The sequence below is a fragment of the Strix uralensis genome, chromosome 6 (assembly GCF_047716275.1).
Source record: "Strix uralensis isolate ZFMK-TIS-50842 chromosome 6, bStrUra1, whole genome shotgun sequence".
Taxonomy (NCBI): Eukaryota; Metazoa; Chordata; class Aves; order Strigiformes; family Strigidae; genus Strix; species Strix uralensis.
This window is the reverse complement of record NC_133977.1, coordinates 16,413,464-16,664,928: the sequence shown is the minus strand read 5'-3', so window position 1 is coordinate 16,664,928 and position 251,465 is coordinate 16,413,464. Positions and strand designations below refer to the sequence as shown.

At 44.6% G+C, this 251,465-nt stretch overlaps 6 protein-coding genes and 2 non-coding genes across 26 annotated transcripts; 5 read left to right on the top strand and 3 right to left on the bottom strand.

Moving 5' to 3' along the window:
- The first annotated feature begins 471 nt into the window (after positions 1 to 471).
- Positions 472 to 90,547, top strand: NRP2 (neuropilin 2). Of its 6 annotated transcripts, none has more exons than XM_074872988.1 (17): positions 472 to 842; positions 12,680 to 12,857; positions 29,777 to 29,958; positions 34,213 to 34,443; positions 35,013 to 35,168; positions 37,035 to 37,204; positions 38,261 to 38,416; positions 46,881 to 47,025; positions 47,311 to 47,660; positions 48,761 to 48,905; positions 52,589 to 52,705; positions 55,256 to 55,408; positions 65,178 to 65,440; positions 67,313 to 67,409; positions 69,861 to 69,881; positions 86,387 to 86,455; positions 87,124 to 90,547. In XM_074872988.1, the coding sequence occupies exons 1-17, from the start codon at positions 770 to 772 to the stop codon at positions 87,375 to 87,377; spliced, it is 2,760 nt and encodes a 919-aa protein (XP_074729089.1). In that variant the 5' UTR covers positions 472 to 769; the 3' UTR covers positions 87,378 to 90,547. The 6 variants fall into 6 exon arrangements, with proteins under 6 accessions (XP_074729089.1, XP_074729087.1, XP_074729088.1 ...); XM_074872986.1 differs by having other exon boundaries at positions 87,073 to 90,547; XM_074872987.1 differs by having other exon boundaries at positions 69,861 to 69,902.
- A 33,195-nt stretch (positions 90,548 to 123,742) lies between these two features.
- INO80D (INO80 complex subunit D) lies at positions 123,743 to 173,406 on the bottom strand. Of its 8 annotated transcripts, XM_074872973.1 has the most exons (14): positions 172,880 to 173,406; positions 171,465 to 171,534; positions 167,913 to 167,974; positions 166,042 to 166,584; positions 163,602 to 163,697; positions 163,249 to 163,495; positions 156,908 to 157,656; positions 154,176 to 154,284; positions 147,430 to 147,654; positions 145,296 to 145,405; positions 143,277 to 143,410; positions 141,632 to 141,849; positions 141,073 to 141,230; positions 126,851 to 140,087 (listed from the first exon to the last, which is right to left on the bottom strand). In XM_074872973.1, the coding sequence occupies exons 6-14, from the start codon at positions 163,464 to 163,466 to the stop codon at positions 138,919 to 138,921; spliced, it is 3,090 nt and encodes a 1,029-aa protein (XP_074729074.1). In that variant the 5' UTR covers positions 163,467 to 163,495; positions 163,602 to 163,697; positions 166,042 to 166,584; positions 167,913 to 167,974; positions 171,465 to 171,534; positions 172,880 to 173,406; the 3' UTR covers positions 126,851 to 138,918. The 8 variants fall into 8 exon arrangements, with proteins under 8 accessions (XP_074729080.1, XP_074729074.1, XP_074729076.1 ...); XM_074872979.1 differs by lacking the exons at positions 166,042 to 166,584; positions 167,913 to 167,974 and adding an exon at positions 123,743 to 123,810 and having other exon boundaries at positions 138,895 to 140,087; XM_074872975.1 differs by lacking the exons at positions 166,042 to 166,584; positions 167,913 to 167,974 and adding an exon at positions 170,171 to 170,371.
- An 8,378-nt stretch (positions 173,407 to 181,784) lies between these two features.
- NDUFS1 (NADH:ubiquinone oxidoreductase core subunit S1) lies at positions 181,785 to 197,807 on the bottom strand. 3 transcript variants are annotated; one of them, XM_074872982.1, is made up of 19 exons: positions 197,755 to 197,807; positions 196,609 to 196,676; positions 196,281 to 196,372; positions 194,679 to 194,786; positions 193,755 to 193,831; positions 193,586 to 193,667; positions 193,348 to 193,478; positions 192,439 to 192,624; positions 191,793 to 191,927; positions 191,263 to 191,377; positions 190,154 to 190,299; positions 189,418 to 189,546; positions 188,095 to 188,224; positions 187,456 to 187,616; positions 185,758 to 185,912; positions 185,047 to 185,222; positions 184,183 to 184,317; positions 183,909 to 183,981; positions 181,785 to 183,595 (listed from the first exon to the last, which is right to left on the bottom strand). In XM_074872982.1, the coding sequence occupies exons 2-19, from the start codon at positions 196,670 to 196,672 to the stop codon at positions 183,504 to 183,506; spliced, it is 2,187 nt and encodes a 728-aa protein (XP_074729083.1). In that variant the 5' UTR covers positions 196,673 to 196,676; positions 197,755 to 197,807; the 3' UTR covers positions 181,785 to 183,503. The 3 variants fall into 3 exon arrangements, with proteins under 3 accessions (XP_074729083.1, XP_074729081.1, XP_074729082.1); XM_074872980.1 differs by lacking the exon at positions 197,755 to 197,807 and adding an exon at positions 197,328 to 197,624; XM_074872981.1 differs by lacking the exon at positions 197,755 to 197,807 and adding an exon at positions 196,878 to 197,011.
- Positions 197,787 to 202,033, top strand: EEF1B2 (eukaryotic translation elongation factor 1 beta 2). 2 transcript variants are annotated; one of them, XM_074872984.1, is made up of 6 exons: positions 197,787 to 197,875; positions 198,488 to 198,610; positions 199,979 to 200,102; positions 200,472 to 200,538; positions 201,219 to 201,344; positions 201,840 to 202,033. In XM_074872984.1, exons 1-6 carry the CDS (start codon positions 197,799 to 197,801, stop codon positions 201,992 to 201,994), a joined length of 672 nt encoding a protein of 223 aa, XP_074729085.1. In that variant the 5' UTR covers positions 197,787 to 197,798; the 3' UTR covers positions 201,995 to 202,033. The 2 variants fall into 2 exon arrangements, with proteins under 2 accessions (XP_074729085.1, XP_074729084.1); XM_074872983.1 differs by lacking the exon at positions 197,787 to 197,875 and adding an exon at positions 197,922 to 198,078.
- On the top strand, positions 200,320 to 200,399 carry LOC141945567 (small nucleolar RNA SNORD51). The gene has a single exon (XR_012629557.1). It is a non-coding gene; the product is annotated as a small nucleolar RNA SNORD51 (small nucleolar RNA).
- Positions 200,839 to 200,972, top strand: LOC141945568 (small nucleolar RNA SNORA41). Its single transcript, XR_012629558.1, has one exon. It is a non-coding gene; the product is annotated as a small nucleolar RNA SNORA41 (small nucleolar RNA).
- Positions 202,034 to 205,032: 2,999 nt separating the features above from the next.
- Positions 205,033 to 222,601, bottom strand: CMKLR2 (chemerin chemokine-like receptor 2). Of its 2 annotated transcripts, none has more exons than XM_074872262.1 (2): positions 222,546 to 222,601; positions 205,033 to 207,758 (listed from the first exon to the last, which is right to left on the bottom strand). In XM_074872262.1, the coding sequence occupies exon 2, from the start codon at positions 207,740 to 207,742 to the stop codon at positions 206,690 to 206,692; it is 1,053 nt and encodes a 350-aa protein (XP_074728363.1). In that variant the 5' UTR covers positions 207,743 to 207,758; positions 222,546 to 222,601; the 3' UTR covers positions 205,033 to 206,689. The 2 variants fall into 2 exon arrangements, with proteins under 2 accessions (XP_074728363.1, XP_074728362.1); XM_074872261.1 differs by lacking the exon at positions 222,546 to 222,601 and adding an exon at positions 219,213 to 219,332.
- Positions 222,602 to 232,335: 9,734 nt separating this feature from the next.
- Positions 232,336 to 251,239, top strand: ZDBF2 (zinc finger DBF-type containing 2). Of its 3 annotated transcripts, XM_074872970.1 has the most exons (8): positions 232,336 to 232,467; positions 235,470 to 235,579; positions 236,193 to 236,244; positions 236,759 to 236,810; positions 238,359 to 238,464; positions 239,276 to 239,403; positions 244,740 to 247,230; positions 247,513 to 251,239. In XM_074872970.1, the coding sequence occupies exons 3-8, from the start codon at positions 236,193 to 236,195 to the stop codon at positions 247,564 to 247,566; spliced, it is 2,883 nt and encodes a 960-aa protein (XP_074729071.1). In that variant the 5' UTR covers positions 232,336 to 232,467; positions 235,470 to 235,579; the 3' UTR covers positions 247,567 to 251,239. The 3 variants fall into 3 exon arrangements, with proteins under 3 accessions (XP_074729071.1, XP_074729070.1, XP_074729072.1); XM_074872969.1 differs by having other exon boundaries at positions 244,740 to 251,239; XM_074872971.1 differs by lacking the exons at positions 232,336 to 232,467; positions 235,470 to 235,579; positions 236,193 to 236,244; positions 236,759 to 236,810; positions 238,359 to 238,464 and adding an exon at positions 242,202 to 242,261 and having other exon boundaries at positions 239,333 to 239,403; positions 244,740 to 251,239.
- The last annotated feature ends 226 nt before the right edge of the window (positions 251,240 to 251,465 follow it).

The window sequence follows — 251,465 nt, the reverse complement described above, 5'->3', positions numbered from 1 at the left end:
CCGCGAGCAGGGACAATCCTTGTCCTGATGCTCCCCCATCCGACAATTTCTGGGTGTCTCCCCTCGCATGGCCCCGCTGTTCTGCAGCGATCGCACCCGGGGGGGGTGCTGGTGCTGTGTGACTCCCGCCCGCGCGGCGAGTCCTCGGGGAAGGACCCGGCCGCACCCGCGGCAGGACACCGCGCACCGTCCCGCGCCCCGCGCTGCGCCCCGCTCGCGCCGCCGCGGGAGTCCTCCGCGCCCGGCCGCGGGGGGGGCGGGGTGGCGCGGGGCGGTGCGCGGCCCGGCGGGGCGGGGCGGTGCGCGGGCGCGGGGCGGCGCGCGGGCGCGGGCGCCCCGAGGGGGCGGTGCGCGGGCGGGAGGGGGGGGGGGGGGCGCGGGGGGCGGTGCCGGCGCGCGGCGCTGACAGCCACATGCCGCCCTGCCTGAAAAGGCTGCGAGGCGCCGGCGGGGAGGGAGAGGAGGCGCAGACGGCGCCCCAGCCCGCACCGCCGCCGCGCCCCGGGGGATGCCGAGGCGCCGGCCCCGCGGGCCGCCCTAGGGGAGAGGCGCTCCGCCGGCACCGCCCGCCCCGCAGCCCCGGCCTGGGGGAGGCCGCCGCCGCCGCCGCCCCCCGCTGAGCCCTGCCGGAACCGCTCACGAGTGGGGCGCCCACGCGGGGCGCGGCGCGCCCGGGGTAGGGAGGCGAAGCTCGGCCCCACAGCCTCGGGTGTTCTGGGGTTTTTGTTTTGTTTTTGGTTTTTTTTTTTTTTTAAATTTCTTCCGAAGGATGGATACGTTTCTTCTCGCGTGGGGATTTCTAGGGCTGTGCTTGCCCGGCTCCGGAGGCACGGCGGAGACAGGTAAGGCGCCTCCTGGGGCGGGGGATGCCCCCAGCCGCGCGTGGGCGAGGGAGCCGTCCCCTCCCGCCCAACTTTGGGGTGCCCGGGCGCACGCACAGAGGCTTTTCCCGGCCTCGGGCATCGCGTGGGTAGTAAACGAGAGATCGGCGGCGCCTCGCAGCCCTCGCAGTACGGGTTTCGTGGGGGAGTGTCGTGCGGGGCGGGGATGGCGCAGCCCCCGCGGCAAGGCGCGCAGCGGGTGTAGCCGCGCAGCTCCCATCGCCCAGCGTGAAGGGGCGAGGGGACAGAGCGGCATTGGAAAGTTGCGTGCTGGTTTTTGGGGGAAGGACGGGGAAGGGAGGGGAAGCGGTATGGACCGGCCGCATCCCGGACACCCTCATCCGGACGCCCGCGGCCCCGTGCCCGGTTGCAACCTCAGGAAACTTTAGGTGCGACATGAAATCATCTGGCAGGGAGCAGGCAGGCGGGAGCCGTGCAGGGCGGCGCGGGGAGCAGGCGAGGCTCAACGGCGGTGGTGGCCCCCGCCCGTCGGAGGCACCCACCGGGCAGCCTCCCGGGAAAGCCCGCCCGCGGTGTGTGCGGGGCTCTGCAAACGCAGGGGCGTCCCGGGACCTGGCGGCTCCGTGGCAGGTTTTGGGCCGCGAGGGTGTTTTCCTGGTTTTCTCTTAAGCGCTAGGCTGGGCTGTCAGGAGGCGCTGGGATGAAGCCCCGGTGCTTGCGTTGGCTTTGGCTCGGGGACAGGAGAGGGGCGAGGGCGGGCTGAGGCTGGGCCATGTGCTCCCCGGCCATCGGCTTTGGGTCTGGCTGACGGGGGCAGCAGGGTCCCCACCTGGAGCAGCCACCGGAGGAAAAAGATATGCCTCACCAGCCGTCCACCGCTCTCCCGGGGCTCCTCCTGCGGTCAGCAGCCCAGGAGCTGCCTGGCAGGACGGTGGTGCCAAGCCAGCAGCTGCTGAGCTGGAGGTTTCCCTTCCCGGTAGTCGGGGCCTCGGGACGTGCCTCGAGCGGCCCGCGGGGTACTGAGCCGGCGGCTGGGCCGGGCGGCGTTAAACGGCGAGGCGCGGGTGCGGCGGCGGTGCCTGCCCTTCCCCTGCCCCGGGGCGGCGTGGCCGCCGGCTCCCCGGGAAAAGGGGAAGGGGAGACTCGGCTGCCTCAAAGTCCCTCTTTTTTGCACAGGCGTTCCCGGCAAACACGCTGCGTGTACATTCGGTTGCTGGGTGGCATCACCTCCTTCCTTATGGTTGTAACAGAAAAAAAAAAAAAATCCCATCTTTTGTTCAAATGGGAAAACAAATGAATAGGCACTCGATGGGGTGAAGAGAAAGGGCAAAGTCCTGGGAGGCCCCCGCTAAGTGCAACAGTCTGTTCAGATGGTCCCTGTGACAGAGGTAGTGTCTGCTCTCCTGGATGGGTATTGTGCGGAGGCAGATCGGGCTCTAACCTGAGGCTCGCTCCTGAGGATGCCCTGGCCAGCCTGGCTGCGATCCCTGCGGCTGCTGAGCCTGTGTCCGTGTGTGTACCCCCTTCTATCCTTGAGTGGGCTCGGGATCAGGACTTCTAGCTGGGAAGGGGTTTGTGAGCCAACCGTGTTTCTGAGGCCATCCAGTCACTGCAAGAAATGTTTATTTGAACGCGGGGTTTTCCCGGCTAAGCAGAGCATCACATGGGGATGGAGCCAGCAAGGAAGTTGTTTCCCTGCGGCTGACACCAGCGGCTGTTTGTTGAGACGTTGTTGTGGTGCTGCAAACCCGGTCAAATGACTTTATTGCTAGCCCAGTGAGCAAAGGTATGGGGTAACAGGACGTGAACCTCGATCAGGCTATGCTCAGCTCCAGTAAATTAGCCAGCCTAGTAAGAAAAACACGCCAGAGGTAGATGGATTTATGTTTCAGTCTGGTGTATCTGAAAGCCTTACCCCATTATGAAAGTCCCTCTTAAGATTCCCTAAGGGAGGTTAGTAGAGAGGGGAGATGTTTTTAATAGACAATAATATGATAATCCACATGGAAAAAAACCCTCGTGCAATATTTCTACAGTAAGAGATAAACAGTGCAGCTGCCAATTTGTATGTAGCCAAGCAAACCCTGAGATAACCGTGGAGGGGAGTGGGTGGGAGACCCTGGAAGATAAATCTGAAGGCTGGACGGCTGTGTGTTTTTCATCTTCCCGTAAAAAGCAATCGAGTAAGAAAGTAACAGATTTGAGTGACCCAAGTACTGAGCTGTTCAGATGATGTTTATGCAGCTCAGAGCAAAGCTCACTCTTGAAGCCTTCCAAATAGTTTCCTTAAAAGCTAGTATTTTTAGTCATGACTTGGGAGATGTAGCAAGGTGGGGAGGGGGACTGAAACAAATTGCTGCCAAGCAGGCACACGGCTGCACACACACACACACCACACCACCCCCCCCCCCCCCCCCCCGGCCCCCTGCAAGCCTTGACTGTAATGCTTTTTGCCGGTGGTGCTGTTAACTCGGCTCTTACTGGGAACAAAAGCTTTTTTAGCCTAGGAATCAGACAGTTGTCAGGAGCATCACTGAAAACGACTGATACAAGCTCAGTGGGGGGCTCTGACCCAGGTTAGGATGCTGCATTTTGTTTTCCTAACTTTCCTGCCGCAGAAAAATCATGGTGTGTGGTGTCTGGAGTGACAGGCAGGGATACTGGTCCCAGGGGGCTCTGTGGAGGCGCTTCCCATCTCCCTGCCCTGCTCCTTCTCCCCTCCCAGCCCTCTTCCCAGTATTTACTCTGAGTTTGGTACCTCGTGCGTGGCTTAGAAGGTTAAAATGAGAAAGCAACCCACTTTGCTGAGCCGGAGAAGGCAGCGCTCCCTGTCCCAGCAGCGTGCCGCTCCACGCAGGCGGGTGTGTTGACATCCTAGCAGAAACCTCCAGTGCCGCTGGGCTCCAGGACATGGTGGCCTTGTATCTCAGATAGCCTGAGAGGAGAAAGCATCCTTCATGGGGTTTAGGAAGCTGTCAGGTTCAGATAAGGCTGGGATCCTATCCTGTGGGACCCCCAGTTGTATTAATAAGGAAAAATTAATTTTTAAGCACTGGGATTGCTGCCAAATTATATGACCTCTGACAGACCAGCTGTGCTAGGAAAATAAATTGTCTATATCTGAGACCCGTGATCCTATCTGAAATCGAAATAGAAAAAGTCGGCATTTAGCCACGATGGTGGGGGCAGATCGCAGCAGCCTGAGAGCAAACTGGAAGCCGCTAAACTTGCTCTCCATTGTGCGGTGAAGTCACCGCCACCGCGTCCTCATGGGGTCTCGGGAATACAGTCGTCTAATTCGGGAAGTGTGGAGAGCTGATGTGCCTGCGCACACCCAAGCTGGGGCTGACGGTGTCGGCACGGAGCTGCGGGCAGAAGCGGGGTGTGAACGTTTCCATCTCTACCCTCACTCTCTAACAGCCCTTTGACACATTTCTAATTATAATACACACACAGACAAAGAGGTAGCTGGGCTATTTTCGAAATCCCTGTCTACACCCTGGTGGAAACCGCAATACTAGCAACAACATAAATCAGGGCTGTTGCTAGCAGTGTTGCACACGGCTTAGCGCTACAGTAGCATGGTTTTAATCATACTGAGAATCAAAGGGTCAGCCTTCTCCCTGCCTGAGCCAAATCGCAATCTCAGAAGGCCAGATCCTGAGCCAGGCTTGATGCCTGTGCAGTGAAAAGACACAAGCGCAGACACGGAGGAGAGGTTTGTCAGCACGAGGTCGTCAGGCACAGGGCCAAACACTCGAAATCACAACTCAGATCTGTAACCCTTTCTATGTGCAAGCAGTGCCCATGGATCACAAGGCGGGGACAGCTAGGGTAACACTTCGGGGCTGGGGCCCCAGCGGCAGCCTTGGTGAGGCAACCTCTTCCCAACACATTTGGGAAAGGGGTACAAGCAGTGAGTTGGCATGCAGAATAGCCCGATGTATTACTTGTAGGGATGGATGGCTGCAGAGACTTTCTGTCTGAATGCTTCTCCCCCTCTCTTCATACTTGATGAATCAAAGAAAATGGGATCTAGAGATGAAGTGCTGGGCTGCGGGTCTTTGAAACCTGCCCTAATTTCTCCCTCTGCATTTGAGACAAAAGCAAGACATCTGCCCCAGCTGTTTCTGGTGGGTCACCCCTAGCTGTGAAGTGCTGTCTGTGTGGGGCTTGAATGCCTGCCTTTCTGTACATCCCTCCTAAGAAGATGGTGAAGCCAAAAGGACACTCTCATTCTGCTTACGTTTTGTTGAAAGGCTTCTTTGGACCCTGGATTTTAGGGGATGCCTGTGGGGAGAAGAGGGAGGAAAACCCCAATCCCTTGTGCATGTAGACACATATACACACTCTTACTATCTCCCTGGTTCCTCCTCTCTCTTCACAAGCACACAAATCTCTACCTTGTCTCTTATGCACAGAACCCCTCTGGTCCCCCCCACCTTGCTGCCTGACACACACACAATCCTGCATCTTTCCCTTGCACACCCAAAGCCCCTCGGCTTGCTCCTGCTTTCCTCTCTGTCTGTTCAACCACTGAATATGTGCTCAGCAGGAAACAATGTGTTTAAGACACTCGCCAGAATGTGTAATAACTTCGGCGCTAGTAGTGAGGCTCAGCAGTAGCTGGCTTTGAGCAAGCCGTCGTAAAGGCTGAAGCTGCTACTCCTCGGCTGTGTGCAAGGAGGAAGCTGCAGCAGGGCTTCTGCCCAGGTGGCTCGGGAGGTGCTGCTTCCCGTCCTGTCCCATCCATGGGTCTGCCTGCTGCCAGGGCGCTGGGTTTTGCTCCGCAGCTCCAACAGGGCCCCTGGGAGGGAGGGCTGAGTGCGATTTGGAGAGGCTCTGCCAGTCGCTTTGGAAAGAGGCAGGAATAAACTGCCATTGCCCGGTGGGGAAAGACGGGATTCAGTTTCAGAATGGACCCTGACAGATGGGCTCAGAAGGTGTGAGGAAGCTGGGAGGGTGCAGGGGGGAGATGAAGGACCAGATAGGCTTTTTTGTCTTCCTGGAATTGTCGTAACAATACTAATTAGTATTTCAGAGGCATTGAACACCTTTCATCAAGCCTGAAGCTCTTTAGAGAGGAATCCTAGGTGAATCTTCTCTTTCTTCAATGTGTGGAATTAGCAGTGTCTCTTGCTTTTCGTCCATGGCCCTCAAACCGCCCTGTTACTGATAACATTCACGGGGGTGGCTCAGCAAATTGTTTCATCCTCATATTATTTCTTAGTGTAGCCTATAGGTAGGGTGGCAAGCTGCCATGCAGGAAGCCTCCGCTTTATTTCTGCCTCTGCTCTGAGCCTTCAATCTTCCCTGACTCTCCATTTCCCTGCCTGTGGTACCAGGGAGATTTCCTCAGAAACTGCCCATTCTGCAGCCTGAAGGTCTCCTGAAGCTGCCACCTATTCCTGGGAGATGGCAGTGTGTTTCCATGAGACTTCAAACCCTTGGGAGCCTAACACAGAGGCAGGATAAACAGGCATGATTCCTGCAAGTTCAATATGCAATTATCACCCTCCCGTGCACGTGCATGCACCCCCTCACCCACTCTCTCGAATGATTACCAGAGTAGCCATGACTTGTAATTTCAGACCCACCGATTACATTTGCAGGCAAGCTGGAAGAATTGTGTGCACATGTATCTATATAAAGGCTAACGCTGGTAAGCTGGTTGCCCAGTTGGAATTGCATTTGCCTGTGATATGACAAATAACAAAGCGGAGGTGGCACCATGTAAAACCAGGACATAAAAACTCATCAAAGACAGTTTGGGGTTTGGGGTGAGGTGGGACATCCACCAAAACTACAAAGTGGCAACATTTAAAGGTCAAGGTTGCCACTGACTCAAAGTGATGCCAGCCCCTGGAAGGCAGCTATCCAGAACCACAAGGGTGGAAATCAGCTGAACTCCAGTGATTTCAAAGCAAATTAGCTGGATTTGCATGAAGGATTTGGCCCTCTCATTTTCCACAGTGAAGTTTGAGTAGGTCTCTATTTCAGGCTTCCACTTAATTCTTCTGTGGATTAACATGGGAAAGAAAGTGCAGGTATCAGAAATCTCCAAATCTCCGTCACCCTCTTCCTCCCTCCAACACTCCCTTCTTATTTAAAAATAATTTTAAATGATCTGTTTTTGCAAAGGCTCACAGCTAAAATGTTCCATTTGCTGAGCTTTCCGGCGTTCCCCTCTCACTGCTGTCCAGCGCTATAAAGTGAATATATTGCATCCCTCCCCAGTTGCCTTAGGAAGTGGTCAAACGGCTGCATTCCTCAACTGATGGATTGGCGCGTTCCTTTCTTGCCTGAGCCCAGACAGTGTTTTTATGAGCCTGTCTCGTGACAGGCTTGAGACACTTTGAATCAAACAATATCCTAGTTCAGATCACAAAAGTAGTCTTTAAGTTCTGCTTTGCTGTGACTCTACTTCTAATTGAAATTTTAGTTAAACTGGTAAAGGCACTCAATGAAATGTTCAGGGGACTGTCCCTGGTTGTGTGAAATCCCAAGACGTGGATGTGGGTGCTGCTCTGGGATAAAATGTGCGTGTAAGTGCTTTGTGTTGTTTGGGTGTGTTTGTCCATTAATTTGTTCAGGAAGCCTTTGAAGCTTTATCTCACAATCCAAAGCAAACACATTTCTGCTAAAATGATCTATGCTACTGGGGATAAAGTACCTAATCTTATTAGCTTCCTCCGCACTATGTCTCTCTCCTCGGCCAATGGCTAAGCTGTATCATTTAAATCGAAGAGTTTGCATTTGTGTTCCTGCCTGATGAGAAAGTTGTGCCGTACGGTTTGGGGTGAGAGCCCCTGCTAAGTTAGTCATGCCAGACTCTCCCTCAGTGCCAGAGCCCGGGGAATGAGGTAGGATGAACATTAATGGTAACGAATCCTCAGCAGAACAGATCTGTTTGTCCCCTCCGTACCAGGGTTTGGCAAAGTGCTTGTACACACATGGACCTTGAAAAACTTTGCTTCTTGAAGAGCTGTTTGACTCTAACAGGACTGAAACACAGGGTTTGCTGCACAAGGGCTTATGCCAAGTTCAGCAGCTCTGAGAGCAGTAGGTTGTGTGTGCGAGGACCCGTATTTTGCTGTGCTGTCAGAGGATGGGCAGGGCGAATCTCCTCTACGCCGAGCTGAATCTCGGGATGTAGAAATCTTCTGCAGTGGTTGGATGAAAGTGTGAAGCTGGGCTGTGAGGCTGTGAGAAATAAGTGACGAGGCTAGGCAGTGTATCCCTCTGCTGTGGAACTCCTGGGATCTCTCTCCCTTGCTCCTTTGCTGCCCTTGAAGGCTGCTCTTTCTGACCAGCACAGACAGAGATGATGCTGCTTGCTTCTAAGGCAACAACAACACCTTAAATGTTGTGCACAGCCCTGAATTACATCCCCAAAGTAAACTGAACCCAGTAGATCAAAACACGTGATAGTTTTCTGCTGGACGCTACAAGCTCCGAGAGGCTGTAGTATGTGTGTTTGTTGTGAAACGGGCCTCTCTGGTGATGATTATTTTTGTTACAGGCAGAGTTGGCTTTAGTTTCTGTGTTGAAGGTCCAACAATAACAGTGAGCTCTGCTCTCCTGGGGTGAGGGAAATCCAGAGGGGTTTAATGGGCAGGAAATTCAAGTAGGAGAACACTCTGCTCCCGGCCTAAGGTTTCAGTGTGCACTGATGGGCTGCAGAGTTGAAAAACCCCAAGTGTGGGTGGAGGTTCCTGAGGCCTGACTGTTATTTTTGGGTCCCCTGAGTGATGATTGCTTGTTGCAGCCTGGGGGAGGCAGGGGGAAACTTCACCAGCCTGGATGTCTCCAGCAGGTCAGGGCAGGGAAAGAGCGGTCTGCCCCTCACAAAGGGTGAGGAGCTTAGCTGCTGATACCTGTCTCCATGGGAAACTTTGGAGTTGCCCGCTGTATGTTGCAGTGTTTGCAGGAGTCTGCCCTTGTGAGCTTCTCCGGGTCTTCCTTTCCCATCCCTATGGCTTGGTGGTTGTCCTCTAGTGTAGTTCTGCTGTTGGAGTGGTCTTGCAAGGAGAGGGTTGCTGCGATAATGTAAGTCATGTGGTGGGCCTTAATGAAGAAGGGGATCTAGGGATTTTCCATCCTGAACACAGCCTGCTCCGACACTGCCGGGGACTGCTGACCTCCATAGCCTCCACTGAGCAGCCCGGCTGCTCTCCCATGGCCTCACCATCAGCACCACGCACCATGGCCCTTCCACCATGTGGGCAGGTGCCCCAACAGTTTGCTTTCAATGCCTGCATTTCACTTACTGAGCAATGGGATGTCCCATGCACCTGGCAGACTTGGCTTATACTTCCAAATTTAAATTTAATTGTATTAAGTGAATTCAGGGGTGGCAAAAGCTGCCAGAGCCCATTAGCTGTGGAGTACGTCTTGCTTTCAAAGCATACAGCCTGGGCAATAGCCATGCTACTCACCTTTTTTCTATTTTTTTTATTTTTGCGTGGATTCAATGCATCAGTTTGGAAGGACACATTTATGTAGAAGCTTGACCCTCTACTGTGTACAAAACAGACTTGATTTTATACAGAAAGCCAGAGGCTGGCATGTCTGCCTGTCAGTGGGCACAGTGATAGATTTTTTTGTTGTCGTTGCAGGTGTTTATCTTCTAGATACCAGTGAATCAAAAGAGAAAAAGCCCAACAGAACAATTACAAAGATGGTATTTTGCCTCTTCAGATAACTCTAAGAAGCCCTGGTTTTCCTATTGCCCACCACGTGGCCTGGTGCTGTGCGTGGACAAGGCAGCACTGTACTGAAGTAGCCCCCTTCATTTCTCTGGGTCTTCTTGGGGAGGCATGAATGAGAAGGGCAAAATCTGTTCCTCTGAGACACATGGGTAAGCTTTCCTGCAGATGGAAAGCTTTCCCTGCTGCAGAAAGATGGTGAAATTTTCCTGGTGCTCCTCTCCACTCAGTGGTTTCGCCTGCTTGCCCCATTTTACTGCAGAGACCACAGTCGCAGAGAGCTGGGCTCCAGCCCCTCACTCTGGCTGTCCCCACTGGCACCAGAAGTTTAACTTGGGCACCAAGCTGACCTGAAATTAGAATCAAGCCCAGGGATTTCCTTAGCTTGGTCCTGCTGACCTTCAACGGCCTCGCAGGGCAAGGGAGAAGTTTTAAGATCAGGGTAAACCTGGGTTTCTGCTCCTGAGCTCATTTGTCAGAGAAGAGCTGGTGCAAGCTGGAGCCTGACACCCCTGTTCACGTTGCGGTTCCCCTCCAACTGGTCGAGTTGCAATGGCTCACAGAGTATTCATAGTATCCAGCGTGAGTAAGGGGCTAGCAACTTCTGAGTGGTGGGTGATGTTGGTGGTATCAGCCTAGCGGGTAGCATGTGTGTGAAAGCTGGAGAGACGGGGACGGGATGATGAGGTGTGGAAGGATTGACTGTATTTTCATTGCTTCGAGACTTTGCCCTTTCCAAGAAAAATAATCTGCAGCTTGAATATTTCTCTTTGCTGGAGGGGGTGGACATGTGTGCAAACGAGGTGTGGATTTTTATGAGAAGGTGTGAAAGTGCGTACATGAGTGAAGTGTGAATTACACGTCTATTTGTACATTGATGTCAACAAGTCCATGAATTTCTTCCTTCCACGTGAATGTCTCTTTCTCTTTCTCTCCCCCCAAACCCACATAGACACGTGTGTGGGCAAATATGTCTTGCTGAGAGAAGAGATTTGTGCAAGAACGTAGGTTTGTAAATGTTTGTGTGTTGAGCAAGCTCTTCTGTGGAACGAAACCAGATGTTTTTTGGTATTCTCAGCTCTTCCGTGGCAGTGTTGCGATTTTTCCCCTTGTATTTTTCAGGATACTTACAGGATTATTTTAAGAAAAAAGGCAAGGCTGCAGAGCTGCCTTTGGGTGTGTGAGAAGAAAGTTATTTTGAAGAATGAATGTGTTAGAGGGCATGAAAAACATGGGGGAAACCGAGACAGTGCTTTTTAATGGTGAAAGAAGCCACGCTCCCCCACGAAGGGCCCTCCTGTTGCCCTTGTTCCCACTCAGGCAGCGTGCAGGCAGTGTGCAGGCAGCAGGTTGTTTATTCAAAGTGCTTCTTTCCAGGAAGCATTACTGCTGAGGGGTCCTGCCTCAGTCCTGCTGCTTGCATTGGTTCCAGCAAGAGGGCAGTTTGAAGGCAGGCTGGGATGTCCCCACCGAGAGTGGGCAGACTTGTGGCAGCTTGTCAGGGGACACTTCTGAGGCCTGGCAGGCCCCATGGCAGAGGGACAGAGCGAGACCTGCAGTGTAGGGTTGAGGCCACAGGAGTCTGCGCTGCTTTGCTTCTCCCGGGTGGTCCCAGGTTTTGCAGTGAGTGCTGCTGTGGGAGGGACAGGAACAGCCCTCATATCTCTCGGCCCACAGAGCTGATGGGGTGTGGGATGTCTGGTTACTCTCCTACACCAAGAGTCATGCTCCTGTGCCTCAGCTCCCCCATGGGCATGAGATGTGCCTCAGGCCCCATCACAAGGTGTGCACATGTGGGCCCTGGGAAAGCCCACCCACACCATCCTGTGGCCCTCCAGGGCTGTGGGAGACTGTGGGGACAGCCTTGCAGTGGGGACAACCCACAGAGGTTTACGTCCCATGTGGTACCCCATTGCTTATTGTCAGGGAGGGGAAAGCCTTTCTGCAACAGGAGATTGGGGTCACCCTGTAAGCCTGCCAGCCTGCCCTGTGGAGGGGCTTGTGGTTTTGCTGGGTATTGCCCATTTTGCTGGTTTTTGTCTGTTTTGCTGGGTGTGAAGAGGCAATGCTGTCTTCTGGGGGCAGCTGGGGCAGCCTGTGGGGTCGTGGCGCTGGGGCAGGGTGGTGGTGGGGTGGGGGGGCTGTGAGAGGCATGTGGTAGGGGCCCTGTGGAGAAAGGGACTTTGTTGGGATTTGTAGTGCCTTATCAATTGACCCTGTGATGCAGATTTTCCTCCCAGCAAGTAATGCAATAATAAATTTGATTTGCAGTGTTCATGAGATTAAATGTGTTTTTTGAAGATGAAATCACCCTCTAGGGCCTGTTCTAACCCAAAGCTGAGAGTGCTTCCTCCACTCACCATGCAGCCGTTGCCAGTCATTTGCAGGCTAGCCCCACAAAACCGCCACTGCTGATTATCCGCATCTGCAATTCCAATGGCTGGGTTAGCTTGAAAGGTTCTGGGAGGTGGGAGGCCAATCTGCCGAGATGGGGTCATGGGGGCAAGCAGGGTTGGGGAGGGAGAGCACAGCAAGTGGAGAAGGGCCATCATGGGGCTACAGGCCAGGGCCAGGAGGGGCAGATGCTGTCCTCAGCTCTGCTGCTGGCCATGCGGATAGGCCTGGGCTTGCCATCAGCCTTGCCATGCCTCAGTTTCCTTCCTTGGGAACAGCAAAGCTTTCTGCGCTCCTGCGGCTGTATCAAATTTGTATCATCCAAATCTTGGTGTCTCCCGAGGCAGCTGTGGGAGACTGCCACAGAGCAGCTTGCAAAGGAGGCAAAAGAAGGGATAAAATGAGGCAGCTCCAGATGATCTGATATCAATCTGTCTCTTACTTTATGACTCTATAATTGCCTTGGCAAGAACATTTATTTCTCTTTTCTGGTCTGTGTGAAATGTGGTATGTAAGTGTGGCAAGAGTTGGAGGGGAAGAGGAGTAGGTTTGTTGTGTAGAATAATTGCCCTTGCCCAGAGATTAATATGAAATATTAGAGTACCAAACGGATGACAACAGCCTGGAGAATGGCCTTTATCAGACCACCCCTAGCAGTGGCCCAGAGGGACCGGCTGTGTGCAGCCGATGCCCAGAGCCCGTTTCAATGCCTTGTTCCTTTCTGTGTCTCTGCAGCTCAGCCGTGCGGGGGCCGCCTGAACTCCAAGGACGCTGGGTACATCACCTCCCCGGGGTACCCCAATGACTACCCCTCCCACCAGAACTGCGAGTGGGTCATCTATGCCCCTGAATCCAACCAGAAGATTATCCTCAACTTCAACCCTCACTTTGAAATCGAAAAGCATGACTGCAAGTAAGAGCCTTCCTCTTTCTCTCTAGTACATACTTCCTCTTCCCACTTTTGCCTAGCTGTATGGGCCTCATGCTTCCTTGTGCATGAGAACAAGCATCATCCAGAGCCCCCATAGCACTTCATCTCATTGCCTTTCAGGGGCAAGTGTGCTTCTACCAATTGGGTGGTTATAAGATGCTGCTTTGGACACATAGAATGAGACTACTCTGCATTGAACTGATGGTTCTTAACTCAGCCTGGTATCACCTGAAAGCAAGAGCTAACTGGTTTTCAACCTGAATTTGACTTTGTTTAAAAGGCAGCTTGTTTTTCTCAGTGTCGAAGTTGCCTCACTGTCCTTTTAATCCATGCTGGGAGAGCAGAGCAATTTCCTGGCATGTAACTAGGCAGAGGTATGGCATAGAGAGCCCTAGGGCTGGAGACCAAGGCTTGGGCCATGTGAGGCTGGGGCCTTGGCAGTCTGAGATGTTTGGGCTGGATCTGACTTTCCACAGTGCTTTTTCTGCTTTGTTTGGTAAACTGGGGGTTTGATTTTGTTCGTTTTTTTTCTTTTTTCTTTTAAGAAGGGACTCAGAAACTAGATGTCCGGGAAAAACAATTAACAACTAGTAAAGAATAATCAATGGCATCAAAGGGCACCATAAAAGGCTGACTTAATAACATGGTCTCAGCAGACGTATAAACCTGTGTGTTTAATCTGGAATTCACAGCCAGCTACAGGGGTGCCTGAGCTGTGAAGGAGCTTGGGGTCTCCTAAAATGGGCCTGACACAGCAGTCTTGCCAGACACGCTGGTCCTGTTGATTAAAAGAGGGTTATATATGGAGAGGGGAACTCTGTTTGCAAAAAGGACAGAGGGACAGGGGAAACATTTATGGGGCTGTAGAATCAGTCCTGTGGAGAACAAAGAATTCAGCATGGGTTTGATGATGTACTGAAGGTTATGAAGTGTAGAGCTGGATTCTCAGCTACCATAAATCAGTGTAGCTCCTCTAACTCTAATGAAAGTGTGCTGATTGATGTCACTGGGGATCCCATCACCCCCTACAGATAAAGCCTGGGCTAATAAGGCTTCGAGCACCATGAACTCTCCCTGAAGTCACGGTTTGTGCAAGGCATTTAGCACTTTGCAGGATCAGGCTTGTGTTTAGAGAGGGGAGAAGATAGAGAAAGGCTTAATGTGGGCATAGATGAACACAACAAGGCCTTGACAGTGCATGTGAGAATGATGGTTGCTATCAGATTTTATTATTGCTTGCGCAGGCTGAACTGTATAGCCTTCTCATAGCTAATGCAGTTGCCCCAAATTCACAGTAATAAAAGCTTTGTAGGCCTATATTTGCAGTCTGCAGAGTATGCGATATGTACGCAGGGCAGTGTTGTGTGCAGGGCAGGGGTTGGACTGGGCAGGAGAGACTCCAGCTTCTGCCTCTCAAAGGTCTCAGGCAAGCAAAGCCCGGTTGGTCAGGGAAGCAGAAACCCCCATGTGTAGGAAGCTGTCAGTTTTAGCTCTGAGCACCTTGGACAACTTTTGCCATGTTTTGCTGCCTGTGAGCGAGCAAGGTCTGTCTGGTCCCAAGCTGTAGGTGGTGTGTGCTGGAGGAGCTGCATGAGTGCTGGAGATGTTGTCTCTTTGCTGCTTTCTACTTTACCATAGCAGATCTGAGTGGCTGCTACATGATCTTGCCCTTTCACTTTCTGAGTATATGTACATGAGGGAGCCTGTAGTTAAAGCAGAAAGGTTTGAGTTGGAGGGTTTTGGTCCCCTGTATGGGACATGAATGGTGGAGGGTTTCTCAGGGTCTCTGATTCAGTTCAGCTCCTGCAGCAACATTGCTCTCTAGAAACCAAGTAACCTAACATCGAACCTCTCCTGAAAGTGGAGTTTGCCTGCACCTCTATCCGCTCAGCTGCTACCTGTGTGCAAGTGAAACAGGGTTCATAGACAGGGCACTTGGGCTTCTGCTGGCTACAGGTGTGAGCTGGCAGCCAAGCTGACTTTGGGTGCCTGCTCCCCAGAGCCAGCACTGCAAAGGAGTGGATTTAAAGAACTTCATGAACAGTGTTTGATAGGAAGCATAACAAAACAAATGAAAACAGTGCACAATAAACACTGCCTGAAAGAAATTGATTGAAGGGAGATTTTTAACTTTCTTTGTGACCTAACAGAAGGAGACAAGTATTAACACTGTGTAATACTTGGGCATTAAGCAGTACTAATAGGTGACCATCTAGTAATAAATCTTATCCAAGTGTCAGAGGCTATTTTATGAAGAAGCAAAGGCCTCATTGCAGCTGCAGGTGGGAACCTTAACAGGAACAGGAGTTCAGCATCAGAGAAACAGTCTTAGGGCAGAGCCCTTCTTTTGATATCTGGTCATTAATATAGAGCACATTCTCACAAAGATGACAGGCTCAAAGATGAACCCCATTGTGGGTTCATCTGTCTCTGGGCAGACAAGGTTCCCCCTACTCTGCTATTGCTACCTGGCAGCTATTGAAGCAGGAACTGGGCTGGTCTGTGCTTCCAGCTGCCAGAGGTAAACACCGTAACCCCTTCCTCTATTGCTGCTTCTTTCCATGTTTCATTTTACCTTATTAGGCTAAAGTTTCTCCCTCAAAAAGCATAACATTTACATTCCTAAAACCCGTTCTAAGGCCTACAAAAATATCTGCAAAAGTCTTTTTAGTTTTACTGTGTCCTTTCTGGCCTTCCTTATATCTGCTTCAGATTTCCCTCTGGGATGGGAGGCATTTCCTCCTGTGTTTTGTACAGTGCCTGGCACCCTGGGGACATCTGCGGAAAGGTCAGTGGTTTCCCCACGCCCGGCAGCTGGCCGGAAAAGGCCTGCGTACCTGGTGCTACCAGGATGCCAGAGCAAGGGCTGCCTGTGGAGAGCAGCTTAGGCAGCCAGCCCTCCCTGCCTGGAGGGTGGGAGCATCAGCCAGGGATGGACACCGGGAGGTGGCAGCCAGGGGCGGTTGCTCTGTGCTGGTTGTTGCTATTGTTTTTCTGGAGGCACATCTGGGCTTTTATTTTTTGTCTGTGTCCAGCTGCATTAAGAAGTAACTGCACCCCCACTACCACCATCATGAAAGGAGTAATTTGGTGTAATTGAAGCCCCAGAACATATTTATCTCTCTCTCTCTCTCTCTCTCTTTCTCTCTTTCATCCATGCTCCGAGGAAGCGCTTTACTTTGGGAAGGCACTTCAGGTTAGGAAAATTGGCCTCCTCCTGCTGTTGTGGCTCTCATGTGCCAGCACAGCAGGGATGCCTGTTGTGGGAGGGTGGGCACGCTGTGGCAGGGAGTATGGGACCCAGGCCATTGTTCACGTTGTCCTGCAGCTGTGGGGCCACAGTAGTAATGGCAGAGCCAAAAGGGAAGTTTGATGCTATGATAAAAGACCTGCCAAACTATTCGGAAATAATTGTAATAGTCTGTCTGCTCGCCATTTCTTCCTCTCTGTGCTGCGAGCGCAGCTGTTGCTCAGGCACTGCGGCCCCGTGCCATTGGTATCTGCTCTCTAAACAGGGAAGTGGCATCCAGTGGAAAAGAGCACGCTACTGCTGCTGTGGCAAAATGTTTCCACTCCCTGCATGGCATGGCGGGAGCTGGGCAGCCTCGTGCATGTCAGGGTTTATTTGTGATCCCAGGAGCGACCTAAACCCTTTGCAATAGGTGTGCCACAGGGGTAGCTGTCCCCCAGTTTGTGCAGTCACGTAGCCGAGCTTCCTGCTCCTTCCTAATTGCCGTTTTGCTGTTCTGTCTGTACTGCTTGCTTGGAAAATCCAAGTCAGAAACCTCAGCTCTGAGTGAATCACTGCATTTATAACCAATCACCTTTTCCATTTGTGCCTCCCCCCTACTGCTGGACTTCTCTTTGGACCATTAAAAGGTCCCTCCCGAGATTGGCTACTGACTCTGCCATCCCTGGCCGTACTTGGCTGACTCTGCCAGAGGATTAGGCTGGGCAGAGCTGCTGTCAAGTGCCCGGACACTGTTGTACACACACGGCAGAGGCGCGCTCCCTCCAGACTGCAGTGCATCGGCTCATGCTCCCCCCGCAAGCGGAAGACCTTTCAGCTGAGTCATAACATCTGCACCAGAAGAATGCTGCTTTTAAAAAAAAAAAAAGTGCAACCCATAATCAGACCATGCCAGTGGGTTTTTCTGTAGCCCTTTCCAACACATGCTGCAACTGGGTTGCTATCGGTGGTGCCCCTGCCTGGGCAGGATCTGGGGGACTGCTGCCGTGGCTCGCAGCCCCCTCTGGTGGCATACGCCAAGTGCTGGCAAAGGTTCCTGGAGACGGGGCCCAGGGCTCCAAAAACAGGCAGGAGCTGGCAGACTGGAGACAGCCTGGAGCTGCACAGTCAGGCTCTTCCTCCTGACTTTGGCTCCCCATGTCAAGCCCTGGGGGTTTCCAAAAACAGAAACTGGAGCTACCGTAATGAGGAAATTTATGCAGTTGTCACTGTGACCTCGTAAGTGCCGTGGTGGTGCCAAAAGACTTGAACCAAGTTCAGCATCCTGGTGTGTGCTAGATACTGGGCAGGCATGGCAGGAGATGCCCCTGCTCCCAGCCTGAAGGGCAGAGGAGGACAAAGGTTTGGCAAGGGTCACCTTGGCACCACGTTCCCAGTGCCCACCTCTTGGAGCACTGCCTGCCAGGGGACACTGGCAGTAACATGCTGGTGTTTCCAGGCCACAGTACAAAGGGTGAGGCATGCGGGCTTGGCTAGCCAGTGAAGGCCTCTCATGGCAGCATGGCCATCTCCTCTGCTTCCAGGAGGTTGGGCACTGGAACAAAACAGCTCTGCATCCTTCCTAGAGAGCAGCAGAGATGCTGGCCCAGATCCTTTGCTCAGGTGGTGGTGGGAGCTGCAGCCAGCCCCAGTGCCCACAGACAGGCAGGCAGCTGGTGCCTGCAGTATTCAGCCTGGCTCTCTTGAACATCTTCAAACAAGAGAATAGTATTTCAAGAAGCTGTCTTTCCATCAGCGAAGGTTAAGAGTAGACAAGGCAGCAATTATGGACAGCTAATTAGTAAATGTTTTGAAAAGTATGCATAACTAGCTTGTTAATAAACATTTTAGAAACAATAGTTCATCTTGAGATTGGGAAAATGCTTAGAAAAGAGAAATACATGTGGAGCACTACGGAATACCAGGGCTCGTGGAGGTTCTTCACTGGGATGCAAAGGGAAGTGACTGCATCTCCTGCAACACAGGGGAAACTGAGCTTTAACTCTGCAGAGAGGGGAAGTCAAAGATGAGATGTTAAGGAAGGCATTTGCTTGCTCATACATTTGTGGCACGGGTAGCCAGAAGCAACATTTCTAACGTACAGGAAATAGTTCAGTCTGGGTAACATGACACTGCAGCTCAACTTGTCTTCAAATGAGCTTCTACTGTTTTTTAACTCTGTCTGGCATCCGCTGTACGGTTCATAATTCCCATCAAGCCTAGGTCATTTTCCAAAATGAAACATCGATGAATGGGTTAGCTGTGACAGCGTTAGACCAGCGCATGAGTTAACAGCTCAAGGTTGTTCACATCTCTCTTCTCTGCTGCTCATCCGCAGGGCTGTGAGAGCACGGCTGTGCTTCCCTGTGCCCCAGAGCCTCTCCCTGGAGGGCCAGACCAAGTCCAGGCTTTGCAGAAGGTGATGGCCTCAAAGGCACTCTCATGGGGTCTCCTATGTCCCATCAGCTCACCAACATCCGGTGCATAGGAGTCAGATCTGCTTTTGCACCTTGTTTCCTGTTGGCCTGATGACAAAGTGAGGGCCAGCTGGTGACACTGGGAACAATAGGGTTAGAGATAGAGACCTCTCCCCCTCCTTCCTGCTAGCCAGGAGGAAGAGGTGGTGGTGGACTCACTTCTTACTCAGACTCTCTGACCAGCGAGGGTCCCCCACAGCGTCTGGGGAGGGAGTGAGCACAGGGCTGGCTGTGGTGACTCCTTTACTAACTGGGTTCAGGATCCAGCTAAAAGTGTCGGAAACTGTGTACCTTTTGTGTGCGTGAGTGCAAGCCATGCTCCTGCTCCAAGCCCCCTGTGTCTTTGCTGACACCTCTTAGCGCAGATGCCATAGGACAGTAGTAGAGCAATCCCACTGAAATGGCCTGTTGATAACCATAGCATTGAGATCCTTTCATCAAAGAACCCAAGGCCGTTGGCTGTCTCTGCAACAGTGCTCCGACGCACTGGGTGACACCATTCAGAGAGGCTCATCCCAAAGAGGTTGGTCTCAGGAGCCTAAATATCTGTGGGGATATGAGTCTCGGTCACTTTTTCTGCATCACACTGTGGGGTTAGCAGTGCTCTTCCATGTCATGTGTTTGCTGTCTGGATGTAGGAGTTAGAAGGTTTAGTGAATGTAAGGAAAGTGCCAGAATGACATTTTAAAAATTACCCCTTTTTTGTTAAGGACCAGACACAAAGCCCAGTAAAAGCAGTGGGAGGTTTTACCTTGATTTCCATAGGAACTGGCTTAGGCTTTTAATGAGCAACTGTTTGCCTTACCTACATGCAGCCTTTTTAATGGATATCATCTATTGTCAGGCTTTAACAGGGGAGTGACAGACTTGCCAGCAATATCGAGTCTAGGAGTTGTGAGATTTGGGTTCTTCCCCTTCCCTGCTATTGATTTACTGTTCCTGCTTTGGCAAATCACTTTAAATTCCCAGCCTTATAAAGAAGAGAAGACCTGGGCATCTGCAGGCATAAAACTCAGACTAGATAGCAACAGTCCATTGCACACTCCCCTCCAAAGGCTGCTGCATAGCAGCATCACATAGGAGCAGGTCAGAGAGCTGCAGATGACGACTGGTTCATTCCCAGCCTTTTCTGGCCGGGTGTGAATTCTGCAATTAAATATGAATGCGAAATAAAAAGAACAGACTGCAAAGAGCAGACTGAAAACAGAAGAAATTTCTGGTTGCTTTTGGCCAGAGCTCAGCACAGAGCTTATTTGAAAGAATTGGGGGAGGTTAGTTTTGAGTCTAAGACTAGTCTCCGTTTTCTTTAAATCAAGCGACTGCACACCACTATTGAATGGCAATGTAATAATATGTTGCAAACCACAGTCTGGTGATCCTGGAATTCCTTATAAGTTAATAGCAGTCATGGTCCACTAATCACAGCTAGGATGTTTTATGCAACTGTCTTTGATATATCGGTTCAAACACACCATAGAAAGCCTTCCTTATGCTGGCTTAGCAAGTAGATCAGTAGATCATTAGAAAAAGTGAATAACCCAGGGTTTTTTTGCTGTTTTTTTTCCCCTCTGAATCCTAAGGAATTCTTGGGATCTATGTACAGCATTGCGGAGTGATCACAGTCCAGTAGTATGGTGGTGGTTTTAAAGTAGCACTGGGTCAGACATGGAGATATTAAGAGTTTAATAATTTGCTAGAAGCAGAGCCTGAAACACTGGGGTCTGACAGCAGGAATCCTATGCCAAAGACTTAGTCCTGTTACAAACGGCATAGAAACTGGCAGGGCAGCTGCTCTGTGTGTATGCTGTGGCTGCCCCAAATGTCACTTCTTGCAGAGGTAGAGAAGACATTGTGGTCGGTGTTGAGGAAGGGTGCACCCCTGTTTTTGAGGTGGGGTCCCCCTTTGTTGAGCCAGGCAGCACTCGCCCACTGATGGTGGGAGAGCACCTGCGCTCAGCCCCATGCCTGCTGAGGCTGTGCCACATGCAGGGTGTTTGCACGGGAAGTGCTCAACGTATTAGAAACCTCCAGGGAACCCTCGGAGCTGGGGTTGTTGACGGATGTCCAATAAGTAGCAGGACCCCCCCACCAGCAGCATGAGAGTTTGAGGCATGTGCTCAGCTTCCTTCCTCTTTATGCAGTGTTGGTGTGAGGTTTCATTTACGTTGTTATTTTGCAGTGAAAAGGGAAGATGTAATGCCTGGCTCTCACATGTTGTGCCTTTGGTAATACTGATGTTTGGCTGATAATCATGGGCAGGAACAAGGTCTGGGATCTCCATCAGCAGAGGGGACTGACTCACCATTGATCTATGTTCACTGCATCTTGTTGAAGTTTTTTGACCCATTTGATTTCTTAGGTTTTCTTTTGTGAAAACCCTCTGATTTTTCTGCCGTTCAGGAGCAAACATCTCTCTGTGTCTTTAAGTATGGCAGATGGGGATTTCTTCAGATGTCCAACAACTCAATTGAAGGAGACCTCAGGAGACCTCTCCCCTTCCCTGTCCCCCTTCTCAGCCTGTCTTTTCATCTGCAATCTGGAGATGTAAGGGCTATAGTAATAGAGTGTCAGAGGAAGTAATTGATTCATCACACGCCGAGAGAGGAGTCTGTTGCCTTCAGTGTCAATGGAGCTGAACCACAGCCTGGAAGGGTGAGGGAGGCTTGTAAACACTACATGGCTGAGCTGGCAGGACAAAGCAGATGCACTGTCGCAGCTGAGTGAGAGGGTGACACAAAGAGTTGCTTCAAAGAAAATCTTCCTGAACAAAGCAGTGGCAGGACCCTTGTTTGTGGGAGAAAGAGGGATGCTCCCATCCCCCTGTTCACAGAGCGTATTAAGGAGAGAAGGTACCAACCAGCTTCATGCAGCAGCCCACTCCCTCATCTCTGTCTCGGCCTGACTGCCTCTCCAACCTGCTGTCCCAGGCAGGGCTGAGCTCACCTCAAGGGTACCAATTAGCCCCTGCAAGTGGCTAATTCCTCCCACTCCCCCAGATAGATACTGCTGCCTCCAGGACCCAGCTGGGAGGCCACCGCTGCTGCAAACATGCAGCAAGGCGTGATGTGTGCGTGGCAGAGCGCTCGCTCTTGTCCAGGCATTGATCAGGTGTGCTCAGACCCTTGGAGAGACTTGGTTCAGATGGCTGTTGAGCTGCAAGTGCCCGTATTTTGGTGGGAGAAGGGGATAGGAGAGGCTATGCTACCTACATAGCATGCAAGGAGGGATCAGGCAGGTTTGGTGTGCTGTTTGCCCCAGAAACCGCTCTTACTACAAGCTGGCACGGTTGAGTTGTTGTGGAAGTGCACAAATAGCAGAGGTTGCAGGCCAGCCTTGGCAGCAAAGCTTTGCTTACTTGTGTATCAGCTAACGCAAGAGCTGGACTGTGAACAGGCTGTGTCTGAGAAATGGTGGGGTCAGAAAGCTGTCCCATGGTGGGCTGGTCCCCGGGTGACCATCCGTCATTAATGAGGGATGTAGACAGCCAGGAGCGCAAGGGTGGGCTGGTCATGGCTCTGTTCTTGCAACCTCTTTTATACAATTGGTGCTTAATGAGGTGTTTGTTTCAGTTTTGTGCTGAAAGAAGCCAGTGCAAATGAGTGATATGTGGAAAGCTGAGCTGCAAAGCTCCCATCTGATCTCAGTTATTACCAGCTCTTTCATTCTTCACAGCAAGTTGTGTCTAAGGCCATGACTGATACTGTGCCTGTGAGGTGCGATGGGACATCACTTGCAACAGCTCTGTGGAGGGTGTTTTCCTCTGGGAACAGGGCTGGCACAGCAGAGTGTGCGAGTGTCCCCTAATCCTCATCAGCAAGTGCCAGCCAGTCCCCAGACCTTCAGCCACCAGAGCCAGCCTGGCCCAAGCTGGACTCCATCTATTGCCTGGGCTGTCAGGCACCAGATCCCATCTGGAGATAGGAGCCTGTTCACCTGTTCCTCCCACTGCAAAGCAAACAAAGTGAGCATTTGCCCCCTACCTTCTGCCTGCTTCACTGCTTTCTGGCAATAAATTTTCCTCTTGTTGTTGTTATCTTTTATTATATATATTTTTTTTCTTTCTGTTAGTGATCAAGAGCCTGTGAGTGGTGGCAGTGAAATGACATAGAAACCAAAGTCTAATTTTTTCCACAGATGGATTGTGGCAGAAGGAGGAAAGTGCAAATGCAGTTTCTCAAGTGTCCTGCATTTTGGGGTATGAAAGGGTTGTGAGTTGTTTCAGTTCCCTTAGAGCCACAACAGAAGGCAGAATGCCATGGAAAGGGGGCTTATTCTTAACATGTTTTATATATTTGATTCCTGGTTTAACCATGATTTTTTCCCCCCAAAGAATACCAAAGACATTTTGCAACAAAAGACCCCTGTAGCTAAAGATAGAAGGGTGAGGAATTTATAGAGATGGTTTTGGAGACAGAAATAAAATTAAACAGCCATGTGTAACTCCTGAACAACAGCCTGCAGAAAACCCCTAAAGTGCACATTAGCACATCTTGTTTTCTTATATAATGAACGGTTTTCCAGACATGCCCCAGATGAGAGCACTTCTCTACTCCAACGCGACTTTCTGCAGTGATCTGGCAACACAGCTTGAGGAAGGCAGCCTGAGGATGAACGGCAAAGCTCAGGGGAGACTTTGCTCTCCTGTCTCAGGGGGTGCAGCAGCATGCAGCATGCTAGGAGCTGAAATTCCCTCCTGAATCAGAACTTGCCACAGGAGCAGTTTGCAGCTATGTTTTATTCTTCCCTTTGCAAGATGTATTTTGGCTACCTTATTTTTTTTTTTTCCACATAAGTTAGCAGTAACTGCTGAAAGACTTCCCATCAGTGCTGCTTGTACGGGGGTGAAAACAACCAAAGGAGTATAAATAGAGGCTATTTGTAGTTTCCAATTTTTGTCTTCAAGGCATTTTTGAAGAAGTTTTCCAATCTGTTAGGGTTATTTTCTCTCCCTCTGTGTCTCTTTTTTTTTTTTCTTTGACTGGATGACTGGATTTTTCTCATTTCTCAGAAATTCTGGTCAGATTTTTGTGGAGATAAGAAAATAATCCAAAGCACAGTGAAATGATTACAAAATCCCACAGTACTGTGATTACACAAGATGTAATCGGATGCAACAAATTCAAAACAAACTTCCGAGAAATCCTAAGAAATTATGCCCCCCTCACCCCTAGGCCTGGCTCTCCCCTGCTGCCATCAGATTTTGGTCATTTTAGTCAGTGAAATCCCTTCAGATTCAGAGCAATGGTAGCCTACTTCTCTCTGCTGTTGCCAGGGGCAGTTATTTCCATCAGAGCAAAACAAGGGCAAGCTCTGCCTGTTTTCTGAGTGTGTTTTGCCGCAGCATGGGCAAAAGCGGTTCCGCAAGCTGCAGACTGAGACCAGATTCATCTCTCTGATGTTCAGCCACTCAAAGTCCAGGTTCAGTCAGTGAGAGGGATTTAAACTACCTCTGTCGTCAGCATAGAAGAATGATTAATCCCATCCCAAGCTGGGTGTGAGGAGTCTGCTTCCACTGGGAACGGAGGACATTTAGTTGGCTAAAGCTAGGTATGATACAAGCTTTTTAGGTCTGTGCACAAATCTATATCAGGATCTGTGTCTATGAGGACTGATTCTCTTCTCACCCCAGGATAAATTAGGAGTGATTACCCTTAAAATGATGAGTTACACATGTGTAAACTCAGTTCAAGTCAGAGGAGAATCCAATTCATCTGCTGTATTTATAATTAATTACTCTGATTAAGGGCTGGCAGCTAAGATCAAACTTCATTGCTCCTGTTTCATTAGACAGTAGTGGTGCTTGCCTCTGCCATCATGGCTATAAAAAAAAACGTTTGGAAGTCCCCAGTAGCTTCTGCAGCAATTTAACCTTTGAAGGGTATGTTCTGCAGTTGCTCAAGATTGCATAAACATCACAGAAAAGTTTTCTTGTCTTTCATAATGTGACCACCCATGAAATAAGGATTTGGTTTCAAGGTGGCATATGAAAGAGCGTGAAGATGGGTGGTGACACAGAAAAATTGACTAAGCTAGCTAGCATGTAATGGACATTAATTCTAGCCGCTGCTTGATTGCAAAACAAGCACAGAGATGCTGGTTCACCATTTCTTAACTATCTCTATACTGCAGCTGCTATTTCATTTTTAAGAAACAGCCTTTTCTTAGAGGATGTTTATAAAACCTTAGGCTTTTTATGACAGTTTCTGAGAAACAAACCACCTGCCACCTTTTCAGAGGGAACAATTGAATTTACTAGCTGCTGTGGCTAAGCAGGTTCCCCACGCCTTCCCCCAGCTACCTGCAGAGAGTATTAATGTCTACTGAATTTCACTAGAATTGTAGTTTCTCTTCCTATTCTCAGCAGATGCATTCGAGACACTGTGACACATGATTCAAGCAGACCAGGGGTCTTGAAGGCTCAAGTCAACACTGGGCACTCCCAAATTTGGGGCTCTTGGCACGCAGTCAGTACCTATTTGTCTCTCTGTCTATCTAGGCCAGACTCCTCCAATATAATATAATCTATCTAATCAAGGCTGGCTTCTATTCTTGGCTGTGCTGCAAACTTCCTGTGTGACTTGGGCCAGCCACTGCTCGTCACTGCCTTCCTACCTCCCAGGGTCTCTGAGGATCCCATCATTACTGTTTGCCAGGTGCAGTCATGAGCCCCGTGGAAATGCCTATAAATAACAGCTCCAAATTAAACGTTGGGGAAGTTCAGGTTAGAGCCTTGTGACTCTCTCAGGCCCTGACAAGCAATGGAAACTGGGCTTAGCTGCATGTGAGCCCTCACCTACTTCAAATCATAGCTCCAGGAAGAGACTGAGAAAGCTGACAGCTAGGTCAGAGCTTGGTCTGGGGAGCCAGCCCTCCTCAGGCTTTGAAGCAAGGCTTGCACAAGTTTACGTATTGGGAGGACTCACGTTATGGCTGTGAACATACAAATGATTTATTGTTTATGTTTCTCTCCATCCTAAGCTAATGTCCCTGTAATGTCCTTGAAGCATGTTTCAGTGGGGAAGGAGTCAACATCTCTTAGGACCTGGGGCTGAGGGGCAATAGGCTTGTTGATTGTGTGGAGTCCCAAAACTGTGCTTTGTGCTGAGTTGTATGCCTCAGGAGAGGAGCATCCAGAGGAATGGTGCAGGCTTTCTGGTGCTGCTCCCCAGGTGGGTCATAGGTTTTCTGGAGCTCACCAGTGCCTGGGTGGGCACCTGGGCGGTCTGGGCTGGCCTCAGGGGACGATGGAGCACATCTCAGTGGCCAGGGACCAGATTAGCTATTTCACAACAGAAAAGGACTGAAAAGGTGGAGGTCTTCTCCTATCACTGCAACTGGGGGTTGTTTGCCTTTATTGTGCCTTGTAGACTTGTTTGGGAAGCCATCAGCAAAGTCATTTAGGGAAACAAGGAGAGAAAGGAAAGACTGGGAAGCAGAGAGGGTTGACTGGAGGAAAAAGCAAGCAAGCAAGCATGAGTAATGCAGGCATTAGAAGTGCTTTATAATCAGTTTATAAAAGCTCTCTTAACATCAGCAAAGCACTTTCTATTAAAAATCTTTAATAAAAACGCAGCAATATTTGTAAGCATTGAACATTTTCTGTTTAATTCTGTTAAACAGCTCCAAGAAGAGTGTCTAAGCAATTCATTTCCCTCCTTTCTCAACCCCCCATTGTCTGGGCAGTTAACAGCACTTCAGCTTTGCCTCTCTGCCTTAAAACTCCCTGGTGGAAACCTCTGAGGCGGTTTCAAACCAACTGGCTGGCCTTCCCACTCAAGCAGCAGCTGAAAATATCCTGCCGCTGGAGGAGCAGCCAACTGCGGTCACCTTCCCTGCAAGAAGAGTTGGTTAATCCATTGACTATACTTGTGGGTTACAAATGCTGCACCCTCTCCTCACATATTTATGGCTGGTTCATTGGAGCAATGTCTAGATGGGGAGAAGTGGCCATGAAATATACTTGGAGATGTCAGCTTGCCCAGTGGAGGTAAAGCTGGAGTGGTCAGCCCACAAGGATGTTGGTGCACATTGACTGAAACAATGGATTTGGTTATATGAGTGAAATGCAAATTGCTGGATGCTTGTCAAGACAGTCTGGATACCATCACTGCATAAATGTGTCCCACCCAGCTGTGCCCTAGTCTGTAATTATCTGGAAATTAAATTGTTAGAGTGGAAAGCATCCCCAGGGTTGGGGTTTCTTCCTTCCAATTTTTCTTCTTGTTTTTCACACGGGAAGAAAAAAGTCTGGAAACCATGCTTAAGCTTAACAGAAGCAAAGATCTGGCCAGACTAGATTTTAACATGGCCTGTGACCCAACATGAGGAGAATGGGGTTTATCAACTTGTTTGATTGTGGGCCAAGGCATGGACATGACTGAAGCACATGATGCCAAAAGAGTCTGTGGTGGGGATAAGTCAGTGTTCTTGCTGAAGTTTGCAAGTTTCATGGTTTGGACCAGACATCTTTGCTGTTTCATTTTGAAAGCTTGCTATGTTGGAGAGCAAGTAGGTGCTCCTGCTTATCTGGGCAGCAGTTACCTCCTGAGTGTAATACTCTTCCAATTCACACTCTGTTTATATGACCTGAAGAAAGAGAGTTTTGCCTCATGAGGAGCAGAGGGCTTGGGCCAACATTTTTTAACTAGGGAAGAAAACTCTTATGCATTTATATTCATTTTACATTTGGCAAAAATGATTCCCTGACCTTCTCCTAGGGGCTTTTTTTAGTTGTTTGTAACATTTGATTTATTAAGGATTAGCTCTAGTAGGAGAAAGCTCAGTTAGATGCTTGGATGAAGCCAAACAGGGTTTAATTCAAAGAGGCAAATATTTCCTGATGATTTACTTACTAGATTCATTCTTTTAATTTTCCATTTGCAGATTGCCCATGAGCAGATTGCAATATTCCCAAATTGTATGTATTATTGGAAGTTATTCACCCATTCAGTAAGCAAATATTTCTTGGTCCAGAATTTGCTTCTGAAATTGCCAGGGCTCCTAGAGCAGAGTGGTTTGAGGCACCATGTGGACGACACTAGGATGTGTGGTGTGTTGGCTACAGCAGAACCTGTGATCATTACAGTCAAGTTGTTGAAGTCATGTACTGTGTTGGCGAGTTATAACCCCACGAGTACACAAACAGATGTGATTCCCTGGGATGCAGCTAACCTCTGCCTGTGCCATGCAAATGGTAGCTTTTACAGTCCGCTCAGTTAGCTGTGTTTTGCCAACATTCATGTTTTCGCCAAATTATTTTTTTGCCACATATTCACAATTTCACTAGTAGCCAGTAGTCTTGAGGCACAGATGTGTACTTCTGGTGTGGAAGGGCTGCAAGGACACTGAAAGCAAGTAGTTATTTAGAGAACAAAATGTCCTTGCTGTTTGCTCAGCACTACTTTAAACAAATAGACAAACAAAGAGGAAAAAATTCTACTTAAAAGAAGCACTAACACTGTGCTCTATGTTCCTCCTCCCTGGGGAGACAAGGGGATCAAGCCACACATGATGGACATTAGTGGGGTCATACAGGGTGCTGCTGGACGGTGTCAGGGTAATAAGGGGTCACAAGGTGATAGGAAGCTACACAGAGCTGAAGAGAGAGCAGAGGGAACAGATCTTCATTGACATTGCTCAGTGTCCACTAAAGCTAAGCCAAATGTTATTCCTGTGTGAGTCCCTCTTCTCAAGACCGCTTGGATTTCACCTTGGCCAAGCCAATTGAGTCTGTAATGAAGTTAAAGACTGGGTGATTGCAGCTAGCTGAGTGCTTGGTCTGGTGTAGACAGGGCTTCATCTGCAGGCATTTTGCTTCTGGCTCTCAGCCTGATTTAGTCCCAGAAAGGAGTGAAACCAAAGCCATCCGGGCCATCTTTCTTTGTGGAGGAGCACATGGAGTCCCTTTAAGTTTGTTTTGAGATTGTTGCCTGCCGATGTGTGCTTTGCAGAACAGGAATGAGTCACATGAGGATCATTCTGTATCCAGCAAGCTACTTCTCCTTTCAACTCTCCATTCCCAAACAGGAGATCTTGTGACAAAGAAGAAAGGCAGATTCCTGGCAGCCTGGAAGTGCTTTTTCCCTCCCTGGCCCCGTGAGAAGAGCTGTAGCATGTTGTTCAAACAGGTTGATACAAAGTGAATAAACAGTCAAAGAGAGATGGGCAGTTTCTGTAAATAGCGAGCTGGCCAGAGAGGAGGAGAAGAGGGGCGGGAGAGCGTGGGTGTTAGAAAGCAGCCGAAGAACAAGATGTTCACGTAAAAGCTGTTTGTTTCTTCACAGCAAGACAGAGCCTGATACTACCTTGCCATTAGTCATGGCCTAGAAAATACGAAGGAATCTGTGGGAGTTTCCCCTTCCAGCCAGAATTTGCAACAAGCTTTTGTCTCTGTACCAGGAGGCAATTCCTCCAACTCTACACATTCCTCCCCCAGACCATTCAGATGCCCAGGAGCCATGCCAGTGGGCAGGTGGGACATCTCCAGGTAGGGCTTAGCAAAGGCAGGTTGCAGTTACTGAGTGTACAAGGATCAGGCAATAGTGAATGTGGTTACCTAGCTCTTACACAGCACTTCTCATCCACAGGATATCTTTGTTAGCACTTAATAGATCTGCATTACTGGCCAAGTGCTAAGTAAGTGTACTGGCCATGCTTGTTAGAGGACCAATGTGGTGTTAGTGCACAAAATAGCTACCTGCTCACATGGATTGAACACTGATTATTTGTTTCATGCTTGGTGTGTGCTTGGCCAAATCTCTCCCAAACAGTGGAATAAACTGAGCTGTGCTAAGTAGCACAGTGGCACTTAAGGAGAGAGGTAAAGGAAGGAGAGCTGCCCCAGAAGAGTTGTATCTGAGCTTCTCCCATGCCAAAGAAGTCTTGTGGAAATGGGGGAAAATTGTGTCCTAAATATTGCATGTTGGCTGTGAAGTTGAAGTGGATGTGGGTGCAATAAATTAATGATGTGAGGAGCAATAGAGGAAAGGACTTAAATGTAGCCAGACAGACAAAAGGGAAAAAATGTATTGGGGGATGTGTATTGTGGTGTGGTGTGAGTGACAGAGTCCCAGGTACCTGTCTGGAAGATGTTCTGTGAAATATACAGATATAAAGAAATGTTTAGTGTTTGTTCCTGGCATCCTGAAGCGTCTCCCTGACAGATGGTTTTACTGCCATTTCACCTGCCTCCACAGGTATGACTACATCGAGATCCGAGATGGGGACAGTGAAGTGGCAGACCTGCTGGGCAAGCACTGTGGGAACATAGCACCTCCTACCATCATCTCTTCTGGCCCCTCTCTCTATATCAGGTTCACCTCGGACTATGCACGGCAAGGTGCCGGCTTCTCCCTGCGCTATGAGATCTACAAGACAGGTGAGTGTCTTGAGTCAGTGCCTATCTCCCAGGCTGTTTGCCATAATGATATTCACAGGGAGATGTCTTTGGCCACCTTTTCAATATGATTTTTAGCATGTTCTCCAGAGATAAAGGGCTCCTTTGTTTTTGTTCTGTTTTAATTTAAGCAAGTCTGTTTCATCGCATTTCCAAGAAGATGTTAGTGGCACATGATAGTGCTTTTTTGGATCACAGTGTGGCATCAAAAGCAGGGTTCCTCCATAAATGTGCTCTTGTATTTGAGGACTAGAAACATGTATCTCTTCTCCCTGGCATGTGTGAAGCTTGTTAGGGCTAAGAGGGGATTGTCCCTCTGTTAGGAGCGCATGGAGCTCCCCCTCCTGTGGAGTTTCGATTCAGGGCTGATCAATGACACTGTGTTTTCTCTCCCTGGAAGCGGGGTTTTGTAACTGGGGAGCTCTGGTTTTCAAGGGACTGCTGTCAGCAGTGCTGTCAAGGGTTGAGGCAACACCTTTCCAGGGAGGTATAAGAGGAACTGTTCATAATTCTGTTTAATACTGAACCATTGTTGAGGAAAGGAGAAGCTGCTCAGAGGCATTTTAATAGTGTATCTGTCTAAATATTTGCCAGAATTGTGTGTCTGGGAAGAAGGAGGCTTGAGAAAATAAAACCTGCTCAGTGTGTGCGGGTGAGAGAGGTGTGCCTGCACGCTGAGGGAACAAGAGTGTGTTTTGCATGGGGACGTGGGCGCCTGCCCTGTGCCCACATTCCTTCGGTGGTGCGTTGGAAGAAAACACACATGCGGCTTTCACGTCATCGCATCCAGCATGAAAAAATTGCCCACGCCTGGTGAAGAACCAGAAAGGAGCACAACAGTGTCGCTCACCCAGCCTCTTCAAAGGGAAAGCAGGGAGCACAGGCACCAGTGCTGGGGGCCCTGGCCCAGCTGTGCAGCAGGCAGAGGTGCGCAGACAGCCTGCAACCCAGTCACAGGTAGATGTGAATGCGGAGACTCTGCTGCAAGAAGATGGGAATGGGACTCCCCAAATTCACTGTGAAATGGTGAGGGCGGGAGGTGTCTGGACGTTCAGGTAGATGAGGAAAGTGCTGTGGCTGGTGGTTGCCTGGGCTATATAACTGGCCATTGATCTGTTGTGGTGCAGCCAGCTCACCACTGCTGTTTCTTAATGGTTAGGATGCAGATTAGTCCTGAAAGAGTTTAGTGGTTCATCTCGCTGTTGCAGTTTGCTGAGGCCAGTTGCCAGCTTGGAGAATGGCAAAGAATCCCTGTGTTCAGGTGGGAAGACTGCCGACCTACCCCAACCTTCCTTGCCTTTCACTCCCTGTACACTGAGCCCAGCAGACTGTGCTGGGTTGTGCCTGTCCTCACATGGGGTCCATGCCGTGAGTCAGGGCATGGGGCAATGTGGAGTGGTCCAGCTGGCTGAGGTGGCCAGGCCAGGCTTAGTGTGGCTGTGGGAAGGAATGGCAGGCCAGAACCCTCTCTGCCTGGGTGGGAGCCAGCAAGGTGCCAAATTCAATGGGAAAAGGAGATTTTTGTTACTGCTCGTAGGGAGGGAGAGGAAGTAAGGGCTGGTCTGGGAGAGAGCAGATGTTGAATGGAGGCTGGAGCTGAGTTTGTGTCTCTTGATGTAGGTCCCTACAGAGCTGCCCTCAGGTCTGAAGTGTTGGAGCTCCTTTCACCACCACCACTCCCTGCAGAGAAATACCCTCTCCAGAAATAGACATGCTTTCTTCCAGCCACAGCCCACAAAATCCAGCCTGGCAAGGCAGATTTTGGCACAGGAGCAGGGATGAGCCTGTGATCCAGGAGCACCGCCAGCCCACCTCGTCTGCCTGGCCCCTGTCCCCACTCCAGGGTTCCCAGGGAGAGCAGTGGGCAGTGCCGGGTTTCTGTCTGAGCTGTCAGAGTAGCCAGCAAGGGTGTCACCAGCTTTAAAGGTCATTGGATTGCAATTGTCCACATCAGTAAAGGCAACGTGGCTACAGCTTTTTTCTTTTTTAAAGGTGACCTAAAAAACTAACTCTTTTAAACTGAGCATTTATTTCCATACCTTGTGCTAAATTTCCCTTATCACAGTGTGAGAGAAGAGCAATATGCATACAAACAACTGCATACTAGTCTTTGAATCCCCTGATGGGTATCAGTCAGCGGTCCGTGGGCTGACAAAAGAGCCGCCTGCCCTAGCTGGTCCAGCCACCCTGCTGCTCACTTTGTGAGTCAGTTTGGCAGGGCTGGCCTGAGCTCTCCATTGCTGGGCATCAAAGTCTCCTCTCAGGCTGGTCCATGCTGCCGAAGCCAGCATGACTCCCGTTGATTATCTGCAGCTTCCTTATAAAAAGCTGATCATTGTGTTTGCTGCTATCAGCCAAACTGTAGGCAAAGATGCCAAATGCAATAAGAGCCTCACATGAGGAAACTTGTCTAATGCAGTGACATGTCTAATGCAGTGACATAGTTATGTCTCTCCTGTCTCTAGAGGACAGTCCCTGACTCTGGGTTTAGTCTTTGATTTTCTCCCTAGCTCAGAGCTTATGTTATTTTTCCTATTTATCTATTTCACAATGTTTGGAACGAAGTACACCCTTATCCCTGTTCGTGGCATTATGCTGTGATTTGTGTTTGGCCTTATTTTTTGCCTCTGTGTTTTACCCCACAGGTTCACACCAGAAAAGCTGGCTGCTTCATTAGGTAGTCAATTAAGAGCCTCTCCTGAGTAGCTCTCCAGCTAGGCACTGCATAATGCAGTGCCGGATCCTGCTATTACTGCGGGCTGCTGGCCTGACTCCTGTAGGTTAATGCTGAATTGAATAACAAGTCTCCTATTAGTCCCAGGAAGGCTTGTGTGCTGCCTGGAAGAACCGGAGCAGAAGGATTTGTAGAGGAGAAGGAGGGTGTCCCAGTAAAACTGAAGCAGAAACCTTTGCAAATGCTAATGCCGGGTTGCAGTGATGGCAGCCTCTCCAACATCCCCTTTTGCCTCTGATAGCTCCAGGCTGCAGATTTCTGTTGCCTATTGTCCTGTCTCCACAGTGCAGCAGTTTCAAAGTCACCGTGGTATGAATTCCCCTTTCCCCAGCCACCCCGAGGCACCTTGGCTGTATGAGAGGGGGCACCGAGCTGGCCCGGCTGCTGCCGAGGCCAGTGCTGAGGTCAGCAATAAATAAGAGGCAACATTGTCTGCCCTCCTCACCACGCAAAGGTCTTCCTTAAGCATAGAAATAACTTGCATTTCTGGTGCGGATGGTTCAGTCTGTGAGAAAGAGGCCTCTGTTTCTCCTCTCAGCAGAGATCCCCCTGCCATGGCCCCTGTTACGCTGGCTCTTGCTGTAGCCATGTTGTGGGGACATATGCTGGAGCTGGCCCTTGCGTGGGTCTCAGGAGGCCACAGGCTAACTGCGCACTTCCCGAGGGTTTCCAGCTAACAGTGGAGACATTGGTACCCTCCCCGGGGCCCTTTCACTGTGTAAATATTTGTGCTTCCTGATTTTCTTGAGAGGAAACTGAGGCACAGATGTCTGTGCTGGAGGGGTGAAGGTTGCAGGAGACCAGCCCCTGGGGACAGCTTTTCCAAAGAGATGACATCCCCATTACTCCTCTCTGCCCTTTCCCAGGCAGCCCCCTCCCCAAACAGGGGCTTCTCCATCAGACGTGGAGCTGCTGCGACGTGTGGCAGCCGCGGCAGTGAGGACTGCCTACGGCAGCCCCCTGTATGCTGGCTGACCCCTCCGCAGGCTTTGGGGCAACGGACATGGGCCTCCTGGCAAGTTGTTGTTTGGGGGCCAGCTTACAGTGGATAGGGCTGAAGCCTAGCCCAGCTCGGTATGGTCTCCCTTCCCCACCTGAGCCACCACCACCAGTGTGGGGGACATGGCAGGGTGCTGGCCTGCCAAATCACAGCCGTGACTTTGGGTGGCTTTGGATAGGATAACTCTCCTAGTCCTGTTTTTGGAGTAATTGGCAGGAGGATCACCGGTGGTGTACAGGATACGTTTGCAGAGCTGTCTGAGGAATTTAGAACCATGCTGTCCACTCCAGTGAACACATGGATCTTGTCTCGCCACCTGTGGAAAGCTGTGAAAATCACCCTGTGGGTCCTTGCAGGAATTCACACAGGTCATGGGCTACAGGACCTTTCCGGAAGTGCATACACAACCCCTCTAAGCTCAAAATGGGGCTTCCGCAGTGTCAAGATGTTGGCATTAAGCTGCACTGTTGCTAAGGCTCTGGGTTTTTTCCTGCCACTACAGGCTCTGAGGACTGCTCCAGAAACTTCACTGCCTCCAACGGCACTATTGAGTCTCCAGGTTTCCCTGACAAGTATCCACACAACCTGGACTGTGTCTTCACCATCATAGCCAAGCCAAAGACAGAAATCCTCCTCCACTTTCTGCTCTTCGATCTCGAGCATGACCCACTGCAGGCAGGGGAAGGAGACTGCAAGTACGACTGGCTGGATATCTGGGATGGCATCCCTCAGGGTAAGCCATGGAGTGCTGCACTGCTGTCCTCAGTCTCTCTTGGTGTCTCACAAAGCTTCAAAACTGTGCAGTCTGTGTCTGAATGCCAAAGATGTCTAACCTCAGACATGGCTGCAGCATGCAGCCTGCCATCGGGGTGCTCGGTGGCCAGCTATGGGGACAGTACGCTTGCAGAAGGCTGCATGCATTAAGCCCCAAACTACTGCTCTCTTGTAACCACTGATCTGAAAAGCCCCATGGGACACTTCAAGATACCACCAGTCCTCCCTCAGGAAAGGGCAGCAGGTTCATGCAGTGCTGGGAGGACCTCCCTACCCTATACCAACACTGAGAAACAGAGCAGTTTGGAGCATTTCCTGGCAATTGCAGAGCAATGCCTGCTGCAGTGGATATTTCTGCATGGCGTACTGCATGGCACCAGGCCAGCGGATGTGAAAAATAGCCCATCCCCAAAGCCTTTCTTTTATGCCAATCAGTCTTGCTCTCCCTGCTGAGTGATGCCAATCTGCTGGTGACCCAGAAGGCCAGTGGAAAACCAAGCGTTATCTTTGCTGCTCTTTCTTTTGCAGTTGGCCCCTTGATAGGCAGGTACTGTGGCACTAAGATGCCGTCAGACATCCGCTCAACCACCGGCGTCCTCTCACTCACCTTCCACACGGACCTGGCAGTGGCTAAAGACGGTTTCTCTGCTCAGTACTACTTGATCCAGCAAGAAGTCCCAGAAAGTAAGTTGGTAATGTCTGCATATGATTTAGGCAGTCGTGTCACCTGTTTTGCCCAAGTCTTTCACTTGGCACATGCAAGAGTGAGGCAGGCAGGAGTGTGTCCAGGGGCTGGTCCTCTACCAGCAATGCAGACAGCAGTTACACTAGGTGTGTTCTCTGTTTCTGATAGAAGTGAGATTTCAGTAAGAATCACACTTTCTGACCTTTCTTTGACTTTTCACTTGCTTGTGAAGTCTTCTCAATACCTTTTGGGATAGAATCCTTCATGTATGTGCTCAGCCCAAAGGATTTAGCAGACTTCAGCCCAGCGGGTGCAGCAGATTCATTAAGGCACAGGGGAAAATACTCTCCCCCTCTCTCTCTCTGGTTTTCCAAAAATTCATAGCCCCAAACTACAAATTGGAATTTCTTGACTGTCTAATTAAAAAATGCCTAAAGCTCTAAGAATTTCCAAACAAAATTTGTTTTAGATCCCTTGTTAAGGGAGGTAAATTGATGTGGGGTGAGGAAGTAAGTTGTGTGTTTTGAGAATGAAGAGCATTTTGATTCTTTGTGATAACACTTGCAGGCGAGGAAAGATTCAAGATTATTTTCCCATGGTATTTTTACATCAGAGCTACAGTTCTTGACCTCTGTTCACAGTAAACCTGTGATACAACAGAAGAAGCCTTCAGGACACCCCTCAGTCCCAGAGAAAGAGAGGGGGCCCCTGACCTGACACTGAAAGCTCATGACAGAGAGCAGGGTAAAGTAGGGGTTGTGCAGCGCTAGGGCAGCTGGGTTATAGGATCTTGCTCTGTGACTGAGTTAGGGATGTTCTGCTGAGGCTGTGAGAGTTACAGACAAGCATGAGCTCTTCACCATTACCTATCTCCACACTCAGTTGATCTGTTCTTTAATCTTCTTTCTATTCTGTTCTTTAAAAGGATTAAGAAATAAAATGTTAATGACACACAAAGCTTAAGAAACCAAGCACAAGAGCTTTTTAAAGGGCCAGGCCTGAAACTTTAATAATACTGCTGAGATCTTAGCTTGGCCCATCATTTCTACCCAGGGTTGACTTGGCCACATTAAAAACAGGCAGTTTGGTGGAGACCCATTGGTTTACAGCAGCAGCATGCTTGGGCCCATGTGGTATTTCCTATCAATGTTTTATTTGCTATTGTGTTTACAGGACAGCTGCCGTAAAATATGAGAGATGTGCAGTAAGATTGAGCTAATTATGACTTTTAAAGCTTTAGAAGTGAGGAAGCCCAAATGAAAGCATACCAGAGAGTTTTTCATATTCTTGGCTGGTTAATTCCTATGGGCCTGATATCACATATAGTGCATGCACATATACACAGACACATCCACACATGTATCCATACTCTCACATGCACACAAAACCTTTACACCTGCCTGTTCCAGGCCTTGACATTCCTGCGGGCGGCACAGCAGTAAGCACCCTCCTGTTGTGCCTGCCCATACTCCTTGCCTTGTCAATGCTTAGATTTCACCTCCTGCCTTCAAGAAGATGGGGAACTTTGTGGCAAGGGGACTTGGGACATCTTGGTGGAGATAGAGGGAGGGAAGGGACAGAATTATGTCAAAACTGCAAAGGTAAAGAAGATAGAGAAAGGGAGAAAGATCTAGACTGTATTAGTTTTCAGAGGGCCACACAAACATAAAGCTGCCTCATCTTTAATTTCTCAGTGCCATCTGTGAGCACACACAACCTGCAAGATGGTGCAGATCTGTTCATCTTTCCAGGCAGGCAGCTTTGCTTGGGGTTAGCTGTGGGGAGGATAGTTCAGGGCTGCCTTCCACTTGGGAGTGAAATACAGAGACTGTAGGCTGATCTCTGTGTGTGTATGTCTGCTTCAGACTTCCAGTGCAATGTGCCGCTGGGGATGGAGTCTGGCAGGATCTCCAACATGCAGATCAGTGCCTCCTCCACCTACTCAGATGGGCGATGGACCCCTCAACAGAGCCGGCTCAACAGTGATGACAACGGCTGGACCCCCAATGTGGACAGCAACAAAGAGTACCTCCAGGTACGCAAGCTTTCCAGCCCCCTCACTTCTTCCAAATGGAGCGTCATGCTGTTAAACTGATCCTTGACCATAAGGCTTGTTGAATTTTTTATTGCCTCTGTGGCTCATGGGGAGCAAGCAGTAGGGGAGCTGCAGTGCCTCCATGAAATGCAATGGGCTGGCTCTCCCATTAGCATGCCTGCACGAGGGCTGACTCAACTCATTGTCCCTCTCCCACCCCGTCCTTCCTGCCCAAAACCTTGATGAACCTCCCAGCATATTGACAGAGGCTGAGGAGCCCTCTGCCACTTACAAAGGCCACTGACTCTGCCACTGGCCTGAGGACTGAAGTCTCCAGGGGTGCTTGGAAAAACAACTAGAATAATATTTATCTCATCAGTGATGCAGGGAGCATGAGGCTAATGTCAGGTAGGGAGATGACAGAGCAAAGGCTTTCCCTGGAAGCTGGTTATAAGCCACAGACTCTGCACGGGACTTCTGGCTGTGTCACATTGCCATGAGACCCTGCTTGCTAGAGAGCAATAGGAACAGGAGGTGGTGCATGTCATTGCCTCTAGCAGACATCTCATTCTTCATTCATGGCAGTGCTACCAAGCCAGCTCTGCTGACCTTTTTCAACCCACATTGTAAAAAAAAACCCAAAAAAACCCAAAAAACCAAACAACCAAGGGAAAACCAAGAACTGCAGTACTTGCTAATTGGACATCATGCTTTTATTTTACATGGAAGAAGTCAACCTCAGTCCTGTTTTAATGGACGTGAGCTTCTGTGCAGATCGTGTTGCTTGGTCTAAGGCAGAAAGAAGGCTTTGTGATGGTCCCATATGGACAGACATCAAGATCCTTAGTTACTCTTGTCCTGTGGTCCTATCTGCAAGCATCCTGCTGAAGTCAGCCTGGGTGGGTTGTACCTGTTGAAATGTGGGCCCCCAGATGTAGTGAGACAGACTGAATTTGCACCTTTTCATTTTTCAGAGACTGAGGGAGGAACTAACTAGCCAGCTTAGACTCTCAGGTGGTCACCTCTCTCTCTCCTGTCCCTTTTTCCCCTGGAAAGGTGGACCTCCACTTCCTGACTGTGCTCACAGCCATTGCCACACAGGGTGCCATCTCCAGAGAAACCCAGAATGGCTACTATGTCCGTACCTACAAGCTGGAGGTCAGCACCAATGGGGAGGACTGGATGATGTACCGACACGGGAAAAACCACAAGGTAAAAGCCTTTTTGTCTCTTTTGCATGTGGCTTGGTGAGTCTTGCAGCCAACGGAAGGGAAGAGAACAGAGAGATTTTACAGGCCTGGAGGGTTTAATCTGCGAGGGATCCTTTTTCTGATGAGGGCTAAAAGATTACTCTGAGCAGTAATAGTCCTTTCTCCTCTGCACAGCAATAAGGAAACACTGTTCCTTGGAAAACCTGGCTGCTGTTGCATCTTTCGTGGTGGTGAGAGTATGTTCTTTGACTGCAAATGAAGGAGAAAATGCTTTCACAGCCTGTCTTTTGCCCTACAAGATTCATTGAGCTTTTATGGCCGTAGCCCCGTCTGCATGCTGGGTTAACAATCACAAAACCGCATGAAACTGTAGTTCAGGAGTTACTGAGGCCTGGAAATGAAAGGGCACAAATCCTAAGAGGGGATCGCACCATTCCAGAGAACGAAATGAACAATAAATAATGAGGAGCAATTCAGGCTGCCAGAGCTGTGGGATCTGCACTAGCAGATGCGGTCGGCAAGGATGCCTTGAGCCCTGGGAGCTGCTGCATGTTCTTGCCATGTTTCTGGGAGGCACACAGAGATGGGAGTGAGCAGGAGGGAGGGTACATATGGGTGTTTAGCCCTTCTAAGCCTTGCGGGTGCTGTTGCGTGGCCAGGTGAGGCAAGCTTGAGGTGGTTCACATGAGAGCTTTGGCGTATGGGGAGAGGGGGGTTAAAGAAGCCATGGTGCTGGGCTGGTCCTGCTCTGTCACTTGCCTTGGTCGTGTGGTTGTCCCCAGGTTAAGGGCACCTTGGGAAAGCCCTTTCCTGCTCTTCTGTGGTGCCCACCAGCACTGCTGCTGCGGTTCAGGTCCTCCCCGTTGATCTGCCATAATGTCTGTGTGAACTCAGTGACTGGGGTCCCACACACCTCCCCCCACACTCATGTCCCAGCAATTTCTGCTTGCTCAGCACTTCTGTTAAATTAGCTGTCCCCTCCATTTGCTGGCACAGGCACTGCTGGCATGAAATGCAGTAGCGAGCCTTGTCCAGGATTCATTCAGACATTTCCTTCCCTTCCGGGCCATGTGATTTCCCCTTCCCCACAAGTGTGTCTCACAGTTCAAATTCACTCTGCTTCCCAGAATGAGTCCTCTCTGTGCAGAGGCCCCTAGCAGGGTCTCATACCTCCAATATTTGGAGTATTTAAGCTCCTTGCGTGCCAGTGGGGTGGTGTTAGTCCTATTTTAGAGGTAAGGAAATGGAGGCACAGGGCAGCCCAGCACCCCATAGGAGAGTCAGCTGCCGGGTTCCCCCAGACCTCAGGTGGGCTGGCTCTGGGGCTGCAGCTCATGGCAGTACTCGTGTATAACCCTAACACAGTGGCCGTGTGCTGGTGTGGAGGCTCTGTGCTTTCCCAGGACTTGCTGCAGCAGACCTTTCTGTGAACCAGGGCCATCTCTCCTCACCCTGGGCACCTCGTGGAAACGGATGAGTTTGAAGTCTCGCTGGGACTGTTTCTCCAAGCTGAGGCAGATGGGAGATTGGCAACACATCGGGCAGAGAGATGGGCTAAATACACAGTTCAGCATTTCAAATAGCCACTGGCAATAAGTTTACCTTTTAGAGTTTAACTGGGATGGGAATATGGCCTGGAGGGTGGTTTTAGTCGCCAGGGAGAGAAGATGTCCCATCCTTGCAGTCTCAGACATTGGACACTGGATCCTCAGAGAGGGTGGAGCAGACAGCACAGCTGGTTTCAGTGCTGCTGGGCCCATTTACATTGCTCCAGCAAGACCCTGAAGCCTGGCTTTGAGTGTCAACCCAAAGCAGTCCCATAGCCATGTGAATTGCCACCATTTCAGGATTTGGCCCTTGAGTTCTATCAGCTTTTTTCTGCTCTGTTTTCTCTCTTCATGTAAAAGAGGAAAAATCAAACCTCTCCTTTTTTACTCCTTTATTCCAGTCTCACTTTGTTCCCATGTTCTGGCCTCAATTTAGCAGACGCCTCCCGAGGCTGGAGGATAAATAATTGCTTTTTGGTGGCTCACCTACCCCTTGCATCTGGGTGTCTGCTTTCCCTCCTCACCGAACAACTGGCTGCCAGCCACTGAGCCACAGCAGGGCCAGGGCAAAGCCCCTTGCTCATGGGCCTGGTGCTGGGGACTCTGGCCCCACATCCCCCACCCGCATTAATCCCTGCCGTTCCTGCATTAGGCAAGCTCCCAGATGTCTGTATTCAAGGTGCAGATTCCTCCCTTCGTCAGTGCAGCGCTCTGCACGGTTCAGGCTGCAACAGTGGAGCGAACCATGCCAAATAGATTTGTCAAGTCTGCCGCAGCTTGATTTGGTGCCATGAGGAGCGGGGAGGGAGGGGAGGGGGTGGACAGACAGGGACTCTCTATTCCTCTATATACATGCAGATATATACATATATATATACACATCTAAATATATATATACACATCCATATATATATGCACATGCACACATAGGCATATGGGGTGTATCAGACACTGGTCTGGATTTGTGCCGGCTGTGTGGGCCAAAAGCAAAGCACTGCCATGTTACAGGCAGGTCAGCTAACGTCTACGTCTTCATCAGGGAACTAAAGCAAGAGGAAACCAGTGAGTGCAAGAGGGGTGGGGAGGGGATGATGCTCTCTGCAGAGGATGGGGAGGGAGCTCTGACCTCCTCTCTTTCGCCCTCCCGCTTCCCCTCCCTCTGGTGTTTCGGAGGAGAGTGGGGCCAGGGTGTTTCCCCGTGAAATGTGATGGTTCACCTTTGAGTCCCCAGCTGCTGGCACTCACGGCGAGGGAAATGGGAAAGGCAGGATGAAGCAAAGGAAAACAAGATTAATACGTGCTCGCAGCAGACAGGGCTGGCTGGGCTGTTTCCGTGCTGAGCACTGCTGCATTTCTGGGATGGGGAGGCAGTGGGAAGGCAGTGGCAGGTCTGCAGCCAGCAGGAGAGAAGCCTCACACTCAGACTTTCCCCTTCCCACCCCATCGCTGCCAGTCTTTCCCCCTGCCTGGAAGCCCGCTCCTCACAGAGCCCTGCCCAGCACAGCCCAGACATCCCCCTGTCCAGGGAGTGATGTTCTGTCCTGCCCCAGGAGATGGGACCAGGGGGAGAGGCTAGCCCAGCGACCTGGCTGAAGGTGCAGAGCTGTCTTCCCGTGTGTCCCCCAAGAGAGGAGATGGGGAGGAGAGCAGCCACCACCATGTGTTGCCCCACACTCCCCCCTTACTACCCACCAGCACATCCTTATAGTACAGGGCTAAACAACCCCTGCCCCAGAAAGTCTGCTCTGGCTCTTGCCCTCCCCGTTGCATCCCCCTCTGTGTCATCCAGGGTCAATGGCCCCAGAGGTTATCTTCCAGGCACCAACCCTGGTGTGCACGCAGAGATCTTATCTAGCAGTTTGCAAATGTCATTAGAAAACAACAACTCATTCTTGAACCCAAGGAAGGAAAAGAGCACCTGGCAGGATTTGACCTCTTGTTTCTGGCCGTTTTCTTCGGGCAGAGTCAACTATGAAGATTTTATCAGAAAACAAAGTGCTCATCCATTCTGATCCACTTCCTTCTTTGCACAGTCTTGTGTTCCAGCTCCCATGTGGTCTGAGCTGTCTCCATCTTAGTAACTGCAGAGATCCACTCATGGACATCATCTAGTGTGGCAAGGGCCTGGAGGACGGGCTGGGTTTCAGGATTTGGAGTGGGTTGGGACTGTGATGGGTGCTCTCACTGCCTCCATTGCTCTATGTGTAAAATGGGAGGATGCAACTGAAACATTTGCTTTGAGAATCTGTAGAAGTCAATAGACGAGAAATGGCAGCAAGATCCAACTGATGTGCATTTTCCATTTCCTACTCATTTTGATGGCTTTGTGCTTGTTATCAGCTAACCTTCCTGAGAGGTATTTCAGGTAGATGCAAGAAGGCAGGTTAAATTGCTGCAAAGAGCCGAGTATCTCAGCTGTGCATGGAGCTGGGGACGTCAGGGGTGTTTGGTGCTGGCAGAGAATATTGAGGATGACTCCTTGGAGACTCTTGTGCCTTCCCTTAGGAGCATTCCTCTCTCAGTTCTTAATGAGGTCTCCTGTGTTCATTCACCTGAGGAGGGAGAGAAAAGCTTTCAGTCCTGTGGCTTCTTTATCTGGAAAACTCAGGAAAAGCCTGCATGATCATCCAGTAGGCCACAAGTGCTTCTGCACAGAGACATCAAGGTGCAGTGTTTGCCCAGAAGCATCCCCAGGTCCCAGTCTGCTTCTGCTGCTTTTGCAGGCAGGACAAAGACATCAGGCTTTGGGAAAGGCAGCCCCGCACATTCACCCTTGGTACAGTACCAGGGGAGAATTACAGCCCTGGCTTTCCTAGTAAGGCTGCAGCTTTGTACTTCTGGGCCTGATATCTCCTTTGCAGGCTAACAGAGTGCCATCCTCGTGTCCCTGGTGACTCCTAGATCAGAGTGGAGCCTCTCAAAGACACAGCACTGGCAAGCCCAGCCCAGCACGCTGTGCCTTGCCCAGACGGCTGTGCTTCATCAAGTGTTGCCAAGTATCATTTTTCTTTTACCTCCTTGTTCCTGGATTTAATAAATCCAGAACTATCCACCCTCCACTCGAGCCAGAATCCTCCCACCATCAAACATGCCCCATTTTATGCCTTCCCTATCTGACAGGGAAAATAATCTCCCCTACTTTTCTCCTTCATGCTTCTCTGTCTAAATCCTGAAGCCCTAATCCTGTTAGCATACTCTGTTCCAGGGCTCTGTCTCCACGGGAGTAACATAATCCTGCAGTAAATCTAGTGGGTCCAGAGAGACACATACATATGGACAAAAGCAGGGCTGCTGCCATCCTTGGCCTTCTCCTCTGCCTCCCCCAGCTGCTTTCTTTAGCTCCCCAAGAAATTGCATAGTGGCCCAGCAGCACAATAAATAAAGCGGGAGAGAGGTTACCTCCCGCCCCCTCCCTGACTCGCTGTTGCTTCGACTTCACGGCAATTTTGTCTCCCTGTCCTTCACTCCCTTCACTCCAAACTGCTGTTGGCACAATTCCCATACCCACTGGAACTAATGTAGCTTCAGGAATCCCCCCCATCACCCTGCGGCAGTTCCAACACGTCAGAAATACAACTTGTAAGTGTTGGTGTGGAGCTTGCATGTGTGTGCACATGGCAAACTTGCTCACTTCTCCTCTAGCCTAGCCATCATCTCCCACCACTTGCTTTGTGCAGCAAATTAATTAGGCAGGTCAGCTCTCATTGATTATCAATTTAATTTTACATGTAGACCTGCCGACTGGACTAAACCGGAAGTAAACATAAAGTATATGGGGAGGGGATGGGCAGCTTTTTGATGTAGCAGTGAAAAGGAGTTCCCTGACTGCTTCTTGGAAGGTACTTTTAATTTGTTAATGGTTTTCCCATTTGTCTTCTGGCTCCATCACCCTCAGTGCGTGTGCATGCGCATGTGTGCTCTCTGCTGAGGGTGTATCTATCTAACTCCCTAGATCACAGCCAGATTTTTTTTTTTCTGCTGGTGTAAATTACTGTGACTTCTTATACTTCGATGGCGATATGTTGATTTACACCATTCGAAGACTTGGCTCAAAATATGTGCTGAGTGGGATGGGAAGCAGATAGGATGGGAGGAATAGCAATGTTCTATTTTGGTAAGGGGGAAGAAATCTTTGCTTTCTTGGCGCTCCCAATTTCACACATTTTCCTGCTAGTTCTTCCCATGCCGTGAGTGCTAATTTGAGGCAGCATGTAGAACCTGTTCAAGTCAATGGGACTCTCCACAGTGCGCTCGGGCCCTGGGGTCAGCATTTTCAGTGCAGAGAAACCATACACTCAGGGTCAGACCCTGGTCAGCAGCATTGGGACCTGCGGGCTCATGACGCATTTCCACTTGGGAAGGAGTCTGAAAGGCCAGGCATGAGGGAGGACCCCACTTCTCTAACAGCATTAAGCATCTGCCCTCTGAAAATGGCCCCTTTCTGTTATGCTGAAAAGGTGTGAAGCAATGACTTGCTACGATCAGTTGGGGCTTTTCAGAAACAAGGTTTGCTGGGGCAGATCCTGCCAATGCTGCTGATACTAGAGCTGGAAGACAGGTGCCATTTCTGCCCTCATAAACTGGCAGACTGGAGTGTCAAGGCCCCAGAGCTGCGTAGCTTGTGGAATGTGATCTAGTCTGAGGAAATTACCGAGCCCCAAATCTAAAGCAGAATTGAGGTTGCTCTCGTTGGAAGCAGGTGGTTAGGACTAAGGTCGTGTAAGAGATTCTTTCAGCAATGCATGTGGTAGTGATAAAGTTTTTGGGCTCAGTCCTGCTTCTGCTTTCTGTCAAGCTTGACTTTGCAGAAGTCAGCAACAAATTACACTGGTGTAAATTTGGATTCTGGCCCCTGATGCTTGTATGTGTGAAGTGAGCTAAAAAAGAACAAAACTGGAAATATGTTAAACCAAAAAGAGCAGCAAACCTCGTCAGTGACTGTTAAACATGCTGGTCCATATGCAACCTTTGGCTCGTGGAGTCTTCAAACTGCTGATTGTGGGAAGCAAAGAGAGGTTGCCAGGAGAAGACTCCCCCAGGCTTGCTGCCCCCGGGCATCTGCTGGGACCACCATCAGGAGCCACCCCCTGGGACAGAGTGACCTTTGGGCTGACCTGACATGCTGCTCCTTATACTAAAATAGTTGCACCGGCTCAGATAAACATTTCCTGTCATTCAGTGTTAGGTTCGGAGGTAAGGTGTTGCATGTCAGCTTCTGTGTTGACATAAAGCTGGAGGCTTTGTTGTAGTGTGGAAATGTATCCTTTCAGCCTGTGTGTGTGTGTTCCCACAGGTTTACAAGACACACACACACACACACGCATGCCTGGAGAGTGTTGCACAGTAACCACTCTTCTTACAGCCCTCCTGCTGGAAAATAGGGTATTTGGTGTCTGCTGAGCAAGGAAAAGGATGGGAAGTGGGGTCAGACAGGATAAGATAGGATATTAAAAACACATAAACCATGCTGTGTTGCTAAACGGTAGCAGCATGATATATACTCTCCAGATTAGCATTTCTGCTCAAATTCACATCAACCCCAAATCCCAATTACCAGCCAGATTTGCAACCAAGGCCCCCTGTGAGGTGGCTGCTCCCTGCCCTGGCAGGAGTGCCACCGTCCCGGGCTGGACAGTGATGTGCAGGGGCAGCCCAGAGCTGGTTGTGGTGCTGCAAACAGCCACTGCCCTCTCCGCAGACACCCTCTGCACACCCTGGTGTGCTGGGTCCTGGCAGAAGAGCAGTAACATGTGCCTCCTGCAGGCCTAGAGTGGTGGGAGGCTTATAAAATTCTTAACGGCTATTCAAGGTGAGAGACCAGGATACAGCCTCACCTGTTTTTCTGTCCCGGATCACAGGGATCTGCAGCTGAATTGTTTGACTCTTGCCTCTGACAGAAGGAGATCAGTGCCAGAGATTACACTCTCCTGCTTCACTCTGAGATAAACTTAGCGGGAGCTCCTGTGCTTAACACGGCATATGCAGGGTAGGAGCCTGCAGAAGAGCCCAGCCAACATCTCAGTGCGGATGCAGTTCCTGGCTGAGATCGGAGGATACTCTAGTCCTGTCCTGAGAGCCTGCGTGCTTGGAGGGGAAGCAGGCAGTGCCCACAGCCTTGATCTGTGATCTTTAGTGCTTTATGCTAGAGGCAGGGAAAGGGTTGAAAATTACCCTCACGTTGGGCATTTCCTCTTTCCTCCCTTTTCTTCCCCAGTATGGCTCCACAGCCTGAAACAAAAACACAAGTATCCAGTCCTTGTCCGGCCTGTTAAAAGGAGGGGTGTAACGTCCATCTGGTAGTTATTGATTATGGCCATCTGGTAAGGCAGCAGCCTTTTCCTATCATGTCAGATCATAAACTGTCATGAAAAGCTGTCTCTGTGTGGCAGGCTGCATGTGCACTGGAGAGGCAGGGGCGAGGGGCTGTCTGGGACGGCAGCTTGCCACCCCAGGCAGAGGCGGCATCCTCCCTGCTTGTGCCGCTCCTTGCACATGACGCTTCCCCGTGGAGCTGGGTGCGAAGATGTGTCAGGATGTCACCCCATTTACCTGTGGAGGGGAGGCAAGATCTCACACAGTGTTCAGGGACATCTGGCCTTTTGCATTGGAGCAGCTCTAGGTTTGGGGGCGAGCTCAAAGCAGCTGTGGCCTGATAGTCTGAGGTGCCTCAGGGTGCTGTGAGAGGCAGCGGGACAGCAAGCTCCTGGATCTCCTACCTGATGGGCGAGTCCATCCACTGCACTGTCCTGTCAGCGGCTCAGCTCTCCCTGCCTGCCCCTGGGTGCTTGCCCTGGCTGGAGGCTGGCCCTGCCCAGAAAGCCTCTCCTCGGTTTTCCCTGCTGAGATTATTTCAACTGCTGGTTATTTCTTCCTGCCTGGAGAGGACATAACCATATTTGTGCTCCCTCTCCCTTGCAGACATTTCAGGCCAACGAGGACGCCACGGAGGTGGTTCTCAACAAGATCCACAGCCCGGTGCTCACACGTTTTGTGCGCATCCGTCCCCAGAGCTGGCACAACGGCATTGCCCTGAGGCTGGAGCTGTATGGCTGCCGCATCACTGGTAAGGGTCCCCTCCTCCCCTCGGCCTCAGCCCTCTTCCCTGTCCCTCTGACAGCCTGTCCCGCGGTGCTGTCCCCCACAGCTGTCATGGCTGCTTGGGGTGGGAACAGTGACACTGTGAGCAGCATGGAGACACCCATCTCAAGGGATCCGCTGTGGGGGGAGGCACCCAGGCCCCAGAGGCAAGGGGAAAGCGGCCAGTGCTGGTGCTGGTTTAGTGTCCAGAGCTTAAACCAGCAGGGAAAACCACAAGCGCTCCCTTCAACAGCCCTTTCCTTCCCTGCAGATTCACCCTGCTCCAACTTGCTGGGAATGCTTTCTGGCCTCATTCCTGACTCGCAGATCTCAGCCTCTTCCATCAGAGGCTATGACTGGTCTCCCAGCATGGCCCGCCTGGTGAGCAGCCGCTCAGGCTGGTTTCCCCGCATCCCCCAAGCCCAGCCTGGGGAGGAGTGGCTGCAGGTGGACCTTGGCATCCCGAAGAATATCAGAGGCGTCATTATCCAGGGGGCTCGCGGAGGGGACAGCATGACCACCACTGAGTCCCGCTCCTTTGTGAAGAAGTTTAAGGTGGCCTATAGCATGAATGGAAAGGACTGGGACTTCATCCAGGACCCCAAAACAATGCAAGCCAAGGTAGGCACTGCCTGGAGCAGCTGCAAAACAAGATATGTTTCTGGCTATCTTCAGTCTGCCTGATGGGGTCTTGGGAAATTAGCTGTCTCGCCCCACAGAGACCGTGGGAGTTTGGGTTGTCACCATGAAATCCCACGTTGGGTCCCCTGGTGCTGCTCCTAAGCTTGTACTAGAGGCTGTAGGTTCCACCTTGCCCCAGGAATGGCAGTTTTCCTCCATTTCTTATTGTGGACCAGGGCTGGGGATGTGGACATTCTGGTCCTCCCAGCTCCTGCAGGTCAGGGCCCACAAGATGGTGTGTTCAATTATGTTTGACACAGGCTAATTACGTATTTTAAGGGGAAAGGTGCTGTTGTGGCTTGCACCTCTGGAAGAGGAAGATGAATCACAACTTCTCTTTGGGAAATTTGCTATATATGAAGTCCGTTTTGCAACGTTGGTGTGACCCTGAAATTCCCCATGTTTTTCCTGGATTGTTGGAGTTCCCCATAATCTTTCTGCTTAGCACTATGGGAGTGGCAGAGGGCTTGAGGAATAAACGAATTATCAGCTACTGCCTGTGCTGTTTTTATGCAAACTCATCTGCTTCTGAAAATTTGAATAAGTTTTATTTTTTCCTGATCCTACAAATGAGTCTTAGAAGGCCTAATGCTATCAATAGCCCTCTGTTTATTCTCCACAGACTTGAGTTCGTGCATGTAAGCTGAAAAGCAGCAGTTCTTGGACTGTGAGGAAAACTGAGAGTTTACACTATCCTAGAACATGCAGTAGCTTCTTTATTTGCCAAAGGACAAGTCTGATCTTATTTATATGTGAAGTTAGTGGATATTCCCCAGGCTTCCCCTGCATGGCTTGGATCAGAATCTGACCCCTGGATATAAAGCAGAGGCCAAGAGAGATTGTGCAAGTTTCTTAGAAACAGCCTGTCTGGTCCTCTTGAAGCTGAGGAGGAACAGCCCCATTTCTGCTCAGCTGGACGTTATGGCCCAGAGTCAGACAGCTAAACTATTTCAAACTATGACAGTGGCCTGCCAGACCCAAATTATCAAGTCTGGTGGAGGGATGCACACATCACTTGCCTTTTCTCTCTCTCTCTCTAGCTTTTTGAAGGCAACATCCACTACGATATCCCTGAAGTCCGGAGGTTTGACCCTGTTCCTGCCCAGTACGTCCGAGTGCACCCGGAGAGGTGGTCCCCAGCAGGAATAGGAATGCGCCTGGAGGTGCTGGGCTGTGACTGGACAGGTAGGAGCCCCTGCGCCTCTGCCCACTAGCTCCCTCAGGGCCACAGCAGGCACTAAACCAGCAAGGTGCAAGTGTAAGGTTTTATTTCTCCTCCTGATGTCCCACCTCAAGGCCATGCCATGTCAGGGAGGCTGCAGCCATGAAGGCAGGACCTGCAGTGTGGCCTGGCCCCATCTTTTTACTTAGACCTTAAAAAGAACTGTCCTTGATGCACAATGTAGCAGCAATGTTTGGACCCCAATACAAGCTTTCACACAGAGCCCCATGCAGGATGTTGTGCAGACTTTCCCAGTCTGAATGTTAGATAACATTTAGGCTTTTTAATCCAAATCAACAAGATAAAAAGTAGGAAGAGAAGCAGAAGAGGGGTGCAGTGACCAGTACAGGTATCTTGACCTGCCAGAATAAGGCTTTGCTGTAAAAACAACTGTCCCTCTCTCATTGAACCCCATGTGGAAATCCTTTTGCAGACAAGGTTGGGGATTTAACTCTACAAAGTCTCTACAACATTCCTAAGACCAGAGAAGTTTGTTCACTTTTTTTGCCCACCTGTTTTTCACAAGTGGTATGCCTTGCAGCCACCATTGTTTTTAATACAGAGGTGAAAACTGTCTAACATGCTCACTGGGATCAGTAGAGGTTGTGCCTCTGACCCTCTGAGGCTCAAGGTGATTGAGTGCTACATAGTTTCATCCCCAAAAGCCAGAAATGCACCCAACAGCTCATTGGGTCTGATGCTAGCTTTTCAGTGCCGGAGGCTAGTTGTCCCTTTTTTTAATGTATTTTATTTTTTAATAATCTGCTTCAATCTGAATCTGGTGTCCAGATGTCCGTGATAAAGAGGTATGATTTCCATTTTATAAACACATCTGTAGAAGGCGTTTTCTTGTAAGAATTCCCATTCTAAGAAGCTTAAAAGACACAGAGCTTTTTTCCACCCTTTTGTGGAGTCTTTGCTGTGATGTGCTGTGAGATGCATTACAAACACTTAACAGCAAATCACACAACTGACGTACACACAATTAATAATGATCATTTGTCACCTTTGAAGTCAATGGCAAATCTCCTCTTGGACTGGGAATCCGTTGTAAATGATCTAAACTTTAAATCAAGATTAGATCTTAATTTAAATCTTACAAGATCTTTGGGGTGTTGCAGGAGAAGCAGACACCGTGTCTTTCACGCAAGCAGTGGGAGCTGAGGCTCCATGCAGAAGTCAGGCAGCTCCCACATCGCTGCTTCCTGCAGCTCCTGGGAGTCTCCAGCTGCCAGATCTCTGCAGCCCATTGCTGGCTGGTGCATCACAGCGCTGCGTCACTGCTGCAAAGGGAGGCAGTCACACAAGACGCCCAACCATGTACCTGACAGCCCCTCCATTGCACTCCTTCAAATTAGAGAATGAGGGGTTTGGCATCCTCAACTTCTTGCTATTTTTGGTCCAAATTTTCTTTTACAGCTATGTCCATGCTCGGTTTCAACATCAGCAGCAACAGCCCGTGTTTTTTCCAGGCAGGGTGCTCTATGGTCATTTCCCAGTGTGGCTGTCTAATCATTTACACATTGTAATGTTTAAAACTCAACTGCCAAGTCATAAATATTCGTAGCTTTATTGATCTACAGGCATTCAGCTTTGTAATCAGAGCAAGGCTTGTAATCTTGCAGATTCACCATGTTATAAAAAGCATTTGTATCCCTGATGCAACCTGGGGAGCAGAGATAGCCCATGGCATTATCTGCATGCTAAATCCAGTCTGGCCACATGCAGCAGTCCTTAACTATGCCAAGATACAGCTCTCCTTTGCTGGGAGGACCCAGGCACGTTACAGAACTGGCTGTGAAAACCCCGGCAATTGCACTTGCTTGGGAACAAGATTAAGAGGTGGATTAAAACAAGCTGATTGAAAATATTTTCAAGTGAGGGCCTAAGCCCATGTGTACCCTGTCCAGCTATTTCTATTTCTTATCAGCAACAGGTATCTTAATTACTGAGTCAAACTGGTAACTTAACAGCAACTGGGCTCACAAACTGGTTGGCTAGTAACTCAAAAATTGGGAAGCAGGCAGTCAGCAATTGGCTTCTTTCAAAGACCTGCCAAAATTTTTCCTCTGAAGAGTGGAGATTGATGAACGTTCACTTGCAGCTGGTCTTCTCTCCTTTGAAGTTCCAAACATCTGGTTTCAATTGCTCAGTGACTTTGCATTTTGATCGGCAGTTACCACCAGTTGCACAGACACTTGCTGGGCCAGGGAGAGAGAAAGCGAGCAAGCAAGACCTCTCTTTTTCACTTTCCATTTCACACATCACGTTATCCTCCCTGCTATTTTCATTATCTCTTGTAACCATCATGTTGCGGCTCTGCCATGGTAACTGATTTTTCAAGATATATTTCTGCGGCTTGTCCAGGGCAATGCAACACTGTTGATTTACATCCGCTCAGCATCTGTGTCCCGTATGGGACTTGGCTTTCAAGGTCCTTCGACATTGTCACATTTCAGCTATAAATCTCAATATACAAGAACAACAACCTAAAAAAATGTATCAGCTCTAAATAACTTGCAGCTTTTGATATGTTGCCTTCACCTGCTGCTTTTTTTTTCTTTTCTTTTTAATGATATATTTCTGTGCCTGGCTGCTTGCAATTTGCTTCTTGGTTGCGTTTGGACTTTTATGGGGTTGTAACAAATTTGAACTTACAAATTAAAAGACTTTGAGGTTGTTTGGTATTTTATCCTGAACAAAAGACAACCACTGGAAAAAAAAAGAAAAGGAAAAAAACCCTGAGAGTTTATGTGCAACATGTTTAATAACAGGAAAATAAAAGGGCAGAAAGGAGCCTATGGAAAATATTCAATGTATTTAGCCATTTCCTCCTGTTTCTGGCTTTATTAAATGATATCCTGAAGGGTGCCGACAAAGAAACACAATCACACATAACTGAGCAAAGCAACCTCTTTTTAAAAGTGGAAAGAGTCAAGCCTGCTGTACTCCAGTTAACGCACCCATAAAAGGAGAGACTGCTGGAACCTAATGTCGTTTACTGTTGCTCTTAATATCCTTCCCTTTCTTGCTTAAATTTCCCCTGACACCTGCTTGGAGGTTGTTTCACACGGGCCATGTTGGAGAGAGGGAAATTGGACAGAGACACTTTGAAAGGCTAGTCAGGAGCCTGGAGTGTGAAACCAGATGCTTTCTGCAGTGAGCCAGAGCACACCAGGGGATCCTCTGGGTCCGTTTGCGGTTACGTCATTTGTGGGTTGAGTGACTTGTTTTATAAATTGGCACAATTGGTGGGAATGTTGTGTGTGTTTTTTTAATGTGTTATGTGCCTTTATGAAAGAAAAAGACATTCTGTCTGTGATCTCTCTTATCTAGTAATGACAGCTAAGCAGATTGCCAACACAATTGTAGATTAAAAAATTAAGAGAAAAAGTAGCCTATATGCCTAGAGGAGAGCCTTGTCCAAGGGCAACTCTAAATCAAAGGAACTCCCATATGGAAACAGCCAGTTCACTTGAAGTTCAAACCATGCTGACACTTGTAGCACATGGAAATTTCATGGTATTCTTGTTCTATCTCTTCCTGCCATTATAGAACATGAGAAAAAGATTTTTTGCTTAGTTTCCTCCTACCTGGGCTTTTTGTACTGTCTATTGCAAATAGCATCTCTACTCCATTTTTTCAGATGTAAAGCCCACTGCAGAGACGCTGGTGCCCACTTTGAAGAGCGAAGAGACCACTACCCCGTACCCAACTGATGAAGAGGCAACCGAGTGTGGTGATAACTGTGGAGAAGAGGAGGGTATGTATCAGAGCAGCACATCTCTATCTCAATAAATGATTGGTTAAGAGCTAAGTAAATACTCTTATCTTCCCATTAGCTCCTATACATGGGGCTGATTCCTGGAAATCTTAGAGTAATATTGTTAGTGATAGGCCAAGATTTAAAAAAAAAAAAAAAAAAACCACCAAACAAAACCTCCCAAAATCTGATAAGTTATATCAAGAAAGGATGCAAGAGCAAGAGATAGCAGCTAATTCAGTCCCTAGGGTATGAGACTTGAAGAGCTGCTCTCCCAGCTTCCTTACATGACCTGAAGAAACTCATTTAGTGCCCTGTTTAGAGCCACCTCTGTTCCAGATCCCCTTGGCTGGGTGTCATGAATTCAGAAGGTGATTCAGGGGAGCAATTCAGACTGCCTCCTGTGCAGGGTTCCTTTTGCAGAGGTCATAACTGTGGAAGTAAATCACGACATGTAGAGAAGCCTGATGACCTGAACACCTGTCTGTTAAGGATCATCTTCCCTAATATCAGCTGCTTAAAATTTAGGAGGACAGTCTGGGCTCCTTGTGCAGCCAGTAGAGAGAGGGAAACACTAACTCCAGGCAGGAGTTTGTCCTCCCAGCCTTAGATTTGCTGTCAGATGTACAGGGAATGCTTTGGTATCTGTGGCGCTTGCTTGCCTCTTCTGACTGTAGAAGAGGCTGAATGTTAGTTTAGACTACATGCTGTGGTTGTTAAGAGACAGTGCTGGGGGAGGACTAATCATCTCTGCCTCAGATCCCTACCTGTAAAAGCAGATGCCATATTCTTCTGCTCCTTGCAAGGGGGGTGTGAGCATCTAAAGCTTGTGAAATGTCCAGATTAAGGGGAGAGGTCTTGACAGAGCTGTGCAGGGCACAATGTGCAGGAGATGCACACCCCTAGGCACGACAGCAGACCCTGGGCCTCAGCGCTGGGGCATTTGCACAAGGACTTCAATGAAAAATCTCATGAGGAAAAGCTATCCTTTGAGATAGCTCCTAGAACTTCTATCACGTCAGCTTCCAGTCCCAGAGAAAAAATTAATGGGTTTTAAAATAAATAAATTAAAAAAGGAACATTAATTGGCTTTTTCACACCTCCCATCAGGAATCTGCCGTAGTTCAGTTCTGGAAGTGCAAGTTGCAAGAGTAGCTCAAAGAGCTTGATTCTCATTGCTTTGCCTCAGTAATAAGCCTGTGCAACCCTGCTACCATTGAGGCACTTGGGAAACTGCCGAGAGGAAATTTAGGCCAGTAATAGTCTCTGCAACAACACTATTCCTGGGTGCAGTCCAGGGTGAGAGAGCGAGCAGAGTATGCTGTGGAACCAGCCTCCCTGTCAGCTTCCCTCAGATTTAGCAGCAATTTTAATTCTCATACTCCATAAACAATGACTGTGTTTCTCTGGACAATCAGATTTATGACAGCCAAACAGAAACAATGCTGCTCTGCAGGGTATGAGATCAGATTGGAATAAAAGGATCCATGATCTGCATTGTTTTATTTCGGAGAGGGAGCACGTAAAGAAAGCCCTCTGCCCCTCACAGCAAAGTTCCCCTGATTCCTATCGCTTGAGTCACTCACCTCTTTCTGACTATCACTCACTTTGTGGGCACTGTGATTTAAAACTTCCTCTTTGCTCAGGAAAAACCCGGCCTATAATTGGACTCTGACGTGCATGTCTGCTGAGTGCTTGGGATGGTCTCAGACCATTTCTGCAGCCTCCGTGTCTTATGGCTGCCTCCCAGACCAAAGGAGCCAGCAGCTGCCTCACTGCTACATGCAGCCCCTGGCATGTGCCCTCCTGCCCACAGACCTGTCTCTGCAGGAAGGCTCTCCAGAGCTTTTAAAGCTGTTGACACAGGAGAATTAGCTCTGCTCCTGTTTCACAGATGAAAAGTTAAATGACTCTTCCAAAGACCATGTGGTGAGTCCATAGCGGAGTTAGAAATAGAGGCTGGCTCCTTTCACTCAGAAACCAAAAGCTTGAGCTCATGGTGGCCCCACGTTTCCCCTGGTAGCATTTCCATGAGAAGGTAGGAAGCAGTGAGTGACAGCTCGCCACATTGACAGACAGCTCCCGTCTGGTGCAAGTGGCTAGATCTGTCACTCAGGAGCTGGGTTTCTGGAGCACTTGAGATTCTCCTTTTGGAGCCAGAGCAGGAACTGATGAGCACAGGGCACTCAGGAAGTGCTCTTCCCTGACATTTAAGAAGGCATTTAATATTTGTCCACTCTAGGGGATGAAGAGAAGGTGCTGATTAGAGTCTGGAAGCATTTGGTACTTGCTTTTATATTTGCTTAGTTTGGTGGATTAGCCTCAGGACGTGGTGTGAGCATTTTGATGATGCAGAACTTAAGGCTGATCCCTGGAGCTGACGAAATCTGAGATAAGTTAAAAGCATCAGTGTGAGTGAGATTTCATGCTTTGTTCAGTACTTATGGCTTGCCAGCTATTTTAGGTTTTGGGTTGTTTTTTAATAGCAACCCTTCATGGGTAGGTCACTTTTTAATCCAACTTTATTTTGCTTCTGTTTCTTTTTATAAGATTTTCACCTCCCTGTGAACTTCAACTGCAACTTTGATCTCCCTGAAGACCTATGTGGTTGGTCACATGACTTGGCAACAGGTTATACATGGTCTTTTCAGCCTACAAGCACCTGGATTGGCAACTCTGAACCAAGCCCTGAGACTGTGCCTGGTAAGATGGTTAATACCACACTGAATCAGGGAAGAGGGTGGGGATGGGTCTTTCTCCATGTGAGCAGTATGACTGATTATTGCACAGCTGTCGAGAGTTGTGAAGGCTGTGCAGAGCTGAACATTTTCTTTTGTGGAAGCTTTCAGATGCTTTGCTGTATGGTTCATGACTTATTTATAGGAGTGTGACCGCTGGCACTGAATTATACTAACTATCCTCTTGAGATAGTCTTCAATCAGACAGTAGGCTTTGAATCCCCTGTGACCATGAAGGTTAGCCCAGGCTTTGTTCCACATCCTGAGCCAAATGTCTTCTATAGGACCCAATGCTTTTTCCCCTGAATGCATTTCCTCTTTTGTTAGAGATGCATTTCTTCCTCCCATATGTTGCTCGGATTGTCTATAGCCTTCACCTATTCTGCACTATGGACTTTCATAGGCTGGATTTCAGCCTCCTCCAGGTGAAGGATGAGTTAAGCCCTAAGAATGCTGAAATATGCCAGCTTCTGGCTTTTGACTTTTGCTCTTTTTCTCTTGTGTGCTTTGGAAGCAAAAGATTTGCATGAGCATGGCAGAGCCTAATTTATGGAGGATCTCACTGAGATGTGCTGGCATGGGTTGGAAGGTAGCCTGCCTCTGGCAGTGCGGTTGATCAAGTTCTTCAGCTTCATATCTTGGAACTCACCCCAGGACTGGTGCCCTTTCCTTACCCTCATTGACTTTGTGGCACGGGTGGCATGAAGAACATTTGCCAGTTTCCTTATAACAGTAGACTGCGTCACCATAGCATCACTTCTCTTCACTATCAGTCATTGCTTATGAAACTCTAGGCTCCCCCAGGGAGAGCTGGCTGATCCTACCTGTCTTCAGCTCTGCCCTGATGCCCAGTGACTTCAGTGTCTGCATGCCATGCGCCCAGGGAGCCGTGCATGCTGTGGGCTCTTCCCTGCCCTCCCTCTGGGAAGGTTGAGTCTCAAGATGCAAACATTCAGGCGAACCTGTTAGCCACCTGGCAGAGGCGCTGGCCAGATTGGCAGTGCCGCCAGCCAGTTGGAAAGCCGTGCAGCCAACACCTGGTAGGCAGTGCTAAAGAGGAAAATATGTATTCCAGAAACATATGGGAAGAGGAGAATCTGCTACATCTCCACACACAAATCACCCCCACACAAATGCACACATCATTTCTCTTCAGCTCCTGAGGTGCTCGGCATTTTTCTAAGAGACACAGTAATGCTGTAAACGCAGCCTATATGGACATCTGACAAATTCTTTGGCGTGACATAGGGTCACAGTGCCTGCTATGGAGAAAAACATTTTCATATTTCAAGTGTTTATCTCTTCAGCATTTGAGTGCTTTAGAAGATTAATATCTGGAGCTCAGTGGAGCCTCAGGCAACAGGAGAGAACACTTACAGCCAGCCCCAGACTTAATAACCCTCCCCATCTCATTCACTGTAATAATGTTTAATTAATATAAGCCTCCTGCAAGTAGGATAAAAATTACTTATTTTTATAACTCAGACTCAATTTTTCATTTCATTTCCTCTCCCCCGAGTCTCCCTACAATTAGTTGTCCATAGTTTCTTAGAAGGCTCTGCTGTATGTGCGCATGTGTGTGTGCACAGCCTGGGAGAGGCTGGTGCTGCCTCAGATGGCTCAGCACGCAGTTTTTACCCTTCTTCTACCCTTTCTTCTCTTTCTAGTCAGTTATGAATTGCAAAACCTTATTGCTGCGGCCGGGGGATTGTTTTCCTGTTGTGTTCATTGATCTGGTTTTGTGCCAGTGTGGAGAGCTCTCCCTTTAGGATGTTGTGCTGAGCCAAGCATCGACAAAGGTGCAGGCAGGCACTCAGGCCCTGCCCACACGGGCTGTACAAGCAGAGGAAGACGAGGAGGTAGCAGCTCCCGGGGGCTGAAGTGTCTTGCCCACGGCAGTGGAGGAAGTCGGTAGCAGATGCCAGGCACAGGCTGAGGGATGGTTGTTGGCCCTGCCATGGGATCAGCCTCCTGGCTGGGTCAGGCAGGGATGGGCCCTCCCGGCGGCCATGGCGCTGCCATGCCCACGCAGTGCAGGGCTGCAGAGGGGCTGGCATGCAAAGGCATTGCAGCCATGCCTCGCTTTGGTCCTACTCTTAGAAATTAAGAAGACATGACACAAAAGGAAACAACTATTTGCTTTTTTCCTCCCTGCACAGCTTTTAAAAGCAACTCAAGAAACATGAAAAAGAGTCGATGCCGGCCCCTCATCAGGGACAGAATCGAAGCATTGTTTGGTTCACACTCCCCCATTCTTCCCCTGCCTTTCCCTCGTGCTCCCTCCAGCACTTTGTTTCTACTTAGAAAATTCATCCTCAGACTCCAGGGAGCGAGGAATGAAAAGCCCTTGTTCGGGGTGGTCTTTTCTTGTGAATTCCCCACCCTGGGGTGAGCAGTTGGGTGAAGGAGAGCAGCTGTGCTTGGTTTAGGGGCAGGGCAAAAGCTAATGGGAACTCAAAGCTGCTGGAGCCCAATTTACTCTGATTTAAAGGTACTGGTCTGGGTTAGAGTCTGTGGCTGCTCCACAGTAGCAAGGAAATATGCTGTGCCTTTAAGAGCCATGTGAGATGTGTTTCTATTTCTTCTGAAAATGGCAAAACAAAAATTAAAATAGAAGGGAAAAAAATAATAATGAAAGGAGGAGCCCTGGCTCAGTCTGCATGAGAGAGAGAGGGAAGGAAATGACCATGGTGAAATATCCTCTGTGAGGCACTTGATTAGAAAAGTCTGCTGAGAGACAGGCCTGAATTCCTCAGATATCTCCCGATTTCATTCTATGCGCTGCATGCAATTCCTCCTCATCTTTGGCGCGGAGAACTTCTCGAGACTGACAAGACACCCACTGCTCTGATTCCACTATTTTTATTTCCAAGATACTCTTTCAGGCAGCTCTGCATTTCTTTTTTTAGCCCTGTGTTCCTTGGGCTCTTCGCACCATGGATTAGCTCCACGTCCTCTCCTGCAGGCTCCCGTTACGCGTCTGGGGACCCCGTTGGTGAAAGTGGACCCAAAGTGCCCAACTCAGCAGAAACCCAGCATGGTTCCAGCTGTTACCCTGCCCTTTGCAAGCCTAGAACGCTCCCTTTTTCATGCCCCGACAAGAGATTGCCAGGATTTTTCCCTCTATGGGTTTTCAGATGCTTCCCATCTGTAGAAAGATTCCCCTTAGCTGTACCTAGCAAGCTTTGAGGAGCAACAAGTTCAGGTTTCAATGAGGTTTCATCCCCTCTCCTGCTGCACACAATGGCAATGTGCCATTGGTGTCAAGATAGAGGTCTTAAGACGTGAAAATAAATCTAGGTTGGTAAGTTGGGCACCTCAGCTCTTCACCATCTTTGAATTTCACCGGGATCTTGATCCTGAAGGGTGTGAAGATCCTCAGTCTTATCCTTAGCTGGTAAATGCAGTTGCGTTGCTCTCAGTGATGCTACACTAATAAGACTGCACTGAAAAGCTGGAATTGGTGTGTTTTGCCCATTATTTTTCCCCTCTCCTTTTCTTGCAGTCATTAGGTAAATACCTTGTGGTCCTAGAAGAGCACTGTGGGGTCTGCACCTTTACTACACACTGCTTCTCATTTGGGTGAGCACAATGTCAGGGTCAGAGCCCTGGCAGCACTGTAAACCCTGTGTTGTTTGGATGTTGGCAGCTGTACATGCATGCAGAAAAGGATGCAATTTTAACCCTGCAGCTCTCCTGACCGCATAGCTCTTGGGCTGGGCTGCAAAAACCCACCGAGAGCTTCTGTTGTGGGCCATGGTCTGGCTGGCTTTGAGGGTCAGGAATGCTGCTCATTCGGGTTGCAGGCGCTGCAGGGAAAGGTTTATTTGTTTCAAAGCATTTCCAGCAGAGGAATGTTTGTAGTGCTCTGAAGTTTCATAAGAGCTTATTTTTTAAGGAAAACAAACGTTGAGCTGTTTTAAAGCTGATGGTGACCCTTTATCATTCCTGTGTTTTTCCCATGGGATCTTTAAAAGGGAAAGTTTCATATTTTTCCTGCAATCCATGAGAACTTCTGCCTGAAGGCCTTGATCCTACTCTGTCCAAACCAGCAGAAAGGTTTTCATGGTGTTAATAGAGCAGGGCTGGACTGAACTGGTTCTGCACTTAACTCTCTTGAGACTTACTCGCAGGGCTTGTGCCTTGGAGACATATTTTGACCTCTAGGGTCAATCCTGTCCCCTTTGAAGTAGGACGATTTTTGCACACGGGGTGGTGTGAACGTCAAACACTTCTGTGCAATGAGTGAGCAGCTGCACACTGTGGGAAGAACACGTACCTGGCTCTCTCTGCTCACTCCCCCCATGTGTGGTGCAGATTGCCTCTCAGCAAAGCTGTATGCGGCTCTCCTGACCGTTGTTTGCAGTGAGGATAGCAAACCCTAAAAAGTCATTTGTGCCTTGGCTGCCTGCAGCATGGTGGAGCTGGTACATCCTGGCACCCAGATCACAGGAGGTTTGCTGAGCATCGGCTGGGCTGTGCAAGTGCCCTGACTGCAGGCTAGGGCCAGGCTGTGGCTGATCTGTGGCTGTCCTCATGCCCATACTGAGAGAAGGGGCTTGGCCACAGTCTGTCGTTGCATTTCCAGCAAAGCTCCTGCTCTCCTGGGCTAGGCCAGAGGCAGAGGAGAAGAAACCATTCCTCTGGGTCTCACCCATTTCTTTGCTGCTTGGCTGTCTGAGTCCTTAGTCACTTTTTGGACCCAAACACCAGTGACACACACTGCCTATAAAACTGTGCTGGAATGCTCTCTGGAAATCAAGACAGTGTCTCTCAAACCCTAGTGCATGCATCACTCCATCACTTCGCAGCAGTGACTTAGCAGCCTGTGAGTCACAGAGCCCCATTCGGGAAAGCATCTGCACGCACGAGCGAGCCGCAGTGTGCAGCCTGTGTGGTGGAAGCACCGGCTCGGTTAATGCCTTTAATTGTGCATGCACGAACGTGGGGCGTGGGTGGGTGTGTGCACACCCTTTCATGTAGGGGCATGCAGGGTGCCTGCCAGGCTGGCGGTGGGTGCGACACAGTGGTAAGCAGCTCACTTAGCATAAATGTCAGGCTCTAATTGGCATTTGGTTTGTCAGGGACACTGTGCCCTCCCTGCGCTCCCAGGGAGGGGGCAGTAGGACTCACAATTGCACAGTGCTGTTGAGGATGTGAGGCTTAATTAAGAGAGAGGATGTAATGGCCTGTCCATTAGAAAGGCTCTGGAGAGCAGGCAGAGGGCTTGGTTCTGGGCAGGTATGGGGTTTTATGCCTTTTCACGGACTGATTTAGAGACTGAAATGGCAAGGACTTGGCAAGCTAATTAACACATAATCAAAATTGAGGGGATTTTCCAGCAGATGCAGTGATCTAGTTAATATAAATATTAGTTTTATGGAGGATTGATTTCCCTTCATAAATGAAAGACTGTCATTGAGGAGAGGCCTGTCACTGAAATTACAGCATCAGTCTTTTGAGGTGAATTTGCATGATTTGCCAAAAAATAATAAAAATATAATAACTATCCAATTTCAATCTGCATATTCATGCAGCTGCCATCCCCCTGCTACTGGAGCACCCTGCAGTTGTGAGGGGATTTGAGCTGATCCGCTCCCCGGGAAAGGCAAGGGCTGATGCAACCTCCACCTCACATGCCCTGGAAGAACAGCAGGATCAGGCCCCGCTGGGACATCCCCTTGGCTCTGACACAGCATGGTTGTGGCATTTGGGGCTGTGCAGGCAGTAGACGGGGGCTGGAGCAGAGGTGTCACCTATGGGATTTGGCAAACAACAGGTGACTGCTGGTGGGCTGTGGTGCTGCCACTAAAAAACACTGTGAACCAAGCTCTTCAGTGAAGAGTGCAGTGACCTTTGGAGGGACATAAGTGAAGGCAATTCAGCGTTGGTCCTCCGTAGGAGCAGCAGCTGTAACTCAACGATACCCAGTGAGGGGGAAATGTGGAGGGAATGTGAAATCTCAGTAATTGCTTGTGTACATCCTGCCCAACATGTTTTGCTGGAAAACCTCCAGATGTGCTGCTGAGACCGATGAGGGAAGATGCTTTTCCTGGGAGGGCGGGTGAGACATGCAGGACCCAGGCACAGGCAGGCTGACCTTGCAGAGGGGGCAGCTGCCATGGTTCGTGCTTGCAGCCTGACCCAAACCGCGAGGCTGCATCCTCTGCTGCCCCTAATGTCCTCTCAGATGGCTTGCTAGCAGGAGGGAACGGGTGTGCCAAGAGGAAACTGCGTTGGCCAGATGGTTTGTTTGCAGGGCCCGGCTGGTGATTTATCCGGGACTCACTGCCGTGCACATACAAGCGACTCTGCCATCGTCTGGCTGGGGATGGTTGCGTGTTCACACTCCAGTGGCTCCCCTACATCCAGATGATCCCATAAATCTTCCATGAGATTTATGCCGTAGCATCAGTTGCAAAAACAGCGGTAGGTTAAAATGCCTGAGCAGGTTTGTCCTGCCTTTTTTGAGCCGGTGCTTTGAACTACCAGTGCCAGTTAGGTGGGGGATGTAGCTGCTGTGTTAGCTGGAATAGAGGCTGCAAAGCAAAGTTCTGGGAAAGAGATTAAAATGCATTTCTGATCCTGGAAGAATTGATCAGCTCATTGTTGCAAGGCTCCCTTCAAGTGTTTTAGCAGGGGAAATCAGCCTTTCAGGTGCTTTCTGTGCCAAAGGCTTCCATTTACTGTATCAAACAGAGCTACTGCTGGAACCACCGGGCTCCCACATGCTGTTCCAACAATTAGCTCCACAGTGCCCTTTTTCAGTCAGTCTCAGCAAATTCACAGGGCTTTTCAGAAGGTCCAACTAGCCATTAGAGTGATCCAGCCATTTCATCTTCAGATGACACAGAAAGTTGTGTCTGCTCGCACTCAGCTCTCCACTCCAGAAACCAGGAGTGGGAGTGTATGGTACCCAAACCCACTGCTACTTGCAGGAGAGCAGATGGGTTTAGCACCTGAAGACTGTGCCTCCCCCAGTCCTTTGGTCCGGGATTGCTCTGTGGGTCCCAGCAAGTGCTGGGCAGGGAGCACAGGAGATGCAGGGCGTGGGAGGGCTCCTGTGGTTCTGGAAGAGCCTGTGTGGTTGAGGGGGACATTGGTTTTGGCTGCAGTTTAGGAGTTTCTTTGATTTAACAGCTTGATAGGAATGGGAACAAACAGGAGGTTGGTGTCATGCCTGGTGGGAGGGATGTGACTCAGAGGCACACAGGCTCTTTTGCTGAAGCAGTGGAAGCAGCAATGCTGGGTACCACCGGCTCCCAGTGAGGGATGCAGATCATGGCGGGTGTCCAGCTGCACAATTAACATAGTCCCCCGTGGTCAGCTGTGGGCTTTGGATGGATCCGAGGATGGCTTGCATCCCTGCACTCAATCAGGCTGCCTAGATACTGGCATCAAAGGTTGGTCCTGAACTTTGAGGATCTGGATTTGATCATTTGTGAGTCTGGCTGGTGCTTTTATTAAAGATTTGCCTGTGAGACCATTTCAGCTGTGAGATAATTGTATGATCACAGTCTGATTTGCTCTTCCACCTTGTTTGTTGTTGCTGCTTTTTTCTTGTTGTTGCTTTTTTCTTTGAAGAGGCTTGTAGTGAATTACAAAAAGAGGATTTTAATTCAGGAGACCTTGATGACTTATTATGCCTTATCGCTCCTTAGGCATGGAGTACAGCTTGTTCTTTTTTTTTTTCTTCCTCCACTTGTTTATCTCCCACATCTCCTCCTCCACCACTACCACTCTGAGGTAAATCATAAGAACGCTCCTCCATTAGAGAACGGCATGGTACTTTTTCAAGTGATTCACTCAAGCAGGAGTGGGCAAACATGCTTTCATCTTTTTTTATGCTACTGTTTGTTAGCATAAAGTGCAAAGTGGCCCAAGTACATTTCATAGGTGCTAGAAAATATTGCTGGAAAATGTTGCTCTTTCTTTGTGTGACTGGTCAGGGACAGATTTGTCCTTCACGCAGCAAAATCAGTGAAAGTTCATATGGAGTGGATACGCTTTTGAAATATTTTGATCATACATCCCAGGAGTAGAGTGATGGCAAATCTCTCTGCTGTCTTGCCCTAAATTTATTTTAGAAAGCTGCGTAGCTCATGGTGGTTGGTTTCAGGCCAGCTCTCTGGCAGTAACAAACTTGAAGCAGGGCCAGTGGCTGTGCAACCACTGATACATCTCCCTTGGGCTGGGTTGTCACTGGATTGCTGAGCGGCAGCAAGGTCAGCTGCTGTTTTCTGTGTGGGACCTGTCTTTCAGTGCTTGGGAACTGGGTTCTAAGTTCAGGTCTCTCTGGTTTAAGTTTTGGAGGTGTTTTGGGTGTACTTTGCAAGCATTCTAAGGGCAGACGCTGGTCTTCTGCCATTGCTGTGGGCACCAAAGTCACAGAGGGAACAGGGCAAGCAGGAGCCAAGCTGCTGCTCAGAGCTTTGCCCATCAAGTGCAGCAGGTTAAGATGTGGGGAAAGAAAGTGACAGACCCTTAGGTGTGGTCCCGGGTCAGAGGTAACCCCCTCTGGGCTGCAGGAGGACTCCCAAGTGCTGGCACGAAGCACCAGTGACACTTGTTCACTGTGTAGCAAGAGCAAGCATGTTCATCCCTCAGTTGAGTGAAACATGAAATACAGCAATATCTGTCATTGGCCTGTCTGTGTCACCTCGTACTGCAGGAACTGCAGTCAGAGCAACCCAAGGGACTCTGTCCTGCCATTGGTCATGATGAGGGGGCAGGGAAGATCAGCTACACACTTGGCTTTCAGTCTGTGCTAAGGGACTTCAGGCATCCAAGCTGCAAATGGGAAACTCCTTGAGGAGGCTTCTCATCAGAGAGGGCTGGAAACCACTGATTCCAGACCAAATCGGCCATGCCCAGGGATTTGTATCCATGGGCTTTTGCTGCTATTGGTATTCAGATCAAGTATCTCCAATTCCAGTCTCAGCCTTGAACTTCTCCTGGGATGTCAAACGTACCGAATCTCCTCTCTGAGGACTGACAAAAAGCATGGCACAATTTAAATGTAATATTAAAGCAAGTGAATCCCCTGCTGTATATATTTTCACTACCTTCAGGTTTGCAACTACCCAGTTGTCACCTGTGCATACTTCACTCACTGGATCACATCCTTCCTTGGTGCTGTGCTTTAGGGACTGTTTTGCTGCACTACAGAAAAACTGAGAGCCAGGCTTTCATTTTGTCATGCATATCCTCAAAACAAAATTGTCAGCTAGATCCTGGTTGTGGAATATTTACCGCTGGGGATGAAAAGAGGCAGGCTGAACACAGCTTGAGATCCCCATCCCAAGATGAGTTTTCAGCACCGGCCGTTAGAAAACCCACCTCAGGCTTGTTCACTGAGCAAGCTCCCAGCAGAATAAGCACACCTCCCTGCCAATGTCATTACCATGGCGTTGCTTCTTCTGACAGTCACTGCTCTTTAACTTCTCCTAATTATGTCGATTCTTGGCTTACCACTTTCTGCTTTTGCTGTCGGTCTCCTACTAGACGGTGGTGGCTGGTGAGGGAAGTGTGCTCCTCGATGCCTGCCCAAGTGGCACAGGACGCAGCAGTGGCATGGCTTGCTTGCACACAGAGGGTGCTGGTGCGAGACCCCACTCCTGCAGGCTTGGGTGTGAGATCCTGCCCAGCACTGCCAAAGCAACCTTGTAGGAGGTGAGACACTTGTTGCGAGTCGTCACAGAAAATAATACAATGGTGTTTTCCTCTTTGAACAGACAGCAAGAATTACCTGCAGCTGCAGAGCAATGGAAAGAGAGAAGGCCAGCGAGCCCGGCTCATCAGCCCCACCATCTATCTACCCCGGAGCGCTGTCTGCATGGTCTTCCAGTACCAGGCATGGGGCAGCAACGGGGTGATGCTGCGGGTCTGGCGGGAAGCCAGCCAGGAGCACAAGGCGCTGTGGGTCATCATGGAGGACCAAGGAAAGGAGTGGAGGGAAGGCCGCATCATCTTGCCAAGCTACGACATGGAGTACCGGGTAAGATGCTCAGGGAAGGTGTGCTGGACCAGGCAGGCATCTCCAGCATCTTTATTTCAGTGTTTCTGAGCCAGGGCCCATTCATCATTAGGGAATGTGACTGTTTTCATTGTGTTTCTTGAGTTACCATAGTAACTAAACGACACTGTTTGTTATTCAGAGAGTGCCTGTCTTCTGCACAGACTTGGGCCTTTGTTCAGCCTGTTGCCTTTTATATTCCTCAAATCTCCCACTTTGCAAATATTTTCCCTTCTTTTTTTTTTCATTTTATTTTGTGGATTTACCCCCAAAACTGATGGTCATCATAGTCTGACCAGAGGCAGGCACGCAGCTCCAGGGAGCAAACCCAAACCCTGCAGCCAGGAGAAGTGAGAGGCTGGGAGGGGGCATGGCCAGCTCTTAAGGGTAGGCAGCAAATAGTCCTTCTCCAGCTCCAGCTGCAAGTGCTGACATGGGAGAAGGAAGAAGATTCGTTTGTGAATCCGCTTCTTGGATACCTTAGATCAGATCAGGGGGCTGGGTGCAGCGCTGTGGGATCAAGGCCCTGTCCCACTGTCAGGAGATCAGTGGAAGAGGAGGGATGAGCTGGAGGGAGCTGTGCTGCTCGCTGCAGCCGCCTGAGCCCCTCTGGCGTGGCCGTGCCTGCACCCCACGGAGAGGCTGCTGCTTCCAGAAGTGCCTTTGGCGTGATTAGACCTTCTGGGCAGCGTGCCGTTTGCCAGGGAGCCAGGGCTACTGTTGTCATTTGTTAATGAGCATCAGCATGGCATCCAGCACCCTCCAAAACAGAAGAAAACATGTACTTGCAGGCTTGAGGCGACACATTGATGACCACCCCATCAAGGAGCCTTGCTCCAGCTGGTTCCCAGCCCCAACCCTGACCCAGGGCGCTGCTGCTCTCAGGCCACTGACCCCTCGAAACTGCTGCCTCCCACATGGGTTGATGTCCCGAGCTTGGGACCAACAGCTCTGACACTGTCCTCTGAACTGCCCAGGCACCCCAGATGAAAGGGGGCATCTAAAATGGGGAGAGGAGGTTTGTTGAAATACATAACCCTAGGAAATGATTTGGACCCCTCAAGAGTAGGCAGGGAGATATAAAGCAAAAGCTTTGCACTGGAGCTGCGTGACTAGTTTGCTTGTGTGTGTTTGGCTTTTTAATAAAATACCAGTAAACACAATATGCCTACAGATAAGAATGATGGGCACTGGCTGACTACTTTGTTCGTTAAACGTGAATATACCCACATTAGCTAAATAACTACATCATTATGTAAATAATGCAAGTCTCTCCACTCAGCAGTTCTTAGAGCTAACGACTCTATTTATTTTTGTAAATATATTTTGCCTGTGATTAAGAAGGAATAAATTGACCCTTCTCCTCTAACATTTCAATATTTCTTATGTAATGTTGATGGGAACAGCACTTTACAGTTAATGTAGCTGTGCATTTTGTGTCCTTCCTTTCCTTCTTCTGATCGTAGCCCAGTTAATACCATGGGCCAAATCTGCTGCTGCTCTTAAGTCAGTGTTACGCCACTTGCATCGTTTGTGCAAGGGCCAGGGGGTGGCCTGCAATGCAGAACGTTGATTCACTGAGTCTTTATTCCATGCAAGAGGCATTTAATTGAACAAATTGCAAGCTGAGTGCTGCCAGGCAAGGTAATGATCTCTCTGCCAAACCCATCCCTGCAGAGCAGCTTTCCCGGGGCAAGGGGTGGCAGAGACAGGGCAAGGAAGCAGGACTAGTCTCAGGTCATCTGCGGGTGTGCAGGGAAAGCCAGGAGCAGATTTTCTGCCCTTTCCTTGGGAGCAGCAACCACTCTCTGTCTCCCAGTTTAGCACTGACATTTCTGTCCCGATTTCTCACAGATTGTGTTTGAGGGATTTATACGCAATGGCCGCTCGGGAAAGGTCGCCCTTGATGACATCCGGCTAGGCACTGACATCCCGCTGGAGAACTGCATGGGTAGGTGCCGTGTACAGCCGCGGGGGCCAGGGGTGGCGGGGGCACAGTTGGGGCTGGAGAGCATTTGCTCACAAACTGGCGGTGGGCTGCTTCTCCCCTGCTTGAGTTACTGGGAGTTTCTGGATCTCAGCTGGGACTTCCCTTGTCCATGAAAGAAATGAGGGGGACTCAGTCTCTGGGGGACAGGGGCTCTGGCTGTGTTGGTGTGAGAGGCAGGAAGCACATGTCTCTGCTGCGCAAAGCTGAAAGAGCAGCTGAGGGTTACCGAGGACTATTCTATGTGATAAGGACATACACCAAATTTAAAAGGAAAGTGCTGGACAAAAGAAACCAGCTGTCAGTCAGTATTACACGCTTAGAGGGGCCAATGAGTTCAAAAGGAGTCTTCTCTAATAAGAAATAAAATAGCAGAGGGGTTTTACAGCAATGTTAACAGAATAACAAAAGAAATTTTTGTCCTAGAATTCACCGTTCCCCAAACCAGGCCAAAAGCCAGGTGGATTCATTCAATGTGAAAGACAGAGAGGACTTTAAAAAAAAAAAAAAAGAGAGCAGAAAAAGTGTGTTTTAGCAGTTTGCTGGTGGAGCTGTTGCCCTGCCCTGTTCCTCTGGCTGGCGCATCCACACTCTGATGGCTCTGGTCACCATCTAGCTTGGATGTGGATTTAGAGCCATCCCAGTTGAGCACGGGACCAGCAGCATTCAATTAGTGGGGTGTGTGCTGAGAGCTGCTCACAGTAGTAAGGCCTTGCTCTTCTGTGTGAGCTGGGGGAGGTGTGTTTCACTGTTAAACACCTGCAAAGTCTCCGACCCATCCTGAAGTCAGTGGAGGAAGTCAGGTGGAGCAGAGCCTCTCTCCCCTTTGGGCTTTCAAAGGCCCAATTCAGTGAAGCTCTCCCCCACCAAGGGAGGGGATGATCCCGGTGCTTTCTAACCCAAGCGGGACAGATGCTCTCTTCTAAGGGGTGTATCTCAGGGTAAGAGGCATGGGACAAATTGTGCTTCAGAAGGGCTGGTCACGTTGCTTGCTGACCTGTGCAGGCAGGCGATGGTGAAGATGGTGCAGGAACTAGCATTAATAATAGAACAGAGGACCGGGACTGCCCCAGAGATGCTCTTGAGCGCCATCAGTCCCGGTTTCTTTGATGCTTTGAACTCTGCTGGTCTCCCATCTGCCAAAGAAGCTAATACTCCATATGTCAAATTCCCTGTATTTAAGGCTTGACAGTGGTGTTTTAATCCCTTGCCTTCTATGGCATTAAAGAGAAGCAAGACTGATGATTAACACTAATAGCATTTCCTATCTAACTCTTTTGAGCTCGGCAATTCACCTAGCTCCAGTGTTATCACATTTTGGGCCTCATGGATCTAAAGCTTAGTATTTTAAAACAAAAGCGTTAATAAATTATAAAGTTGCAAGCATTGCCAGCCCTAAAAATAACACCAAACTGTTACACAAAATTATTTGTCCCATTCTAGGAAGTTGAATGGGAATCTTAAAACCGATAAGGATAGTTTGTTTCAGTTCATTTCTAACAAAGAGCTTCCACTGCAAACTTTAACATAATTCATGGTTCATTTCCGATGTCACCAAAATAATAATGAAACAGTAGAGATACAGTGTTGCTCTCTCTCTGTCAGAACCATGAGAATAGCTGACTCCAGCACAGGCTACTGTTTTTTCAAATGTAATCCTGGGAAGTAATCTGATTCCTTTTTAGCGTGAAAGAACGCTAATAAGTCACAATAATTTTTTCCTTTGACAAATGTGTCATTCGCATTCTGAACTTCAGTGATGATTTCATAGCACTCAGTAGAGCCAGAGTCTGCTTCAGTGACTCACAGGGATAATGGACAAGTAATCTAAAAATAATCAGAAGTCTATTACTTCTGTGAGAAAGTAATCAGTAGTAAGTACCGATTATTGCTTTTCAGATCCAGTAATTTGTAATAGATTACTTCTTCAAAGTATCTTGAAAGAAGAAAAAAATCACTTGCCTTTGTTTCTTGTCACTGTGAGATGGAGAGGAGCATGGCATCAGTGCCCAGAAGTAACACAGTTCCCATCTGAATAACGATGCCAGAGTTGAGCCAGAAACCAAACCGCTTTTGGAAATTCTAGGGGATTTCAGGATTTCATCACTGTGCCAGGTGGGGATTTGTCTTTGGATGACTCAGGCCAGCCAGCTGAATCCAAATGACCCTCAACCTCAGAGATATTTTTCTCTGAAGTCAAAGCTTGTTGTGTCTGGTCAATCCCCAGCTGAGACAGGGTTTCTCCCCATCCTGATGAGGCTGGCTAGCACCCTGCGCTGTTCCCAGTGACTGGCTTCTGTGGGGCACAGACGCATGCCTGCTCCCTTGGCCACTGCACATCAACAGAGATATGAACTATGGCCTTGTGTGTAATATTCCCCTCTCTAATACTAGGGTTTTTTTTTTCCTTTGCAGAACCCATCACAGCTTTCCCAGGTGAGAACTTCTACTTTCCAGGTAAAACTGCACTTCTCTTAATGGTTTCTTTCTGCTGGCATGGGCTTTTACATCGAAGGAAAGCAATGTGCGTGCTTGTACAAACAGCAAATGTTCTGCGCAGTGAAATGGCAAGTGTGTGCTAAACCTCCCCTGCCGCAGCAGCAGGAGGTAGCACCCTCTGACTCCTGCTAGGTGACAGGGAGCAGGCAAGCCGATGAGTCCCACTGTCTTGGGGCTGAATGGCATTAGGAAACCTGCCATCATGAGGCACCCAGCCTCCTGAGGAGTAAAGGGTAGTTATCAACTAACTTAAAGGAAAGACCAGTAGCCAATTAAAAGTGAGATGAGGTGGCAATGACTTACAATAAGTGTGGGGAAAGGCTGTTCTCTAGATTATAGATGCTCTGGCAGTGGTCGTGTTTGAGCTGCTGGCGAAGGAGGGTGGGGCTGGTCTGCTTGGAAGGGGAAGGTGGTTGGGAGGTAGAAGTGGGAGAGCAAACTGCCATGAGTAGCTCTGAAGGTGACAGTCAATGAAAGGAAAACAAGGTGAAATGGTGCATTTAATAGCTTAATACTAGCCTGGAGGGTAGAAACCAGCATTTCTCTGATCAAGCCTACAGAGTAAGAGAAAAGGTGAGGAACTCAGAAAAACTGCCTCGCTCTTTGATCAGTCAGTGGGGATGCTGTATGTCTTGCTCTGGGATGGGAAAAGCTGTCTGCTTTTGGGGGGAAGATCAGTTTAGTCTGTTTGAGGTTTTTTCCCTGTGGTTTGATTTTGGATTTTGTTTTCCTGCCTGCCTCTTCAGGAACGTGTCTTGGGGTTGTTGTGATGAAGAACAAACTTGGGGCTCCCCTTAACTTTGGAAGTTGTTTTGTCAGTTCAATCCACACGCCCCTTGCTTTCATTTGGACATGATGTCCAGACTCTTCCCATCCCCTACTTTGCTGCTGGGCTGTAAGATATGGCTGGGCTCTACCCTAGAAGCAGCTGCATTTCTGTGTGGGGCAAAGCTGTCTCTGGTGGGTACATGTCATGGGAACTGTGGCAGTAAAGGAAAAGTAGACACTGAGACTGAAATCACATGTGCGACTCCGTCCCTGGGGTGTGACACGGGCTGTGGAGCGTTACCAACGGGAGGGACATGTGCAGGGTGTAACACCGTATTTTACAGTCATACCCGTAGTGTAACAATGAGGAATTCGGCTTTGCTTGTTTGTAGGCTGCTTATTTACCTGCTACTCAGGCTTATGGTCTTACTGAAAAGCTGCTGCAATATTCTCAACTGACAGTTAAAGCCTCACAACCCTTCCTGACTTACGCCATTGTTCTATGTTCTCCTGGGCCTGATCCAGTACCTATTTTGTGGACACCATCCTTGTCTTTTGGGGCTTGTAACATGTGTGTCATCTTCAGTTTGAACATCCCTCTGGGTCCTCACATTGAGTCTATCCTAAAGTCCTGATAACTCATGTTGTTTCTTTTCCTCTTCAACCCATGCCCTGCTGCCTGTATGCCTGCATTTCACCACTGTATTCCCCAGGGCGCACTGGCTGGGTAGGGACAGCATTTGCTGTGCCCAGCACAGTGAGGTCCCTGAGCACCACAGGCAGATGCTGTTGCAGGCACACCTCCCCTTCACACAGGAGCTTGCCAGCTGTGCCAGGGGGCTCCTGCCCATTGCTAGCTCCCTTGGGGACATCCTAGCACTGCTCACAACAGGGGAGCAATTGCAGCAAAAGGTTGAAAAGGTTTCCCTGGCTGACGGACAGGAATAGGTGGGACGGAGGGATGGAGTGACCAGGAAAAGAGCAAAATGCAGAGGGAAAAGATGAAGAAGTGAAGATTGGTGACTGCAAGATAGTAATTAAAATGAGGGAAAGACAGAGAAGCACAACAGAAGGAGAGGGTAAAAAGAGAGGAAGAAGTCCCTGGCCGGAGGAAAAAAGGGAGTTGGAGAGGAAAAGAGGAAGTCTTGAGATGTTCTGTAGTCCCCACTCCAATTACATGATGAGCTGAAATAGTCAGATGCCATTAAAAATAATAGCAAATCCTTCCTCTACTGGCTTGGGAGCAAAGCTGAAAATATGGTACGTATTCCAGGCTCCAGGATCACAAGGCAAATAATAAGAAGCAAATTGTGTGGGTGGAATATCTTTCAGCTAGTGGGTCGGGATCTTACAAGACCAGTCAAGTGTGCTTAAACTGTGCTGCATTTGAGAGTTGATACATCTCACCCTTAAAGAAAAGATATAACAAGTGGCTGGAAGCAAGTAGTTAGATAAATACCAGGTTAAAAATAAGAGACATATTCCAAAGAGTGTGGAGATAAACCATGGGGAGAGGTTGCCTTTGGGACTGGTGGATTCTCCCACACTGGGTATTCTGAAATCAAGACAGGGATATCTTCCTGGAGAAATGACAGGTAGCAATTAAGGGGTTGAGGCTGACACTGCTTTTGTGGCATTCAGATTAGATGAGTGTAATACTTGCTTTCATCTGTGCCATCTATGAAATGTCCAGCTGTGCTGCTTGTCCACAGCAGTTAATGTCAGTGATTTCAGAGAGGAATACGAGCTGTGACACAACAGTGGCAGAGCAAGGCAGGCAGCCCTCTAGGAGGCTCTCTGGAAAGGATTTTCTCTTTTTTTTTTTTCCCCAGATGACTTTTGCTCTTGCTTCTTGGGTTTTGATTTCTGCTGCACAGCTCTAAAACTGAAGGAGGGGTCTGTACCTGGCCAGGTGGGAGGTGTGAGCAGAGCAGCACACTCACATAAAATTGTCCACCCTGTATGCACCCACAAACTTGACAGCAACAGCAGGAGGCATTTCATTAAGATGAGAGTCCTAGCGAATAAAAGAGGAAGGGCAACTGTGTGTGTGTGTGTGTGGCGGAAGGCAAAGGGGAGTGGAAAAATTATTAAGTTAAGAAGATGGATTTTTTTTTTCCATCTCCCTGAGCAGAGAACTTTTCCACTGATATAAGAGAAAACTTCCAGAGAGCAGCAGAGCCAGTAAAAACAGAGCAGATAACATCAACGCTGTGTGCTGAGTGGATGGGCAGCTATATTTAGGGGCTGACAGTGTAAGGAAGAACAATCATTAATGTTGGGAATTGGCTTCGTTAGGGCTTAGAGACAACGGAGTGTGATTCCTTAATGACTTCAGTTGCTAAATGAACTCTCCAGACTTCTGCTATCTCCTCAGCAGGGCTGCGAGGTGCGGAAACGGGGGCTGAGGAGGGGCTCTGCACCACCCCTCATGCTTGCAGCCCCAGTTGCTGCACGGGGACATCTGGGGCAGGTCAGAGCCAAGCAGAGGTTGTCCTGAACCCGCAGCCACCTTGAGATCCCTCAGGGATCCTTCCCACAAGCAGGATCATCTGGGGTGCACTGCGCTGCCTCCCTCCATCCCCAGGCAGGCATAGGACAGAGGTGTGTGGGGAAGGGGCAAGGAGTGCAGCCTGGTCACCATCGCACATGCCCCTCTATGGCCAGACCCACCCTTTGGACTCCCAGCCCTGCACCGGGCAATGTACAGCCATCCGGAGGCCATGGAAACCTTCCTCCCCTCTGTTTTTCAGAGGGGAGCACTGTGCCACTGCAGGCTCAGGAGCCATCGGCATCCCTGACACCTCCTCCCCTCTCCCCACCCCAGTTTCCACCGGCAGGCCCTGGTGCATATCAGTGGTGTGAGAGGCTGTTCGCCTGTAAATCTCTCGCTGGAGCAAAGCACTGTGTAAGCAGAGACCGTCACTGAGTGTAAACACAAGTGGTCTCTGTACAGCAAGCAGGCCCACGATCTTCCCGGGGGTCAGCCCTGCACCCCAGTGCTGTCAGGTGCAGCGAGGTGTTGCTGATCCATCAGGGATGGTGGTAGGTCGCGTACAGGTCTGGGGCAGCTCCAACGGCTGGATCTATGGTGGGAGACAGCAGCAGGTTATCAGTGAAGCTCAGGGCGGTGTTGAACATGCTCGCCCCAGCGGGGGCTGGCGCTGGCCCCCCATGGGGTGTCCCTCACCACCACCCCTTGTGCAGCTGGGTGAGGGGCAACAGCTGCTCAGGGAGGTGTGGGGAGGTGGAGGGATGTGCCGCTTTCGTTCCCCCACACCAGGGTGGCTGCTGGTGGAGGTAGAGAAGGAGGTCAGAGGGCTGCCTTCTCCCTGCTTTTGCCACCCCCAACACACAGCCCAGCTTGTACCCCTGGCACTGTCAGGGGGCAGGAGGGACAGGGCTCACCCCCTATTCCTGGCAGTGAGGGGTGGCTGGGGGGAGACAGGATGAGAGTGGCATATCTGGCAGGTAGGCTTCTCCTGAGACATCTGAATTTCTTGCCTACAATGACAAATATGTGGGTGGTTCCCAGCCTCCTGCTCTGTAAAAGCAGAATTTGTCTTGCCTGTGTGGGTTTTTTCTTGGTTTTGAGGGGTTTTTTGTTGTAGTTATGCATCTGGGTGCAGTGTTCATTCTGATTTTTACTCCCTGTGTCTGGGTTATGGGGGATGGGGAGGGGAGGAAAGCCTTGTGACTGACAGAAGAACCATAATTTTGCCACCAGCAGCAGAAAACCTGTTGCAATCCCAAATTTGCCAGCCAGTGGCTCTGCTGGTAGGGCGGTGTTTGGAGGGGAGGGTGGAGGCTGTGCTGCAAGATGCCCTTGCTGCTAGCAAACCTGGGTGCATCCTCCACTGTTTGGTTTTCTCCTCTTGGCATCCTCTGAGCCTGCTCAGGAAACCAAGCTGGAGTTTGGTTAACGAAGAGCTCAACAATGTGCTGACGCCAAACTGCGGGAGCCCCCAAAATTCTGCTTGCTGGTACCTAGCCAGGGGGCTGCCCCCTGCCAGTGGGCCAGGGCAGGAAGAGAGGGCAAGCAGAGAGAACGAACTCTTCAGGGAGTCTCCCCAGGGACTTTGGCCCCCTTGAAGTAGCCAGTAAATAAATGCGGTGCAAAAAGGCATCTCTCCCGAGTTCTTTACAGCTCGCCCCACAAGCAGGGCTGGGGAGGTGGGAGCAGCGTGTGCAGGAGCAATAGCACAGAGCTGGGCTCGGGCCACGGACATGAGCACGGACACTGGCGCTCAGTGCCTGCCGGAGGCGTGTGTGCGTGCGTGCTTCTGCAGACTGGCAGTGAGGCCCTGTGCGCGTCTGATCACCAGATGTGTGCAGAGCTGTCCCGGGATGACCTGGGAAGGGAGAGCAGCGCCTTGCAGCCGTGCCCTGCAACAGGCTGCAGCTGCAAGACTAGGAAGGGTTAACCATCACTGGGCTGAGCCTGGGAGCTGCTTGCCCTTGAATTCAAGGGAGGCAGGTATTTTTCAGCCCTCCCTAGGTGTGTTTGCTTTATTAGCATGAATTCATAGTCCTAGCTTGCTTAAGCTGCAGAGAGCATGAGTTTCTTACATTTAATTTCACAGCCTGTGCCGTGTAAATAATCGTCACCATCCTTTCTCGCTTTAAAAAATAATAAGTAAATCTTTAAGTCTGTGAATGGGGCACCTAGTGAGGCCAGATCTGTGTGCAGAACACTTCCAGACAGACATGCTCTTCTCTGTCTTTTCCATAAGAACGACAAATGTTTCTCCCTGTAATTTCTTTCCCAGTCTCCTGTGGTAACTTCCTTGGCCATCTGAGATTACGCTCTTCCTCCAGTTAGGAACGTGATGTGTTTTGTCACTGCTTAACAACATCTGCCATGTAGAGACAAAACCAGGCGGCTGATCTGGAGAAGGCCAAAAAAAGAGGAGAAAAAAACATTTGTTGATGCCAGAAATAACAGTAATAATAGCGTGCATATGGAATTTGTACTGCGATCCAGGCAGCCTGATTAATTAAAAGGGAAGAAAAAGGCCCTTCAATATGCGGGCTTATCAAACACCAGGCTGTGCTCCCCCCAGGAGCACGCTCCGTATCCGGAGGCGGCCCTGGGACCTCGTGTTTCTCCGTGCTGTACTCTTGAAAGCATGTGTGTTTCTTTTTGTGCATCTGCATGCCTCCCACCTAGCAACCCTGTTCTGTGTCTCCTCCCCAGGGCCAACCCTCCTGCCAGGGACCGAGCCCACAGTGGACACGGTGTCAGTGCAGCCCATCCCAGCCTACTGGTATTACGTTATTGCCGCCGGAGGTGCTGTTGTGGTGCTGGTCTCCGTCGCACTGGCCCTTGTGCTCCACTACCACCGGTTCCGCTATGCGGCCAAGAAGAGCGATCACTCCATCACCTACAAAACCTCCCACTATGCCAACGGGGCCCCCGTGGCCGTGGAGCCCACCCTAACCATAAAACTAGAGCAAGACCCCAGCTCACGCTGCTGAAAGCCGAACAGGAACGAGACAGCAAACAAAACACAAAACAGACAGACAGACAGAAACTAAGACTTCAAATACGTTGCCTCAGTTTTGCACTTTTTTCCTTACCTAGCATACGTGTGAACTCTTAGACATCTCCGTCCCTTCTCCATCCCCCCAGCCCTTCCTGAATCTTTTAGAAACTCTAAACTAATGCTGCATCTTGGATTGCCAGAAGAGACACACCGCCCCTTCACTTCAGAAGTGAACGCTCCCTTTCGATTACTTTTCGAGGACTCTTGGGGTGTCGGGTGGGGTTTTTTTGTTTCGTTGTGTTCGTTTGTTTGGGGAATATTTTTTTGTTGGTAGGCTTGTTTGGTTTGTTTTTTTCTCCTACCCTTAGGCAACCGGCAAGGAAACTTGGTGGCGCGCCTGGAAGCTTGTGTGTGTGGCTCGTGCACGTGTGTGCTAAATCTGTGTATGCAAGTGTGCATGGGAGTGTGCGCGTCTGACTGACTGAATGTATATTTAGAAACAGTCCCTTCTTAATTTGCTTGTTGCTTCTACTTGCACAGGGAATGCTTTTTTTCCCCCCCACTTCCCGCCTCCCCTCTGGAAGGTCTGGGACATGTTTATGGTAAATACCCTGATTTGTTTACTTGGGGAAGAGAGCAATGCTTTTTTGTTGCCTTATCTAGCTTTGGCTGGGTTTCTTGTTTGATAGCGTTAATGTCTCGGGTGCAAAATGAGAAGAAGAGGCCAGGCTGGACAGTAGGAGTGTCCACCTCAGATGGCTAGAAGAATCCAGAGGGGTTCATAGACGTCCAAAAAGTAAGATCTCTCCATCTTATTCTTTCTGCAGCCAATGTGATAACACAGCCATTGTTTGGAAGTGGGGGGGAAACCCTCTTCTTCCCCCACCCACAAGTGAATCTATTTAAAGTTGCCTTATATCAGAGAAGCTCATAATGAATGTTTTGTTTGTATCTGTTAAAGCCAGCCTTAGGGTAACACATAGACTTCAGCAGGTCTAAGGTGGATGCTAAATACTGTAGTTTCTTGAGAATTGAAGGTTTATTTATTTTGTAAGTATTCTCACTCTGGGTGCTGATGGTTTTGCTTTTACACAGGAAAGGGGGAGAGGGCTCCTCCTTGTCTTTCTGCTAGAAATGTTCAAGGGACAAGTATAATTCCGCTTTCTGAGTTTTGGGTTTGATTTTTTCCTCTGCCCAATTCATAGCTGCTGAATCATAAAAATTGCCAGTTGACTTTCTAGAATGTCAATTAGTTTTTCATTTGCTAACGTTCTGCTTCTTAAAGCATCAGTAATATCTAGCAAGCAAAGCCTAGCAGGCGCACCTGGGGGCCCCAGCCATTGCTGCTGCTTTAACCAGGGAGGCAAGATGGAGCCTCCAACATGCCTCCGACTGTTGAACAGCCCAGTGTATTATAGTGGAAATGCCTTATATAAATTACTGAATGACACGCGAAAGTGGTTGGAATCATTGACTCTAATCTGTTTGCAGGCAAAACAAGTACCTCCAGTGAGTAAGGTTCTCCATCTTATTTGTGTTCATTTGTGATGAGTGATCAGATTCCCTCCCCACTCCTAGACTTGCTAGTGCTCCCCACCCCTCCTTTGCCCAAGAATATTGCCTAAAATGAATCGAGACAGCAGCTCTGTTAACTTCCCTGCAGTCTTGAGCTTCCTTTTGGTCTGGGGAAAAAGTGGGAACACAAACAGTTCTGTGCATACATGGTATTGGCCCCTATTGCAGTGAAGCCCTCTCCCCAGGGGATCTCTGTCCATGAGGCTGTTACTCTCCCCTCCCTGCCTTTATTCATGCAGCCTCTTTCAGCTCCTCATGCTGTTGACTCAACAGATTTCAGCAGGACCCCCTCAGCTGCAGCAGCAAGTGTCTAAAACATGCAAGGGGCGCAGTAAAACCCAGGGTGCTTTGGCATGGTGAGCACATTAAGGTGGTGAGTGCCCGGGGCAGCATCCCACCAGGACCTGGCTCCCACCAGCTTTTCAAGGATAGCAGGGACATGCCTGTCCCAGCAGAGCCTGAAGGGACCCAGGGGAGCTCCTGTCACCTTGCAGGTGGTGCTGCCTAGAGGTCCCCAGAGAGGGTCTTCCAGGGCCAGGGTGCTTTCTCTGTGAGCCTCCTCAGTACACAGCACTGGTGTTGCGGTGCATATGGTTTGTGATGTGAAATCCCACCCCACCCCTCAGCCAGCTGTGGATTAAAACAGATGTGAAATACTGGCATGCGCTTCCTGCATTTTCAGGTCAGCCCAAGCCATGTCAGCAGATGATACTATCAAGTTTCCAAAGTCAGTTCGATCTCCCTAGGTCAGACGATCCCCTCGCTTCGATCAGGTTCACCCCCATGGACTTAGCAAGCATGCATCGGTGTGTCAAGAGAGGAGAATGTGGCACCCTGTCTTTCAAACCAAAATCACCAAAGACAAAACAGAAGGTCACTTCGAGATTTTTATTCCCAGTTCTCCCCCTCTCCTTGAGCCCTGACATCCCCAGCATTGCCCAGTTGCCTGTGTGTGAAAAATATCTTGTGGAAATTTGAAACTCTTTGAAGATGTATTGTGTGGAATGTAATAAAATGATGATATTTTTATACAAATATCTGGGGTTTTTCTTCCTTCTTCTTTCTTTGCTAACAAGAATGCTGTCAGTTGAAGCGAAGTGGTGTTTCAAAACTCCATGTTTTCTTTTGGAGCATCAGGGTTATTCCTTTAAGCAAAGTGAAGCTCCTGTTCCTGCTGCGTGCAGACCCAGCTCCTGGCAGCGCAGCTGGTGTGCGCACCCGGCCTTGCTGCACTCAGGATCGGGCCATTAATAGCGGCTTTTAGATCCATTACATTTGTAGCAGTCCTTAGTGGGAGTTTTGGTTGGCTGGACTGACACTTGGGATTGTTTGGGGATTTTGCTAAGGTTGCTTAAGTGCTAAATAGCTCAATGTGATTATGCAGAATTTCTCCAGCCAGGGCCCCTGGAGACAGGACATCCGACTTCCCAGGCCCCCGGGGGCCAGCTCGGCTGCCAGCTCAGCTGAGCTGCACGCTCCGTCCCTGAGTACACTGAAAATCGGGTAAGCTATTACGAAAATTAATAATGAAAACAGCAATGCATTCCTTTTCTGTGGAATCCTTGCTGGGTCTCTGCATGTTGGAGAGCTGCATAGGAGCAGCCCAGTGCTGGGGCACCAAGGGTGTGGAGAGGTGTGCATCCCCTGCCTTCCTTCCACCCAAGTCCTCCCAGCGTGTTACAGGGACCTCTGCTGCAGCATTTCTCCTTCCCATCTTCTCTAGGCACACCTTTCAACCCTTCAGAGGAGTCAGCAGCATCACATTTCGTGTCAAATACATTTTGCTGCTGGTTTGAGAGGTTTTCTTTCCTTCCAGCATTTATTTTCCTTCTATCATACTCTTTACCCTGGCATACAGCTCAGGTTTGCAATGAAACTTCCTGACTTTACTAGGAATGCAGGCCATCAAAGAAAAAATAATTCAAATGTGATCCCTCTCTTTGGCTGGTCAAACACAAGGAAAGCTGAGGACCCGTGCTGCTTTTTGGGAGGGGGGAGCTTTTTTTTTTCTCTAATTGTACAGCAAAGCCCATACACTTGTAATTTGCATTTTGTACACTTCAGTGACTGTCCAAGCAAAATTCAAAACAAATATGCACATGTGAAAAACTGGGAGGGAGAGATTGGCTGATGGCTTCCCAACAAGGAAGAAAAAAATTCTGTTAAGTAAACAGATGAAAAGGGAGAAATCGTACAGGGTTTAATTATTCTGTATGTGTACTGCAGCCAGATTGACCAGGGAGTTGGGTGCTGCTCAGGCTGCAGCACATCATAGTGAAGAAAGCAGCTAAAATTAGCACACTTTAAGAAAATAAATACAACTTGGTGCGATTTTGATGCAACCTCCTCTGCAGGTAACTTCAGGTGTTTTAAGACTCTACTTTAAAACAAAGGGGTAAACTTTATGGCGTAGCAGTAGGGACTCCACATTTCAGGGAGTGGCATTAGGGGTGGAAGCCTGATGTCTCCTGTGCCACGGGGAGGGTCTGGCTGTGGCTCCCCCAGTTGTAAGTGGGGTGATGGTGTCTTGTCTTTTTCTCTGCAGTTGTTGCCATGTTGTAGGGAAAGCAACTCCATGAGGCTGGTGGGAGAGGGCCCCCCATCTCTCTCTGTAAGCAATGAGGCAAAGCCCGTGGTAAACAGGGGTGTGAAAGAGGGAGTGATGGCCTGGCAAAGCAAAGGGCGCCGCAGGAGGGGCTGTGCTGTGCCTTGCCTGGGAAATGTCAGTGTTCCTGAGGTGGATGATCACTCAGGAGCAGGCTGCAATCGTTCACTCAAGCCAGAGACTTGACACACAGCCGGGTCAGCCTCCTGCCTGCAAGATGACACTTGGCACAGGGAGCCCAGAGCTGCTTTCCCCTGGGCTGTAAGGATGAGGTTGGCTTTTTCCTGGGCAGGGTTGAAATGCCTCTGCTGGTGGATGCAAGGGAGTAAGGTCGAAACCAGATTGTGCACAGGACTGTGTTGGGATTTTTGCCCCTGTGAAAACCTACTGACTTGATTGGGGCCAGCCCCTGCGTACCTCGTGTCAGGGCAGCAGAGTGAGGTGCACAGACACGAGGCAAGGGGCCCGAGGCAAGCTTGGACAGCCTCTTGGCTTTCTGCCACAGCTCCTCCATCAGTGGCTTTGGCAGCTCTTAGCAACGATTGCAGGCGTGACTGCCAGTTTGAGGAATAGTGTCGTTAGCCATTGCCACTGTAAAAACAAACAGCAACAACGGGGAGGGCGATAAACATATCAGGATGCCGCAGAGCTGCCAGCTTCTCCCCCGGCTCCAAGCCCTTGCACAGTGGCGGTGGACTGGCAGCACTGCCCTTGCACCGAGGAGCTGCTCAGTTTGGGACTGGTGAGCTCCATCATGGAGCGCCAAACCCGAACAAGGGCTCCTTAACTCGGGTAGTCCAGCGCTAAGAGGGAGGGAGAGGAAACCCACACTGTACAATGCCGCTGTAATGCCGTACACATGCACACCATCACCACTGTTCTCCTAGCCTGGTGTCAGTGCTGAGGAGAGTTGCAAAAGCAGGACATGCCGGGGAGGTGCCAGGGAAAGGGTCTGGCTGCAATGGGGGACGTAGCTGCTGCAGGGAGGGTTTGGCAGGGTCCCCATTTTGGGCAGCCGCCTTGGCCATCTGCCATGCGTGCAGCAAGGGCAGGGTGCCACGCGTCAGAGGGCAGCGCCAGAGCTGGAAATAGCTGCCTGCTCGCGTTCGCCTCCACACCAAGCACCCAGCCTGGCTTCACGTCTCTGAGGGCTTTCGATGAGCATCTTCACCGGCCCAGCCATGCTTCTCCATCTTCTCTGCATATGGGAAGCCAAGGAATGCAAGAGGCTCCTTGGTGCCCTGGTTTGAAGATGGTGCCAGGGCAACCCTAAGGCAATCTGAGGATAAGGTCCAGGGGTTCCTGCGCTTCAGAGGGTGGCTGGGCCAGGGGAGAGGCTGCTTGTTTGCTTTCTTTAATGCTCAGCTGTAGCCAAAGCACTGTTTTAATTTGAAATTTGGCAGGCATTTAGCCTTTTTGTAAGCTAAAGTCATTCTGTGTTTCTGGAGGAGCAGGGAAGAGAGAAGTGAGGTGGATTTTCGGCTGGAAATAAGCAATGGGGGATTCAGAGGGAGTGTTTCTGCCGGGTGCCTGTGCTGCTGCTTTGAGAAGCACTTCCCCATTCCCTGAGGGTGGGAGGTGTCGCTCCCCCAGCCCCCCGGGCTCCCAGTTGAAGGAGCAGCCAGTGCCTTGCCACCGCCAAACAGAGCGGTGTCACGGTGAGGCCACAGCAGCTGCTCCACTGTGTCAAAACAAAATGATGTGTGTTGGAGTCACGCTATTGCTGCGGAGAGACAAGGGCTGGGAATGAGCAAAGGCAGAAAAGCAAGGATGGGAGCAGAGCTGGAGCTCTGCCTCTCTCTCTGACAAGGCTGGGGAGTGGTAGTTTCTGACCCTGTTTTCCTGGGCTTAGCTGGATTTAATGTTTCAGGCCCTCGTGGGTGCTGTTTGGCAGCAGAGCAGCTGTGCACCTCTGATGCTCCCCTTCCCAGGCAGGATAGCACTGGCCAAGATGGATGTTGTAGCAGCAGGAGAGAGAGGTGAGCACATAGGAGGGCACTTGCTGTTTTTGGGGAAGTGAGCAGCACACGGTTGTTTCCTCACTGTGGAAATGACCAGAGTGCAGCCAGCTACCCCTCTGTTGTACCAGGAGGCACGGCTGCAGATATTACTGGGGAGTGAAAGATGGTAGGTAGCAGAGCCTGCAAGCCACCACCGCCTGGTGCATCGCCTTCAGCCCTAGAGCCTGCAGGAAGCAGGGAGCAGGAGCATGGGGATGGTGGGAGTGCATCCCGGGCACTCCAGGCCAGGGTTCCCTGTGCCAGAGAGGCTGCAGGCAGGCAACAGAAAGAGTTGGAAATTTCTGCAAGTTTGATATGTCATTTGGGAAAGGCACCTTCTGCTGAGAGGCTCATTTTGTTCACCTAGAAAGAGCCCGAGAGGCGTTACAGCCACAAATGCCTGTGCATAGAGAGATGGTTCGTGATAGACAAAGCTCTGCCCTGGGATGGAGGAGCCCAGCAAGAGGGAGAGCTTGGTGCCTGGACTTAAACCAGACAGTCAGTCTAGAAAGAAACAGCAATTCTTTTCTTGATGGTGGTCATTTGCCATGAAGGAATGTGTCTTAAGTTCCAGCAGTTGGGTCTGGGTGTTCTCTCTAAAGCAATAGCTCTTGGCTTGGTGCAAAGGTGTCTCTCTGCCTGAGGCGGTGGGAGCTGCTGGTAAGGCGGTGCAGGCAGGCTGGCACTGAGTGTGTGTGGAGGTGGGAAGTACATGCCAGTCCATATGATGTGCTGATGTCTGCTTCACAGAGGTGAGCTGCCTTGGGCAGGTTTGGAGAGCTTTCCTGCAAGAGGTACATGTATGTCTGTGGTGGGACACCGGAGAACCTCATCTGCTCTTGTGCCTCCCCCGTCTGTCCTGGTGAGGCTTATCACCCCCCTTCCAGTAGCCCCCTCCTTGGCCTAATCCCTCCCGCCCCTGCTACTATTTTAAAACAGATGTACATTAAAGCTCCTTAATCTCTGGAAATACTAATTTTCTCCTGCTCTCCCTCCATCTGAGTTCATATGAACGTGGTACTTAAGTCACTCCTCGTCTTTGATTAGGATCTCATCTTTCTTTTTTCAGGTCCCATAAATTAGCCTTTTAGCTGGCAGTGCTCTCAGATCCAACAGATAACAGCCTTTTCTCGGCATCCGGCTGTTTCCAGCAGCATCACTAACATCATCTTTTGGGCATGACCGGCTAGGCGCTCACAGCCATCATTCAGCACACACGCTTTAAAAAGGGCCTTTCACTCAGGAGAAAGCATTCCTCATGTTTAAATACAGTTTCCCCTAACTTTCTTGCCTACCGTTCTCCTTTTCTCTCTAAAAAAAGTAGACTTTTTTTCCTCTTAAAATGCAAAGTAAATTGCAGCTGAAAGCTGCCCTTTAAGGAAGCAGCTCTCCACAGCACAGGACAATGCATGTTTCTCCCATTCCGCCCAGCAGCTTGCAGGACTTTTCTGGGTACCGCTTTCCAAGGGGGTCACTTGCCATGGTCTGGTCCACTTGTGACAATATTGCTAAGACTTATCACAAAGGAGCCTAACTGGTGACAAATAGCAGGCTACTTTCTGTGACAGGAAACCATCTCCAGGAGGAACTGAACTGAGACCACCAGCTTCAGTTCCCACAGACAACCACACAGCCAGAGCTGATTTTGTTAATGACTCAAGAAACCCCAGTGTGGAAAAAGGAATGTTGAGTTATATTTTTCCAAAGCCAATGTAGAACCCTGCATGACAACATACAATCTGATAACAATGATATGGTGTGCGAGGAACAGAAGAATGAGGGCCTACCACGGGCCTGAGGAGGAAGGAGAATGGGTGAGGAGGAAGATATCATTTAAGCAGGACTTGGAGTCATATTAGCATGGGGAATTGAGAAAATTGCTAGAAGAGTAAATAGATTTTGGGCTGAGATTTTTGTATAAACGTTCTTGCTTTTCAAGTTTTCCCAGCACTCCTTCTTTTCAGGCTGGAAGAACTGGTGTTCTTTTGAAAGTGTTGATTAACCAATACTTTGTTTTTTCTGGATTTTCCCTCAAGGCTACCCTGGGAAATAAAAAAGCACCAAATTGCTAGCTTGTTGTCACATAAAATTTAGAGGAGCTGCAATATGGAGAGGCAAAGGACTTCCAACGGCCTTTCCCTGCACATGGGCTCCTTGGGCAGACCATGGTCCAGTTTTGACCTTTGCTCATGTCTGAGCAACCTACAATTTCATAGGGTTGTGTGGGTGACACGGATGGCAAATTTCACTGCTTGTCTTCCAATGGAGGACTAGCAAAACAGACATCTCTGTGTGTGAACTGCTTTGCGAGATATTTTTCCACATGTTCAGCTCTAAATGTTTGCAAGAGGCCCTCAGGCAGTTCTTCTAGCCCTAAGATGTTGCCATCTGGGCCTGTCAGTTCTGGAAGTGTTGAGAAATCGTATGAACTCTCTGCTAAAGTGAGCATTTACAGAAGCTGGTGTGCACCTATGTTTCTTCAATGAGCTACCAGCAGCCTCGAGTCAGCTTAATTACCTGGCTCACTAGACGCAGAGCTCATTGTCAGGAGGGGCAAGTGTTGGGTTCTGTGGGTTCCTGTTGTCAGGTTCACTAGAAAATTCAAAGAAATCACTTAATCTTTTGAGTGCGGAGAGCAGAAGACAATTCTGCTCAAAGGATGGGTATTTGGGAAGGTATCATTAGTACCAGCACAGAGGATCATTGCAGTCAGGTGTAAGGTGGCACTGGGGCAGCGTGACGTTCGGCAGAGCCCCCTGCTCTGGAAGTGAAGCCTGAAATGTTTCTGGTGGGGATTGCCTGATAACCATTGCCTGGGATAGCAAAAATATGGATTCAACAGTTCAGGAGGCCTTTTGAAGTCCTAAATCTCTGTGCAAATATGCACAAATATTTTTTTATGAGGTTTTGAATAATTTCTTTGCACATGGCTTTTTAGGTGCAAGTTACAATCTTTGGGTTTGGTTGTTTATAAGTAACCTCTTTAAACTCTTCTTGCCATTTTTGCACACAATGCGAAGTAGCCTTGGTTTTCAACCACAACTATTTCAAGGATGTGACTTCTACCGTTTTCTAGTAGTCCCTGATTTTCTGCATTCTTGATCATTTTGAGGTGCCTTCCCAGTTGAGCACCCCAAGTTACAGTCAGCTTTGAAAAATCTAAGCAGATTGAAATTTTCTTTTGGAAAAGAAAAGCATTTTCTTTTGGAAAACTGAAAAAGGGCCATGGTAACTATACATAGAGATAATGCTAGGAAGACTACACAGGAAAATAACTTCTCTCAGATTACAGCATGTGCATTTGGTTACTAGTGCTTGATCTGTGCTGAACAATAAAAAGAAATGTCACCACTAAAAGGAATTTGGATCAGAGAAATGTTAACATAAATGCCTAGTTATGGACACCCATTTGCTGCTCTCCCCATTTTCAACCAGCTTTTGCATTAAAACATATAATGATGATACATGACTTCCTCAAATTACTATGAATTTATCTGAAACCCAAAGAGAAACTGGGTCATTGAAGCTCTGTGTCCAGTAAGATGTATGGGAAAAAATGAAAAGTAGTGTGCTAAATGGATCTAGCATTAGTGGCAAGTAATGATAGGCGCTAAGATCCTCTTCAAAGTTGTAAGGATAATACCCATGGGCATGTTAATAGTGAATTATGGCCATTATGCAGGCACCAATGACAATATTTTAGTGCTATTCAAGTTATCTGGTTTCTTTGCTTTTTGCTCACTCTCTTTTCTTCTTAAAAGCTGGTCATTTGGTGGTCATGAAGTGTGATGTAGTGGGAGGATCCTGTTCTCTCAAGTGTGCAAGAGTCTTCATTGACTTTGGCCAAAGGAAGAAGAGGAAGAGTTCTTCCTCTTTTCATGAGGAAGAGCCTTGCAGTAGTTTAGCTATTGCTTTCCTCTGGCTGGTCTTGCAACCCAGTGACCAGTGGCAATAATGCCCCTGAAAGGCCTCTTTAAACAAACTGTGCTTCCCATTTTGTTGTTCTAGTGAACTTCCCAAGAATGGAGGATGACTTTCCAATCTCTGAGCAAGACTTTGAAGACAACAGTGATCCAGGTTGGTACCCAAATTCCACATGGGCAATTTATGTGGTGGAGCTTGTGTTTCAGTATCAGGTGCTACAATTACTCACAAACCTCAGCTTTAGTGGGGGTTAGGAGCCAGAACACTCTTGAGAATGTACACTGAAGTGGTGGCTTAGTCTGGGTAAAGACATTAGTTTTCTTTTCTTGTTTTCCTTTTTCAACAACCAGCAACCTTGCGAAGTCAATATACTGCGTCTGTGTTAGGACAAGTGGAACTGATCTTTCAAGCATTAATTGCTGCTTGCATGGCATTTTGACTTGTAAATGGAGAAAATTAAGTCTGGGAGCTGTGACAGATTGTTTCCATAGTTTTGAACCCAATGGCACTTGAAGGGCCAGAGTTTCAATGGGTGTAAAACGCTAGCGTGCTATTTCCATAGCCTGAGATGTAAAAGTGAATTAGGGCACCTTTTCTTGGTGGTTCGGTGCTTCGCATTACGTCTAGACCTGGGTTAGTGAATCCTGCTGAGATATACCCATGGTGGGGACTTATACTCTTGTAAGGTCATCAGAACTCCAAGTAAGTAGTGCATAAAGGTGGGGGGAAAAAAGGTGATCCCTGGATAATAAGTGCCCATTCCACTGCAGATTACTTTGGATCGGATAGGAACGACACACTGTTCTCTACTAACTCTCCAGGAACCCCAAAACTGGACAAAGAAAAAAGCTGGCTCTACACCCTGGATCCCATCCTGGTGACCATCATAGCAATGAGCTCCCTCGGCGTCCTCCTCGGGGCCATCTGCGCTGGTCTGCTCCTCTACTGCACATGCTCATACGCTGGGCTGTCCTCACGGAGCTCCACCACACTGGAGAACTACAACTTTGAGCTGTATGATGGCATCAAGCACAAGGTCAAGATGAACCACCAGAAGTGCTGCTCAGAGGCCTGATGGGTGCCCTGGGGATCACCCTTGGTGTTGCACCCGGTGAGGTGGGCTGGCAGGGGGGTACTTTTTTTGCTGTTTTCTATGGGAACTGAATGCCATAATGGGGAAGGAGGGGTGCGGGAGGAGCGAGGGGAGGCGCTGCTCCTGCCGCCAGGTCCCCACCGGCAGGTCGCACTCTGCCAGGACTGAGTGGGCTTTCCCGCAAACTGGACTGTGCTGGACGAGGGGGGACCGAGACCCTTGTTTGTTGGTTCATCTTCATTTTCTGCTGATGCGAGTGGCTGGGACATGGCAAGGGAGACTGGTTTACCTTTTGGATGTGAGAAACTAAATGTTGATTGTTATCTCCTTTCTCTGGTGAGTTGCTGAGAAGGCTGAGGGATTTCTTCAGCCACCCTGTCTTTAGAAATAACACACACACACAGAGACCCTGTCCATTTTAGACCCCATCCAGATACTGTTTTGGCTGTAGGATTTGTGCACTTCACACTAAGTCCAGGAAGCTGCAGTTTCCAGTCCTGAAAATGGAAGCATGTTGTTAATCTTCAACTTTCCTTCTCCTGGTAGGGGCGAAAGGTGGGATGTTGGCTTTAGTGTCAATGGTAACAACAGCGCTTTCTAAAATCATTAAGAAATAAAATAGAAAGGAAACCCTATGTGTAGAAGCACCTCTTTGAGAGAAGCTGAAGAGCCTTAAAGTGATTTGTGAATAAGAGCCATTTATTAAATCCAGATCTTGGATTGCAACAGCTGAGGCCTTCATCAGGAAGGCCTTTCTTTGAATCTCCCACCCCTCTTGACCCTGGCCTTTTTCTTTTTCTTTTTGCTATAATGAGAAAATTGCAGCAAACAAAAGATAGAGCGTGTCAGGCTGCCGGCGCTCAGGTGACAGCTTTGGAAAGGGGGCTTCACTTGGGGTTTGACTTGAGACACAGTGCCAAGGCCTCTCCAAAGTGCCAGGGAGGGAAAATGAACAGGGAAGGAGGCTGGAGCTGTCCCCACAGCCCCAGCATCCTGGCCACGGTGCCCACCAACCCCCCTCACCTTCCTGTTGCTCCCCTTCTCCCTGGAGCTGGGGGGCATGAGCTGGCTCCATCATCACCACTGGACCAAATGGCTGCCACCGTATCCCCTTTGGAGCAAAGCTGCACTGCTCCTGATCAGTAGCAAAACCCCGAAGTTTTATTTATGAGCTGTGTTTTGTTTTACTTTGAACAAGTGCCTTAGAAGAAGTATTTTTCCTCCATCTGATGATCAGTGCTGTATCAAACAACAAGTGAGGCCTTCATCCTTCCCCAGCAAAACACGCTTCTTCACTGCTCTCTACTGGGTAGAGGCCAGCTGAAGAAGACTGGTCCTTCTACTTTCAAGTGGTCTGGCTACATTGTTTGGCAGCTGATATCTCTTCACTTACCACTGTGCCATGGGAGAGGAATGTTATGAAAACAATTTAATGGAGAAAAAGAATTCAAATGCTGGGCCCCAAACCAATGCCTTCATTTCCAATTCAGTCCAATTCACCCCTATCAGCTTGCACATATATAAGTGAGAAACCTTTCCAGCACCTTGGATTTGCTTTTACAGGGGCTCTTTGGAAATACCTGACATGTCCTGATTTTACGTTTTGCCTAGCAAATAGTTTGGGTTGGGGATGGATTTTTCTTCCTCACTAACCACAGAGCACCAAAGGTGTGATGTGCTGTGAAGCTCAGTTTGCACAGCCCCTGCAAACACATCCTGCTGGAGGGCAGGTGTTTGGGGAGATGAGCAACATCTGGAGAGGAGATGAGCACGGACAGTGCCACAGCTGCTCCTCAGTGCAGTGGGAATAGGAACATTTGTCTAGTGTTTCATGAAGAGCTCCATCAGACAGTAAGTTTTTAGGGGAAAAAAAAAGACTTCTCCACTGTAAGAAAGACGCATATGTTACTGGGGAAGCAGATACCAGCGGCTGTGTCATCAAAACATCCACGGTTCATACACGCAGACGCAGAGACGCACACACACAAAGGCCTTCATTTCTTAATTCATGCTGTGTGCCCAACAGAAACAGCAGTAAATGTATCTCAGATTCTCCTTTCAAATCACCTTATTTCTTTTGGCGTTCTTCATGGACAAATTCCACAGGGGTGTTATTTTACTGTACAAAAGAAACAGAGGCAGTAAGAGGAAATGTACCAGACCATTTCGAAGCTGGATCGCTGCTGCTGCTCGATGATTTTATCCCCTTCAAATCACAGGAGAGGGGAAGGATGAATGGAAAAGGACCATACAGTAGAAAAGTTGACTTAGGCAAACCATAGGTGAAATATATAATTAAAAAGGTGATGTTATGGTGTCTAGTAGGCGTACAGAGAGAAGAGTTCGTATATACATATATTCAGAAATAGTGTGTTTGCACACGCACGTGAATTCTCTGTATGTATCGTGTATGTGACTTATTCCGTGGGACTGACTCGTGTTAATATATCTCTTGATCTGGGGCAGGAGAGTACTGCTGATCTTGGCACTAACTTGGCATGGGCCCAGCAAAGCGTCTGCCCTGCATGTCCCACTTTCCCCTTCCAGAGGGGGCAGGGCCCACACGCTTGCGCTTGCCGGGCGGGAGCAGGCCAATAATGCTGCAAAGCCGATACCTCACTTACCTCTGCTGGGTGCTTTACTGTTCTTCTACAGAAAACTGTGTTTGATTGTAACTTCAACAGGGAAAAAAAAAAGTCGTCAGTGCATTCAATTCATTGCATCCTCCTCTGCAAATAGATTAGGTTTGTTGATCGCAATTCCCTCTGTGAAATGCAGAAAAGAAAAAAAAAAATCGGTGTTAATGCCTTTGCTGAGACAGGCTGTTGCCTCCACAATCTTCCCATGGTGAGGATGTGTTGCTAACAGGCAGGCTGTAGTGCTGGGTGATTTCATTTTGTGGGAAGGTGCTGGGGTGAGCATGGAAATTAAACCATTAAGAAATTATATGCAGAAATGGAACTTCTCCAAGGTTTGCAGTTCAAGGTATTTGACCGTTCACTGGCTGAGCCAGGACTTATGGACTTAAAGAGCTTTTACTGTGATTCTTCGGTGTAAAAAAACCACAAAAACAAAAAAAAAATCAAACTGTGTTTATATGATTTGTATAAAAACCTTTTAAAATTACTATTTAATAAACATTATGTTAGAGATTATGTTTCAGTGGCTTTTTTATTTATGAAAGTGTAGCGCCAAGGAAACCAAACTGAGAGGGCTATGGGTAGCCAGAAACCCCAGGGAGACCAAGGCATGGCTGGAGGTGTGCAGGACCATGCCCACCACCCTCCTTTGCTACATGCTGCCTGTCCCCTTGGGTCACGCTGGGCTGCCTGTCACCCCAAGGTGACGTGGGGCTTTAACGCAGCCCCCATGCACACAAACATCCTCCTGCTCGGACACAGCCTCTCCTCCCAGAGCCAGGAACAGCTGGAAGCTGCTCTGGCCCAAGAGCAGCACTTGAGTGCAAACCCAAGAGCAGACACAGGTCCATCCCTTCCTGCCACCCTGCGCCACTACCCAGTGCTGCCAGCGATCCCAGAGAGGAGTGTGGTTTTAGGCTAAGAAAAACATCATTTAGGACTAAAATGGCTCGGTGCTGAGCAGAAGGTGCAATCAAGGCTTTGCAGTGCAACCACCTAGCGCGGTAATGGCCAGCCCGGGAGATGAGGGTTTGGGGGAGGAGGACACTGGCTGCACGTGGGCCTGGGGGTGACTCAGAGCAGGGGGCACAAGCACCACGCAGGCACCGGCCTGCGCCCTCTTTGCCTCCTTCCAGGCAGCATCGGGGGCATGCAGGGGGCCAGACTGTCCCAACTTGGCCACCTCACCGGGGTACAGGTGCTGGGTGCTGACATATCTCTGTCCTGGTCCCCCCACCCTGCGATGGCAGGCGGTGACCAGGATGGTGTTGTCCTCTGAGGTTTGGCTTCAGCCCCATCCTTGGGGGTCACAAGAGGCATCCGGCAGCGGAGACTCCCAGCAAACCCCAAAGCTAAGCCTGCCCCATGCACTTGTCTTCTCCACCCTCTCTCCACTCTGTCCCACCGCTCTGATGGTGGCTTTGGCCCGGGGGAGTCTCATGTCTCACAGGGGTCCCAGCACCCTGCAGCTGTCCCTGAACCGGGTGTCTGGGAGCCAGCGCAGGGCTGCAGGGAGCCAGCTGGAGAAGCAGTGGGGCTGAACCTACAGCATGGAAACTTGTTTATTTACGGGCACCCTGACAAACAAGAGCCAATCTATCAAGCCCCAGGCACCTTGAGAGCAAATGAAATTTTGCTGCCATCTCCTTACCTCCAACATGGTGGCCCCCTCCCAAAGCACACGGGTGTTAAAGAGGGTCTTTAAGCGATGAAGGGCAGCTGGCAGCTTAGATGAAGATGACAGTGTAGCTGCAACCTTGACAGCTCTTCCCTCACCCAGGAATAAAGAACTGATGTGCAGATTGATACCTGGGGGAGAGGCTGTCAGAGAGCAGGACGGAGACAGCAGATAAGCGACTCAATCAGTGTCAGACCTGTCCTGCCGTAACACCGCCTGTAAATCACTGCGGTTAAAGAGGCGCCTCCGCTAAAGCGAGGAGCAGAAAGCAGGTAATAGAAAAACGGGTGGCAAAGCGGATGTGTGCACTGGCTGGGTTAAAAGCCTGAGAGTTGGGCTGCAGCTGCTGCCTGGGCACAAAGAGGAGGCAGGCACCCACTTCAGGAAATGGAAACCTTCAGGGTTGGTTTTTTTTAGCACGAGCTGGGGTTGCATTTGGGTGGGCTACTTTGCAGACAGCAGGATGGGGTGGGACCCAGGGGTGCCTGTGTGGATTTGCCATGTACACATGGGTACCCATCACCAGCAGAGGCTGGAGTGTGGGGGGCCATGGCGATGTTTCATGTGGCACAAGAGTAATCAGTGGCTGAGCGGGCTAATGAAATCGATTTCACCAGTCTCAGGCTGCTCCAAGATGGGGATCCAGCTGCTTCAGCACGCCCTCGAGAGCTGATTGCAATCGTGCACGCACCCTCGCTGTCTCTCTTGCCCCTTCTTCTTTGAAATATTCCTTTGCTTTCGGTTTTAATAGAAAATCTTTTCAAATAATGACTTGCTCTCTGGACAGCTGGGGGCTTGGCAGTGAGGGGGAGCCATGGGGTTGAGTTAATGAGTGGATTCGTAATTAATTAATTGCAGGCAGGTGCAAGTGGAGCCTCCAGTCGCCTCTCTCCTCTGTCTGAAGAGCTCCTCTGTCTCCCAGAGCCTGGCACTATCAACAACTGTCCAAGGGGATTGAGCGAAACCTGGTGCCAGCTTTGCTGTGGACTGTGACTTTGGCAGGCAGGACGGAGGCTGGTGCTCCCATCCTCTCCCCACGGGGACCACAGGGAGCCTGCCCATTGCAGTATGTTGTCTTTACATTTCCATATCTGTCAGGCTCCCTACATTCAGACCATGATGACTAGCACCCATAAAGGCACCTTCTCTCCACCAGAAAGCTCCCTGCTGCCCCTCCCCGGGGAAGTTTGTTTGCTCTGTTTACTGTAACTGCGCTGAAATAGTTCACACCTTCCCACTTTACACCCCAGATGGGCCAAACCCACCTGGACATGAGAGGTGTTGATGAACCCCCAACTGACTGACTACCTGCTGACTCCCGGTGAGCTGAGCACTGAGGACGCTGCTGTGCAGGGCTGCAGCCAGTGCCAGCATTGCTGTGTCCACACTGTGTCCTTTCAGTCTTTGGCTGCTCCAGTGGGCACTCATCAGAGCCCTGTGGATGTAAGTACAGAGGGTGACACTGAGTTTTGGGCTGTACCTGTCCATAGGAAAATTTGCATTGAATTCAATAGGTCCCTTTTGCCACTCACACTGATCAGGTAGGATTAGGCTTTCCCATCAATGCCTGTTACATGCAGCAACCTATTTAAGGCAACAAACTCACCATGACTAAAGCAGTTTAATAGGAAAATAACTAATCCTTATTGTGTTGAGAGGGAATGACTCTTTGCTAGGCTCCTGTATCATAACTCAGTTGCACCACTAATATCCAAAATGGAAAGCACTGAATTAAACACTCAGCAGTTCTACCCCCGCCTTGGCCCAGGTGCCAAAAAAATCAAGGGAAGAAATATAGCCCTGCTTCCTTGTGCTGCTGTGGTGGGCGGAGAGCAGTGGGATGAGCCAGCCTGGGCTGGTGGCTCAGGACTGCTGTAAAAGGATTTGCTAACATTTCCTTGGTTAAATGTTTACAAACCCGGAGGAAATAGCTGTCCCAGATGTTGCTGATAATTTCCTATCAGGTCCCTCCTGGTGTGGTGCTGGGCTGCTTTGTGACCCTTCGGATCAGCTACCAATCTCATGCTTAGTAACAGCGTTGACTAACTTCTTTACAAACACTGTCAAAATCTCTAGTGCTATTTTTGCCCTGCTGGTGTCTCGGGTATATACAGAGAGTAACTCCGCCCTGGCTTCAAGCCCAGCTTTCTTTGCAGCCCTTGAAGCACACTCCCAAGTAGAGTGGCCTTCAGCAGAGGCACAGGGCAGCTCTTCCATAGCCTCACCACCTTGACGATGGACTGGGTGGGACAAAGCAGAGGCAGCCCTGGGCCCCTTAGGAAGCGCTTTCCCCGAGGTGTCTTTCTCCGCCACACCAGAGAAGGGGGTGAGCTCTTCCAGCAGCCTTCAGGGACAGCCATTGCCAAATGAATTTCAACCTCATGTTTTAAGAAGACATTCAATGTGCTTACCAGAGCTGGGGAGCCCTTTACACTGCAGCAGTAATCCAGCGCTCAGTCATGAAATCCTCAGCACAGTGTCACATCCATCCCTTTCAGCAGAGAAGTTTTATTAACTTAGGGTGTGAAAAGTTTCGGAGAGCAAAAAGTGTCTCTCCCTGCAAGAGAAATAAGGATGATTTAAGCAGTCTGGGTGTATTTGAGATGGAGAGCAAGTCCCCCAGCTGACACATCAGAGGGAAAAACTGTAAGCCGAGGCTGCATTTATTAAAGAAGGAAGCTGGGGCTGTGTAAAGCCAACCTTTTTAAGTACTCCACGAGAGCATTTTAATAAAAAGCACAACAAACCCACAACAAATCACGGCTTGGAAGGCAAAAAAAATGTCAATTCCTGTCAAGTTTTGAAGAATCGTCTGAGCTTAAGGAAAAGTGAATTCCTGCTACACTCCCCTCCCCTGCCTTTCGCGCTCGAGCAAAGCCACCCCAAACACTGCCTGTGACATGCTGCAAATCACGCCAGGGAGTGAAGGGGGGGGCAGCACCAACCCAGCCGCAGGAAGGCCCGCAGGAGGATTGAAGCTTAAAGAAAATGAAATTTATAGTCAGAGCATTAAAATATTAAAGGGCCTTAAAGAACAGCCATGAATCTGATTTTGGAGGGGGGGAAAGGCAAGTCTGTCATCAGGCAGAGACAAACGGCTGCTGGACTTGACAACTCACATAAATCTGGCAGAGGAGAAGAAATAAAGTCCAATCAGACCCAAAAAGATAACAAAAAAAAAAAGGAGATGAAAAGATTTTAGGGCATAAAGAGTGAAAAGGAGAGGGAAAGCTGAAGAAGATAAGGAGTTGAAAGCAGAGAAGTGATTATAAAAATAGCAGCAGAAATACAGATGGAGGTAGAGAAGAGAAATTATTAAAACTGTCCAGAAGTGCCCTGGTGTAACAGGTATGTTTAACCATCTTGCCTGAGACCACTTGTTTTTCTTGCATAGCAAGAATTCATTGGGTGGGCTTCAGCAACTTAGAACCTGCATGGACATAAGGAGGAGCAGCCCCTACCACGCAGAGCACCAGCTTTAAACCATCTGTCAAGGAGGGGTGGGCACAGGGAGCCTCATACAATCCCAGTGTCCTTGGGCACGCCGGAGCAAAAACCCCTCTATTTCCAGAGGCAGATCAGCACTCACCACACATGCTGCAAATCCACGCATGCTGCTCCCCATGAGCAGCACAACCCACTCCTGAACTGGGGATCGGCTCCCCTGTGACGTGGCTGTGGGATGACCCCAGAGCTCCGAGAGCAGTGGCTGGTTGCACAACATGGCCAGGCTGCAGATGCCCTGTGGTGCAAGAAGTCAGTGGGATGGACCCACACCTTTCTCCCCCTTCCTGTGGGGGTCTCACCTGGTGACAGCCATGCCCTGCTGAGACCAGGACAGCTGGGGATCAGCCTTGTGCTGCCACTCTGTAGAGGAGAGACTGCAAATCCAACTGGGAGCCACAGTCAGAGCCTGCCGTAAATTGGGAAACAGGGTGCAGCAAGGGCTGGATTTACGAAATGCTGTCTGTAAGCCAGCCCTCCCTCTGAAACACTAAACAAAAAACAACATTCAGATACATTTCAGAGGAAAACACGAAGCATCTGGTTCCCTTCGCTGGTGTTCATAGCAAGAGAAAAGTTGGCAGTACATTTGATTACCATAAAAGAGAGAGCTATGCAGAAAAAAAGCCACATTAGAGTAACATTGCCCAAAACAAAGTTAAATGTCTGCCTTGTTTTGAACGTGCTCGTGGTGGAAATGTGAGCAAAGGTCAGCCCAAATTAATGAGAACTGCAAATGAATTGGCTGGGCTGGGACTGGCACCCTGCCACCACATCTCACCCGGCAATTCTTATTTATCAATTTATTTATTTTGCTGGATGAGGAGACATCCTGCAAACACATAGCAAACCAGGCCTGGCGCTTCCTATGGGTGAGGCATGCTGTTTCATCCATGGTGACTGGGAGCCATCGGCTTGCACGCACCCATCCCCATCACATCCCTCTCCTGCACCTGCACAGGGGGGTGATGGGAGCCCAGCCCAGCCGGGGGGGCTTCCCCAGGTACGGGGGGCCCTGCCTACACACCTCCTGCTCTGTGCCGAGGCTGAGCCAAGCACCACACTGGGGCCACCCATCCCTCACAGCCTGGGCAAGGATGAGGATGGGACAGGCACAGGAGCCATGCCACCTCCAGCCGCCGGCTGCCCTGTCACCTCTGCCCATTGCTGTCACTGCAAGAAAATCCCAGTGCCTGGAAGGTGTCAACGCCCTGCCAACACATGTCAGGAAAGCTGTGTTGAGGAGGGTGACAGATGTGTCTGCTTGGGTTTATGGAGCAAAGGGGTGTCTTCCATGGTTCTTTCTGACACACAGGCAGTGATGACCTGCTGAGGCAGCTAAAAACTTGGTTTTGTTTTGGTTAAGGGGGAAGGAAGAGGAAGAAAAGTCCAGCCCTGGCTCTGGCCTTCCTCCTGGAAAGGAAAAGCCATCTCGGCAACTCTCATTTTTCTGACTTCAAATACACAAACACCTCAGTGCAGTCAGCAACACACATTGGAGTGCTGGGGGAAACATGGAGGGAAACGTGGTGAAGGAGCCAAAAACAAAGGTGGCAGCACTGTTAACCCTTCCCACGGCACCCCAGTGGGGCTGTGTGCCTTGGGAGCTGGGGGAGAGGGGGAGGATGCAAAGCACATTAGTGCATCCCCCTGGGGCAGGGAGCCCCAGCCTGGGCCCCGACAGCTCTGTGGCAGCCAGATGCAAAGACAGGTACCAGCAAGGAGCATCCCCATCTGAACTCAGCGGCATTACGGAGTGAGTCACAGAGTCCCACTTGGACACTGTTTCAAAAATAGGGTTTTTTGGGTCTTTTTTCCAAAGGAAGAAGTTAGACTTTGAGATTAGAAACAGTGTTAGCATTAATTTAAGGGGGAGAGCTGGGTAAGAATAGGCCCCTTTAAGCACACTCTCTAAGGCAGTTTCACATCTCAGCTGCAGCCCAACCACGCTATCGGCATTGCCCCAGCCGGGGCCGCAGGCAGGCACAGGGCTCTGGGCGCACACCAGATTAATTAGCCTCGTTGACCGCCATCAAACAGCCGGGTCCATGCTGCCGATGCAATCTCCAAAGCTCATTAAAACAGAGCAGTGCCACACTCGGGAATGAGCTGGTGTAATGCTTTGGGTGTCACGATAAAACCATTAAAATAGTGATCTGCAGTCCCTGGCAGGCCCTGCTGCACAGCGATGCCAGCCCGTGGCATGAGAGGAGGGGGCTGTAATGTGACCTGCAGCCAAGCTGCTCTAACCCAGGATCTATTTCAAGGGCTAAGCAGGACGGTGAAGCTGGGTCAAACGGTGGAGGGTTCAGCACGTGATCTGAGAGGATGGAAAGGGCTGCTGTATCTTGTATTTCTGGATATCCACGGTGTCACAAACAGGACATTGCTCAATGACTTAAAAAATGAACACCTCTGCCTGAGGTTATCAGCCTCGGGATAATGACAAGGTTGTGAACGTAGCAATGTTGCTGGAATTGAAGAGATTCAGCACCCTGACTTGGGAATAAGTGATGATGATTCTCCCAGATACTGGAGATGAAGGGGAGATAATACTGATGAAGCACAGGGACAGAGCAACGGCGCAGCCACAGTGACTCATCGCAGCTGACCAGGTGACTTGGCAGGCTAGGAAAGTATTTGCACAAGTTTTAACAAGCCCCATCCAAGATCTTCCTTGATGCCCAAGAGATGCCCTGAAGAATTCGAATGGCAGCAGCAGGGTTCCAGGCTCCTCCGACCAGACAAGCAGGGCGCAGAAGTCTCCTCTGGGCACACAGGGATTTCCACATCCTAAAAGCCTCTCTGGTCAGGCAACCCAAGCTGCACCATAACACTGTCTTTGACAAAACCAAACACTTCTTTTTCAGATGAGGAAGCTAATTATAAAACACTGTCTCTTGATGCCCCTGTCTAGCTTAGGCAGGATACACTTCGGCTCAGTCTGCAAATGTGGGCAGCACTGCCAGCCCTGTGTCTGCACCAGGCTCCTCCCTGAGCACAGGTAACTGGGATTTGAGCCACTACAGGACAAGATCTGGGAGACACACTCCTCTGGCTGTCCCTCTCCCCACAGTCCCCACGTGGAGGGGGCCCTACATGCATGCAGGGGCTTTGGAGGCACAACTTGGAACACCCACTTGCATCTATGTGAGGAAGTTGCAACCTGGTCATAAGCATCCTCGCATGGAGAAGTGGGCTCCTGGCACTTGGTGCATCCTTCACTGTGAACAGATGGTGAGGCTGGAGTTGATGTTTGCTGGAGCTGCTGCCCAATGTGGGTCAGAAATGTTAGCCAGGGTCTTAAACACGAACTTTTGTTTGCACTTCCAGAGGAAAAAAATACACCCAGAAACCATAACTTAAAAAAAATGAAAGCATGGAGATAAATATAATTCATTAACAAAATAAACTCAATAAAATCAAGGCTGGAGCTGTGCTTTGGTGGCACTGAGCAGCAAAGTCTTTGCTGGGGATGTGCCACAAGTGCTGGAGCACTGCACGGGCTCTCCCTCTACAGCTGGCAGGGATGGGTGTGATTAGCCATGGCAGCGCCAGCTGCAGGCTGAACAAAAAATACCCATGCAAGAGAAGGGAAGAGCTGGAGACCTGGCCCCTTCCCAGGTGCCCTGTGTCAAGTGACTACAGACTGCCTGTGGTGCTATAACAGCCCGGGTGTTGCCAGGTGCCATCGCAGCCAGTGAGGCTCTGCAGGCGGCCCGCAGTGGGCTGCACATGTGGTGAATGGGTCACATATATGCCCCCAGCCAGCACTGTGCTCCAAGGGGACACGTAGCAGCAGTAGGAACATCGTGGTCTCCCTGTGAGGGTTTTTGACGAGCTGCTGGCACTCCTGCACGCCTGGCTCAATGTGGGGAGAACTCACTGGGATGCAGACATGGGGTGCGGGAGCAGAACAGAGCAGAGCAGGCTGCGTGCCCAGAGGCATCCAGCGTGCCATGTCATGCCGTGGTGTGCCGTGGCAGCCATGCAGAGCGAGTGTGACAAATTGCCGCACAGGTGCATGGGCTGCTGTTGGCTGTGCCAGACTCACACACACGTGTCTAACCCACAGCCTGGCCTTTCCCCTCCCTGTGCCGCCGCTGCAGCTCCATAGCCCTGCCTTTAACTCACATCCACATCAGCGGATCCCTGTGCCGGGTGTAATCCCACACAACCTCGCTCTGCAGAGGGCTTTCGGCCTGGCTGAGGCGGGCTGCAGCCCTGCTCACCATGAGGCTGTCCCCTTCCCCTTACTAGTCCGTGCCTGATTTTTCTGACTGGTTCTTGCAAGAGCTCCATGCTCCAGCCTCAGAGGGCACTGGCGAGGCAGGATGCCGTCTTTATACTGCTCCTTTGTTGCTCTGCTTTACAGTGGAGATTAATTTAGGAAAAAAAAGCATTATTTAAAAAAAACCCTCACCCCTCTCTCTCCTCCTCTGCCCTCCCCAAGCAGTGATGGGGGATAATGAACTGCTGGGACTGTCATCCAAAGAGCACTTAATGACAGTATTCGCTCTGTGTGTGTGTAGCATTGGCTGTTCTCAGAGCTCTCATTATGAATAGTTTTCAAGCTGTTTTGACTATTATCTGTTACAAAGAGGAACTCACTGTTAGCTGCCTATTTCCATTGCTGAAGCTGGCCAACGTAATCCGCACGGAGCTGTGACACCGCTGCCGATGGCTAATGCACCTTTATGTCAGTGGGGAAGGGCCAGGCTCCCCTTCCCTGACCCTTGCCTCCTTCCCACCACCAGGCTCCTTTTTCGGGTTCATGCTTCAGTTTTGCAGATGATGCTTCTCTAAACTGGCCAGTTGCAGCATCCCAAGTCGCATCCCCCCTCAGCGCTGGACCCACAGGTGTTCATGACACTGCCGAGCCTGTGCCTCTGACTGTCCACTTTTGGGGGCTGGGAGACACCACTGCAGGCTTGGCAAGGGGAAGAGGACCCAGCCTGCGCTTCATCTGTGCCGCAGAGACACCGTGAAGATGCACTAAAACAGTCTGTTCTCCCATCTTTTCCCGGACCCTTTGCCGTGAGACACAATATTTTGGAGGGGCAGCTGAAATCTTGCTGGTGTTAATTTAGTTTCGGTCTGCTCACTGTTAACTTTGGGCTTGCTGTGCTTTTTGTGGCTCCTTTTCCTTAAAGAAAGCTTATTTTCTCTTAAAACAGGGCGAGAAGCAGCTTGGCACCACAGACACTTTAAAGATGTTTGAACATTTGCAAGAGGAAGCAAACACATTTTTTAAATATTATGAAAAGCACCTTGAACAACAACTTCTCAGCAAGAGCCCTCCTAAGGCTCCATCCTTTGCTGAAGGAGCCCGTCACTCAGCCCGGGGGCATCTGAGGCTCCCTGCATCCCTCCACACTTTTGTGCTGCATCTCAAAATCCTGCTCCTGGCATGCCAACAGGGCAGTGACTCCGGGCACCAAGTGGGAGATGAGCTTTGCTGAATAACAGTGTTATTAAAAATGACAAGGGGCAACCCAAGGCAGCGCCTCGCTGTAGCCATACTCACCTGACAGCCCTCAGGAGTGGCTTGTAAAAATAAAGAGGAAAGTAAGTTCACAATGTACTTCAGCACTGTCAAGTGAGCAGGGGTTCCTGAGCCGCTCCTGGGTCTCACTGATGTTTTCAGGTATTGTTTCACCACACCCTTCTCACATGAAATTGGGATAAGGTTTGTCTTTTTCTTTCCCCAAATGAGGTTTTCCTATTGAAACCTTGATTTTCTGGTCAATATATAACTTGAGAGGTGGTTTTATTTTCAAGGAATTGTGAGAAAAGTCAGGGGTGGCTATGCACAAAAAATTTACATGTCTGATAACATCCACAGAGTTAATCTGTTTTTTTATGAAAAGCCATGTTCTGGCTAGAAGCCTTTCTTTTCTAATATTTTGACTCTCCCCACATGCCTGTCAGTCTTTGACTGTCGTCTTCTTGTCCCTGCTGACACAGTGCCACGTTCCTGGTGTTTTCCCACTGATTTTTCTTGGTAGAACCACATCCCTGTCAGTCGGCCAGCTGCAGGCACACAAATCACAGCCTCCAGGCGCGGGAGGACCGATGGCCAGCAGAGACCATTAGATCATCTCGCCTGACCTCTCACTGGTGCAGGGCCGAGTCCGGCATCCAATTACTCCTCTACCAAGCTCAGTAACCCCTGCTTGGTTAAGTGTATGGTGCAGAAATGTCTGGGTCTAAATATATCAAAGGCAAGGAAATGCACTGCTCTCCTGAGTAGTTTAATCTTTATTAACACTCACTTTTTAAAAGGTCTGTTTGATTCCCAGTTTGAATTTGTCTGGCTTCAGCTTCCAGGCGTGGGCTCACGCGATGCCTTTCTCCTCTAGATTAAACAGCCCTTTAATACCTGCTTTTCTCTCCCCATGAAGGTACCTCACACAGCACAATTAAGTCACCTCTTGATCTTCTTTTTAATAAGCTAAACAGGCTGAGCTCCTCCGGTTTCGCACTGTAAGACATTTTCCCCAGCACCTCCCAAGGATCAAGTCTCTAATACCACCTGATCCCATGCGGGAGGATGCGTGGTGAAGCAGCCCTGTGCAGCTGAAGAAATTAAGCAGCTCGCTGGGAGACTTTCCCCGCCACCCACTCCTCCTGCCAGCCCGTATTTTTGGGGAGGCTGCTTAGGGGTGTCCGATGAAGTGTCACACCTCTCTGGGCACCTCTGTGCCCCACATTTCCCCAGTCACTGAGCGACGGGGAGGCAGTACCACAGCTGTCCACACTTACACATATGAGATGCCAGATGAGAAACAAAATGTAGGGATATTTCCTAGTGCGGGGGACTTGGGTGCGCCCAGAGCCACCACAGCTAGGGTGGGAGAGGAACCATGGTGACACACTGAGCCATCCCTGTCAACTTTAGCCATCCCTAAAATTCACAACTTCCTGTGGTTTTAAGTGGCATCAGTCCCATCACTCACCCCTTCTCTGGGAGGGGGTTCAGGACACGCAGGTCCCACATGGCAAGCGTCAGTGCCCCCCACCCAGGGCACCCGCTGCTTTTACCAACCGAAACAAGCAACTGGACAAGGCCCTTCCTCATTCAGCATTTACCTGGAGGAACAATAAATCTCAGCATTGGCCAAAAAATGATAGTCAAATGATTGCACATGCAATGCTGCACACACATTATTGGCAAGAGTCATCACTTTTGATCTGTTTTTTAATGCGTTTCCTTCTGAACTGGAGCCTGGGTGCCCCAGCCAATGCGTGCAGGGATAGGCATATTTTGAACTATGTGGTTTTTACAGCCAGCCAGCCCACAAGCTGGATTTTAGCCACAGGCTTCAGCAATACCTTTTCACACACCATTATAACGGTTTAGCCAGGAGAGTACGCAGAGCCCCTTGCACTCTCCGCCGGGTATTTGTCCTGCCTGCGAATCAATTACAGCAGAGACACCACGTGCATTAGGATTGCTGCTTGGCGTGTATTTCAGCCGTGATATATGTTGCTCTGCTGCACAACAAACAACTTAGATAAACCTCCAGGAGGTCGTGTCTGTCAGCGAGGTTTTTATTAGGTGAGCCATGCCCATTCTCACAACGGTAAGGGCTACCTGGCAGAAAATTGTAAGCCATTTCCCTCGGAGGGGGCGAGCCCTAAATGAGTTTCCCAGTCTCACTTTGGGAACACGCTCGGATATTAAAGGGACCAGAGAGTATCATTACTGCCAGGTGATAAAAACAACCACTATTTGGGAAGACTGATGGCCTTCGTAAAAACTCCCAACAGAAGCTTCATTCTGCACAGTGGATAATAACAGCCGTCTTGGGCTGAAATCCCAAAGCAGCTGCATTTTCCAAGGCTACAAAAATGACTTCAGGATTCCTGGCGCCACGTTGCTCAAGCATCACTTTTTGGCAGTCACAAAGCCCAAGATCGGTTAATAGTCTTCAATGATCACAGCTTAAAGATGTCGTCTGCTCTCTCCCCACTTGCAGCTCTGCTTTCTGGAGTGCCTCCCTGGCTCAGCAAGAAAGGGTCAGGTGTCAGCAAGAGCAGAGGCTACTTTGGGCAGGAAAGGCAGCAAGCAAAGCTCCTCCTTTTATCTTCCCACTTCTGATGGCAAGAGGAAGGCTTAAGCCTCACTCTCTGTCACTAAAACAACTGCCAGCTTGCGTTATGACATCGTGAAGACATCATTGCATCACACTGCAGGCATGACCTTGCCTGACAGCTCCTTGTGCTCAGGGAGCAAGCTGCACTCTCCAGCCCATTTTCGCCCCATCTGGCAATCGCAGCACCCTGAAAGCACTGGGACTGGCCCCAGGGTGAGGCATGGGCTGGGACATCCTCATTTACCTGCTGTTTCTTGGCCACAGCTGCATGGAGCAGGTACCTTTCCCAGCTGACAAATGGCTACCCTGCTCAGGAGTCACTGGGATCTTTCCAGGGTTTTGCCAGTCCCTGGGCCAGGGCTCCACACCAAGCACAGATCTTCTACTAGCTCACCTGGGAACCAGTCAGATCCCCACTCATTTACTGACCACCCTAAAAAATAGTTATTTTCTGTGCCCATTTCCTGCACCCCTCCCCATTCCCGTGTCACGCACCCACTGGTGACCTTGTGAGAGCCCAGAGGGACGGTGGGGCAGCGTGGGGATATGGCAAGGCTGTGATGTGCCATCACCCCACCCTTGGGGCTGTCCACTGCGGTGGACCCAGCAGCCCAGAGCAGAGTCTGACTCCTGGGGCTGCCTCTCCCCAGTCTCTCTGCCCCAGAGACTGCCACTGCTTGTGGCCCCCCCTCGCCAGCACAGGGGCTTCGGGTGTGTGAGGGCAGGGGTGCTGGCCAGCCCCTTGCACACCCGGTGCTGGGGGTGAGGGCTGTGCATGGCAGCCACAGGCCGGCTCCTGCACCAGAGCTGCCCACGCAGGGGACTGGCTTCAGCTCGCTTTCACAGCAAGGTGCCCCGCTGCCAGTGTCACTCGCATTCAGCCCTGACACCTTTTCATGCAACTCAAGTGCTTTTTTCTACACAGGTTTTCTTGGCTGTTTTCTCTAGATGAAGATTTTCTGAAGGCCGCTGGTTCCCTTTGTAACCTTTCAAGAGTCCTCTCTGTATGAAGTTCTCTTCACATCATCTCCAACAGATGCAGGTAATAAAGTCACAGCAGATTTACGACTTTGAGAATCTCATTATATCTATCTATCCATCAGGTAAAGGAGCCGTTTTTTAAAAAGGCAGGAGATGGATTTTGCTGTTATTTATTGTTTAAGAAGGGGAAGAAAAAGAAAACCTCTTCAATCCTTCCCAGCCTCAATTGTGTAAAAAATCTCTGAACTCACCAAGCACCATGCTGGCTCATGCCAACATCAGGACACGGCACCATGGCTCCTTGGAGAGGCGAGAGCACCCAGCTCCACATCTGTGCACCTCTGCCGAAGCGCCTCAGCTGACACCAATTTCAGGCCCAGCCATAGAGTGGCTGTGGATGACAATCACTCCAGGAGGGCTGTGCTCTTAGACAGCCATTAGAGCCAAGTTAGGATGGCTCCTGAAGGACTATGGCAGCTCACTGATGCTGCCTGCCCATGAAGGTGAACATACTCAGCAAGCAGCGGGGTTGGACAGGATGCTCTCCAAGTGGTGCTCGTGCCCTTGAGGGTATCCAAAGCCATGCTGCCATGCCCAGAAAGCACAGGTTTTGGCTGTGGAGCCCAAATGCAACCTTCATCCTACCTCCATCCATCCCAGCATAGACCCCACAAGACCCCACACCACAGCCCACTCACCCTGGCAATGGTTTGCCATGAAAGACAAAGGCTACAAGTGAAGGATTAGGCAGGAGAAAAAGAGCCAGGGGTGACTGACAGCCTTCAGAAGCATCACGTGTCAGGAAGAGGTGACAATCCCCTGCCCTACCCCAAGGAGCATCAGTACTACCGCCCTGGTGAGCCCTCACACCAAGCAGTCACTCTCGGGCTCTCCATGGGAGCAGCACAGTCAGCTCCTCGCCCGTTCCCATGCTCTCCACTGCTGCTTTCCCAGCAGCCGGGCCCCCTCTCCTCCAGAGAGCTCCCATATGCCCATGCCTGCAGGGATGAGATGGGGGGTTTTACACCAGGAAGGGCTGACACTGGTGGCACTCAGAGACAGAAGCTTCTGGGTGGTGTCAGAGAGGGTTAAACAAGCACATTAGCAGGATCCAGCCTGGCGGATCATGGTAACGGGTCATGTGTTTGCCATGTCCTTCGACCACATCAGTCAGGGACTTGTAACTGCTGAAGTCCCCGCTTGGGAAATACATTTTCCAGGCATGGTTCCAGCCAAAAGGCGGCTCTGCAGGCCTATTGTCAGCATGATTTTGCAGCTTGTTTGCAAATGGTCGGAGAGCTGTCTAGCATCTCTCCCAGCCTAGCTCATTCCCAAATCACCCAGCAGCCCCTGCTCTGCTCAGCCTTGGAGCAGGAGCAGCCCTTGGGCTCATCCTGCAGGAGAAGGGCCCAGAGCTGTGCTGAGTTATGTTGTCTGGGGCAGGTCAGAGACTGGGACTGAGAGGGGGGACTGGGACATGACAGACACCCAGCACAAAATCCTGGCTTCTGCAACATCAACTTTGGTCACCAGGTTACAGCCACAATTTCAGCTCGAAAATGCTGGTGTCTGGGGCCTTCAGTCACTCCCTGATCTGTTTTGTGGATATGGAGCTTCTTTCTCTGCAAACATAACAAATCAGTTTTGATCTTTCCCGTCAGCCTCTTTTGCAAACACACATCCCGTGCGACATCTCTGCTCATACATCAAAACACTTGGCGAAACAAAGCAGAAACCTGTTCTCCCTGTCAACTAAAAAATTAATTAGGACAGAACCCTGATTCTGAACAAATAAAAACCCCACCTCCCTCCAGCTCTTTAAGCAAAAATCTCTATGCAAGGATTAACTGCTGGTGAGCAGTCACAGCCATTTCATTTGAAAGGTGACTGGTCTGTAGCTGAAATGTCAGACTTTACTTTGCAAACACTTCCTGTTTTTTTACAAAAGATCAGGTAAAAAACACACCCTCAGCCATTACTGTTACAAATCATCACTGTTGTCTGAAGCAAAATGCTGCGTCCCATCTGAAAATGTTTGTTCATGATAGTAATTATTTTGTCTCATGCTGATCTAATTTGTGAGCCGTGGTGAGGCATGGCCTGTTTGCAAAGAGTTTAATAAGTCACTGTAAGTGTGGCACTAAATTAAGGCCCTGATCGGATGGGACCCCCACCATCCCCAGCACCCCTGGCCTTGGTTTGCTGGACCCTGCGCTGGGCTGGGAGTGAAGCCCTGCTTTTGCATCAGCCCAACCCTACAGCCCAGTGCACCTGTCGACTTTTGGGCTGCGTGCATGTACAGCAGCTGAGGGGCTGCCCCTTTGCAGGGGCTTTTACCCCTGCAAACATCTTGTTAACAACAGCAGCTCAGGGAAGCAGCATTTCCATGAGCTGTGCCGGAGGAGGAGGGATGGGCTTTGGAAGGGAGCAGCTGGTGGGCGCCTGGCCGAAAGGCAGGTGAACAGCAGTGGTGTTGGTGCTCCACAAAAGCAATTGGTTTGTCCAAACCCAAGTGCATCACAGCCCAAGTGCTCCCACGCCACCATGCCAGCAAAGGGCCCGATGCCAGGGTGTGGGGCTCCATGATGTCCCTTTAGTTCTGGTGGGATGGGGCAGCAGTGGCATCGATGGAGCATCTCACCAGCTTCGAACTGGAAGAAGACAGAGTGCTCTGGCTCCACTGCAGGCTGACCACCATCAGCACACCAGTTCTTGCCTCCTCCCACAGCACAGCATAAAATACCGCTGATTGAGGACTTTTGGTGCAATTTACAGACAGATTTCAGTGCAAGAGTCAGCAAAAATCTCTTCTGCTTGAAAAAAAAGCCAGTCAGGAGCAGAGACAAAGTCTGATTTAGAAGTGGGGGGAACCAATCCACAGAGAAAAGAGACAACAGCTTTGGCCAACATGCCATGGTCTCCATTAAATAAAACAACCTGTCATTTGCATTCACTTAGCAAGTGACTAGACCTGAACTTGGCTGCACACTTGATGATCCACCATTACTTTCCAGGGAGGAGGCTGAAATATTCTTATTCCTATTCATTAGGCCAAAGTAATTCTCTTAATGCCACCGAACGAGCCATGGACAAGATCCTGCACATAATGTCATTGGCAGTGTTGCTAAATGAAATCCCTCTGCAAGCAGCCAGGGGAATCAATACTCACGGTAATTTGTCCTTCCAAGTTTTCCTCCCACGCCACCTTATTTGTGGCGCCAGTCTGCACCAGCTCCATCTACCTCAGCCGTGCACAGGGCAAGGAGGGTCCTGGGTCCAGGTAGGTGCCCTAGTGCAGTGCTCTACCTCTGCTGCCCTCCTCCATTTGGGAGCTGTCTCCTGGCCCCATGGGCAGCACCTCTGTACAGCCCGGCATGTTGCTGCGGGTCAGACAGGCTTTGCTGCAGGACCGATTAAGAGCTCAAAGAGAGGGATGAGATGGTCTCCCACTCTCCGTGGAGTATGAAGGGCTGATTTTATAACACGTAGCAAAAAAGAATCATGGCTTTTTCCAGTAATTGGAAATACAGCAAAGCCTTCATTAAATTATTAGCCAGAAATTCAGCTTCTGTTAGGCGAGGCTGCCACACCACGGCAAACACGTCAGGCCATCGGCTAGCACAGGGCCCAGGGACAACCCAGCCCTCGCACATTAGCTGGAGTAAATCTTTATGGCTTCCTGAGCCCTTGCTTTGGACCACATTAAACATCAATATCACAGCACTCAATGTCGCCCAATATAATATCAAATCATTAGCGGGGTCTTAATGATTACAAAAAGAGGAGGTCTCAGCTGACAATTCACTCATTTCCTACATGAAAGCACTATTATTACTGCAGCAGCAAAAGGTTTGGACTCGGCTGCACCGTTTGCATCACCACGACCTTTAGGTTTGTTACAGCAGTGGGGTGAAGGGAGGAGGTGACCCCATCTGTCCGCAGCCAGAAGAAGGGACATGTCCAGAGGCCAGGCAGACTCCAGACAAATCTCCATCCCTCCCAGCCAGCGCGGGAGCCAGCTCAGTGGCAGGATTGAGCCGCCAAAACCAAGAGCTGCGTTTATGATCTTCCCCCTGGGATCAGCTCTGAAACAGGGTCCCAGTTGCAGCCGCCGCCATCCCACGATGCAGCGAGCCAGGCACCCTGCAGACCCGGGGAGGTCTGCGCGGCAGGGGGGAGGCGGGTCCCTTTAGTGGTCTAGCCTGTCATAAAAAAATATATATTACCAAGTTCAAATCCTTGTGTTTCTTTTCTGCTGGCATAATAACTTTGAAATGTATTATTGCTGAGAGACTCGCCTCTCTCTGCCAACAACTCCCCAGAGAGAAGCACTAGCAGAAGAAAAGAACTTTTTACAGCTTCTTCATAAAAGAAGTCAGCAATCCACTGGACCTAATCAGCTTTTCCTAGAGATGACGGGGACAGAGCCTCAGCTGCAGTAAACTGGTGTAACCTCATTGGTATGCCATTAAAGTGTTTTTTTTACACTAGTGGACAATTTGGCCGGCTAATTCAGGAGCAATGAACAGGAGACGACTCCAGATGTGCTCTGTACCTTTGCCGTTCTCTTCCACTGAGGCAAAAAATTTGTGTTGCTTCCTCCTCTGCCAGCTGTGCTAGGAAAGGGTGGAGGACTGATATTGCAGCCTTGGAAGAACTAATAGAAAAAGAGAAGCATTTAAGTAAAACCCACTCACTAACACTATAGATCTCCTTAACGGGTTGGCCAGGCAATGTATCAGCACAGCTGGATGGTGTGCATAAAGAGAACCCACAGCTGATTTAGGATAACAGCATAAATCAGGTGGCTTTTAGGCTGCTCTTTTCACTCAGCCACAGAACACCAGTGCCAGAAATTTCAGCAAGAGCCACATGAGCGGCTGGTCTTTCCACTGCCAGGAGCTATACTGTCTGCAGGAGAAGACTTCCATTTCAGAAAGCACCTCACAGCCTCTGAGCTAATTTTCCCTGCTCCCAGAGATAAAGGCAGCCACAGATGTGGTTACAACTTTGATTATTTTTTTTAAAATCATTTGAGAAAGCATCTTGCCAGAGAACAGTTGGAAATGATAGTCCTAAGCAGAGACAGCTCAGCTGGCAGTCTTCAAAATAAGGCCATTGTATTAAGCGCTTAAACTGGAAAAGTTAATGGTTTGGCAACGAGGCAGTAGATCAAAACCTGATGCTGTCCTGGGGCTTTGCAAGTAGACAAGAACCAAGGGTGGGCATGATGGGGCTGAGCTGGCCCAGCATGCTGCTCAGCTCTGCAGTACAAGGGCTGACCCGGGCAGGGTGCCCCTGCTGCAGGCAGCTCTGACCCTGGCCAGCGGCACCCCCATGTCACTTTGCCTTGCTGCACCCGGGTTGCCTTCGCCTGGGAACACCAGCACCTCTCTCAGCCAGCAGCATGTTCAGACGCGGAGTAGGAGAGCATCCTGGTTGGCGGGTCAGGGATCTTGAACCATGCTGCAAAAACTGGATCCCAACACTGTTGTTTCTGGGGTGCACACTGGCTGCAGTGGTGGCGAGTGGCTGCAGGCATCCAAGGAACCAAGCGGTGTGGGGCAGTGGTCTGGGGCAGACCACGGGGGACTACTTCTTCCCTTCCTTCAATTCCTAACGGAGAAATAGAGAGGCAAGTGCAATCAATTTGGTATGTATCTATTTACTGTGATTAGATACAAAAGACTTACAACAGATCTCCTCCCCCACCTTTGGCAGCCAGCCTACATGTTGGCAAGCAAAAGATGTTATCTTAAGGATACACTGCAATACCCTGAGTCATGCTGGAATTCTGAATCCACCAGGAAGCCTGCTGAAGTCAAGGACCTAGTGCAGGGATGCTGCCTTCTGATGTATTGTTCATAGTGACATTCCCCGCTACGAATCCTCCACGTGGCCAGCACTGAGGAGGCTGACAGACAGCAATACTTCACCTGCCTGTTGCAAAGGGTGGGAGATACGAGAGCCCAGACCCAGCCCCGGCACTGAGATGACAAGAGCAGCACTCCACCGAAGCTCTGTCCCAGCCAACTGGGCTTTAATTGGCATCTCCAACTAAATGTAACCTTCCTATGCAAGGCCTGTGGGGCCAAGCAAGGTTGCTGTGGTGGCTGCCTCAGGGTGCCAGGCTGCAGGGAGACAGCGTGAGCCAGGGTAAGTGACAGAGGAGTGAAGGCAGCGGAGCTAAACTGATTTACATCAGCTGAGGAACTACCGCATGGTTGGGCAACAGAGCATAACGATTCAAGGGAGGAATAGCAAATTCAAAGCCCAGCATTAACACAACGCTCAGTCGAGCAACTCAAGGACTCTGAGGAGAAGAAATTCAAACCATGCAGCAGCCTTAAATTAGTAGGATTTGGCAGCCAAGAGCTTTAGGTTCATGCCCCCATCAGGCAGATTTGGACTTGGCCAACAGAAACCTGAACATTTCTTGGGGGCAAGAGAGGACTGCTTCTCCCACACTGTAAAGTTTTCTGTAAAAGCAGGTATTGGTTCCCACTATTTCAGTGACAGTCACTTTTCAGGGTAGCCAGAGCTCAGCAGAAATAAAGCCGTACAGCCTCTGCAGATGATGCTGTACACCTCAGCAGTCCTCGGCAAACAGCAGAGCCCAGACCACAAAACATGCTTTCAACACATTGGGCAGCAGCGGAGTCTTCAGCCATCCCTGGACAGAAAATGAGTGTGGGGAAAATGCTACACCACCGAAATCCATTTGAGGGGAAAAGAGGGGCTCAAGGGACACCCTGCTGTCTGCAATAGCACAGCAGTCCTGGCTGTACACCAGGACCATGTTCTGGGGTGAGGTGGACACAAAGTGTATCATGTCATGGTCATCTACACACTACCTAATGGATTTAGCAGGTTTGTGGCAGCTGTTAGCTATTTCAAGGAGATGTATAGATCTTAAGGCCAAAGGATCAGATAAAATCATTTAATATGAACTCCTGCAAGACACAGGCCACAGAATCACAAGTCCACAATTTCTGTCTAACCACAGGCATGTCTTTTAGAAAGATCTTCAATCTGGATTTAACGATATTGAAAGGTGGAAACTCTACCATCTCCAAGTACATTAGTAGATAACCTTAAGCATTAACAAGGGAGAAGTCCCTCTTTTTGCCTCTCTTCACCTTTCAGGCATTGTATGTTGTTATGCCTTTGTCCTCCAAATTAAACAGCCCTCTGCTCCCTTAAGTCTCTTTCCTAAATAAGTACTTAGAAATGATGATACGGTCAGATGATCTGGTCACCTCTTAACCTTTCCTTTGTTATACTAAATTAGCTTAAACTTCCTTCATGGCTGCCTCCAGGGAAAGTTTTCCAGCCTCTGAACCTTCTTTCCTCAGGCAGCGCCTCCAGCCACACTGGCCCACCAGAGGAGATGGCTGATTGAGCAGGAAGTCAAGGCTGATTAAGCAAATCACTCTGGAAGGTAATGAAACAGCTTCTGGTCACACCACTGGTGTCCAGAGGCCTCTACAAAACCTCCTTTTCCCAGCCTGGACATACCAACACCCAATCGTTGGTCCCTCCATCAGTGTCCTGCCAACAGCAGGGCTTCCCGGCCCTCTGCCCCTGCTGCTGCCATTACACCAGCCCCGTCGCCCTGGCTTTCCAAGAACCAAGAGAACCACACAACCGAGTCTGCAAAGAAAGTAATTAACAGAGATAATTGACCTCTTCGATGACTTTCTTGTGGTCCCATCAAAACTCTGGAGTTCTTTTGTTTACTTGCTGTGTGACAGCTGCTTGATGGATCTCTGTGAAGTAAATTAATAAATAGGCAGCACCCATGGCAAGAAATAATTGGGAGGACTTAATGTCACTGATTAAATTATCCATTCAAAAAACATGAGTTCTAGCAAAGCTTTTCTCTGTTCTCCTGCATCCACACATCAGGAGCTCAGCGCCTGCCGGGCCACCTCTCTGTGCGCCTTCACATCTCTCCCTAAAACCCATCGGTGCCACAGCGCTTCAAAGACCCGTGGCAGCGGCTGACAGCGAGGATGACATTTTTCACGCTAACCTTCACCACCGCGTCATCTCCCTCTGCTGCCCCAACCCCCGTTTTCTGCCCACTCCTTGGCGGCCACCACCCAACCGACCGCTTCCACCCGCGGCTCCTCAGAGCAGGGACTACCGGGCTTCGGCTGAGGAGTTCGGGTCGCAGCCCGACCTTCGCAGGCGCCCGCCCGCCCTGGCTGGGCCCGGACGCGGGGTCAGTCCGGCCACCGCCCCCCCCCCCAGGCTCCGGTGCCAGCCGCAGGCGGCCGCCCGGGTGCCAGCGGGCCGTGCGGAGGGAGCGCCAGCCCGGCACCCCGGGCCCAAGGCTGCCCAGCGGGCGAGGGGCGGGTGTCGCCCGCAGCCTCCTCTCCCCCGTGGCTCTGCTCTGCGGGCCGTAGCCCGGCCGGGCCGCCGGGGAGACGCTGCGGAGGGAAGGCCGGACCGGGCCGTCCCGGGCGGCGGCGGGCGGAGCGCGGGGCCCGCCGGCCGCTGCGTGAGCCCCGAGCGCCACCTAGCGGGGCCGTGCCGGGGCCTGCGCCGCGCCGGGCGGCTCCGCCGCGGCCCAGCAGGTGCCGATGGGACACGGCTGCTGCCGTCCTGCTGCCGCTGCTCCCGCCGCCCCAGGACCTGCCAGCCCGCATCCAGATCTCCCTGGCACCACTGGAAACCAGGAGCCAGAAATTGGCTGCCCACAGGGCCTGTATTTGCGAGAATGAGACCAGACCCAGGCAGAGAGTTTGGGGTTTAATCTCTAAAATGACCCCATAAATAAAGGCATGAGAGCCCGTGCTGTCAAGAAGGGAGCAGCAGGAGACCTCCCAAGAAGGGAGGTTTGTTTGAGCTGGCAACAGACTGTCCCCACATGCTCGGCCATAGAAGGAATATCCTCCAGAAGAGCATCCACAAACACCACGCTACCCTCGGGGCACAGACGCACAATGCCCAGTGCACTCCACCCGCCCTCGCAGGTCAGCCCCCTCATCAGGGGCTGGTGTGGTAAAGCGTGAGGAGACCAACCCGAGTGGCTCCTGTGCCTTGGGCAGAGCGAACAAATCCCAGGGCCAAGGAATCCATCAGGGTGAGGAACACATGCATCTTCCCTCCTTCCTAAACCCCAGTGCTTCATGACATAAAGCCAGCACTGATGCCAGCTGCAGTCTTTGTAAACTGCTCTTTGCCTATCTTCTCTCCAGCTCCTACCTTTCTTTCAAAGATTCCTCATTAAAACACAGATGGAAACATTCACAGGTTGGTCTCATGAGTTCATAAGTTACTTACAATCTGCAGGCTGTGCAAGTATAGTTCCCTAAACTTCTTCAGACTTTATTTTCTCTGTAAACTTGGAGAAGGGATGCAGACAGATTCAAGGCCCAGGTGATGTTTTCAGACACTGTTCTGTTCTGAAAATTGCAAGGTTTGAGCTTTGCACCTTGTTCCCCACGGAGAATTAACATGTCCCTCCCGCCAGTGACGGAAGGTTAGGTAGTTACTTCTGGCATTACTCCTTGCCCAAGAGCTACAGCATTTGATGTTCCTATGGGGTCCTGGATGCACATTATGCATGGGGTGAGAGGAGCTGCTGCTCAAACCTAGTGCCCAGGTGGTGGTCCAAGACCAAATTCCAGGTGGCCGATGAGGGAGGTGTGTCAGCTCTCCTTCTGGTTGGGTCTCCTTCCCCCACCATCTATCAGAGCTTCAAGAAAACAAGGTTCCAACCCAGAACATCACAAGATTTGCCTTAAGAAGTTAGAGAAAGCAACAAAAGTTGGGTTTACTAACCCTGTTTGTTTGAGTCTATGGGGCAGGAGTTTCATTTTTTCTCTGTAGCACAGAGATCAGCCACTTTTCTCCTTTCTAAAAGAGAACAGAGTTTCTCACTGAGACTTCAGGGAAAGCCCAGGTGCTGCAAGGACTGGCAGCAGAGGGGACCTGCTTCCTGCAGGATGGAGAAGAGATGCAACCAGCCCTGTGTTTCTCCAATTTTGTGTTGACATTTTTATTCTGTGTTGCTCCTTATCAGCTCAGGGCCAGCCTGGCCCACAGGCAGCTGATGACATTTCCAGTCATCGGCATTTTTCCAGTTGAGCTGAGATTAAGCCGGAGTCTTCTCATAAGGACTTGTATATTAGACGACTGAAAGAGCGCTAACAGCCTCATCAGTGACCTAGGCTTTCCCGCAGCCTCACAATGCTCCTGCCATCGCGAGCGGTGTGTTTCAGAGCTGGTGCCACACGCTGTGCCTGCACCTGGAAAGGATCCAGGGAGGGCTGACGGCCGAGCTAGCAGGGCGCTGCGCTGGCATACAGACCTCAGGCACTGCGAAGACCTTGGCTGGCTGCTTCCACCTTGTGAATCAGCTGAATCCAGACATCATCCACCTCCTCCATGCACCTTTGTGCCAGGAAAGACAACAGCAAGTGTATATCAGGGTCTGCAAGAGCTTCACCAACAGTGCTCCTGCCTGTGCCCTGGCTGCCCGCCTGCCATATCAGTGTTGGCTCTGACCTTGTTTCATGGAGGCTGCATCGTGGATCCCTCCACCTACATATCTCTCTTGGCCTCAGGCTCAACCCCATGCCAGCTAAGCCACTGCAATATCTTGCCTTGCTTTTAAGGGAGCCTGACCCCAATTACCCTTATCTGCGTGGTCTGGGGCTGAATGTAAATGTACATTGCATCTCCCCATGAATTTCATTGAGCACCTGATTCCCAAACTGCCTTTGATGCTCCAGGGCAGGAGTCCCATGCAGAGGATGCCAAATAGTCTTAGTCAGTTTTTCTGCACCTGAAAACATCACCACTTCAAAGTCTTTTAGCTCTGATTTTCCACAGATGTATCAGGAACTTGACACAAACACACCCAGCCCACAGCCCTGTGAGATATCGAGGCTTGGGTATCCAAAAGAGTACGGAGAAATGTATTTCTTCATGTACTGGACCTTGATTTTACCTGGTTTGGGCATTGCAGTATGGAGGAAAGAGCAAGATGGTTAAGAAATGACAGTCTGTTTTACAGATCTGCACACACACACCCCCACATGCCTACCCCACTTCACACCAAGAATCCCCCTGTGAATGCCCCCACATTGGCATGCGGTCAGGGGAGGCTGTGGCTTGCCCAGGTACATGCCCACAGATTCACAGCTAACAAAATAGGTGTTGGCACTTAGGAAGGCAGAAAAAATGGCCTGTGTGTCTTGGCAGGTGTCTATAATAACAAATAATAGTAATAATAATAATAACAATTACAACAGTAGTAAGAAACAGTAATAAAAGACCTTGCATGCTGCTGGCTGGACTGAAGTGCCGGTGCAGAGCAGCCCATCAGCTCTCCCTGCTCTGATGGTAGAAGTGCCACAACATCAAACAGTTCCTTATCTGAAGAGAGCCAACAAGCGTGGGCTGCTCCCCCTGGTCTCCTCACCCCCAACAAAATCTTCTGACAGCAGCGAACAAATCACTCACGTTGTAGGCGTTCACCAGAAATCAAAGCCCTGCAAGTTATTATTGCCCTGACGCTCTTCCCAAGAGGAGGCTAATGCTGAGCTCTTTATCCCTTCTGTGTTCCTGCTTCCCCTGACACGCTTTGATTTTTTTTGCATCTGCAGGTAATTCTGCTCCATTTGATCACAGCTCGCTCACCTGTCTAATGATTTCACATGGTCTGTCTGTCCTGCAGGGCATCTGCCTCCACGGCAGCTCGCTCTGCCTGTCCCACCTGTGCACTCAGCCCAGTGTTTTCTCAGCAATTCAGCTTCAGAAATGCATTTCCCTCTTATCCAGCACAAGGGCATGTGGGTCTTCTTCCCAAGCAGCCAAGGCTGTGCTAGGCTCAGCAAGGGCCAGGTAGCTAAATCTCACCTTCTGGCCCTGGTGCAGGATCTCAACAGGCCGAGGGTACCCTGATGCAGGGTCCTAGGTTAGTCTTGGGTCCTCAGCAACAATCAGATGTGCTGAAGGGAACTGCAGAGAGCCGTTCCCAAAGCTGCTGGAGATGAGGGGAAGGGCAGAAGCTGCTTTTTTGGCAGGGATCACCAACATCATGTGTACAATGCTGGATGTGCAGAGGAGCTGTCTCCACTGAGCTGTGCACAGCCACAGCCACATCAGCGTGCCTGCATGCCAACATAAGCAGGTCTGTGGAGCAAATTCCAACTGTTTACATGCTTAAGATATAGAGATGCATGAGGCACAGGCCTCAGATACCAAAATACCTGATTGTACTTGCAAATGAAGCAGCTCAGTATTTAAGCGCATGTAATTTGCAGGTGCCATTAATTTTCCCCACAGTTTGGTGTCTGGTTTTAACTGCAGGCAAAAGAGTTGTCAACATAAAAGCACACCTGTGAGTTTGAGGCTGCCTTAAAAGCAGCGACAAAACAGCTACAAAACCTGGGACCAAACTAAGGCAAGCTGGGGAAGGCTGCAGAAGAGCCACACCAGCAGAACATAGCAGCTGGTGCCGCTTGCGAAGCTGGGCAGACAGTTGCTGTCTCCCTAAAATGACCATGAGACCCGCTTACCTGGCAGCCCATTAATGCTGAAGCTACCACTGGTTAGTCCATCTTCTCTTCTGAAGGAGAGCCCAGGTGATGAATACCCAACAGGAGCTTTTTCATCACAAAAGAAATAAAAACCAATCAGCAAACAGTACACTCATCTAGTAAAGCTTCTTCCCCATCAGACTGTCATGGGAAACTGCCAAAAGATGTTCAGAGTCGAAGATGAGACAAGGAGAAGATTAGAGAGGTTCATTACACCTGAAAATGAGATACATGTTCAGAGCAGTGGTTAGGAAGGGAGTAATGTCAACCCGTGTCTGCAGGTCTCCAGCAAATAAACGCATCTTACCCAGTGTCACCAGTGAAAGGCTGGTTAAAGAAGGGGAAAGTTTGCCATAAAACTTATAATTCGTGGTGGGGTATGGTGAAAGGGAAGACACCAGAGCCTCTTATTTCCCAAGAGAGGCTGGGGGGACCCATGGACTGCCGTTCTCCAGCTTGTCACCTAGAGCTGATGGAAACTGGAAACAAGTAGAATCACTCTGCTTGCAAATGGGCTTTCTGCAGCAGACAGATGACTGACTGGGTCAGGACATCCCCTAAGAGAGGTGGGGCGTTTTGCAGTCATGATGCTCATGCAGATGAAGTGAAGTAGTTTTGAAGAAAAAATGGGCTTGCTAAGGTCTAGGATTCAAATGTAAGATTCACATTAAGTATAAATAGTCCCTCCTGTTGGTATGGTGTTTTCTTCTTATGAACTGGTCTAGATTTCCATCTGTGCTGCCCCCTCCCTCACATACCACGAGAACTCCTCACAGTCACATGCTTTCTCTTCAAGATATCCCTGAGAGGTAGGAAGGTGCTATTAGCAGCTTACAGCATCAAGAAGCATGTTCAGGAGCACAGGACATTTCTAGTTTAGCCATGAGATAAACTAGAAACCAGGGATGTCAGCATGAATCCACCCTCCCTGGACCAGAGTCTCCTAAGACAACATCAGAGGATGCCTCAAAGCACTGGGAAAGGACCAGCAAAAAGTTGTGGAAGTTACTGAGCAAACCAGCACAGCAAGGGCCATGCCATCTCCCCCAGCTGCTTCTAGGGAAGGGTCTTGGGGACCACGAGGTGTGGGAAAGGGGAAGCCCATCTTCTTGCATGCACAAGCAATAGCGTGGAGGAGGAAGGAGCTACATTCAGACCATCGAAGTTTGGACTCGTCTGTATTTGGTCGTAAGTGAAAGCTCTCATGACAGCTCTCTGCAAGATAATCTGTGGTTTTTCCTCCAGATAGGTTAAGTGGCTCTTGGCTTAGAAAGTGCTGAGGAGTGCTCCCTGTAGTTTATCTTTGTTAATGCTTTCTTTAAGATCCTGTTCCAGACAATGCAAGTGATGGCTCTTTTTATAAAACTTGGCCATAAAAGTTACATTAGCACAGGAATGGGTGATACAAGTTCACCTATGGAGATCTCCGTGAGCCTGCAAAACAACACATTACTTTGTTGAAGAGGGGATGGTAAACCAGTTTTTTTGCAAACCTGCAGGACCAGCATTGTAAATTGTGTCCTGACATGCAGCCTCCATTGGCGGGGGTAAGAGAACTCCCAAATAAAAGCTCCTGTCTAGGAAGGACACGATAGATGACAGACAGAGAAGTCTCAAGGAAAAAAAAGTGTTTGCAGAGACTGCAGGAGCTTCACCCAGTGAGTCTGGAGCTGTCAAAATCCAGGTTGTCAGGATAATTGAAGAAAAGCAATTTCCTAAAGAGTAATGAGCTAAAGTGAAGGAAATGTATTTCCTCAGCTCTGGAAACAGGATATACTGAATTATCACATAGTGGAAGAGCCTAGCGAGACATTTTGACATACATCACTCAGGCATTAAAGAGCTGCAGCCTCTTTAGGAAATTAAGTAATGAGGGTGAATAGGAATAAAGGAAAGTGCCTGTTTGGAGTGGATGAAAGGACTCCAGATGTGTACGTGGCTGTGACTGCTTCATATTGTTTGGGACTTTCATCCCTGAAAACAAAAGAGACAATCCTGATGAAATATGTAAGCCTTCACTTGAATGCTATCAAGACAGAATCAAACCTAATGTTAAAGCACAAATACAGAAAGGAAACGCAAGAGGAAATGAAAAGTGAAAGAGAATCTCCCCTTGAAAAAAGTAATAAAGATATTCCACTTCCCCACGCTTTCCCTTATCTCACGCTGCTTGGGGAGAATCAGTTCTGCACATGTGAGCCTCTGCACAGACTATACCACATATTGCAGGATGTAATTTCTGCATTTGAAAAGAACAATTGGAACCACGGGCCCTGTCCTGCTCCTCAGTATCCCCTGCACAGCCCCAGCCCCGCAGCTCACATGCTGTCACTGTCATTTCCACTGGGCACGTGCCGGCAGTGCCATTATGGCCACTCTGGAACAAACCCGGCGCAGGTCAGGAACGACTTTGGGTTGATTATTAAAAACTCAGGCAATACTTACATTACAAAAACCTCTTACAAGGGCCTGCTGCTCCTTGCAAGTTTGGGCAATGAAATAAAACCAGGAATGCAAAACTAAAGCTGAGGTACCAAGTAGGTCAAGTGACCCTCTACAGCAAACTGCAGCACCTTTGCACTGCCCTTGGCCATCTGCCTGGGCTCTTGCTGCTTGCTCCTTCCTGGGGCCTGACACCACATTCAGCAGTTCCCACGCGCTTGCTGGGGACCACACTTCTGACCAAGGTCCCTTCAAACAGCCCTGCCAGCCTGGCACAGGTCGGGGGTAGTGTCAACACCAGTGCTGGTCTGGAGGACACAGCTCTGTTTGGGAGTAGTTCAGACATGGGGGCACTAAATGAGAGAGCTGTGTTGCACTGCCAGCAAGTGTTCATTGGTGAGGAAAAGAAAAACGCAAACCTTTTAATTTGAAGCTTTCTGAACCAACAGAGAGCTCTCGTCATCAGGGAGCATGTTGTGATGCTGAGACTCAACATGGACTACAGCTGTGAAGTTAAAACTATTCAAAACCACAGCTTTCAGGTCCCAGGCTTGGGTTGCAGAAAATAGCCTGAATGTCAAGCAACAATATACTAGTCCTGCCTTAGCCGTACTTGAATGTGCGATGATGATACTCCTCTACCATTGCACATTTGTGTGGGCACAAGCAGGCCGCTTCCACCTGGAAAGCAACCCAGCAGGCATCCACTCAGCTCCCGCTTGGCAGCTGGGGCAAACAGACCCTTGCAGTTAACAGTGTTAATGCCAGCTTACGTCCTTTGAGAAACTGGGTCTCTGCTGAATAGCGTATGCTGTATGCATTCACCAGCCAGGCAGCTGGGGCAACTGCAGAGGAAAGCAGGGCAGCTCTCGGACCACTGCCCTGCTCTTGCTGCTGTCTTCCTTCTCCACTTCTACCCCAGGAATGGCATTTCTCTCCTGCATAGATCATGACAGCAGGGTTACTATAAGTATGCCATGGACTCAGATAGGCCATTAGCAAGGAATGATCCCTAGGTAAATAATTAACAAATTACCTGTTTGAAAATAGAAGTAGAAAACTTAATTCTTGATTGTTAACAGTCTGGCATCTTCTGCATAAAAATTACAGCCCTAAACCAATTTCACAATGCAAGCCTTGCACAGTAATACTTTCCTTTGCCAAGCCATTTTCCCAGAATAAACAAAAACCTCTGAGAACCCTTATCTTGGTATAAAACCTTGCAAGAAAAATAAACAGAATGATGTCCAAAATGAAAACTAAAATAGCGTGTGTTGGTTTTATAGCACTGGGAAAGCCATAAAACTTTAATAGTCCAAGTGTAAGAGGTTGAAGCCATTTCCTCTCATCGGTGTATTCCTTCTATCAAACGCCCCCTTCCACTGCAAATCAAGTCCCAAACAGCTGGTAGAAAAACAGGAGGCAGAACGAAAACAAGGCTGAACTATGAATTATATGAATGAGTGGATTTATTTTTACGACATTAGAGATGTCAAAAGTAAAAAGAGGATTTTCTTTCATAGTTTTGATGTATTTAAGAATTATGCACCACAGGCTGCATTTCAATTACAGGACCAGAGAGTAACATGAAGGGGACATGATGTTTAAAAGCCACCAGTTTTCCAGCCAGGGAGTCACACCTGGATGGGCACCCATATAGGACAGGGTGAGCAACAGAGGGGGGCACTGATAAAGCAGAAAGAGGTTGAAAAATACTGTCTGTCATGGCTCCACAGACTGCAAACTGAAGCTTTGGACAAGAGACAAAAGCAGACCAGAGAGAGCTGCTAGCAAGAGCTTGGATCCACTGGAGTAGGTCAGGATGTAGGACAACAAAATTGGCAGGGCATCCAACAGATGAGACAGCCACTGGGCAGCACATAGACAAGGAGGAAGATGCGGAGTGAAGAGTATGCAAGGTGATGGTGAAGCCAGCTGTGCTGCCAGGTGCCACAGGGACAGTGAGGTGTATGGGATAATGGAAAGCCTGTGAGATGGGCTTCCAAAATGGATAGCAGGTGCCATAACCAAAAGATTCTGTGATTCTATGATTCTGTGATAAGGACAGTGTCTTTTTGTGTCACCCACTGATGCTGAACAGATTCAGTCACATTGAGTCACTTGCTGTTTTCTGCTGGTATCCTCCATCATTTTCTGTACAGTTTAGATTACATTTAGAGTCACTAGAAGATCCATGCATTGTTTGTCTCTTACAGACTCAGCTTAGAGCAGTCCGATACAGATTCTGGCATTGGTTAAGAGCACCGGTCATAAAATGCAGGAAGAAGCAGGAAGAGACGGGTAGAAAGCTTGCAGATAAATATCCTGTGTTAGTGGGGGGAAATTAAGGAAAAGAGTGCTTGCAATTATTCAACTAATTGAGTAAAAGTTAAGCTGCCACCCACCAGCCCTGCTCTCTGTCACCTGGCAAAGGCAGATGGCAGCAGTGCTGCCTGTGGGCAAAGTCTGCCCAAAAGCAGGGACACGCTCAAAGAGACACAGCATGGTCTTTGTGAAACACTGCTCCCCATAGCACAGGGCTGTGTGAAAGCAGCTGACATCACAGCAAACCAGGAACCGATACGAGCAGAACTGCTAGCTTTTTAAGCGTTTTTAATGGGAAATGGTGTCTGATAAAGGCATCATCTTTTTGGCGTGTCATCACAGGAAATTTGCTACAGGCAGCCAGCTTTGCAGGGCGTGCAAAATATCGCAGCAGCTTTGCTGAATTTTTCTGAGAGAGATTATTTGTCAAGATCCTCATCTCCATCATCTTTGAAAGGGCCTACTTCAGACAACATATATATTTATACAAGACCTTCACTGATTCTAATTTCTTAATTAGGTGTATTAAGAGTAGCTCTGCCAAGCAAGGCCTTGTACCTGGCCAGAGCTGGTAGAGATAAAGGAGCTGAGTGAAGAGGATAAGGTCTGACAAGGAACAATTCTGAGTTCTAGGAATCTAATTTTGCTTACCAGAATCTCTTCAGCAACAATTTTAGTTTCAGTCTGAGGGGAAAATAGATGGAGAAGACAAAACAAAAACATTGTATGGAATGGGCAAAACACTGGGAAAAAAAACCTCCAAAATATATTAAACAGTAAGACCCAAGGGAGAGCAGAAAAAAATGAGATTAATAACAGAGGAAACTGGCTGGCTCCACTGAGCAAATGCTGGTTAACAGAAAAATTAAATTCTGCAGGATTAAACAAGGTATTAAACTGGTTGGGGGGAAAAAAAACCCCAAACAAACAAATGAAAAAAACACCAAAAAACAGGTGCTCTCAGATATAAGTCAAGTGGCTTTACTGACTTTGAACACTCAGCTGGACTGGAAAAGCTCTTTACTAAAACAGCCACAGCAAATGCATGCAAATTGCTGAGAGCACAAATTGTGGAAGACTGCACACTTAGGGAGGTATCCTCTTCTGATGCTAACACGTGTCTCTTGATTCAGGCAGCAAGTTTAAATGTCTGCACCAACAGGCAGCAGGAATGCACAGAGAAGAATCCCAGATGTTTCATGTGTCTTGGATTTAATGCATCTGTATGATTCAAAGCACTTAAAGAATCACCCCTTAAACCTCTCTCCCCATCCTAATGGGGTAATGGCAAAGAACATTTTTCATCAGCAAATGGAAAATAAAATCCAACAAAGGCATTATTTTGAGACCTACCCAAACTGGTTGTAAGAACTTCAAGGCCCCTGGACTCAGGCAGCTCTCCCAGCACTGGAAGGGATCAGCACCACCATGGAGAGACACAGGGAAGCTGTAACCAGGTACCACGTGCCCCATGTAGAAATGGTGAGAACAGTCACTTTGGGAAATATCTGTGAACACTTCCAGGGTCCAGTTCTGCACAAATTCCACCAGCACAAACATGAACCAACTCTGCCAATGTGGTGGTATTGTAACTGAGACTCACAGCTTGAAATCAAACTTTGGCAGAGTACTGGCCCAAATCTGACATAAATCAGCCTCTATATTCTTGCTGATGCTTTGGCACGTGCTGGGTGAGGCAGGGTTGCTGCTACCCCTTTAGCTGGTGTTCAGGCCCAATGCATTTCTTCATGAGTGCTGCCACCCTCAGCACTGCAAAGTCTCAGTGCAAGAAAGCCACAGCTTGAGGAAAAATGCTCTAACACACTTAAAACCTAAGAGAAACCAAGATTTTTTTTACATCTGTGATGTTCTTTTTAGCATGAGCCATACCCTGTTGTACCAGGTACCACACAGATGCTCTGATGAAGGACTATACAGACAGAGAGGATGCCACGTCAGATGCCAGCTGTGCTCCTCACAAGCCTTACTGCCCTCCCCAGGGTCACAGCACAGGCCAACAGCACCAGTCTGCAGCTGGGAAGACCCTCTCCCCTCCGTCTCACCACAGCACTTTCTCACCTGCTGCAAAGGGCCACCGCTGCATCCAACATGGCTGCAATGGGGAAGCTGGAAGTGGCTGAAGTCCATAACACCCTCCTAGGAAACATGGGGTTGCAGAACCCAAGGGAGCTGTGAGAGAAAATTGGTCAGCATGACAGCATTTACATCTGTATCAGCAGCCTAACCGTCGTCAGCTACCTGGCAGACATCACAGTAGAGGAAGGGTCCCACAGATCATATTTGCAAGAGCCTCTGCGACAGTTGCTGGCTGGTTACAGGGAGTTTCTTCCACCCAGAGTTGCATAGCATGAAAGTAAAGGCTTTAAATTTTAAATTTAAACAGGCAAGAACCTTAAGCTGGTGCACAAGCTGAGCAGAAACAGGCATCAGAGCCAAACTGAGTTCACATTACAGCACTACACTGGAGGCTACGTCAGCCATTGCAAGCACAGTGTGAGGGGTGAACAGGACACACAAGCCTCTTGGTCCTAAGGACATCTGCCAAGGGAGTTATTGGCTGCGGACATATAAAGTTTGTACCACTGTTCCCCTACAGAAACACAAGAACACATCTGAATATCAAAGCTACTTTGCTTTCAGCAATATTTTTAGCACAACACTTCAAATGTCTTACTAGGTTCAGTGGTACAAAGACTCTTCACTGGCACCTTCCACAAGTCATAAATTAGCAACAGCAGTAAAACAAGGCAGCCATTCCTGGGCTGAACCTCATGCCAGTAAATGCAACAATCACCTCTTAGCCCCATAAAACAAGCATCCTGTATCTCCAAACCAGACCAGACAGCTGCAGAATACCAGCCCTGTGCTTGGGGCATAGGCTCCAGGGAGGAGTGTGGAAGGTGGCCCCCATTATTTCCTGCAGATGGGGCAATTGCCTGTGACTATGCAGGGAGAGAGAGAGGTTGTCTTCACCTCTGCAGGGAGCCATCTCCTAAATTTAGAAAGGTTTCTCCTTCCAATTGCTTCACTGCATATGAGAGCAACACTTGCTCTTGTAATAAAACGTCACTTGCTTTTCAAGTACAAACTAAATGAGCTTTCCCAAGAAAATAATTGCCAACTATTAAAAGGCTACTGTTGGAGCTCTAGAGGACTGTTAAAATACTAAGAAAGATGTGCCACATTCTTCCTGAATTGATACTTCAAACAAAAGCTATTTGTGTTTTGAAATGTGGCACTAGAACAATGACCAGTTGTTTTTGTAAAGTTTCAGACTGAGAACCATGCAATTATTTTCTAAGAGCAGCATTTCTTTGTTGTTCATGGAAATGCTGGAAAAAAACCCCAGGTGATTCAGTTGGTCCCTGCCTTAGTCAGCACAGGAGCCTCAGCCTATCTCTCATCAAGCCCACACTGGAGAACGCCCAGCTTGGGACCAGACCAGGCAACTCTGCTTCTGCCAGGGAGTCACCCCCAGGGAACAGCCCCCATTTTCCTAACTTCCACCTTCTTACTCCTCATTGCAGCCTCAAATCATACAGCAGATAGCAACTTGCTCTTGCTGTTTTGTTAAAAGCAGATTTTAAACAACTATTTTCTCCTTAAGAATCAATTCTTCCACCTCTCACCATTTTGAGTGCTACCTAAGAGCACTTTGAAGGATCAGCTTTGCAACATCCACATGCACAGTCAGAACTGCATCAGTAACAGCCCAGAACTGCCTCGTCACTATTACCCCTGTAGGGTCCAAATGCCTCAGGCCCATAACCTTGAAAATTCCCTAGAATGGACAAGTTTGGGGTAGATTTTCTCCAGCCATATTGCATTGAACTTAAGCTGCTGCACTCTCCCTTTTTAAGTGTCCAATCTTTTCTGTCATCACTCTGTCCTGACAAATGTCTGGGTGTGGCACTTTCAGTGTACTCCCATCTCCTAGGAAGGCAAGGTATTAAAGCACAAACCAGTTTCATCCTTTGCCATGAAACCTCTGCAGCATGTGTTAGCATGGAAGACTACATCATTCACTGACACCGCTTACCCCTTGGCCTGAATTACAACCAGGCACTGTGAAATGCTGCTCTAATTACACTGTCTAGAATGGCTGGGCCACTGTTCATTAAAAAAAAAAAGTTGAATTAACTGAACCTCCTTCTCATCAGTCTCTGCTGACAGTTATTCTGATGATCAGGGCAGCATTAAGTGAGACTGCTTATGAAGAACAGAACCTGGAAGATGGTCTCACCTAGGACACAACTGCTTTTCCCTTGCAAGTCGCAACCTCAAACACATTGGGAGACGGAGACTAGCAAAGCAAACACCTGTTGAAGCACATAACCCTCATGTCAGAAAGCAAAGGGGAAGACTTCACAAAACAAATGGTGAGAGAAAGATGCAGCAGCCATCTACTTACTGCAAAGCGTCCAAGGCGTAGTTCTGTCTAAAGAGAGGACATCCTTCAAGGTACTGTGGAAAAGCCACTCTCAGAGAGCAAACCCGGCACTGGAAGTTCCGTGCCAGCCAAGGCAGGCTAGTTTGCACCAGCTGCAGCAAGGCGGCAGGAACGGCAGCTTTTCTGCAGTGCGCAGCTGTGTGTCTGGACAAGGCAGTGGTGATTGCCAGCGTCTGACCAATCCAGGTAGTCACCACATGCATGCCCTGGCCTCGCAATCCTGCCCGAGAGCTGCCCGGAGCCCCGCGGCACCTCAGCAACCATTGTTTCTCATCCACATGCTAATCCTCAAAATAACACCAAACTCCAACTTACCAATTTCAGTGATGAAGCAGGTATATATTTTTTTTAATCTCGGAAAACATAAGACAAAATTCTATTCTATACCCCTTAAATTATATTTCAAGTACAGCTCTGCGAACTCAAACCAGAAAACAAGATGAAGATCTGGTCTCCAGGCCAGTGATCCAGAGCTAGAAAGCACTATAATTAGAATCAGGACTGAGATTGAAGACCCCAGTTTGTTTGCAAAACTAATTAGCTAATGTCATTAGAAAGCAAGAGAATTAGAGAATAAGCAAGAGCAGAATCAGACTCTACAGCTATCTAAGCAAAGGTCAGTTTAATAACTGTACTTAGGATATGTTTTAGAAGAAAAAAGAAATCACTACGGATTAGATTTCAGCCTGGGCAATATTCATACATCTCGGACTTTGCAAAATGGGTTGGAGAAGAGGGTTTCATCATAGTAAACACAGCTACTTCACAGCAAGATTTATTAATACATCCAAAAGAAAGAAAGAAAATCATTTTGTCACACTATATACAGATAATACATACAGTGTTTTATACACATATTACATCAGTTTTTACACAAGAAAAATATACATAAAAATGTAAACTTTTGTATACAAAAACCCTTAAACAAATTAAACAAGGACCAGATAACAAAAGGAGACCAATCTATTATCATTTCATTGATTTTTTTTTTAAATGGTAATACAGTACATTCATTGAGAAGTATGAGGAACATGTGAGCCAACCTTTCCTATTTAAAGGGAAAGTACAAACGCGAGCTTTCCTACCCGCCCCTGGAATGCTGTCCGTGAGCCTCCAGCACTAGAAGCAGTAGTGTGAGTTGCTATTGCTGCCGGGGACCCTGTAGGAAGCGACCCTTCTTCTCGGGCATCCCCATGCACCGCACTCTCCGAAAGCGACACATCTGCAGAAGCAACCTGGACTGGGCTTTTTGTGCGTATTAGCTAGTCTTCCAGCTAATATCATGAGACGGGATGCAGCAATGCAAGTTTGTATGTTCCCTTTAAGCAGTCATTAAGTGGATTTAGCTTTGCTGGAGTAAGTTGTTTATTTTTCCCAATGTACGGTATGCTGAACACATGTGTCAGGGATGAGAGGGAAGAAGGAAAGGGTGTAAGAGACTGCTAATCCTTGCTACCATGCAGTTACTTCAAAATCAGGTACATTTGCAAGCTACAATTCACTGGTTCAAAATACACTGCCTCACCTTTGCTTTCCCACTGCAACTTGTTTATATTTTAAACTCTAGTGGCCAACCAACTGTAGGAGGCTCTTTGTTACAAGGCTGTTTCTGATATCAAAGCGTCATCAAGCTACCTTTAAAATGACACCAAACACAAACTTCTCTGAGACAGCCTTAAAAAGAGTAAGCATTGCCTCTAAGCACTTCAGATTGTCCATTTGCCACCTTCTCCTTTATTAAATCCAGGATATTTACCCTTAACTGCAAAAAGGATATTGGTTGAGATTCTGACATCTGTTTTGCTCCACTTGCACATAAACATTTTGGGGAACTGGAGGGAAAAAAACCAAAAACCAAACCCACAACAATAAACCCAAACCTTAAAACCTCAGGCATCAAATAAGAAGGGAAGTACTTAATATGTTGGTGAAACAGTTGCAGAAACTCGCTGGAAACAAATGATAGATTCCAATGAAGGCTTCTCACATTAAATAAGTTAAAGACTTGTTACAGACATCTTCAATAAAAACATCCATCCTCCACAAAGTATGTTAAAATGTAACACAATAGTGATGCACTGGTATTTCTCCTGAAAAGGACAGAAGGACATGAAATCTCCTTAGTGACATCAGTACTATTGAATGTAGGAGGTGAACAATGATTGACAAAAGTAAAATAATGAGGGAAAAAGCTGCATAAAAGAAACTATGAATCATTAATCATAATTGGACAAAAGGGAGGATGGGACAGAATGCAATTACAGTATGCCTCAGAAACCCCAGAAGAAAATAAATACTTAGAAACTTGTGTTTCTATTTCTTTCTTATGTCCATCTAATTTATGGTGGGAGTAAGGGCTTGTCTGCTTGCTTTTGGTTTGTTTTTTCTATTTTTTTTTTTTTTTTTTAATAACAACCCTTCTAGTAAAAATTCAAAAGACAATTACAAATGGCTTTAGATAATTAAGAGTCTCCTTTTTAAAATAAAACTTTGATAACACATTTCTCCATTTCTTCTATATAATGCAGCTTCAGTGAAAATATGTCATAAGGGACAGCAATTTGCAAAAAGTGGGAAAAAAATTGCTAACCAAGGTTCATAACATATACACATGTATATGCAGGACATCTACACTCTATATACATATTTAATATACGTATGCATGAGTATATATCAGGAGAGAACCAACAGGTATGTTCTCCACATACATAAACTGAAATAGCATAATATATGTGTGCGTATAAATATGTATTATACACACACAGTACACAGACATACCCATACACACGCCCGAACATATGTATTATAGAAATAGTCGTATATGATTGAATGAAAGCTCAGATGGAACAGTACACCAGTTACCTTTTTCTAATAGAAATACAAGGAAGACAAAATTCCATGGCTGAATTGTGGCCAAGAAAAATCATGCCATATCCATACTGAAAATGTGGAATGACATACGGCTTGAAGACCAAACTGGAGCAGCATTCTCCATTGAAACTGAAGCCTATGTTAGCCAGGAGTTTCAACAGTGCTTAAATGTGACTGAGCAGGTTTCTGACAGCTGCTTTCTGCTAAAAGGATACAGAAGCTCCATTTAGCCAGAAAACAGAAAATAAAATACTTAAAAAAACAATTTACTTGCATAAGCAGGTTTATTCGATACACAATTAGATGCAAAGTGCTAGCATGTTAATGGTCAACTCTGCAGCTCATTTTAAAACCTGTTTAATTGTAAAATGTAATGAGCTGTGTTTGTCGATATGTTTGATGACAACCCCACTGCTCAGAACAGGGCTGCCTTCTGCGTGCATTACAGGGAACACAAACCAAACTCTCTTTTTCTCCCCAGGGCTGAAAATTGAAGACAGTTTTAGGTGGGCACATTTTTCTCATCTTGAATGTTTACCTCTAAAATACGATGCTGGGTTAACCTTTTAATATGCTAGGAAGCTTTGCATCAGGTTCTAAGAAAAGTTTGTGTTCATCTGCAAATCAGCCGCAGCAGTCGTACTCAAGCACAACTGAATAGCAGGGATTCTGCATAAGTTCAAGCAAGTGCTCAGGGCCCAATTCAGCTGCCACTAGTCACCGAGAGAATTCCCCTATGGCATAAGCAGAGCTGCATTGGGCCATTAAAGCCGATTGCTGCTAGCAAGAGAAACTGTAGAGATGCGGGGACAAGGAGCTGGAATGAGGCAATGGAGCAGAGAAGCAGAAGAGGTTGGCATTGCAAGAGGCCTCAATGAGTATTAATATAGAAGAAACAAAAGCAGAAACGTACAAGGAAACTCCACTGTGAGCACTGAGGTAACACAAATCAATGGTGACCAAGCTCAGATCAGTCACTGATGTCATCCAAATCCCTCAGAAGAATTAATACAACCTTGTTTGGCACAAGTGCTTACCTGTTACACATATGTTATGTGGATAGTCTCTCTCTTTAGCTCACACACTTACTCATGTTACAACTAATGTACATGTGTGTGATACAATGTATATTCCATCTATACATCTGTACGCATGTATATATAGATTTAGATTGATTGCATTCATACGTATTTATTGTACATCATGAGGGCAACTCCACATTCAGCAAAGTGCGACCAACATCTCATATACAGATATATCTCTCTGTACAGGTATACACAAAAATGGGTCCATTCTTCCCCATAAAGGCATAAAGATTTATGCTGCTAACTCCCATTACCACCAAATAAGCAGAAGGAAAGGCCTCTGACAACTTCCACCTTCCTGCCCTTTCACTTGTATGCATATGTGCCAGAAACGAATTGCTGGGAGGGGGAAAGGGGGAGGGATGCCTGGGGGGTATCAACATACTGATAGGGAGGGGGATATAAAAAAAAAAAAAATTGAAAAATTAAGATTTGATTTGCAACTGCTTAAAAAAAGCCTTCAAAAAATTCAAATGTCTGTGCAATACTGGAAGCTCTGCTTTTCTAAACAGATTTTTAAAGTCACCAGGATCATCATCATTAAAAGTGATACTGTATGAATAAATAACAATTAGGTTACTTCTCCAGCCTAAATAGAACAGTATGAAGAGTAAGCCAATCTGTAAGAATGTTTCTGACTTCTCACAATTTCAAGTGAGAATTTCCATAAAGAAATCTTCCTTCTCCAATTATGAAAAAAAAAAAAAAAGTTAAGTGGCCATAATTAAATTCAGAATTTCACAGCACAAGTGAAACTCCCTGGACTGAAAGTGTATTTTGTTCTGCAATCTCACAACAGCAATTTTGGGGCAAAATTAATATACACAAAGACCCTCAGGAAAGAAAAGAATCTACTTGAAGACAAGATCCTTTTACAGAATGGAGACCACTCCACAAACAGTGCCCCTTACAACCTAATTTGAAAACACAAGTACACTGATGGACAACATTTTCCAAGTCAGACCATAGGAGATTTGGGTATTAATTTGCAAAGATACAGCAATTCCCATGCCTCCCCATCCCACCAAATGCAACCCTTCTCATTTCAATTTCTCCTGAAAAACATCACTCATTTCTCCCATCTCTCCTCCTCCCCCCATTTGTTTTATTTAAAGGCTGTCTTTGGGAGCTTGGTATTTTCATGGCATTTTAAACAGGGCTCAATGCAACTCATTTAAAAAACAGTAAAATTGACATGATATCAGAGTTAGCCTTATAACAGAAGATTATGTAGTAGAGAGTATCAGTTATTTATACAACAGTGAGGACATAACAACCCCCTACTAAATAATCACATTTCTACAATACATTCCATCACCTCTCAACTACTTTTCTCTTTACAAAACTATGACCTACGTACAATATACACATTCGTATCGCACATACATCCCCCCCAATGCATATTTTTTGTGTGTATATATAATACATACATGCACACAAGCAGTCTAATTCTATTTATAAGTCACAGTGGGAATTCCTTTGTGAGGAAAGGAGGGGAAAAATTCCTGAATAAGACACTGTAGATTCCTAATGTTCTGACTTTTCAATTTCCAACTCACAGAGCTAACTGGAAATAAATACATTAAAAAAAGAAAAGGTCTTACAAACTTAGTTCACAACTTCCAGCTACAGTAGTTGGATTTTTTTAATTTGATCTATTTACCCTGTAACTAAATTTCTAATCATAGGTACAAACCACGGATAAATTATTGCAGAATGTAACACTCAAAATAAAATTTAAAAAGAGTTATAGGAACAGTAATATAAGGGTTAAAAAGAGTTCTATGCTTGTTGATACAGGATACCATTTTATTTTATTTATATATATATATCTATATATAGATATAGATATCTGCAAGGTAGCAAAGAATAGCTGTACACCTTGACACGGTAAAGATCCAGTGTAAAAAGGTGCTTCACTAGTTTGTTTTTCCAAAAAAGCTTGTATATAATTTTATAGCTATTAAAAACACATATGCAACATAATTCATTACACTCAATACAGCTTTAGTATAAAACTTATAATTTATGAGGTGATGTTAATAGCATAAATTAATATACCATTTCTCTTAAAATCTACAATAAGTATTCTGAAAGCTCATTGGGGAAGGGTATCTTTAAATAAAAAGTTTAAAGCTGAGCGTGATGAAAAAGATTCTGTATGTTGTATTTGAGATGAGAGCCCCGAGAAGAGAAAGAGTCCCTAAGCCAGACACCGTGGACTATAAAACTGAACAAAGATTTCTCCTTCTTGCGCTCTCACTTAGGTGACGCTCTACCTTAAATTATTATTTACTTTTAAAACTATTTACTTTTTTTTTTTTGTTAACTGCCCTTATTTCCACAAGGAATCCCTGAGACATACCCAAAACCGTACAGTGAAGGTCATCACTGTTCAGAGAAACTGGTTCAACCCCTTCTGGTAGGATGTAGCTATTTTGCATGAGAATCAAACTGTCCATCACTTCAGAATGAATCTATCTGCACCGGAACCAACTACACTCTAAGACGCAGGTTAGAGTCATTTCAGGGTAAATCAGTCCACTCCAAGGTAGAAGCCAAGCCCATCGCAGTTAGCTACACCAGAGCAATCTGCACCAAAGTTAAAGTTTTCCAGAGGATATCTGGGAACGTTACCTATCCAGAGTTCACTTCCATGGGCACTGGCTGACAACGACAGAAAGCAGGTAAAAGATTAGCATTACTGGACCAAGTTCAACACGCGTATGCAGTCGATAGGTGGGTACTCTGGACATCCCACTCTGTGTGTGTTTGGGGGACTAGCAAGGGGAAGGAGTAGGAAGAATGCATTTTTCTACATCAAGTAAGTACAGTTTTAAGGTCAAAAGCCCAAGTCTCATCCTGTTCACTTCCAAACCAAATTCTATGAGCCAGAGTAGAGTGAAGAGGTGCCAACACTTACTTCAAGGAGACATAAAAAGAAACCCTCCAACTATTGCTGTCAACCTATGGCCAAGCCCACTTTCTCCTTTCATGTTCCAGTATGTTACCTTATTCCATAGTAGTCAGAGAAGGAGTATGTGAAAGTAGAATAAAACAGGGGAAAGCAAAGAACCCAACAACCATGAGAAGTAGCAGAACAGCAGAGGGAAAAGCTCTCACAATGGTCACTATTGTGGGGTTTTTTTTTTAAAAAAAGGCTGAAGACAAGGAGGGACAAAATTGTTTTAAGACACATCTTTTGTGACTCCTTCTCCTCCACCAAACTCTTCTTTCCCAACAAAACTAGTGTTTTTGTGTAGTTTTAAAGACAAAACCAAAACTTTACCGGATAGAGCCAAGGTCTCTCATGATCAGACCTCTCCTAAAGCCCAAGCTTAAGTTTAGTGAATACAAATGTAGATTTTTTCATCAAACCTCCTTACTTTTATTTGGGCTTGTGGATATTAAAAAGAATAATTTAAATTTTTCTTTGTGACTTTCTAGTGATGCAATTCTCAAAAGAGGAACTTGCTAAAAATGTCTGCACATTCACTGCTAGTGTGTGCACTCCCATGATCAATGTTGTACCCTTGGCATCTACTTCATGTCATATTAGCGTGCTGTGAAACATCATCTTACTCACTGATCTGAGAAATACTTTTATCTATTGCACTGGTGTTCTAGCATCCAAAACGTATGTTATGAACTGCAGGAATCTCTCCTCCTTTTCATTTTACGGTCAGATTCGCTCAGGACCACGGAAGACTTACCAGTTGGCATTACTTACATTGGAGAAGTATCTGAGAATGGGAGAATAAAAGAAAGATTGAAGAAGAATGTAGAGGAAGGAAATAAAGGGGGTATGAGAAGCAGCCCACAACACCCCATCATTAAATGTTACCCAAAAGATCAGAAAGACCTTGTGACCAGAAAGACCTAAAGATCTGGTCAGCACATTAGCCCAAAGCTATTCCTTCAGTTAGTATTTCCACCACCACTGAACCTTGCAACAGGCCTGCACAGGAGACTCCTTCACACACAGTAGTAAAAATACAAAAGCAAAACTAAATGTCCCACCAGACACCCACACAAATGCCTCACTGCAGAAGATCACTGCAGGTAAGTCTTCTATTGTTTGTCTGCTAAAAGCACCTCCTGTCACCGTCCCTGCACCCTACAAGTCTTGAAAGATTCAACTGCAGGTAGCTGTCTCTTCTAAAATTTCCCCCCTCCCTGCCCAAAGGCTCATACTGTTTGGAGAATTCACAAGTGGATTCAGCTCACTGCAGCACAAAGACAGAGAGAAATACCTCTGGAGCCCTGCTGATGCCTACAGGGAAACGCAGCAGCCACGATGATGCAGGAGCTCAGGGAGGAACTGGAGTTCAGAAGCGGACTAACAACACATGTATGTAACCACCAGGGCCAGCTTCTCAGGGAAGACATCTGTCCACTGTTTATTGTGCTCCTTCGTGAGACTTCTTTCCCGGCAGATTCAATCCCAGACTGTATTTAGATGTGGTTACAGCAAAATGAACCTTCAAACTGAATTTAGCTACTGGCTTGCAGGTTCAATCCTAGGGCCTTCACCTTGGCCATGCCCCTGAAGCCAGTGGCATCACACTGTGCCTAACAGCTCACATTAGAACTTCCCAATTTTTCAATACCCATCTCCCTCTAACAAAAACAAAAAAAGAAAAGAAGAAAAAAAAAGCCACTTCCCTTGGCTTCTCTTTGCTATTATGGATGACTCTCCTTTCACCTTTTTTTGCTTGCATTTGTACTTCTAATACCGTATCTCTGATTTTTGCCTAGCAGGTGATAAACTTCTCGGGGCCTTCCAATGCTTTCCAAATGAGAACTGCAAACCCTCATTTCGCTAACCTGCTGAAAGAAGTGAGAAATCTAGCTGTTTCGGTCTTCTCCACAGTGTGAGGCAGACTTGCAACTGTGCTACCTCTCAGCATTATCAATTTAAAGCCTTTATGCCCAACCATAGAGAGATGCATGATACTAACGAGAAGGGAACTAAACAAGAACCTGGAAGAACTGGAACGCAGGAGGAGACAAAATGATGTATCTTTCCCATCTTTTTGCATTGTGCATACATCTTCTTGTATCATAGTAATTACAAGGCCAAAGAACAAATCAACTTTGAGGTATCTAAGTGCATATGGCTCCCCTCAAAGTTGGTGTAGTCTTGCTAAGTGAAAGGAAACATCAAAGCATGTCTTACAGAATGCCCTACACACCAGGCCAGCATGAGGCTGTTCCTGATGAGCCTCTGTACACTGTCAAAGTTCATCTTGTGTTAAGTACTTTTGTACAAGGACTAATTGAGGTGCTATTACTACCAAAAATTATGTTACTGGTATTTTATTCTAAGTCTAATTTTTCAATTCTTTAAAACTCAAATCTTATGTAAAGAAATTAACTTTTAGGTTCAACTAGTTTTATTCCATTTGTTAACATGTAAAGGGCATGACAGGTATTGACCATCTCAAATCAATGGACTGAAATTGCTACACTGGCTCTTTGGTGAAAGGGTGATTAGAGTGCTAATTGCTATATGAGGAGATGATACTCAAAAACCTTTGCAAGAGAGCATGGATTCTACTCAGAAACCACATAAAAAACAGCCTCAAGGACTACCTTAACCAGACCTGCAGTAGTTCCCAGAGGAAAAGGTGTGAAACATCTCTGGCTTCACATACCTCTGATTGGATATCTCACATCCAACAGTAAGACACTGATTCACTGAAGTCAGTAGGTTGTGTGGGTGTAGAAGCCCACCTGGAATGATCCACCTTGTAAAGCTAAGATCAAGACCCGTAACTGCTTGGTAAGCTGTAACCATGAAATCGGTGGCAGTGGAAAAACATGAGGTGAACCAGGAAAAGGCAAGAGTGGTGGCCCATTTCACAACTCTGTGTCAGACAGGACAGAGGGATTCCTATTTCAAATGTATACAAACTTAAGTTTATTTTTAAAAGTGCAGCTTTATTGCAAACTTAGTTTGCTCATTGAAAAATGTTATGTAGTCACTTTTTAAGGAAGAGTCATCAAGGGATATACAAAAATTGAAGTCTAAGCCGGGGAAGAGAGTTGATATCCTAGGCTGCCTTAAAGGAATGAAGGTACATAATAGCCACTGATTTCAAATGGGAATTATGGACCTACATAGCTTTGACAGCTTTTAAAATTCCCTGTCTAAATCAATGCTCAGATTAGGAGCTGGGTTCTGTTCTGAGTTAGACTAGTACAAACTCACAGTGATCTTAGACCAAAGAGCTCCTCTGTAATTTATACCAATGCAATCAAGCAGAACTTGGCTCTCAGTTCTTCTCCTCCCTTCCCCTCCAGCATTTGCTAAGAAAGAGAAATGTGATGTGGGGCAAATACACTCTGCACTAGCTACAGCTTCATTAAAAAGTTTGATGGGCACAAGAATGATTTTAAGACCAAGGTCCTGAAACCAATTTATAGAAATTAACATCCTCTAAAATGACACGAATACACAAGCAGATTAAAGAATTGACCGTTTGGTATACTAGTTCTCCACTCTTTTTCAGCCAGTCATCCAAACACATTGAAGAGGTTATGTGGACACAACTAAAATCATTTGCAAATCAAACAGTGTCTCCTCAACAAAGTATGGGGAACATAATACAAAAATAAATAAACGCCTTGTCAGATTTGCCTCATTTCACAATACCACTGGGCATTTCTCAATCAGCAGGACAATCACAAGCAGGATTTCATAGGCTTCAATTCAACTTTTTACATGATTTAAAAACATTTAAATGTTACAAACATATTTAAATCACCACTTAAAAATATTCGGCTTATATTATTAAGATCTATTTTACCAAGTATGAAATAAGGACTTCATAACAACAGAAGCATGAAAATCATTTTTGTTTCCTCCACCCACATACACTTGCAATTTCAGAAAAGGACATATGCATCATCCATACTCCTTTATATTTAAGGAGGACAAATCTTTCAAGAAAAGAGGGATACTGTGATTGCTACAACAGTAAGAAGACACAAGACCTATCCCATTTAAATTCTGTTCCTTAGCAAGATGGAAGGAGAGGTTTGGGTCAGAGATTTTGGTGCGGGCCTGACTGCTAACAAAATGAATTTCTATAGCAACTAAACTTCGTTCAATGATCCCTTGCTCAAACAACTTATTAGGCCTCCCTATTACATGTGCTTGGTATCTCTTAATTTCCTGAATTAGACTAGAATACATGCAGGTAGGATATTTTACTGTAAGGTAGAATGAAATCTGTCTTCTACAGTAAGAGGCTGAAATGTGGGATTTTCTATTCTCTCTCATCTGCATCTCAGAAACAAACCAAGAAGCGTAGAGACTTGTTATATTAAGTAGGACCTACTTTTATAGTCAAAGTCAGAGTACAGTAGCAAGCGTAAGACCTATAAAGTCACAAGCAAATTCCTTTTTTCCCTTCCTGATAAAGAGATGCAAGTAAACACCTCAGAATTTCTGCTGCATTTATCTCTTGAATTAAAAAACATAAAATTAAAAAAGTCTAAAAGCTAGTGGACTCATTTCTTTAAGAACTGATATTACTATCAAAGAGTCTGAATACTACCTTTAGCAGGTGGGTAATAAAAGCAAAACTGTCCTGCAGACAGAAGGAATTCCTATCCCTCAATTTTGCTTTAGTGATTTGTCTTTTGTTTAGCCATAACTGCTGATAAGTACCTGCTAGTTCCTTACATACATTCAGCTTCCCATACAGAGCATCAAACCCTACAAGCGTCAAAAATAATATATGGCTCCCAGGGCGGGGAAAACTATCCAAGAAAGTCTCAGTAGCTAGACATAATTTGAGAAATGCATCCATTTGAAACTTACCAAAGCGTCTGACCTAGACTTGTGTGGATGGGCAGAATACCAACCAAATTCTTCCAGTATCAGCTGGGAAATACCTGTCAGCCTGTCAGGCAAGGAGTTCTGGACAAAGCCACACCAGAAAAGGCAAATCATCAATGCTACAAGGCCACAGTAATTCAGCAAGGGAGGGAATTTCTGCACAGGAATCTTCACTAATCCATGCATGATCTATTTCAATCCTTCTGGTTTTTTTTCTTTTTTTCCCTGGGCTAACTTTGCATCAGCCTTCAGATTTCTGGGCAATCAATCAACTGATCCCCTTGCTGCTCAATGAATTAAACATCACCATAATAAAAAAAACCAAAAATCAGCATGCAGTAAGAACAGTGACCAGTTCTGGAAGGGGACAACTCCCACTTCTTCACCAAAAGAAGAAAAGGAACTGCTGCTCCCTGCACCCCAAACACACACACGCACACAGAGGAGGTCAAGAGACTATTTTAAGAAACTGCCAAACTCATCCTTGAACCATGATCTTGATTTAGGACTTCAGTGCACCATTCTCAAATCAATGTGTGCAACCAAGTTTTCCATGCCAGACGCTACCTTTGGAAAAAAAGTAAATTAAAAAAAAAAAAAAAAAAAATCAAGAGACTTCTGCCCACTGGAAAACTTTCTACCAGATGCTAATGGGATGGCAAGCACTGATCCAAACCCTAGGAAACAGTAACATGCATCAGTAATCTGAGGTATCTTCCCATTTCTAGGTCTTACTGCTAAGATCAATTACATCCAGTAACTGTGCTGTATCCTTAAGGAATTATTGGGGAACGATGAACCTGCCTGCAATAAATGAGCACCGGTGCGTAACAAGCACATGTGAACGCTACAGCAAGGTTCACAGAGGGCTAACCCTGGTCAGTACTGAAGCAGGGGTTTTCTTCTCAACCCCCTCTTAAAAAAAAGGGAAGGGAGGACAGAAAAAAATAAAGAAAAAGGAAAAAAGGAAAGATAGAAAACACAGGTCCCCCATCTACCTGCACAGAGCCAGGCAGACAAGCTCAGTTGGAGGTGGTGAAGGGCGCAGATGCATTATTGGTACTGGTAGCGGTGGCACCGGTCACTGCGAAGCCCGTGGGAGGAGCTATGGAGCTGTGGCTGGGCTGCAGGTCCTTGGGGATGCCACTGTGGGAGCTCAGCTGGTGCCCGAAGGCTGCGCTGAACTGAGGGAGCTGTTGTTTAGGGGAGGTGGAGGCCATGAGTTCAGCGGAGGCAGGACCCATGCCACTAAAACTGGTCTGCGGTAACCCCGGAAGCACACTGGAGCTGTTGGGGGTCACAGTGGCGAAGGCAGGCTGTGTGGTCTCTGAGTGCGAGGTGGTAGGTGGTGTGGACAGGGAGGTGGACAGGAGGTGTCCATCTGCACCAAGAAGGTTGCTAAACGGAGAGGGGTCCCCAAGATTGACAGGAAGATTTCCCCAGTGAGTTCTGGGGTTGACCACCCCACTAAGTGGCACATCCAGCTGAGTTGGGAGCAAGTGCTGTGCCATCATGGGCATCTCTGCTGAGAAGGTAGCTGCCAAGTTATCACCAGAAAAGGATGTGGTGTGAGGGGATGTGATATGGTCACTGTAGGGAGACGGCACATGCTCACTATCATAATGGCTTCCATGGGGTGAGGAGTGTGAATGGTCACTGCTGTATTGCTGTCGTGAGGTGATCAGGTCATCTGCCTTGCTCAGCAGCTGGGCAGGGTGGGGCCTCTGGGAGGCATGGCTGCCATCATGAAGTCCATGAAACTGTCCTGGGAAGGCTCTCTCCCCAAGGCCACTCTGGCTTATCAGAGTGGCAGAAGTAAGGCCGACGTTGGCTGGGGCTGAGAATTGCCCCTGGATCTGCCCTGCCAGGGGCGTAGGTGGGTTGGACAAGGTAGCAGAACGGAGCAAGTTCTCATCCAGCTCCAGACCGGAGAAATTATCATGTACTATACGCCCATTCAACAGCTCCCCCAGATCCGTGTTAACCTCTCGACTCAAGGACTGCATTCCTGGAGCTCCAGCACCTGTAGAGAACACCCCTATCCCTCTATCTGACAGCTCCTGAACTGGCACACCATCTGTCTGTGTAAGTACTCCAATGGTACTCAGGCACTCAAGAGAAGTTACAGCCTGTAGGGCCCGTTCCAGTTCTTCAGCCTCTTCTGTAGTCGGAAGGAGATCTCCATTTTTACCTGCAGAAACAGGGACACCAGAAGTTAGTGCGCTCCTCTCACGTGAGCCTGGCACTGGCACTCCAAGGACACAGTTGTACAGCAGTTCAGTACAGAGCTGCAGTGTATGATAACCTTCCAGAATTGCTTGCAGTACACAGAAAATTTCATTCACCACAGTTCACTAGGTAAGCAAGGTGAGAAAAATGAGGAATTACACCTTCCTCTTCAATGGAACTCCCCTCTCTCCACCATCCTCTTCCACATACTACAATACAAAATGCCTCCCAAACTTACTAGACCTAAAGTAGAAACACTTAAATAAGATTTTCTTCAACGCTGCAATAACAAATAGTCTACAAACTCCCTTCTACTTATGACATTACAGCATGGACTTAAAATTTACACAGTCAGTATAATTTAGGTTAATTTCAATTCAAACACAGTCTGACATTTCGTCATATCAGAAAACGACCAAAGAAATAACATACCCCAACTCTGAACTGTTCTAATTTCTTTGTTGTATGTGATAGGTACTAAGCTTTAGAATCCAGAAATTCAGGCACAGTTCTGATCAAAAGCTAGTTTCAAAAATGTATTTAAAGATTTTATTCTCACTCTCTTGTCCTTTTATCAAAGGCCAACATTGACTGTGATTCCAGCCCCACTCGATGGCAGAAAGATGCCATTACTGAGAATACTCTTGATTAAACTGCAACACTGACAGGCAGTAAAAACGTAAAATGAATTATTCAAATACTAAACCAATTAGGATTTTCAGAGCAGTAATTACAAGAGCAAGCAGAGAACTCACACACGAGCCTTCTTAAAGTCTGCTTTACTTCAGAGCTCACAAACAAATAATAGAGGAAATGCACACTTCCTTGTCTAGAATTTATTACCTCTGTAGGAAAGCAGGCAACCCCTCAAAATGCATTTTAGAAACACTCACTTCTTCAGTTCACTGACTGTGTTCATGTTAATATAAAATAAAATAAAATGGTACCTTCAAAGAAATCAAAATCTTGCAAGTCATCGGGCAACCTCGGCAGGACATCAGAGAAGTCCTCCTGATTCAATTCCAAGTCATGTGGAATGTCTGTGATTTCATTGGCGATATCATCGGGCAGCTCATCGGCACTCAGCTCTGGTGTGGAGGGGCTCCTGCACAGAAAGCACCATTAGTCCCCAAGTGCTCAACTCAGATTCCTCTAAATGACAACTGTGAATGCATATCCATCTACAATGGGTGTTTCCCCACACCTTTTTTTTTCCCCCCATCATCTAGGAAAAAAATGCTTTTAGAAAGTTTCTTTAGGAAGCTTACACTTAGCCTATTAATTAAATACATAAGATGCAGCATCAGGAGCAAGATGTTTTATCCATCAAACCCAATAATCGCTCAAATCTGAAATGACCCACTCTAAGGCCTTTTTTTCAAGTCACATGCAGTTTCTAGCCTTGCTCCAGTCACTGATCAGCACAGCACCATCACACCTTTCTACAGTGCTCATTGACAACGTTCAAGCTAGCAGTGGGCAAACTGGGGCAGGGCTACCACTGACCGTATGTGGGGCATCTCTACTGGCAGTGAGACACTAGCAGGCATGGTGAGGTTCCCTTGGGGCACTGCAGGAGGAATGGGTTTCTGGGGCCGGCGTGGGCCTCGCCTTCTCTTCTTCTTATGTTTTTTGGTAAGTGCAGGTGGCTTTGTTTTTTTCCTGGGTTTCCTCTGCTGCTGGTGCTGAACTTTGCGGGAGCTGTCCCCTCTCAAGAAATTGTCCTTTGGGAATGAAACAATAGCAATGGAAGCATATTAAGAACAAGTATCACTTTCCTTGCTTTCTTCCCCACCTAGTCATTCCACAGACATTCACACGTAATGCAAGAGAGACTGCTAACTTACACCCAGGCAAGGTTACAAAATTTAAGCTGTTTCCTTCCTCATTGATCCCAATGGCAAAAATCACATAGACCAAATTATGAGGTATGCTAAACAGGAGATAGTGCAGTGTCACTTTAAAAATAATCATAGCAAACCCTAACTAAATCAGTAGAAAACTGTAACCTTTGGCAGAATTCCTGTAAGTATTAAAGAGAGAACACTGTTGTGAGGTGGCAATAATGGGGATAGTGTGCAGCAGCTGAAGCCAGCATCCTCAAGTGCCCGCTGCCATAAAAGAGGGACAGCACTGAAGAAATAGAATTAATACTGTAGGGCTAGGGTAAGGACGTGGGTAAACAACTAAGGCCTCAATGCCTTTGAACAACAGTCACTGACCAATTAAAAAATAAATCAAACCGTCATCAGTTTTCAGCTGCCATCATACTGGGAATGGCAGAGGACTCTATGTGCTACAGAAGTAAACCCTGAGAGACAAACTGAAGATTGCCTGGGAGAGGGGGAAAATCCCATACAAATCTGTGTAGCGCAGACCCTCACATTTTAATCCAGAAAACTCCATAATTCACCAGTATTGAAGAGGCTGGACAAAAACAGTAACAAAAAACCCACAACCACCCAACAACAAAAAAAAAGGCAGTTTTACACCTAATGCCTTGAAGGAGGGACAAGACAGGAACGGGTTTGTGAATCATCCTAAAAGTTTTGTTCTGGAAGATGGGAGGCATAAAAGGAGAGCAGAGAACATCATCTTAATTTCTGCATTCTCTCAGCTTGTAGTAGGCCATGGATCCCTGAAGGAGGTTAAAGATAAATTCTAATACTCACCAAAAGGTATAAAAAGTAGCAAACCCATTATTTGTATGGTTGTAATTGCTATCTACACTTCCTCTAGAAAGTATTCTGGGCCCCATGTAGTGAGACTACTTGAGATGCAGTGTTCTTACCATACCACACACATACTATATTCAGATCCAAAGGCCAGGAGTGAGCCCAAATAATATGACCACAGGATCACTCACAATGATTTTCTATGTCTCAATTCAAGAGAGGAATCAAATTTCTTCCAGTGAAGGATATTCTCATGCACACTTTATTACATCCTCAAAAGTATGTAAAAGATTTTCACAACATACTTTATACTAATTGGAAATGTTTGGCATGTTTTACCCTCTTAAGTAAAAGGAAACGAGCTCTTAAGTTCATAAACTTGCTGGTTGTCAAGCAAGGGTTCATAGAAAGACTGGGGTTAAAACTCCTGATCATCCCAATACACAAATAATTAATAGTTTTGGCTTTGCACGTACCATTTTTTTGGCATGTTCTTCGCACAGAGGTGTCTGATGTGTAATGTCAAAAACTGGCACAGAGCACTGTTGACCATCTGCAAACTTGGCTGTGCAACTTGAGAAGAGCTGCTGAGAACGGTTCAATAAGATATCTGTGCATTTCTGCATCAGGAATAACACATGAGGCAACGATAGAGGAACGCCCTTTGATTTATCAATCTGATGAAGATCAGAGCCTTCAACTCTAGCTGTCCATAGATGCTATTTTTAATGAGTACCTTAACTTTGTTATTCAAGTTCAAAGCTAGGTAAGGCTCAAACCCAACTTTTAAAGTGAAAAACTGCATTCATGCAGAATCTCTAATGATTTTATTATATATTGAGATAGTTTTATAGAAGCAGCCATTTCACTAATGAGTTCTTAGCAAAAAGAAGCCTTTTCCTGGAGTCTTAATCAATAGATCAATAGTAGCAGTTGGAACAGTGTAGTCAACAGGACTATTTCCTTACAGACTAATGACAATCCATACCAAAACATTAAAGAAAGAGTATTTCTTAATTCAATCTTTTAAGGTACATTCTTGGCATTTATCTTTAGAGCACAGACAAAGAAGTTTCAAGATCCTTCCTGCTCCTCTGAAAAAAAGATGTGCAATCAGACAGAAAGGTCAAGTAAATCCAAACGTAAGCTTGCTGAGATTTCCTTCAGAAAAATCCCCTGCAGGAGTGAGAATGTTTCCACACTTACTGCAAATCAAACAGATATTTCATTGTGTTTTTTCAAACAACATTAGAAGCACTCCTTTCATCTTGAACAGTTCACAGACCTTAACATCACTATGTATGTTCATAAAACATCAAAACACAAAAGAAAGGACAAAGAAAATGGAAAACCTGCGGAACAGTCCAGATGACAGACTTGGATGGACAGGTCAGAATCAAGAGCCTGTTCATTTTAGGACAGACTGTTTCCATTGAGAAGGAAGTGCAGAGGGAAAAAATGGGCACAAATGCAAAATCACTAGTCTTGACATCTCTGCTCTACACACACCAACAAGCAAGACCACTTAAACTTAAAATTAAAAAATCAGAATCATGTGGCAAATCCCACACACAGCTGCATGCTATGGTGCTCTCTCATAGAGGTTTTGAACTGCTCTGCAGAGTACTTTTATGGGGCCTGCAAAAATCAACCAAGAAAAACAAGCCATCTGCAAAACAAAAAGATTGAAAAGGTGCTGCAGTCTGATACTGGAACAGATCAACACCAGTCACTTAAAATACCAAAACCTAAAGCTCCAACAAAAGGAGTCACTCCAAGAAAAGCGCCAACAATTCTTCATCTAAAACCAAAAAAGACAAAGTCTGCAGAATTCTTAAGTATTCCAGGTCAGAAGTCTGCCTGTTCATAATCTTCAGAATCAAACTTCACATCTAACATGTTCTCTCCTTTCTGAGATCTTCATGCATTGACTCTTAACATCCTTTTCAGGCTTTGCTTGAAATTTCAAGCACTGGGAATTCTTCCTCATCTAGAATATGGATTCTCTGACTCCTTCTATTCTGCTCTTTAAACAGTGCAAAGTATCAGAATTCCATCTTTCTAGTCAGTGTAAGCCATCTTTTTATACTATGTGTAAAAACTTGTTCCCATAAATCCTTCATAGATAGTTAGTCTACTGGAACCTACCAAGAACTGCATGAAAGCCATAAGGCTGAAAGCCACATGGTTTGTACCAAGATATCCATGAAAGATGATCGCTTTTGTAAAGGCTCCTTGCACCCACTAAATACAGCTTACAAAGTAAAATGGTGTGACTATGACAGATACCAGTAGCAAACTACTTATCTTGACTGTCTACAGACCCAAATCACACAGACAAATTAAAAGCAAAGTAGTTGACAAACACTCACAAATAGGTATTTCTTTGTGAAAATGTATCTGTCAATGCAAAAACCTAACACAAAAACAAAACCCCCTAAAAGAGAACAGCTGCCATGCCTGAACGCAACTCCCAAACAGAGTTAAGAGGATACGCTGAAAACAATGCCTGGTGAATGGAAGGGCCTTGTTAGTGCACTGTTCTCCCTTCGAAGTCCCACTACAGGTTGTTGGTTCTGCATCTCTCTGCCTCGCTTGGCTTGTGCTGAAAAGAAAAGCATAAAAGAGCTTAGAGACAAAAACCCAGTCTCAGGTGGTTACTTAGCACAACTATTGCACTGAACGTGGCACAATAGGATGAAAAATTATAACACACATGTGTGTGTCATGATCCAGATGGGTGCACACTACAACCAGACTCTACACAGGGATACAGAATAAATGTCAATGACAAGTGAAGGTGTGACTGCAGTAACAGGATTATTGTTTATTTCACAGGACTTTAATTGTAATGAGAGGTGCTGTGTGCTACTACCATATAAATATTAGAACACCTTGCAACAGAGCCAAGGACAGCAGTAGGTGAGTGTCAACACAGGTGACCCTTAAAATGAGGTCAATCTTTAGAATACAATGTATTGGGTATGCCTACATGGGCAGTCAAGTGCACTTCCAAGCCTGTTCATAAATCAAAACATGCCGAGCATCCCCAGAGCTTACATGCAAGCATGTGCTCAGACAAACTTAGACTGAGCTCTGGAGTGGCAGAACCTGAGCGTGATCAACATGGGTAAAAGCTCTCCTTCATCAACGTGCTACAGCCCAATCCACCAGCAGGTGCCCGGAGCTGAGCGCTTCCTCAGCACAGCCTCAATGCTTTGAGCCTGAGCTGCAAGCAGGCGACCAGACAGCAGTGTGGATGAGTACTGCAAGCGTTACACAGCTCGCTTGGTGTTAGCCTGCTCTCGAGGCATTTGTCACCTTCATGTAGATAAAGCTGGCGATTCCAGGGCTGACTTTCACCTCTGTACACGTTGTTTTCTAGGTGACAAAAAGCTGTCTGTAGCCTGACTGCTTTCCTTCAGCCATTTCTGTCATCGACTGCACTTTGACTGAGCAAAGTTTTAGTTAGCAATATTACTCATGTGAAAAATTCCATAACTAAAAAGACTCTGTGGTTACTTAAATTGACCAGAGCAGTGATGACAGGCATACCTGGCTTTGCCAGTTGACCCAAAACATAACCTTTTTTGCCTAATAAAAGGCAAAAATAATGGGAAAAAAAAAAAACATCAAGAGCTTGCTGGTTTGGCAAGGTTTTGCTGCAATTTAAGTTTGGAGACATTTATACAACTTCATAAACTAGTAATGTACCTCTATGTTACACCTCTGAACGGACCTTCAGTATCACTCCACCTCCCCAACAATAAACCCTTCACCTGTCATGAACCACAGCCCACTGTCCAGGAACAAAAGCATCCCATAACCAGAATATACTCTCAGTACCCTGCTCCAGCATGCCTCTCATGCTAGCCTTCCCTACCCCCCACAATCACACATCCTGTAAAGCAAAACCACAACAGCACAAGAATGCTGCTGATACCCCAGACATAATGCCAGGGTTCAGACTTACTCTGTTCCTGCACAAATATGAATCAACCAACTCTCAATATGCTGAGAGCTAGAGGGATGTTGACATTATCTAGAAAGAATTCCCACAGAAGGTAACCTTCAGACTTGTTAGAAGACATTTATTTTGTTGCCAAGTTTCATTTAATGTTAGATTGAGTTAAATCTAACAAAAAGTATGAGCTTAAGTTTGATTTGCTGGGAAGGTAATTAAGAGGAGGTACAGTGTTTTCAAAAAAAGCTGTGAAAAACAAAATCTGAATTGAAGCAGTGAACTGCAGACCAGACTGCACACCTTCTAAAGAACTGGGCTTAGTAAAGTACCAGATATTTGAAGGCAGCCAAAATACATAGAATAATTAATAAGAATAAATTTTCGCAGGCCACAAACTTCTTTTGTGACATTTAAGAAATCAGGCCCAGATACTGATGAATGAACAATCCACATTTTAAAACACAAAGCTGGAGAATGCCTGTCTTCATGGTAAACACTGTATGCCATGTTTATTTTACTCCACTGACAGGCATTTACATGTCATGGTTTTTCTGCCTTGTGCATGCCTACCAGTTTCAGAGTTCAGCTTTTCAGCTGCTGGATACTCTGCCCATCTCCACCCTGTCCAGACCCCAGGCTACTGCAGTCACAGGGGAAGGTCTAACCTGGTACGAGCACATGTAGCTCTTCGGAGTTCTTGTATCAGTTGCCCAGCACGCTCCGGCTCTCTGCTGGCCGCCTGCAGCAAGGCTTTCCGGAGTGTATGCCGGCATTTCTTCTGACGAGATTCTGCCCGCTCCAGGCGGCAGAGGTGCTTGTATTTCTGCTGAAAGTAAGTGCAAAGTCTGGTCACCCTGGAACTCCTGTCATCTGCATTGTCATCATCGGACCTGAAGAAGGGAAAATAAAAACAAATGGGTTTTAAGTAATTTTTTTTCAAGGAAACTAATTTGTCATTTTAATAGAATTGTTAAGTTGGCATCCATCTTCCAGCCTCACAAACATCCAAAGGCTGAAATCAGGCAGGGATGCTTGAGAAATGGTAAAAGTGGGATCCCTTTTAAATTCTAAAGGTACTTACCCTTCTTAGTATGTCATTATTAGAGATTACATCAATTTATCATCAAGTCTGACACATTTAAATGTCTGGAGCCTGCTGTTCAAAAAAAAAATCTATACAGTTAACCTTTATTTACTGTAAATGTCTCAGCAAATGAGACAAACTCTTAAATCAAAGTGCAATTAATGGAGAGGACAAGGGTGGGGAACTATGTAGTGGAAATTTATTGAAGAAAGGTCATGCTGAAGAAGATGGTCAAATTCTAACAAGTACCAAAACTGCTGACTTCTTCCAATTCCTTTTACCCTGCCAGGTGGTGTATTCCTTTCTAAATCAAAATACACACTCGCACAGCTAACAGTTGATACTGCTTTTCCCTTGCTGCAGAGTTAAAGTAGAGTTTCAGTACAGCCATGGAGAAGAAATTCACATTTAACTCCAAAGGTACCGAGGGAAAAATCAAACCAGGGCTAAGGAATGACAAGATGAAAGACTGATCCAATTCTTTGCTTAAGAAAGCATTTCCCATTAAGAAATCATTTCCCATTTATCTTGGCTTTCTGAATGCCCTGGCACATAGCAACAAGACCATCAAACCATGTCACCATATTCAATGAAATGAAGTAAAAACCGGGAAACATAATAAAATCATCACTGGGACTTGTTAAAACAACAATGTCCATGAAGCTACCCAGAAGTCCTCCACAGCGAGCACTGGTTTGAAGAATGGTTTTCTTGTTCACGGAGCAACAAAGAGCATGCACTGAATCTAAGCAAAGCAGACTTTGTTCAGTTTTTCCTTTAAACTTTTCCTTATAGAACAGAGACACTTTTTGCTAACTTTCCTATCTGTAAAACAAAATAAGGGCAGGAGGAAGAAAGTAAGTCCAAATGACACAAATCACAAGCTCCCAAGGTTCAGACTGCAGAGCTTCGCCAGCAAGAAACAAGGAGTACCTGCACACAGCAAAGTGGACCACAACTAGCTAATGATAGAAGAGATGCAAAATACCAGCCATGATATTTACTAAATATAGTAAGATCCAGAAATGCAAGCAGAATAGCTGTCCCTGAAAGGCAGTATGACTAAGACCTACTTTCCTTCCTGGAAACTCTTATTCCATTCACATGCAGGCCAAATTTAAGAGACTGCATCCATCTCCACTATGGCTGCCCACAAAAACTCCACAGGAGCAAACACTGCCTTGACACAACTGCACATTTTTATAAAGTTTTGTGTAAAGTCAACTGTACTATGTATTTTGTTTGTTAAAACAGATTACAGATTATTTTCTAGAAGCATAAATTACTTGTAATTAACCTCTGCAATTAAATGCTTAGTAGCAAACACAACCTGTTAAAAATATTTAACATATGTAATGTTTAATATTTTCACAGTGAAAAGAAAATACACTTTTAAGATCTCTTAGGAAAGAATGCCTACTGGGAAAAACAACCTGTTTAGAAAAATTTAATTGTGTGCTATTTATAATATACATTTTCCTTTTTCCAGTGTATTAATAGAAAACAGCAATACATGGATGAGATCAATTAGATACAGGTAGGTTTCCAGTCTTAGATATGTCATTACTGCTCTGGGCCAAGATTTGTAAACAAAGTTGCAGGCATACTGATGTAATTTTAAATATGGTTACAAATTAACTTTAAGAAAAGACAGGAATATTCCTTCGGGAAAAAAAAGTGTTTCTTTTGGGTGGAAAGAGTGGTTTTTAATGCAAATGTCTCTGTATTTGAGAGTTTTTGCTTCCCTCCCATTGAAATAGAAAAAAGTCATCGTATGTTAAAACATTTTATCTCATAAACTGCCGTTTATGAGATCATTTTTAAAAAGTAAATGAAGACATATATACAAGACGTAGAAAGAAATCATGCCTGCAGCGGACAAGGGCTTATTTTCATAGAAGGATAGAATGGTTTGGGTTGGAAGACCCCCTGCCATGGGCAGGGACACCTCCCACTAGACCAGGTTGCTCAAAGCCCCGTCCAACCTGGCCTTGAACTCTTCCAGGGAGGGGGCAGCCACAGCTTCTCTGGGCAACCTGTGCCAGTGCCTCACCACCCTCACAGGAAAGAATTTCTTCCTTATATCTAATCTACATCTACCCTCTTTCAGGTTAAAACCGTTACCCCTCATCCTATCCCTACACTCCCTGATGCAGAGTCCCTCCCCAGTTTTCCTGTAGCCCCCTTTAAGTACCAGAAGGCCTCTATAGGGTCTCCCTGGAGCCTTCTCTTCTCTGGGCTGAACAACCCCAACTCTCTCAGCCTGTCCTCACAGGGGAGGTGCTCCAGCCCCTGATCATCTTCGTGGCCTCCTCTGGACCCGCTGAAGCAGGTCCATGTCCTTCTTGTGTTGGGGGCTCCAGAGCTGGACACAGCACTGCAAGTGGGGTCTCAAGAGAGTGGAGTAGAGGGGGAGAATCCCCTCCCTTGACCTGCTGGCCACACTTCTCTTAATGCAGCCCAGGACACGGTTGTCTTTCTGGGCTGTGAGCGCACATTGCTGGCTCACAGTCAGTTTTCCATCCACTAGTACCCCCAAGTCCTTCTCCGCAGGGCTGCTCTCAATCCACTCCTTGTCCAGCCTGTATTTGTGCTTGGGATTGCCCCGACCCATGTGCAGGACCTTGCCCTTGGCCTTGTTGAACTTCATGAGGTTTGCACGGTCCCACCTCTCCAGCCTGTCCAGGTCCCTCTGGCTGGCACATCCCTTCCCTCCAGCGTGTCGACCGCACCACACAGCTTGGGGTCATCGGCAAACTTGCTGAGAGTTTAACTCAATCCCACTGTCCATGTCACCAACAAAGACATTAAACAGCACTGGTCCCAACACTGACCCCTGAGGAATGTCACTCGTCCCTGCTCTCCCCTTGGACACTGAGCCACTGACCACATCTCTGAGTGCGATCATCCAGCCGATTCCTTATCCACTGAGTGGTCCATCCATCAAATCCATGTCTCTCCAATTTAGAGACAAGGATGTTGTGTGGGACAGTGTCAAATGCAATTTTGAGGCAGTTTCTAAAAGTCTATTTGGAATTGTGTTCCCAGGCAAGTAAGATTAACCAAAGCGTATATGTTTAAAGAAACCTAAAAATATCACAATAACACCTCCTCCATTTTTTTTGCTGGGCAAGTACTGAAACTGAAAAGTACTTTTATTGTTGTCCTTTCATAAACAAGTTTACCAAATTCTATTTAGTTTATTCTCTTAAACTGCATACATAACTTCTGAAGTTCAACTTAATGTGTGGCATTTAATTTTTTAAGATTTCTGAAAGTGTATGCAAACTATTTGATAATCCAAAATGTTTCTTCCCAACCCTTCCTTTTAAGGTTGTCATGTGTAAACATCAGGGGAATTATTGCTCTGTGTTCATGAAGAAAACAAAGGCAGCACAAAGCAGCAGAAAGCAAGAGCAAAAGGCTAGCATGAGCAGTCAGGCATCATCAGGGAACCAGGAGAACATGCTCTCTACTCTGATACACCCCAGCAACTGTACTTCAAAACCCTCTGTAAGGAGGGATTTGAAGAACCTTCTCCCTTTTAGTTCTTCTAGTTATTGGGAGTTATTAAATCCAACTTTGACAATACAGTGTTGATATTTGCTCCTTTGAGTGAGCTGGTACGAGAAGGGACTCCAATCCTCACACTCCCTTTTCAAACTTGCTACTTGAAACACTCACTTTATCTGGATTTCAGCATATGAAGTGAAAAACTACTTTCTTTTAAAGCCATTTGTTTTCCAGTACTTCCTAAACTACAAGACCCAGCAATCAAATCACTAATCTGCAGCACAGATCAGCTCCTGCTTTCCCTCCAAATCGCTGCTCCCAGTGAGGAATTTCTCCCACCCCAGCAGTCTGTCCTGCCAGCCGCCCTGCCTGCACTGTGACTGGTGCCAACTCCTGTGCTACAATTTGAACTCAAACATTTATACCTGACTCGAAGCGCTGCATCCTGGAATCCTGTGACCACAGGAACGCGATTTTTCAAAATTAAAGGACAGAATAATAAAAGCAAACATTCGGCCTGTGTTTCCACAGATGACTGCAACAATATTAATTTTACAGATTAAAAAGCCAGAAGGCAATGTATTTCTGTTAAGACATTCATTTTAAAACAATCTGGTGAATTTTTTCAGAATTTAAGAGCAGCTAGAGTATCACACAAGAAGTTCAACAGAAAGTTAGAGTATTCCCCCCACAATCACAGAACCAGAAATGCTGAGTACAAGCTGTCCAGTAATGTAGAAATTAACTATTTGCTTTCTTTTAATAATCTGTTCTGAGAAACATCTCTCCCACTGTCTTCCATAGAGTCAAACGGAAACAGACAGAACAGAGTTAGCTGGTGGAGAGTTATCCCTTTCACACAGGGACCACAAGCTCAGACACAAATGAACAGAGAAAAAATAGCTTTAATTTTACTACAAAAAACAGTAAGTAAATTCCTGTAAGTTTAGGTATGTGATTTCAGAATCTAAAGGTTTTGGGAAACAACCTCCATTGGTTTTCTGGTAAAATTAGCCTCCAAAATTCAGAGCTGTAACAAGTCATTGGCTGACTACGTTAGGAGCCACCAGTCTGCGCTGCCAGATGAGCAAGACAGACCACATTGCAAAAGTGTCAAAGTGAAACATTTCAGCTAATAAAAACCTCTACAGAAGCTTGCAGAAAAGGAATTAAAGTTTTAGAAGGCTGACATCAAGTGAATGTATCAACGTTTATCCATAAACAAAATTAGGAAAGTTTTTGAAGAGCTAACACTGGGCAGGCTGATGGAAGCAGAAAAGTAGCCAGTACCATACAAAAATTTATCCATCATGATAGTTAAGACAGTATTTAATTGAAGTGCACAAAATGCTAGAATGGAACAGCAAATGTCAAGACAAGGTATTATTTTCTCTCAGTATGTGAAAAGAGTAGGAAGAATCCAAAGGAAGTTAAGACAAATAGAAGACAAAACACACAGAGATGACCTTTATAAATTGACAAAAAAAATAGGGATCTATGGAAGAACCAGATCAAATGTCAAGAGAGAAGAGTGTAAGGGAAGTTATTTAATAGATATATCTGCTTTGAAAATTATGTATGATTTAGAAGTCTGAAAGTCTGTTCACGTTTTCCCAAAACAGTTTATTTAGAAGTTGCCTTTTAAGTTAAAACTAATGTTTGTGAAAGCTCACTCACTCTCTCTGACTGCTGATGCCCTGAAAAACAATGGTCATTCATAACAGAAAAAAACCCTTTATTTTAAAAAAGGAAAGTCTACACACTGCTATTAAGCTTTGATTCACTGAAGGCTCTCAGTATTTAGTATCCCGGTGTCTCTCCTGATGACAGAGATACAGCTTTGTAATTCACCTTGCGGACAATCTTTAGAGATAGTAAGAAGTTCTGGTAAGTTTCAGAATTTCCACGTAATAACAAAATAAAGTTTCATTAACATCATTACTCTAACTGTGATATTTAAAAATTAAACAAATGGGAGAGAGTTTAGTATCAAAAAGTCCAGTTGCACAGTGAAAGAGAATCACATTACAGAAACTACAATCAAATTTTATTGAGACCCCAATTTCCTTTTGTTATCAACACGCTTCAGTTTCATTACAATACTATGCTTGGGATGCTGTGCTTTAACTTTGCACCTTAAAATTTACTGTAATAGACATATATTATCATATCCTGCTGTAAGTTTAGATTCATGACTTAGCAGTATATGGAGAACACCGTAAGTCTTTCTGCACCAGCAGCTAATACCTGTTCTGCTTATCCAATCACATCACTTCCTTTCAATGCTCCCAACTCTTTGACAGTTTATTCAACACTTAATTATGAAAAGAAATGCCATGCCCTTTAAAAAAACACATTAAAATAACATTTTGCACAATTACTGTAAGGATTAATGAGTAAAATATAGCAAGTTTACTAACAAAGTTATTCACAAATACTAGGAAAGACAAGAAACCGATAGCAACTCCCTTCATTTGGTTCTAATTCAGGAAATACCTCTACTCAGCAAGGCACACAAGTTCATGAATAAATCCCACTAAACTCAATTAAATTTAGGCAAATAAGCTTCAATTCTTTCCTGATGCATCCTTCTCATAACAGACTGCACAAAGGTCTCTAAGTTAGGTGGAAACTGGGACAGAAGGCGACAAGCTGTTTCAGAGCTCTTGGAAACAAACGAGTTCAAACAATCCTTTGTTTCAGCAAAGCACTCGAACAAGTGCTTAGGTTCCACTGACTCCACTTGAAGTGAAGCTCACATTTACATGATTTATACCATCAAGGCCAGCATGAATACTAAAGAATCATACTCACTCGTGTCTCTCATAGCCGAGGGTTTCTCGGATAGACCACGCAACCTGGTAAGGGGAGGCTTGCTCTGAATCCTCCAACTCTTCTCCACTGTCTTCAGACCAATCCAGCCCTAAGGGAAATGAAAACATGAAAGGTGGATGAAAAGTATATCCACCTCATGTAAGTCTCTGAGCAAGCTATGGCACAAAAGATGAATGTGTAGTATAGTCACAAGCATAATTATGTTTGATTAAATCATATAATATTCTCAATTACATGGGAAAATTTACAGTAACAGCTCCGTTACAGTGTGAAAATAGCTTGCACTGATTTTTGTCAAATTTTAGTTTTCCTTTTAAAATCCCTGTTGGCTTCTTTACCCATAAGCAGTGGAAGAAAAATCACCAGCTTCCTTATCCACAGAAAAATATTACAGTTTTCATACCAAGCACATGGAATCTTTAGAGACGAGGTAAGAGAGAAGTCCCTGCCACAAAGAACTGACTGCCTGGTAATTTTTAATACTATATGATCTAAATAAGTCACTTTCACTTCTGTTTACATTCTGACCCCTGCTCTGTGCCAAAACACAGGGAGAATAGGAAAATTGTAAGACAGGGCAGCATGGACAGAGATAGATACACAGCTACACAGGATGTTCCTCTGCTCAGCCTCTGTAATTGCCTGCCAAATGCATATATTAGCATGAATAGAGAGCTAAAGGAAGAGATGCAAATAATCCTGCACTTTTACTAAGCAGCACAGTTTCGCTTAATGATGATGCAGTAGCATCAACTTATTGTATGCACCAGCAGCCTCAGTTAGTCAAGCTAAACACAATCGTTGAACAGAACAGCCAGAAGCAGAGCCCAGTAAGTTCTCAGGTGGAACATTTTATCTGGAGCTCCATTTTTTGCAGTTTTTCTTACTCTCTGTCTCTCCCATCCAGTGGAATTCTTGCCAATTCCTTGCAGCAGGTGGGATAAAATTAAGATAGCTTAAGACATTTGATAAAATGCCAGAATTATACTTTCGACTTAAGTGTTTTTTCACTCTTATCTCCTTCCATAAAGGAATAAAAAAACCCCGTTTAATCATTGGATAAAGATGTCTACAATTGATACCGTGACAAACTATTTACCCAAAGCTTAAAAATAAAAGCAGAGGTTGCATTGTTTTGCTTCTAACGGGTACTGCAGAAATGAAGGAATAAAATCTAATCCAGATTCAGCTATACTCACACTGAAGACTGAAGTTACATTAATATCCAATTACACGGCTCTGATGTAGGTACACATGAAACAGCTGCATCTTTTTAAAGACTCTGTGCAGTCATCTCTAGTGCTACTCTATCATAAAAAAGAAATCCTGAAATTCTCTGAACCAGCATAACTAGTCTTTAATATTAAGGCATATTATGAATAAATAACAAATATATTTTCCACTGTCATATAATTAATATGTAAATTCCATTACTTTGCCAAATATAAAATGTTCTAATTCCATATACATACAGTTATGCATCTGCATAACTTACATTTATAGGTCTAATCAGGTTTTTTACTATGCCTCGTTTTTAGGAAAATGTATTCTCTTCACCACTTGAGAATGTAAAACATTAAACACAGAAAGTGATATTCCTGCAGTCTTTCAAAACACAGGTCACTTTCTAAGCTATTGGGGTCTGTGACTCTCAGAAGTGCCTCTGGAGCTGCCATTCCTCAAAAGACCTGCATTATATATAGGACCATCAAAGCGGTTTTCTGATGAACAATGCCCTTTGGAGACATGCTATGGGATGCTAATTATCTTCTGAACAAATAGTCAAGCTATCCCATGAGTGTCAAAGGGCAGATCTTAACAGGAAATTTAAAAAAGGTTAATTGAAATGGCAAAATTTACAGATGTTTGCAATTAAATAAGATGTTATATGAAGAACGTCCAGATTTATTTGAAGTCTTTTTTTTTTTCAAACATCATAAATGGCATTCCTGATCTAGTATCACACACTGACTCCTGTTGCCCTTTTCTCTGTCAGTATTTTACTTCCATAGCAGCAGGCTGGTTATATTTACCTACATTTTCACAAGCAGCAATTGATTATTATGGTTTCTAGATAATAAGTAAGGAGGAGACTATTCTTCCACTGGTATGTGGACAAGAGTCCACCCCTCCAATTACCTTCTGTAATGGTCCTGCCCTCCTGCAGTAGTATTTTGCTTTTGTTCATCCACATTCTGTACACGAATAGGCCCAAGTCAAGCAAAATTCTCTTGTGCTCCAGTTTTCCCAGTCAGGTCAACTGGAAATTTGGATCAGCAGAGAATGATGGGCCAAATCTCCAAACTTTTACATGCTCTCATTTTGTAATGCGCACTTGTCTCATATCTAACATTCAATCTAACCTTGTCCACTCAGGTAGGTACAGCTGGCACCACATTTACTACTCGAGTTGCAAACCTTCTATACAATGTCTGTATCATCCAAGCAAGGTTTTCTACACTTCAGTTTGATTTCTCAAATTGTTAACTGAGCATTAAGAACAATGAAAATGCCATAAACCATATGTGATGGGTGCAGGCATTCCCTTCAGAGAGAACAGGGCTAAAGAAAACACCAAGATATTACCTAATTCAGGGTTATTTTCTAAGGCCCACACGGGAATGCAGGACAGGGCAAGGAAGACATTCCCCTTTTGTCTTTTGGTTTCAGATTTAAAAAATAAGGTGGCAGTGCATCTATTATCTACCCACCTAAATGTGGAAACAGATCAGTGTCCAGCTGCTGTTTTCGAGTGCACAGTTTCACCAGTCTCTGTAGCCGGCTCATGCAGGATGAGTGTGGAGAGAAGGCTGTGGCTTTCATGAGGACCCGATCAGTCCTTGGAGGGTCCATGACAGGAGCCCTGGTGGGTGGCAGGAGGGGCAGAGGTCTCTTGTTAGACAACTGCCGGGCTTGTGCTATAGTGTGTGTGGTGGGTGCCACTCCCTGCATTGGTAGGCTGGTGTTCGGAGGTTGAGGTGACTTGCAGACTACGCCCTGCGATAGCCCTGTCGGCTTTAACGAAGCTGATGAAGGTGGCAGATGGGAGTGCTGCTGCTGCAGAGGCTGCTGCTGCAAAGGTGCAGGAAGGGGGCTAAAGTGCTCTTGGCGAACTTTTAAAATCTCTGTCTCTCTCTGGCGCTGCCGGTTTTGAGCCAACTTGCTCTGCAACTTTTTCCTCACTGTTGCCCCTTTCTTTAGGTCATCATCCTCCTCATTGAAAGCAAAGGGGTCTTCTAATTCTGCCTCCAGGTAGTGGAGAGGAAGCCTAGCCCCTGGAGGGGAGAGGGACATCCCATCCAATCCATTGGGCATCTTCAAGGCCAGGGTGGGCACTGTCAGACTGAAGGCCATAGCATCCATCTGATGCCTGACCTTTACCTCCTCTATGGGATCATTCTTTTTCTTCCTCTCCTTTTTCGGTATAAAGCCAAGTACCTGCAGGTGGCTGTTGCAGTACCTTTGAAAAGTAAAAGCAGTCAGTTATTAACTCAACTCTTGTAAGTAAAATCCGAAGAAAATAGACATCACTAAAGCGAAACCCCCTCACACACATGTCATGTGAATATAGTTCAAAACACAAGAGGTTTTATAAGAAGTGTACACAACTGCTTCTAATACAACAGACAACTATGATGTTCCCAAACTGTAACAGAAAACAAAAAACTTATACAAGTGATAATTTGTAATCTTAAAATATAAAAGCCTTCATTCATTATTCATAGGAGATTCACACACCACCATGCAAAACATTTACTCTCTAATAGGGTAAATACTCAGAAAGCAAAGTGAACAAAACAAATGGACTGTCTGATACATAAAACAGTAAGAACTTGAGCCAAGCTCCCCAAAAAAAATACACTGAAGACTACTTCCTTTCATTTGGCTTTCTTTCACTGGAAGTAGTTAACATTTTCATCTACACACACATTATTATTATGAATTCCACTGTAGTAGGAAGCAGTTTCTTATATGGACAATTTCACTAGAGATACCTGTTGAGAAGGGTCACTATTTGCACTTAATGAACAAGTAGCATAAATATTTAAGTTGTTTTAGTAGTTCTAACATGATGAATTTTGTATCCAGAGCATTAGCTGAATGTTCTTCAAACAAAAAATCTAGTTTAAAAGAAATTCTCTGCCGCTAGAAAATGTTTACACAATGCCAGGAATATGTATACGTATAATCCACAAACACAGATTTTAAGCTCTTCTAATATAAAAAAAGCTTTTAAAGTCACGTTATTAAAAAAAAAAAGTCTTTGAAAGTTTGTAATGAAAATGAAGAGTTATGATCACAGATAACATACTAAGAAGTAAACAATTTATTTTTGTCTGATTAAAACAAGCAGGTGACAGAAACGTAGGAACCATGATCTGATCCTTTTCCTGTTTCACACAGGCAGTCCCTCCTGCCTCTGTAAAATGCTACCAGCAATCAGACTTCTGCCCTTGCAGGATTCCATCTACAACCTGCAGCTTATAGATGAAAACAAAGATATGAGGAAAGAGTGATGATACCTACATCAAGGTATTTATGGACAAGAAAAGAAATACCCATGAAGGTATTCTTTAAAATCTGATCAGTATGAATCTGAGAAAAGTATGCTTTGTTGAACAAACAGGTTAAAATGAAATTATTCCTGGTCTTCATGGAGAAAAAATAGCTGAAAAGCCCAAAACTTCAGTTTAGTGACTTTCAACTTGTTGACCCACCCTAAAGAAGCAATGTGTGAACTGCTTCTAAAAGGTGCATAAAAGGTAAAAACAAAAAAGCAAATTCATATATGCTCCTTAATGATCTCCATATATGTAGTTTCTTGAGGGATCCACAAATCAGAAAAGGCTGAAAAAGTACGGCTACTTATTATTGTCTAAATAATTTCTTTATTACATTAAGTTGTAAGTAATAAATAAATCTAGATGAGGCAAGCTGAAAGCCAACAACGTGTGGAGTCCTTACTAGAACACACTGGAATACTGTAAATTCATACTGAGAGATGCACTTCTAAAAGTAAAATTATATAATGAGGGCTCAATAAAGCTTCCCTTAAAGTCAACAGCTCTATTCCCATAATTAAGCACTCTTTAAATATTTTGTTTGAACAAGACTGAGAGCAGTTACAACAGCACTTTTAGTATGACAGAAGAAAAAACAATAAACAAACAAAGCAAACACAAGGGATTTTTTTCCCCCCTCTTATTCCAATAAAAAGAGTTTTACTCAATGTGAATGCTTTCCTTATATTGTTCAGAACTTAAATATTGCCACCTTGTGCTTGTGCTGATGCAAGGAGGTAACACTGGCTCGTCTGCTTTCATTGTGAAAAACAAAGAGAAAGCAAAAAATAGAAAATGTGAATAAACCTATGAAAAGGTAATAAGCTTGCTAACATTCTCTGAGTTTTAGGCCATTAAGGGCTTTGCTTGTTCATACAGAATTGGCTTTATATGGCACAGAATAAAGCTTTGGCTCTTAAAACTGACCATACTGCATCACTGAAAGCCAGCTGTACCTTATGCAGGCATCACCTCTGGACACAAACCCATAGATAATGAAAATATAGATCACATGTATGTGCAGACTCCAGTACACATTGACTTGGCTCTGTGCTTTAGGGTCTGTCTATCAATTCTCTGTCTTCCAGCATAACCGAGGCTGATACACCTTGAACTAGAAGGAGCAAGAAGAACTGGGAAGAGCACTGAAGTCTTCTCTGGGTAGAAAAGACTACATGCAGGCAGTTTTGGCTAGGCATAATTTATTGGCACCAACTCAACCTTGGCCTTGTCAGGCTCTAGCTAGTCCCCTGCAGAGCTCAGCGGGCACGCACACCCATTTCCCCATCCTTCAGGTTCCACAATGGCTTTTCAGTTGGCTCTGGCCCAAACTGGCTCTGTCTTTACGTGGTGTTGCAGAGCCTGGTGCAGACATTAACTGACTCTGCGGGAACCAGTCTATAACCAGCTGAGTTAAGGCAATAAACTCTTTGAATCAGATGTAATGCCAGGGAAGGCATTAGTAGTTCACGCTCCATGGAAGACAGGTTACTGGGAAGACTGGAACAGCACCTGCAAGTAGCACAGTCCCTTTTACATAGCTCTGAGCATGAAACCCATAAGGGTCAAGCTGGCCCTACAAGAGCCAATTCTGATGTGCCTGTCTTAGTGGCTCAATTTGTCACTTCTACAACCTGTGAGTTATTCGCAGCTGACGGTATCACATTGAGTATCTAATATACCTTCTTTTCCCCTTCCTTACTCAATGCCAAAGGCACTTATTCTGTGCAGGTGAGGCTGAATGCAGTCAATACATATGGCAAGAGCAGTGGGTTGATATCCATTAAAACTATCGTAACATGAAGCACACAAAAGGTGACGGGATCTGAAGGCTTCAGCTGGACAGTTTCCCACATCATTGGGAGGGCAAGAATCCAGACAGCAAGGTTTTCCACCTACAACTGCATTCTGCTTCCCAGTACCTCCCAGACTGGTATCAAGTTCTGTCACTTATTTAAAGGAAGATTCAAGTGAACTGGAGAGCATCTTGCATATTAATAAAATATTTAAATATTTTCTTCAAAGAGGAGAATTAGAGATAAAATGGTGTTTAACCCAGCTAAATTGTAATAACCCTATACTTAAAAATTAAGTTAAACTTCATTATCTATGTGTGTACTTGGATAAGAAAGAATTAGGAGACGTATTCAGAGGAAATACAGATACAGAACCCATGTCTGTATCATCCCATATATATTCTTTAAAAAAACAAGACAGTGAATAGAGAAACTAGAGTTCAGATAAGGCAATGAAGTCATGCACTATTAATAGATTTAATTTGTAGAATGTTAATGGTTAATAAGAAATCTAATAATATAGCAGCATATTAAACATCTTTGTGGCTGGTAGCATCTCATTTGTCTGGGGTCAAGTGATAATTTTTTTAATTATCTGTGGACAGACTATGAAGCTTTTGGCATGTAATGCATGCATCCTGTTGAGACATTTCATTTTTTATAATCTTTAAAAGTATATAAGAAGATAGCTGTCAGAGCATCATACAGCCTGCTTTTGATCATGTACAGTTAGTTACATGTCTAAAACTGTGACAAAATGACCATCTGACAGTAATTTTGTACACAGAAAATTAAAAGCTACAAGTGAAGAACTCAGACATAGCAAACATCTTTATATCGAACAGAGTGTGAAAAAAGTCTCCTAAGAAACAGATACAGGTTTGCCTGCCAAAAAAAAAAAGTTTAGAGCAGGCACAGTCTTATCACTAGCATTCATTAAATTTTATTGTTAAAATTAAACTCTGCCCTGAGAAGCAGTCTTTTAAAATATTCTTTCAAACTATCACATCCTCTCATTTGAAATTAAAAGTTTATTTTCTCCTTCAGACACCTGCTGTCCTCTTCAAGTACTGTAATGTGACACTCGACATGCAATTGAATTATTCTAATATAACATACACCAGATGTCATGACCACACTTCACTTTAACTTGAGAAAAATCAAGAAGAACAAAGTGTGAACTCAATTCAAGGTGTAAAGAAAAATCTCAAATTCCATGGGAACATATGAGACCTAAAAAAGTGTCATTAAGTACTATTATTTCTATTGTTTTTAAGTATGACCCCTGGTAAACAGCAATTCTGGCTCAGTCAGCTCTTGCATCTGAAATTACAGCATGCCATTTACGCTAACAATTTCCATGATCATTTCTGTGAGCTTAGTTCCAAAGAGCCTCAACTGTACAGTGGCAAAGAAACAGTCACCGACTGTCAAATTACAGCTTAAAGTTATTCATCTTGTGCCATTTGAGCATTTGCCCTACAGCTTTTGACAAACATTCATGTTTTTTTCTCACTTCATCAGTCTCCTCAGCTGAAATGGCAGGTGAAGTGCAAGTTAATTTAGAGCACAGTCCAACTGTTGTTTCAGACAAGAGAGGGAGCTGTGAGCTGAGAAGGAAGTTATATGTAGGGCACAGTGGGAACACTGCTAATAATGCAAAAGGTTAGTGAATGGCAGCTAATAATGTGAAAGGTCAGTGAATAGCGGTTTGACTTCTTTTTGGCATATTTTGTTTATATTTTAGGTTAAAAAAATAATTTCTAACAGAACAAGCCTCAGATAGTTAACACACCCATTAATTAAATAATGTGTTACTGGCAAAACCTGCAACAATGGCTCTGAAAAATTGAAGTTATATATACCTGGCAGCCAAGATCAGACAAATTCTGCTATTTCAGTCCAAACAACACCAATGAGACTGGTGTTCAGGAAGTCTTAAAGAGCAAGGAAGAATGTCCTTGTGGTTACAGTATGGGCTGCAATTCAGGAAATCTGGTTTGAATTCCCAGCTCTCCAACAACTTCAAGCACTATCTCTTGCAAGGTATTTAATACCTGGGCACCTTGGGCATCTTCATTTGGGCAGGGAGGGGGAGAGAAATGGGGGAAGCAAAGAAGGTGACTGGACAGCACTTTCCCAGGTGGCTCATCTGTTATCAAGTCATAATTATTTTATTCCAGTAATACAACACTACAGATCAGTACCAAATCACAAACACCAAACTGTAATTCTGGATTTGTCCCTATATGTCACTGCTCCCTAAGCCCAGAAGGTATGCATTTTCCACTGTTTTCCCTGAAAAAGCAGATGGAAGTGTGCTTTTGGCACAGCTGGCCAAACAAGCAGGCCTTTTTAAGAGTATGTACTGTGAGTGACAAAGCAAATTAATTAAACAGCAGGTATTGTGTAGCAGGTTTGATCCACAGTTTATAGGGAATTTGAGAAAAGCAATGAACTCTCCCGAAAACTTCCTTGGGCATAAGTTACTGCCCACTTTCTGAGTACTTGACTCCCACAGAAAACAAAATAAATTTTACTGGTCTTAAAACAAAACCCTCAAAGAAACATCCTGGAATTCAACCCATTCAGGCCAGTTCCTCCCTCATCCTGAAACCAGGCAGCATTTTAAAAGAAAACTCAAGCCTATGTCCCAGCCACTTCCCACTTTGCAGATGGGTAACCACAACTCACCTACGGTCCTCAGATTTGGGGATGGGGTTGGTGCAGCGTTGGCTGTTATACTTGGCCACATATTCACATTGCTTGAAGGGGGCAGTCTTGTCCTCCAGAACGTGTCTGATACAGAAGGCGTAGCCGTTAAGTCGCCTCTGCTTGCACAGTTTGGGGCTATATGAGCACAAGGGCTTATTGTCAACCTCAGAGAAGTGTATGTGTTTGCCTTCATACATCACGTGACTCTATTCCTTGTGAACATCAGCTGAAAGAACCAAAATATTAACACAAATCACATAAGTGAAAAAAAACGCATTCGGTTCTAGATTGTGTGTTTCATTTTGGCAGGAAAGGAGGACTCAAAACAATACCTGATTTTAAATCTTCTGTACCATATCAGTGTTAAGAGAGAGCCCCAAGGACACCACTATCCTGGAATGATGATGAATCAAGATGAAGCAGATTGTCTAAGGAAAATATCAAAAAGGTCAATCAGAATAAAATAGATATTATTACTGCTCAGTAAGTAAGTGGCCAGATGTAGCCACTAAACCTGTCGTTCAGGTAGCATCCAATAAGCCAAATCCACTAGCACAATAGTTTTTAATCAGTAGTCACAGATCTTTGGAAACCATGAAAGGAAAATTATTGGGGGGGTAAATTCTGTTGCCACCGCACTTAAACCTGTTAAACAAAACTCCATTCATCTACCAGAAAGTGATTAGGAGCTACAAGTTGAAAAAGGTTAAGTGTCAGATAAGATCACCTGCTTTCAGGAATCAAGTTGAATGACAATTAATCCATTTGACTGCAGAGGTTTTACTTCAAGTATCTCTGCTTATAAAAATGCTGGCAACTATCCTTGCTCTGCAAAATTTTAATTTCATCAGGCAGTATAAGAATTTATTTACCACACCTGATGAACAGTCTTCAGATCTTGTAGCTGCCCACAGATTCTGCAAGCATCAATATGCAGTCCTTCCTGAGGTCATCATGGTTCTTCAGAGCTTTTCCTACCTTACTGTATTAATGCCTGTGTTTACCTAAAATAAGTAATGTCAGAGCAGTACTCCCATTGATGCCAGGAGGGCTAAAATGTCATTTCAGCAAGATGTTCATTTTTTCCCCCTAAAATAAGATTTCTACAGTACAAATCCATGCAATCATAAGGCACTTTTTCATTTCCCAACACTATGGAGTCTTTTTTTTTTTAAAAAATGATTGCCAAAAAAACCCAAACAAAAAACCCCACCCCAAAGTACCTTCAAATAAAATTAACAGTACACATATTCTGCAGCTACTCTGCTATACTCAGCTTAGCCTGCAAAAGGCAGCTTTTATTCAGAAAGGCCAGCCCAAAGCACTGGAATAAACTCTTTTGAACATTCAGTACTCAGTTCAGTTTTGTATGTGTTATATACTAAGCAAAGGAATGTACATAGAGGTGATACTCAGGAAATATGTAATAAATTAGAGGCATGTGACAAATGTACAGATTACCACCTCAATCAACTTACTTGTTCCCAAGGCCCAAAACGGCAAGAACACAATTGCAAGGAGGGAGCCTACACAGACTTTGCAGGAAAGATGCAGTACAAGCCTTCACTTCCCGCTGTATAAAAGCGCCTTGAGAAAATGACAAGCACTATGGCACTAGGAGATCTAGAAAACCAACTTTAAGTCTCTAGGGCAAAACAAAACACCCTATCACACCTCTAACAGTAAACTGCATAAACCAGGCCTTTCATTAGCACATATTTAGCTGTAGAAGCAGAAGGACAAAAGACTACTACAAATTTTAAAACACATTTAAATTCTTGAAACTGTTGTATATGCACACATGCAGCATACACAGCATACAGAATGGAGACACACGCTACAAAACGTAACACAAGTGACCCAATTAATTATTTGACAATAATAAGGATCATTTTGTATTTCCTCTTTATATACATAGCTGCCTTTCCATGCACATGTGCAAGCACACACCCTCAGGGGCAGGGGCCTGGCACTTTGTTCACATCAGATAGGCCACAACACAAGCAGGAACATCTAAGCCGCTTCCAGTCACCTTTCCCAACTTCTCTCAATGCACTGTAGGCAATATGCAAAGCACATACTATGTATATTTGAAACTAATCACTGGAGTATGATCCTTCACAACACATCAGTCTTAAGAACAAAAAACTTCATTGTTGTCTGTGCCCTTCAAAAACACAGAATGGGAAGAGGGAACTATCTCTTCTTTAACATGTTGAGAACCAAATAAACCTTTCAGACACCTTTGTTAAGGCACATACACTTCAGTATTATCCAGCAACAATGTGAAAGAAAAACATAAATCCCATGGTGACATACCCAATACAAGAGTTGTGATCTGGGTTTGGATCCCGTATGTTTGAGAGGCTGCCTCCTTCATTATTATGGTAGCAAAAGTAATCAAATGAGTCTTAACTAATTGCATCCCATACACACAACGAAGCTGACAGCCTTTTGCTCTGGAGTTTGCTTCTCTCAACAGTTAACCAAAGCTTGTATCTGGTGGCATACTGCACAGGTATGAAAAACTTGAAAGAAAAAGTGTGTCTTGCAGTCGGGGTGACTCACATGCTGCTCTCCTATTTCTCTCCATTTTATTTACCACCTTCTTTAGGCTACTACTATCATGGCTTTGCAGTTTCTGATGGATCAATGATCTTCTCCTCTTTTGCACAACCCAGCAATATTTCTTTTCTGAAGGTTATCAAGCAACAGACCAAAGAAAAAAGTGTTTCTCAGAACTGTGCAAAGTGAACAGTGAGAAGTATGTACCTGGTGTGCCTCCGTTAAGCTTCTGTAAAGAAACTGCTTCACAGTTCCCAGCCACTATAATCCTGGATTTATTCTTGTGCCCCCAGTCTTATTTTTGGATTTAACTCATAATTAAGTCTTATTTTTGCATTTAACTTGACTGTGTCAAGGCAGGCATAGTATTTTACTTCTCACTTGTCTGAAAGATACAGGGCACAAGTACAATGCCACATGAAACACTGAAGCAAAAATACTAACAATAATCCTCAGGGAAACCAATGAGCTTGAACATGAATTTTTGGGTCTATATATACACTGAGAGAAGCTCATGCAAATATAACCTTGTTAAAAATTCTGATAGGAATCAATGAGTGCAACTACAGTGCAACGAACAAAAAGAAAGCTAATATACCTAGCAGCCACTGTTATATAAATCCTGCCCCCCAGCAACTCCCTCAAACATGCAATTATATCTTTATTGGTAGATTTCTACACAGACTCCCCGAAAGACAGTGGCACTATCTGGATACACTGTCAGGATCAGAGACTGAAGTTGTACTTAATCTGAAAAAAAAAAAAAAAAAAAAGAGCTTTTTCTTTTTACTTCCATAGCATACCAAATATATTTTTATTTATATATATATATAAAAATAACAAAGACTTTTAAATCTACTGATTCTGATTTAATCTGATGCAGTAGTTTATTTTAAGCAAAACATACAGAAGTTCTTAGCAGAGCTTTTTGCTGCTACATAAAAAGTAGCACAAGCATGGAATAGGCACATGTCGCTTAACTGAAGAGAACTGAAACTACACTTAGCTAAATAGCGGGTGGGGGAGAAATTATTTTTGTCCCACAGGATTCAGTAAGAGATGACGGAAACATGGACTTCCCCTGGAAAAATCAAATGCTTAAGCAGCTGTACTTCACTGCAAAAAATATCAGGGTACAAACTTTCTGGAAGCTGTTTTGGGTTTTGCATTTATAATCTACACTGAACCTTTCTACAGCTTCAACAGAAACATAACTTATGCCTGCATTCGCTCAAACTAGCTTTAGCCACAATCCATGAATAAGAAATTAGATGCTGCTTCTTGAGGAACCTGGATTTTCCTTGAACAACTGCTTCTAAAGAAAAGATTTTGAGCTAGTCAGAAGCAACGGGGCAAAGAACAGAAAAGAATCCAAAAATGTGTGCCATTGCCAAATGAAGACATGACTGAGGTTCAAAAAATCACAGTAGGGGATAAAGTGAATATAGAATGGTCATATACCATATCACACAGTATTAGAACTATGGGTACTTGATGAAGCTAGTAAGAGATTGACTCAAAACATATTAAAGAAGTACTTCTTCATTTTTACTACTCATGGGTAGTGAAGTAGAACTTGCTGTCAGAGGAGGCTATGGAAGCAGACAGTATCATCAGATTCAAAAAGACAATAGGAAAGTTCATAGACAGTGGGGACATAAGTGATGCACCTGCTAGCATGTCTAATTTAACAAATATGGATGGTGGAGGAGCAAGAGAAGAAAACACTAAAAAGTGGCTGGGCTTTCACGCTCTTCCTAAATAGCATCACTTACTCCTACTGCCCAAGACAGAACACTAGGTTGGATCGACCCCTGATCTGACCCAGCAGATATTTCTCACATTCTTAAGAGGTTACCACTAATATTTGTAATTTGATAACACATTCATTTCTCCTTTTCTCCCATTTTTTATTCCTGAGCAGCTGACTGGAAGAAAATCTCCTCCCCCTGACGAAAGCCCTATCTGGACATGTGAAGAGCAATCAACTTAGCATGCCAGCAAGGCTTTGTAGCAAGGACAGGCAGGACACAGAGCAAAGCCACACTCCGCGACAACATCACTTAGAGCAGAGCTACTTGTCCTGCTGAGTGCAGCCACTGGTGGTCCATAAAACAACAGAAGGTGGTTTGCAAAGTGACTGTAAAAAGAGAAATGAAAGACTTAAATACACACAGGTACACACCTGCGCAACTGTCATTACCTGCTGTCAGGCACAGGAAGAAGCCAGCTCCCAACTGCTTTTAGTACTGGCAAGCAGGCATAATCAGTTCCCTTGCAGCACATATCAGCTCCAAGACAACAAAGCTGCAGCTCTGCACTCCACATACCCTCTCCCAAAACTGTTAAACTCCTTCAGAGAGGCTGGGAAAAAGTGTAGCAGGAAGCTCTGGGGGGCAATCTTTGCTAGACCGTACTGAGTATCAGCATTACATCATATAAAAATTTGTTACCTGACATCATCTGTAGTCTACATAGAAGTTAGTGGCCTAGTCACTATTATTCGCCCAAAGCATTATAGCCCCAAAACTCCATTGCTAATTTTGAGAAAACACTGTGCTGAAAATATTAGAATATTTTAAATCATGTGGGTTGGATACATTCTTAAACATATGCTCAGAACTTGACATTCAACATATGTAAGACCCTTTTAGGCAATGGAATCCCCAAAAGCATTGTAAATTGCAAGGCAATTATATGTCGTGGTTAAAAGATGTATAATTAAAAGGACTGAGCTCAGAGCTTCACACATTGCATCCAAACAAAAGCCACGATTAAAGAGGTCTTAAATGTGTTGTTTTGCATTTGCTAGTACTAGCACAGATTTCATGTTAAATTGCTTGGTGTGTTCATGACATCTCACAGACAAGGCACAATCATCTACATATGCTTCCAAAATCATCAGCTTGGGGCCAGAAATGGAACATGGATCTCCAAGAACCTCAGCTTTTCCACAAACACAAATAGCATAAATAGTAGTTTTACTGATTCCTCAACTTGACCAAGAAAGAACAATTCCCTGCGTTGTCACTATCTGACCCTTTTGCTGAGACTAAGAGTAAATACATAGATTTTAAGATGTTTGGGCAACATAGAATTTCATCCACTCAGAGATGAACACAGATCTTAAAAATCACTGCAAAAAGACATGTATTTAAAGCTACATTACAGTAAAACCTTTCAGTCAGTATGAGTAAAAAATATAAGAGAGAAAGCAAAAACATTCATTTTTTTCTATTTCGTACTAAGAGACTTTAGGCAACAAGTACCTCTCTGTGAAGTGCCCTGTTCTATCAAAAGAAGCTGCACCATATCTAATTGTGGTCAACATCAACACCACAAAGTTTTAACTTCTGTCCCCGTTCTGCGATCTAACCATAACTTTGGCTTAGTTCTGGTCATTTAACAGCTTAATTCTCTACCGTATATGCTCAGCTACCAAACCAAGATTGCTGTAATTTTGGAAACAAGAGTCTTTTTGTTAGTAAAAGCATCCAAACTGACAAAAATCACTGGGAAGACCAAAGTCAACTACAAGAGTTCCTGTAGAGAACTTTTATTAACTAGAGTACAATCCTTACTCAAGGAGGCCTCTGAAGAGCCCTGCACAAGTCAAGGTACTGCACACACATGCAAGTACCCTGACAGATCAAGACACTTAACATGCTATGATCTTACTAGACATTTTTAGTTATCAGCTGGAATCGTATTTTGGACTACTTTTTTTCATATGTTAAAATCTACCTTGGAAGACAGAAGCAGCAACACTGTCCTCATTATGCCTTTTTAGAAAGCTTATTATATTACTTCAACTCTGCAAAAAGGCAGTTTATATTGCATAAGGACGTCTGACATATTAGCAGAAAGCAGCAGTATATTTCAGGCAATACTGGTAATACACATTATGTTTCAGAAAATAATGCAATAAATACAGAATTAGATTTAAATATTATTCCTAATAATAACAATGGCTAGAGAACTTAGACTTGTGCAAGTTTCAATCAACAGCAGAAAACATAACTAAGAGGAGGAAAATAACTCTTTTTGTTCCAAAACTGAACAGGTGGTTCTTTTTGTTTTCCTACACAAAATGAAATTAAGCAGGAATTTTAAATTCAGCTAATTCACTCATCTGATAAACAGTACCTTAAAGAAAACATGACTAAGACAGCCCAAAGCCTAAAAAACAACAAACATTTGAGACTCTAGGAATTTTAGAAACTTCAAAGAATTTCTAAAGAGAAAAGAGGTTAATTAGGAAGATTCATAACTGTCGCTAACAGTGCATTCCTATAGATTTCAATAAAATAATTTCCTAAACATGGCTCTTCCTGACCTAAGGTTCAAGGCAGGCTCCGTATCTTTGGAAGTCTTTTGAACAAGGATTTCTCTATTCGAGCAGAAGGTCTCAGGCCCCAGTCCTGCAATCACATCCTCACAGGCAGATTCTCGTGCTCGCACAGAAGCACACTTATTTCAATGTGGCTATAAACAGGCCCAGGTTTTGACAGGACGAGCGGGGCTGTAGAAAGGCAGCCTTCAGATGCAGCAATAAATGGAACATTTAGGCCATTGCAACATCGCAGAAATGCATTTTAAAAAGTATCTCAAAATATCAAAACCATGATCCTGAGAGAAAGCAGAGACTAAATGTACCACAGCATACCTTGCATCTGTACTTGAACAAAAAAAAACCTGCTGCAAGTCTAAGTCTTTTATTTATTTAAATAACAGATAACCTGCACTTGCAAAAGAGGTTAAACAAAATACCTTAGTCTTATTTTTAGTCTCAATACTGCAAAGACAAACAAGCTTATTTTCACATAATACAAGAATATCATTCTTGCTTCACTAGGAATACTCAATAAATAAAGCATTAGAGCTCCTTACAGAGCAGCCTTTCAGCAGTTATAAGCTATCAAAGTTTCAATATGGTATTACAATAAATTTGTACCTCCTGAGGATTTACTATACTGTGAGAACACGGTACAAGTAACTCTGTAGGACCCGGCCCTACATGCAAATTCATCCACTCATCATAAAAATATAGAAACATTGAAATACCTCCCCCTACGTAAATTTTGGGTTGCTTTCTGTACATAACTTAGCTTCACAATTAATAAAACTTGTCTGATGTACGTATATACTGCCAACAAATCACATAAAAGGCTGGAGATGGCTGTGAAAAAGTCACCAGGTTGTGACAGTTTCATACGAAACATGAGCACCCCGGTTCAGCAACCAGCAGTGGTACCTGATGGGTATGGCCTTAGCGTGAAACACTGCCAGTACAGGGGTGCCCATAGGAGAGGACACTCAACTACAGGGGAATGATGCATTGCCCTCAATTTGCCAATTTTCCTTTTAAGTCTACCAATCTTCAAAAATTGAGAACAGCCTTAAAATAAACCATCGTATGTTGTTAAGTAACAAAGTTAGAACTAACTATAGATCTACATATTTTAATCAGATGGTATAATATAAGGCTTTAAGGTAAACATTACTGTCATTTCCAAAATTCATTTGAGGTTACCCATGCAAAGCCATTAGCATTTTGAGCTAAAAGACATATTAAGGAACATTTGACCAAAACTACACATATCCCACATTAGAAACTGGAGCTATTTCACCTGTGCGGGGTGAAGTGTGTTGGTGGGTTTTCCAATGGGCTCACTTCACAACTACCAGACGTTCTTTTCCCTGAAAAAAAGGATCCTTTCATTTTCAGCTCGGGGCGGGGGGAGGCGAGGCACCCATAAGGGACCCCCACCCCAGCAGGACCCCAGCCCGCGGGGAGAGCTAGGGTACCCCAGCAGGGACACGAGAGGGGGCCAGGGCCCAAGTCCAGACACAGCCCTTTCTGTGTAGGGGCCACTGAGGCGCTCCCTTCCCCTGGCTGCGGGGCCAGCGGGCTGTCGCCCCTGTCCCGCTGATGCCAACCGGTCCTGGGACAGTGGGGGGTGGCTGAGAGACCCCGGCCCAGGCCCCGGCGGGGCTGGGGTGGCTGCCAGCCCCGGCACGTGGCGGGTGGAAAGGCGAGGCAGCCCCTCACTCCTGTCCCTTGCGCCCACCTTCGGGGGCCGGTCCGGGGCCCCCATGTGCCAGCGGCCGCGCGGGGGGGGCGGGGGAGCCACACTGGCGGCCTCCCCACACCCTCAAAACCGCCCCCCACTCCCTTCCAAAAAGTTGCAAGGCGAATCAGCCCGCCGCCAGCCCAGTGGAGGGGGGACACCGGCGGGGGAGAAAGGGGGGACAGGACGGGACGGGGGGGCCGCGGCCGCGTCCCGGGGCGCCCCCACCCCGCCGGACCCGTCCTCACGGCCGCGGGCGCGAGGCGGGCGGCGGCGGCGAGGGGGGAAGCACCCTAAAAACGCCACGAAACTTTCCAGGCCGCGGCCGGCGCGGCCCCGCGGGACCGGCACCGCCTCCGCCGTGGCGGCCCCGGACCGGGTTGGGGGAAGGGGCACCCCCACCCCCCCCACCCCGGCCACTACCACCCATTAAAAGTGATTTCGGCAAATTAATGCCGCCCCCAGCCCCCCCCGTCCCGCGGTCCCCCTCGACCCGCTGCCCCGCGCGGGGGGGGGGGAGGGGGGGGCAGCGGCCCCGGCCGAGGCGCCCCCGCCGCCTCCCCCCGGCCACCAAGCTCCGGCGGCGGCGGGGCTCGGCCCGCTTTGGGCCCGGGGCCCGGCGCGGGGGGCCCAGCGGGGCGGGGAGCGGAGCTGGCGGGCCGCGCCGCGCTGAGGCCTAGCGCCCCCCCGCCCCCGTTCTCCCCCCGCCGCCCTTCACCTTCCAGGCAAACGTACCACGGCGCCGCGCCCCGACCCTCCCGCTGGGCCCCGGCAGCCGTCTCACCCCCCTTCGGCGCTCCTCTCGGCGCCCGAAAGCCTCAAAAACCCCCCCGGATCCCCTCACCCCCCGCTGCGGCCTACACCGCCCCGGCCGATCCCCGGGCTCGCGTAGCCCGCCTCCCCGCCCGCCCTGCACGCTTCGCACCGCCTGCCGCGCTACGCGAGCCCGGGGATGCAGGCCGGGCCTGGCTTACCTTTCCAGCTGCTTTTTTTTTCTCCTCTCTCTCCTCTCCCCCCTTTCCCTCTGTTGGGCTGACAGATCAGAGTTTCCTCCCCAGCAGAGGGACTGGGAATGGGCTCGGGCTCTGTGCTGAGGAGCTGCTGCCCCCCTGGCTCTGAGAAGATCCTGCTTTTTGTGGGGAGGAAGCTTTGGGGGCTCTTTATTATTTTAAAACTACAAAGTGCTCAGAGGGTAGGTGATTATTAAGGGGAATCCCTGAATATATTCTCCAGCAAAGAAGGCAGGGCTGCTGGGGCTGCTCAAGAAGAGAGCCAGCAGCCTCCTACAGCACCACTACAGGCACTGAGAGGACATAACATCAGAGAGCGGCTCCTCTGCCCTCCAAAACAACAACTTTCCTACCATCTTGGAGGTAGTAGAGAGGGAGAGAGGGAGGGGGAAAAAAAGTACAGAAGGTTTTTATAAAGTGTCAATTTGGGGGAGGGAGCCAAATGGCCAAAATCAAATTTTTTATCATTGATGTGACTTTTTATTTTAAATAAAAATAAAATACAAAGGCACGTGGCTGAAGAAATAATTTTCTTTATAACCTGTTAAGATCAGCTTTCTGGAAAAAAAAAAAATTAAAGGAGGTATGGTAAAAAAATGTTATTTTTAGTAACTTTGTTTTTCTTTAAAAATTAAAAATGCGTATTTTTTCCCTGTCATTTATAAAGTTGATAACTTTTTTGTCGTTGTGTGATAGTTCTAAAAATTAGTATATAATTGTGAAAGTTAGTGTAACTTTTTTTTTGGTACTCGTACTCTCAGTAGAACAAGCGAGATTGATGTGGGATAGTTTGGCGTTAACTGTACCATTACATCTCTCAAGGTATTGTAAATAAAACTGGTAAAACTGAACGTACAGGTAGGAAAAAATAGCTTTTTTTTTTCCCTCCCCCCCCCCGCTAAGCCATGTAGAGAAGCTATGGGGGATTTAATGCAAGTGAGTGGAACCTGTGATATATTCTGAGAAATTCTGCTAATCTGTCATAAATTTAGCATTGTCTGCCCTTCAGGATGGGATGTGAAAAAATAAAGCTCATAGCAAGAAATTTGGAGGCAATAGTTGAGTTTCACTTTTAATGTTTTCAAAGCACTTTACAGCGTTCTAAAATCTGGTTTAGTTAAGTTACTGTTTTGATTCCTGGTATTTAGTTACTGCTTTGTTCCTGATATTTATGAATACTATTATTCCTGAATACGGAGTTGAGAAATGCTATAAATTTATACTACAGTATCTTGCAATATAAAGTAGACGTGTTTTTCTTTGTTGCAGATGTTTTTATTAGATTGTAAAAAATGTATGAACTGCTGTCGAAACAATGTGAGATGCTATGGTGTATCTATAGGTGAAGACACTGATCGCTGTATTCAGCAGACCTATGATAATGTTTCTTGCGATAGAATTATGCACAGCCCTGTTCAGAGATAAACTGCAAAGATGCCTTTTTATTTGTCCTGAAGGAAGAGGAAATAATTAGGAAACTAATGAGCTATACATAAAAAAAATGGATTTAAGTTTTTTCCATTGTAAAAATTCAGGTGCTATAGGCTAATTGAACTGCAGTCAGACTAAGGTCATATGAATGAAGGTATTGAATTGCTTAGTATGTTATCAACCTCTTCCCCTCCTCTGTCAAATTTGAAATATGTTGTTTTAACTCAGTTACTGTAATCTTAAAAAAAAAAAATTATTCCTGAATTTAGATAAATTCCCTTTTCACAACATAATTTGTGTTTGCCTAGCTGGTATAGTGAGCGTAGTTTCTGTGTTTATAGTGGGGTTTTGTTTAGATAAATTAGTTTGAATTAAAGTATAATTAAAAGTTAGCTGTTCTATGTGTCAAACTGTGTATTTTTTGTTCAGCAGGAATTTTTTAAAGTTATGGTTAGTCTACCTAGCACACTTTAATAATCCAGAGTGGTGTATTCTGTGGCATTATTGCATAGGAGCTGTTTTTCTGTATCATATTATTAATCCATTAAATGCATTATTCTGCTCTGACATTAGAAAAAAAAATCAAATGTTACTCTTATATCGTATTTTAAAAGATTTTGTATTTTGTATAGAAGTAATGCGATAATTAGGGCACTTCATAATCTTACCAGTTATTATTGTGTGCTTTGGAGCATGAAGTATAGTGATTCTTTTTGTAAGATGTTTAAACAAAAAATACTTTTATATTCTATATCTAAAATTCATTACAGGAATGACAGGGATTACAAATGTTGGTCATATGTGGGATGATTAAAAAAACCTTTTGAAATATTATGAATACATTATCCCAATGGATTCAGAAATTCAACAAATGCAGCATGAACTAATATTTCCTTTTCTTTTATTCTAAATAAATAAAGGACCAAATTCTCAGACCCCAGTTTTGCAAGTGCTTGCAGGCCTGATTAATAATTCAGAAGTGTTTGAAGAATCACTTAATACTTACCTGCGTAAAAGTTTTGCCAAGTCGGTAGGGTTTTGCTAGAGTCCCAAATTCAAGTTTCTGCACTAAGTGATGTCTTGTATCTAGCACTATGTTGAACAAGAGAATTACTACTTTTAACTGCAATTCAGTAGTTCACTATAATTCAACTATAATTCAAGTTAGTTCTCTTTATTGCCCTATTAAGACATTTTTAGTGTTTTAGGAAGAGAGGCATGCCATGAACAACTGGTCTATACTGAGTCTTTCTGTGGGACTCTTGAGAGCACACCGAGGGGTATCTTAGTGTTTTTTTTAAATGGGATGCAGATGATACAACATGTTAGAGAAATGGCTATGAAAGCACTTGAGAACCTGAACACAGAAACAATATTAAACCCTTTATTTGGCTTATGTGCTTGACTTCGCAGATACTGAGTTTAATCGGATTACTTGCATGCCTAAATTTAAACATGCATCATAGTAGCATTGCACATTTTGGTGACATCCTGAGATCTATTTGATGTGTGTTAATTGCAAAGCCAGAATGTTAAGTGATAGGAGAATCATTTTGAATCTAGTTTGGAATGGGAAAAGTGAAATAGGATATTTTTTAGTGTCTTGTACAAAAAAAAAAAAAAAGAATCTTTTTAAGGAGGACAAAGTAAAGAGGAAAAATTCACTAGATCTTAGTTACACGGACTATTGTGTAATCATTCAACAGATAAATTAAAATCTGTATGTTATGGATGGAGGAATTTATTTAACAACACTTTATTTACCTGAGAGGATTAAAAGGATTTGCTTTTCAGTAACTTACTAAAAATTGCAAATATTAATTTAATTGTTTTGCTGACAACAAAATGTTATACAGTAACACCCTAAAGGAGCAAAGTGCTAGCTTTAGTAATGCAGAATTAAAAGGTTTTTTAAAAAAATTGGTTTTGGACAAGACTCTTAAGTTGGGAGATGCATCATTTTGATAGAGTAGAGCAGTACTCTGAAATTATGTTGGGGAACAAATTGGAGACCTGTACAAGGACAGTATGTAAACCCAAAGCAAGAAGCATCTCCCCTGTACAACATGAAGAATTGTATTCTGGAAATTCCATTTCTTCATTACAGAATAGGTCTGTCTGCCTTGACTTTAAAGTGGCCGCATCCCTGAACCAACCACTCCAGCCAGTAAATGTCTTGTATGCTTGAGCAGAGTGGTCAAAGAACATTAGTGTTCCTAAATCACTAGTTTCTGGCTAATGAGGCATACTTTACTGCTGTGTCTCACTGGTGTTAATAGTGAGACAGAGGGCAGTGACGTAGTGAATAAGCTTTGTGAGTCTAATAAAAGTAATGGAGAAGATGCTTTAGGTTGTATACCAGTTACTGGAGGAGGATGCATCAAGAAATGAACCTTGACTCTCTCCCAAGGTCATATGCACCCCGACTGCAGACCTCAGGAATTTCCAAAGCATGATTTAGACTCTGTGCATGTGGTGAAGAGTCTGGGGCTTTCAGCAAATAGTGTTATAATGTCAGCGTCTTGGTGTTATTGCTTGAAAGTCACATACGTTCTGAGGAGACAGTTCCAATGTCTTCAAATGCTAGTGAAAGAGATCGGCAATATATTTAAAATGCAGGTGAATATTGTGAAGGGGATGAACAACTCTTAAGTGTGAGATGTTCATTAGAGACTTTCATATATAAAGCCACACTGTATAGAAGATCTTGTCTTCAGGCATTTAAACACTGAAAAGGGTGACAAATAAAAAACAAAATTATGGTTAGACGCATTCTTAAGCAATGTCTTGAGCAGCAGTTTTATGTGGTACTGGTTTATTTAATTGTGGTAAGCTCTAGGGTCAAGCTAACCATTAGAGCCCAGCATAATAGTATTATTGAAAAGCACTTGTTCTTATTTTTCAACAACTCTTTAACGCAGAAATTTTATTGCAGTGGTTGTCTCTAGCATATCTGAATTTCAGTTACCCTGTCTGCTGCAGTAGTATGTCTTTGATAACCGGCATGCTTTTTGCTGCTTTTCCAAACATCAGAATCCCTATACTGAAAATATTGTCTACAGTCCAAGAATTTTTCTCTAACAAATACACCCAAGTTATGGCATAAATTCAGCTTCTTAATTCAGCTGCTAAACCCCTTCAAACCCATGTTTCAGTGCACTCCTACGTGGCAGATAGCACAGCTGAAAGTATAGGACAAGCCATATGTAGAAGAGAGTAACTTTGCTTTACTTCATTTAAAGTCTAAATGCTAGCAAAGCAACAAAGTACAGATGACGAGCCTTGTTTTCCTGAGTCTTAGGGGCTTCATTAAAGCTTATTGGAGCAATGGGAATTTTGCTGTGGATTTCAGTAGGAGCATAGTTGCAAAAGTATTTAACCAATTGGGAGCAGACGTATGCTAGCTATCGCATGATAATGTAATTAATTGATAGTGAACTGTACTGAAAGTAGTAATTAACTAAGACTTAACTAATGTGTTCTTCATTATCAATGTGTGTTTTAATCTGCATTAAATAAATGGTATTGTCTTCCAAAAGCTCAGCAAAGACAAAATAGTAAGACTGTTAATTGTGGGAAGGCTGTCCAGACTACATGACAGGCATCTGTGGAGACTTCTTTAAATAGAAGACAAGTGAATGGAATAAACTGTTCCAGCAGAATGCTCTACTACAGTCCCATTTTACTGGGAAGCCCCCTGTTAATTCAAAATATACTATTGTATCTTTGCTACCTGCTTCTGTCTGTTGATACTTCATTAACTGTAATTGTAGTGGTTAAGAAGCTACACACTTTGTCACCAGTCCTTCTTTCTGCTATTTGGTTATTCATTTACAATCAGGTTAGAGTGGGTCTTGGTCACCACTGCAAACCAGAAAGATGAGAATTCCCACTCTGGATGAAATCAGCAATCTCTTGGTCTTCTGAGAGTAGCCAGTATAAGATGCTTCAAAGAAAGGTGTGGAATACCTTGTGATGGATAATTCAGAAATGAAAAAACATGCAGGACGGGATCTTTCAAAAACAGTTGAAGTTGAGCTAACATCAAAGCATGAGGCTTAATTAGTCTAGGGTCATGCGATCCCAGTGGATTTTGAAAGTTATTACACATGAACCTTTTTGCTCTTAGTATGTTTTGTTTGATGCATGGTTCTCATCTCTGATCCATTTCAAACAGACACAGGTGTACAGAAGGTGACAAGAAGAAATAAAATTATTTATTTGAAGTACTAGTTAAGCATATTCAAAATTCAGTATTAGCATCAGAGTGAGGACGTCTCTACCAGCTATTATGCCTTACTATACAGAGGCCTCTAAATCTCAGCAGGCTTACTCAGCCCTAGGCACTGTGAATGGATGGTTGCATGTAGCCAGAGGAAAACATTTATTAACAGCATTTAGCATAGCAGGCTCTGCTGATTATGGAGTCACTCACAGAGAGTTTGAATCGCAAGGTTTTGTATACATTGCCTGGTGACTCTCTGTGCCATTCCTCTGCTGTGCTCAGCTGTGGGGAGTTGGGGATACTCAAGTGCTTTGGGACACATTGCTGACATCATTCCATCAGCTAAAATGTGTTACTGTGAAGTGTCTTTTGGATAAAACCTTACAGAACAGAGGGGACAGTGACTCGTATAAGCCCCCCCCCCCCCCAGCTAAGGATCTGGTGTGTTTCTGTACAAAATTTTCCTTGTGACTCTGTAAGCTTCAGTGTTTAATTTCCAAAGGTACCTGTGCCCATGTGACATTTTATGAATAATAATGAATAGTTATCTGTTAATATAAATAAATAATAGGGTTGTTGGGTTGTTTTTTTTAAAATAGGAACTTAAAAACTGCTTCTTGAGCAGGGCAACTTCTCAGGTAACTCAGAGAGCTTACCCCATAAAACGTGTTCTTGTAGTCCTGATAAAAAGCTTACTTCAGTTGTTAGTGAAGTCCTTAACTTTTAGGTGCACTTCGTAATTCCTCACTTACTTGTTGCTAATTTTTTTCCAATGATGGTAGTCACAATTAAGTCCTCTTCTATCAGTTTGCTTGTTAGCACTTTTTCTGTTCATGTCCTGCCAGCGTCTTGAAAGAGTCAGTCTCTCAACCCTTCATCGCTGAAGGTAATTTCATCTAATTGCATATTCAAAGGACAACAAAACAAATAATTAAGAGACTGTCTTGTTTAGGGAGAGGATGTTTTGGCCATTGTTTGGAGTATTTTGAGGAGCAGGTATGTGGGGACAGGGATAGACGTGAGGTTGTGTTACCTTCTCTCTCCGGATTAAGGCTGATGCCAGGCTGCCGCTCAGCTTTTTCTTGAGCTCTATGAATTTTAGCTGCTTTCCTGTGGGCTTCAGTGGCAATACAGAGTGCATCCCCCAGCAGAGCAGACAGCAGCCACTATCTTGCAAGCATCTATCAGCCTCAGAAGAGGCATTGATCCCAAATCTTTTACTTCCTGGAGAAATGCCACAGCCACTTCCTTTTCTGCCTTGAGCTACACTTCAAAATACATTAAAGAAAATGAGTCAGTTACAACTATTTTTATGAATGGCCTAGTTTGTTGGCTCTTTCAGAGTCTTGCTGAGAACATGTATCAGTTTGACTTAACTTTTCGTTTGGGACCCCATTGGTTTCTTTTTATTGAAGCAGCTCACTAAACTGCCCAGGATTTAAAGCAGTCTCCCTCTGAAACTGTGGGGATGTACCCATGGGATGCTGGTGCTTCCAGGAAGATGGCTATTGAACAGGGCTTTAAAAAATTTTTTTGTTGTTTTAAAATCACAGCTTTAGACTTAGATGCTTAAATATGCAGTATTTTGACAAAGTTTGTTTCTCTTTAACTGACTGCTGGTGTTAACCTGGCCTACTATAAGTGCTTAGTAGAGTTCTACCTTGAATTAATGCACACTTTTCCTTCTCCACTCCCCCTAACCTTCTGCTGAAGAAAGGCAAGGTTTAATCTAAGCCATGTTTGGGGTTAACTGCTTGCATGTAAGAGCTATGTTCACACAGTGCTGTGTTGAGAGAAGATACTTAATGACCAAACCCATCCCTCTCTCTCCCAGACATAGAGCTGTGCTTTCTTGTGCTGTCTGTGGAGGCAGGAGTGTACAGGAAGAAGTGACATGAAGGATACTAGATCATAACTGGTGATGCAACCAGTGAGAAATTCTGCCAGTTGACCACCAGGTGGTACTAGGGCTGCATTTAGGGAATTAAATTGCCTTCAGTTGTGGTCTTTGCTTTCCCTGCCCGCCCCCCCAACAGAATCTGGATAAAGGCACCCATCAATGTTGCACTTGGAGGTTTGCTGCATCAGCAGAACTGACTGTTCAGGCAATGTATCACCTAGGTAATTAGCCTTTACTTTTACAATCAAGAACAATAGTTTGAGCATGTTCATTTCCCATCATCTCAGCTCTTCATTGCCACCTTCTCAGAATGCACTGCTTTAATCTGAGGTTGCAGCTTCAGAACCAGCAAGTAGTAGCACTGTTAACTTTTTTTTTTTTTAATAAACAGAACTAAGTGCACGAATAGCCCCGTTTCTGTAGATTTCTGTTGCAATATTTTGCCCAGGCTACATCACCTCCCTTCCTTTGCAGACCCCTCGTATCCTTTTATTGCTAGCTGGGTGAAAGTCCACATGTGCACTGACTGTCCAGCCACCAGAACAAACAAAAGAGATAAGGGAAGGGCTACACTCTAAACTTAGTTAAGAATGCTAATTTAGATTTCTCTTTACTATCTTGTTTCCAACAGTCAAATCTGTACAGAGCCTTGTTGCTATTACCAAGTTTGGCTGAGAAGTTCTATACTCAGTGACTAGTTAGGCAGGGAAGAGGGTAGAAGCAGGACAGCCAGTACTGCACGTACTGCTTATCCTTTTTGTCTTTCAAGATAAGGCCTGGACACTTTTTGAAAAGAAACAGGTATCTCCTATACACACTTGTGGTTTAACCCCAGCCAGCAACCAAGCACTAAGCAAGTAACTGTATCCCAGCTGAAACCAGGACAACGCTAACTGAAGGATGCAGAGCTTTCAAAAAAAACCAAACCAAAAAGTAATGTGTGCCAGGGCTCGCAGAGTTAAATAACACTAAAGCATTTAAGGCAAAAAAAAATCCTCCAAAGCTTCTGAACCTTTAGAAATTTTGAAGTGAAGAAATGGTAGCTGGCATTGCACAGCTGAAATCATTCCTCTGTGTTTGTACAACATGGATTTCCAGGAAGAAAATAAGGTTTTCATCCTAGGAACCTGAGAACCAAATGTTTTACTGAATATAGGATTCAGCTACACCCTTTCCTCTTAAACCTACCATCTGTGAGAAGAGCCAACTGCCTTGCTGTTGGCATATGTTCTCACACACATTCTTCTTTTGCTATGTCCCTGCCATAAACCCCTCTTCCTCCTAAAGAAGTAACATTCCACAAGGACAACATGAAGGTTTTATGCTGTACTTGGTCACACACATGGACATACACACAATGTGAACTGCCACATTAAAAACAGACTACAGTATTTCTAGACATCTCATTTAACATGCATAGTAGTATCTTTCAATAAAGTGAATGGTTGCCTTTATTTTGTACCACCAAGAGAACTGACCCTCTTGGTAACTGGAGGATGGCAGGCTGAGTCAAACAATGTCCAACATTTAAGACTTAGTCAGCTAGTAAAGCCACTGAGCTATACCAGAATAACCAGGAAGTTTTCTTCCTTGGCAGAAGAAAAGCCATTTTAAAAAAATTACTTGCTTGTTACTGAAAAATTTCAAGCATGAAGAAAAAATGAGTTTTATAAAGTTAAGGCTTCTACAGCAGCCCTCTCATGTACTCAGTATTATTCTACACCGAAAAATTAGCTTTTCCTCATGCAAAATTAACACTTTTAGTAAATTCCCTTTCTTACAGTGAGTCACAAGGAAAAGACAAGGGGTAATGTGTACAAGTTACTCCTGGGAAGATTCTGATTGGAACAAGAGAAGAATTTTTCACAATGAGAACAAACAGCCACTGTAATAATCTCCCCAAGGAAGCGGTGGATTCCCCACCATTGAACACTTTCACGATTCAGCTGCACAGGGTGCTGGGCCATCTTGTCTAGACCGTGCTTTTGCCAGAAAGGTTGGACCAGATGATCCTTGAGGTCCATTCCAACCTGGTATTCTGTGATTCTATGAAAGCTGGAAGTGATGACTTTATAGTGTTGTTCCCATATGCGTGATTCCTGGAAGGATTTCTCTAAACCTTCTTACCCTAGTAGCGTGTTGAAGAGGAAGCTATCCTTCTTCCAAACTTACATTAGCCAACATAACAAACGAGAGAGTCACTGTTCTGAAGTAATTCTAAAGCTTAAGACAAAAAAACCCACAAGCCCACACCAGAAAACACCACACACAACCCCCCTTCCCCCACTTTGCTATAAAGATCAGCATACAGAGAAACTATTCTGAGATCTTTTCTGTATTTGAACTGGTGTAGCTAAAGGCCTTTATATTTTTGCTAAATTTTTAAAGCAGTTCAATATGAGGCTGTGTGAAAATTGCTTTTCTTTTCACGACATCAAAACTATTTTTATTTCCTCCACAAGTAGTTTCTCAACTGAAATGAAATGGAGAAACATACAAATACCTAGAGCAGTGGTAGGTCTAACACTGATGTAAACCATGTATGATTGACTCAGAAGAGGGACAACTTGCTCTGAAAGGGCATTACAAAAATAGCATGTTCACGCTCTCACCTGTGCTTAAAATTAAGATACCTGGATACTCTGGAAGAAGGTTACAATCCCTTATTTTTGCCACATAGACCTGTTCCTAGCAAATCAAGACTTACTGAGTCTTAGTTGCTTACTGAGTTCTTTTCATGCAAGAAGTGTGAGCTATATGAATTACATAGGTAATGGATTGTTTGGTATTATAATTTATTTGTATGCAATCATCACATACTCTGCTCTGGGTAAGTAAGCTGAGCGCTGCACGTTCTCTCAGACACAACAACAGTCCTATAATATTATGGGACTATTTGAGCTGATGAAAATGTGAACGAAGAAAAGAAAAATACAACGACCTAACAAATAGATTTTGAAAAAAAAAAAATCAGTCACAGCAGTTAACTGCAAGAAATACTTGGATGGAGGTGGTAGCAGTCTGATTAGTCTCTAGCAGCTGGCTGGCTCTTCTACTGCATGAGCACCTTCAACAACAGCTTTCACACACTTGGCCATTGTCTGGGATGCTCTACTGATTGAATCTGAAAAAAAATAATCCAAACACATGTCAGTGTGTTTTAACTGTTCATTTGCAACATTATACACAGACACAAGAGAGATTTAGCACAAGACTACATGCAAAGAGGATAAAGAAAATTGCTTAGTTGAAAAATCGTCCAGTTGTCTCTGCTTTATTCAAATTCCAAATCATTTTACTGGAAAATTTTGTTTCTTCAAACAACTCAAATCCTATGTATCTTAGTGGAAAGCTTTAAATGCCTCATAAGAATCTTACTGTAAAGCTAAGTAAAATGTATTGCTGATTTCAGAATGAAAAGGCCATACTATACATACCTGTCATATAAAAGTCTTTTATTGTGAGCTGAGGTGGAACAAGAGGATCAGCAAGAAGCTGTTGCTTCACTAACTGTGGCAGGAAATGAAAAAAAAAGTAAAGGTCAGCTTTATGATAGGAACTTGTTACCAAAGCATTTGTTTAGTGAATTCTGCATTCAGTGCAGGGCAAAGAATGCTTGTAGTACTACATATGAAGAAGGCCCATTTCTTTAAAAAGCATCAAGCCGTGTAATAGCACTAAATCATGCCCAGATGATTCAGGTTTGGTTACCTTTGACAATTCATTTGCCTGACTGAAGTAGTTAGCCTCTTCCACATCATCGTATCGAACCAGATTAGGTGATACTTCTTCTAAACGCTTCCGTACTTCATCAAGGTTCTCATAAGGCAAGGTCATACCAGCCAACTAGGAGATTTACAGAAAGAAATGCCATCAAGTCTAGGGATTCAATACGCAGCGGTTTAGATTACCAATCCATTAACATACCTAAAGTAAAATAAGGACAAATCTACACTCATGAAAACACAGGCAGTTATAATGTACAAACTGAAGCGAAGTCACAGTATGCTGTTGGACTTCTGATGCCTACAGTTAAGACTTCCCCATGTTAAAAAATTAGACTGCTATACAAAGGAAAAAAAGAAAAGACAAGAAGTACTTTTCTCCTTCCATACAGTACACTTGTACTTTCCCTAGCTTCCCACCAAATGAGATAGAAGTTGATGCAATTATCAGTGCATCTTGTTCCCAGTGACTAGTAAGTACATATTTGACCTTATCTAATGATGCCAGATCCTGTCCTCAGAGTTCATGTTGTTTTCTTTCTAAAAGGCAAAGAAACTGTATCCTCCTACCAGTTTCCTCTAAAGCACTTAATGAAGACCAGCAGAATTTGCAGACAAAGCATTCTGATAGCATACAGCAGCTACAATATTAGTGCTACCCTCAAAAGGGAAACAGTATGACTTAACTCACAGAATTATAAAAGGATTCAATACAAAACATTACTCCTTAAGACTACAGTCATGTATTTCCCAGAAAGTGTACCTCTCTTTCGGTAATATTTTTCAACATAAAAGGAACTTAACCTCTCAGTATACTTTTATTAGAAGCAATTTATAACAGCAACAGTACCTCAGAGACAGCTCTAATAATTCTCCAGTCTTCCCTTGCCATCCCAGGTGGTGTTACTGCTACTCTTGTCTGCTGGGCCCTACCCTCAGTATTCACGTATGTGGCCGCCTTCTCTGTATATGCTGCTCCTGGGAGAATAACATCAGCCATGGGAGCTCCTACATCCCCGTGATGTCCTAAATACATGGAAAGAGGAAACAGTATACAACCATATAAGACATAAGTAAGTCAAAATACACAATGTCTATGCTCCCAGAAAAAAAAGGAGTTTCTAAGGTTCACTTAACCAGTAATATAAAGCCTATTAGGCTGAGTGCTCTGAAGTCTTACTTGCCTAATACTTTGGGGAGAATGAACAGTAGTTCAGTCTCTATAGCCACTCAGCTGGAACAAGGATGCTTAGTGAACTAAGACCATGTTTTAGTATGACAGAACACCTGGGAACCAGTGGCATTTTATCTGCTAGGTTTGAAGCTATGCTCCAGGAGATCAAACTGGTTTAGTGTCCCATTATTACTCATCAACAGTTTCTAATTTTTTTCTAAGAAATAACAAGTATCTCAGATATGTGTTGAAAGTTCCCTTTCTTGGCAGAAAATAAAGGCTAGAATTTATCAAAGGGTCAGATATGTTTGTAAGAATATGCCACTGTTCAGGCTTTCTCTCCAGCTATTAGATAGCAACATTTCTTAATTTACATCTACTAATTACCTTGATAGATGATAAAACAATCCTTTGGCAAATCCTGACGTGTTATACAACCCGAATCTGCTCCCAAGAGATACAGTACTTTGGGAGGATTTTTCCTAATTGCCTCCACTCCTGGTTTGAAACCCAGATCCAAAGCAGCTACCTGGCTTGCAACCCTATAGGAACAAACACATGACTTTTAAGTTATTTCAGAATTCTCCCTCTCCCATCAGAACAGACCTATCTTATTTTTTTGACTAAATATTTAGGAGGGACATGAGGTCTCTTAACAGTAAGAGGACAAAAATTAAGCATAAAGGCAGCTGAAAATTTTGACAGAGTGTTTGACAGAAGATCAGGTTGATTTTGCATTTTGACAAATGGATGCTGTTTGAAGTTTTCACGGGGAATCTCACCTATTTAAGATGGGATAGCAAAATAAAGGCAGATGTTCCAGGTCAGGGCCTAGTGGCAGGCAGCTCACTTGTCATCTGGAACATCAAGGTTCACATCTCAGCTATGAATTGAACTCAACAGGCCTTTAATTTAGGACACTCATGTGGAAGATGAAAGACCAGGTGCTGGACCATCAGCTACTCTGAAGCATCTAAGACTTAAGACCACTATTTCATCACTATTCATTTATTCACACATAAAAATACTTTTAAAAGAATGAAATAATCACTCTTGTCCTGCATAATCAGGTGCCAGACTTACATTTAAAAGAAAAGAGATTTTCTGTGTAGAGTACAGATCTTTCAATGTTACTCATGTTTGTCTGACACAGTCAGACATATAGGTTCCATTAAGTTGCTTTTTACACCTAAGGTAGGGAGGATGGTGCACCAATAGCATGGAAGTCCATAATATGGAAGACTGCCAAACCACATGTAGAAGAGGTATCATGAATGTTCTTTAAGTCGTGTTTTGGTATTAAATGTTTCAGTTTCAACAGCAGGATTTTATATTCAAGTTTCCTTCAGAGGACCAAGCCCTACTCTTGCTATACTAGTTTTACATCAGTGAAGCTGCTTTAGGCAGAATGACTTTGTTGAGTCTCTGAATCTGAGCACCACTACATTTGCTGAAATAATTTTTCCCTTACAGAGGTTGTCAATTTGACAGACAGTTTTAGAAAGAGAGTGGGGAAGGACTGTCCCAAGAGAAACTTGCCTATTAAAAGAATAACTAAGATCAAAAGCCCTAAAATTAAAAGCTTTGAAGCTTCTCCATTAACTATTAAGAAACTCCCCAGTAGAATGAATATTATAAGAAACCATATTATTTAAATACTCTTGCCCTTTTGTTTGTTTTTCTTCCTCTAGATAAAAAGCAATCATTTGGAAAGTGATACTGGTCTGCTGTGCATTCTACTGAGCACTGTTGTATGTTATTAAGCTCTCTTGTATTCTATACCTCCTAATTTAAAGTTTACATTCTACATTTAAATATATTAAATGTAATATAATCTATTAAATATAATAGATTAATGAAATCTTATGGAGAGCCTGAAAAGTCTCCTAGGTCAAGGGACCCATTTTTATTAAAAAGTTTCTGCTAGTTTGTACTTCTGTTTTTTATATTCCCTACAGGTTCTAACCTGATAATCTGCTTGTGTGTACACAAAGAGATCTGCACACGTAACATTGTGGTAACGTGTGTTACATGTAATGTGTTAGCGTGAATGAAAGTGGCTCCCAAAAAAGCTTTAAAGCAAACCTGTGGAGGATGTTCATGACTTTCCAATCAGAACCAACACCGCTCTTAGTCCTGGCATTTTGTGCAATGGTGGAAACAGCAGCATGGATAGCTGCTCCATCACTGCGCTGCAGTGCTGTACTACCTACCACCACCATTGGCTTTTTGGCCTGGTCGAGGACCTGTACAAGTAAAGAATCAAAAAAATTCATTCCAAGGCTCTGAAGACAATTCTTGGTGCAGATAATGTAATAAATCCTGTAATTTCTACATAAGTCTTCTATGCAAAGCTATAGTTCTGAAATGGTCATTATTTCATTTAGAGATAAAGCCAAGAGAAACTGCTATAAGCAGTACACTACTCTGTCAATACAGATAACCAGATATTTACGTGGAAAGAGCAGCATCTAAACCAGCCTGTTTTATATTAAGAAATATTCCTGGAGTTTCCTGCACTGCAAAGTTTTACACACCTGAATATATTAAACAGTTCACACATACTTGGTGCACGCTAATCATTACCTCATCTCTGCATTTGATTAAAAGCAAGTAACCCCATATACAACATGGTACTTCTCTTCAAAGCTTATCTCTGTGGGGAATTCAGATTATTATTCAATACATCTGAAATTTAACAGTTACATCTTAAGCTGTGCGTACCTTAGAGAACGCATGTTTTCCAGAAGCAATGTCCTGGAGTATCTGTGGGGACTCTCCCAGATGATCATATGTGTAGGTCAAATTCACAGGAGAGCCAACAAGGGCCACTTGCAAGTCATTGTGAAGCCAGCTGAAAACACAGCAAACATTTTGTAAAAATCAAAGAAATACAGAGTTTTACTCAACCAAAGCCACTAATTATAATTTTAGCAATAACTTAAATAGGATGCAAATTCCTTCAAAGGAATTGAAACAGCATTGTTTTGGTAACATGCAGTTTACCATTATTCTGACTGTTAAGCAAGCTTAATTTTTTTTAGGACTATTTCTCTATGTACATTCTGGGACCAGTGCACCAATGTATCTTACATGAGAAATTTGTAACTCTCCTCAAACTTTTGCATTCAGTGGAAAAAAGGTTGTACAAAATGAGGTGCTACAACTTTAGACCATCTCTTTCAGTGTTAGGCAAAACCAAACAAAACAAAAAACCCTCACACCTACAGCTACTATTAAGTTTATTTAGCTTAACTGTTAGGTTACTTCAGAATTTAAGTTAAAGTCATTTGTAGGAGTAAAGAATTCTGAATTTGACAGCGCTTACGGTTTTAGAAATCTACTTATTTCTTAGATAAACAGATCAAAATTTAGCTGGTTAGAAATTTTTCATTTTCTGCAGCTTCTCATAGCACAGACTGATAAAAATATATGAATCGTTCATAAATTTAATTGCATTTTTTCCTCTCAAAATTTTAATGCCACTGTTATTTAAAATTATGTATCTTGGAAGATCCCAGCATTAGGAAGGACAGGGCTTTTATAAAACTCAGTTATCTCCTGATGACATATCTTGTTAAAGTTGAATTAACTATGTTCAAAAGTGTGGGAAAGCCACAATACTTGGAAAAAAAAAAAGTTAAACTTGAATGACTGCTTCTAAAATCAGAAAGTTTGATTTGTTATAACAATACAAAAAGCAGCGAACTGATGCTGAAAATAATTCTTTAAGGAATATGCTTTAATAAACTTCTGTAAGACAGAAAATCTGAGGTGTCTGGGTAATGTAACAAAGGAATAAATGTCTGAGTATATGAACTTACGTAAAATGTCAAAGCGAGAATGAACAAGACACAGTTGTATACTACAGGGAGAAAATATCCCCTTTTTCTACACATATATCACCACTCCCTTTATTAAAAGATGAACTGAATCCAGTGACTCCATCTGGATGAACACTCTCAACTTACTGCCTGCGGCTCCACCTGAGCACTGCATCAAATCCAGATGGATTTGCATGCTTATCCACCACCAAGGAATACAAACCTCTTTCGAATTCTGGCATTAAAAAGCGGTGCCTCAAAGCGTGGATTGGTGCCAACCAGAAGCAGGACATCTGCCTCCTCCACTCCGGCAATCTTGGTATTAAGCAGGTAGTTAGAGCGTAAATCTGTGCTGTAACAAAAGGATGCAAAAAAGAGGATGAGAATTCAGTAAAGGGAATGAATGAAGATATGGTAGAGATTCTAGATACTCAAAATATTTTTTCATCTCAGAAAGAGAAAGGGAAAGAAGAGATTTCTCAATCTGAATTACCAAATAAAAAGTGTCTCTCATGAGTATCAGAGACAGCAAAACATTAAAGGAATTACAATGTGGATATTTCCTACATTTACAGTTACTGTCAGCCTTCACAAACTTCATCTGCTATTACACAGTTTACAAGGTCATAATTCTACTATAGTTTTCACAACACAAACAGAAATAGACTAAATTATCCAATTTACAACAGAGTGTAACTGGCTTTCAGTAGCCTACTGTTAAACTGCAGCAGCCCCAAACAGTAAAGTGTGCAATCCTTGCTATAGTAGAGACTATGTATCATCTCACAATCCATATAATATGCAAATGCATCTATAAATGAATATTGTAAATGCAAACAAAACCTGCTAAAGCATCAGCAATTGCTATCCTTGGTCATTTCAGAATCTTACGATGAGGTGATCTGCAGACTGGAAAGGTTAACATACTAATTACAGACAAACTTTGCCTGAACTCTTACCCAGCTCCGGCAGTAGGGAAAACTTCTTCAGTGCAAAGCGTGTCACAATTTACTCTATTCAGTAGGTCCTTCAGAGCTATTAGTGCTTCTGCATCCACCAGTCCACCTACAATTGCTGCTACTTCCTTACCTTTAACAGCCTGTAGCTGGAAAGAGAGAAAGTATAAACATAAGCAAAAGAAACCACTGAAATAAATTCCCATTTGGCCCAGGTGAATGTTTGTTACATTAGGATGTGCCAAAGACAGCAGTGCAACCTTTGGCCTGGAGTAGCACAAACTGATCAGCAGTATCTGACTTCCACAAGGCAGCAACTCCAGCTCCTTCAGATAAGCAAAGAACGGCTCTCTGTATTCTATGCAGGTCTCTCCCACTTGAGTTATTGCTCAGATGTGGCTAATTCTCATTCAGTGTGGTGAGGAGAGGAAGACTAGTGAATGCTTTTATTTTAATGAAGCTACAGCGCAGACAGAATACAAACTTCCGTAACACAAGCTCAGGCAGTAAACTCAACTCAAAGGTATTATCTGAGAAGCAATACCTTTCGTAACAAACCCTGCTACTGTACCACGGGCAAAACATCCTTGAGGGAAGTTCAATTACAGTTATTCAATTCTACTTCATCCCACATAAAATTTTTAATCAAAATCCAGAGCAGCCATGCAGCACTTCATCTAAGCAGCAGAATCAATCACCACACAGAGAAAGCACTGAGGCAAGCACAATTCAGATAAGTAATACAGAATTAATGGCTTTGATGGCAAAAGTGGTGATAGCACAGTTTAAATAAATTTAAAGAAGTCTTCAGATAAATCAGAGTAATTCAGGAAAGTTGCTTCCTCCTGAATTTCTGAAGGAACTGTTTAGTTTCCTATTTGAATGTCCCAATGTCCCAAATGAAATCATGATAAGACAAAGTTCTTCAGATGGTCTAATCCATGAAACAGGAAATAATATTCAAAAGAAATTTAAGTGGAAATACAATGGATTAGAAGTCTAACCTTCAAGAAAAAAGCCTTTTTCTATGTAACTGTTTTCATATTAATGACTGTAATATGTCCAGCTTTAGAAATTAATTTTACACTACATATATTGAAAATTGTTCTTACCACACCAGCAACACGAGTTAATACATCCTCCCATGAGGCATAAACAAATAGTCCTTTCTCATTTTTAATCATTGGCTGAGTAAGTCTCTGACGCTTCAGACCATCATAAGCAAACCTAAGTGAACACCACTAATATTATTAAAGAGCAAAGACAAAAGATAATTGTGTATACTAAATATTTTCTACAACTGAGTCTTCTAACAGCTTGTAGCGATTAGAAAAAAGAGAAACACAAGAAATATTTCCCCTGAAAATTTAACTTTTCCTTCTCAAAAGCAAGCAAAAAAATCTGTGATACAAATTTAAAAGTTACTGTAAAAAAAGCAGCTACAAAAATAGAAACAGTAGAAAACTCAGTAACTTCAATTACAGTATTAAAAATATGTTTTATCAATTATTCTTCACTATAGCTTTACAATATTAACAGTGGAATCCAGAAGTCAGTGCTCCTGTCCACTTTTCTGATTCTGCAAAGCACGCCTTTAACGCGTGCATAAACATGCACATGGGTACAAACACCTCCCACACACCTTGTTTTGTCAGATATCCATTCCTCGTTGATATCTTCATGCAGCCTTGGCAAAATTCTCATCACTTCTCCAGTTCTCGTGCTCACTACGATGTTGCTTCCAACTGCATCAAGAACATCAATTGACTCTACCTTCCTGTTTAGAAGAACAAATAAACCATTTGCAGTTTTCTATATATAAGCAGGTTTCTATATGTACAGTTTCCTATATACAAGCAGCAACAGACTGCCTGTCTAAAACAAAACAACAACAAAAATAAAGTACCATAGGTTTAGCTTTGGATATACACATAAGAGCTTGGTTTCACAAGATACTTTAAATAATATCCTCAACAATTACTGAGTTGATGACTTCGACTTTTCCTTTACACACATTGTTTACTGAGCAGTCAGCACAACCTACAAGTCCAAAACATTTTAGAGTAAAAATAAGGGAAAAATAGTCTATAATATTCTTCCTTTTGTTGAATGAGCTGTGAGTAAGTAACAGAATTTGTGTTAGATTCAGTCCGTGGAGAAGTCTACAACTCAAACACAGAGAATAAAAATCAGAGAAAACCATTGGTATCCTAGATGGACATACTCAAGATAAAGTGTATGACAGAAGCAGAGAAAGCTGCATCTTCAGTATGAGTTAAGATACATACCTTGTCTCCCATGGGCGTGCAGTAAAAGCATATGGCTTGGAGGTAAGAGCACCAACTGGGCAGATGTCAATAATATTTCCTGATAACTCAGACATGAACATTTTTTCAACGTAAGTACCAACTTGCATATCATTTCCTCTTCCGGTTGTTCCCAAGTCATCTACCCCTGCAACCTCACTAGCAAACCTGAGTTGCAAAAAGAATGAAAAACAAATCTGGAATGTACAACAGCAACATAGCACATTTTTCAATGCTTATCTCATTTTCTTAAGATAAAACATTAGCCTTAGTTCATACTCCTGAAAGAAAACCATTGTTTAGATGCATTAGTCAGCACCATCACATGCAGGACTACACATCTGCAGAATTTCATTCAGACAAGGCTACAAAAACTAGGTGGCGTTAAATCAAAAATCATAGCAGTTCAGTGCTCACTGAATTTCGCAGTCTGAGTCCAAGATTACTCCTATCAGGGTCTTTCTGGAACTAGGCGGGTACACTGTATTCTTTTCCATCTTGCTCAAGTTAGCTGGTACTGAATCTCATGACTACAGAACTGCATGAATATAGCTAACAGAAGCTGTCTAGAATAAACAAATCTTGCAACTGTGGCTGAGGATTTAATGTTTTAAAATCCATTCTGGCACTATCACCATGAGACCAGTCCTGCCCTGTAGAATTCTGATTTCACTTTCATGTTTTGGCCATCTCTCCCTATTTCCTGTATGACAGCTATCTGGTAGCTCCGGGAAATCAGCTATCAGTCCCTACCAGAAATAAGATTCTTAAGTACAGTCAGCAAATAAATTAAGAAATTGACTGCCCCTCATGGTATTTCTTTCACAAGTAACAAGGTGATATAAATATGCCTGCTCAGTACTCTCTCCAGTGAAAAATAACATACATTACCTGATACATCGAGTGCACTGTATACACCGAGTCATGATTGTTTTGACTAACGGCCCAATGTTCTTGTCCTCCACAGCACGTTTTCCCTCTCTAAATCTACTCCTATCACTGCCAAACATCATCGATTGATCCTAGAACAGACAACAGAAAACACACACATCCAGGCTGCTGGAAAGCACAATTTCACCTAAGACAAGAGTAGCATTACATGTCTACACAATTTAATTGGATGTCATACCTGCAGATCACATTCTCCACCCTGATCACAGATAGGACAGTCCAGTGGGTGATTTGCCAGCAGGAACTCCATTACACCCTCTCTGTTGGGTTTGGGAGTTAAAGTTAATGTCAACTTTATATCATTCAGCAGATAGCTTAGCAGCTACAGGAGGCTAAAAGAAAGGTACCTTGCTTTCCTGGACTTCTCAGAGTTTGTCAGTATGTTCCACCCCTTCATAACTGGCATGGCACAAGCAGCAACTGGCTGCAATCATCATAAAAAGCAAGCATGAACACAACATATTTCTTCTCAACATGGGCACAAACCCCAACCTCTCCCTCCCCCCAAATTCTTACATAGACATTGGTTATTAATTTAACATGTTGTGGAAATAAAAAGGTATCTGCAAGGAAAAAAAAGAAGATCTAACCAATAAAGTCACTAGAAGCTATATTAATAACCTGCTATATAAAGAGGTTAAATTAGTTATGATTTACTTATTTTTAAAGTTGAAAACTTTACACTTCTGGGTTCCAATTCAAGTAGTTATAGAAAGAAGGAAGTAAATTGTAACAGATACAAGGCAAGTTAAAGAGATTCAGCAGAGATCTGGAAAACCTCTAGAACTGAAGTTCAAAATATGCATCATTTACGAGACATTTATTTGGATAAAGCCTATACAAAGAATTTTGGAATAAAATTGTTCACAAGATTACTGCAAGATTAACAAAAACTCCTGCTCAGAAAATGAATCCCTCCTACGTTTCAACCACATCATGAGAGAGACCATCTGACTTCCATGTTTAGTGATAACCTAACATTTCCAGAGATGCAAAGCTCAAACTATGGATTTCAAGTTGAGGTGAGCTAGAAAACACACAGCTAACAAATGCTCCTGTCCAGGAGCAAGATAATCCATAAGAATCTGAGAACTGACTTTGAGCCATAGGCAATCACAGTGGTCCACTAAGGAGAAGGTAAAAAGCTGCTTTGAGCAGCTGAATGACAACAATTTGTGTGCTAACGATAGTACAAACAATTATTTACAAGATTTAAACTAGGTTTTAGGCACAGCAGAAAATTACAGTCCCTAATGAAACATATACCATACCTTTGGAGCTTTCTCTATTTCCACAAGACACATCCTACAGTTTCCAGCAACAGAGAGACGATCATGGTAACAAAAACGAGGTATCTGAATTCCAGCCTTTTCACAGGCCTATAAAGAATAAGAAACAAAGGAAAATTAAATTTTAATTAGACCTTTCAGTTCCACCTCATAAAACATTATTTTCAAAGAATAACAGTGTCATTGCTCAGCAATATAGGGCATCTTAAGACGTGACCATAAATAAAAAATTGCAATTAAGCAGAAACACATCAGGTTATCAATTACAAATATATTTTTTCCAAAATTTTTAACTGATTGAGGAAATGAGGACTGACCTCTCATTCATTCTTTCCTCCAAGTGCACAGAAAATTCTCTCTGCTAGGACACTAGCAATACAAATAAATTTTTAAACAACACATCCGCTATTTAAAGAAAAGTGCATAAAAGGAAAATTTGAAAAATATAAAGGAAACAACAATGGACATAATGATTTCTGATAATTCAACAACACAGATACCCTCTATAAAGTTACTGAAGCATAGTCCATCTTCAACTTCACTAGAACCCCAATCTTAAAGCAACATTCTTCCATAACATGTCTGGAGAAGAGATGGGAGGACAGAGGCAACAGATTTCCAGAGAACAGATAAAGACGGCGTTTCCTGCATAAAATCCCCACAGCTGATGGGATCTATGCTATAGCTATGCCTGCCAGAAGAAATGCCATCGAATTCAATAAAAAAGAACTAACTAGATCTAGTTTTTCTGATGATTTCTACAAAAAATTATCACAGGTAAGCAAAACTAAAAAGCTAATAAAAAATAGCATTTAAGAAAATTTTACACTAGACTCCTGCTGGGGGCATTCTAATGCCTAAATTAGTAACCTGTATCCAAAGAATGAGGGACACATTTTGAAATAAACATTATGTACTTTAATGTTCTAACTGACTATACCACATCCCCATTCAACGGCTCCTTAAAAAGTTAGGCTGGAAAAAGATCCACTTGAAATTTTGGCTTGAAAAGCAACGATGCTGAGTATGGGCTGGGAGATCCAGGTTCCATTTCTTCCCACACCAAGAAGAATAAAAGCAGCAAAGGATCAGCATTCTGAATCATAACAATTAATAGCCAAAAGGAGACAATCCCTCATTTACCAGAGGCACCACTTTAATAAAATACAAAATGAGTATGTTCTGAAAGGCTACCAGGTCACAAAGAGTTCAGAGCAAGAATTTCAATCAGAAAGTCTGTTATTGCATTGCACAAATTTTTGCAGTTGGGATTCACACTGCGTGCATTTTCTTTCAGACAATCATAGCAGATGCTTCTTTTTCAAACAGTGAACTCCCCAAAGGATTTTTGCCACACCAAATTACATCACAGTCAGCAAAAAGACCCCCAAAGAAACAATGTAAAGGGTTGGGGTTTTTTGCTATATAGAATAGAAGCTGAGAATATAGAATATAGAAGATTATAGATACAGAATATGAAATATAGAATATAAAAGCTGAGAATATAGAATAGAAGCTGAGAATAGTGCTGCTGAGAAGCGAGATAGAGAGTGCAAGAAAAATTCAGCATGCCACTCCCCACACCTGAAGTACTGTGGTTCCTGGGTTCACCAATACAGGATGACCATCCACAAACACCTCTATTTGGTTGCTGGCTGCTGTTGCAGTTGTACGCCCTGAGAGACATGGAAAAAAAAACTCAAAACCTTTCAGTTACTGCTCGATGCAAACCATCAGGCCCCAGGCTCCTCATCTTAAGAGTTATACAGTACTGATAGAATTTCAGTTCTAGAGCCTGCCCCACACAGAAGTCCAGAGCTGCAAATGAAGTACACATACGTGCCCTTCAATAAATCAGTTATGTATATGTGAATTTTACCACCACACACACACACGAACTAGAGACACTTACCACACACTTTGGAGGACTGGGTGACCCCAGCTAAGGTCCTGCGGACTGCAGGTAGTCGAAGCATGGTCCTGTGAGAAAACAGCACTGAGTTTTTATCAGTTCAAATGTTTGCTGACAGGTTTTAAACAGGCAGAGTAAAAAGTTCCATACCAGTTGCAAAGAAGAATGTATGCACCTGTATGTGCACAGTTATAAGTACGTAAGAAGTTACTTTCTTAACCTGCAAAATATGGTTCTCTTTTTCTATGCTTCATACACACATACGTCACCTTACACGGTGACTGTCACGCCGACAGACCCCCGGCAGCCTAGCTCAAGCCACTAACTCTGCAGGAGCTGCCAGCAGCACAGACGAGGGAAGAGCACCCGCCGGGAACGGGCGGCAGCTTCGCGGCAACCGCTCCGTGCTTGTATACAAACCAGCGCAAAGGCGCACACACGACAGCCGCTCCGCCGCCGGCCCCGCCACCAAGCAGCCTCTCCGCCTGCAGCGGGCCAACGCGCGGGGCGCCGGCCCCCCCGGGCCCTGCTCCCGCCGGGACCGCGCCAGGGCCTCGCCAGACGGCGCAGCCGGGCGGCGGGCCCGCCGTCCCCGTCCCTGCCGGCGGGGCTCACGAGCGGGCCCCGGCGCGGGGTCACCTTGGAGGCGCCTCCGCCGCGGCCCGCCAGGCAGCTCCCCGCCCGCCGCCGCCGAGCCCTGCCGCGCCGCCCGCCGTCACCTGGCGCGGGACAGGTGGCGGAGGCGCCGCAGCCTTCCCCGCCGCTGCACGGGCTGCCCTCCGCCTCGGCGGCGCCCTCGGGCCTTTCCGCCGCTCTCCGGAGCTTCCTTCGGCAATCTCCGGAGCGCGGCCTCAGCGACGTGCGGCGCTTCCTGGCACGCGCGTTCGGCAATCTCCGGAACGCCCCGCTTCGGGGGTTTCCGTCAGGGTGGCGACGAGCGGCGGAACTCGGCAATTCCCGCCGCGCCTTCTCGGCCACCGTCGGACGCGCCGCCTCGGCAGCGCCCGGCTCCTCCCGCCTCTTTCTTCACCCAACGCCGGCAACTTCCGCTGGTGTCCGCGGGGCGGGGGGTGGGGGGATGGGACAGGAACAGGGCAGGGAATGTTTCGGTGCCCTTGTAACACTGAAAAGCTTCCCAGGATTTACCGGTAACTTCACATTTATTACTCCGGTCCTTCTCCGCACCTCTGATGTCCCGCCCGGTCTGCGCTGGAACAGCTAACCTGCGAGGAACTACCTGGCTGTTCACTCCTGCGGAGGGATATATGTGCGTGCAACCCCGCGGAGGGATACAGCTGCTATATAAGTCCGGCGCAGGGGCTGCTGGGCCTCTTTGCGCGGCGGCCAGGCTCAGGGTGAGGGCAGGCGCGTGTGCCGCGCTGCTGCCGTCATGGGCTTCGGGGACCTTAAGTCCGCCGCTGGCCTCCGAGTCCTCAATGATTTCCTGGCTGATAGGAGCTATATCGAGGGGTGAGAGGTGGCTCGGGGAGCGCTGGGGCTCGGGGGAGGCGAGCCTGGCCAGGCCATGGCGAGGCCCGCTGGCCTGACGGGAACCAGCGGGGGGAGCGGGGGCCGCGCCGGCGCGGGGGGGCCTGGAGGCACGCGTGTGTTTCAGTCTCGGGCAGCTGCTGCCGCAAGGCCGCTGTGGGCGGTGCAGCGCCGGGCTGGCCGAATTTGTGGGCCGCTACAGCGCGCCCGCGGCGCCGAGCCCGCCTGGCTTCTTGCGTTTTCCGCGGTGCTTGCCGCTGGGCCTAGCAGCAGCCTGCGGGACGCACCGAGCTGCTGCTGCGGCGCGGTCGTCTCTGTGCTCGGCGGCTGCGGCTTCACATCTTCCTGAGTGCACCGAGGAATGGGGTTAACTTCGGCTTGTTCTCCGCAGGTACGTCCCTTCTCAGGCTGATATAGCAGTCTTTGAAGCAATCGCTGCCCCACCTCCTGCAGACTTGTTTCATGCTCTTCGGTGGTACAATCATATTAAGTCGTACGAAAAGCAAAAGGCAAGGTATGGTTAATTTGCAAAACTGGAATATATGTGCGAGTTGGCCTATTGTATTTGTTTTTTCGAGTTTGAACAAAACTTTTTCACTGGTGCCATGTGGCTGTTTTTGTTGCCCTTGGAACAGGAACAGCTCTAGATGCAGAGCAGACCTCTGTCAGTACATTACACTTCTCACTTAGAATTTAGGCAACCTAATTATGTCTTTCTTCAGTTGCTGACATTTCTGCTAAAGCTTACAAGAAAAGCTTTGAGTTTTGTTGCTGCCATTTACACAGATAACTATGCTGAAGGGTGGAAATTAATTACCAGTAATCGACCCCACAAAGGGCAACACAAAAATGGATTAGGAATTATTACAGGAGTCTTTAAAGATAAACACACAGTATGTAGATGATAAATAAGGAAATGGTTCGTTCAGGTTTTTAGTTCTGGAAGGTAAAACGCAATTATTTGATTTGCAATGCAGAAGCACATACAAAGAAGGGGAAATACGAAAGCAAACGTTATCTTTTTTCTTTTTTAGTGATTTTAGTGTTCATGAAAGGTGCTGTATTGACATCCATGGAGACTGCAGGCTTCTCTAAAAAGGTACAGCATAGGTAGTGTCAGTATTGCTACACTGCCTCCTCTATGTGCCTCAGTCCTGTTTGAGGGAACTCTTGTAAAGTTGGGTGGCTCAGTCACCAGTCTGTTTCTGAAGCTCTTACAATGCTAAAGGAGACTGGGATTATAGAGTTGCTTCACAAAGTTGCTTCCACTCTGTGGAAACTACTTCTAGTCCCTGAAGACTAAATGACTCTTGTAACAGCAGTTCACAGTAACAATAGAACTATGAGCTTATTCTAAGACTACAGAACTATATGAGCTATAGGAGAATTAATTTGGGGGTTCTGGTCCCTTGTTGAGAGCTAGTGTTCAGAGTATAGTATTGACTGAAACTTCCAAAGTCACAGGATCAGGTACCTTGCAATGTGTTTGCTGTCCCTGTTAGTTTTTGACCAAATTAAAATATTTTTAGGGAAGCATGAACAAGTAGTTGATAACTCTTCTTACACAGAATATATTGCGGATAAATTATTCCAATAAAAAAGCTTTTTCTATCCACTTAGGTGGAGCAGCAGTGTTGGGCAGGATCACGTCAGCCTTGATGAACGATCTTTGAATATGGGATTTGCTGTAGTCTTAACTAGCATGTCAGGAGCATTCGGGGTTGTCTTTGGGGAGGTTCTGTTTGCAAGTAACAGAATTAGTAGGTGTTTTTTTTTTAGCACAGCATTTTCACTATGAACACGCTCGTAGGTTCATTGACAAATTGGCAGTATTTGTGTTGACATTTGAGTAGGTTCCTAATAATCTGCTGTATTCTTTCAGCTTGCCAGGAGTAAAGAAGGCTTTGGGGAAATACGGTCCTGCTGATGTTGAAGACACAACAGGTGCAGCCACAGATAGCAAAGACGATGATGACATTGACCTTTTTGGATCTGATGATGAGGAGGTACTTGTGACCTTTTTGTATTATATTTCTGTTTTTTTAGAAATATCTGGGTATGCAGATTTTTGCCTGAACTAGTTTTAAGTTACTTAAATTTGTGACCTTGATACCAGATCCTACCTGGAATTCTCATTCAGCTGTCTTTACAGAACAGAAAAGCTTGGAAGGTAAAAAGAGCTTGAAGGGAATGTGTTGCAGTGGGTTGAACTGTGTACTATGACTGGTTACATGATGAATAAAACAAAAAATCACCATCTTTCGGCTGACGGTTGTGATGATTTGTTTTTGCCTGAGTAGATGCCAGTCAATTTGGTAATGCTTTAAAGATGTGGGGTTTTGGTGCTTTTCTGTAACTTTAGATTTCTCTTTCAGGAAAGTGAAGAAGCAAAGAAACTGAGGGAAGAACGTCTGGCTCAGTATGAATCAAAGAAGTCCAAAAGTATGGCTACCAAGAACTTACCTTTTATGCTTGGGTTAATTTTCATCCATTTGAACAGGATGGCTAGAAACACTAACTGTAATAGGTAAACTTGACTGGAATGAGATGGGGGTGATTAGCTTCACTTGAATTGCCTGTGAGCTTAGCCTTCCCCATAGCAAATGGGAACCTTAACATAGTTTTTGTTCTGCTTAATACGCTCTTGTTTGTCTTACCCCGAGGCTGAGCTTTCTATATAAAAAGAGGTAACTGCAGGATTTTCTTTAAAAGCTTAGAGAAAAGGCTGCAATATGCAGGTCCATCCACAGCTACTGGTCTGGAACTGTTCAGAACTGTAGCAGTTGCAGTATTCCCTCTGTGGAAAATAAACTGTTACACAGCATTAAGCTCCTTCTCAGATCCTCTGAAAAGGACTTTCTATGTAACAAACAATGTTAGGTGCTTAATCTGTGTTTTCTTATGAGGCTATTTCTCAAGAACATACGTATCTACATCTTGAACATTGGGATGTGCATAGCTTTAAACACTTTTGAAATGTGTGTTGGTACAAGAAGCCTGTCACAGCTATGTGAGGAGGTTCTTGTTGATGAAATTGGGAAAGTTCTTGTAAAGCTAGTTCACAAGTATATTCATGAGTGTTTGAAAATTTCCTAGCTTTTAATAGTGATTTTCTTCCCCAGAACCAGCTGTTGTTGCTAAATCATCGATCTTGCTTGATGTGAAACCTTGGGATGATGAGACAGACATGGCCAAACTAGAGGAGTGTGTTCGAAGCATTCAAGCAGATGGCTTGGTCTGGGGATCTTGTAAGTAGGAAAAAATTACAAACCAGGGAGAGGGAGTTAATGTGGTCTCTTAAGATAGTGTATGAATAGGTAGACTTGTCGCTGTTTGCTGATCTGTGAAAATGTAGGTAGCTAAAACAGTGTGGGAATTGCAATACTACTGTACTTCAGTATTGTGACATAGTCAAAAAGGTGTATTAGTGCAGCGGTCAGGGTGAGATTCAAAGACAGGTTTTAAAAGCTTTAAAACTTGGGCTCTGCTATCCTGCATCTCCCTATATGGTTCCTGATGCAGCAAACAGCCGTGCACCCATCAGTGGTTTGGAGGAAGGATGGAAACACACAAAACCGAACCCTTTTTGACCACCTTGCGATGAAAGCTGTGTTGATTAGGCAGTCCATAATATGGAACAAATCACACAAACTACTTTGGTCGGTTCAATCTTAGATCTGCGTTTTTAAGAGATTGTACCAATCAAGCAGCACTAAATGCTTTTTTCCTTTTTTCTTTTGCAGCCAAGCTAGTACCAGTTGGCTATGGTATCAAAAAGCTTCAGATCCAGTGTGTTGTTGAAGATGATAAAGTGGGAACAGATATGCTGGAAGAGAGAATAACAGCTTTTGAAGATTATGTACAATCAATGGATGTAGCTGCTTTCAATAAGATTTAAGTCTTGATATATCTAGAATAAATGTAATTGCAAAAAATTGGGCTGTGTCTGGTTAATTCAAAATCATGGTGTAATCCAACTCGTAAAATTTGGTTGATGGGTAAAGTTAAAGCTAAAGCAATTTCAGGGGTGCTCCAACACCCCGCTGTAATACCCAAGAGCATGAGCAGAGGAAATGGAAAATTTGCAGTTACCATCAATCCAGGTTTGACATTTACATGGCTTTAAAGATTTGAAATGCTCTTTGCTCCATTTTTGCAGGAAGTTGCATCTTTGGAAACTTCTGTAATTCCTCTGGAAGGAGGGATGGCTTTAAGGGAAAAGCACAGGGCTCTGGCAAAGTGCAAGTAACTTTTTTTTAGCATATAAACAGTAGTATAAATTTCTTTTGTTCAGTAAGGGTGGTGACTAACTGAATGGCTTTTGTTGGAAGCTAAGGCTCAGCTTGACTGAGGGAGTTGAGATGAAGGCAAGTTAGAAGCAACTGCAGTGCACTAGAGATGACGGGGCATGCAGCAAAACAGACTTGCTATCAGGCCTGAGACTACCCTGGTGCCTTCTCATCTGTTGTGTGGACTTGGAGCTCTTTTCTTTCTTCTGGGGTGTGAAAACATTGCAGTGAAATTACTTGAAATTTCGTATCTTCCTTCTCCGGGGTTTCTCAGTACAGCAAATAACGGTGGTGATAAAAGCTCCTGCTTTCATCTTCCAAGGTCCTTGTGTGCCCTGCACCTGGAACAGCCAGGGCGGGCAGCGCTCAGCCCGGCAGCGGGGCTGTGCTCCCTGAGAGGCGCTATCCCCTCGGAGGCGACTAGGGGGCAGCAGGCACCTGCCACAGGGACAAAGGCATCGGCTGGACAGCCCACAGCGTGGCAGTGGGAGGAGTGAGAGGGTGCAGTGACCAAGGGCTACAGCTCATGCAGATGGATGGTTTACTTTATATAATAAACTTGAATCATGCTTCAGGCTAAAAAACATTAAAAAAGGTGTCCAATTAAAATGCAAATATAAAGTAGCATAATTAAGACCAGTTTGAGCTGCTTACTTGGCTCCAACTTGGTTTCTAGATTGATTTTGACATTTCAAGAAGGTTGAAGAACCTATCAGAACTAAATTGTTTTCCAAAAACTATCCATAGGAATGATACAAATGCAAAAGCTGTTAAAGTTGTGAAGCTTCTAGGCAAATTCACATTTCTAGGCCTTCTGTTAGACTGAGACAGAGAATTTATTGTGATGATGAAATGGAAGCCTTTTATGTGCCACATTGGTCACTGAGATGAAGATGCTCACAGCAGCAGCTGAAATAACTTTTTGTTCTTTTTTCACAGAGCATCTGTGTGTGGTTATCTGGCACAGCAGGTCCTGTTTCTCTTTGTTTAAAGGTCTGACAACTTCAGATCATGTGAGAGCTTTATTTTATAATTTGTCTCAGTAAAAAGATGTGCCTGCTAGACGTTTAAAGCATGATTAAAGAATTGAAAGTAAGTATAATTACAAAGCTTCATTCCTACCTTCCATAAACTTAACTCCTAAAGGACTAGCGTCATCCTGTGTGTAATTAATGCTCAGTACCCTTTCTGTGGCAATTCTCTAGCTGTTGCTTCTGCTAAATCATGTAGCTTAGTTTTAGCAATTCTGTCATGGTGCTGTTAGAAGAAACAAACTAGCAAATGCTGCATCAGGAAAAAAAAATTCTGCCACAAAAATGTAATTTTTATTATCCTTGGCCATCACTGTTTCTGACTTCCCATTCATTGTGCTGCTTAACCTCTTTCCTTGACCTTGAAATTAAAGCTCTAAGTGGATAAAATGGTTTGATTTATAGACTGTAACTAAAATACAGCACTATGAGCCATCCATCTGACCTGCCAGACTGGATTTTTCTGCACGTGCCTCACACTAAACATGCATGTTACATATTCTTCAGCTGCTGGGATTTCTTTTGTGCTTTTTCTTCCCTGATGTTAGAAGGAAACTTGCACAGGAACAAAACAGACAAAGCTAGAGAGCAGAGTCTCCCCAGTTACAAAACAGATAGGCATATGGGCAAGAGAACTCCAGAGAATCCACACATCTATGTTAGGGGTTTTTGTGTAGTATTTCAGTATGTGCTGGTATATTACTGTGTCACTGTGCCTGTGAAAAATCAGCACCTTTCTTAGAGTAAATGAGACACTTCTATCCCAAGTGTACCCCATAACAGAAAGATCAGCAGAAACCTCCAAAACTTAAATAGGAATACTGGGAAACAGTTTCAACAAAAGTATTGGTTACAAACTAATCTACATAACAACCTTCAGAGGCACAAACTGTTCAGGAAGCAGGTAACAGTAAGTAACCAGAACCCGTCTATTATGAAATGTGCCAATAGCTATTATTCTTCAATGAATGGTTGATCATAGAGCTGTTTCCTATGAAGTGTTTTTCTATAGTATCTTTTAGCATGATGAGATAGATCCCCTTCATGTGGCTTTTTTTCCATTGTGGTGGGTTGAATGAACATTCCTCGGTCCAAGCAGTGTAGAACTATTGGTATTGTTTTGGACACTCTTTGGAAACAGAAACTTAGAGTGTTATCTGTTTTGTTTAGGTATCTTCCACTATTGCAGAAATGATTTAGAGATAATTCTGTAACTGGTCTTAGTGTGAATGAGGTAGCAGTTACACTGCAAAATTGCTAATCCACTTAATTCTGTAGACCAGGGCTGATTTTGGCCTTATTCAATTCTATTTTGTATCTCTGTTGGAGATACTTCAGGGGAGGCTTTCTGATAATTTATGCAAGACAGCATATGTATGTTCCCCCATTTGAAAATCGATCTTTTTATGGTATACAGCAGTATGTGTGCTCACATTGCTGACATGCAAGAAGAAAGCTGACATAAACTTTAATTCCTGTAGTAGAAAGGGTCAGGGCTTGCTTTCATCTTCCAAAATCTTTGCGAAGGAGCTGTTCTAAGCATGGACAGTGTCCTGGTTAAACCACAACAGACAGTAACTGCACATTGCAGCTGGGAAAAGCAAATGAACACGGTCTTTGGAAACAACAACATTTTATTACTTCACTTGGAGTACAGTCAGGAGAATAGTACTAATACATCATTCTTAGAAAGATGTCAGGGAACATGTGAAGAAAAATGTTTGATTTAGGCACATTCAGCAGCACAGTGCCAAAATATTACGATGAGTCACTATGTACCAGGCAGCAAATGACTCAGAGGAAGAGTCCTGCTTACCAACTTTCCACCCCAAAGTGAAATACATTGATATTCCACTGGTCCTGCCTGAGTCTCCTAAACTCTGAAACCAGACCCCAAAAAAACAGTTACAGACCACAGTCAGACTGTTTCTATTTGTACAACAACCAATACTGGATGTGCTGATGCATGCATATATATATATATATTTTATACAAAAGCAAATATATTTACATATAAGGCCTCAATTACAGTATAAATGCTACTTATGTGTGTTGCCAAGCTGTAGAAACTAGGTAGATTATCTGAAAGGCGGCTTTATATACCTAGGCCAATAACAAGGAAAAACTAGTTCAAATTTACCCAAAGCTTTATGCTTTTACTTTTAGTGGAATTTTATCCCACATTCAACAGTTTAATTAAGTGGTATTGCATCAGAAATTGGTCCACTCAGGATATACATTTCATTGATGCATGTGTGATTCTACAGCAAGCAACAAGTTGAAACAGAATATAGCATAACTGGGACTACTTCATCTTTCTTATGGGAGTGGACTCCAGTTCCTGGATGTACTGTCTTGCCTCACATTTGGCTACAGACTTGTAACAGAATATTGTTGAATTCACCCTCCCCATTTTTTGAAGACTGTCATAAAGGCAAACAAAATGGTATATTATTTCTTAACCTTTGTTTGACACAGCAATAAAGAGCAACTGATAGTTGTAAACCTCTTTGAGCCTTGAAAGTTCAAACACAGAAAAAGACCAAATGTGGCAGGGGGCCTTTAATTTCAGCTTCTGTAAGAAACATTTTCACTAAATCTTTGTACGTTTCCAATGAGCCCAATACCTCTATGAAACATCTGCTCAGTATTTTGCACCCAACTGGAGCTAAAAGCACAAGAGTAACTGACCAGAAAACATATGATCTCCCATCTTGAGTATAAAAATATTTCCATATTTTTCTTTTTTGACAAGAGCAGGCAGCAATTCAGTGTTCTCTGTTTTAGGATTCTTTTCCAACTGCAGAGTGGAGCCACCAATACCTTCCCTTAGCTGGGATATAGCCCGCTGATTCCTACTTAATACAATACTAGACAATGATGAGACTCATGACCCATTGATGTATGGCCATGACTTCTTGGATGAGAATGCCTTCATCAAGAGTATTTTTATTATGTGCTCTTTTGATATCAGTGAGGTATGGAACCACAACAAAACAACAAGATTACAACAACATTCCTGATCAAAAACCCAGTTAGAGCAATTCCACTTATGCTGACAACTTTCAGTTCAGGCTGTGCGTGCACTGCAAGTACACCACACCCAATGATGTGTCCTTTAAAAACCTTTCAAGGAAAGCAGCAAGTGCAATTAAGCCAGCTGTTTACATAAAACTGTATATGCAAAGATGCACATCTGACGGGCAGATGTGAAGTCAAGAACACCTCCAATTCTTCTGTCAGCTGTTTTGAGAGGGATGGTGACAAGAGCAGTCACTGAGCAGTTTCACAATAGTGCACAGGTGCATGGGTGTTGTCTGAGCTCCACAGCTGCTCACTGACAGTTCCTGAGCGGCTCACCTCCCACAGTGCCAATTTTAGCACCTCAGAGACTGTTGTCTTGACCTGGGCCTGGAACTTTTTGCTAATCAGAACATAGAGGATTGGATTGAGGCAACTGTTGATGAAACCAAGGCCAGTGGAGAGAGGAATGCCATCCTGCAATAAGTCGTGCAAGTTTTCATCATGGTGAGCAGACAGCTCCACAATGCTGAATATGTGATATGGTGTCCAGCAAACAAAAAAAGCTACAACTACAGCAATGATGGTCCAGAAAAGCCTGCTGGAAGTCAATACAGTTCTCCTCTTCACTTTGACAATCAGCAAGGAGTAGCAAATGACCATGGTCACTAGAGGAAAGAGGTAACCGAATGCAAGCCTCACCCAAATGAGAATGTGATGTGTCAGCAAAATAAGTTCTCTGTCATGCACGTGGAAGTTGTTGTAGCAAATGGTGACATTGTCGAGAACTGTAGCTGTGTCTCTAAAGTATAAGGCAGGGCCACCAATAATTGCAGCTGACATCCAAATGATCCCACTAAGAATGAGGGTGTTCCTTACAGTCCGATACTTGTAGGAAAAGACTGGGTGGACTAGGCGGATGTAGCGGTCAAGGCTGATGAACGTCAGGAAGAAAACACTGGCAAACATATTAAGTAGTGCAATGAATGAGTTCATTTTGCAGAGCCACTTCCCAAAAGGCCAGTGGAAGCCCATTGCCACATATGTAATATAGAAGGGCAGGAAGAGGACAAAAATGAAATCTGCAATGGCCAGATTGAGAAACCAGAGGGTAGAAACAGATTTATCCCACTTAAAGCCCATAAACCAGATGACAATGGCATTACCTGGCACTCCCAGCAGAAATGCTACACTGTAAAAGGAGAGGGAAATCATATGGGCAATGCTGAGGGAGGACTGGGGTGATTCATCTTCCTCAGACAGGTCATAGAAATAAGAGTAGTTCTCAAAATCTTCAAATGTCATGTTTCACCGTTGCTTTCTGAGGAAGAAAAGAAATGGAACAGTCAAAGGAGAAATGTTTTACTGCACTGCAAATAGCAACCTGCAATTCCTTTAAGTTAGTGGTAATAAAAAAACCCAAAACATTGACTTAGCTCCACATATCTATCACTTTTTAGCTGTCAGTTGCTAGCACAAAGCTTGTGGAGTATTTTGGTCACAGCCATTTGAAGAAATGCTCAAATCAAGACAACACTTGAAATCTTCAGGAACTGTTTTCCTTGAATTTACCTCTTAACAGAGAGCACAGAGCACAGTATCACTGATACATTTCTGGGAGACCAGATGCAAAGGTTTACTGAAGTTGTGATTTTTCTATTACTTTCTAGTGGGGTTTCATATTTTACTCCTCTGTTTGTATTTGAAACAGAGTTTTATGGATTATATCTGTCAGAAATCAGAGAAGCACCAGGCATTTATGTAAGCAAAAAAGTGCAGGCAAAATGCCAGGAAGCCATTTTTTATAAAATAACCACACCACACACTCCCCTCAAATCATAGTTAACAGAATCATAGACAGTGATTGCTCCAGCAACTGAAAGTTCATGGGTTTATTCCTCTCTATCATGTATCTATCTTTGTATCAAGGAATGTTGATTTTCAGATATATTCAATGTATTAGATTTCCTTAATGCAGCAAAGGACATAGAGAAAGAAACGTACAGAATGTATTTCAGGGACGTACATACAATTGTGGTGTTCTTCCACTAGTGAGCTGAGAAACAGGCAATAGAGGAAAGAAAATAAAGCTTCCCAGGAGAATAAGACACACTATAAGAGCTATAGATTAAAATACATGTCCCCTTTTTTCTTTTTTAAGACACAATGGCAGTCTCAGTTTTCTTCTGTTGCAAAAGCTTCTGGAACTTACAAGTACAACATGATTTTTCACATAGGAATTTTCTTCTAAAACTCCAAAGGAAGAGTGTGGGAGGGAGACAAGGGGAGGGAAAGGAAAATATAAACCAGAAGAAAAACCCAGAAAAAAATAATTGAATGGGAAAACAGATAGCAAACAGAGGTTGAACAGGAGAAAACACTCAGAAGTTATGTGTTCATTCCACAATACAGACAAAGCTGCAGCACAGCACAGATGGCCACAGTCTGACAGAAGTATGTGCCATAGTCAAAACAAATATTCTGCAAAATTCTGCTGTCACTTAAAGCTATATTGTCTGGCTGGACTCAGCTGCACTTAAAACCTGTCCCTAAGAGCATGATATGACCAGCCCATTAGCTGTACTATGGATGAGCTCACCGGCACATTTCTGAGTGCTAGCTCCATTCAGAAACTGAAATTCAGCCTCGCTTTTGGAATCCAGCCCTGCATTCCTGTAATTCCACTAATTTTAGCATGCTAAGGACAACAGGAGCAGGGTCTCCAGAGTACACTGCCTGCAGAACCACATCTGCAAGCTTGTATATACCTCTCCTCCAAAAAAGTAGTTTGCTTATTTTGAAAGGATTAATCACACAAGTGAAGCTATGCATGTGCACACACATTAGCAGAATTAGATTTAGAAGAATAGGTTTCAGGACATTTGACCAGGAAGTTTCATTTCCTGACCAATTCTCTAAAACAGAAGTTAATTACTAAACGACTTCATAGGAATATCACAGATGGATAGGCAAAAGGAAAAAAAAAAAAAAAAAGTTGTGTAATTTTGTATCTCTTGATTTTAAAAAATATGTAATAAGAGTTATAGTGATAAGATAATGGTTTTAAACTTAAAGAGGGTAGATTTAAATTAGATGTAGGGAAGAAATTCTTTCCTGTGAGGGTGGTGAGACACTGGCACAGGTTGCCCAGAGAAGCTGTGGCTGCCCCCTCCCTGGCAGTGTTCAAGGCCAGGTTGGATGGAGCTTTGAGCAATCTGGTCTAGTGGGAGGTGTCCCTGCCCATGGCAGGGGGTTTGGAACCAGATGATCTTTAAGGTCTCTTCCAACACAAACCATTCTGTGATTCAATACAGCCTGTTCTGTCAAGAGGCCATGATAACATTTGCCCTTTTTAATTTACATCAGGCTGAAGGAATGTTCTTTGGTTTACTGTCCTGATAAAATTATTCTTATTGGGCTGCATTTATGTAATTACATGCCCATTGGGGTTAGATTCTGCATCAAATACCAGTACCACCCATCTGAGTCATTTTTTCAAATAGCTTAACAGCTGCTGAGAAATAGTATAAACAAGGAGCTGTACCACTAACATCTGGAACAACACTGCATTTAGACAGTTTCAGAGGACAGTCAGATTAATAATTGGATTTTGAAGGGTCTTTGCCTATATACAGAACTATACCTTCAAATTGAATTTATGCAATTAAACAAACAAATCCAGGTTTTCAGACTCTTGCTGATTAACACCCCGTATTCCAGTCACTAATCAATTTTGCTTTTAAGTTTCTCAAGAGCTAGCACAACGCTACAATACTTAGATTCAAACATTTCCTCCCAAACCTTTTTTTCTCCCTAATGGTGTGAAAAAACCATAATGACAGTAACAAACATTTGCCTACTGCCCAACAATATTAATTCTATATTTAGAATTTCAAAGATGATGTATAGCAGGAGAAAGAAAACATACCTAAATAAATACCAAGTATTTACCAAGCCTCCTGTAGTTTAAAACTCCTCCCATTGAAAGAGCACACCTTCAGAATGCAGTAATTTTTCCAAACTTTTATTTTTCCTTATCTCTAACTCCTAGTCTTCCAATGCAGTAACTCTTTAGCAGTGGGGGCAAAAAAGCAGGAAGAACATTGCTTACCATTGCTACCAGTGCACAGATGCTGAAACTGGGCTCGGTGGCTAGGACTCAGCAAAGACTGACAATTACACTTGCAAAGCCCAGAAACTTTTACCTCTGACATCCACATACATGAAGCGTGTCTATAACAGGATTTGTGGTGTTAAGCCCTGCCCTGAAAAAGATAAGCAGTAGGGGATTGACAGTGGGGCTATGCTGGTTTACATCAATAAGGATCCAGATTTTTTTCTTCTGGGATAAGCGTTAACCATCATTCAGCAAGGATGTTTCTTTGTGTTCCTGAAACACACATAGTTTCAAATACCTGGGTTTAGTTTTCATTTGTTAATAAACTTTCAGAGTCAGAACAGTCTTGCAGTTCAAGTCTAGGTCTTGAAAGTGAAGAAATCTAACTCTATTCCTCATTCTGTCACTGACTTCCTGTATGATCTTTGACAAATGGCCTGATTTCCAGGCTGGACAGACTCTCATGAACCTGTCTGTGAACTGAGACTCAGTAGAGAAAACAAAACTTTTTGCCAGTAGTTTCCACTTGGCTTTCAGGCCACCTGCTAGAAAGGGTAAAGGCGGTTTGGTGCAGTTCATTGGCTCAGTCCCTGCTGGTTCAGGGTTGCAAAAAGGAGCCAGAGCAAGGAAAGTATTTTTCAATAAACAGGAAAGTGTGGTCAAAGGCCTGGCAATAGGACTTGGGAGCAGCCACAGGTTACAGAACAGTGTTCTATTGCATATAGATGAATATAACCAAGTTTAGACTTCATCCTGTCTTTTTTTTTTTTTTAAATAGTAAACAGCCTGTGTAAAGTGTATGCTCAGCAGTTGTTTGACTGGAGTCTGTTTCTGTTTGCTGAGGTCACAAGCAGCTCTGAAAACTGAGCTTCCTTGATTCAGTTGCCTGATTATGAATATAGTTGCTTAAAATTAAGAATAGGTTTCAGGACATTTGGCCAGGAAGTTTCATTTCCTGACCAATTCTCTAAAACAGAAGTTAATTACTAAACGACTTCATAGGAATATCACAGGCTGGCACTTGGTGCTAGTACCTTTTAGATCCTGGGACAGAAAACAGAATTACCAAGAAATACAGATCGTTAGGAAATATTTCTAAAATACAAAGCCACAGAACTACTGAGAAAAGACTTCATCATGTGCTACATGAACAGTCTTTCTCTGAATTTCAGCAGGGAATCACAGAATCAGATTTCAATTGACACATTCATAGCTTTTTACTACAAGTATCTAGAGTTCATCTTCTCTGTCACCATTACAGTATTTCATAAAGTTGAGACATAATGGCAACTTGAACAAATAATTGGATCTGCTTCAAACAGAACAGCTTTTGTCACACTAAGAATGACCTTACGGTTATGACATGGGACCACTACTTTGGACTCTATTCATGTTTATGCCACATGCATCCTGTTTGACCAGGGGAAGTCGTTTGACCTCTCCACACCTCAGCCCTGAGGTCAGTGGAATAGCTTTGGAATTAAATTACATTGGGTTTTCAGTCTAAAATAGAAGAAAACAAACAAAACAGTTGCAATTTCCACTCATTTCATTTGATGCAAAGTCTTCCTGGGGGTTCAAAGTTCTCTGGGCACCACGCAAGTTAAGGCCCCACTTAATTACACTGGTAGTTTATGCCATGTGTTTGGGCTACAGCCCACACAACCTCTCTCTCACCTTTGGTCCTCACTACTTTTGAAATTTACAGAGAGGTCCAAGGGAAGAGCTTATTCATTGTCTATGTTAGTTAAAAGTTAACACAAATATTTGAGTGGTAGTCCCAAAATTTATTTGTTCAGTGTGATAAACAGTGCTCCGAGCGTCTGGCCACCTAAATTGATCTCAGAGGTCACAATAGTGGGTCCTGACTTAATAGGAAAATTATGGTTTGGCAGAGTTGGCTGTCTCAACAGTTAACTTCATAGAGGGAATATATTACACCAACCTTCCTTTTAACATCTGTATGAATAATTCTGAGCATATCACATTCCACGTGTATGACTGATGGCTAAAGGAAAGCTTCTTTGATTGATTCACTTCAAGTTTTGTCATTTGCAAGACTCAAATGTTGGAGAAAAACTAGTTTCCCAAAAGGTCACCTAAAGTCTGTTTGTCATACTGTGTCTCAGAAAGTTTGTCTGGATATTGAATTCATTTGAGAGCCCTCAAAAAAATTTATTGGAGCTTTTGAGGTGCTAAATTTTGAATTTATCTAGCTTCAAAAACATAAACATGAAATTCAGCCCGTAGTTTATCTGTAAAGCTCAAAACACTGAAGGCTGAGCAAGTTTGTTAGATACATACCTCTGGCAAGTATTTTACAAAGATTCTAAAACTCACAAGAAATACTGATGAGATTACACACTGTCATAGACTCACATTTCTCCCTCAGAAGAACTAAGCCAAGATGACCACTTGCCTCCACGTAGAAACATTCCTACAGCAGGAAGAGCCTGATACACCCATACTACAAAATTAAATCATAGCTATGCTATAATTTAAGCCTAAAACTGGCCCTGCAGACAAAGCTACCAGGAAATGAGCATTTTAATCTAGTATACACAAAAACAGTATCAGGACTTGTGTGTGTCTTCTCTTTCACAGACACATTCACAACGGCTCTTGACTATCATTTTAATGGTTATTAGACATATGATAATAAAATGACCTTGTAAGTCATCCCGAATTCAACAACTAGAATGGGTCATAATAGATACGATACGCGACTGCAAACCTTTTAAAGACATGATATAGATGTATTTGTTCTAGCAGACAAGACAAGAATGCAAATAACCATAATTCTCCATTATGTCTCTTCAGTGAAGCAGTGTTAGAAATGTATATGGAATGTACTAGCTAGACACCTCCTAAAATTTATGCCCAAAACAACTTTATTTGAGCAAGGCCAAACATGACCCCGTTAGTCATAACATACCACTTCATCTGTGGTATTGAAGTCATTTGACCAGATAATATTTTACACAAAGCGAGCATTACAGCGGGATTAACAAACCCTATAGACCGGACTCAGTTAATACTGGTAAAGCATTGATTTCAGACCAGCACTTCTGCTGCCACAGAAATGTTAAACAACAAATAGAAAACCCAACTTTACATCTAAGTAATGCTGCTGTAAAAGGAAAAGTATCTACAGTAGTTCTGGCCTGAATATAACAAATCATCCAGACAACTGCTGCAACTGAGCAGTGTGCCATTTCCACAATCAGGTAACTCATAAATGTCTGCAACCAGCAACTGCAGATCATCAGAAATGATTTATTTTTATACTGATCCCAAGACACCAAGACTTCCATCCCCAAAGAAGACAAAGAAACACAGATGTCCTCAGGATATCCACAGGGGAAGGGGGGCACTTGGTTACTGTGTAGTTAGTACTTGCTACTGCTCTTATTCCCTTCCATTAATAAAGCTAAAAGTAGAGATATCTTTTTTAATATTCCTTTTGAACGTAAGGAGTTGCTGTAACCACTGCAAGTCTATCATGTAACCACAAATGTATTACATCACAGTCAACAAAATGACAGGTGATATCTGTGAAACACTTAAAGCGGACCCGTTCTGAAAAAAAATTAACCAAAAAATCTAAGCATTCTTACAAGTAGGTAAAAAAAGTTTAGGTGAACAGCACACTTGAGATTTAAAATATGGTCTTATATTATATGTGTCAGCACTGCTGAAGTATTTACATAACCAGTCATAAAACCTCAGTATTCATAACTTTTAGTGAAAGTGGGGTCAAGTGAGAAGTATCATCAGTCTGGTTTACAGACAGGAAGGCTGAGAATGACTTACAGGAAGTCTCTGATTAAACCAGGTGCTAAACCTAGAGTCCCTGCCTAGTGGTTCAACCACAGTCCTATCCACCTTTCTTAAACATAACACTGTCCTCTCACTCATGATGGAGTGGAGAATTCACAGCTTCACCTCTGCGAGACCTTCCCCTTCCTGAAGAGAGGCTCTCCCCTGTGCTGTCATGCCCACTGTGTTGGAGGCAGCCAGCACCTCTATGGGCAGCCCTTGCAGATTCTGCTCTGTTTTCCCTACACTGAAGCGATAAGGAACCTGGATCTACACCACTGGCTTGTCATATACATTAATCTGTCTCTTCAGGCCCTGGACATACCTCAGAGCCATTAAGCACACCTCTCAGATGACAAAGCCCAGCACATACACCGTATATTATACTGGCTGTCCTCAGCATGTAAGATATGCACACTAGTGAAGTTCCAGCAAAGTTTCATGTTTTCTATTCCTCTGTAAATGCCAGCTATAAGCCACCATAATAACTACAAACTTAAGAGTAATGGAGATACCCAATCTAAGTGCCTCAGCTTCACAGTGACTGGATTGATGAGATAACGAATGCTTGTATTTCTAAAGCAGCATGGCTTTTTATGTTTTTAATGCAAAAATTATTTGGAATTTTTACTTTGCAACTGTTTCATGTATTTGTGATGAAAGAAGATTTTGACTAGTGTTCGTATAATCATTACATGATCATGCAGTTCTAAGCATGTTTTTTAAATGGTTGTATTCCTTCAGCAAACACATGCTTTAACCACAACTCCCTCCTAGCAGGAAGAAGCAAAGTAAGAGCAGAGAATAAAGAGTGAATGCTGTAGTAAGTTCTTTCAGACTATCAACTGTTGTCTCAGCAGACTGATTAAGGCCAATTAAACATATGTTAGACAACAGCCATTCTAAAGTTACTGCAGGATAACAACAGGTCATTACGGAAAAAATAAAATAACCCTCTCCAGCAAGACACAAAATCTCTATGGAATAACAGATAAAAAATAGCTTACAATCTGTTATACTTACAGTCCTTTTAACAAGAAGAGTTAAGAACTAACCCCAGAGAAAATTAGCAGCACAACTCCTTCATCAAATATGCCTTCTTATATCCTATTCTATTTCACATATTAATTTCCCAGTCACTTCTAACAGTATGCTTGGTTATGTACTGCCTTCTAAATTGATCTCTGTTCTTCTCAATTTATTCTACTGCTCATTAAATCTGCATCAGCAGTTTCTTCTAGCATGATTGTAATATTGCTATGGTTATATTACTCTTGACACATACTCTTGCATGGGTATATATATCAGAACATCCACTTCTGATTGGCTAGTATATAACAAAAACATTTCAGCTGATAAGACAGCATGCATTATTTTGTCCTCACAGCTAATATACTAGGATCACTGTGTGCAGTAGATTAAGGGTGTCTACTTCTGTATCAGTGTTACTCTAATATTCCTACTCATACAAAGCTAACTTTTATTTACTTTATGATCAAGTCTAAAATAAGCACTACCTATATTCCTGCAAAACTGAAAAATTCATATTGTTAATATAATTTCAGGAAGCCTGGATATTTATCTATCTCCCTAATACGGCACTGGGAACACTCCCTAGCACTGATAGGAATAGATGGCGCCTGTGATTAAGGTGTTAAATTAGGAGCTTGGAAATACTGGTTTTACAGGATTCCCATATTAGCTTTGCAAATCACTTCTCACTTAACTCCACCAGATACGGTACAATACCCTCAGTTAAGAGCTAAGGACACTGGCAACACAGTTACTCGGTTTTCTTAAATGGACAATGGTTCTTAACATTTCCAAAACACCTCATTAAAATTATGTGGGGCTGAGCTTATTAAAAGAGGATTACGAGAAAGAAGAAATGGGAACGTAGAAAGTTATATTACATGGACAGTACAGGACTTACTACTCACCACTTTCTCTCACAAGGCTTCAGAAGAGAGTAAAACTTCTGTGCCAGGCTCACACTTGCTGAAAGAAGCAAGTATTTTATGTTGGGAAAGTACCCAAAGGCCCTACCCTCGAGATCAAAGCCTCACTGGATCTAGGCACTATAAGCACATAATGAGAGACAATTCCTTCCTTGTTTATAATTAAACAGAACAAACAGACACAAGAAGAGTAAGGAAAGAAACAAAAGTATCTTATCCAAAGTCAAACAGTAGATTCAAAGGTGGTTGAAGGCAGAATTCAGACCTTAACAAAAGAATGAAGAGGCAAGTATCTTTTGTGGATAGAGGGAAAGGGTGCTGGTTCTTCATACTCATGCCTTCTGATTCTTGAAATACATCTTTTGAGAAGTATTAAAAAGGGACAAGAGAGCCTGGGCTGGGGAAGACGAGAAGGCTGCAAACTCTCTGCTAGCTTAATGCCCCTGGCAAGGACTGGAGACTTAGAGTGCCAGCCTTTGCAGATAACCCTTGCAAAGAAACCTGAGTTGTAGCAATGGGCTTTGTTAGTTTCCCTCTGAGCCCACTAATGAAAAAGTATTGTATCTGCAGCAGGTCTTTCATCTAAAGAATTGTAATGCAGCAAAATGGTGGGCCAGCCATAAAAAAGAGATGCAACAAGCCAGCAAAAATTCTCTCTGAAAAAGAGCAGCCATGGGCACAGGGCTTTTTGCTCCTATCTTCAGGCCCTCAACCTTAGCACGTATTGAAGATACAAAGAGCACAAAATTAGCTGGGCTCCCCTGGAAGTACTATATTGCTTCTTCTGAGGACACATAATTTGTCTTTTTGTCTCAGGAGCCTCAAGCACACTGTAAAAGTAGTAGCAAGTGTGGGAGAGTTGATCTGTACATGATGGCATCTTCCCTTCTAAAACCAAATGTCTCTCGGACACCGCCCACCCCAGTCACAGCAATCCCTTCTTCTGGTAACAGGCCATGAGAAACCATTCCTCCCACTCAGCTCTCTTTTGCAAAGCCAGCAACAACAGAGCCCTGCACTGTTATGAAACTGCTAGCTTCAGACTGAATGAACACAAATCAAACCATTATCAGAAATAATGAATGAAAATTAGCCAGACAACCAGCCACCACACTAAGAGAGACAGCTGAACTGTTGGCACATTCCATAAGACAAAATGAATAAATAAGCAAATAACAAGACCATTCAACAGACTACAATCCTCTGCAAAACTAACTGCTTAGTGCTTGGAATAGCAGAATTGTTAATAAAAAATTAATATCCAAGAACAGATCACAAACTTCAAGTGGCTTTTAAAAAACATAAGGAGAAGAAAATTATTTAAGACAAGTGGCTTTATTAGGAAACAGAGATATAAATTTTCCTCTTGAATCACTCCATCAGACATAAACACAAATGTAACATTTCAGAAGTTGCTCATTATGTTGTCAGCAGAGAAAGAAAGTCTTAAAATGAAAAGGAAGAATTTATAATTGCATTACTGTCATCAACAGTTTTCCTCTGCCACCACTGGTACAGTAAAAATCTGTAGTCAGGTCCTGCCTAGGAATCCTTATATAGCGTTTCCCTGACTTATGATCACTTTCCACAAAGACAATTAGAGAATCCAAACCATAAATTCATTCTCCAGAGTCAAATAACTTCCACTATACCACACTCAATTAAGTGCAATAAAAGTGGACTTTAATATGACTCATAGAACATATAAAATCCCTAGGATTAAAGTAAACTTGATAGGACCTCTTACCCTGTCTGCCTGGCATAAGTGGCTGATAATATTTTAAATTCAGGCAGAAGGTCTAGTGATGTTAAGCAATACTAAATTGGGTTATCAAAATATTTGCATTTCCTAGTTCAGCTGAGGCAAAACAGTAATATGATGATAAACTAAGCTGTCATAAGCAAGTTAATCCTGAATCAGTTTCTGCAAACCTGGTCTGACAAATTCCTTTACTCTGACATACCTTCACTCACTCTCTTCTCCTTAGCTATGAATTAATAAACACCTAAAATGATTAAGTAATACAATTTTATTCAGCTAGAAAGCAAATGTGTTTTAATTCATAGACAATCTATATATACATCTTCAGTAAATCTACAAAAACAGCTCTGGGATATCATTTAGCTTTGCAAGATCACATTTAGAAAGGCTATAGGCAACAATGACATGGTTATCACAAAGTCTGAATAGAAGTGGAATCCAGCCCTGTCTCACTGTGCAATAGCATATAAGGCTTCAAATCTTCTTGTCACTTCCTAGGAAACATGGTCCCATGCACTTAATAACAGCTAGATCCACATCCTACCTTATTCCATGATGGTTAGGGAAAACACACACACCTTCCAAGCTCAGATCATATTCTGAGATTTTAATTTTAATGCATGACTGTAATTCTTCAGAATTATTTTGTTAATCTGCTTTCCAGTTTCTGATCTAGAATCTGTTCAGAACTGATGTACTTATATATATAATAGTAATGGGAATTGCTATAGCTGTAGGAGATATACTATCCCTAAGCAAATAAAATTTAAAACTAACACACAAGGGGAGGTGGGGGTGAGGGGGGAGAGAGATATTTAAGTCAAGGTCACTTACCATTCTCTGCCATGACAAAAGACTCCTTATAGTGTGTATAAACACATTCAAAAGTCATTAAAAATTAAATTCACACATACTTTCATATCTTTCCTTGCTGCAGGGATGGTTCAAAATAATGTTTGAAATAAATGAGTATCACATTATTTCTTCCAAGAAGCTCTTTTAGCCAGCATATGCTACACTACATTACAGGATTTGCCTGCAAGTGTTGTAGCTGTAGAAACACGTTATTTAGAAGGCAGGTAGAGAAAGATTTAAAATATAACAGAGAGATTGACCTACCTCGTTTAGTTCTTAGGAATGAAACACACTGTAAATCAGGGACGTGATCTCTCTAGCAGAAGGAAGAATGAAGTGATCTGCAGAGTTCAGAGTGACTTCAGTGTGATTCCAGCTGCTTCACTTGGCTACTGCCTTCCTGCTAATAAAGCTGCAGAATGATATAACGCTGTGTTTGTTTTCAGCTGAGGAAGTTGTTTCCAACTTCCCTTGGTTTTCTAGACCCAGTTTTGAAATGTTGCCTTTCTGTATAATCCCAGTATTTTACCAAAAATAAATGTTAGACATGTGAATGCATGATTTTGGTCAGTGTCCAAGCAAGCAACAGATGTGGTGACTGATGAATGGAAAGAGACCTTACAGTTGTAGGCTGCTTTTTGTTATGCAGAGAAGTTGAACAGTATTTCTTTGTAAGCACTCTGGTTTATAGAAAATAATGTTGAATGAGCAGAAAGATGCTTAAAAAGTCACATTGAAAGCATCATTTTGTAACTGTACTGTGACATACATTCATTTTGTATTTATGATTAGTAGATTAATCTCTTGTGTGTAAGAGAAGTGAGGTCCTCAAAACATCACTGATTAGTGCATCTGTCTGTCAATCCATGCAACACTGGTCAGAAATTTGAACTGGGTTTTAGGACACTTGGCTTGATTCCCAGTTCTGTAAAAAGCCTGCTGAGTTTTTGTTACCAGCCCCCATGATCTCCATGTCACTTAGTTTCTCAGTCAGTAAAATGGGAATATTATTCCACTAGTATCTACATGCCACAGCTTCACCTGACTCTGATGGTACTGAGCTCATCATACCATTTTAAATCCACTGAGAATCTATCAGTCTACCCTTACCAAAAATCAATTCTTCTAGTGGAAGCAATAATCTAACAGTGGTACTCTCTGTCATTAATGCAAACCATATAAAAGGTTCAACACTAATTGAATCTAGTCAACTCTAAATTTTCCAGACATCAACTCTAGATTCCAGTGAAAATCAGAAAGAAAAAAATACAAACAAAACCACAGAAGAGAAAAGTGCTTAGTGAGAAGCAGCAAGACTGAAATTTCAGCATCTGGTTAGCAAGGCTATCAGTTTTAAGCACCTCTCTCATGGTCCACAGATCACAGGTTTTCTTAACAGGAACCAAAACCTCCTTCCATCAAAACTACCCTGCTTTGTCTTTCCTCCATGACAGCTCTTCTTGTTCTGCCAATATATCTTAAAATGCTGATACCTTGTACATGATGGGGAAAAGCTATGAATGGAAGGAGGATGGAGATGATGCTATAATGGGGCAGAGTCCCTGGACCACAAGGAAAGGACAGAGGGCATGATTCCTGTGAATATATGACATGGGAGATGAACAGGGCATGTTGCCTGAGAAAAGAGTATGGAAAGACTCCAGGACCTCCTGATTTGGCATGTCACTTGTTTATTTCTTGTATTTTAAAGATTTCCTGTTTTCTCTAGGTAACTGATTGGTGAACCTTCACCGATAAAAGCTCTTTTAATAGTAGTTCTCTTCTTTTTAAAATATTGGGATAGGGTAAATATAGGCACCATTTAACAGCAGATCTGCCAAGGTTTTTTTGCTTGTAATGGCACAGGAGTCTGTGTGTCTGTAGGTACTTTGCCAAATCCAGTTATTATAAGGCAGTTAATTCAAGGGCTTGCTCAGTACTATTTTGGTAGGACAAAAGAGGAAATTACTAGGTAGATAACCCTCACACATGATCTACAGTAAAAGAAAAAAGACCTCAGCAAGCAGTCACACATTTGCCAAATGCTCTTCACCTTCTGGGTGAAGGGAGCATTCTGAAGAGTGCAATGGATTCCAGCAGTTTTGGTGTTGTAAGAAAATATCCTTAAGGGACTGATTCTTTTACCATAAACGAAAGTAGGCTTGGGACTACTCTAACACATACCGGGGATGATGGTTCAGATCCTTCATCCTTCAGAACCAATGGAGGATTAAACCTCACACAATTTTCCTCACCCTTCCTACCACTGTACCAAATGTGAAATCACAACTGATAAGGACCCAGAAGACATTTTTTGGAAACAAGTTTTCATAGAAAATCAAGATTTTTTTTCCAAGAACAGCAGATTACTGCATTCAAAGTATTTTTTTCTACCCATCTGTCCTACCTACATTTGCTCTATTTCAACTGAAAGGGACTTTTGCTCTGATGAGCAATTCCACAATTTGCACAGTATAATCAGCATATGTAATATATCTGGGAGAAAAAAAGAGCACAGAATTTTACAGACAAAATTGCATTTAATCCAAAAGGATTTTGTTCTGTTTGTTTTCTGTTTAGAGCTAAATACAGCATTTTATTCTTCTACAGAATTAACCACAGTGGGAATCTTAAGTCCCTGAAGAACGTAAGCTTGGGCCCTAAACCTTTCCTTGTTTCAGTTCCTTCTATGTTCAGACACAGTCAAACTGGAATGGCAAGTCCCAAATTACATGGCTTTTTAATATACACTCTCATGCAACCTATTAACCACTAACTTCATTTTATGAGTGTGATCTTTTCAGATAATTTTGTGGAAGTTATACGCTTGGAAGAAAATTAATTAAAAAAAAAAAGTACCTTGTTTGGTTTTGTGTCTTCTTTTTCTATTTGGAAATTGTATTTTATTTTGCCATGTCATTTGGTCTTTTTCAAGAGAGTAAATTAATGAAGTTCTGGAGGTTTTACTCTACATTATGTATGGCAATATGCCAGAGATATACTGAAGAGGGTCACGCATTCATGAACATAAAGTGCATGCGGGACTTGCAGAGTAGAGAAATACTACTTTACACCTGATGGAAAAAGAATAAAGGAGAGCATTTTTATACAAATAATAGATAGTGGGTTGTCCAGCAGTGAATAAACTAGGTCTATTGAAAAACAAATGAATTTTAAAAGCACTTCAGATTCTCTGTGGCTATAAACGCTATAAAACGAAACAAAAGCAGAGAATGTATGGAAAAAAAGATATAGAGGAAAAAAACCTTCAGAAATACTTTAACAGTATTAACCAAAGCACAAATTACAAAGCAATAAACAAAGTAGTTTTAATTTACCTGGATTACCAAAAATTACCTCATAGTTCTGATAATTATTTCCCGCTGCTGGGACCACCGTATTTTATCAAGATGCCTATTAGTATGTGCAGATAATCTCTAGCGATTAAGCACGAACGAACACCCCAGACTAAATTCAGTGTGCACTAATTCAATTAAATTGTACCAAGCATGAATTTGCAAATTAGGTCAAACAAAAGATATTTAGTTTTTCTCAGGGTTAATTTAAACTGAACACCACAAGAAAAAAATTACTTACCTTTTGAGGATTCAACTGTTTACAGTTCTGTTCTTTTTTTAAAAAAAAACTTTTCACTGCTCCTTTGTCCTCACTGTTTGAATTAACACCTCATCGATTAAAATCCACTCTGGAAAGACAGAGTTTAACTACCTGACAATCAGGAAAAGGGTAATTTCCTCCCTTCCTGTGAAACTAATGACTATTCATGCCTATCCTTTTGGTAAAGCTGTAATGTTTACTTGTGGCTTAGCTGCCCACTATATACCATAGTCAGCAACTATGACAAAATTCTCCAGCGACGCCTTTAAACCAAACCACCTGGTGAAGGGAGGTTTGGCTCATTTAGGCAGGTCCACATCCTCTTTCTACACTGATATTAGAAATCTGAAGATTTTAATGGATAATATGTTGAAGAAATTCAGCCATTCTGCAGAATGCAAAATCCTTCATCTAATTATTACTTTAGTCAGGTCAAAACACATAAGCATATAAATGAATGGGTGTACATATATATACACACATACAAGTTCGAGCAGGATCTTTAAAGGCAGCACTTCATGTAACTCCTGCAAACATAGTCAGCAGGGTGTTACATTCTATGAAATCATGAATACTGAAGAATAATTTACAAGGAAAGGAAAGAAAAATATGTATTTTGTTTATGAAGAATGATACCTGGAAAAAATACTATTAGAAATAGCCTTTTTTCCCCCTAGATTTTACTTTTATACTTGCATTTTTTTCTCATTTTCCACAAATAAGTAGGAATTATTTTCTACACAACTTTCAGACCACAGCTATTCAAATTTTGTATTGATATGACAATAAAATTAGAGATTATACCTACCACTCGGATAACACTTGAAAGCCATGCAATTTTCAGAGGATGTCTTAACAACGACCCTTCTGATATGTCACTGAGTGCTAAGGATAGCTAAATAACCAACTTGACAACAGCGTTTTTCCATTTTAGCCAGTGTTGTCTCCTCCCATACAAAGGAATGACAGTGTTCGGAAAAGTAATCTCAGAGAGAACTACAGAGATTACAGAAACAAAAATAAGGCTACGCAAACTATAATTGTTTAACTATGCATTTATTTCACAATCTTTAGTACTGCTATAGGGATTAATCAATTTGCACTTTTCCACCTCACATACATTATCAGGAACTACAGAGTCACTTAGAGAAGTTTTAGGAGAGGAGCTCTCAAAAGGGAAGCCAGAATTTATGTATTCTGTCAAAGAACTGAGATCTTATTTTCCATTTAATGTATCCACTCTGGAGATTCAGTCATACATCTTTTATGTAATAGGTCCTCTGATTAAAACCCCAAATCCACAGTTCAAATAGGATTATATTACGGCGTTACATACAATGGACATGACTCAGTGACCCAAGAGGTATTAAAGTTTCACGTTCTGCATTCATCTATTAACAGTTCACAGCTAAATTGTTGAAGTCTGTCACAATGAATAACAATGCACAAAACAAGCAGATCTGCAGGGACTATTACAAGTTCCAGTCCCTCACTATTCTGCAGCTAGACTATCACTCTCAGCTGTTGTGCTCATTGTGACAGAGCTGGTCTTAAATACTAACAAACTGCGAACAGGGAAATTGAAGAGGAGTTCTAATCCCCTGCAAAAGAGACAGAGCAAACCTGAGGGTCAATACAAAATTAGGCACAGCTCCCTAATTTTGAAAATATATCCTAATAGGCAGGGAGTCTATACAGGACTCATGGGTGATCAAACAAGGTTGTTGCTTTGCAGCATGACTACTCAAAATCTTACGTAAGAGAAACACCTGTGCAGATGTGGAATCGTGGAGCCTGCTGGTTACTCTTTATAATACTGACCAGCCATTGACATTTTTTAGGATTTATGGAGATGCAAAGACTTTAATTTGGACAGTAGCTCCTTGCAATGGAGAATGGTTCCTGAACATCAGTGCAAAGCTGCTGCAAATCAAATACAAATCAATCAACTATGGATGTTCCGAGAAGCTGTGGTCAGTGGTGCCAGCACATATTTGTATTTTTAAAGTTGCTTTTTATAGTCAACTACATTTGTCAGATTGTTTTTCTGCTTAGTGGATGTAAACACATTTTGTGAAAGGTGCCAGGCAATGTTGACTCCACAGGGATTTAAGTTATTTTTCCATAGAAATGAATGCAAGACAGGGAGAACCAATGCAAGTTTCTGCCTACTGCTCTGCATTTGCCCTCTCCTCTGATCACTCTCAGGGGAGAGAACATAGCTTTCCTTCTAAAGCCTACCCAGACGTCAGCCTCTCTAATGAGATGGGAGCTGGTAAATCCCACTAAACCTGCTGCTGGTGATATAGGCAAAGCAAACTATTAGAAGCTCTGAAAAACGCTTTGCTAGTTAAGGGCTCAGTCTATAAAGTCAGTATTCACTCTTTCCTTGCCTTCAATGAAAGCTAAACTCAAAACTAGCACTATCTCTAATAAATTGAGAGTGGGCTCAGGGGAGGAAGCGTAGGAAATCAGTCTAAGCAGAGAGGCAGCTAAAACCTCCAATATTTATTTTCCATTCTAGTTCTACTCCTTAAACTGTATCAAGACACAAAAAAGGTTAATTTTAAATCACTCTTACTTTGCAATTTTATTTTTTTTTATTTTTAGGAAGACTGTGTGCCCCCAATTTAGGGCTTAGCGTGAACCTGAATATGGAATTTATGTTAATATAGAGACTAGAATTGCAGCCTTTTCTGTAAAGGATATTTAAGTAGCTACTTGTCTTTTCCAGACAGGTAGGCTCCCTTCTTTTCAAGAGAAGCGAAGGGAGCTTGTTGAGAACGGTACAGCCACTCAAGATGAGAAACTAGGGGAATTATACTAATTGTATGTAGCTTGGGTGCAAACCAGAAATATCAAATAAATCAAATGAAAGGCTTTTTGTTCAAAAGTTATTTTTTCCCCTCTCTTTTCAAATTTTTCCATGAAAAAGTATCTATATTTTCAAACTGTGAAAGAGGTTTGTTTCAAAGGCTGATGTTTTTGCCTATCAGCATTCCTAGCCTAAAATTAAGTTTGTCCTTGGAAAAAAACCCAGAACTTCTCGTTTAACTTTCTGCTCTTTTCCTGAATAGGATAAAGAAATCTTTCTTTAAATTATTCCCAGGGTAAAGTAAGGTAGAGAGTCTGCTTGCTCTCAGATGTAAGAAAATATCTTATGTGGTTTATTGTGGGAACACTAAAAAAATTTAACATTATTAAGAACAGCCAGTGCTTACTTAACTACCTTGGGAATACATTTTGACCCCACCTTAAACTGACTGCAGAACATCCAGTGACTCAACATAATAGAATATATATTTGGAACTCCCTGATTCCTGTAAATTACAATACAGACAAGGAAGCTGCAGAGGTATTTTACATTGAGGATCATCTTACATTTATCTGCATCTATTTAAAACCAGAACAGTTCCATTGAAATTGATGAATATAAACATTTAATTCAGCATATTCCAAGGGGTCAAGGCAGGTTGTCAACTTCTTGGAGCTTGAAAATTCTTGAAAAACAGAACTAATAACCTTCCAAGAAGCTTTGAGAAAATTACTTCTTTGTATCAGAAATACATTATTCTCTGCTAGAGCAATGGGAATGAATATTTACTTTTGCAAAATGCCTTGGAGTTCCTACTATGATAGAACATGAGGTAGGCTAGAAGGGAGCAATAGTCATCCACTATATTTATTTAAAATATTTCAAGACTCTCATATTAGCATCTGATTAAAAAATGCATATTAATTTTGTACCTTATCTATAATAATAAAAAGTAGGATGGTTTAAAACATGATAATCAAAATGTTTTGCCATGCAGATGAGAATAATTCTGTTCCAAGTATAAGTGTATTTCAGTTGTGTTATCTGCCTGTGGTTAATACAAGAACCTATTGGTCTTTCTGTTCCCTTCATAGCTGAATGCTCTCAGGTTGTAGAGCTTCAATCATCATGGGAAAATAGAGTCACTTTATGACTTTTCCAGCACATACATGTCAGAAATTATCATATATTTCCAAGTAATTTGGTAATGAATAATTCTACTTGAAAACTTTGTCAGTTCCCAAGGGTTGATCTGACTATATAAATCAGTTTTAGAATTGGTGTTATTTTTGAAAATGAATATGAAACAATGGCAAACAGAATTGAGAAATTCTAAGGGACTGTTATTTTTGAAGCTAAAAAACATGCCATGCACAACATGAAGGTCAAAGAATATCCTGCAATTCATGAGCAGTCACCTAAAGGCAACCCCCAACCTACTTCCTGACCCAGTGCTTTTCTTTGTGTCACTTCCTTAAAAAAACAGGCATAGTTATTTCAGAGAGATGAACTGACTGAACCATCATTAACAGAAAACAGAAATGAATATGAATGTAACAGTAAGCTATTCAGCATTTTATGATGAAAGACGTGTTCTCTGAAAGCAGAATACTCTTTCAGGTTACAAATGGGAAAAGGATCCGGAGACTAGTTTCCCCTTTGCTTTAACCCAAGAGAATTTTACTGTACAGTCCTCTTGGCTGTCTGGACGCTGAGACCATGTTTTCTCCATGTTGTCTTAGGTACAGAGTGGTTAGTCTTGGCCCAGTAAAGAAAAATTTCATGCAATGTTAGAGCCATGGCATACAAACCTCTCAACTGTTGATTTAGTTTCTTTGTATTTTCTTTTAGAACAGAAAGTCCTGAAAACATGTTAATTTAAACTATGGGACAGATTCAGAACAATTGCAGCAATGCTAGGGTATGAATTTGAAATGTAATCTATCATGCAGAAACTTTCTGAAAACACTGAATTTAGATAAATTTTGTAGCCATGCTGTTTAAAGTGACACATTTAGAGTTGTCTCATCAGCTGTTCCTTCTGGATGACCCGCCAGCAAACAAACAGCAACAACAGCTGTAACAGTAATAAAAAAATGCTCTGGGAGAAGCATGAGTATCTCAGAATTTTGCTCAGCACTATTATAATAAAAATCTCTGTGTTCTCCAAAGTACATGTATACAGAGATATATTATTGAGAGCAATTTAAGTGCAAAAAAAAAAAGTATAAAAAACACAAACTCTGAAAACATAAGTCCATGAAAGCAACAGCATAGCCTTCAAAATAGTCTAAAAAAGACTTAAGGAGGATTTGCTTATAATAAGGTATGCAAAAAGATTCAAACTGCAAAGTACTTCAAGTAACCTTTTAAAAATGAAAGACATGATTACATGAAAATAAAATAATACTTTTAGGAGAAAATTCTTGTTCCACACATTTCAAAAATGCTTTTTATAACCCTCTCAGTTTTAAAACGTATTTTAAACATCTTCCTTGGTCACTATGTTTCAATTATAACACAACTGGTAAGCTTTTTGGTTGTTTAAATGATTAAGCAATTAAAATGGTAATTTAAGTGGCAATTTTTTAATCTTAAAAAGGTAGTTCTGTCAAGAGAATGAAAAATAGGAAGAACAACCTTTAGACTATCCTTTAAGTTTGGGGGTTAAGCTAATATTCCATATATTGAGGATGTTTTTAACTCAGGGAAAGCTCTTACAAAATTTTCAAAACCTTGAGTACAACACAAAATAAAGAAAGCTCAGTTTTAGCTAATGAGGAAGTGAGCAGAATGCCCATAATAAGTTTGCCTTCTTGTAAGATATGACTCTTTTAAAAAAAATAAAAATTGTTTTTCTTTTTGGCTTGCAATTAATTCCAGTGCCATACCAAAGTAAATAAAAGATCATTATTACTTTTAAAAACCATATATTTTTAATTTTAAAATGAGAAAAATGCTTATTATAGAGAAAATAAATGTGTAATAGCAATCTGCCAACCGAAGCAAAGTCTAAGTAAAGCAGACCAAAGGAAACAAGAAGCTCAGTTTTTAGAAGAAATTATCCTTGCCTTTTACACAGATGAGGAATTATTTTCTTTTACTTTGAAAATCATTATTATTAAATATAACTGAATTGATATTAAAGGGAAACAACTGAAATACCATAGATGATCAGATCATTTCTCCATTTAGTCTGGTACCTGATATTGGACAGTGACCATCACTGGATTATTCAGAGAAAGACAACAAAATTATTTTAAGAGAATTTTACACTTTGTAGTAATTAAAGGTTTTAATGTAGTGCCAGGCATTATGAAACATCCATTCTACTATAAAGTTGAAAAAATCCTCCTTTCCCAAGCTTACACAGAATGTGAAGTGTTCTAAAAATCTACACATGTACTCAGACAGTCTTGAAAGTTGCAATGCTTGTTAGAATCCAGGCTAGATCTAGCCATCTTTTGTCCACAAATACCTTTGCGGACATTTGGCAGAAGTACTTTCTGCATGGCTCAAGCCCCAGCCCTCAACTACTGTCAGTCAGTCAACACTTAGCTCAGATCCTTTGAAGAATTCTACCAAAACAATAATTTAAGGATAAATTAGGCTTTTAAGATTAGAATGTACAAAGCACACATGCAACAAACTAAAAATCTAAGCAAGTTTCCTGCCAGTTTTACCAACCTTGATTTTCTTTTGTCACATTTTCTTTTTACAGTCTGAACCCAAATGTTGGAAGAAATCTGAGACTATTTTTAGGAAAATAGCTGTTGTTCACCTTTGTCATTTTTTCTTAATGTTTTTCATAGGTATAACCTTGACATACATTTGGCTAATGGAAGTGGAAAAACATAACAAAGGAAAGCAAAAGTAGAAAGCAAAGCAGTGAAAGGTGTATGGAACAGTTTATGGAAACTGAATAGATGAGTATAGATATCAGCAAAGAGAAAAAAGTCTGATGCTTGGACCAGGAGAGAGAAGAATTTTTAAAAGGGAAAAGGAAGTTTGTTAGCCCGTTCAGAGTTCATGCACGTATGTGAAGAGTACGTTCCTAGGAGTGAAGAGGAGACTGAGGGAAAGGGATATCTCTCAATACTCACTCTGAGCTTGAATCAAGGTGCAACCTCAAGTTCATAAATACACTAAGAGTTGAAAGCCAAGAAGTACTTGGAAACACAAGCCTGAGTTCTGCTATCTTTGAATGACAGTACAAAAGACTGAATATTACAACATTACAGGAACATTCCAGGGACAAGATATATGGCATTATGAGACAGACACTATAGACAGACTCTGCTAAGATGGACTTCTGTTTTACATGAGCCATTCTGGAAAAGAAATGTCAGTACCTCAGCTATGTAATCAAGCTTACTTTGTTTCAACAAGTTTTGAAGGGTTAGCTGAGCCACAGTAACACACTAAGCCTGCTATAAACCATCATAAAGGTAAACTGTTTTAGCCTAAGATAACATGTTTCAAAGTGTGTTTCCACATGTTTAAACAATGCAGCTGTGCTGACATGCAATAATTTGGGCACGTGCCTGAGCTTTCATGCATGTAAATCTTCTCCACAGAAATACTGGATCTGCAAAATTTTGACTGCCTCTTACAAATCTCCTGTAAGATTCCATCTAGAAGTAGGTTTTCATTTGTCCAACACTGAATTAAAAAATCCTTTCCATGTTAACAAAGTGATTGATTCCCCCACATATACGTCTGCCAAGATGCCTCAGCTAAGCCATCATCTTATTCACTTATCTTCAACAAAACAAATGTAGCTAAAATGATGTAGAATGATTAGGGGAACCTGTCAGCCTTCAAAGACAGAAACATTATATATATACCATAACTAAACAACTAAAAAGTTGTATTCTCCCCCCCTCTTTTTTTTTTTAATGAGTTCCAGTTTTGCCAAGTTCTGTATTATACTAGTCAGCAAAATATCACCAGGCAACTGTAGTTCTGTATTAAGTCCTTATTTTTGACAATAAAAACATATTAATAGAATCATAGAATGGTTTGAGTTGGAAAGGATCTTAAAGATCATCTAGTTCCAACCCCCCTGCCATGGGCAGGGACACCTCCCACTAGACCAGGTTGCTCAAAACCCCGTCCAACCTGGCCTTGAACTCTTCCAGGGAGGGGGCTGCCACAGCTTCTATGGGCAACCTGTGCCAGTGTCTCACCACCCTCACATGAAAGAATTTCTTCATCTAATCTACATCTACCTTCTTTCAGTTTAAAACCGTTACCCCTCATCCTATCCCTACCATCCCTGATGCAGAGTCCCTCCCCAGCTTTCCTGTAGCCCCCTTTAAGTACTGGAAGGCCTCTATAGGGTCTCCCTGGAGCCTTCTCTTCTCCGGGCTGAACAACCCCAACTCTCTCAGCCTGTCCTCACAGGGGAGGTGCTCCAGCCCCTGATCATCTTTGTGGTCTCCTCTGGACATACTCAAGCAGGTCCATGTCCTTCTTATATTGGGGGCCCCAGAGCCAGACACAGCACTGCAGGGGGCGGGGTGTCTCATGAGAGTGGAATAGAGGGGAGAATGCCCTCCCTCAACCTGCTGGCCATACTTTGCGTGTCGACTGCACCACACAGCTTGGGGTCATCAGCAAAGTGGCCAAGGGTGGACTCAATCCCACTGTCCATGTCACCACAAAGACGTTAAACAGCACCGGTCCCAACACTGACCCCTGAGGAATGTCACTCGTCCCTGCTCTCCCCTTGGACACCGAGCCATTGACCACAACTCTGAGTGTGATCATCCAGTCAATTCCTTATCCACTGAGTGGTCCATCCGTCAAATCCATGTCTCTCCATTTTAGAGACAAGGATGTCATGTGGGACAGTGTCAAAAGCTCTGCACAAGTCCAGGTAGATGACGCTTCATATCTATGCACATATCAAAAGAATTTAACAGCAAGTAAGGTAGTCCCCTCCTAAGGAACAGCCTTCTCCTGCTGTTCCACCGTTTGAGATTTGTGTTCAAATACTTGTTCAGTGTGGGTGGACATTTCTAAGCTACAGTTTCGTAATCACACAACAGCATCTTTTTACAGCAGCCTCTGCTTGAATTTTTCATATTATGGTGCAATCAAGATTTTTTTTCCCCTCCATTGCACAATCCAAGCCTGTATCTGCACCTGTCTTCACACATAAGGGTGTTGATTATCTTTGCCTCTGCTCAGATTACATAAAAATTCCTGCTGCTTCAGCATGAGAGAAATACACAGTAACTGGCTTCCCACAGGAGGTGAGATAAACGCTAAAAAACGCTACAACTGAAAAGGGAACCTGAACAAATGTCATGTTCTTAAACCCATTTCTGAGAAAAATAAAAGCACATCTACCATTAACTCAACAAAAAAATCAAACGAAGACCTTTCCCTTTCTAATAAAATCTACCTAAACAAGGCACACCATGAAAAGCAAGCTATTTTTAATGACAGAAAATGCAAAGTATAAACCCTATAGTCTGCTCTCAAGCATATGAAATACCGTGTTTAGAAGGAGAAAATAAGTTTTATTTCAACAACAGCGACAGTTATCAAAGACGCTACCTCCCAAACGAGAAAAATCCCGACGGGAGCTGAGGAAACGACGCAAACCCCCCCCGGTTTGCTGGAGCAGGTTTCCAGCGCCTTGGCTGGAGAACCCCGAGGCTTCTCGGGCTCCGCTGAAGCCGCGTTAGCGCCGCTATGAGGGAAGAGAAGGGCCGGGGCCGAGGGGCGGGAGGCCGCGCCGGGCACTCCCCGCTGGGCCGGGCAGCCGCCGCCCGTGGCAGGGCCGCGGGAGCGGGGGAAGGGCGGCGGCTCCCGCCCGGGACCGGGGCGCGCGAGAGCCCGCGCGGGCGGAGCCAGGCGCTGACGGGGAGCGGCTGCCGCGGGGGCCGCAGGGCGGGCGGGGGGGCGGCAGCAGCACAGTCGCTCAGGCCTGGGCGGGAACCAGCAGAGTCCGCCCGCCTTCCCTTCGGGGAGCACTCTGCTCCACCCCCGCCGCGCCGACCCGGAGCAGGAAGCAGGAGATGGCGTCCCCTGACCCCGGCGTGGCACGGAAAAGCTCCCGGGGCAGCGGTGGAGGTGAGACGGAGCCGGGCGGCGGGAACGGGAGGAAGGGGACTGGCTGGGACCGGGAGGGGCCGTTGGGGCGGGGTCCGCGCGCGCCGCCAGCGCCCCCTCAGCCCCCTCCTCGGCGGGGAGCCCTGCAGCACGGGCAGGCGCCTCGGCTGGGCTGGGCGCGGTGGAGCTCCCTCAAAACGCCCCAAAGCCCTGCTTCGCCCCTCTCAGGGGGCGGTGGCGGGCCCTGGGAGCTGCCGCCTGCGGCTCCGGCCCGCGCCGTGAGACGAGGCGAGGAGGGAACGGCGGAGACGCCGCCCGGTGTGGTCGTGGTGCAGCAGGGGCGGGACCCAGAGCCCGAGCTGGTGCTGTGTGGCGACGGGGCAAAAGCAGTTCCCGAAATAAGTTATCGCCTCTCTATTTGTGCTAATGCTGTTGGAAGACACATAACTTAGTTTAAGGGAGAGTTTTTTCCCTTGTTTTCCCTGTGTCTACCTAGCACAGACGTTCTCAGGAGAAGGGGCCGCGGAGGTTTGCGTGAGGTGTTTTTGGAGGAGCAGTTTTTATTGGCCTCTTTGTCCCTTTTTATTTATATTTTACTTGTTGCAGTGCAAGAGTGACACTGTCTGGAGAGTTTCTTTGATGCCTTTGACACTTTTATATACAATAAGAATGCACAACTGTTTTTCTTTATGTGTACATTTCATGCCTTTTGATTGCTTCTTTATGGATTTTTCTTGTTAAATGGGGTTGTCTGAAGCTTTTCATGTTCTGGCTGCTGTATGCAGAGTAATTCAATAAAACCAAAAAGAAGCATTGGTGTTAGAGACAGCTAAAGTAGCCTGGTTAGAAATCTGTCAAATCAAACATTTCTGTATGTAGCCAGTTGTTTTTATGTTTGTTACAATTTACAGGGTTTTTCAGTGGTAAAATGTTTAAGCTAAAGCTTGTACAGATACAATTTACTTTTTTAATCTAACAGTTTAAGGTACTTACAGTTGGAAGTATCTTAACTAAACTAGAATTTTGTAGGCTCTGCACGGAATCTGAAAAATCCTTTGTGGATTTATAGCTGTAGTTTCTATTTTGATAAAGTAAGGGTTGTAGTTAGGCTGTCTGGATTTTGGCAACATAAATAAGGCGGTTTATATAGCAGATTTCCTTTACATTACTAGCCTGTGGTTTCAGCTTGACTTCAGATGGTAAGAAAGCTGTATATAGTTTGGGTTCAGCCTTTTTTCTTTGTCCTGTACACTAGTCGTCTTAGAGGTAAAGAGAATGGCATTTCCTCTCTTGTCAGCTTTGTAAGTATCTGATGTTTTTCTGTAAGTTACTAAGAAAGTTGTACCTAACCCACCCCCTCCTCCAGTGAGAAGATCTAGTCTATCAAATGTCCTTGAACTGTAGAAAGATGATGAGGAGACCGAGACTGGACTAATTCATTGTAGTTATTTTCATAGTCCTGTGCTGTTTAAAGTTAAATAAAGTTTAAATATGCGTGAGTCTGTATCTGGACCTAGGGGTGTAACTCGCAGATGAGTGGGCTGTCATAGATACGAGGTGCTTTGATCGGATTTGGGGCAGTGGACGGGGACGAATACTTGTGGTGCCCTCTGCTGACTGTTTGACCGCCCTGACAGTGGGGTAGCCTCCTCTTAGGACTCTCCACATTTGTATCTTTCTCTGTCTCTCTCTCTATATATATATTCTTAAGATAGAGCAAGACCTTAAAAAATCAGGAAGTTGACTTTGAGCATGTGGAACAAGTTATTTTCTATAAAGCATCATTTGTGAAAGATAGTTTTGTGGGTTTTTCCTTCACTTTCTTTTGGATTCCAGCTGTGTACAGGACACTGAACAGGGTGACTGAAATCAGTTGATCTATCAAGGAAGCTTTTCTCAGTTGCCTGATGAGAAGGTTTATGAGAACACCTGGATTGTTTGGGTTTTGTTGTTGGGTTGTTTTTTTAATACTAGTACATGAATTGATACATATGGGAAGGAGAGCGAGTCTGGTGTTTTGGTTGGGTGGTTTGTTTTTTTTGGTTTTGGGTTTTTTGTTTGTTTGGGGTTTTTTGAGTTGAGATATTGGGATATTTCTTCTGACCATAATTGCTAGAACAGCCCTGCTATTTTATAATGAGCAGTGCATAGTCGGGAAAGAACAAAACAAGTTTAAAGAAAACAAGCAACAAACCACACATCTGTCAAGCCTGATGGTATGCAGCCTCATATAGGAGCATCTTTTCTACATATATGAGAACAGGAAGAGAGAAGGAAAGGAATGATTCTTGTAAAAACAGTTTATAAGGGATAAAAAGTAAAAGTGGATGATCTGAAACTTCAGGTTTGTTATCCCACAATTGTGTAAATGGTAAGCCAACAACAGATCTAAGAACTGTTAAGTCCTCTAAGTTTTGAGACAGGATGTGGTACTTTCACTGTGACTGGTGACAGTGATTGTGCAAATTATTGTGACCTTTCTGTTTTCCTGCTGTAATGCTAATGATAATACTTCACTGAGTATCTAATGATTAATTAAAAAAATGCTTTGAATATCCAATCTACTGTGAAATTTCCAGTTAATGTGTTATTGCAATATCTAACTAGTTGATGTAACATAAGCAAAATAAAACATTTGCTTTTGTCAGCAGGTTCATGAATGATGCTCAAAATAGATTCATTTCAATTTGGTTAATATTGAAGAATTTATTTTCTGTTATTGTAGAGGAATGATTAATTTCAGGAGCACTAGCATGCACAACAACAACAATATTTAATACATGGGGACTAGAAATAAAGAAGGAACAAAGTTATTCCAGAAGGAACACTTACCATTGTAGGAAAGACTGTCAAAACCACTTCCATAATAAAAAAGAAGGATGTCCTGCGGACTTCAAGAGATTTATCCACTTTATCGACTGATATGTTTGCAAAGTGGTACAGAAAAATTACATGCCTTAGGGTACGGAAAACATGCATTATTAACTGTATTTTAAAAGGCTCTTTAACTTCATTGTTGCCAGATGGGATGAGAAGATAAGTATCAGGCACTGCAAATGGCCTCCTGTTTGACGTTTATTGTTTGCTAGTCTGGAGTCAGCTTTGGTGGAGGAAGAAGGTTGATGACTCTAAGGTTTGTACTAGAAAGCTGATTTTCTGCTTGTATTCTGTAATGTAAAAGGACTCTGTGAAACTCGGAAGCTGTTTGTGTCTGGGCACCTTAAAGCATGTAACTGCATGTTGCTGCAGTCATATTTTAATGAAAAATTGTGGGATTCATTATTGGTTTGCAGGTCTTTTGGGCAATAAATATTACTTTTCCAGCCTGGATAATTATTTTGTGTGGTCTAGATCTTGTATGTTTTTTATTAGCATACATCTTTCATCTTTATTTTAAAGGCAACTTAGGAAATTAAGTAATTAAATGAATTTGACAAGGTTATTGCTTAATAACCTAACAGTGTCTAAGCAGTATTCATAAGTATAGTATTTGACTTTGTTAATTAGATCAGAAATTAGCCCCTTCTTTCAAAGCTAACATGCATTGCTAAATACAATATTAGGGCAACCTAATAAAGCAGACATTTATTTTTACAACGCAGCTTCATTTAAGTCTTGGTCTATAGCTGAAACAATATAGTGCTTCTGAACAGGTTGGAGCTTGTACTGAAGGATGAGTTTGAGGGTGGGCTTTAGTGTGGTTTGGGTTTTTTTACTTTTTATTCTCAATTATTTTTTACTTACAGATGTTTGACGGAATCAAATCATCTGATGAAGCTTCTGCTTCTTCAGCACAAGGTGAGAAGCTTAAAGTAGATGCTTTCATTGCAGTTATTCTTTTTTTAAATGTAATGATTAACAGCAGAAGCATTAGTTCACCTTGTAGTTTCAATTGCATACATTGATTTCCTAAATTTCATTATGGAACTTAGATGAATGGAACAAGTGATTTCTGTATCATCCACAGAGTTTCCATGTAGATGTAATTTTATTGTCCTGTAATAAACTTTTTAAGACATGCTACATTTTATCTTAGTGATCACAGATGTAGCAGTTTAAATGTAGATTGCCTAGTCTTGATCCCAGACAAATCGGCAGAAAAATTCCCACCTACCTCAACCATGAAAGCATAAAGCTTATTTTATGAAGCTCTTAGAGGAACTTTGAGGACAAAAGGATCTCTCTTGAACTCACTAAACTTTTTATCTTCCTTTAAAATAGTAGTTTTGACAAATGCAATGTAAGAGAAATAACTAATTGCAGATAAAACTCTATTCCATCTCTTTGATTTTTTTTTTTTTTTTTTCTGTAGGAGTCAAAAGACATGGTGTTGAAGGCTCTCTGCAGCAAGACAGCACTAGCAGGTAAGTTAGGTAATGATCTGTGTTGGGTTTGTGTGTGTGTGACAGGGTTTTGGTAGCAGGGGAGGTGCTACAGGGGTGGCTCCTGCGAGAAGCTTCTCAAAGCTCCCCCGGTTCCAAGTCGGACCCACCTCTGGCCAAGGCCAAGCCAATTAGTGATGGGATGGTGGCTGCACCTCTGTGATAACCTATGTAAAAAGGAGAACCTGGGAGGAGGAGGGGTGAGGGAAATACCTCTGCAAACACCAAAGTCAGTGGATGGAAGGGGGGGCACAGGGGGAGGTGTGCTGCAGCAGAGACCCCCCTGCAGCCCGTGGTGAGAGGGCAGGCTGTGCCCCTGCAGCCCGTGGAGGACCCCACTGCAGAGCAGGTGGCTGTGCCCAAAGAAGGCCGGGACTCAGAGGGAAGCCCCCGCTGTTGTAGTTTGGCCCTGGGAGGACTGCAACACATGGGAAGAGCTGCAGCCTGTGGGAAGGACTCATGTCAGAGGAGGTTCGTGGAGGACTGTCTCCCATGAGAGGGACCCCACACTGGAGCAGGGAAAGAGTGTGAGGAGTCCTCCCTCTGAGGAGGAAGGAGCAGCAGAAACAACATGTGATGAACTGACCACAACCCCCATTCTATGCCCCCCTGTGCCACTATGGGGAAGGAGGTAGAGAAATCACGAGCAAAGCTGAGCCCAGGAAGAAGGGAAGGCTGGGGAAAGTGTTTTTAAGTTGTGGTTATACTTCTCACTGTCCTACTCTGTTAAGTGGTGTTGGTGGTGGTGTTTGAATTAAATGGATGTTCTTTTTCTTCCCCTAATGAGTCTGTCTTTTGCCCATGACCAAAGGGGGTGAGGCATCCCTACCTGCCCTTATCTTGATTCCCAAGCCTTTTGTTTTATTTTCTCCTTCCTATACCTGAGGGGGAAGGAGTGAGTGAGTGGCTGTGTGGTGCTCAATTGCCCTCTGGGCTCAAACCACGACATGATCTAACTGGCATCTAGCTTACTGCTTACACAAAATAAAACAGAAGGAATCTGTTTTTCAACCTTACCTGTTATCTTGTGTAATGTATGTTGGTGATGCTATATAGATCAATTGCATGGTGGAGGTCCTTTTTATCTTGTACTCACATACCATTAAAAACTGTGCGGAAGATGTATTGTAGTGCCCAAAACTAATGTGTGGGTGACAAGTTTCTTTGTCTTTGGTCTGTTTTTTTTTTAATTTCAAAATATAAAAAACAGAAGAATATAAATATGACTCTGCCTTTTTTTGGAGAGACAGTTATCTTTGGATTTCAGCCAGCTGAAATTAGCATTTGTGTTAGCTGTGGGTTCAACCTGTTATCCTTTGTTCTACATTTGAGAAAAATTTTCTGTAGTGAAATTTGCTTGGGAATACCTTAAAATATGTAGTTCTACTTGCCATTACAATTCTGAAATAGAAACGTTTATCTTGCAGGTTTGTTCCAGCTCTATAGTAAGATAGATATTTATTATTTCCATAGTAAGAACATGAATTAAACAACCCAACATGTCTTGGTAATATTACCTGCTTCTTTCAGTTCACACACAGGAGGGCAAGAACATACTCAGCCTGGAGTATCCACTGTGCAAAACAGACAAGGATACTGCAACTGCTGCCGTGTACACTACAGCAATTTGGAACAGGTGAGAAGACTTCTGCATAATTCAGCAACAGCTAGCAAGGAGTACCAGAAGGCTTCATCAGCTTATAAAATGTCAGTCTTTCCACTGAACAACCAATGCTGAATGAAAAATCATCAGTTTGTGAATTGCACAATGTATGCACTGAGAAGAAGATACTCTTCTTATCTGTTACCTGTTAAAAGATGCTGGTGGAGTGGCATGGCTACTGCAGTCTGCTTTTCTGAAGTGGCACACTGCTGTGCATTGCATCCATTAGGTTTATTTCTGTGGCTTTAATCTTGAGATCTGTATATATTGTAAAGGATTAGGGTTAATATGTTGGATATCAAGGCTGAAGACATTTGATCAACTATATTCTGTTCTTTAACTCTGTCAGTCTCCCGTCCTTTAGACTTCTTAAACTAGAAGATTAAATAGGCTTCTAATTTCTATGTTTATGAAAATTTTTAATTCGACTGAATTATAGGATGTTTATTCGTATGAATTCAAGAATATTTTAATAGTAATTTAAGGATACATTTAGAATATTTGTACTAGTTACAAGAGACTTGTGAGCAGTTGTCAGAGCAGCTAATTTAGGTTCCGACTCAGAAAGATATTTCAATACATTTTAGTATTATTTGAGACTTCCTAAACATGCTTAAAAATCTCATTGAATCAAGGCTTTAAAGTAGAAAAGGCTCAAGACTTTTCTTTTTATTTAAATATTTTCATAGCAACAGTGTAATGTTTAACCTGGGAAATAGTTTTGAGGAACAGGCAGTGTGTTAACAGTAGTATTAAACTAGTCATCTGTTTGATCTTTCACCAGCATGTTTTCAGCTCCCAGCACAGACATTTTGCCGCTTGCTGTAGGAATCGTACGGATACCAATATCTTGGTGAAGCGTTTCCTGCAAGATGTTTTATGCTACCATCCCCACAGATACCGTGACAACAGGTATAATACAGCTGGCTTTTTTTTTTTTTCTAATATGTGTTGGTAAAATGCATGTATTATGAGTTCTTATTTCTGTTCATCTACTGAGCAGTAAATTTTGCCCATTTGAGGTGAAACTTTCACTCTGGAGACGATTTAGAAAGGAGTGCATTTATATAAACATGGTCCAAGTATGTTGCTTTTGTATTGCCTCTGCACTTTTAAACTTTGTTTCACTGCTTAAGAATTTGATACGACACTATTGATAGCAATTAAATGTGAAGACCTGAAAAAAGAAGGAATATGTGGGTCAGTGAGTACAATGGTAGACTGTGCAGTCTGACATGCATTTACGAATTCTTATAATTTGGGCTTTATATATAATTATATATAATTATAGTTCTTATAATTATGGGCTTTATATATATATATATCTCTCTCAGTATATTTTATGGTATGTTTAGAAAGAGTCCATAATTTTGGTTTGTTGTTTGTGGATAATGTCAGGTGAATATTTATGTGTTTATTTTTTCATTATCCTCGCAGTTCACACATTCAGTTAATACTTACATGAATTGTATTAATTGGTCAATTCATTAATGCTCAGATGTTAGAAAAATGTTCTCTTTATTTACCATGTGTATGTTTAAGAGTGATAAGGGGGTCAGTGTGTAAGTTTTTCTCTGTAGATGAAAGGAAATCAATTAAATCTCATTCCTTGTTTGTTATGTTCTGCAAGGCAGACTAAAATCCCAGTCTGAACCTTGTACAGTGTATCTTGATATACAACTCTTCTATGGATCTGACAAACAAGTGGAAGGGTGTTTTGTCTGAAGGCAGTCATATTGATACTATCAGGAATGTGACAGAACAAGCTAATAGGCATGTCTATGCCAAATTAGCCCAGGACATGTACACATCACTACAAATAAATAAATTAATCCTGCCATCTTAAATAAATAAATATAATCCTTCTAGTTTAAGAACCTCCACAATTTTTGCAATTGAGAAAATATAGCAGTCACTCTAAGGCAATGCTTAAATGAAAAAAAACCTTCTTGAGGTGTCACTAATACAGGGTTATTCCTTTGGTGAATGAAACCTACTAACTAGGTAAAACAAGCTACCCATGTTCCTCTAAGTTGTGGGAAGAAGGAATGGAATGAGAAAAATAATGTACAAAATCTAGATGAAGCTGGAGGGAGAAGAGGGAGGAGTAACCCCATATCTAGACAGTTTGGAGATTAAAAAAAGCGAAGATAAAAGTGTGAATAGATTTATGTTGTGATCCTGCTCTGAAAAATGACTGGAAAAAAAAAGTCACGGTTCTTAACTGACATCTGAGGTAAGGATTCAATTCTCTTTGTTCTTACATAAAAACACTTAGATTGATATCAGCTTCACTCTGTTCTTAAATATCTGTTTTTACTATTTAACTGAATTCACCCAAGGGATCTTCAGAGTGTCATTTAAAAGGATTATAGAAATATTTTTGAGACTTGATTTGTTTTGTAGAACCAATATACCTAGTAGTGATGTGGAAAAAGAAAAAAAAAAATAATCAGAGCTTTGCTTTATACTGAATTTCAAAGGATATTGGTGTTCTGCCCCTCTGTCCAGTAAAAAAAACCACAAACCAAATCATTTCTTCTTCCGAACTCTTGGTGTAGAAGTTTTTTATGTAAAGAAATAATATTGAGCGTTCAAGAGAGTAAATCTTCACTCTGTTTTTGCAGGTAATTTGTAGCAAAACTGTCAGAAGTTCCTAACTGTGTAGAACTATAGTTCTATTCCCTCTGCCTCAGAGACATTTGCTTATAAATAAGTTTTTGAAAATTGCATATAGGCTGTTAAGTGAGCTAGAAGCCTAGGAATTTGCTATAGTTTATCCATACCAAAATCCATTTAGTCCTATATTCAGTCTTCCAGCAGCCTCTAGATGCCAAGTGTTTCATGCAAAGATGGAAGAACTCTGAAGTGAGAAAGTGAAAAGATTATTTCTACTGCTTTTGGCCTTCGCTTTAGGTCTAATTTGGATCTGTAAGATTTTTGAAGTTTGAACAAAGGTGCTTTATCTCAGAGCTTAGGTGGACAAGAATGCAACTTTTCCTTTTGAGGAACTTTGATGGTGGCTAGATCTTACAGTCTTCCAGCTATTTTATTCTATTTTAATTGTTGTTACTTGAGCTAACTTGCCAGGTACATCTCTAATAGCTTTTTGTTGCTATGAATCTTTTTGTATTGCTGACTATAACTTGGTTATGGTCTAAATGTTGGCAATGTATTTCCCACCCTCCAGTCTTTTGTAACTGTAATTATATATAATAGAAAAGTTTTCCTGTGGCATTTTTTTCTTCAGACTTTCAGCCTGTGATTGTATTCCATATGCATTACCAGGGATAAAACCAATTATGTTTTTGTGGTCTGTGGCAGGTATCAATTAAACATCCTTTACAGTAAGGAGGAAAAATATAATTTGGCATCTCAATTATGTCAGGTTTTTTGTTGTTTCCTTGGACCAAGACAGCCATGTCTTCTTCAAGATTCCCACTTCTGGTATGCATGAGCCATGACAGCTACAAATTTAGTTTCCTTACTTTCACTTAAATAGTGTATTATTACAATATGTAAGGGTATATGAATTCACACATTCTTCACTCCTACACACACACTCTTTCCCCACACACTGTTTTTACAGATACGGGAACATGTGTGTGTCTCGTACATGCTTTTGAACACTGTAGATAGGCATGGTGGCCTTTATTTTCTAACCTCTGGAAAGTAAACAAAGGTGAAATTTTGCAACATGAATTTTTCAGGGTTTAGTGCTTGGACTGAAGAAAAACCTGGACTCAACTCTACCTATGGAGCTATAAGTAGTGAGTCTGTAATAACAAACATCTTGTTTTGGGGTGCGTGTTAATGCCGCTTGCACCATTAGTTCAAATCAAATATTTGCAGTCAATATTTGATATGTACATCACTTCAGTGAATGAAGAGTAGTATGCTAATAGCCAAAGTAAAACATAAGTTACTTCATTATGAATAGCATGCAGTGCTTTATCACTTTTTATGTAGAAAGTGTGGTTTTTGTTATGAGTTGCAATGATTGGAGGGGACTTGGATCTTCAGGATGTTCATGTGACTGTCCTTGTGTTTCCTTGGAAGGCTTTTTTTTTTTTTTGTTTGGTAGACGCTGCTTCAGTCCCTGCACTGTGAAATAACTTGTAGGACTTTGGTCTTCTTACAACTTTCATTTCCATGCTATTTTGCATTATAAAGTTGTTTCTTTTATGACTGTTAGTGACTCTGTAGTTCTTATCACATGATGTCAGTAAATAGGGTTTTCAGCACTCATGGTACTTAGTACGCTATGAAGCAGTCTGGGAGCTGTTAGTAATTATTTTGGGAGGCCATGGAGAATGTGTGATGTTTCACAAGGATTGGGGAAGAAGCAAGAAGCAAGTGTAGTGATTGTCGGTTATCAGTAGGGCAGAGAGAGGATCTGCTTCCAGGCTCCTTTGCTTAAATTACAGTATTTCCATGAGAACTGAATAACCAAACTGTTCATAAGAATCTAGAAGACAGTGATGAGTAACGATTACTGCTGATTTAGTCAAGAAAAATCACATCGGGCCATCCTCATTTTCTTCTTTGACGAGATAACAGACCTTGTGAATAGAAGAGAATCATCCATCTTGGTGCCATCTGTCATGATCATGCCATCTCAAAAGCCCAGCTTTTGGCGTGTTCTTGTATGAGGTTCGTAAGCAAGCTAAGGAAAATGTGATTGAAGATTAAATGGAGATGAAATGTATGTGTAGCTGGCTGGAAACCTGTTTTCTTAATTGTTAGTGGCTCAGAGAGAGAACAAAATCTAATGGTGGATCACGAGCCTTATCACTGAGCCCTATCCTGAGGTTTGAAGTAGGTGTGTTCAAGTATGAGTTATTGGGGGGAGGTGGGGGTGTGTGTGTGAAGTTTTGGTTTGGGGGTGATCCTATGAACTTTGATTTTTCTGGACTAAATCTTGTTAGCTCTGTAGAGTTCAAATGTCAGATTTAATTTTTTTTTTTTTTGAAACATTGGCCAGACCTATCATTTATTTTGAACTATAAAACAGTTCCAAGCTGAGAATTCTTTTGTTTGTCATCTCTCAGTAAAAGGCTGAAACGTAGCTATATTCAGATAAGTTCTCTTGTGATTGTTTTTCAGTGTGAAGTAGTTAGAAATACTTGCCTCAAGTTTGCTTGATATCAGATGGCTTTATTAATAAATAATCTCTGAGACTTTCAAGGACTTCTGCATATGTTGACTATTAAACATTGCTAATTCTGTTGGCTCCTGCGTGATTTTTAACTTTCAATAAATGTGGAAGCTGAATGTTTATAACCAAGGAAATTACTGTACAATAAAATTTATTCACAATACTTTTGTTAGCAGATGAATGCACTGTAAGAGGTTCATGGCTGTCTGCCATGTATCAAAGTAAGCACCTATTTGAGTCTTGCAAGGTCTGATTATAACTTTCAAATGAAACATAAAATTCTCTCTTCAGTTATATTTACTTTTATAAAAATTATTTTCATTGGATTTGTCCAGCTGTTAGACATGGGAGCCTTGTAGGTTCCTGTGTTGCATAAGAGAAGTAGTCCCTATCTGTCTGTTCTGTTAATTCTGCAAGACATAAACACTTGTATTTGAGGCAGTCCTAAAGACAGATCTGCCAGTTACAGAATATATAAAAACCTGCTGTTGTCACAGTGAGGCTGAACAATCATAACTTGGCTTCTTATAGAAGTGAGTCAGAAGCTGTGGTATGTCTGTGAGAAACAGTAAGCATGGAATTCCTTGGCAACGTGTGCAGAGTTCCTATCAGGCAACCATGTTTTGTAGGGAAAGGAGCATTTATACTCAATGGTATTTTTATACTGTGCCATATTGTAACGTTCCATTTCTCCACAAAAGCTCAAAATTAATGATAGTTTTACCAGTAAAATAACCTCTTTACAAGCTCACAAATTCAAACAAAGGAAATTTCTTTACTTTTTATTGCTTTGCTTATTTATAAAATGGTTTGCCCATTCTTAATGGGTGGGTGCATGAGGAGGGTAACTGACTAATGCCCATGTTGTTATCTTTAGCTTTGTGGAACATTTACACCCCCCTCACCCCACCCTTTTATAGATGGAATATCTCTACTAAAGTAGCAGAGCTGGTAACTTGAGTTTGTTCATTAAGTGTGATGCACTCTAAGTAGTTACTTTCTGTTTTGTTTTTTTTAAATACTATTGTTTGAAAAATCTGAAGCATATTTGCAGTATTTATATAAGGTGTTTTTTTCCCCTCCCCTTTAGGCCAACCTATGATGACATGCCACTTCCCATCACTTCAGAGGCTGCTAGGGTTGCTTGCCTGTCCCCAGAAGAGATGGAGAGACAGAGAAACAGAGACAGACAGGAGATTTCCAGCAAAGACCAGGAGTCCGTTGGAGAACTATGCTCTTCTGCTCCATGCCTGTCTCATGAGGGCACAAAGAGAACTTCTGTAACTCAAGCATTTACTCAAAAACTAGAAAGAGGGCAGGAACATGTTACAAGAATATCCCAGCAGCCTATGGGTATTTGTAGCAATGAGAAATGGGATACCCTGAAAGATGTTCAAGTTGCAAATCATAGCCATGAAGGCCAGTTTACAGCTGTGAGCAGATGTGATAAAACAGGAATGGAGGTATGCAATAGTGATGTGTTACTGAACCTGTGCTTGAATCCTGCTCCGGCACTGGTTCATCCAAAACACCCTTCAGTTGCTCACCAGAATCCTATGTGCAGCCACAGCAATTCTTTATGTATTACCTCAGGTCAATCTCTCTCAAAACGAGATGGTTTACAAACTCAGGATGAGACTTTGGTGTCTGATTTCCATCTCAGGGATACTGTGGGTATCAGCAGCTCCCTAGATCTTGGGACATCCCCACAATTAGCAGGATGCAAAAACGTGAAGATGAACAGAGGTGATGAAAGTTCAGTGGGTGAAACTACTGAAGATGTTATTCTGAAATACTGCTGTGGAACTACATCTGAAGAAGTTTATTTCAAAGAAGAGAATAATCCCTGTTTAACTGTTTCATCACTTCTGGACCATACTCAGTTAGAGGGTTCTGAAATGAGTTTTGACTGTGATGCACCTGTTCAGGCAGGAACAGACTTACCCAAGGCATCTATAAATGACATAGAATTCCTAAAAGAGGTCCAAATAAGTTTGAAAGATAAAGGCTATGGAACACAGCTGTCTTCTGTTTTAAAAAGTGAGTCCGTAGAGAAAATAGAAGCAGTGAAACAGGATGTCATAGTTCATACCGAAGAACCAGTTCTTCCAGCTCTGCCTCATGTGCCTCCTTCTTTTGTGGGAAAGACTTGGTCTCAAATAATGTATGAAGATGATATAAAAATTGAAGAACTTGTGCGTGATTTCAGGGAAGGTCGTTTTCGCTGCTACTTTGACAGTGAATCCTCAGCCAACTGTACAGGGAAGACAGTGAAGAAAAAAAAGCAGAAGGATGAAAAAAAGAACAGTATTGTTGAGGGTAATAAACCAGAAAGTGCATCAGTTAAAGCATTGCCAGAATTTAATGATGCTTTAAGTGGTGGCTCTGATTTTGATAACCCATCTCTAGCCTCAGATACACTATGCAATCCACAGACTCCTAAAATGCCTAGGAAGAGGACGTGGCGCCTGGCTTCAAGGTGCCAGGTGGTTAAAGTCAGCCATGGCACCCAAACAAGTCTATTGAGCTACCCTGTAGCAAAAAGAAAAATGTCTAGAAGGGAATCTGAGCCATCTGATCAGAAAGCAAGCATCCTGTGGCCAGAGAATGAAAAAACGCCAAACATGAAAACTAGACTATGTGCCCTTAAACTTCCAGAGTCTTATAGCAAGATTATGAGTCCTGTACAGCCCAAGACAGTGGTCTATGTACTTTCATGCCCAGAGATAAAACAGTGTAAAGGTAAACCTATAGATATTCCGCAAATGAGGAAAAATCGTAACTCCACAGATAGCAAGGACTCTGTCAGGTATAAATACAAACAGTGTTCTTTTAAGTATTACGACCCATTGACAAATCGAATTCTGAAAACGCCTCCGAACAGTACAGTTGGAGAAAAGGCCAAAAAGCCCTCCCATGTTCGACAGCTTTTCAGAAGTCTCAGCTTTGATGCAAACATGAAACTAGCTGATGCACAGAGAGAAAGCACACCATCCAAGTCACTCAATTGGTCAGGCTTCTATAGTTCATCTTCAGCATCTTTCCTGCCAGATCCAAGTAAAGGGAATGATGCAGCCTCAAGTCAAAAGTCAGATGGATCTTCTCTTTCCACAGAAAGAACAGATTCTCTGGTATCTGGTCATTCTGAGAACTCTCTCAAACACCTGATTATTTCACCTTTGAACTCTCACCAGTCTGTGGTAGAAGGAGATGGTAGGTTAACTCCATTTAACAGTAGAGTTACCAAAACTCCTTTGACCTCCATCAGGAGTGAGCGGTTAGGGAGGGAGAATCCAAAGGCAATATGGAAGAGAAAAGAAGGCACTAATAAAGAACCAGCTTTTTCCAGTAAGGCTGCGGGACCTGTGTCTGTCAGATGTACTGTTGGGAGGAGAGGAAACAGAGTAACCACAGGCAAACAAACTTCCAGAACTAAAAAACAACAAAAAGAGGGGAAGAGAAGGAAACTTCATCTTCGTGCCCAGAAATCATCTGCTTTCTCAATCCATAGGTGCCAGACAAGGAAAACTACAGTGGGAAAGCACCTTAAGAAAGAAAAACCTGATGCTAAAAAATTAAAGGTGAGGAGGAAACCAAAAAGAACCTTTCTGAACTCAACGGTTGTCACAGGGATTCCTGAAAAGAGGCAGAAAGTCACATCAGAATCTTTTCCCAAGAAGCCAGAGTGAGCTACTTCCAAAGTCAGGAACCGGGAAGTGGAGATTGGGGTCACCCTAGCACTGTGAACCAACCCTCTAGAAGAACTTCTGCTGTACCGTTACTTCGAAACTGTCTTGTTCTACCAGGTGAGAGCTAGCTACCGAAAGAACTTTTTTTTCTTTTTTTTTTTTTTTTTTTTACAGCCAGCATCTGGAAAAAGATTGAGGAAAGCGAAAGGGAACAAAAGGAGGTCGTAGACGAAGCAGTTGAAGTGCTAGAGCTGCAGAAAGTGCAAAGCCAGTTTAATGTGAAACAAGTACAACTGTAAACTCAGCTCTTGTTCCTGGAATATGGGGACAGAATGTATTGCACTGTTCTATTGTGTAAAGCTGCAGAAGTTGTGCATTTGTGTTAAAAAGCACTTAGAACCGTATTTACTAGACTTCACCTGTACAACAGAAAAATGAGCTTGAATAGTATCATATTGTTTTTATGGTATTATCAGTGCGTAATAGTGCACTATAATAAGGTAAATTAGAAGCTGTATTAATTGTGCCTATTCTCATTTTTCCACATAATTCTAAAGTGCAAAAAATGACTCGGTTGTTATGCTAGAAATTAAATGAAGATACATAAATCGGGGCTGAATTCTGTGTATGTATTTTGTGTTTGTGTATATGCACACCTCCTTCAACACGTGATATATACTTGCCTATGGAGTGGCATTAAAATTAATACAGTATGATACAATTCAGATCAATTCAGTGCTTTCTGCAAATGAAATATAGTTGTACATATTTTTATATTGACTTTTTTCTTGAAACCATGTCCAAAGCAGTTATTTTGGGCAAAAAGACACTGTGGGCTCTCATCAAGCAATAATGGACCACGCTGGTAAGGAAATATATGTCTCTAGGGCACTGTTCAAATTGTGGTAGCTAAAGTGAAATCTCAAATTCCAAAAGAAATATAGGCTTACAGTTTGGGGTTTTTTTTCTCTTTAGATAGCTTATTGATTAAGCTTGTATGTGAATTTCACATTCCTTAGTTGGGGGGTGGAAGAGTTATAATACAAACAAATAGCAGTGAGTTGTTCTAGTATTTCAACCTTAAATTTGAGTTTCTGTGCTTTTTTGGTTTTAATTTGGTGTACTGTTGGATACATTTTTATGTACTATAGTTGAAAACATTTTAAACTTTCAGTTAAATATTTAAATTAAAGCGGCATCCAAATATGGTCTGACATTATTTTTTTAAATTTATTTTATTTTTGAAATAAAAGTTTATTTCTGTGGATGAATTTTCCTATGGTTGTCAGTATACACAGAATCTTAGGATCATATTGCAAGTCACTGGAAAATGAAGGGTTATATGAGTTCTTATAGCCCTCTTAACTAATTGTGCCTGTATAATATTTTGTCTGATATAAAACTGATTTTTTTTAAAGCAAAGTTTTAAAGGAATGGTTTTTATAGAAAGGCTAACTTTTAGATAAAGCAAGAGAAGATATTTAAATAAAGTTTGTTTTAAAGCAAAGCTTTAAATTAACTCTCTATAGATGTCCCATTCTAACATATTTTTATGATACAAGAATGTTTTCCTACCTTTTTCATCCTACTTTTCACACTATTGTACACATGAAGAGCATGAATTTTGTGCGTGAATAAAGCTTAATGCAGATTGTTCTTTAAGATCACTAGCGCATATTTGTTTACAGCCAAAAATATTGTTCTCCATATTCATTGCAAGCTTGTGTTTCTCCAGCACAAAACTTTTCCTTGAAACCTTGAGTAATAAAAACATCTTGAGGAATATAGAATGATTAATATTTTTAGCCTGTATTGTCTTTTTTTTTTTTTGTAAATAATAGACCCCCTTGTCAGGGTGGCTTTTTTTTAAAAAGAAAAATGTATTGAATAAAAGTGTAAGTAGCTATATATATTTTTCTTAAAAACCCAAACCAAAACTCAACAACAAGTATGAAATGTAACAATTTTTTTTAAAAATAGGACTTGGGCTACAAGTCTGGCAACATTTCTGTGGTTGAGAGTGTCAAAATAAGATATACTGTAAGCTTGGATGTTACTCTGTGCCTCACTTCTGACTGTTCAGAAGCCTCTTCTGTGTGTGCTCACCGACTACTAGGAAAAAAGAGGGGAGATTGTGATATGAGAAGTAAATGTGGAAACTGGTTTGGAAAGAGAATTGGTGAAGATATATGCAAAACAAAATCGCAGAGACGCTCAAAATATCATGTGCATGAAGGAGAAGGAAAGTTTTCTGGGGCCTTGGGGAATTAGTCAAACACTTCCATGTTAGATAAATGATACAGATTCTGCTGCCATTATTGAATAGCATGTTTCATTAGTGTTGCTGAAACTTTGAAACATTATGAAGTCTACAGTAATGGAAAACTTCAAAGCTGGAATACTTTCTCACTGAAATTGATGGGAGGGTTGGTTGTTTTGGGTGGGAGGTGGTTTTGGGTTTTTTTAATCTTGGTGCTCAAAGATGTTTGTCAGTGTGATTGTGTGGCTTAATCTAGAGAAGCAAGAAAAGGTAACTGGATTAAAGAGGAATAAAGTCATGCTTTTTGAATCTATTTGGGAGCAGTTAGATCCAGGATATTTTCTAATAGTTAAGAAAAATGTTATTTCTTCTATACATATGTAATTTTGACCTGCAAATTCATACTTAGTTTTTTTAGACAGTTCATAATTTAAAAAAAGGCTCTCCCCCCACAAAGTACTCGTGCAACCTTTTAAAACAATCTCATTCTTAAGCAGCCTCATTTTTATTATTTACATGTATTGTGAACATTGAGTGTGACCCAGACTCACACTGTACCAGGTGCTAACCAAACATAGTAGCAAGTCTCCAAAACTTTAGATGTCCCACACATGCACCTAACAGTTCTTCAGTTCCTTTTCTGATAGGATTTTTTGCTTTCTAGTTCTTTCTGACAAGTTTGCATCCAATGTTCTTATAATTGTAGTATGAAAGTGCTCCTCTCTGGGACTCGGATAAAATGAGGTATTTAGTTGTATTTATAATGAGACTATGACTTAATCTGAAGTTGTGTTTAAATTTCATGCTAAATTTGTGCCCAAATTAGAATACGTGGTTTTGTGGTTGTCGTGTTCTCGTACTTGGTAAGGTATTTTGCAGTACTCTTTCTTGATGCTATAATTTTTTATCTGCTTCTCTGTTTCTACTGTCTGTGATCATTTGACACAATGTGAGTTAGTAAGAATACTGTGGTATTACATACCTGTCCCGTGCTGTTGCTGGATGTTCCTTCTTTGTATTTTCAGCTTATTTAATTCAGATTTATTGTTTTCATGTTCTTCCTCAGTCTTGCATTTGGATATTTTTTTTTTAATGCTGTGAAGAGCTAAATCACAGGACAGGATATTCTGTTTGGAAGTAAATCAGTGACAGGTAGCAAGTGGATGGTGTCCTGATCTGAAGTGTAGAGGACGAGCTGGAATATGTGCTCCTGTGCTTGGGAGTCCAATTACTTCACCAAGTATGTGAGACAGGAGTGGGATGATGATTCTTGATTTCTTTATCTGTCTTCCTTTCTCCTGCCTCTGGTGTAACTCTGAGAATGGAGTCATCTGAATTCATACTTATTCTGGAAATAGAACGGTGTTTCAGCTGTTGATGTTTTGGGGACAGATAAGAAAAGTAAAATGTATCTCACTTGCTAATGCAATTAAAAGCCCAGAAGTTTTGTCTTTAATGATATATCTGCTATGAATTACAGCATTCCCAATAATCTTTTTCAGAAAACTTTGTAGTAGCATATCTGAGCATGCCCAGAAACAAAGGGTTTGTTCTTTGCTTGCTTATGTTTTGCAGTTATGAATTTATTAATTCCTTCAGCAGAACAAATCTTGTTTTAATAAAATAAAGACTGAATTTGCATTTTTGTAGTTTCTTTATTCTTGAAGTGGAATTTACCTTGAAACTATTTCCTATAATTTGTTGTGGAAAGAACACAGAATGCTATGGAATAAGCTACCACTTGAAGAAGGCCAGTCATAATTTAAACATCTGTTCACAACTGTATGATATCTTGACCCAGTGAAGTCTTCTCTTGACTTCAGTGAAGCCAAGATTCATCCCATCTTGTGGCAACTGAAACAATGAC

Coding starts and splice junctions, on each gene's coding strand:
- NRP2 (XM_074872985.1), top strand. CDS start 770: ATGGATACGTTTCTTCTCGCGTGGGGATTTCTAGGGCTGTGCTTGCCC. Junction 47,661..48,760: donor CCAAAACAATGCAAGCCAAG/GTAGGCACTGCC, acceptor CTCTCTCTCTAG/CTTTTTGAAGGCAACATCCA. Junction 65,441..67,312: donor GCTACGACATGGAGTACCGG/GTAAGATGCTCA, acceptor GATTTCTCACAG/ATTGTGTTTGAGGGATTTAT.
- INO80D (XM_074872979.1), bottom strand. CDS start 163,466: ATGTATGAAGGCAAACACATACACTTCTCTGAGGTTGACAATAAGCCC. Junction 154,285..156,907: donor TGATCTGTTTCCACATTTAG/GTGGGTAGATAA, acceptor CATTTCCCTTAG/GGCTGGATTGGTCTGAAGAC. Junction 147,655..154,175: donor CTCGGCTATGAGAGACACGA/GTGAGTATGATT, acceptor TCCCTTCTTCAG/GTCCGATGATGACAATGCAG.
- NDUFS1 (XM_074872982.1), bottom strand. CDS start 196,672: ATGCTTCGACTACCTGCAGTCCGCAGGACCTTAGCTGGGGTCACCCAG. Junction 193,832..194,678: donor AAATAGAGAAAGCTCCAAAG/GTATGGTATATG, acceptor TGATGATTGCAG/CCAGTTGCTGCTTGTGCCAT. Junction 191,378..191,792: donor TGGATATCTGACAAAACAAG/GTGTGTGGGAGG, acceptor GTGTTCACTTAG/GTTTGCTTATGATGGTCTGA.
- EEF1B2 (XM_074872983.1), top strand. CDS start 197,999: ATGGGCTTCGGGGACCTTAAGTCCGCCGCTGGCCTCCGAGTCCTCAAT. Junction 200,539..201,218: donor TGAATCAAAGAAGTCCAAAA/GTATGGCTACCA, acceptor TTTCTTCCCCAG/AACCAGCTGTTGTTGCTAAA. Junction 201,345..201,839: donor TGGCTTGGTCTGGGGATCTT/GTAAGTAGGAAA, acceptor TTTCTTTTGCAG/CCAAGCTAGTACCAGTTGGC.
- CMKLR2 (XM_074872262.1), bottom strand. CDS start 207,742: ATGACATTTGAAGATTTTGAGAACTACTCTTATTTCTATGACCTGTCT.
- ZDBF2 (XM_074872969.1), top strand. CDS start 236,193: ATGTTTGACGGAATCAAATCATCTGATGAAGCTTCTGCTTCTTCAGCA. Junction 236,245..236,758: donor TTCTGCTTCTTCAGCACAAG/GTGAGAAGCTTA, acceptor TTTTTTCTGTAG/GAGTCAAAAGACATGGTGTT. Junction 239,404..244,739: donor CACAGATACCGTGACAACAG/GTATAATACAGC, acceptor CCTCCCCTTTAG/GCCAACCTATGATGACATGC.